The 221827-nt window shown below is 33.6% G+C and overlaps 18 protein-coding genes across 25 annotated transcripts; 9 read left to right on the top strand and 9 right to left on the bottom strand.

Annotated features, from left to right (window-relative positions):
- Window positions 1-11828: 11828 nt before the first annotated feature.
- LOC123695847 (cold shock protein 2-like) lies at window positions 11829-16203 on the top strand. Of its 2 annotated transcripts, none has more exons than XM_045641792.1 (3): window positions 11829-11859; window positions 12398-12608; window positions 15986-16203. In XM_045641792.1, the coding sequence occupies exons 1-3, from the start codon at window positions 11857-11859 to the stop codon at window positions 16183-16185; spliced, it is 414 nt and encodes a 137-aa protein (XP_045497748.1). In that variant the 5' UTR covers window positions 11829-11856; the 3' UTR covers window positions 16186-16203. The 2 variants fall into 2 exon arrangements, 1 of the variants encoding a protein (XP_045497748.1); XR_006751992.1 differs by having other exon boundaries at window positions 11851-11937.
- A 623-nt stretch (window positions 16204-16826) lies between these two features.
- LOC123695826 (ankyrin repeat domain-containing protein 27-like) lies at window positions 16827-20206 on the top strand. The gene has a single exon (XM_045641765.1). It carries the CDS (start codon window positions 17302-17304, stop codon window positions 20068-20070), a length of 2769 nt encoding a protein of 922 aa, XP_045497721.1. The 5' UTR covers window positions 16827-17301; the 3' UTR covers window positions 20071-20206.
- A 2342-nt stretch (window positions 20207-22548) lies between these two features.
- Window positions 22549-37080, bottom strand: LOC123695823 (serine/threonine-protein kinase/endoribonuclease IRE1). Its single transcript, XM_045641763.1, has 14 exons — window positions 36878-37080; window positions 36676-36793; window positions 33399-33650; window positions 32248-32445; window positions 30935-31175; window positions 29366-29930; window positions 27934-28115; window positions 27432-27581; window positions 27033-27172; window positions 26651-26841; window positions 26175-26308; window positions 25955-26102; window positions 24944-25129; window positions 22549-24275 (listed from the first exon to the last, which is right to left on the bottom strand). The coding sequence occupies exons 1-14, from the start codon at window positions 36947-36949 to the stop codon at window positions 23826-23828; spliced, it is 3027 nt and encodes a 1008-aa protein (XP_045497719.1). The 5' UTR covers window positions 36950-37080; the 3' UTR covers window positions 22549-23825.
- A 2291-nt stretch (window positions 37081-39371) lies between these two features.
- Window positions 39372-59055, top strand: LOC123695821 (testis-expressed protein 2). 3 transcript variants are annotated; one of them, XM_045641755.1, is made up of 21 exons: window positions 39372-39523; window positions 39864-40304; window positions 40621-40727; window positions 40948-41086; window positions 41413-41933; window positions 42540-42627; window positions 44741-44894; window positions 48426-48632; window positions 48746-48813; window positions 49084-49271; window positions 49898-50019; window positions 50416-50575; window positions 51004-51120; window positions 51458-51559; window positions 52231-52389; window positions 54721-54910; window positions 55362-55465; window positions 56964-57085; window positions 57398-57485; window positions 57702-57841; window positions 58185-59055. In XM_045641755.1, the coding sequence occupies exons 1-21, from the start codon at window positions 39505-39507 to the stop codon at window positions 58372-58374; spliced, it is 3426 nt and encodes a 1141-aa protein (XP_045497711.1). In that variant the 5' UTR covers window positions 39372-39504; the 3' UTR covers window positions 58375-59055. The 3 variants fall into 3 exon arrangements, with proteins under 3 accessions (XP_045497711.1, XP_045497712.1, XP_045497713.1); XM_045641756.1 differs by having other exon boundaries at window positions 48746-48768; XM_045641757.1 differs by lacking the exon at window positions 51458-51559.
- Window positions 59056-61873: 2818 nt separating this feature from the next.
- Window positions 61874-89093, bottom strand: LOC123695843 (meteorin-like protein). The gene is made up of 5 exons (XM_045641788.1): window positions 88821-89093; window positions 66065-66276; window positions 65666-65953; window positions 63691-63826; window positions 61874-63282 (listed from the first exon to the last, which is right to left on the bottom strand). Exons 1-5 carry the CDS (start codon window positions 88934-88936, stop codon window positions 63063-63065), a joined length of 972 nt encoding a protein of 323 aa, XP_045497744.1. The 5' UTR covers window positions 88937-89093; the 3' UTR covers window positions 61874-63062.
- Window positions 89094-93555: 4462 nt separating this feature from the next.
- Window positions 93556-94805, bottom strand: LOC123695844. Its single transcript, XM_045641789.1, has 2 exons — window positions 94552-94805; window positions 93556-94345 (listed from the first exon to the last, which is right to left on the bottom strand). The coding sequence occupies exons 1-2, from the start codon at window positions 94757-94759 to the stop codon at window positions 93813-93815; spliced, it is 741 nt and encodes a 246-aa protein (XP_045497745.1). The 5' UTR covers window positions 94760-94805; the 3' UTR covers window positions 93556-93812.
- A 247-nt stretch (window positions 94806-95052) lies between these two features.
- On the top strand, window positions 95053-95977 carry LOC123695845 (transmembrane protein 70 homolog, mitochondrial). The gene is made up of 2 exons (XM_045641790.1): window positions 95053-95580; window positions 95723-95977. The coding sequence occupies exons 1-2, from the start codon at window positions 95137-95139 to the stop codon at window positions 95909-95911; spliced, it is 633 nt and encodes a 210-aa protein (XP_045497746.1). The 5' UTR covers window positions 95053-95136; the 3' UTR covers window positions 95912-95977.
- A 2489-nt stretch (window positions 95978-98466) lies between these two features.
- Window positions 98467-117717, bottom strand: LOC123695839 (UNC93-like protein MFSD11). The gene is made up of 8 exons (XM_045641781.1): window positions 117425-117717; window positions 109801-109970; window positions 105034-105210; window positions 103267-103438; window positions 101954-102062; window positions 101076-101201; window positions 100398-100702; window positions 98467-98746 (listed from the first exon to the last, which is right to left on the bottom strand). Exons 1-8 carry the CDS (start codon window positions 117509-117511, stop codon window positions 98531-98533), a joined length of 1362 nt encoding a protein of 453 aa, XP_045497737.1. The 5' UTR covers window positions 117512-117717; the 3' UTR covers window positions 98467-98530.
- A 784-nt stretch (window positions 117718-118501) lies between these two features.
- Window positions 118502-127484, top strand: LOC123695827 (rho GTPase-activating protein 92B-like). The gene is made up of 6 exons (XM_045641766.1): window positions 118502-118880; window positions 119111-119361; window positions 119546-119721; window positions 120523-120766; window positions 124553-124702; window positions 124937-127484. The coding sequence occupies exons 1-6, from the start codon at window positions 118828-118830 to the stop codon at window positions 126730-126732; spliced, it is 2670 nt and encodes an 889-aa protein (XP_045497722.1). The 5' UTR covers window positions 118502-118827; the 3' UTR covers window positions 126733-127484.
- On the bottom strand, window positions 127479-130412 carry LOC123695838 (tyrosine--tRNA ligase, mitochondrial). Its single transcript, XM_045641780.1, has 8 exons — window positions 130111-130412; window positions 129893-130040; window positions 129376-129554; window positions 128921-129137; window positions 128772-128850; window positions 128409-128684; window positions 127948-128136; window positions 127479-127689 (listed from the first exon to the last, which is right to left on the bottom strand). Exons 1-8 carry the CDS (start codon window positions 130263-130265, stop codon window positions 127526-127528), a joined length of 1407 nt encoding a protein of 468 aa, XP_045497736.1. The 5' UTR covers window positions 130266-130412; the 3' UTR covers window positions 127479-127525.
- A 620-nt stretch (window positions 130413-131032) lies between these two features.
- Window positions 131033-134436, bottom strand: LOC123695840 (phosphoribosyl pyrophosphate synthase-associated protein 2). Of its 4 annotated transcripts, none has more exons than XM_045641784.1 (7): window positions 134231-134436; window positions 133983-134102; window positions 133786-133905; window positions 132800-133088; window positions 132467-132636; window positions 132157-132265; window positions 131033-131898 (listed from the first exon to the last, which is right to left on the bottom strand). In XM_045641784.1, the coding sequence occupies exons 2-7, from the start codon at window positions 134057-134059 to the stop codon at window positions 131593-131595; spliced, it is 1071 nt and encodes a 356-aa protein (XP_045497740.1). In that variant the 5' UTR covers window positions 134060-134102; window positions 134231-134436; the 3' UTR covers window positions 131033-131592. The 4 variants fall into 4 exon arrangements, with proteins under 4 accessions (XP_045497740.1, XP_045497739.1, XP_045497738.1 ...); XM_045641783.1 differs by having other exon boundaries at window positions 132157-132262; window positions 134205-134436; XM_045641782.1 differs by having other exon boundaries at window positions 134205-134436.
- A 746-nt stretch (window positions 134437-135182) lies between these two features.
- LOC123695825 (WD repeat-containing protein 3) lies at window positions 135183-145242 on the top strand. Its single transcript, XM_045641764.1, has 16 exons — window positions 135183-135429; window positions 135546-135755; window positions 136054-136251; window positions 136822-136995; window positions 137342-137538; window positions 137729-137949; window positions 138102-138222; window positions 139820-140021; window positions 140541-140630; window positions 140712-140849; window positions 141108-141377; window positions 141931-142095; window positions 142568-142633; window positions 144008-144165; window positions 144276-144498; window positions 145078-145242. The coding sequence occupies exons 1-16, from the start codon at window positions 135259-135261 to the stop codon at window positions 145240-145242; spliced, it is 2769 nt and encodes a 922-aa protein (XP_045497720.1). The 5' UTR covers window positions 135183-135258.
- A 6621-nt stretch (window positions 145243-151863) lies between these two features.
- LOC123695830 (zinc finger transcription factor Trps1) lies at window positions 151864-176468 on the bottom strand. The gene is made up of 9 exons (XM_045641769.1): window positions 176147-176468; window positions 175348-175500; window positions 166828-167589; window positions 165739-165850; window positions 163518-163651; window positions 156683-156823; window positions 155894-156164; window positions 155306-155520; window positions 151864-152168 (listed from the first exon to the last, which is right to left on the bottom strand). The coding sequence occupies exons 1-9, from the start codon at window positions 176297-176299 to the stop codon at window positions 152088-152090; spliced, it is 2022 nt and encodes a 673-aa protein (XP_045497725.1). The 5' UTR covers window positions 176300-176468; the 3' UTR covers window positions 151864-152087.
- On the top strand, window positions 157696-175328 carry LOC123695837 (phospholipase A2 inhibitor beta-like). Of its 2 annotated transcripts, none has more exons than XM_045641778.1 (8): window positions 157696-157920; window positions 167884-168055; window positions 168496-168678; window positions 169198-169421; window positions 170466-170664; window positions 172681-172859; window positions 173761-173930; window positions 174942-175328. In XM_045641778.1, exons 1-8 carry the CDS (start codon window positions 157888-157890, stop codon window positions 175216-175218), a joined length of 1437 nt encoding a protein of 478 aa, XP_045497734.1. In that variant the 5' UTR covers window positions 157696-157887; the 3' UTR covers window positions 175219-175328. The 2 variants fall into 2 exon arrangements, with proteins under 2 accessions (XP_045497734.1, XP_045497735.1); XM_045641779.1 differs by lacking the exon at window positions 157696-157920 and adding an exon at window positions 167549-167798.
- A 4997-nt stretch (window positions 176469-181465) lies between the features above and the next one.
- On the top strand, window positions 181466-189533 carry LOC123695829 (H(+)/Cl(-) exchange transporter 7). The gene is made up of 15 exons (XM_045641768.1): window positions 181466-181837; window positions 182092-182196; window positions 182276-182474; window positions 183073-183182; window positions 183636-183779; window positions 184203-184380; window positions 184573-184722; window positions 184925-185066; window positions 185222-185360; window positions 185693-185956; window positions 186214-186390; window positions 187053-187262; window positions 187601-187771; window positions 188518-188679; window positions 188970-189533. The coding sequence occupies exons 1-15, from the start codon at window positions 181718-181720 to the stop codon at window positions 189069-189071; spliced, it is 2373 nt and encodes a 790-aa protein (XP_045497724.1). The 5' UTR covers window positions 181466-181717; the 3' UTR covers window positions 189072-189533.
- An 841-nt stretch (window positions 189534-190374) lies between these two features.
- On the bottom strand, window positions 190375-199431 carry LOC123695684 (protein abnormal spindle). The gene is given in 8 exon segments (XM_045641589.1): window positions 190375-191114; window positions 191410-191529; window positions 191712-191893; window positions 192232-192418; window positions 192500-198109; window positions 198608-198805; window positions 199136-199354; window positions 199420-199431. Coding segments are annotated over 8 exon segments (6855 nt in total). The 3' UTR covers window positions 190375-190787.
- A 2757-nt stretch (window positions 199432-202188) lies between these two features.
- On the top strand, window positions 202189-208399 carry LOC123695828 (E3 ubiquitin-protein ligase ZNF598). The gene is made up of 10 exons (XM_045641767.1): window positions 202189-202322; window positions 202414-202601; window positions 202796-203047; window positions 203462-203547; window positions 204364-204602; window positions 204888-205008; window positions 205486-205631; window positions 205979-206095; window positions 206368-206558; window positions 207008-208399. Exons 2-10 carry the CDS (start codon window positions 202431-202433, stop codon window positions 208127-208129), a joined length of 2445 nt encoding a protein of 814 aa, XP_045497723.1. The 5' UTR covers window positions 202189-202322; window positions 202414-202430; the 3' UTR covers window positions 208130-208399.
- Window positions 208400-209224: 825 nt separating this feature from the next.
- On the bottom strand, window positions 209225-213712 carry LOC123695833 (signal recognition particle subunit SRP68). The gene is made up of 6 exons (XM_045641771.1): window positions 213552-213712; window positions 212923-213044; window positions 212431-212658; window positions 211542-211730; window positions 210751-210881; window positions 209225-210331 (listed from the first exon to the last, which is right to left on the bottom strand). Exons 1-6 carry the CDS (start codon window positions 213649-213651, stop codon window positions 209305-209307), a joined length of 1797 nt encoding a protein of 598 aa, XP_045497727.1. The 5' UTR covers window positions 213652-213712; the 3' UTR covers window positions 209225-209304.
- Between the last annotated feature and the right edge of the window lie 8115 nt (window positions 213713-221827).

Below are 221827 nucleotides of genomic sequence, written 5' to 3' on the forward strand. Positions count from 1 at the left end.
CGTACACTACAACTTTAAACAGTATTCATTAATTCTATTGTATCACGCGTCAATCTAAACGCCATCCCCCTTCTAGCACAACACTCGACAAGTCAAAATACATGTCGTATCTGCGCATGCAGTGAAGACAAAGCACTACAGTGAGGGCCCTCCAGCGCGTCCGCGAGCACCCTCCAACAGCCTTACTAATGACCACTTGCTACTTATAGCGAGATCGATGCAACAAATTGTCGCAGCATAAACACGGTTTACGCTACACAAGTCGCAACACGCGACCGGGCCGTGCACCGTCCGGGGTTTGATCAGACATTATTGTATAGTTTTTAGTATGAAGTGATGATAACAGTGAACATGGCTCGGCCGTGCACAAACGGAACACGGCGTTGAAATGTGTATGGATATTATTCTATTTGTTTCCCGGCTCAGGCACAGACCCTGTGGTCTGTGCCTGAGCCGGGAAACAGTATAGCGTGCGTAGCGTGAATCATGCTTTATGCTTTCCAATCAAAGATGAAATGAAGTGAACAAACATTATTATATACCTAGGTCAGGAAATTTTCAACTGCATATCGAATTGTCTTAAATTAGAAGTAATGTTTTTGTTTATATTATTCCGATGTAACTTACCTTTTTAAAAAAGAGACTCGTAAAACAAATCAAAGATTAGAATAATCTGAGTGTCTGTCTGGACTAGAAACTTAGTAAGTCAAAACCAGAATAATAATGTTTTCTGAAACTTAAAAGGCTTGGTTTAGAATAACAATTAACTAAATAGGTTCTCAATTGTAAAACTCTTTTTAACACATGCTCTTTGGATAAAATATGCCTTTATTTTCACTACAATTTACTATAGGTAATATTTCGAACTAGTGTGTTAAAATATCCGAAATAACAAAAACATAATATATTTTTATTTAATAAAACAAGTATCTACCTGTAAGTTTTAGGAACAAGACATCACAATACTGATGTACGAGATGATATGTCATTTCTTACAAAACATGATCCAGATTTTCAAGATTATATTATGATATATCTGGAGATTGGTTTTATATAAAAACATTTCAAACTTATTACATTTATAGTAGGTATTATTGATATCTATTGAAATTCCGTCTTACACCGCTACAAATAATATTCGTCAGAATAATTATTTTCTATTCTACCTACTAATTTCGAAGAACCTTTTATTATAATGAGGATTACAATAATTATTAATCTGTTGAAACTTAATAAGCGAAATCTTTAAACTTTCAAACATAAATATGTTAAACTCCATTGAGGTATTATTACTACGTAGTAGGTACATATTAACACAATGTTAAACTCTCATCAAAATATTCATATGCCTTTGAATACTCAAATGAAAGTGCGAGAGCAGTGCTCAACGCAGTCCGTTAGTAAATCAGCTATTTTGGGATTCTTTGCAAACACTGCTTTATCTGCCTATAAATTCATTTTTAATTCTAATCTCTTAACACTTTGGGGATATTTATACGATTACTCAAAATCATCTCGAAATATCACTTCATTACAATAACACTATACCTACTTACCTAGTACCAACGACGTTGCCTAGTACCTATGTAATATTTTAAAAGGCGAGGTTTTCTAAGAATTAATATGTATTAATTTCATTTACAACCATTTTATTAGAATTCTAATAAAATGAGACCAATGTTTTTCTTAGAAACATACGAAAATTAATTTTGCGTTCAGTAACGGACGAAGATGAAATATTCCAGAGATAATTAACTTTTAATACTATTTTTATCTAGCAGGGGTAATTATGGAACTTCAAAGTTCATAATCGCTGGGCTCATACAATTAAATAATGTTAAAAAGGGATAAATCCAGGCAACTATCTGATAATGATGTATACAAAGCACTAGAGAGCGACTTTCAAAAGGAAGCCGTCGCGTTATAAAACATAATTTTGCCGACTTAGAAGCCTCTGTCTGACTTACTGCGAGACGATTACTACTTATTATAATAAAAAGTTTTAATTTTTAATTTAAAACTTTTAATTTAAAATTTATTAATTTATTTAATTTATTAATTTAATATAAAATAAAACTAGGTATATCATAGAAAAAAAAACTGTTTTAAATAATTGAAACTTGTAAAAATGCTCAAGTAGAAAATAAAAGGCTTTTTATTTTATTATTTATTTATTTATTGATTTTTAATTGTTTAAATTAGCACATTCATTTGCTATAAATATCTTTAAAATATATTAATGGAAAACACCTATGTGTTTATTCACTTTTCAAAATGTTACATAGATACATAGGTACCTACGTCAACTTTTTACAAGACACATAAATATGTGTAACGTATAATACGTACCTATTGGTTAAATGAGAACTCTTTATACCCTGATAGATCTTGTAATAGAAATTCTTTTAAAAAATCAAGATATTGAAGCTGAAATAAAAATCCCTTTTATCATACAAAAAAGGTATAAAAGGCGCGGCTAGCACGAATTTTCTTTCCTGCGTTCCTACGGCCGTCCCTTTTTAATTATATAAAGGGATTTGTCAAACCACGAGCTTTTTACCAATTTAAAAATCCGAAATTAAATGACGAAGCGCTATATTTCATGTATATTAATCTTCATTCTGGTATTAATCTGAAAGGAAGGGACTCAAAAATATTAGTACCCAAGTCAAAGCAATTTCAAAGACCATCAATCTTATAGCTCTATGCACTATCCGTATTGTTATGCTTCTAAAACCTCATGTATAGCTAAGATTCCTCTCTGAGATGGGATTAAGGTTTAACGCTTACGTTGCCATGGCGAGCTCCGCAAACAAAGACACGGGAAAGAGGTCGCTGCAATCAGTTAAATGGGTGTCGCCCAACTCAACGACTTTACCATTTTTCCTTATTGTTTTTTCGCAAAGGCTTTACTTTAATCGAAGTGATGCATTTGCAAATGGCACCGAGAATGTCTTTGTTGAAGCGCATCGGGTGGTTGGATGCGGGATACCTTTCTCAGTAAGAGCATAAATTAAAGATCCTGGTATACTAAATAAATGCATCTCCATAAGGCAGTATAATAAACGCAATGGCTGTAGGTACTTATAATGATCAATTCTATAAAAAAACTTTAATGAAAAATTTCTTCACCTTGTCACGAATCCTCGTCATGAATCAAAATGACACAAAATACCTACCTACATATAAATAAGAATAAACCTAATCGAAATGAATAAAGTAATCAAATCTACATACCTATATTGATAATCTTTTAACATCTCAGTAGTACATAACCAGGGTGAATTATCATTTACATATTATAATGCTAACTTTAAAACATAATGTCCTGTACCTGTAAACTTATGACTCGTTACGTTTCTTTACTATTATAAATTCACACTATTTTAAAATTCATCTCAATAATCAATTTGTAGTGTAAAATAAAAGGAATCCATCACACGGGTAAGCCGGCAGTCGGAGTGACCGGACGCGTAGCGCGCCGGAACCGACTCGTTCCGGACCGTTATCCGTGCGCGCTTCCGGCCTGATATCGCCTGTATACTTTATGAGTACGGATTATTGTATCAGGACAGTCGGCGGTGAATAAATAACTTAAATTGATTATTTATGGGCAATATTTTTATATTTACTTGTAATCTAGTAACAGGAAAGTAATATTTTAAAGTTTAAAAAGTTAAATAAATCCAGTCATTTCAGAACAATGATGAACATTCTTTAAAAAAATGAAGTTTATTTTATATAATACTAGCTTATAATCGTTTAATATGTGCCACATTCTAGTAATGAGAACCTTAAGCGAATAATTATTTATGTAACATTTTAATTAACAGAATTTCGTTTAATTATTTCATTAGATGTCTCTCGAAGTTGAGTTAGAAATAAATAATCTTTCTGAAAATACTTACTGTATAATTACTTCCAAGAATGGTTAATTCTGTCATCTTCAAGTTATAATTAATAAATTATCGATTATTACACGTATTTCAATACAGAAGTTATTCAAAATTAGTTTTACCTTAATTCTCTAAAACATTATTGAACAATCCCTAACAAAACGTCAGAAAGCCTAATAACTCTTGTAAAATGCACACAACGGAATATAAATATGCCAGGTTCATTTATTAAGGTTTATTAAGGTTTTAACAGGACAGGATGGGATGAGGCGTGTTAAAATTCATAGAGTGTGACGTAGAATTAAGGCACAAAGCGGTACGTTGGCTGAGTGCAGGCTCACGTCGCACCTGTATTAAACGTAATGTTATGTTTTGATTAATTAATTGTAAGTACTTAGAAAGAAGTGAAATAAAACAAAAAATACAATTGAATCTTTGTGAAAAAACTAGACTATTTTATTGTCCGTTATTATATTATGCTTAGTAATTTCAGCATATTTTTAATATTCTGATGAAATAATATCATTCAAATAAATACTGCTCTAAGGTGCATATTAACAGACGATTACCTTAACAAAATCAAGTAAATTTTTACTCATTAAGTACATTATTTAAACAAACCAATACTTTTCCCTATAAGTCTTCTCTACAATAGGTATATAGATAGTGTTTCAGCCAATGAAAATAACCAGTTAAAATGCAGAATTTAAGTATAAATTTAAAGTTGGACACAAAATTTCAATAAAATCCCTTACTAATAAAATGCTCTTTCATTTGTCAATGTTGAATTTATCTTTGAGTACAAAGAGTTTTTTACCTCAGCAATTTCGTTAAATGCACTGCGGCAGCAATTTGCTGGGAAACTTAAATAACAGGGCAATACGTTGGCCGTTGGCGGGAAAATGAGGCCTCCGTGATTTACATTTATTTCAGCTGACTTTAAAAGTACACAATTCAGATAGTTTTATTAGTAGTTGACTAATAGATAGTTTTGACTTCCTACGCAAAATTTTACTATTCATCATGTTTCATAATAAAGCGTGAATTTTACCCTAGTCTTCGGTTGGATATTTGATCCCTTCCGTAAATAGGGTACTAAACTATAATAAAGATAGGCGAGCTTTATACTATTTTTTATTTTATATGAAAATACGAAGTCCAAAAGAGCTATTTTTTACTACCTATTCGATGGTTAGCGTGATGGTAAATGAATTATAAACATTCTAGAAGAGGCCGAAATTATGAATTAAGTTTTAAATTTCACAAGATTGAATTTGTATATTCCTTTCATAGATCATTTACTAATCAAGATTCATTCAAATGTATTCAGTAGTTAAGTCATAAAGAATGTTTTTTACATTAAAAACGTTTTCTAGTTAAGTCCTTAGGTATATGAATAGATCTTTACTTATGTTATAGTTGCCTTTGATATACTGTACAAAATATTTTTTATAAAATACTCGTCCTAATGACGGTACAATACGTTCGCAAAATAATTAAGTTCGTTACAAATTCTTTGCGCCTACAAAAAAATTATTGCAAAAAATTTCATTTCGCAGTTCATTATACGAAAGAGGAAATTATATTATTACGCTAGAATAATTCACTGTCCGTTCGTTACGTATGAGCAATAATTATCTTATGCAAATAACGTACTCAAATACAAATATGTATTTTCTGAACTCATCAGTTTATTGCTAGCACGTGGCTTAATCAACGAAATGACAAAAGCTATTAATGATCATTAAAGTGTTGGTGATTGGGCATTTCATAAACGACATATTTATTCACAATTTAAATATCGTATCTTATGGCTATTATTAGATAAATGATAATAGATATTATTGATCTTAGAGAATCAAGTACCTAACTACGTAGTAGGTATTTAATGTAATTTACAGCGAAATATATTAAGGAAATCTGCTTCATTATCATTCATCTTCGATAAAGAACTTTATTAAAAAAATTATTTAGGTTTGTAAGTACTTACATTATGTGAATAAAATTAAGACAGTACTAAAAAAATAATATTTCAATTAGTGAGTTTAAGAAGTTAGTAATTTGAAAATTTTTCACAATAGTAAATAATAATAAATATCTATTTCTGTATACTAGAAAAGACATATAACCTACCTCATAAATTATTTGAATATTTTTAGTGACAATTACGCAAACTACACGCCCCTAAATACTATTTAACATTTTATAGAGCATCACTCATTTAACAATTATATGAAAGTTCCTAAACTGCTCCGATTCACAATATGTTCGATTATGCAAATCTATTTCTCGCCATAAATCCCGCCAAGTGTAGACGTAAGTGCTTTGGGAATTTGCACCGCACTGATATGGCTTGTAAATAGCGCCTTATCAAGGGACCACTCCCAAATTTATACCCCATTACTCGAAAATAGAACTTCGTGATTTGAAACTTTTTTTGGTCTGAATTCCGAGAGCACAAAGTAGCACATCGTTGCACATAAACATAGCATGTGTTAAAAATGCTACCTACTAAATCTATAAACTTTTAAGTGTGTATTTATTGCAACAGTTATAGGGCTTACCATAGTTCTGTGGGCTTACCAATTATACGGTGAAAAAAAACTTATAATTCAATAAATATGTTTGCTTTTAAAACATTAAAGTTTATGTGCATAATATTTAACATAATTAAACTCACAATTTACCGTACCTACATGCATGAATTAAAAGACTTTACAAATAACAATTAGTCGTGTCGTTTCCGTCACGTCCGCGTCGCTGGAAACCTCGCAGCTCTGAATGTGAAGTGAAAAACTTTATAGCAACATGAATACGCTTTTAAGGCGTCTGTGAGTCGCTTCGCACTGAGAGAATTTCAAACTATTTACTGTATGGCTTAAACAATACTAAGTGTATACTCTTTGTGGCTTCTCTAACGTACTAAGCTGTGAAAAGGGTGTCTTTCAAGTGAGGACAAATACAGAGGGAAAAGATTGAAAAATAAGGAAAAACAAAACCTCTTTTTCTCTGTATATATATATTTCGTAACATAACTTTTTCACAATTACTACACAGTAAAAAAACTTTCTTCGTAAGTTTTAAAAAACAGGAATTTACAATAAAATATTAAAAAAATAGTGCTCTACATTTCATTAAACAAATAGTTATTAGATATATAAAAATTCAGTGATTCGAAATCGTAATCTGTCGTGATTGCGAATAAATCAAGTATTCCATTTCCCGCCAGATATCCAATCTTTGTAAACTGAAAAACATTTATTACTTACTACTTACATTAAAAATAATCCCGATAAAACGGGAAATGGAATAGATTTGGAATGTTAATGAAATTTACTTTCGTCCATAATGTAAGAGTAATTTATCAATAGAAAATACTTACAAAGCATCATTCGAACGATTTGTTCGCAGCCGGCCGCCGCGGGAACCTTCACCAGGGAGTCCTAATGGCCTCTATTCAAGCTTGAGTGTCACTCAGGAAAATGCTACATTGTTGTGAGGGTGTGATGACGCCTAAATCTTTACAATACTATACAATGTATACCCATCACTTGAGAGCGACAAGTCTCATTTTCATTTATGAACTAATTCAGCGTGTTTTATTGAAGCTAGTGTGAAAAGGGGGTGACAAAGTGATAATTAAAACAACGACGCGCGTCAATTTTCAATAGCTATAGTCAGTAATTGTGGAGAATTCAATAGTAAATGATGAATTTAACATTTTAAATTACATTTGAAGCTTATAAAGTTCTTTTTACTTGAACGAAATTAAATGAGGATTTCGTTTTGTCAAATTCATCACAACTTTCATGACAAATTTTAACATCCTTTATTAACTTGAATCCTTAAAAGACTTGCATTCAAAAGGTGCCCACGTAAACTTATAAAAATTTCTTTAGATCGACTTAAAAATATTCCTTTAAATCATTTGAAATATGCCTCCAAGCCAATTTATTCCATTCATAGGAAGCTTACGTACCTGTTTTAAAGTTAAAGTTTCTAAATGGTGCTTTCTCAGGTTCTCTATGGAATTACGTTAGTAAACAAAAAAGAGTGGGTACCACAGTAATGCCTTTGAAAATCCATTTCTACAGAGCGTACCTATACCTGCATATATTTTGAATTCCTTTCAAGAGAAAACGGGCGAAAACGAAAAGTAAGTACACTTACAATGAAAATGTTATTGATACGTAAGTCGTATAGTGCTGCCAAAGAGCGGAGAATTATATTTGAAACTAAGTAGCGGTCCGCGCCGGCTTTGCCCGTTGTACATATTTACGTTTTCTATCCTCGCACTTCAAGGAATATTATAAAAAAAATAATTAACGAAATCGGTTCAGCCATTCTTTGAGTTTTGCGCTTACCAACACATTTGGCGATTCATTTTATTATATATAGCAGAAGACGACAATAATGATGAATGTTTAGAAATCACATAGGTACTAATTAGTCTTTAGTTTATTTGCAAAAGACTACGCTCGCTAGTCGCTCGTTCTACTTTAAATCCCATGGGAATTTTTACTCTTACGAAACCTTCACTCTCGACGGTTGGTTAACATCTGCAAAGTAAATACTCTGGGGAAAAAATAGTGATATTTTTAAACTTTTGTTTTGTCTCTAGGTATATAAAACAGTTTTTATGTATACATACTACAATTTACAAATATGAAATCGAAACAGATTTATCATATTACGAAGAGCGATAAAATTTAATAACATTACAGTGATTATGTATATTTAAGACTAACGGTCCGCCCCGGCTTCGCCCGTGGTACATTTTTACGTTTTCTCTCCATAAGAACCATCCTCGTACTTCAAGAAATGTAATAAAAAAAGAATTAACGAAATCGGTTCACTTGTCCTTGAGTTATGCGTTTACCAACAAATTTTCCGATTCATTTTTATATATTTTAAGATAAGTTGCATTTTTAATAGAAATGAAAATATGAATCTATAAGCCTTTATGTATGGTGAGTGATACGAGTCTCCCATCCCTCGTACAAAACATGTTACAAACATAAAAAAATACCTGCATGTTTATGGTCTACAGGACATATTTTTTAAATACGAATGTAATGTTCAATTATTGCGAACTCGCATTTTAGTGTTCCATTTTTCAGCTCGCTACGTTCTGAAAGGAAATGAATAAAAAAGTTTAATAAAAAGCGACATCCGGAGCGCCGTTCCGGGGTCCGGAGCGTTGACTCAGAATTCAAATTAACCACTTCATATTCCAGTTCACTCACTAAAACATTTAATACGAGAACAGTTTAGCATACGAGTATCGCCTTTGAGTTGATGAATTATGAGGGAGATATTTTGAAAGTGCTGCTTCGCTTGCTCTTGAAATTTTATTATTCTATAAAAGTCCAAAATGTATGATGCCTATTTGTTGAGTATTAAGTAAATAGCATTGTTGAGCAGCAACAACAATGCTATTTACTTAATACTCAACAAATAGGCATCATACATTTTGGACTTTTATAGAATAATAAAATTAAGGAAGAATGAATGAATAATAGAATAATAAAATTAATAAATTAAGGAGTAAGGAAGGATTGAGAAACAATTGTCTTGTAAAGCAACCAATATGGAAGAAACACCGAAAACACGATAATAAAGGATCATGGCTTATCATAATATTGTATAGCGTCGTCTTTATCGTGATACATTGTATATTTCATTATGCTGACCTTATGCTGACAACGACATTCTATGTAAACATCACCTTTGTTATGAATTTTGTCAATTGGTAAATTAGAGGCTTTTTAGTACCTATTTCCAGGAATAAAACAAGTGGACACTGCTATACAGTGTTAGCTTTATTTTTGTTATAATAATTATGTGTAAAAAATATTTAAGGCAAAAAGTTTAATAAAATAGTCCATTTTGTAGTTCTCATGGGATGATCCTAAATTTTGAATTTCCTGGCGAAAATTATAAATTAACATAGTTAATCATAAGCACGTTTTTCAGAAAGTTAATAAGTTACCTAATAATTAAAATTTCAAAATATAGTTATCCTTTTAACTAGTTACTTAATTATTAATTAAAAAATTTCACCTAAAATCTATACCTATTATCGACCTAAAAATAATAACTAATATGACTAATACCTAGTAACTATATAAGAACTTTATGTATCTTTCATATTATTTTTTATAAAACCGTGCAAAGTTAAAATGTAAGTATTATCATTCCGTTGCTATTTGGCTTGAAAGTTTCATATTATATCTCGAAGTTTCGCCATTGCTACGTTTGTTGTGCATATTTTATAAAACAATATGCAACCGCGAGAACAATACCTACCTCAGTTTGTGCAAGCACTCACTGCTGTGACAATGCCCGAAGGCGCAATATAACTTACGACTAAGCATCGTTTACTACCCTGCTTTCTTCACACGAAACCATACATCTCTTTTGTAAATAACAGACAGTTTAATATGTGATAAACCTTTAGTACTGACATAATATTAATGATGCAATGTTTATTTCGGGATCCTCGGCTTAATAAGGGTATAAGAAATAGCCTTCTATCTTTAATCATAAACGTAGCTACAAGTAAAACAATAGAAGACTATTTCTTCCTTATACCTAACACCAAGCCGGCTTTGCTCTCTCCTATATGATAATAATTCATGAAAAACTACTTTCAAGCATGGGCGTAGCTAGCCATGGGCTCAAGGTGGGGCAACAATAAAAAATAATATGTAACTAGCAACTGTAGGTACCAAGTATGTACCCAAAGTTATATCCAGGTCTTCAAATGCCGGCGGCTGTACCGCCGCGCCGGCATTTCCGAAGGCACTCGCGAAGGCATTTGCGAAGGCACTCGCGAAGGCATTTGCGAAGGCATTTGCGAAGGCATTTGTGAAGGCATTCGCGATGGCATTCGCGAAGGCATTCGCGAAGGCATTTGCGAAGGCATTTGCGAAGGCATTCGCGAAGGCATTCGCGAAGGCACTCGCGAAGGCATTCGCGAAGGCATTTGCGATGGCTTTCGCGAAGGCATTTGCGAAGGCATTCGCGAAGGCATTTGCGAAGGCATTCGCGAAGGCATTTGCGAAGGCATTCGCGAAGGCACTCGCGAAGGCATTTGCAAAGGCATATGCGATGGCATTCGCGAAGGCATTTGCGATGGAATTTGCGAAGGCATTCGCGAAGGCATTCGCGAAGGCATTTGCGATGGCATTCGCGAAGGCATTTGCGATGGCGAATAAGTGTAAAAAAGTGTAAAAAGTATCAGTGAGTTGTTGAACGTGTAAAACAACAAGAGTGAAATTTGATAAGTTAGTGGGGTAACTAATTGGGGTACTATACTCATTTTTCTTACAGTTTATGTAACATATCAGCTATTTTCTTTTTTCGTGTGTAATTCGTTATTCGAATTATTCTTATTCAAAACACCTTATTGTTCACCTACCACACCACGAAATAGATCCAAAAATCTTCAGCCGTTTGGTCGCTGGGCGTATGACACTTGTTAGGTGTTAGTCAGTCAAAAGAGTTAGTAGGTACTTACTTCAATTTTTAGATTTGGTTATATATCTACCTACCTTCCAGGTTAAAGCTAGAGTGGGGCAAGTGCCCCACCCTGCCCCACCGTGGCTACGCCCATGCTTTCAAGTTTCAATATAGGGTACAGCAATAAAAAGCTCTATATTGTAGGTACAGATTATTATCTAACTTTAAATCGATTACATCAGATGCAAGTCATGACCGGAGCCCGGAGGACAAAAACCCAAATAATAAACTACGTAAATATAAGTACATCTTGTATAATATGTAAATATTAGTATTTAGTTATTCATACGTTTTCTGAAAACTAACTTAAGTCAATATTTACCAGATATACCTACGACATACCTACGACTATGTCACCAATTAGCAAGTACTTAGCTGCTTTATATAAAATGAGACAATTTACTTTGCATGTTGTCAAACATATTCACATTGAGACATGGTAAGTTACGCTTTGCTCTTGTTACTCTTTTTTTACATTAGAAATATGTATCTAATTCAATCAGGACAATTTATTTAGGTAGGTACCTCTCATTAATTTGTTTTATTAATTACTAGCTTTCCACCCGCGGCTTCGCCCGCGCAGTCAAAGAAAAACCCGCATAGTTCCCGTTCCCGAGGGATTTCCGGGATAAAACCTATCCTATCCCGGGGTAAAAAGTAGCCTATGTCCTTTCTCGGATATCAAAATACATATCTCTATACCAAATTTCATGCGAATTGGTTCAGTAGTTAAGGCGTGATTGAGTAACAGACAGACATATAGAGTTACATTCGCATTTATAATAATAGATAAGTATGGATTCATGTTTATTTAACAAAATTCTCGAAGATTAAGATAAGATAGTCTAATTTACATCAACGTAACAATTCTATGGTTTTATTTTTTAAACTTAAAAAAGATACAACCAACATAAAGAATATTGCTTGCTGACTCGGCTTCATTTGATATAAAACTTACCATAATATTTTTTTTCCAGAAACTGTGCAACGCCGTCCTTCCAACTCTGCTCATTGTATTATTACTATACAAAGGTAATAATGCGTTGGAAAATCAAAATGAATCGCCAGAAAAATCTTTGAAAAATAACAAGAATCCACTCGAAAATATATTATTTTATAATAGACAAAATACGACAGAACAGGGTTCGATTAGACGAGTGAAACGCCAGTTTTATCCGTACTATGCAGGTAAATATTGCTAAAATTACCACGCTTCGATAATAAATCAACAGTAAAGTCAAAAGAGGTAAAAATATTCAGCGTCAGCCGACTTAAATTGGGCACTCTACGCTTAGACTCTACGCATTAATATAACAGGGATTGTTTTGAATACTGTTTCATATATTTTTCTATTAAGGACGCTATAACGTATTTTTACAAAAACACGCTGTTTTTCGGTACCATTTTAACTTAAAGCAATTACACGTGAGAACATAGTAATATCTTAATTTAAAGATAATATATTCAGCTCTACGTTCATCTTATAAAAATTTTACGACGTCATACAAAATTGTCGCTGAAATACGCGTTTTCCATCACAATAAACGCATAAAATGCAAAAAAATGGGGTCTAAACCGGTACCATTTTAGGAAAATTAAGAGCCTAATCTATCTTCTTAACTATATCTTATTGAGGGATATATAGTCCTTTATATATGGTGTAATTTTTATGAATCTAAATCAAAATTTTATTTCAATAATGAGCTAAATTAAAAATACTTGTCGATTTCTTCATACATTTTGTTCTCGCGGTTCGTCAGACCGCGCTCAGAAGCGCTCTTGGAAGGACGGGTGTATCGCTCCTCGTGCCAAAAATAAAAACGAAATAAAAAAGATTATTGTGCGTGCACTGTCTTTTTCGTGATTTGAAATATTTGATACTTTTTATGAGTAAACTGTATAAGTTTCATATTCCAATTATTTGTAATTTAAAATTATGTTTTTAAAATTACCTTGCCTGAGATCCTCTTTTTTATGGGTTGTTGAATAGATTGGTGGGGTAAAACAATTCAAGATGGCGTCGATGAAAATTTGGCTTTTTTTCGTGATGGGTGTCATTTTCATAGTTTTTGGGGTAGCTATTACCGAATATGAGGTCAAAACTGAAATCCAAGATGGCGCCGACGAAAATTTTACATCTTTTCGTCATGGGTGTCATTTTCATGGTTTTTGGGGTAGCTATTAACGAATATGAGGTCAAAACTATAATCCAAGATGGCGCCGACAAAAATTTTACAACTTTTCGTCATGGGTGTCATTTTCATGGTTTTTGGGGTAGCTATTAACCAATATGAGGTCAAAACTGAAATTCAAGATGGCGCCGACGAAAATTTTACATCTTTTCGTCATGGGTGTCATTTTCATGGTTTTTGGGGTAGCTATTAACGAATATGAGGTCAAAACTATAATCCAAGATGGCGCCGACAAAAATTTTACATCTTTTCGTCATGGGTGTCATTTTCATGGTTTTTGGGGTAGTTATTAACCAATATGAGGTCAAAACTGAAATCCAAGATGGCGCCGACGAAAATTTTACATCTTTTCGTCATGGGTGTCATTTTCATGGTTTTTGGGGTAGCTATTATCGAATATGAGGTCAAAACTATAATCCAAGATGGCGCCGACGAAAAATTTGACATCTTTTCATCATGGGTGTCATTTTCATGGTTTTTGGGATAGCTATTAACGAATATGAGGTCAAAACTATAATCCAAGATGGCGCTGACGAAAATTTGACATTTTTCGTGATGGGTGTCATTTTCATGGTTTTTGGGGTAGCTATTAACGAATATGAGGTCAAAACTAAAATCCAAGATGGTCGTCGAATTTCAAGATCGCGTCATGGTAATACTGTCGCGTTATGGAGCAAGGCGGCGATTTTGGTATCTAAGAATCTCGCCAAAGAAGTTTCACTCCTGACACGTTTTCTCGGCACACACGTTCTTTTTTATTTTATTCTCTTCGTTTAAATGTTTTAGATAAACTTTATTTTAAATAAAGTTTAGCGAATATATTTAAAGAATATATTTAAAGTTACTAATATCTGTCAGAATATTAACATGATTGCCACAGAGTTGCGTTTTATATTAAATTTCTAAATATGCATTTCAATGTTCTTTAAAATTGTTTTTTTTAAGACTTTCTACAAAACTGTGGTTGTTAACGTTTTTGTTATTTTATTTAAGTTTACTTTAAAGGAGTAAGAAAAATATACCTAATTATCGACGGTTACATTGGGGATTTGGTAATAGCTGTCTCAAAAACCTTGAAAATGACACCCATGCCGAAAAGATGTAAAGTTTCGTCGACACCATCTTGGATTTTAGTTTTGATCTCATATTGGTTAATAGATACCCCAAAAACCATGAAAATGATACCCATGACGAAAATATGTAAAATTTTCGTCGGCGCCATCTTGGATTTTAGTTTTGACCTCATATTCGTTAATAGCTACCCCAATAACCATGAAAATGACACCCGTGACGAAATGATGTAAAATTTTCGTCGGCGCCATCTTCGATTTTAGTTTTGACCTCATATTGGTTAATAGCTACCCCAAAAACCATGAAAATGACACCCATGTCGAAAAGATGTAAAATTTTCGTCGGCGCCATCTTGGATTTTAGTTTTGACCTCATATTCGTTAATAGCTACCCCAATAACCATGAAAATGACACCCATGAAGAAAACATATAAAATTTTTGTCGGCGCCATCTTGGATTTTAGTTTTGACCTCATATTGGTTAATAGCTACCCCAAAAACCATGAAAATGACACCCGTGACGAAATGATGTCAAATTGTCGTCGGCGCCATTTTGGATTTTAGATTTGACCTCATATTGATTAATACTTATTTAATAGCTACTCCAACTCCTTGAAAATGACACCCATGACGAAAAGATTTCAAATTTTCGTCGGTGCCATCTTGGATTTTAGTTTTGACCTCATATTGGTTAATAGCTACCCCAAAAACCACCCACATTTGCAAATGTGTTTGCTACTTAGGAAAAGTTCATATTTAAAGATATAGGTAATGTGAATGTGTGGTAACGAATTTAATTTATTTCATTCCGACTGTTTCTCGGAATAACATACATTTACTAAGAATTGCTTACAATGCCGGGTTTAATATATTGCCGGTAACATATAATATTATGTATGATAATAATTCTTAAAAAAGTATTTTATACATTTCTTAAAAAGCTTCGATATTGTATACAATAATACAATTCATATTCAAATTGTTGTAAAATAGTCACACTTTTTTAAGTTGGTTGAATACACTAAAATACTTATAAGGATCGTACCTACTAATAATAGTAACAAAATGAATTTTTAAAGTTCCCAGTAATCTTCTGGAATCAATTTCAATAAAAATATAAAAAAAAAAATAATATCAAGTATGAAGATGGTCTATAAAATGGAATGCGCTATGTTTACGTGAGCGCGATGTTCCCGCGAACCACGTGGCGACGTTAGATACCTAAATTTGAGTAACGCAGATTTGTGACAGCGTCCTTAAATTGGGAAAATATTTAGAATTAAAAGTTATATTCTTTTTCCAGATATTTATCATCGTCCTCGGCCGTTACCAATCATTTTGGTAGGAGGTGGTTTTACTACCTTTGGAAGAGGTTTAGCTTTCGGCGGTACAGGAATCGGCAGGTTTGGTGGAAGAGGTTTTGGTGCAAGAGGATTCGGCGGAAGGGGTTTCGGTGGCTTTGGAGGCCGAGGCTTTGGTGGTGGACGGGGTGGTAGAGGATGAACTCATCGTTAAATAAACAAATTAAATATCTATTTAAATGATCTTTTCATTCATGTCAAAAAATATTCAAGTACACTTAGTCAACTCACACCAAAAGAGCGGCGAAGCGCAGCGAAGCGGAGCGCAGTTTCAGTGCCATATGAATTTTAACTTTATTTTCATTACTATAATACTTATTATCGCATGAGAAACTCGAACGATTCGCGCGGATGCTCGAGTTTCTCAGGCGATAATAAGTTTTATAGTAATGACAATAAAGTTAAAATTCATATGACACGGAAACTGCGCTCCGCTTCGCTGCGCTTTGCCGCTCTTTTGGTGTGAGTTGACCCTTATGCAAAGGACGTAGATACCGACAGTTATGGCACTTATTATTTTTACCGCAGCATAATAAAATAATAATTATTATTATTTTAGGTATTATACCAAATAGATAACGAAGTCTTCTTCTAATTATTCTTCTTGAATAGATAACGAACTGTGCGAATTACAAAGTCGCTATTCATCGTCGGAATTTAACCGTCACGAAGTAAGCAACGAATCAACGGACGGACTTAAGTTGTCATATAAGTACTGTCAATATTGTCAACAGTCAACAGTCAACAGTCAACTGTCAAGTGTCAATCATATGTTTAATTAAAGTTTGTGAAATGTGAAGGCAACCGTGTTCTCAAAAGTTAGTAGCTAACTAATTAAATTTATTTATTTTAACTGAGAAAAGAAAGTTAATACCACCATACTTTTTACCAATTTCTAAACATTTAAACTCAGTGAGATCTATTAACAGCAAATATACAAGAAACTTGCTTCTCCGTAGCCGCAAAGAAAAGTTAAGATAATAATATAACAAAAAACTTGTTCTATTAGCATATCGTTGTATAAAATATTTATTATAGTATGTACTTCTATGCAAACACGACACTATATTGATATTCAATGTTATGATTGCAACAGAATATAATTATGAGAAGAATTCGTAATTTAAAACTAGTTTATCATTAATGATACATATCATTTTTGGTAAGTTCAGTTATCGAATTAGTGAAACCGGAAAGATAGATTAAGCACCAATTATTTTACGGATTTCGTTTGGCTCCGCGGACTTATATTTCGGAAATGGAAGGTGGATACGATGAAATTATATCTGATAACCCCTTTTTCGTGGAATTCAAAAATGAATATATGGATTTATTTCAACATTGTATAACAGAATCTTGGATAGTTTGTGTGCCGCGAATCGGAAGTTTAAATACTCGTGTTTTTTCTATAGAAGACTTCTGTGCACATGTTTTAGTGCCTAGTGATGAACTTCCTGAGACTCACTATAACACCCTCACTGAAAAGCAGGTTACTGTTGCAAATAAAGTGATTTCACTCGAAGTTACCAAAGGACTACCTCTTCAAAGCCACATTTTATTTGAAGAAACATTCTACACAGAAGACTTTATAAAATACAAAGTTTGGTGTATTGAAACTCCTCTTGAGCCTACTTCTAATGTTGGGGACAACGATGTAACTAAAGAATGCCTTTGCTCTATCAATGACTGTATTGACTTACTGTGGACACAAGCTGCTGGTCGTCAAGTTTTGGATCAAATTGAATTAAATGTCCAATTATTTGTGAAAAAGAACCCATCTTTACCAGTGGCTATTGGCAATCTCAAAGATGCTGTAAGTGAGCTATACACACAATGCCTACAAGTGACCTTACAAAACCGACGCTTAAGAGATAAATCTAAAGCATCAAAGCATATTTTAGAGAATATTAAGCTAGCTGTTGAATGTTATATGCAACAACTTTTATTTGACTATATATTTAAACCAATATGCACTAGTTGCTCATATGAGGATTCTCATCTCAATAAAAAAATAAGAAATATGTGTGATATTCAACTTAGAGATCTTGATATTAAAAAAGAATTGTACCACGCTGTGCCAAGAGCGAAGCAAATACTTTCTAAAATTGATTCATACAACACGGTACTGGAGAAAGTATTGTGTTTAAAACAAGCATTGAATGCAATTAATAAAAGTGACAGTGGCAATAATGTTGTTCTGTTAACTGCTGATGATTTATTACCAGTTTTTGTATTTCTTTTAATTAAATCTGGATTACCAAACTGGTATAGCCAACTTACTTATATGAAGGAATTTAGGTTCAGCGGGATCGGAAAGGGTGATGGAGACGAAAGTATATTTCTTATTACGACATTAGAAGCTGTCATAGAACACATTCAATCAGGAGCCTTGGCAGGCCCACCAGACCCAGAATCATATTACTATGAAAGCAACCCTTCAGAAGATAGTATGAGCACATGTAATCAAAGGAGAAGCAGTTTAACTGAGTCAATCTCTACTTCTGATACCACAAGTAGAGAAGAGACCCTTGAATATGTTTTTGACTTGATTAAAGCTAATCATACAGAACAAGTGCAATCTTTACTAGAGAAAAACCAAAGGCACTTAAATAATATGCAAGATAATGAAAAGAGTGTTATAAAATTACCATTGAATGAAGATGAAATTGATGATGATGATGACAGTGATCTTGAAATATTCCAAAAATTATGTCATCCTTTGTGTAACTGCAATAAATGCTGCCAGAAACTTTCAAAGAATCTCCTTAAAACATCACCCACGGTCAACTCCCGTGACAGTCACGGTCTGACTCCTCTGCATGTTGCAAGTATACATGGAAAAGCTGCAACTGTTGAAATTCTTATTGAAATGGGAGCCGAAGTGAATGCAACAGATTTAAACGAATGCACGCCACTGCATTATTCGGCTGCAAGAGGGCATCAAAATGCTCTGTTATTGTTACTTCATTCGGGAGCTGATATCAACAAAGCAAATATTGATAAAAATACTCCTCTACACATGGCAGTCAACAATGGACATTTGAACTGTGTCAAAGCTCTTATCTATTTTGCAGAGCATGGACGAAAACAGATAAATATAAATTGCTGCAATCAGAGTGGAAATACACCATTGCATATGTCTGCAAAATGGGGATATGAAGGCATAGCTAAGTTACTCATAGAAAATGGTGCAGAGCCATCATTGCATAATCGCAATGGGAAAACTGCATTTGACTTAGCACACAATTTGAAAATATTGCAAGTGTTGAAATCCAGTACACCCAATTTATATGAATACATACACATAACCAGCACAGATATTAAAAAGTTAAGTTTAAAGAATGACAATCCTGTAACCCAAAAGTTACACAACTTGAAAATAAGAAATAGTGACCGTAACAATGCGTCAAAAACAGTAGAAAATCTGAAGAGAATTGAAAGAATCTTGCAAGCTATATCCTATGGTGATATTAAATTAGCATGTTTTTATATGAATATTAATTATGAAAATTATATCAATGCTAAAAGTGAAATGAAAGAATCTCTTTGCCACCCTCTATGTGAATGTTCTAACTGTAAGAAAGTAACACAATCCACTATATCAGACTTTGATGTGAACTTTTGTGATTCAAACGGTATAACTGCATTACACTATGCAGCGAGATATGGCCTCGACGAATTATGTAGAATTCTTATACTGAATAGAGCTGATGTTAACACATGCAACAAAAAAGGGCAAACGCCACTGCACCTGGCCGCCTTGCATAATAAAACTATAGCTTTACATTATCTTTTGGACAGTGGCGCTAATATAAATGCAATAGACTTATCCGGAAACACTCCATTACATGATGCCTGCGAAGTGGGAAATATTGGCGCTACTAAAACACTTCTAAGCTTCAGTCCTGACTTATCTATGGTAAACGCCTCTCAAAAAACACCTCTGGATGTCGCTAAAGAAAAAGTCCATTTAACAATCATAGATTTAATAGAAAAGCATTCAAATAAGACATCAATTTACAAATAAATTATTTTTTTTTACTCAATATGTAGCATTTAAACATGGGAAACTTGAAACAGTGAAGGTTTTATTTTAACTTGTGGCATTTTTCTGCATTCCTTAGTTTAGTACATAATAATATTGTAACACTGTCTAATTTTGCACTTTGGGGCCATCCATAAAGTACGTCACACGTAAAGAGGGGGGGAGGGGGTCGACAAAGTGTGACATGGTGTGACAAGGGGTGGGAGGGGTCCTAAGTTTCGTGACATCACATTTCAAAATCTAGAGGTACCTACTAATCGCGTAATTTGAAATATAAATTATATAAACTAAAAAATATGTCCAACTCTATCTTTAGGTCAATACGGTTTAAATTGTTTTGTTGACAATTTATATTTATTCGTTAGGTAGTTTATTCTTTTGTTATTGTTTCAAATATTTGATATTATGTAGATTTCATAACAAGTGATAACTGCGTTAAAAACAACCGACTTCAAACTTGCACTTGCAAAATTTACAAATACCTACAGACAAAAATGCTCATAAAATAAAAACTACTGGGCCTATCCCAATAAAATTTTTATGGGACCAATTCGACACCATCCCGCATCGAACAAAAAAAGAATCACGTAAATCGGTTCTGAAACCTCGGAGTAATCGGTGTACATACATAAAAAAAAAAAAAAAATATACCGGCCGAATTGATAACCTCCTCCTTTTTTTTGAAGTCGGTTAAAAAGTACTTAATTTAAATGGAAATAAAACTAATTTCGGAACTGCTGTTTTAATTTAATAATTTTTCAATGTTAAATTGCAAAACATGTGACGTCACACTAGGGAGGGGGGGATCTTAGAAATGTGACCACCTGTGACAAGCACGGGGGGGTGCTCAAAAACTCATGAAATTAGTGTGACGTACTTTATGGATGGCCCCTTTGTATTGTGTCAACCTAGGTAAAAATATATGCATATTGAATGAGTTGTTAAAATGATTTACTTTGTTTATAATGAAACATCATAATATAAGAAAATTGTTTAGAATTGGACAAGGAAAGTGTTTTAAGTGTATACTCGAATAATTATTGTTTGCACTTTGCACAATTTTTTTGTATATATAATGCCATACTTGACCCACACTTAAATATTGTATGAGACTGATTTTTACTTTATTAATACTTTGCCAGCTAAATTTCGATCACAATATATTAATTTTATTACAAATAAATGTATTTCTTACTACTAAATAAATCTTTTCATTTATACCTTATTTCATAAAGAATATCAAGGGCTTTACAGATATTGCACATTATGTATTAAAATTGCAATTTTAAGGCCAAGCAGTATACATATACTTATATACATAATATATTTAAGCATATATCGCAACTATAAATAAAAGGTTGATTTTTAATTTGATACAAATTATAAATTGCAAGAAGGCTTGCATTGTGCAGTTAGAATTCCATTGAGAAAGCTATGTCAATGTATATGCTATGTGATAGTGTTGTATTCATTTAGAGCTAGCGCGCACGAGCAACTTTGTCTCCGCAACTATTTTGTCTCTCCCACCGGGCTAGTATGAAAGTGCGCGCACGTAGCGACGCAACTCCTCATACAATTGATGGGAGAGACAAAATAGTTGCGGAGACAAAGTTGCTCGTGCGCGCTAGCTCTAAATGAATACAACACTATCACGAACTGTCATGTTTTCAACAAATTATTTCACTTTACATAACACAATTGCTCATCCACTATCATTTAACTATTTTGTAAAACTTAAAAACTATTTGTGTACTTAACTTTACAGACTATATTTACACATTAATAAAAAAATATACAAAAGGAACAATAAATAAAACTATTGCTTAAGTATAAAGAAAAAAAAGCATTTTACATCAATCATCTAAAAGTTCGATAAATAGTATTCAAAGAGAATTTAAATTCAGAAATATCATATTTTAACAAACAATCCGATATTTTATTTTTAATTCTGGATTTCACAATTGGCACATTCTAATACTTACTATCCACATAGGAAATATTATGCAGAACTTGAAACATCCACATTGTTAAACGAAATTTCTTTTTTAGGCCTTTTGTCTCGAAATACTTCAATCTTGTGTTCATTCAAAATTCACGCACGCACGACGAACGCATGACGAGCTGATAACGCAACGTTGCCGCGTCGCGTCGTGCACTTTTTTGATTATTTCTACGCAAGATACCAGCATTTGTCTTAAAGTGTACGGCGATGATTTCATACTTATTAAAGCAACAAGACTGTCTTTCGTTTTCTATTTTATAATCTCGATGTAAGTACTATTTATTTTATACCCTCTAACAGAAAGCTGCCTCATTGTTTTCTATTTCATTACCTAACAAAACTTTGTCGCAAGTAAAGCAAATATTTCACAATATTTTAATGTATTTTATTTCATAATGATTATTAATTCATTAAATAATTAATATATTAGCTATAACTGAATTTATTATAAGGCAAACACTTTTATATTATATACTTTTTCCAAAAGGAATGTGATTCTTGACTAGCTATAATTGCTTTCCCACTGGTATATTAATATCGACTTGTGTAGGAATGTTGTACTGTAGGAGCTTTTAAGCTTTTACATTCCTATTTATAAATATTCTGAATAGAGCTTGAGAGGAAATAAAAAATATATACTTAACCAAAAATAACTTGAACAATTAATTTCCACACGAATCGTCAGAGAACACCCACTTACGCTTTTACCACAAAGGTATTCACTTGTCATATTGCTTGTTAGAAAAGCATTTCTCTCATAATATAAAATAAATTTGCTTTGACGTGATCAATTTGTTATTATCATATAGTTTACATTAATTAACGTTCTAGCGTTTCTAATGATATCAATAAATTAATTTGACTATAATATTACTATTGTAATTATAAATCTTTTAACGCTAATAGTTTTACAATAATGTCTTAAGTTCTTATAATTTAGTTATATAATGTACACAAAGTACTTCTAAGAATACACAATGTGGTCCCTTTTAATTTTAAATCCATTACATGAATACTTTTTACACAAAACTCATCCAAAATCTCATTAAAAATACTATTTAAAAGTCCTGTAATATGCATTCAAATTCACAATTTACAAAGATATATGTTTAAAATCTATCCACAATTTGTTCTAAGTACATACTTCTAAAATGTGCGCTTACGTAATCAATGTCTTAAAACATAAGCAGATACTACAAATAACAGCCTCGTCTCTTTGTCAATAACTAAACTGAATTTTGAAATAAATATTTATAAAAAATTCGAAATAATCTATCATTCACTTAATTAAAAATAGTACTGTATATGTCTTGTTGGTAAAAAACAAGGAAAATATATTTTGTTTATAATTACAAAAAATCAATAATATTTATTCGTAGTTCTTAGATCGGAATTATTATATTGCTTTTACTATACTTTCATTACTTTAGCTTCTGAGTACAATGTCACTAATATGTAAATTCAATTTAGTTATTGACAAAATCTGAGCCTCTTATCCATCTCATTCCTATACAGTGAAATGTTTTTTTTTTCTAATACAATTGAATTTTGATACAACATTAAAGAGTTAAAACACACTGTAGGCAAAAGCCATTATTTTACTATACAGGAACGGGAATAATAACTACAATCTATGTTTTATTTCACGCGAGGCCAATTTTAGTGTCTTATTTTAAATTAAGTAACTTTTAACTATAAAAATAAATACTTACAATTACTTACAAATATTTGTGTTTCACTGCGGTGGCAAGCTCCATACGGGCATTTCTTGTTTCTTTTCCTTTTTCTTATAGTATGTGTATCGCTCTCTCGGTCTGACGTCGTTCTGTCTCGTTCTATCTTCACTTCGCCAGTCCACGCTTTTTTTGGGAGAATCCCTTTTGTACCTTTTCTCTGGGTCATTCTCATCGTAGTAGATTTTACTTTTGACAAAGAGTTCGTTAATTGCTAGATCTTCTTCGTTGACGTAGTTGTCGTCGTTAAGTTCTGTGACGTCATCCCGGTTGAAGATGAAGGCGTGGGGGAAGTATCCTTGCATGATGTCCTCGTTTCGGAATTGCTGCATTTGTAACCACACGTGGGGTAGGAGGAGGGGGAACCTCCTGAGCCAGTATGTGACGAAACCGTCTGGAACTTTCCCGAGACTGTCTCGCACTTCCGGCTCTAATTCTCTGTAGTGGTGTTTCTGTAATAATGAAAAATTGAAAATAAATAAGCGTTTTTTTTACTATTACCATATAATACATCATTTGTATCTTCAACATTTAATCCGTTCCAAGAACGATTTTATAGCTTTACACTAAAGCACACCCCGGACACTCCATTCAAAATTATCGTTTTGACAGTCACACTGTAGAGACTGCAAATGTGTGTGTTAACGCTTTATGGTTGGCACATTTGTGACTAGCGTAAAAAAAATTCGCGTTTTTCTGATGAAATACATCCGTAAACAGCACAATATCTAACCATTTTCTACGAAAAACGATAATCACAGATCCAAAATAATAAAATTACTTAAGTCAATTTGATTAATGTTGTCAATCTTCGTTGCGTATCGTCCTTGCAGAAAAATGCGGACCATTTTTAGGCTGATCGTGCGGGGTGAGGTAAGTGTTTAATTTTGGCGGGAGGCGGAAAGTGTCCGTTCTGTAGCGTTTAGCTACTATTATGTATTCTGTGACTAAAGAGAGAAAAAATGCAAGTTTATAATTGTAATTATTTCCAATACATTAAATTACTAAAATTTTTATTATAAAACTGTCTTATCGACTCCCGTGCAAATAAACTTTATGCCGCAGCGAGCAATCAAACGACTATTCGCTGGCCGACATTGGCCCAAGCTGGCCCACTAACCTTATTCCGTATCGCCCGCAGCAAGTGCGCGACCCGCTCGCCACGGTACGTGCGTCGCGCCCGCAGATCATTGGCCACTGTTGGACACACGTGCGCTCGCCAATCTCCTCTGATAACCCTTCTAGCTCCCTTCTCTAGGGGATGGTCGGCTCCCGCGTTGCAACTCTCCACGTGGTCACTTACATCCTGAGGAAATGAATATCATATTAAAAATGCTCTGAGCACACTAGAAAAAGTAAGCCTCTAAAATTCTAAATGGTTTTAAGTAAAAGATTTCGCGAGTAATAATTATTAAAACTGTATTATTATTATTAATGCTATTTAGTTCAGGATACATCGCCCATTTTTGCAAGTGACTACTATCAAGCTAATTTTCCGTTTGTAGCTTTATTTTGATGAGACACCGAATAATTTCGTGTACGAAACTCTCGATTGTGGTAGCTAACAGAGATAACAAGGATAAAATTTTTTGATTTGATGGTTCTCAAATATTTATTACGCAATTTGTAGGACAATATGTCTGTTGAATTATATAAACATTAATTAAGTGAAAACAAAAAAATCAGCTTGTTAGTAATAATTTATGATGACCTCGTTATCGATACACTTTGGAAAGGGGGACTCTTTGAACCAACCATAGATTTTGTAGAACAAATATTTTTTCGAATAATTTAGGTAATTATCTTGAGATTGAACACAAAAAAAAATTCAGTTAGTAATAAATATTTGAGAACCATCAAATCAAAAATTTTTATCCTTGTTATCTCTGTTAGCTACCACAATCGAGACTTTCGTACACGAAATTATTGGGCGTCTCATCAAAATAAAGCTACAAACGGAAAATTAGCTTGATAGTAGACACTTTCAAAAATGGGCGATGTATCCTGAACTAATTATGCTATAATTTTGGTAGGGGTTTATATTTTGTTGCGTACCTAGAATCTACATAAAATCAGAACTACAATACAAAAAAAAATACTGAACCTACTAGGTATCACTTTAATAACTCACCTGTAAGAAATTAAGTATACTCTGCTTGCCCCAAAATATGGGATACCTAAGTACAGTTTCGCAAGGCGGCCTCGCACTTGCTTTAGCAGAGATCATTGATCTGATCAAAATCTTTGTTAATAACACCTCTTCTTCTGGTAACACTTTGCTGAAAAATAAAACAAATTACAAAAGATAGTTCTATTCATATGATTAATAAACAAATAAGAAAATAACTCACTCTAAATAATCTAAATTGTACTCTCCGGTGATGATATTTGCCTGCCGCCTCAACACATCACCGAAAGGATGCTGGCCTCTAGAAAGTACGTAATAAAACACGCAACCCAATGAGAACATATCCACGGATGTTGTCTGAAACAATTATTGTTATGATTAGAATAAAATAATTTAATAATCTTTGAAACAAAGTAAATTTATTGTTTGTGAAAAATGCATATTGTAGCAGTACATATGCTTACAAAGTTAAAAATGACAGAGTTGTGTTGCATAAAACAAAAATTTAAATTAACATTTTTTTCGTAGAAGCAACGTTTAATGTTCACTGTATCATCAAACTCTGCCTAATGCACGCGTAGGCAGAGTTTTGCGTTGGATAATCTCTGAGCGTTATACTGAGTCTAGTTGGTTATTGATCAATACTCGAACCCAAATCCAAATACCATAAAGACTTCTAATTAGTTAACCAAAACTTACCGTTCTTTCCCCATTAATCATCTCTGGTGCTATCCAGCCATCAGTACCAGTGACTCCAGATCTTCTAGAGAAGCTTACTCGACCGATGTTAAGCTTTTTGGACAAACCGAAGTCGGATATCATGGCCCGGACCTCGCCCGTACCAGATGGCATCGATAGCAACACGTTGTGCGGTTTTATATCTCTGTGTACTGGAAATATATTATTGGGTATTAATTATTTTTTGCAGGTAAAGAAAAACCTTACTAGTCCAGGAGATATTTGAATTTACTTTTTATAGAATAGTTTGGACCAGAATATTTTTATAAATTATTTATTTATTTGCATAAAAATACACGAGACGCAATTAAATACTTGAAAAAAATGTGTAAGTTATACTAACCTATATCCATTGAATGTAAGTGAGACAATCCTAAAGCGGCCTGCCGCAAAACCTCAACAGCATCAATTTTACATTCAAAATTCAATTTATTTTCAACATAATCTTGTAACGTCGCTGAACAGAGTTCCAAAGCTATATACCTATGGAAACAAGTTTTTACTGTTTATTATCATACCATTTTACTACAAAATTCGACACATTCACACCTAACCTTTCTAATAATGGTTTGATTAGTTGTACTTAGAAAGAAGACAAATGATTTCAGTGAATTTTCATCAAAAAAATTAAAAAAAAGTACATTGAAGCCAAATATAGTATCACCTCTAAATATCTGCTATAATAATAACATTTTTAATCACTAACTACACTAACACACTCAAAAAAAGCGAAAAATCCCACCTAAACTGTTTATCCCGTTCGGTACAATAGTACCGTACTACATGCGCATGCGCATCCGACTCACGCAACAGCGCCACCTCGCGGTCCGCGAACGTGAAACATTCTGGTAGCAACCGTTTTACGGCCACTGCTCGTTTATCGAATGTACCTCTGCAAATTATACAAATATAATATGGACAAAAAATACATTTGTATTTTAATTAAATAGAATGATTAAGCTTTAAAATTAACAGCATACACTTGAAATTTTTAAATAATATAAACTCGAGCTGAAACTGCTACACAATAATAAATTTTGTTTTATCAAAATTATTCAGTGATCGACCTATGTAAAATGTAACCTATGTAAAATGTAACCAGGTTTACATCTGGAAAGAGTTACCTAATACCAAGTTACAAAGAAAAACTAAACAACAAATCATATTTCTATCTAACAAACTATACAGATAATATATAACCAACTAAAATAGGCACAGAACTAAAACCACGCTATAAAACTTACCTATACACAAAAGTGCCCTCACACCCCTTGCCCAATATCTGATCCGTATAAAAGCTAATCTTGCCTATTTGCACTTCCCCATCTCCCAACTCAACGAGTTGTCCCGTCACCTCGCCCTGGGATGATGTGGATGCTGTGGAGCTTCGAGATCCACCTTGCGAGAGTTGTTGGAATTCGCGAGCCTAGAAAACAATTTAAATTAAGAATAAACTTTGAGATAGATAAATACATATATTATGTATATACAACAAAAGCAGCATGGCAAAAGTTTGGAAGTTCAAAAAATATGCTACGAATGAAAAGAAGAAAATAATGTCAGTTAAAAAACGTTGTAAGTATATTAAACTTTTCGCACATAATGGTGAAGATCATCTAATTAGAAGTTTTGAATTTAAGTCTGCAGAACTACTTTGAAGTATGTATTACCTATTTGTTATTTCATACGCGCGATCGGGCTTGTGAACCACAACCAAAAAATATTTATAGCATTTTATAGCATGGCACTCGTTTCAGTTTAATTAATTAAATTTAAATATTTTTTTCTCATGCATCAGTAAAAATTAAATATTTTATAGTCTCCAAATTCTATTGACACAATACATTATACATTCACATCTCTTTAAACCTATCTGGACTATCCTGTATTTTCAATTCGATATGCATATACTCGTATATACATATACATAATTGGTTCAATCTCCTATCAATATATTTACAACTGTCTGCTAATCTGCTTGTATTATCACATTTATACCAACCAATTGTGCAATCAAAGGAATGTAAACACAAAACACGACGGAGATAATAATGTGTAAAATACCGTAGATAATTGGTGTACATGCAAAATTGTATTCTTTACATGGATACGATACATCTGTTATCAATCATATGAAGATAACTATTATTAATTTAAACCGGCAAAAATATAAAAAAAAAGTATTTTGGATATTTTATGACTTAGTAAAAATCTAAAATGAATATTTTTATTCAGAAATGCTAGATGTATCATGTATTATGCAGAATTTATTTATAGAAAACACCTAGGTAAATATTAAACTTACAGCAAATAACTCTATGATATTATTCATGGATTCCTGAGGTTAATTTGCGATAAAGGCGCAAAATCCGTACTGATGACGTCAGATTGCAGGCCTTTTAAATTATTGTTCATTTATTCTACTGCTCATATAATTTTATTTCAATAATTGACTTTACTTTGCAAATATTAAATAAAATCTTTAATAAGCATAACTATTCAACAAGAATATTTAACCAAGTGAAAATTCCTAGATCAATACAAGTTAAAAAAGACTAAGAAATGTAGTAACTCAGGCCCCGGAACCACAGACACAATAGAAAATCTATTGTGTCTGGGATCGATTGAGCCGCTTGGGGCTCAATGGGTTAAAGAGTAGATAAATGATCATCTTACCTGTAACCGCAAGTACCAGAACATAGTGACGACCAATCCCATCAGAACAATAAGCGCAACTTTGAGCGCTTTATTTTCCTGCTGATTGATCCAAATCTGCAACTGTTTGTACCAGAAATCCGGCCTCAAACTGAAGTCCGTAAACAAATCTTCTGTTTGCACCGACACCGATATCGAATTAGACTTCAAGTTCGTTTCATTTTCATCTTTATCAACGTCTGTCCTTACTTCCCCATTGATTAGTTTAACAGCATTTCGTATTGGTAACTTATTTAGATTTGAATTTGGCAGTTGTGGCATCCATGAAGTAGTTAGTTCTGGCACTTTATAATGCCCTAGTAAAAGGTATGGTGGAGTGACATGTAGGTTTATATCATTTAGTTGATAGTGGACATTTTTAAACGGTTCGTAGACCGGTTTTTCTGAAGTAGATTCGGTTTCAGTGACCGGTCCTTCGAGGAGTAATGGTTGAGTGTAGCCTGTGGATATTGTTACTGTGTTTTTGTCTACTAAGGAAGATAGCGCGTAGAGGCCATGGTTATGCTCCCCGATGTATAATGTAGGACTGAAAAAAGTCAAAACGTATTGGTAAATGGAGTATATAATAAGGAGAATAGTTATTATTTTTGTCGGTTTCAGTATCTAATAATCACTACATAATATATAAAACAAAGTCACATTCTCTGTCTCTATGTCCCTTTGTATGCTTAAATCTTTCAACTACGCAACGGATTTTGATGCGGTTTTTTTAATAGACAGAGTGATTCAAGAGGAAGGTTTTAGTATATAATTTATTAGGTTTAAGTCAAAGCGGGCGAAGCCGCGGGCGGTAAGCTAGTAATCTATAATCTATAAATTATAAATAAAATCGTTTAGAAACTCAAATGACGAGTTTTTAATTGAACAATCGATTGAAATCCATGAAAATATAATTATTTTTGAAGTAAACTTTTATTATTATATTGGAAAAATATAAACTGCTCTTTATTTAATATTTTATTTGTTCGTACAAAATTATAAATCATGTTTTTACAGCGATAGGGATCGTATATCATTCAGTTATGGTATGTTTGAAATAATTACAGCGTTATATCGCGTCGGTTCAATTACATGTCACACCAAGGTGAAAGATACTCACTGTGGGTATATAAAATATTTATAAATGCATATCGGAATCGATATTTTACACATCGTATACTACTGTATGGAGTATAATTCAATTACTACTACAACTTTGAAAGAACTAATTCAATGTAAATTGAGCTTTGTAGGTTTTAGATCTTTCACTACACACAAATTTAAAGTTAATTGTGCATGAAAATTCCAATGCAGAAATTGATGTATTTATAGCACGATGTTATTTTAGAAATAGCTTTTGAAATAGTAGATATATTTTTTTGTTGATACAATCTATTAGCTAAAAATTATTAACATTTTAGCGAAATGTTATCATTCTTCCTAGAAAATGTATGTAAGTAATTAAAAAGAAAATTTCGAAGCGATATCTAACAGTTAGGATTACCAATACATTGATAAAAACGTCGTATGTACAAGCAAAACTATACTTACTATAACTCAATATTAGAGTTCTTAATCCCTTGCCCGTTCCTCAACGTAGTAGCGTCTTCCATGATATGATCCATTGTATCATCTCCAATGGAATTAAAGGGTACAGATATAAGTCCATCTCTATCCAGTAAATAGGCAGCTATCACTGGTGTTTCGAAGTTATGTGACCACACTAGGTCACCGGTCTTACGGTTAAACGACATAATCCGTCCATTTGATGTTGATGTGAAGTGTATTATACCTAGAAAGTTATGACTTATTCACAAATCGATTTGTATTCATTTTTATCGTCTAATACGACCTGTCTAATGGGCTCTTATTGATCAAGTCATTTCCAACAACGTTGTTATATTTTTCATCGGGATCGTAGAATGCATAGATAATGCAAATTCCTCTAATGGTCGTAAAGTCTTTGTTATTTATCTTTTATACAATAATAACAGATTTTAATATTGATAAATGGTAATCATATTAGGCATCGACCGGAATCAATCATTTTATAATCCAACGTGCATTTACCTCAATATTTTAAGCAATCAGTCATATTGAGATATAACTGTCCTAATTAGCGTGGTTATTTGTATCAACTTATTTTGGGTATAATTTAAATAATTCTGCTGTAACGGTATCGTATTAAAATATTACGTATTGGAACGTTAGTCTAAAGCAACATTTGTATATTGCTATGTTAAATTCTATGGAATAATCTAAAAATAGTTTTATTTACCAAAAAGCAAAACAATTATTAATTAAAAACAAAACTAGGTATACACAACTGCATAACGTATGAAAATTAACTGCTTCACCGTATCGTTCCTGATAAGCGCGCATAAGCTATACGAGTGATAACTACATAAATTGAAATACTGTAATTATAAACTACATGTCTGTTCTGTATCACATTCGATAATATATTATGATGGTCCAAAATTTCCGTGCGAGTATACTTTTAATTAGCTAATAATCTATAAAATTATATATTACGTTCTTTTCCCGTTCATTATACTAGTATAACATGATTTGCATCCCTATTTCGGCTAATGTGTTGATTCTTAATGTAAATTATTGTAAAATTTTGTACGTACACATTGTGCAAATAAAGAATTATTTATTTATTTATAATTATATAACAAATAGAATAGGATAGCAGTATTTCGTATAATTTCCAAAACTTTTGCGTAATGATACATAAACAAAAGCCAAGTAACACAACTGGAAAATCCTATATTCAAACATAAACAAACATTTATCATAGTTCAAAACGAGTGACCCATTAATAATCATATCGGAGATAACATTTACACAAGACTTACCATAATCATTCAGCATCTCTTTTCCCATATCATGGGAGGTATAATCAAAAAATGTAACGTTCCATTTGTGGTTTTCATTCTTAGAATCGTGCATCAGAATATTGTATTCTGTGCGAGCGACGTACACGCTGCGTTTCTTGTCGAGATCGCAAGTGTCCTCTTCGTCCTCGTCTTTAAAGATTTTCGACTTATCGAACCCTGTTTGAAGATGCGTGATTAAAATAATCAATGTTTACAAACAAAACACACGTTTAGCACACATAAATGCTATATGTATTATGTTAACAAAGTTGCCAAATTATATGATAAAAAATGAAGCCGCAAAAGCGCCTCTTAAAGTTTAAATAAAAAAGCTTGAATGGGAACCCAATAATACGTAATATTTTATATAATACTCATAACAGAAGATAATTACCTAAATTATTCGAAAAAATATTTGTCCTACAAAATCTATGGTTGGTTCAAAGAGTCCCCCTTTCCAAAGTGTATCGATAGATTTTTTTGATTTTTTTGTTTTCACTTAGTTAATGTTTATATAATTCAACAGACTTATTGTCCTACAAATTGCGTAATAAATATTTGAGAACCATCAAATCAAAAAATTTTATCCATGTTATCTCTGTTAGCTACCACAATCGAGAGTTTCGTACACGAAATTATTCGGTGTCTCATCAAAATAAACTATAAACATAATATGATGCAATATACAAACTAATAAAAATAAATCAATAAAAAATATATAATCAATAGCATTTTAAAAGATAAAGCTACAAACGGAAAATCAGCTTGATAGTAAGTAGTCACTTGCAAAAATGGGCGATGTATCCTGAACTAGTAACCGTGCCAAGATAAAATTTTAACAATACATATGTATAAACTTTTGGCACCGTTTTTTGGCCTTTTGGGGAATTCCAATTCACCTTATTTTGATATAGTAATTTGTTTAATACATAAATTACTCACGATTTAACTCAGTAAATTATAAAAAAATTTATAAATTCTATAAAGGTCAGTAATCGTAGGTAAACCTTTATAGAATTTATATATGTTTTTATAATTTACGGAATTAAATCGTTATTGGCGTTTTAGAACACCCATAGACCCGCATATATAACTAAAAGAGAAACTGGCTATAATATATTAGTTTATACCTGAAATACGTTCCCTCGAACCAGTCAAGGGATCCAACATGAACCAAGTATCACTTTTCTTTCCTGTATACAAAATGCCATCTGTGGATCGGCATGGAGCATTCGCCACCAATTCTGGTATCGTAAATGGTAACTTCTTTAGCATTTGCTTATCCCCCCTTGGACCATACATATACAGGGAGCCATGACGAGGATCAGGTAGAAATTGGGGCATTAAATTAGCATGTTGATTCGGAACCTTCACCGCAGGCTCTAAAAATAAAAATATGTAATAAAAAAACGATCCACTTTCATACAATATACCTACTTTTTTTCGAACTTCTTTTCGCTTTTTTTTTTGTTTCCGCGATAATAAATTAATTAGAATTTTGATGGAAAAATACAATTATTTATACAGAAGTAATAACGTTGGTAACTATTAATAAATAGTTTTTAATTAAATATTGCGTTTCTTTCAGCCTTCACATTTAGGACAGTAAAAAATCGATTTAAAAACGATATTGTAACTATCTAGTTATTTTAATCAATTTCATACGAAATAAATAAATTACATACTTTGACTTTATTCTATGGAATAAGCCTTACTTTAATTAAGTATTTTGTTCTTTATTTCATAATAAATATGAAAGGACTTAAGAAAATAACTCCCTTTTTAGTTTTTACATGATTACATGATTTCATCAGATAATTTATAACATCCCTTCCTTCAAGACATTTCGTTCGCTTATTCGTTCACTAGTTATATTTTTACTCAGTTACTATCACTTTTGAAAACCAGTATAATGAAACAATATTTGTTATGCAAGGTCATGGTTGGTGGCTCCATTGTTTATAAAATAATTAAAATAGGTATCTAATATCTATCCATAAAATAAGCCATAAAACTTAATAAAATATATTGTTACAGTACACATCCTATAAATCCATATAATTATTTAACGTTTAAAAAGTATGTCCATGTGTTCGCCGTCACGCCCACGTATTATTTTAGAATATTTTCCTGCAACAGCAACAGTTATCGGAAATACATCTAAAACAATTCATTTTATAAAAATATTGAAACCGTCCGCGTCACAGTAATGAGCCGCACGCATAAATCGATTAACCATATTATCCATATTTTAATCACGCAACTATGTAATACGCTTTATCTGAATCTGTTTACATGTAATAAAAACCATGTTAAAAATAAATTTCTCTTTTTATCCAGATTGTTCGACGGTAATGCTGTTTCGATAGGCCGTAAACCCGTAACCAAATGCTTAATGCGCTTGATAACGAGACAAGCTGATAAACAAAATAGGTGTTAATAGATACTCTATCAATGTGATTAATATTTGGCCTGACTTTTTTTATACAAAACAAACGGCACATGCAATGCCATGTGCGGGCTGCAGCGTGTTCGATTCAAATGCAAATTCGTTTGTAGAAGGTTATTTATAAAATATCAAGTCGTAGAATCAATGTATAATGTCGTAAATATATTTTATTATAATTATACACGATGTTATATGGATGCTTGAAACATTATAGTACATATTTTATTGAAAGACTAAATATTCCCAAGCTATTTCAATTATATAACGATTTCAAGTATATACCTAGATGAGTGCTGTTGACGTGAATTGCATAGTTTCAAGAATAAAAAACTTATTTAAAAAGTTCTACATTTATGTAAATTCAGTCCTGCGCTATATATTAATTTTCGATATAGGAAATAAAGTTTAATCTTATGCAATTAATTTGAAATTCACAGCAAACACACAAAGACACTTAGGAGTGTCCATTTTCTACATGTTGCAAACTGAAATTGGATCACAATTTTACAATTTATTGTTATAAGTTATTATAAACTAACCTCTGCCCACGGTTTCGCTCGGCATGGTACATGTTTTTGTTTTATATGGCCATAAGAACCATCCTCGTACTTCAAGGAATATTATATAAAAGTATAAACAAAATCGGTTCTCAAGATTTGCGATTAGTAACAATTTTAGCAAACATTATTTATTATGTGCAACAAATTTATTTGTTTACTAGCTTCCGCCCGCGACTCCGTCCGCGCGGATGTCGGTCTTCGCGTGGATGGTTATTTCTCCATTTTGAGTACCTCTGTCAATAACATCTTATAAATATCTATTGGACCCAATTCCCAAATACGGCTAGGCCTATAATAATACGCAACGTGTGTTCGCGGTTCTACGGAACAACGTCTATGGATAAAACTGAAAAATTAAGATTAATTTTTTTCTACGTATTTTTCAAGGATAAAAAGTATCCTATTTTACGCCCAGGATAATAAGGTATAATTATACCAAGTTTCATCGAAATCGAACCGCTAGTTTTCACGTGATGCCTTCACATACAGACAGACAGACAGACAGACAGACAGACAGACAGACAAAATTTTTTTTAATCACATATTTGGGTTTGGTATCGATCCAGTAACACCCCCTGCTATTTATTTTTTCAATATTTTCAATGTACAGAATTGACCCTTCTACAGATTTATTATATGTATAGATTCTATACTAATATTATAAAGCTGAAGAGTTTGTTTATTTGAATGCACTAATCTCAGGAACTACTGGTCCGATTTGAAAAATTATTTTGGAGTTAGATCATCATCACGCCAACCAAGAGCAACAGGAGCGGAGCCATGCGGGTGAAACCGCAGAGCACAGCTAGTTAAATTGAAGTTTATCTGTATCTCTGTTTTATATCTAACATTTTATTAATTTTAAACAAACAATAAAGGACAGCTTTACTTTTATTTTAGTTCTTCTCATTCAATTTCGGTTTTGAGCAAATTCTTATAACTTTATTGAGCAATAGAAAAATATAAAAAATAAGAAAAGAACTAACATGTGTTATTATAGCAACCTTTTATCTTTTAAGACAAGATTATATTTTTTATCAATTAATTACTTTTAGAATGGAAGTGGGTCCTTATAAAAACTTAATAATAGATAACTGGGTTAATTTATTTATTGGATATTGATTAGAAAGAGATTATTTTATTTACTTGAATACATCTTCTTTGGATACTGAAATAATAATTGCGAAAATATATATCTATTTCTGTTATTAATGCACATTGAAATTTTTATAGTAGAATCATTTAATAATATTTAATTTATTGCTTGCCTTTAAGTACAATAACTAAGCATAATTATTTCCAAACATACCAATCATATTTCTAATACATTGCATCACTGGCTTCAACTTTTTGCAGTTTCATTAAATGCCCCTGACGAAATTTAACAAATGTAATTACCGTCTTTAAGTTTCCAAATTATATTTCCAGATAGAGGTTCGACAGCCACCATGCCGCCTCCCAATGTCGCAAAAAGCAAAGGCCGGTCATCAAGAGCCCTTGATATTTCTGTACTTTCCTGTGAAGTATTATATTTAGTTACATGTACGTTGCACTACACACACTGTTTATTTCATTCATTGTTATTATAACTGCCTCTCACCTTATTATTTTTCACAATAGGCTCATGTCCGTATGAACCAAATAAAAATAACACCACTAACAAAAACTTCATTTTAGCGTATAGCTATTCGTCCATTGCGCCAATTTAAATAATTTATTATTGAAATTTTATGGAAACAAACATAAGCATGCTCTAAAAAAATAAAGCAAGGAATAATCGCGAAATTCGTCTGTTGTGAACAAGTTGACAAGTTGTGAACCTAAGAGCAATTAACCTATAGAGTACTTGTATCGAGCGTATACAATTTACATATATTTGTTTCTCTCTATCTAAAGAAAACGTCGTATGAAAGAATGAGACAGCTATAGACAACAAGCTACGTTTCAACATAGTCATGGCACCATTTTTACTATAGGTACGTATTTAGATAGATAGAAGGTGATAGTGATGGGATGTGCTTCAATCGATAAAATCGTGAATGTATTTTGCATTTACGGTTTCGTGAAATAATAAATAATAAAAAAACAAAACTTATAATTAATTTCAGTTGAATACATTATTTGTTTAATCCTACGTATATAATAAATGCGAAATTATGTGAGAAGGGATGTTACTCTTTCACTGCGGAACCGATTACAATGAAATTTTGTACATACACACATAGGTTAGGTTTTATCCCGGAAATCCCACGTGAACGGGAACTGTGCAGGATTTTCTTTAAAAACGCGGGCGGAAAGTTAGTACATTATAAAAGAAATTTTAAAACTTGAAATGTAATTTAAAATAAAGAAGGAAATGATGATAAAGTTAAAGGAGTGAGGAGAAAGGCACAGTCAGCATGAAGGAATCATGCAGCATTTTAACAAGTTAATAAAAGGACAGTCTTAATGAAAACATTTTCCTAACATCCTACTAATAAATCGAAAGTTTGTGAGGATGGATGTTTGTTACTCTTTCACGCGAATACTACTAAACCGATTAAAATGAAATTTGGAAAAATTACTTTTGATCCCGTAAATCCAACAGGAATGGGAACTATGCGGGTTTTTCTTTGAAAACGCATGTATATTAAGTATGTATTTCAATAGTAGTTTCTCATCTATGAGAACTGTCATTTAATCAACCGTTTAATTTTCACATAGTTACACATTTAAAGTAGGTAACTTATGTGTAAAAAATTTCAAAATAAAAATTCACTCTCTTTAATCAAATGTATTTATTATCTACAGGAAAAAAAAAAACGTAAGCGTAAGATTGCACAATTCTTCTAGAGTATCCATCTTGATAACAAGTAGGCTCGAAATGCAGTGAACACAATATTGCAAATTGTGGCGGCGTCCAATCAACTCATGTCTCACGTTTTATACCCATTTTTTATTTAGCTCTGGAAATCTAAAACAAAATGAATTTATTAATAATCTGAAAGAGAAATTAATAAACAACAAACGAAAACTAAAACACATAGTGCAAATAAAACAACCACGTGGTATGTTTTATTTTCCTGCGGTAAAAAATTTACATCTATTATTTGCAACAACAACTACATATAAATCTGATTTATGAAACAAAATAAATAAATCAACGTTAATATGAAATAGATTTTTTGTCATAAATCGATAATATACGCTAGATGTGTTACAACACTACGGTGGTAAACAAAATGCCAAACGTGATATTATTGTGACGTTTTTTAAAAATTATTTCATTATTTTATATTCCACAACCCCATAAAGTGGGTAAATGTTACAGTTACAACATAAAATTACAAAAAAGCGCTTGATAAAACCTTCAAATAGATTTAAAACATAAATATTTATCAATTTGCTGAAAATCACTTACCGATGGAAAGATATTTTTACATTGTTTTTATCCAAAACTCCCATTCGACTAGTGATAGCCGGTTGCTAAACATACAATAGTTATTTTAGCACACTGACAAATAAAAAGAAACACTGTACACTTTATATTTTCTAAATATTTCGTTAAAAACACTTGACGCACTGAGCCCACCAGCTGGTTGGAAAACAAACTGACTGCCGGCGCGCTACGTTTGAAGACAGTGCAGATACTCTGTCGCTATCTCAATCTGGCTTATGCTGTTATTGACTAAGAGTAAGTAGATTAGAAAATATGTATTTTGTTCTGTCTTAATATAAGAACTCTATAGGTTAATTGCTCTTAGTTGTGAACATACGATAGAATGACAAATGACAATGACAATTGATATTGACAAATGACAAATGACAATGCATTGACATTTGATTGGTACCACAGAATTGGTACGTATTATTTATTATTTCTTACTAACTATTCATGCAAACGTCTCGAAATTAAGTAATAATATAGCGTGTGGGTGGTGGTTATTTTTTAATGTAAATGTTCGTTTTAAAGAATAATATCCACAGATTAATGTTAGCTGGCGTTCCTCTATGGTTCATTAACCAAGGACTAAATGTCATTACTGACATTTTCAAACCCACATTATTTGTCACGTCTGACGTCAGTGTCACTTATCAATGATTGTATTGGTGATTGTGAGTTCTGAGACGGTCGTTGATAAACCGCTGAAGTAGAAAATTACATTAATTTAGTTATTTAATTAAATATTGATAAAATAAATACGTTTTTAAAGTGGGCTATGTAGTGCTTGTTGTTAAGTTTTAATTATGGAGGTTTCAGGTTCGGGTAAGGGTTGAAATATGTTACGATATCAAAATTTACATTACATACTAATTATATTTCACAAACAACAATCGAGATCACATATTTGTTTTCGTTTGTACGAGAAAATGGATAAAAGCTTAGTAGCTATTATGTATTATAACATTCTCCATTGTTTCTTTGGCAACTAAAACGAAAACAAACTTGGATAGAGCTTGAGAAAAGTTTATTTCACCAAATTTCTTTGTGCGTAACTTCTTTGTTTATAGATACGCATTAATTTTATGTTTTCCACGCAACTAAAAAATAGGGATATAAAAAATGATACTAATAATATACATATGTATTAAATATATATTTTTAGGGAAATCCCCGAATCCTGGTATGTCATTTAGATATAATGCAAATAATGAAGCATTAGAAGAATTATTTCAATCTTGTGATGATGACGCTGCTGTGCCACCGAGTGAGCCGGCAGTCAAGAGTGAGACTGCTAGCCCGAAGAAAACGGAAAAAACATCATCCATCATAGACAAATATTTCAAATCTATGAGATCTGAAAAATCTTCTGAGAAAGTAGAAGATGTAAAGACAGATGTTAAACCAGCAGAAGAAAATAAGAGTCCAACACCTAAAGAGATAATATCATCTTCTCCAATGAAGGAGTATTTAAACCGACTTGGTAAAAGAAGTACATCAGAGAGTTCTGATATCAAGGAGCCAAATGAGACTTGGAAAATATTCCATGATTTCAAATTTAAAATCGCCCAAGCTGTCGAGGATATGAAAACTCGATCTGTTGAAGGTACTTTCATGTTTCTAATAAGAATTATAATGGAAATATAAATCATACACTATATCCTTAATTATTCAAACTTTACTATGCTTAACTAAATTTAAATAAATACATAGAATGATTCAAATATTTTAAGTATCTAATTTTATACTATCGTAAATTTAAAATTATCATAATGTGTCAAGTTTCTATTTCTGCAATAAAACATAATACATACATAAAAATTATCATGCTATTATTGTGATTTACATAAAACAAAATTAAAATTATCATTATCATGATAAATGTGAAAAAGTGATTATTAAAAAAAATATATTTTTGTTAGAAACAAAGGAAAAAACATTACCAAGGGAAAACTCAATGTCTGATTCGGAGGAAAATTCGGCAATAAAAGATATAGACCAGCAGAGTGTGGGCGATACTGATAATCAGGTAAATAACAGTAGATATTATGTATAATTATTTTTAATATTAATCAGGTGTTTAAATCATTATTTAAATAGTATCAGTACACAGATAAAAAGAGCCTTACTATTTTAAGACTTAGTCATGTAAATATTTTTGGAAATAGCGTTTTATAATTGTTATGTAATCAATTTGATATGGATAATTTAAACAGAGACATATCATATTGTTGATATTATGTTAACAGGTATCATCACTAGATAGTAGTATACAAAACTTATCAGAAATGACTCAACCAATAACTGCTAAGGCTATTGAAAAAGAAATTCGCGAGACAAACACGAAAAACAATTCGGATTCAAGCGACGACACACAGAAAAACTTAAGTATGTTTTCATCTTTGTTTTGTATTTATTTTTATCTTTTCGTATCTCAGTGACAAAATCTCTCATTTATATAATATGTTTTCCTAGAATAATTGTTATCCCTACATATATTATAATATATAAATAATACTAAATCTTTTGTGCGAAATTCAAAACTACCCTCATTATAATATAGACTCTGAAATTAGTTTCTTCTATTTTTGACAACACTTCCTAATTGACCAACACATAATTAAAATTCTTTCATTTTCCCTCCCACTATTAAGCATCTCCACACATCTCCTTACACATATTATTTTCAACTATTGATAGTCACTTTATTTTAGGGTTAAGTGAGACAGACATATCGAAAGACATTTTAAACGACAACAGTCTAGAAGTAGAGTCTGGTATAGAAGCTCTCGAAGACACGATAGATGCGTTTGGCGACGTCAACCCTCTCGATAATTTATACCAAAACAATGGGACAGAAATACGAGCCAACCCTCCGACACCTGTTACCACACCAGCCAATTTTGGCCTCCCGCCAAGCAAAAGCAACTTAATAAAGAGTGAATCGCAGAAAAAACCCAAGAGCACATTCATCAGCTACACAATGTATTTCCTGACAATATTCCTGATATTGAACTACTTTTTGTTCCCCAACGCGAATATTTGGAACGGTTTTTTGCTGGGCATATGGGTTTTCTATTTCGTCAGCAATGTGAAACAGTGGTTCTTGGATAATTACTTTAGCGAGTGGGAGCCGAAAGGCAGCAGCTTTTTCCAATTGAAACGTACGAGTGTGCAGCCACTGGCTTATACCATTCCGTCGATCAAAGAACACACGCCGTTGAAGAAATATGAGGTAAGAAATACTTATTATTATTATCTTTTGATTTTTAAATGCTACGTTTGTTTAGCAATGTGATCTACACGAATACTTTTCGGGCTAAGATATGCCAAAAATATTTCGTCAAGATTTAATAAATTTTAAATGTCTTTAACATTAAAAGTTATTAGTTTTTGAAGTATTTTAGGAACATTTAAAAAAATAGAAAACTATTCATCATCTTTCTGTCCAATCTTATACATAAATCAGTAAATCTTTATCTTGTAGAACTCAAGAGTGCTTATTAATCCTCAATGTTACATACAATTATACAATTTAATAAGATATGTGCTACATGAGTAAGAAAAACAAAGTTCGTATAATAACATTTATTGTAAAGACAATACTGTGCAAATGCTTCTTACAAACAGTTCATCTTATAAAACACGTACCTACTGGTAAAATTAACGACACAGATAATAAAATATAATTAGATAACATATACGTTTTACGTAAATATATGTTTAATGACGAATGTAAAATGAATCACATATAAAACATTTAAAGAAAATTCATCACTATACTATGAGCATATAATTAATATTTGTTTGAGTGCCTACAAAATAAGTTACTTGTCCACAGGGTTGGATAAATCACTACAGATTTCCAGATTACGACCCTTACACCTACCACATAAATAAAACAACGACTGCCTTTATGAAACTAGAGGGTAAGTTAATTTTAAATACTTAAACTTGTATTTTTTATGTATTTATTGTGTACGTTCTCGTAGTTTTTCTAGGCATTAAAGTTGTAAAAAAAAATAAGATTAAGGGGAAAGATCCCTTAGAACCTTTAGGTATAGATAGTTGGTATAATAATAATAAACGAACATACTGTCGTTACAACTAATACGGTCAAACCTAACAACAAACCACATAATGGATAATATTACCACTCTGAATAATTAATGACCCAATACATATTATAAAGGACTACCTACTACATTTCAAAATATGTTACACGCATGGATGATGACGGAAAATTATTGGGAATGTCACACATCTTCACGCTGGAAATTGCTGAACCTGTAGGCAGCCCTTCGCAATAGAATATATTCCGGAAAGTGTCAAAACCTTTTCTTCTTTTACTAACCAGCATTTTACTGGCCTCGTTTTCATATAAATAAATGGTTACTTTTAAACATTGGGTAATAGTGCGGATGATATTGGCTGCCATATTATAGTATCTGCTTGCTGCTCCATGACGATGAAAAAATGCTGATACAACTTCCCTATCCAAAACTGGTTCTTTTAAAAAGTAATCCCGTTTTCTTATTAGTTTTCGAAACCCTAAAATGATAGGATTATACGATAGCTTATAAGTTTCGTGTTGTTTACACATCAGACGTGAATACCCTCTTAGTACGCACCGACTTGCGGTTTGTCATGTTTTAAAGCTTATTACGTGTGACAAGGGTTCTTTATTTCTTAAAGTAAAACTATAAATAGAACAACGTAGAACAACCTCATAATATATACGGTTATTTGAATATGCGACTAATAATTTAATACTTATGCTAATTACGTTTAAGTGGGTGTAATACTGTCGGCCTAACTACGACAAATACTAGACTAATAGAACGGTGTAATAAAATATAGTGTTATGTTATTTATAATATTATACAATTCATGCCATATATAGGATTTACTAAGAATCATATTGATTGGCTGTTTCATTTTTTCGGATCATTAATAGGTTATTCGCCTTATGTAATTGTTTTTAATCTCATTTTCTCCGTTGAAATGTGCCATTGTTTCTCAGTTAAAATGTAGACCTTTTACTTACTTTAAGTAAGCTTTCACTCGAGAATTTGCTAGAGCAAATTTTGTCGTGTTTAAATTGGAACCGCTGATAATAATAATTTGATACCGAGAATCGAGATAGCGATCGATTATCGTTAGGTTGTGAGATAGAATTTCTGTTTCATTTAACGTTAATCTATGTTAGACCCATTTATTTGAAAATTTCACATAGTATTTAATATTTATGGCATAGGTATTTATTACATTTACATAAACGTTTCAATGTGGTCTTAAGTTAATCCTATAAGATATAGAACAATATGATAACTAAAACATGATATTTAAAGGGCTATAAATAGCACTCGACATTACTTTCCTTGCATTTGAATATGTAATACATATAATATTTTTCAATGCTTCATTCAAATTGCCAATATGTATTGCTCAAATACCCGCTTATCGTATACGGGTAAGCACGCCAAAATGGAAGTAATATTTATGCCGTATTCGTTCCAAATTACTAATTTACAATTTCACTAATGCACAAACATAAATTGATTGCCTCCTTGGTACAGTGGTGAACACGTGAACTGGGGGTCCTGGGTTCGATTCCCGGTGGAGACGAAGAACACAATGTCTGAGTCTGGCAGGACCCAGAAGGTTGATCAACTACTTGTTTCTAAAGAAAATCGATCGACGATCAGGGAAACAGATGTATGCATAATGCATAAGCCCCATAACCCACTAGGGGACACGAGTCTTCACATATAATATATGATATATTATGATATAAACATTAATTAACAGAATATGTATAACTTTTGTGTATGGGTTTTACTCCATATTATATTAGAATATGTCATAGAGTTTTTTTTTTTTAATATGGAAATAAAGTTTGGGTTACACGTCTTTGTCGTCCAACCTTGCGGACTTCGCTTAAGCATTTTAATTGGCATTAACGGTATATGAGTATTGATTGTGCAATCAAGAGTGGACTTTTAAATATTGCCTATATAAATGTGTTTATTTGTATTGTAGGTTGCAATTTAAGGATATCATACACACGAACAAAAATAGCGAAACGAGCGCTATGGGACGAAAAAATCGATAAAGTTAATTTCTATCAGCACAGATTGTATAATCTGACGGGATCAAGAGTTATATTACTGCCCAAAGGACTCGTGAAGCGACGGTAAGTTTGTAAAAGATCTTATGAAATCATGAATTGGATTGAGCGACTGATAGAAGAGATACATAATATTTGAATAATATTTCACATAAAGATAAACTATTTCTGATTTAATCTTATTAAAATGACAACTAATTGATAGGAAACTGAGTCTAGTGCAGTTATCAATTGATCTTTTTTATTTTTAAGAAACCCGTTTGAATAATCTCACGTCTATAATGATGTTCAATTTGAGAGACTCTATTTTAGCCTATTTTTTACAAATTTGATTAGAAAACCCTAAAAGACTTATAATCACGGAGAAATTCTTCTTTCTAAAAATATATTATTATAGTAGGTACACCGGAACATGCAATATTGTGTAAATAAGTAATAATAGGTAGGTGTGTCAATTAACGCCCTCTGTTAAATAACGCCCGAACTTCAAAAAACCCACTTATATTCAATAGACCCGCATCGTACCTCACGCACAAATGAATTGCACCAATAGGAACGCGCCTAGCGCGGTTGCGTAAGTCTGGAGTCGCCATCTTTGCCAGTAGCAGCTTTCGTTTCAAGAGCGTTAGACGTGCACTGGCTGTTATAAAAATTTCTTCTAACGAAACTATAAGTTTTCAGTTGTTTTTGAGTTATTTCTTGGATTATTTTATACTTTGGCAGTAATATACATAACCACACATCATATTCTGTAAATATTTTCAAAATGATTTACTTAATTACTTCAAAATTTAAAAAAAATGTCAATAACGCCCAGTCGCGTAATAACGCCCAGTAAACGGACCTTGGGGCGTTAAATTAGTTTTTTTTTTGTTTAAAGTATGGTAGAAGATTACTAATATTAACGTTGATTAGTTAAACTAAAATAAAAAAGTATAAAATCGTTACAACTTGAAGAATCAAGTCACTTTATGTGAGTTACGAATTTTATAGTTTTAATACTAAATTTTCTTTCTTGAGCTTCTTTTATTTTTAATAAAGAAATTTTATAACGTGCTTTTTATATTTTACTTAGCATAAATTCTATAAGAACGTATTTTAGGCATACACAATTTTCTTTCATAAACGGGCGCTATTTAACACAGTATTTCTATAAACGCCCAAGAAAAGGTTTTTAAAAAGATGTCTTTATGTCATTAAACATAAATAGTTTCACGTTTTAATTGGTATTTTTCGGTTTAAAAAGAAATATCAAACCTACTCGTCGTCTGTTTATGTGCTTTAAAGTAGTTTTAATAAATAAAAAATTAGATTTTTGTTAGGCGGGCGTTAATTACCTCTTCTACCTTATAACTGCATATTCCTGTCTAAAGTCCTTGACTTAAGTACAGACTAGAGTTTGGCCTCTTAACTACCATTCACGTCACATACTTAATGTTCATCTAAGTGAGAATTAAGTGTAACGACGTCGTAAATAATTATTCATTATCATATCTAGGTATTGATAAGCTCCTCAGCCCTAAATAACCTGTTTTAGGAATGTTTCCTTGTGATAAAATTTATGAGATGTTTCTTTACAACTGTTAATGTCATTACTTGATGGATTGTCTTGTTGATTTTAAACATCTTATAATTGACCTATAAAAAGTACATATTAAGGTACAAGTCCGAGACGGGCCGCAGACCGCAAACTGCAACCGCAAACTGCAAGCGACACCACTTGTTTCTATGAACATCTATGAAATTGATTCCAAGCGCGGCAACACTGCTGCCTGCAGACGCAACGCGCAGCGTGCGGCCGCGGCGCTTTTGATAAATTATGTTTTACAATTTAAGATCCAAATCAATCAATAGAATTGAGATGAATATAAGCTTAGCATTTTGTGCTCATTTTGACCTAAAGATATCGTAAATAGAAAAACTCAATCAAAGCCAATTTTATCGGAGTTGAAAGGGTCAATATTCAATAGTTCTATTATAATACCCGCCTACTTTGTGGAAAAACTGACCTCGACATCACTATTAATAGACTTTTTGAATGGATGTGATCTATTTATAGACTCCATGAGAAAGTTGCATACATAATTGTTTCAGCTTAAAGTTTTAATGAAAAATTGATGAGTCTTCGTCACTCATTATAATTCTCCTAGATTTTAGAATGTGATGAAACAAGGCCTTTTACTTATTCACACGTGGACAGTGGTACAAAGTGCGTTATCTACAACTAACTTAACCAATACTCTAATTTTGAATCTCATTACAAAGCAGTTAAAGAAACTAGTTTCATTTTTATTTGACGAAATCTTACATATTTTAAGGTACATAACATAACTTACTGCCCCAAAAGAAAAGTCGTAAAGCTTCTATCTAGAGCACTAAATTATATTAGAACAGTTTACAAAACCTATTCCTAGTTTACTGTGTAACCTGTTGATAAAAACGATAAAGTAACACGTAACAACGCTTTGTCGAACTCGGTCGGTGACCTTCACTAGTTCCTACAGTTCAGTAGTAAGGTAATGTTTCAAGAACAATGGGGTTAGTGAACTGTACTATTACTTGGTTTCTGTAACGATAAATTAAAAAAAATATTTATGAACTAAGCAGCTAATGATAAGTGTATGACTAATTTATGAGATTATTAATTGAGACCATAAAATTCCTAATTCATATTTAATTGTTTTGTTGATGCAAATTATAATGCAAAAACAAACACAAAACTAGATGATTATGATTTTATATCATTGAAAATAACCAATGATTTTAAGGCTAAAAAATTACGTTCACTATTTACACATAAATTTTATGAACCGTTTGTAAACATCGCATGATCAAATTCGTTGATTATATAGGTACCGTTTAAAGGATTTAATCATTACAAGGATACAAATACACGAATATTTTTATTTCGTTTAAAATGTAATGATTAATAACGAGAGATATTCGCTATACCTAGCTTTTTAAATTAAAAAATAGCATGTTTCGTAAATGTTGAGTTATTTATTTATTTATTTATTTTTTACATGCATAGATTCCTTACAGCTATTTGTATTACAATATTTTTATTTAACTTTAACAAAACAATACGCCAATAAAAAGGAATACCAATAATAAGACAATTAATGTGACAGTAGTTTTACATTAATTATAACAATGATAAAGTGGAAAAAATTAATTTATACATATTATATGTTTATAATTAATAAACTAATTAAGTGCCCTTAAAATCATCTTAAAATAATATTATCATCATGTATTATTAAATATTTCAACGCAGAAGGACATGTTAATTGTTATGACTTTATAATCATTTTGCTAAAGAACATAATTTGCTATTAGTTAATTATTATGCTTTTATGGTTTAAAAATAGCACACAGAAATTTCCTTCTACACTTATATGTAAATTAATTCGTGGGTGTTCTTTCCAATCCAATTAACCCTTATGACGTCATAGGTTGTTTTCGATCATGCAAAATTAGTAATTTGAATACGCCCACCCTTGTGTCTATCGCCTCTTTCGACCGATTTATTCCAAACTAAATAAGTCTCCAGACGAAGTGACCTATATATCCAACCTGTCATTATTGCTTTCACAGACAATGGAGCAAAAAGTACCCAATTTGCATAATATTAAGCGAAAAGGAAAAGATACAGGTATTGGAAAAGGAGAACTCGACGGAGAAAAAGATTGCCGAATCTTTGGAGAAGAAAAGCAAGGAATCACCGTTGGAAGTTGAGAGCACGGAAACGAATACTAGTCCAGAGAGGAAAAAGAAGTTTATATGGAGGAGACGTGAAAAGAGGTACATTAATAAAACTTAAATTATATCAGAAAAGAAAAAACTTTCTTGTTAAAATATGAGTAAAAAATCTTGTGTAATTTTAAACATTGTTTATTTTTTTCCATATATTCTAGCGTTTCACACGAGCCGGAACCAGGTAAAGAAGGCCTCAGACATAGATTAGTAAGAAAAATGCATAGAGGTAAATATTGCTTTTGCTAATTTTTATGTTCTCTGCTAATACTTGCATACATATGTTTTTTTTTAATTTGTAGTGATCGCTTTATATTAGATACCTAGCCCACTTGCTGCATCATATATCTTAGCAAATACACACATAGATCTTAGCAAATACACACAGTGAAATATCACATTCCTTAGACCTTTTTCCAAACACTTATCTACTCATAATTATGCACGATAACATTAAAAAAAACATACAGATAAGCCATGCCATGTTCCCTTACCACAGATAAGAAAACAGACAGCGTGTCCACATTCACGGAGCCCGAGGGCCAGCAGGCGAGTGACAAGAACACGCAATTGGAAGACATCAGCAACGAGGATCTGGCCACCAGGTCGGTCACCAGCACCAAGGATGATGAGGATGAAATTGATGATACCGAGCTCAACAAGATCAAGGAGTTCTTGGAGGAGACGGTGAGTTTTGATTTTGGAAGATTTCTGCGGCCGTGTCAAAGAATGTTTGAATTTTTTTAAGCTATGCTCCTTGCCTAGCATATGATTGAGAATATAAAAATAAAGTTAAAAAAAAAGCATCTGCTCGGATGAATATGATCAATCAATTAGCTAGTTAATTACTTAAGTCTCAAAGTAAGCAAATCCAGGATCCTTGTGTCCCATAACATGATTATTTTCTTATTCATATACATTTTATTATGGCTTCGAAAAAAATGGATTCGCAATTGTATATAACATTTATTTTACCACTTTTCCTTGTAAATTAAAAACTAGATGATATGTCATTGACAATATTTTCCTTATTTTACGTATGGTCTAAAAAATATTAACGCAATATTATGTGTATTTATATGCAACAACTTTTAATATTTGTTTAAATCATGTTTATTCGATGCGTAAATATCGGAGAAGGTGACATTGAAATATTTTTATTATTATTAAACAAATCAAATATTATATTGAATCCTGTTTGCATACATTATGCATCTATTCTATTTATCGATTAATTATCTGACAAGGGCACTATATTTGGAGATGAAAAACAGACAAATTAACAAAATAAATAACACAATTTTTTTTTTCAGGAAATGGACCCAGTAGCGGAAGGCACGACAGAAGGGGAGTGGAGCGTGCACGTCAAACAGTCGAAAGACAAGCATTCACACCTGTATCTGTTCGCTAGAACGGGCAGGGATAAACTCGAATGGTGAGGAGAATATGTATTGCAGACCAAGAATTTATGGTTTCAGATTGGAAAAAAGTGTATTAAGTTTAAAAAAAACAGTATAACTAAAAATCACCTGCAATTTTAAGTGTCTTTTTATTTTCTGAAGTTTTCCACAGATCTACAGCATAATTCAAATTACTGAAAAACACATTAAGTTTGACTTATAGATAGCTCTAAACTGTTCGCCGTAATCAGCTTTTACAATTTGTGCATTGAGCCTTATCCATATATACTTATCCATTTTTTTGACTTTGTTAACATCCAGCTTTAAAAAAACTTCACTTTAGTGTCATCGCATTGAATATTAAATAGAATTATATTATTATTACTCATTAAATATAATAATTACAAAAAAATATAATTCCCAATTCCCAGGTATCGCCGTTTACTAACAGCGATAAGCGAAGCGAACGCGTCCGCGGACACTTCGACAAATGAAGACAAATCAGCAAGTGATGCTGCGCAAGAGACTAAAGATGGTATCGAGTTAGCTGTCTACAAGCTCACTGAGAAGGAGACTGTGGCGTTTGGAAAGGTGATTATTATAATTATTACTCAATTTTATAGGCATTGACGTGTACTAGTAGCAATAAGCGAAGCGAACGCGTGAAAAGACTGTTCGATGAAAGAAGACAAGTCGGTAAGTGATATTGCATAAGAGACTAAAGATGGTATCGAGTTAGCTGTCTACAAGCTCATTGAGAAGGAGACTGTGGCGTTTGGAAAGGTGATTATGATAATTATTCTCAGCCAATAACATAGGTATATTGACGTGTACTGACAGCGATAAGCGAAGCGAACGCGTCCGTGAAGCGAAAGAAACTTTAGCGTAGTTTTAAGCTTTTAAGCTTATTTTTATTCCAACCAAAACCGGGGCAAGCTGCTACTTTATTATATTATGTCCAAACAATGTTTTAACATACAACTTCCAATAATAATACTTCTATAATTAATATCTTACAGACGAAACCTGCTGAATCCACATCGGAAGGAGTAAACATCACGACGGCTCACCCGTTACCGCCTTCCTTAGACTCGTATGAGAAAACCTTTTGGCCATACATAGTTAAGATTATGCAGGTAATATTATCGATTAATATCACTAATATTACAATTTTTAAATTATATTATCATTCTATTGTTTGGTTTCTTATTTTATTATGTTTGATTATTTATATTCAATTTCGCATATTATTTATAACAATTATTATATAATTTTAATCCCCATTTTATTAACTCAAGAGACTATCCAAATCCATCACTAAACTATGACCTATTCACTTAAATTAAAGCACAATTTTGTTTGATTAAAATAATTTCAAGCTCTCCAGTACTAACAACAGTTTCCATAAACCATCCATTTGTCTTTAGTCCATTTATAATTTGTTAAATTATATATTGGTTAATTCAACACCAGACGCACGAAGTTAGCACCAAACAGACATCGGATGTTGGCGTTATGTGTCAAATAGAGCCGTCGCCTCACGAGCGTAACAAAGGCAAAAAGAAGAAAAAAGATGTTAGAAATTTTCGTAATTTTTTTGTACTATATACTATGGTATCGTCTTTGTATGGGATGTGTGAGGTTAAGGGATATATATGTTGCTTTTTGTGTTTAGATATAAACCTAGAGATAGAGATTGAAATAGAAAATTATTTGAGGTTTTGTGTGTCTTTGAAAAATAATGTAGCATATTGTAACGAAATGATAGTTAGTCAGTTGATAAAAATAAACCCCGTATTTTAATGACTTCAGATGTATGTAATGTAAATTATTATATGTATTTAAGTAAATAACGATAGTGCTTTGAAAACAAGATTTAAAAGTAAATCATTATGAACTAAATGAATGTTTCGCGAGAACAACTAAGCTGAACTTACAATATATTAGAAATCAGGCGCAAAATTAAAATAAATCTTTGCAAATTATTATGATAAGCTTATCAGAAGATATTAAAGCAAAAGCATTTTAGACAAATCGTTTTGAACCTTATGTTTGTTGTTTTAAAGTTCATAGTGTTCCTAGTGACTAGTGTCCATGATGTCACTTTTTACGGCCGCTGCTCATTATGTGAGGATCAACCCTTAATAATCATATTGGTTCTGTCTAACACTGCCCATTGTGAAGAGGACCCATGACAATAATCCCAAAATATATTATATTTCCTATTCTATTCCAATAAAATACAGTCTCAACAAGCGTCCCCCGAGTGCGAGTGCCGAACGTTACCCGCGGAAGTGACGTGGGTGAACATAATGCTAGCGAGGATCATGTACGACATGATGCGGGACCCCATACTGATCGCGAGGCTGCAGAACAAGATACAGAGGAAACTTAATACGTTGAAGGTGGGTGGAGGATGAAAGGTTATATGAATAAAAAGATTGAAATTTCAGTCTAAATGAGAAAAATTTAGTTAGCGTGCCTCTTTTTGATAGATTTTAACGTATTTTAGCAAATTTCACAAATATACTTACATTATTATAGATAGCATTTTTGTCAATATCGATTTATTCATCAAAAATAAATGTAGTTAGACTCCAAATAGCTTCCTAAAAGATTTTCAAAAAATACCCGAACAGCGACGTCTTTCATTGGAACTAACTCCTTATTTCTCAACAGTAATGTTCAAAATATATTGTGTCGCCTATAAAAAAAATATGGCGTGATTATGTGGTTACAGTTTTAACATGGCCCGGTTTAAGTACGTCGTCAGTAATGTTTGGCCCATTGCCCTATGCACTTACTAATTACTACGCACGTATATGTTAAGTAGCACTGTACAAGCGGGTCGTGTTGCGCGGTTTTGTCTCGGCCCTCGCAGGCCTGTCTCACTCCGCGAGGTTTGTCCGTTATTTACCTACGCCGCAGGGCCCGGCCGTATCAGTCGGTTGTCACGCGCGTGCTCGTCGAGACGCTCGCGTGCGAATATTTTTTAACTATGTATATGGATGAAAAAAATGTTTAAACTAAAAGGTATTGTGTGGCGTTCGGGTGCTTGAATTCTTATTATATAATATACTAGCTGTGCCCCGCAGTTTCACCCGCATTGGTCCGCTCCTGTTGGTCTTAGGGTAATGATATAATATATCCTATAAAGTTATAAACTATCTAACACCGAATCAAATCGAAGTAGTTCCTGAGATAAGCGCGTTCAAACAAGCAAAGAAACAAACAAGCTCTTCAGCTTTATAATTAAAACTCCCATCCTCCCATCCTTCCCACTCCCATCCTCCCCACAGCCATTCTCTCCACTTCCATCCTCCCCACAGCCATCCTCCCCACTCCCATCCTCCCCACATCCATCCTCCCTACTTCCTTCTTCCCCCTTCCATCCTCCCCACTCCCATCCTCCCCACATCCAACCTCCCCACTTCCATCCTCCCCACTTCCATCCTCCCCACTTCCATCCTCCCCACTTCCATCCTCATCACTTCCATCCTCCCCACATCCATTCTCCCCACAGCCATCCCTCTCTCAGCCATCCTCCCCACTTCTATCCTTCCCACTTCCATCCTCCATCCTCCACACCTACATCCTCCCCACTTCTATCCTCCCCACTCCCATCCTCCCCATAGCCATCCTCCCACAGACATCCTCCCCACTTCCATCCTCCCCAAAGCCATCCTCCTTACAGCCATCCTCCCCACTTCCATCCTCCCCACAGCCATCCTCCACTCCTACATCCTCCCCACTTCTATCCTCCCCACTCCCATCCTCCCCATAGCCATCCTCACCACAGCCATCCTCCCCACAGCCATCCTCCCCACAGCCATCCTCCCCACTTCCATCCTCCCCACAGTCATCCTCCCCACAGCCATCCTCCCCACTTCCATCCTTCCCACTTCCATCCTCCCCACAGCGATTCTCCCCACTTCCATCCTCCCCACTCCCATCCTCACAGCCATCCTCCCCACAGCCATCCTCCCCACTCCCATCCTCCCCACATCCATCCTCCCTACTTCCATCCTCCCCACTCCCATCCTCCCCACATCCAACCTCCCCACTTCCATCCTCCCCACTTCCATCCTCCCCACTTCCATCCTCCCCACTTACATCCTCCCCACTTCCATCCTCCCCACTTACATCCTCCCCACTTACATCCTCCCCACTTACATCCTCCCCACATCCATTCTCCCCACAGCCATCCCTCTCACAGCCATCCTCCCCACTTCTATCCCCCTCACTCCCATCCTCCCCACTTCCATCCTCCCCACAGCCATCCTCCCCACAGCCATCATCCCACAACTTCCATCCTTGGACAGGTCCACTCCCATCCTCCTCAAAGCCATCCTCCCTGCTCCCATGCCCCCACAGCCATCCTCCACACCTACATCCTCCCCACTTCTATCCTCCCCACTCCCATCCTTCCCATAGCCATCCTCCCCACAGCCATCCTCCCCACTTCCATCCTCCCCACAGCCATCCTCCCCACTTCCATCCTCTCCACTCCCATCCTCCCCACAGCCATCCTCCCCAGGTACATAATTTTGTGCAAGCTTTTGTGCCACTAGCGCGTAGTAGTATTTATTTATATCTTCTTACCGTAATTCTTCTTTACCTGTACTATTAACTATTCTGTGGCCCTGGCAAAAAACCTGACCGTGTCAAAACCGTCTCGTTAGTATGAGCTAAATCTAGTTGCTTATTGTACCTCAAAGAAATGAATATTTCCCCAGCTGCCCTCGTTCATGAGCCCGCTGGTGATCACGGAGCTGTCGCTGGCGGGCGAGTGCCCGCTGGTGTGCGGCGTCGCTCCGCCGGCGGTGGACGCGCGCGGGCTGTGGCTGGACGCCGCGCTGCGGTACGACGGCGGCGCGCACATCGCCATACTCACGCAGATCAACCTCATGAAGCTCAAGGAGAAGAGTGAGTGACGCGCACTAGTGGGGGGGGGGGGGGGGTTGTGCGGGCTGTGTGCGGCGTGGTGCACACATAAAACAACGCAGCATAAAGAAATATTCATTCCCAAAGCTATTCAGCAAAAATGCAAAGTATAATGTAACTAGTGTGTTGGTCTTAGCGTGATGATATATAGCCTATAGCCTTCCTCGATGAATGGGCTATCTAACACCGAAAAATTTTTTCAAATCAGATTAGTTACTGAAATTAGCGCGTTCAAAGAAACATACAAACTCTTCAGCTTTATAATATTAGTATAAATCTAAAAAAATTAAATATGGGACACTTGAGTAATGATAACACTTTAATTTGCATATTTTTCATATATTTCGTACACAATCTACGTACTCTTCTGAAATTTGAGTACTTAACGGACATATAAATCATGCAGCAGGTCTTCAATACTTTTTTTTTTCAGATATAACACTAGAAGATCACTTACTAGAAGCGCAAGAGAATATTATAGAAAGTCCGATCGAGGTGCCGCTCCCAGGGTCCGCTCAATTCGAAAAACAACTAAGGGTAAACAATTTACAAAATATTTAGTTCATTGCTTTTCTATACTTGAGAATGTAATTATACCTCTTTTACTTATGTCACAACTAAAAAAATTTAGTTCGAAGATTGTCATACCCACTTTTTATATATTTTTTTTAATTGAAATTTCTATATTCACAATTACTCAAGAAACGACTCAAACTCAAACTCAAACTCAAACATTTATTTATTCAATTAGACTACTATTTAGTAGCACTTTCGAATCGTCATTACATAAGTATTTTTAACATTTACCACCGATTCGGAAAGCAGTATCTATGGAGAAGAATCGGCAAGAAACTCCATAGTTGCTCTTTTAAAATCATGTCAATATTACATAATATGTAACTTATATCTAACTTATACATAATATATCATAATATGCCAAAGAACTGTCCTGTGGTTTTTACGCGACAACCCTCCATGGGTCTTTATCGTCCATATATTCCTGAATACTGTAGTACGCTCTCTGAACTAGTACATTTTTTATATAAGTTTTAAATTTAGAACTACTAAACTCTTTAATATTGAGAGGAATTCTATTGTATAAGCGTATACCTTGACCCATAAATGAATTTTTAACTTTAGCTAATCGGAAAAATGGCATTTCAATTCTATTCCTGTTCCTTGTGCCATAATCGTGTCTATCTCCTACTCTTGTGTGTAAGTCGGCGTTTTTGTGAACATGCAAAATATTATTAAATATATACTGTGATGGTACAGTAAGGATACCAGTATTCTTAAAATGATCTCTTAGTGAGTCCCGAGCACGTAAATTATATATAGAGCGAATGGCTCTTTTCTGTAAGATAAATATAGTTTCTATATCTGCAGCCTTGCCCCACAGTAGAATTCCATAGGACATAATGCTATGAAAGTAGCTGAAATAAACCAATCTAGCCGTATCTTCATCGGTGAGATGCCTTATTTTTCGGACTGCATATGCAGCTGAACTGAGCTTACCTGCAGCGGTGTTGACATGGGCTCCCCACTGTAGTTTCTCATCCAATGTTAACCCTAGAAATACAGTAGACTCAGTAGGATGCAATACCTCCCCGTTCAAGGTAAAATCTCTGTTCAACTTTTTTACATTAGGAAGTAAAAATTCAACACAAGTGGTTTTTTTGGCATTTAATAATAAATTATTGGCAGTAAACCATTCAGATATGTGTAAAAGAGCACTGTTCACTTCGTCAACATTTGGGTCATGCCTATCCACATTAAAAATTAATGAGGTATCATCTGCAAACAGAACTATTTCACACCTATCCTGCAAATAATAGGGAAGATCATTGATATATACCAAGAACAAGAAGGGACCTAAAATGGACCCCTGTGGAACACCAATGTTAATTGACGCACCGCTAGAACGTTCTCCATTAACAACTACAGTCTGTATCCTATCATGCAGGTATGACGCTATGAGGTTCTGGGCTTCTCCTGTTTTCTCAACAACAATTTCCAAACCAAACACCTCTTACAGAAAAGAAAACCAGCAATCTACGATTCAGAAATCGAAGACTCAGCTGAATCGTCAAGTGACGACGAGACTCCGCCCGTGCAGCCCGTCGACAGCGCGGAGAATTTACAGCCTAGCGAATCTCCGTGAGCTACATTTCTACTAGACTTTTTGTACTATACTAGCATTCCCTTTTGCTCCCGTAATCTAGGAAATTCCCGTAGGAATGAGATAACTAACCTAACTTATTTCTGCACAGAAAACAAAGAAGTGCGCGTGGCAAAGGGACGGTAATTAGCGCCCGCCTAATATTCACTTTTAATGTAGGACATCTGACATAAATCAGAACTAGTGTGCATGAACCGCTGTTTAAGTGGAGAATGAATTTTGTGTAACTGATGTGATTTCTTCTAGTTAAATGACATTTTTTACCCTAATTCTTTTTTAAATTTGTGCAGGTCTGCAAACCCGAGTGAAGGTGGGTCATCAAAAAAGAAGTTCCTCCGTATCGTCGATAGAATAGCGACTAACAAATATTTCCAACAAGTAAGTATTAATAACTATTACTGCACTTTCTATTGATTGAAAACCTGATATTTTAGTTTTTGAAGTTAGGAAATATATACCTAACCATATTAGCTACTATTGCTTTTTTTCTTGCAATCTTAACATCTATGCCTGAAAAAAAGGACTCGTTTTACATGACTGATGGTCAAATTAATTTTCCAATGTGTTTAAATTACTTTTTTACTTATTTAACAGGTAACAGACTATAAATACGTGAAGCGTGCCATGGAAGGTCTCTCGAACACGGATATAAAGCTGCAACTAGAAGTGCACGGGCTAGAAGGTCGACTCGCTATTAACTTACCCCCGCCGCCTCATGATAGGATATGGATCGGGTAAGAAACGTGATTTTTTAAATAGTTTAGATTTGGTGGGTTTTTTGCTTAGATTTAAATTTAAAAAAAAAACCATATTTGCTTGGTGAAGGAGGATTTGAGACTGAAACTGGTAAAAATTCATGTAAATCACGTGAGATGAAATTGAAACTAAGTTCAAACCTCTACCTTTCTTTTAAAATTTTGTTCAAAAGTGTTGGAAATAAATAAAATTTTACTACACCTGTTGCAGACTCGATTTCGTATTGATGTAAGCGCTTTTTTGTAAATATTAATTTTCATCTCTTGATCAGTTTTCTACTTCGTAAAATATATTCAATAATAAAAAAAAATATTTTTCCAGGTTCCGTACGAATCCCCAAATAGTACTAAAAGCTCGTCCTGCATTCGGCGCGCGCACGCTTCGCTTCGCCAACATTTCCAATTGGATCGAACAGAAACTTCTCAAGGAGTTCGAGAAGGTTCTAGTTCTACCCAATATGGAGGACTTTATCATTGACGTCATGACCCCTACGCCTGTGGAATTTGAATAAAAATGGAGAATAAGAAGTAATGAATATTTATATGTGGAAGAATTAAAATTATAGAATGATGGGAAACGGAATAATATTGGTATAAAGAGAGAAAGAAAAAGCCTGGAAAGAGGTATATATATTATATATGTATGTATAGTCGAAGCTATTTATTTATTTATTTTTATACTTTATTGCTCTGAAATAATTTAACTAGGATTAATCTAATTATAAATTAAAACAAATGGCGGTCTTATCGCTAATTAGCGATTTCTTCCAGACAACCAGACGTACGGAAGGAAGCTATGTGGGTTTTAACCGTACTTTGCTACAAATTAAAAACTTTATTCGATTTTTTTTCAAAGCCGAATATGCAGATTTTGAAAAGCATTATTCAAAAATATACTATTAAACTTATTCCGTTGAATGTGGTAAATGGATTTTTTTTTAGTTCAATGTCATTATGAGAGCTTTTATGCGGACAAAGGGCGCTGTTATTAGTATACGAACCAAGTAAAACATTTTTGATACATGAGGCTTGATGTGATTATTTTAAAAATATGAATGATCCCAGAAAAATGTTTGATTTCGATAAGTCGATCATTATAAGAAAAAAAATCTTATTAACTAAGGGCCGATTTTTCAATCCTTGGTTAAAATGTATCCGTCCAATAAAGTATTACACGAACATTTTAAAATGTCACCTGTAAACTGTCAAATACGGACAATTAGAATATATTTTTGAAATGGTAGTTTAATACGTTATTCGATGAATAAGTTTTAACCAAGGATTGAAAAATCAGTTAATTAACATAAAAAGCAATGATCCTATTGAAACAAAATAAATAAGTGATGAATGTCTTAATTCAAAAACTTTTTAAATAATTAGAAAAACTGCTATTATAATTTTGATAAGAGGTGCTATAATTTTGTGAAGTGCTTTTTTTTTATTCTGAAGTGAATTTAACAAAATTCATGTAACTTTAAAAGCGTTAATTAATTTAAACGTGTATTACGTGATCTTTGGAATTTGTGCTGTTATTTTTAAAAACCTTTTTCTCGCTATTTTTAAAAGTACGAAAGTTACGTAGATTTTTAGATTGTCCCTTGCCAAGTTTGATAATATAATTTAAGATATATTATACAGTATTTCGTATTCTTAAAAAGAATATAAAAATATTTATGATTTCTAAATATCTGTATATAGATGTAGAAATGCAATATTTCATCTTTGAATATATTTTATTTATAATGACAATTTCATATCCTTATAGATTATATTTAATAACGATTTCTTAGAAAATAGATTATATTATATATTACATATAGATATATTTTATTTATCGGTGTACATACATTATTAATTGAAGTGTGTAGTGGATTTTAACATTTCTGTTATAGGCTATTTACGACAAAAAGTAGTAATTAAAATTTACTCATAAAAAATAATCTTCATATATAATTGCGAAACTAATTAAAAAAAAATCTTTTTAGTACCTTAGTAGGAATACATTTCACAAACCTATCGGAGCTTCCCACTAGAAGATAAAATTCTCGACAATAATTCCAAATTTATACTCCAAATGTAGATTAGAACGATCAAAAAAGATTGCACTACATGTTGTGCAATCTTTTTAAAAGCAAAAATATACAAATATAAAATGTCTAAAACATATGAAAAATAGAATAATAATAATAGAATGTTACCGTTTTAATATAATACAATCTTTCGAAATTATAGCTATAAAGTGAAAAGTCGTTTATCATAAACCTTTAGAAAACTTACTGTTCTTGTTAAATCTAGTTCATAATATGATTACGTCTCATCACAAATAAAAAATCACATTCGTATTATTACATATTAAGGATATATTAAAATTCTAAAATCTACTTTTGTATCGCACAATGTTTTATTATAAATAAGTTTGGGCCAAATTAACGTGTAAAATTTATGAACGTTTTGTCTTATACGGCTTGAATTTTTTGAATAAGTATTTGTGTGCGAAAATATTGTAATTTAAAATTGAAGGCTGAACGAAATTTGCTTGACTTTAATGTGCTTAAATTAGTTATACAACGAAATTATAATATTATTTTATGTTCGTTGAATATATTGTATGGATATTGACTGGCAAGTTTAAAAAATTGTAGCTTTTTCACTGTGTGATAAATATTTAGCATTTCACTTTAATATAGGTATTTAAGTTTTGTGTATTTGGTTACAGTATGTAAATTAAAGATTAGATTTATTCATATATTTTTCTAAATAATTAAATTCATGAACCAAAAATTGGTTTAGCTATTACTCATATTTTTTATCTCTCTTTGATACTATGGTATTATTGTAAAACTTTATTTAAAAACAAAAGTATTGTTTGTAACTGAGCACTTTGGAATTTTGTATTTTGATTACACAATGTAATTTCATCTCATTCTTATTAAAAAGAAAGAGATGAATTGAAACAAAATTTAATAAAAACCTGCCTACAAAATCTCAAACCATAGATTACACTGAATTCACTACTGCCTAAATAATTTATATGACTTTTAAGTTTTATAATTGTTTAAGAACTTTCTTATGGGTACGTTGTAAAGGTTGTTAAGAATAGGAAGCCTAAATCGATCCTATAGCCTATGTATAACTAATTTTATATTTTTCTGTACAAAGGAGCCAAAAATTCCGATCCACTGTGTTTTATTATTCTCTTTTGAATGTAATGTGTTATTTTTAGAAGAATAACGTTTGCGTTTGTTTATTTAAGCTGTGATCCGCAGTAAGATTTCATTGTTATTATTATAAATGAACACAGAGTCTTGAATGTATATAATATATGAAATTATAAGTGTTTATGTGATATTATGTATAGTTAAGAGTTAAACCGTGCCGAGTAGTTTTTCTATGTGGTATCAGTTGTGATTTTTTTCAATAAACAAAATGCTATATTGAATATTGTTTTATTTTTTACACCTTAATACTTTTGCACATTATTAGTTGGTTCAATAAAGAAACGAATCTTCAATGGCGGCCAAAGCTGACTTTGACAGATGGTAGGATCAGCAAAAAAGAAAATTTAAAATTTTTTTTAATACATACTTTGGTGTCGTGAAGATTTATTTTACGTGAATGTATTCATGATAAAGTGTGAACGTTTTATGTTTCACTATGGCTTCGCTCCTGTTGGTGTTAGCGGGATGATAATATAATATAGCCTAATAGTCTTCCTCGATAAATGGTCTATCTAACACCGAAAGAATTTTTCAAATCGGACCAGTAAGTAGTTCCTGATATTAGCGCGTTCAAACAAACATACTCTTCAGCTTTATAATTTTAGAATAGATATGGAAAGGACAAAAAATACAATAAAACGAGTAAGGTATAAATTTTATATTATTTTATTTAACAGCACATTTATATTTTCTCATGTACAAATTATTATCTACAATAGGCACTTGACAATATTTCAATACAACTATATCACAATTTATTTTTCAATAATACATTTAAATGTTTAAACATCTGTACAAAATATATTAATTGTATACATATATTAGTAAATAAAGTACCTATATGTTATTTTACAGACAAATAGTTTAATATCTTCATATATTTTATAGATTCTGTTACTGGAAGCACTAAATTGATAGGATTTAAACTTAGTTATATAAGCTATCTTATATATAGTAAATTGACATAACATGAGGTCGATAAATATCAAAAGGTTAAAATAAAAAGTGCTAAGTAATAAAAATTATGAAAAATATATAACTGGTTTACACATTTTTGCATAAAAAAGGATCTTAATACATAAAATCCTTGGAAGTTTGCGGAAATAAAGTTTAAAAGTTAATATATTTTTTATAAAGTTCTTATATTAAAAATATTAATTTGTTTCAAATAGCATATCATATACTATAAATGGCAATAATATAATATCCATTAAATTTTAATCTAAAATGTACATTATTTACAGCTTGAGATCAACCTTATAAGCTATATATAAATCTTACATTTGGCACTGTGGACCACATTCATTAATATTAATTCATATTTACAATATTGCATTTGTACAAGCTAATTTATGGCAAGCGAATCTTCACTTATTTTTAACACAGTAAAGAAAGTATCATCAATGTTTCTCTATTATCTAAGTTTATGTTGTTCAAAGAATTTAGATATTTCATAGCTTGGTTTATTTCATTGTATTGATCAAATCCGGGAGATCATATCACGCTGCATTCCCGTCAACTATGTTGTGTAGCACATGCCTGTATCTGTTGTGCGTATAGTACATGCTCTCATCACATCACAGCACCCCTTTATTCTAAGTCAGCACGTACTGTTGTAACAGCGCCCAGTGCGAGCAACCAATACACCACCCCCCTCTATTCTTTCACCGTGTACATCGCAGCATATCCCAACCCTCCTGCAAAGTAGTGCAGCTGACAAGGTGCGCTCCTTTCCACCGCCCGTCGTCCCACAGTTGCTATACTCTCACTAATGCAACAGCTTTCCCCATTCCCACACACCAGCTTATTGTAACAGCGCACAATGCTGCTTCCAGTCAATTCCTCTTTGATTTAACCTGGTACTAACACTATTACAGTAGAGTGTACAATCGCGCTCCCAGCACATCCTTCCCCCATTAATCTCGTACACTTGTCCTATTACAGCAGGGCGCACCCAATTTACCCCTACAGTCCCCAGACTATTACAACAGAGCACAATGCGCATTCCCCTCAGCAGTTCTCCTCTTCGCCAATCTATCCCATTGTTCAGCATGCGGAGCGCATACAAGACGTAACCGACCCAATGCCCGTCGCGCCATCACCACGAACTCGCCCGCGCCCGCGCCCGCACCGCACGACGCGGACACGTGCACGTGCGCGTGGAGTGAACGCTTGGAACGGAGCGTGTTGTCTGTTTCGTACCTGGAGAAGAATGAATTACATATTTATTTATTTATTTATTATATACATATTAGAATATTGATCTATAGAATTCAGTTTATAAGGGTGACTTTAACTTGTCTATAGGGAATCTGTAAACGAATGGTTGATCATGCTTTACTGTTTCTCTACTTTTGTGTGTGTAGGAAGATTAAATTTGAAATAAAATTGATTGTTGTTGGAGTGTTTATTTAGAATATTAAATTGTATCTGACATACGATGTTTATATATAATGCTTCATAAGAAACTTTCACATCTTTGAACGTGTTTGTACCTACATTGTTGTCTCAACAACTAAATAAAAACAATGTTATTTTTTACACGATACAATAAAATGTTAAATAAACTTGGTGACACTCAGGATATAACAGCTTTATTAATATACATACCTATAATATTCATCATCTACATCACTAGGCTCGCCATCCGCCCCGGTAGCGCGGACCAGTTTGGTCAACCGCAACGTCAGCTGAGTTGTGTCCAAGTCCTCCCGCTGCTCACTGCCCACTATTACCGCTCGGGATACTGGAGACAAAGAAAATTAATTGTTAAAATAATATACAAGTAATAAATACCTACTACACACGGATAAACATATTGTAATTTCTAAGTTTCTACGGAATTTTAAATAAAACTAAATTAACCTTAAGGACTACAATAGATGAGAAATTCAGTTATAATCTCAAAAGGGTTAGCTTAGAGACAAAAAGGGTCCAAATCTTTTTTATTTATCAGTTCGTAATAGTCACTACTTAAGTCACCAACGCACGCTGACGTCACCAAATTCCAGACGCACAAAAACTGAAACACGTCCACTATATTGGTACTTATCTCTATTGTTACAGATATATTTTTTGTTATACGTGAATAAGCAAATTGTGGAGCATTTTGCAACTTTTGTTTGAAGTTTGAACGTAGATAAGTGAATTGTAAATGGACATTCACTCGGAGCCGCCCGGAGCTGATAATTACAGTGGAAGCTTTTAGCTAACGAGATACCTCGTTATCTTTTAAAATCTCTATGCGTCGTAACTATTTAAATATATATTTTATACACAAAAACTATCAAGTCATATATTTCAACGTATGAACATTTATTACTAAGTCGTAAAGTAAAGACGACTAAAAAGAAACTACTGTTTAAAAAAGATTAAAGCTAATGAAATTCAATAAAATAACTTTTATGTCCGATCGTAACTCTAATCATCTCTCTAGCATTTCCTACTTATTTTTTAATAAATTGCAGTGAACATCAACTCAGCGTTTAATTAAAATTATTAATCGGTGTGACAACTAACCCAGTAATTAATGTTTGTTATAAGCTCGGTAACGAATTAAAATATTCAAGTCTTAATACAAGAGGACCAAATTGTTGTTCTCGCTCGATGTCACGCTGTTTGGAATATCGATGATTATTATGTAGCATGACACACAAAAATTTCGAAGGTTCGTGGTAGAGGCGGCTAATAACGTCGAGTCGGCCGCCCACCGCTCCGCGGGCAACTACAAAACACCATTATAATCTATCACAATGGCATAAAAAACCTCACAAGTCCGCTCCCCACTGCGTCGCGTGCCTTTCTACTCGTTTATCCAGTACTCGTCATCTTTACTCATTATGGAGGTAAATTGAATCTAAGCTACCCCTATCCTGCATATGTACGAGCTTCCGTACTCCGGATTCAGGACCGGTATAAGTTGCATTTTGATCCCGCGCCATTCTAAGAACATCGCGCGGTCACTTAGCGGTACAACAAAGCCTTGTGCAACTTTTTTTAATAAAAAGCACTTTTCTCGGTAATCACGAGTAGGATAATAAGCGCATTCTCAACAAATACGCGGTGGTTAAGTGAAAAGAAATTATAATTTTATTTAATAACGTAAAATTTTACGTAAGGAATCTCGAATATAGCGACAAATTGCCGTGCAGTCTCCGTCGCGCGCTCAAGAGGGTTTATTACGTCCAGGGCCCGCTACTGGTTTTATTAAATTATTATGCGAAGGGTACCGAGAACACAATATTTCAGAAAATAGAATGGGCGTACCCGAGAACACGGTCCCGTTAATATAGTTTGTCAAGATAAAGGCTTGTCCAGAATGTCATAATGCAATCGTGCAAATTAGAACCAATAAAATGTTATTAGATACCTACACATTATTAGCTATTAGACTTACACGAACGTCAAGTTATTAGGGCGTTTATTTATGATATTATCTCCTCCGAATTGGCTAACTTTATTATTACAACTAACTCAGTTTTCATCCGACTGTTTAAAATCATTTATTAAAGGGTAGGTAATGTGTTAATGAGTTAACAATTCTAAATAATATTTCTACACATATATAAAACTTCATAAATCTTACCGAGATCGCTAGTGCAGAAGGCTAGTTCGAGTTCCGACTCGGAGCACGGCCTGCATTCAGCCGTAGCGGGGTCATAGTGCCTCTCCAGCGAGCGAACCTCGTACTTGAACGTGGCCACTCGTCTCTTGGGCCCCTCTTCTGGCTCTGCTTCGACGTACAAAGCAGCGCGACCGTGCTTGCTTCGGAAACAGCGAAGCTCGCGAGGGTCGTCGTCGTCAGGTGCATACAGAGGTATCAACTTGCGGACACCCTCAACGAAGATACGCGCTGGAAACCGCTCTGCAACTTCTGAAAAGGAAAATTTTGATGCAAATTTGTTTCCCACCATAATAGATATTTCAAATATTATGATCAATCAAAAAGCAAACAACATTATGCAAAAAATCTCAAGTCTCTTACCTAAGTCATTAAGCTGCAGCGAGTGAAACAAGTCAGGTGGGTCTGGGCGTCTTATCACTCGGATGCACACTCTGAAGTCCCTCTCGTCGGCGGGTAGCGGCGGTCGGAAGAGCAGCCGCAGCGCACCGCGCGGGTACAGCCACGACACCGTGCCCTCACGGCACCTGAGGTACACCGGCGTCACTCCCCGCTCAGCGCTTGTGCTCAACCCACTGCAACAAAAAACGCATTAACGTTAAACACACACTCAAAACAAACATATCATGTCCGACATTCATTATTGTTGTATCCATTAATGTTTTTGTCTCCCGCTAAACGTAATAAAATAAATTAACATTTGAAATATGGCTTTCGTAAATTGTTTCAGCGCGACGACGTAATTAATCATTTATTATATTACGCGTCTGCTGGCATTCATTTATCACAATACATCCAATTTAAATTTCGTAGCAATCTTGTCTCAAATAATAATTAATAATACCTACAACGATTACGAGCTGTAAAACAACAACATGAGCGGACATTTGCGCTTCATAAAGTAGTGTTTTTGTATGAAATTACATTATTATCTAGATGGAAAGTGTGTGGTGAGGGCGAGATTGCGGCACGCGATCGAAGTGTCATTTCTGGTTTGTATCTCGAGAAATGCTCCCATAAACAAGCCCGAAGCCAATTGTGCCCGTATCTTACATCGGCGGCACGTGGGCTGAAATTCTGGAGTAGCGCCCACGCCCAGCCGACGACCCCGGCTTTTTATTATAAAACTAAGATATATGACTGAAGCGACGCTATAAAAGATGCCATGTAGGATTATTCTTATATGCGACAGCAATAAAAAGACGAAACGACAAGGGGTTTATGTAAAACGCATTGTACGTGTGGCCCGAGGTTGACGCTTCAACTTTATTATCGGGTTATGTTCCCTTGTCTGCTCCGAAATGTCGTGTTACGATTTATTTTGTATTGTAAGAGGTTTACTACGTCCAAGTCAGAGTGTTGGAGAAATCGCCTTCAAATCATTTTATGGCATAATGTTAAATATATGTATTTGATTGATAAATGTATTTAATATATTGATGGCTTCATTTTCCTAGTACTGACTTGATTTACATTTTTTACAAGTTTTTTTTTTTTAATATGGATTACTTTCGGATCAATTTTTACAAGCAATCCTTTAAGTTTTTATATGACCATATTTACAAAATGAGCTTTAGCGATCACATCCTTAATGCCTTCACGTCATCGCGGGGCTTCCTAAGCCACCCTAATGTGTTGGCACTTGGCGTACTAGGTATACGGGCCAATACAAAAACCGGTCGGTGAAGTACGTCTCTTCAGACTTCGCCGGGTTCTGTATTTATTTATCTTGCTCTTTAGTGTAATATAATAGCTCCTTAATTGACATTGCATTATAATATCGGCTCTTATATGCTCTTGAATATTTAGTACCATTGAATCAGTTTAACTTTTTGTTGATTTTTACGTGCATATGATAACATACTTTTTAACGCATATTTTTATTCCAAACGTATGTCTCAATTTTTTATAATAACAAGCGAATTTAAAAAATCTTCAAGACAATAAAATCAAATACTATCTACCTAGTACAAAGTAAAATAAACAATAATGGTATACGGAATTACAAAATAAAAGAAAACATAAACGCATTAATATAAGAAAAAAATCTCGTAGGGTTTAAATCTCAATAGTCAAGTGGAATTTTACCTACATGACAGGTCATGCACACGTGTTGCCGAGGGTAGACGGGGGTTAACAACCCTTATGAGACCACAATATTAGTAAGTATCTAAATTATTAATTTTAAAACAATAAGAACATTACATGTACAAGGTCCTTCTTCAAGGTACATATTCAAAATATAACTTATTCTAATTACTATAATATACAATATTGAAACCTAGATAAAATTTAGCTTTCATCTTAATTTTTATACAATGAAAAGTATTTAAAGACTCTATTCGAAATTGTTATTTTTAATAAAAGCACAGAACATTCATATAATTTTATTTAACTCCTAAAATGGGTTGTGCATCGCTGCCGTCCGCGTCGCGCCTAAACGTTATCGGCGCGCGCTAAAACAAACATACAAAAAACAATGCCACGCTGAAACCGCATATATGTTTTTCTAACTTAAAAAAATACAGGGAGTGATAACTGGCGTGGGTTGTTTCGTGTTCTGTGGACATATTTTTTGTTGACAATCGCGGATACAATCTTTTAATAGTCAAAATGCGTTTATAACAACACAGGTTTTTGTTTTGACCAACAATTTAAAACAAGAATATTCATTTTCTAGATTTTTAGATAGCGTTTTTCATCACTGGTTTGAATCTAGAAACCGGTATTGAGGACAAGTACCTATCTTTTTTGGTAAATTCTTGGTAATTCTTTTTTTAAGATGAAATTATAGAAATACTTTTCGCATAACATTTGCTTGATTTGTAAAAGGATTTATAATTATTACGCGAATGGATGAAGCTTATACGCGCTGATATGACTAAAAGCTACTAATGTAGACACGCTAATGGATCACGAAGTAGTCCTTTAAAATTTCCATCAATAAAACAAACTATAAAAATGCACTTAACGCATTTTATATGTGGAATATATGCGCTGCAGCTTATTTTCCTTTAAAAGTCGTAAATTTTAATGAAATTGTACAAGATAAGCTTATATATGAAATTTGTGAAATCGTCTAACACTGCATCAATTAATTCAGAATGTCGCGTAGTAACAGTACATCAATCCATTTCATACATTGGTATTAGTAATAAAAATCTTTGAGATTATATTGAAGTGTTATATCGTGTTGTTAAAGCGGTAATGGGCTTTTTACAGCTTATTAAGAGTACCTTTTAGTTGTAACAAAAATGCATTGTCGCTTTACGACCAACCCGTCTGTAATTAAAATCTAGAATCAATAAATCTAAAATTTTAGCGTGCCAGTGTTATAATCTCAGTTTTGAATTGATGTGTTGCCTAAAGCGATTTATTTTTTAATAATATAATAATAGCATCTATAGAAAACGTTATGGAGAAACCCGTCGCCGAATATAAATAGAGGTCAAGCGAAAGGTGTAACATAATAATACCCAAATATCCTTAATTGTATTTTAATATTTGCATAGAAACACAATATCTTCTGATTGTTGCCATAAATTGTTTTAATATTGAGAAAGATTTGTAGAAAGACATAATTATGTAGTTATATCGACTGTGGATGTACATATTGTTACGTAAGTAGAAATGGTGTAGAAATTAATAAATACTAAATAAAGACCACAGCATCGAAATATTTGCAAAATACGCTCATTTCTAGATAGAAATGAGCGCATTCAAATCATGAATATTTATTAAGTATCGAAAACATCATAATTCTCTTTCTTTCTAGAGAAACACCTATTAGCTATTTCAAATTGTATCGCAATCTACGACTAGAAAGTTCGTCAGACTCGTCTCATAAAGCCTTATCATATAACAACAGAATAGTAAAATAAATGTATATCTTTTCTACGAAGAGTTTTATTTATTCTCGCCCAAAACCTGGCGCAAGATAACAATGACGAGTGCATTCAACTTTCATCCGAATTAGGGTTGCCTGTAATAAAAGAAACATTATGTATGATAAGGCTTTTTACCATTTCGACTCGTATTATGATTTGAAGTTTACGTAAATTTTTATATTTGTTCGTGATAATAATATGATTAACTATGATAGTGTTTCACTATAAGAAAATTTTAAAGACCTCAATAATATTTATAGATCTTTTTTTTGTGATTAATGTTTGTTTTTGTGTACGGTTTCCAAATATAGAGCTACTTACTTTTTCAGAGACAGTTTTTTAAGCATAATACAAAAAAATACATAAAATACGTATAATATTGGTAACCCTAAGGTTGTCACGCGTGTTATAGAGAAGCTGCCCACGCGCCGCTAACTCAGTAGCCCACCTTACATGACATTTTTAACATTCAAATACATATCGAGCAGACTGAAAATCGGTACCAACTTTCTGTGAATAAAATTTTTACAGTCTTATAAATTATATAATTCACGGTAGCAAATTATACTAACGACGACAGTTTATTGGCTAACAAGAAGGAAATTAACGCAATCTCGGTGCTCAATTTATTTAGTCCACCTAAGACTGGACTGTGTAGGCTAGTTGCGTAGGCACTAAGCTCGTTTGATAATAAAATAAGATACGGCTAGGCTATTTCTAAACGGGACTGGATAAAATCTGTCTCAACGGATATGGTAATACGCGTATTGTGCCCGCTACAGTTTCGAGTCCCTTGTCTCCGAGCTCTGTGAGATTTATAAGCTTTCAACTTCACCCACACATTTGAAAGTCCCAATGACGCACACAGCCGCAGATGATAAACGACTTTTTTGTTTCTAGGTTGGACTCGGAGCCATATGAGTGGACCTAAAAGTAGTTCCGCGACTTGCCTTATACGTGGTCGATTTAATTATTTTCGATTTCATGCATCGTATTAACGATTATTTCTGTAAACAAACCAATAAAATAAAATATGAATGTAAATCCACCGCTTTTATTATTCAAATCATATTTCCAAATGTTATGCGTTATTAATGATTATTGCTATCCAACTGATGTTTAGCATTTGCTTCTTTTATGTCGTTATTTTTATAATTCGTGATTCATTTTGTCTTGTTTCTCTCGAAGTCGATTAAAGTACCTACACGTGAGCTCAATTTATCGTAAGTGTCAAAGCATGTATGCAGGATTTCCTTGAAACAATGGTTGGACGTAGATACATTTACAAAACATTTGGAGTTTGGACAATGGCTGCGCCGGCGCACGTGCGTACTATTGTATTCTCTACATAAACCTGTATCGGCCCTATAAGGACATCTATGGTATCTGATAATCTATATCTTCAAAATAGAATTACAAAAGCCATATTCGCGGTCGGAATGTAAGAACAAAAGAATGCGTTTAGCCGTTGAGGTATATTATAGAGCTCTACGTTATATTTTTTCTATATAATATACATTTGTCATTTTGAATAATACCAGAATTATCTACTTTAGTACCTACATTCAGTATTTACCTCGCAATTAAAATTAAAGCAAATAAACCATCAACAATATACAAAAAGGCATCCCATTAGCATTCGGACCATTGTTAGCCAGATACTGGGCTAAGCAATCAGTACTACCTACCTACATAACGTGTTTCCAGCTATTCGTCTTGATTGTATAATGGAGTGAACTCGTGCGGAGAGCGCGTGGGCGACCCTCTGTCATCGTCTCCAACACGACCTTATATCTACGCGGCTCAAATCGCGGCCACCATTGGTGACGCCTCTGCTGAGTATCACTAATAATAATATGATCTTCGTATCGACGCATAGTGCTATCGACTTATGTTTTACCATAACGAGTTCAGAGTTGTAGGACATAAAAGTTTTGGTTTGGACGTTAATGTTTGGACGGTAAGATTTGGTCTCTATAATGTAGAGATTCAACATGATTATTCTTTGTATTTCATAAGTAAAACTCAACATAATATACGTAAGAATATCCTATGGGTATACTTATTTATTATTATTTTATGTAACTCTACAATAAAATTTCCATACCTTATACCTACTTAATAACTATAGGAAAAAAAGCTCATTGGGCGGCCTTACACTTCCTACTTTTAATATGCATTCAATCACAATGATAAATATGTACCTGTGCAGACAGGTCTGATAGCACTTACAGTCTGGAACGTGACTAAGATCCTATTAGAGCAATTTAAGGTAATTGACTCAACTACCGCGGAATTATATGCAGAAAACTATGTTTGCACCTGGCTATGCGATGCGTGTAATAATCGTATAATGCGTTTGCTTCCGACTGTTATTATCATTGTGATCAATCAATTTTTATTACACCTTGCCGAGTATAAGAGGTAATTAACACATAATATAATTCAATGCACATATAAAGAAAAAGGTAATAGACATATTTTTTAAAGAAAACTGTTTTGTCTGCATTAACCACGCCCAACCACCGAAAGAGAGTATTAAAAGTTCACACATATTAAAATCCAACATAAAAAAGCTATCAAACTATGTCACGATCTTAACGACTACGTCATCCGTACAACAAAAGTATTAAAGAACCATCAGCTTATACAGAGCATCATAAAATATTTTTTCACACCAATATCAGAACATCAATGAGACTGCCCATGTGCGGCGACGTCACCGGCCGTGGCGCCATGTTAGCATATGGAGGCCATGGGACTGACAGATATTGTAAATAATGTTTGGAGCACACCTACCGCTGACCTGTGAGCAAAGTATGGGATTTCTGGTTTCGATAAAGTTGAAAAGACGCGCGAAAAAGACGTTATTAGTTAAAGTACCTAGTTTATAATAAAATACGCTCTTTTTAGTTGTAGAGACTGGTTTTTAAAACCAATTTTGTTATAATAGTCCAGGCGAAGCTCTATTTTACTTTGTGAAGAAACTTCAATATTTGAAGACTTTAAACTGTTAGTGATATTACAATCTTTTTAATTTGCGGTGTTTGTTTTAATAATGTTAAGTTGTTTATATTATAATAATATTTCGCTCATACAGCGGAACAAAAAATGTAAGAATGTTATAAAACAGTGCTAGTTACCGTAGCGCTACAATTACGCGCAATTTAAGAAGCATATTTAAGTAATTAAGACGCTGTGTAAACATCACACATTCCTTCATAATAACAGAGAACCGAGGCTACAAAACTTCAGTTTTTTTATTATATTTTCAAGCATGCTTTCAAAAACATTCCAAAACATAAGCATACTTTTCCCTGCGAAAAGAATCTTTCCCACTTGTGAGAAAATAAACAGAATAAATTTATCATAATAAACATTATAATAAATTCATATCGCGTGTTATCAGCTGTAGCTTACACGCAAACAGTTTTTGTTGTAAATGCAAATAGTTGCAAAATGAGACGAATAATAGGGGCAGCCTGGGAAATGTCGATGATAAGGTGATAGCAAGGATTTAATCCGATCATGTATTTATCACAAGCTTTCACGTGAACGCTAACGTGGGAATCGATGGTAAATCATTCGAATCATTTCAATACACGCCGGCGGCAATAAATTTTTTGATTAAATTTTTCGCACGCATATTTTCCGTGCAAATAATTTAACCAATTTCAGCTTGGTATTGGACTTTTTTGCATATTTTGGTAGTCAGTTTATAAATTAATATATTATGGATAAAACGTAACGTCATGACTCATGATACTAGGTATATGTATAGGTACTTTAACATTAATAATTTAAATATTTATATAACGTGTATGTATTATGAAGAACGTTGTAATTTATGGATCCTCTATTTTTTTAATAAAATATAAGGAAATATTAAAAATGTATAAGTCAATAAAAAGTATACATACAAACAGACAAGATAATTCAGATAAGTCCTTCTCACTATATTTAACAAATGTCATATTGTCAATTGCACGTCTTGGCATGTCTCTATCAAGATAACCAATATAATCTCATATGAGATATTGATTTTCGTGTGAATTAGACCATGCTTATACCGCTCTTTTACGATTATAAACATTCAAATTATTTTTTATTATAATCTAAGATTTAAAACTATATGTATATAGTGCATTGGGGGGGGAATTTCGTATGAGGGGTAATTTCAGAAAATTGTGAATTATTAGAGCATCGCTTTATCGTATCGCAAAGGAAGGGCATGAAGATTTTGCTTAATCTATCGATAGTTACGTATTAATTTAACATATTATACGTATTGACACCGTGGCCGGAATTACCCCAATGCACCTTATGTATATTTATTAAATACTAGTGGTCCGCCCCGGCTTCGCCCGTGGTACATATTTCGCAATAAAAGGTAGCCTATGTCCTTTCTCGGGTATGAAAATATCTCCATACCAAATTTCATGCAAATTGGTTCAGTAGTTTAGGCGTGATTGAGTAACAGACAGACAGACAGACAGAGTTACTTTCGCATTTATAATATTAGTATGGATTACTATTATATATTTTCTATACTACCAACTTCGAATAAAAAATGATAAAGACATGACAATAGACAATAGACACTCCTTCATTAAACATCACAAAAATAACAATAGAATTTATAGTTAGGTATTTATATGACATGATTTAATGCTACGCAAAATGGTCCCCACGGCATAATAAATCATGGAAAGAGTTTTTGTCATACAATACCTATACATAATAATATATTTTACCTATAACATTAGCATAATATATGAGATAAAAAAAAATATATTGAGAAGTTATCAATATCTTCTCATAGCCTATCTTTATTTCTATTCAAATTGATTAATGAACATAATAAGCAAAACATAGAATATAGATACATAATACATTGCACAACCTTATTTACCTACACTGCTTATACAGGTCAATTTATAATGTTTACAATACAATGGGCTTATAAAGCTGATATCGATAATATTCATTAATATTGAACAGTACTTACAACTCCTTATAATTTATAACAGACAATACTATAGAAACTAAATTATATTTGAAATAGTTCACCTTGTATGAAACAACTTTCATTCCGATAAGGAACATAAACAGCAAGGGTATTTGCTTATGCTGCAGAGCGATATTATCAAATACGAGTGTTAAATAACGCTTATATGCGCAAACTTATGAGGTCAGCTAGTTTATATTAAAAACAAAACTGTTTTGGTTTAAGCAATAACATTAAACAAATGAAAAAACAATTTGAACGTGTGCAATAATGGATTTATCACGTTCTTCATAATTTTAAATACAATTATGTATGATTCGATATATCCAGATCTTTAGTTTAGGAATAAATCTTAATAATTTGCGAAATGAATTAATATTCTGATTTGCAATATTGTCCGATAAATTAAATATAATTGGGGCTTGAATAGCGGTCCGACCGGTGCCTTTTCGATATCCAAATTAGCAACGTTGTTAACATTGTCTCGCGCTGTTTAGTATCATCCTATAATTTTATCAGTTCTTGTATTAATTAATTTGTTGGTTTAATATTTTTATGATTTGTTTAACTTATTTCGTATATTTTGCCTATGATTTCGTAATTATAACATAATAATGTGAAATAAACTTTATTTTATTCGAGTTTGAATTACTACGTAAGTAATGAGTTATTGTATATCCCCAAATCTTAGATTTATGTTATCGATAACGAGACGTGAAATGTAAATAAACAAAGTTTTACAGCCGAACCCGCATGTGTTTTCACAGACGCGCGTGAGAAAGAGCCGTGCGGTTTGCGCACTGAATACTAACTATTGGAGTATTTCACTTGTGTTTTCATTGGCCTACTATATTACGTTTTGTGTGATTCCCAGGCCAAGGTTCACAATGGTTTTGTCATGTAATTTTTAGTATAAATCTCAAATCTGCTGAACTATAATCTACCTTATACTGAAAGAGTAGTAGAGAGCTACTAGACGGGACAAGTATTTGACAAGGGTCGTATTACCATAGTATATTACTTTAAATAATACAAAAACTCATGAAAATGAGCTATAAAGACTATTAAAACAAAAATACAACCTTAATTAAATGTTCACAAACAAAAGACTTCAACGCATTGTTTGTATTTACGCACGTTTTGTCTACATTTGCAGAGATATATAATTATATTTAGTTTATAATTTATCCAGCTATTTGGGTTTAATTATGCACTATTTTGAGGTTTCTATCTAGCTATTGGACGACAATATATTTTTTTAATTTCATAGGTATGATTAAAAGTGCACAAAACAGATAAGTCCATCAAAAAAGTATTTCTAGAGAAATTCGCATTGCCCATTCAAAATAATCTCTGATCAAGAGATAAATTATAACGGCTGCCAGATCGGAACCGATACCGCGGGTCGGTTTTTCTTAATTAAATTTAATGTCCCAGTATCATTGCAGTGAAACGGTCATAATTCACCGGCTTTCTAATGTCCACAAAAACTGTCTCGTGGCTTTACCAACAATCGTGATAACGAAGCAAGCGGAGCACGAAACGATACTTTAATCATCCTTCAATTGGTTTTCTATCTTACATTCTATACCAGTTATTGGTACTTTTCAATGATTATATACCGATGCTGTTTAGATATAAACCATTTAAAACATAACACTACAATTAAAAGTACAATGTACAAATCAAACCAATTGCATTTGTAACGTATTATCAACGGCTTAGTAAAGCATTATTCGTTAAATACCCATTCATTCTATAACATGGGACTTAAGGTAGTCCAAAGATTTATAGGTTTAATGAACTAGAGCTAAATACAGTGACCGCTACACATTCACTGCATTAAAGTCTCTATACGGCCAAGTAAAAGCCACAATACTTGTAGCGAGCAACAATAGCAGGCCGCTGCGCCGCACCGCCGGCGGACACAGCCACTCTAGCTATACGTACCGATGTATACTTTCCGCATTGAGATTGCGTGCCGCATGCCGGAGGCTGCGGACAATTTATAGCTCAGTGGAACCACGAGTACATGCTTGTTATTATTTAACGGGCCTCTGAAACTTGGACACCGGACGCCCGAGGCTATCGCGAATGCAAACCCGATCGATCAAAAACCAACCGCTCGTCGCCTTTATTGGGCAAAATTGTCCTCGGAACGAAACGGATCGCAATAATTAAACAACTTTTGATATGTCGAAGTATTTGCATTCAAAATGGTCAACATTTGCATTCCGAATTGGATAAATTGGCTTCAGAGATTTAAATGTAACCAAATTCGTAATTTAAATACCGTTCGCTATATTCGGCTCTCGTTTTTTGCCAAGATCGATTTGAATAATATTATAGAGGTGTCCAGACCGAATCCGTTGCAATACCTTACATAGCACGTGCGGTTGTATCGAATATCGTTGGCGATGCAATGACGAATGACTCGGTTGCTTAACAACTCTTTGAGCCGGTTTTACGCTTCTCAGAGTTTGTCTAATAAAGACTCATATTTATCTCAGTTTTTCTAAAATATATCACTTTAAAAATCTTCATGTACCTCGTTATTGTAATCATTTGTAATCTAAATCTTGTCAACTTTTTACAATAAAGCAGCATCCACATACCAGATGCATTATCAAATGGGCAGAGAACGTACCGCATTGTCCAAACTACACCATTAGCTGCATTAGGCCGGTTTATGGTTTACGTACAAGCGCCTATAGTCATGAAACTCCTTTTAGAGCTTTGAGTGCAAGCGAGAAGGTTCGTTCTTAAGGAGCGACTCCAGTTGACCGGCCTTGCGGCACGCGCCAACCGTCAACCAGTACGATCTGATTAACTCACTTCATTTATACATTCTATACCCGCCGCCCACACTTTACACAAACTGAGCATAAATATCAACATCCAGTACCGTTATTCAGTGTTTAGAAAGGAATATTGCAATCGAAAGTAGAGCAAAACGTTTTAAATTGATATCCCGAGCCGCTCGATAATTTAGTCAACGCACGTTCTTACAATGACCATGGTTAGAGACCTAGAGCGCAATTGGTCTTTATAGCCTCTATTGTCTACAATATATGATCATTCGTTGTTTATTGCGGAGATAACACTGTCAATTGGACGAATTGAACTATCTATAACAGCTATACAATTCTACATAAAATAGTAGGTATTGTAAGTATACAAGGACACACACAACTACATAATTTTATTTAATGCTCAAATCAAGATACTAAAGCAGTTAGAATGCATTATACGAGAAAGTCGCCTCTTAGAATAAAAAGATGTAGCTAACACCGAAACAAAGCGGTGAAGACGGTCACCAAAAACAAATATTCGTAGAATTGAATGCAAAATCTTTCGATTTTTCTCGAACGTCAGATCAAGCTTGATATGGAAAAGAAGCCAATTAGAGTTTTGCGAATACCAAAGCTCTTAAATCGGATGATGACTGGACAGCGGTTTAGGCTTCGAAGAATGGCTGATAAATTCCAAGGACCTTTGTGAATAATATAATAATGTCTCATTAGTGTTTAAAATTTGTCCTTTTCGGTAATTATACTGTATTGTATGTATCAAAATCAAATCATTTAAATACATGGAATCATATGTTATGTATGTTTTTTCCACAGTCGATAGTTATCCTCCTACATAGATTCATAAAATCGGATGAAATTATATCTATATTTTGTTTGGGCTTTGGACATGCATAATATTACTATTTATTACCTTATGTTCTTGTGTGGTACGTATTTGCATATAAAACATGAAGTCAATTTTCCTCTGATTTATGTTAAACCGTTTGTCCATTCTAAAACACAATAGCATTATACTTATATATCGTACAAAAACAAGTTATGAATATATCAATGCCACAAGAAGCATTTTTATATTTAAATGGTGTTTAAAAATTTATGGTATTGCAGACGTCGTAAAATCCTGTCACAAATTGGCTGTAATCTTTGTTTTGAGTATAAAATCCGTTGAAATGGACCTCTAGGGATTATAGATGATTGTAGTTATAAAATGCATATTTAATAAGTGCGTAAATGCAGTCGCGGTGTCCTTGTTGATTCGCCCGATGAATAATGTGTAATATCATATTTCAAGTTGGTGAAGCGACGGTAATGACCACACTCAAACCAACCAGTTTCAGGATTTATGATTGCGTCTTAATAATATATGCGATAAAATGTTCTATCTTCTTCTGTTCATTGATATGTGATACGAATATTTTTATAACAAAGATCTAGGATTAGGTATGGAAATGAACATTAAAAAAAAAAGAAACAGAACCTTCAAGGCATATAAAACTTTAAGATTACCCCTTCCAATTATGATAATCATAATCGATTCTCCAAGGGCTGTAAAAGTCACAAAGGTCGAAATTCATTTATTATAATAACATCTATCAATAACTCAATAATCGTATTTAACGATTCGCTGAATCATTGTCTTTTGTTCGTGTCACGTACGAGGCTTGTTTGGAAACCACTAAAGTTTAACACAATGGCTGAACCCAAACAATCCTTTGTGTTGATCGGTGAAAAAATATTCAGCCCTCGCGCATGTCTGATCCTATTCAAATAATCCTATCTGTCTATATCGTATGTATCCAATATTTTATTTGCACAAATGCATTTGGATGCGAATATTATACTAAAATTTTAAGGATTAAAGTTAAGATGGTAGGTATCTTTTTTTCTAAAGTAGTTAGTAAAATCTAAGCGATAGTAACAATATATTAAAATGTAAGTAATTCAAAATACTAGTTAATGTTTAATGTAACACCTATACCTACTATCCTTTGTAAACATTTAGAAAAATCTTTTTAAAAACTAATAGAGTCTAGTTTCAAAATAAAGAGCAAAAAATGGCGGCTAGCATTGTACACATGACACCTTACCATAAAATGGACTTTTCTAGCTACTTGGAATGTGTATTGTGTATTTAACATCGGCTGCACGTGAAGCACATATCGACCCGGCAGTGGACATGCTGTTTGTTCATCTCGTTAGAGCTACCGTCCCGCCTACACCTCAGCACTAACCAATAGCAACAGATTATCCCACTTGTCATTAAGCACTGCAGGTGCATCTTTATCACGTATTGATTCTCTTCCAGTATCTCGATAATTCTCAACGGTGTACCTACATTAAACCGCCTCATCAATCATAAATGCGTATACATAGCCGGCGAATGTGACTTTTTAGTTTTTACCACGCATCACTCCGCGCTTGTATCCGTGACCAAACGTTCGTATGAGTAATGCAATTTTGATTAACTTCCAACACGAAGAGCAACAATTGTGGTCGATAATGGAGACATTACTTCGTGACGTGGCTTGCGTTTCAATGCGAAGTGAATAAGAAACGCGACGTCGCCGTCGATAAGACTACTCATATAATAATTATTATTGTTAATTGTAATTTTGAATGCCTTTGTTTACTTTTGGTTTTAAAAGAACGTGTGAAGCTAGTTACGTATAAGGTAATCGTTAAGATTGTAATGTAAACATTACAGTATAGATTTCCCATGATTACCTAACAATTATAAAAAAAATCGTCCTCGATAGTAACGTTGTTTTCGTAACACGCAAAACGCTCGTAACGCCTGCCTACTTTCACTCGAACAATGGTATTCAACTCACGAAGTAGTTGGTACCATTAGACCAAGTCACGAGGACAGTCAGACCGCTGTAATCACCCAAAATTATCAATATACACCAACATAATGTCTTGGCTTACAATGTCAGCAGATAATAACTGGTTTTTGAAATGTATTCAATAATGAAACATAATATTAACCATATTCACATTGTGTCCATTATTAATTAATATCACAATCAAGAATTATTAATATCGAATATGTTTGCTCTACTGAAATCTTGTACACAAGGAAACATGTAAAAGTTAAAAGTTTACTTACAATGGTAAATAGTATGTCATGTATCCATTGTAATGCACTTTATTTGAGGAAGCCAGCGAACCACCTTTTTAAATATACACAAGAAATAACTTTACATATTATATACTCGATATGTGCTTCGAGGTGCGAACTTTAGGGGTAAGTAAAGTTGAGGCGTGAACGCTAAATCGCAGCTCAAATACAGAGGTGTGAAAAGCCTGATCTCGGCTCTTTTATTGTGAAGCCGAGTGACCGGTTCAGTAAATCAAAATAACCGCTACTAATGCGTGATCTATGTAGCTGTGATAAACATATCCTCTTATTTTTAATTCATATGCCTTCATTCAGTTCACACAAGGTAAGTTTTAATCAGATCTTGGGATTAATGAAACTTGCAAGTAGTAAAACGTGGTATACAATTTACATATACCTATATAATGAACTTCTTATACAATACCGACAACTAGATCGTTAAGAATAGATTGGTTATTATAAATAAGAACACATTAATATGCCTTGCAGTTTCCCGCCCATAAAATCTCGGCTCCAATTAATGCTGATAAGTTCTAGTTTAGCAACTTAATAGCAACTGGCTAAAGATATAAAAGTATGTTCTCTATATTCAAGTAGGCAATTACAGTCAGTTACTTAATAAAAACCCCTCTTTATTCATATTAGCTTCTGTCGTTTTAAATTATAAAAGGTTATAGAACTCATATTTATAAATCCTATAGCCAGCTCTGTCTACTCTACATAATATTTATAAATCTATAGCATAGCATTATTCATAAAACAATTTTATATTTTGCTAATTAAAATCCTCTTGAAAATTGAATAATCCAATTTGTACAATACAAACCAATTAAAGCTGAATTGACTCTATATAAATATTTATGAAACTTGATCGGTGTAATAAAAACGTATAAGTTAAGTACCGACGATGAATATAATTGACCGTTGTGTAAAAGCCGTTGGAAGGAAATTAAGAGAAAAAGGAGATGATTTTTACGACGTTCCAGACATTTATTTTTAATCCGTCGATAGTGAATCCTTCTTCCCGTGCTGAGATATTAAATATCATTTAGCGTGTGTCGATATTTTGTTACACGGCGAACGCAACTGCGCGTACTGAAGCGTTATTAAGCATCTTAGCACGAAACCTAATTATTCACGTTGAGGAAGTAGGGATTGATTGACTTGAGCCCACAGGAAGAGATTAAACCAGATATACAACCAAGTGACAACCTGATGTGGCACCCGCTTGGTCTGAACCCGTATTTCCTTAAAATAATTGATTTAATAACCGATAATTAGTTAAAGAAACTTTGAAATAATTATTGTTGTACATTTGAAAGGACTACCACTTTATTTTCTTAATTGGCTCGTTTATTTTTTAGAGATAAACCATTAGCGACATCGCAATGAGTTGTTGCGCATTTCACGATTGTCACTTTTGTAGAGGTAGGGCACCTTATTAAGCGAAAGAAGCCAATTTAACCTTTATCAGGTAAAATCTTTGAGGTTTTAAGTAATGTCAGCCGACCATTGTTGTGTCGCCAAAGTACGTTGGTCATTCCATAATATAAACAAGACGAGGTATGGCAACATGAAACTCAATACTGTTTTATGGCATTCTTAAACCGATACATAATGGTCAGTTACCATTTATCGCCATGATAAGCGAGTTAATTGGGGAAGTATCGAAATTCGACTATAATTACATTTCTTACTAACATTAAGTCCGGTAGATACTAATTATTAAACGCTTCGCTTTTCTTCTTCGAGCTCTACCAATTTGGATAATTGATTTAACAAAGTATGCTTTGGCGATCTTTAAATTAAATAATGAGTTTAATAATTTAAGAATTAGAAGCCACATGGCGATCGTCTCATCAATACCAAAGGTATACCAATAAATAAAAAAGCCCGAGTGTTACGCTCAGGCATTTTAAAAGGGGACGACGCGACGGCGGCACGCTTAGTTTTTGTGATACTAATTTCAGTGTCTCCTTGCTTCGAATTCAACGCTAGTAGTATTATTATAAACAGAAGATAGAGAGCTCGAATCGGTGAAGAAATCATTGCATATTTTATTTTTTGTGGTCGAGATTGCAAGGGCCTATAAATGGCGCAGCGAGCCCTCAGGCGAGTGCCATTTGCAATCGGTTATGGAACGACCGCGAAGCTCTTTTTGCATTATAATCGGTCGCCCCCACTCGTTCCTTTTTTACAATATCTCGATAGCGATGATTGTGAAAGAGGTTTTATACGAAATTACTATATAAAAAAATGTATTTTCTTTATGATGGAAGGTAGCAACGCAAAACTGCATTAATAAGTTTATTAGGTTTTTTTTAGTTATTGTAGTACGATGAGCATTCGGTATTACCTTACATGCTAGATGTATGATGGATGACACGACAGGGCAATCAAGTCGGCGGTTTAGGGACGCTTCGGACAGCATCAAGTTACACCTCACCCGCCTTGCCTCATTAGCGATGCGTCGTATATTTGTAAATAATGGGCCTGACTATGATAGGTAAAATGAAGAATATGTTATCTATATTCGATGCACAACAATATGAAGATAAAAAACAATAGAAATTTTAGGCGCCAAACGCATTAATGCCCAGCATGATTCCGGAAATGGTACTCTGTATAAATAAACAATTGGTTTTGTCGAAAACTAATAATATAAGAAATACAAGTTGACAGCGCGTCGGACAGATTGAAGCGCATTAAAATGCAGCTCGTGCGACGTCGCCCGCGCCCGCGCATCCTCTATAATAACCGCTTAGATCCCTAATGCATTATTCAACAAATCCCGCTGATCTCGCATACCAAATTTTTCGGCGAAATTCCTATTTCACCTCTTCGCATGTTTAGATGAAAAAATTAACCGTTTGAAAGATTTTTAATGTTTGAAAATCATCAGTTATTAAAAAAGGGGTGCTAATATATTATTTTATCAGAGAATAATCAGGGAACAAAACCGTAAAGCAAATGCTTTGTATGTTGATCTATAAAAGTTTATAGAAGGCCATAGATATCGGTAAGCATTAATTACACGTCAGTCGCTCACCTCGCATTATAGGCCAGAGACCGTAATTAGCGCCGATACAGCGAGGCGTCTCCGAGAACGAATTGAAAAAATAAACACCCAATACACAAAGAAGGCCTTTATCTGACCTGCTGATACAATGCCAACCTACATTCGATGTTAATTGGCTATGTTTCTTTCATTCAAAGAATGCTGTTCAATGCTAACATTACAAACAAATTGAAACTCTTTCTTGGAGAACTTTCTAACATTTTAATGAACTATACTAGTAGGTACAACTTGGGCAATGTTGTAGTAAAATTGTTAAGCAATAACTACGAGTACTTTACAGCTCCTTTCCTAGGAAATCACTTGTAAGTAATTAAAGTAAGATTTAACCATAATTAACATTAGACAATATATTACAGCGCGCAATAACGATAAATTAAAACGAGCATAGTCCGTTCAAATGTTTTACTTTCAAAACGGACAGTTTCATTACAATATATTGCCTACGTTTTGTATGTACTTATTACGCACCAGCGTCTATTAATGCAAATAAAGCAAGACGAACTCTACGAACGTTGTTAATTAAGAACTAGGTCAAAATCATTACTATTAATCAACGGGAAAAAAATCATTCTTCATCTTTTGAATTGCTATGATATGGAGCTTTGTTTCACGTATACTGTTATGCATACAAAATGATAAAGTAAAGATGGAAGTTAGTGAAGAGACAGTTAAAATGACACATGGTCTTAGCATTGAATTACCCTTCAGTGTGACGTTTTATCTTTGTGATTGCGCTTCAAGCACATAATAAAAATAGGTCTACGTTAGATCAAAGTTTGAGTGGAAAGATGATAGCGCCTAATTAACGCATAGCTCAAGTACCTTGGGAAATTTACATTCAAGAGAAGCTAAAAGGGTTTGTTACAGACGCTATTGGTAGGTACTTATACTTTATTGTTGTACTTGTGTAGTTTTACATAACTATATGATATCACAGCAGATTCAATGAGCTTAATAGACAGGCTAAGGCAAGCATCTCGAACGGAACACGTGTCGTTGATTGCCCCCAATTGGCGAGCGAATAAAAACAATCGTCGCTTAAAAATAACCGTGATTTCATACAGCAACATGTGATGGATGTTTTCTCTTAGTGGAATCGGAGCGTGGTGTTCCCAGGCTCATCCCATGTGAAATGTCCTGACGCCGCGATCCCATGAACTGCCGAAACGTTACTTGATTACTAACGATCATAGTAAAAACACAGTATTACCATATGTAAAAACATATGTAAGGAGTAGAGGAAACTCTTCCGGAATTTCACATTGCTTAATTGAACTCGGGGTAGCCATATGCGTGCGATTACTGGCCATCTGATGTTTTATCACCCACTGTGATACGGCGACATCCGTATTTGCGGTTACACAAAATATAATATATAGGTCATTCAGGAAATAAAGCCGCAAAAAGTTCTCATGGCATATTTTTATCACTTTTTTATATTCAAAAGTTGAAAACAACCACATATCGTATGTTAGGCATTTATTACATCCGCCGCCTTGATAAAGATAATTACATGAACTATAAATACTATATATTGCATACATATTGCATACCTACTAAAAACAGTATAAGCTAAACTTTTGAAGAGCGGTAAGACAGCTCACAAATACATAAAAGTTGTAAGTTGGAGAATTATCCAACTATCGCAACTTTAATTCGTATAACGTGGCACAAACGGCTTTATTCAAACATTCAAAAAAACATTAGTCATGATGTCAACATTCGGTCGTCTTAGCGTGTTTATCGTCTATTATCTATTATGTGGGGCTGGCCATTGTTGAGTCTAATGCACTTCGTCGTGTCGGCGCCAAGCGACGTTGTTAAAGAGTTTTTAAACAAATTAGCCTACGTATTAGTAAGTTATATTGTACTTTTTCTTGCAGACATTGCGCACATCCGCTGAGACTTACGCATGCACAATGCAAGTGCGTGGAGCAATTTATTTAGACAATTAATGCATTTAACTTGACGTCGAGTCTTCCATAAGAAATAACTCTTCCTGCTTAAGCAACATAACATAATATAACATCCGCTTACATAATAATATTAACTGGAAAAGTGCGAATGCTCATGTACTTATATGCGTAAGAGGACCATCACTGCTTGATAAGGTGGGACCTGTTTGTATAAAATATGTTAAGAGTTGCCATTACTAAACAGATACGCGCATTAGTGCCATCCTTCTATGGAGTCATTACGGCGATGCATGACTTTGCACAGATTTACTTAAAGGATAAGAAAGATTAGCTAGATTATGAGGGATAATCCTGCTTCGCACTTCATGGATTATACTACTTAACAACCCTTCACATTCCTAGCTACTTATTAAAAATTCTTCTACAGTTATTGTTGGTAATTGCAAGCTGTTTGAATTTACAGTTTCCAACTTTGTTATCGTTATGGTTAGCCTAAAGCCCCCATCTTATTACAAACTTTTTTTTATAAATCCAGATAAATGTTTGATTATCCAGTACTTTGTAAAGAAGTTGTGCGGTAAAGAAAAGCATGAAGGGTCAATAGAATAGTGTACAATTACAGAGCACAAAGGAAATAATGCATAAGAGAACTTAGCTGACAATTTAGGCTACTTATCAATCAGTGAATGTCGTGCGAACGCGTTATAATAGGAGGATATTATAATAAACAGCTCGCTCCCCTCCGTATCCCTCCCTAATAAATATTAATGTATGAACTTGAAGCCCCACAATGCACTGATGCCGGTACATTGACACTCAATTTGCTTTTTTGCCTGCATTATTGATTGTCTCTCGTGAAATTCGTTCTTCCTTTGGGATAAAGGTTATGATTTTGATTGACGTGCGTTTATCTAAAGGACATTGTTCACCACAATTCAAATTGGATTTTTGTAGTTACAGTATAATAAGAGTAATTGAAACCGTATCGTATATTCTGTAGAAAAATGTACATTATTCGTTTATTATACTTTCGAGTTAGAGGCGTACTCAGATAATGTAACCCTTGTTTTATACGGGCCACGGGGTAACAATAAAGTATCTTTTCATTGTATTGTTAAACAATTGATACACCCCCAAAAGCCGGAAGGGTCACGTGTCCCGGGTGACGAGAACGCTTTTCCCACACTTTCCCACGCCACCCCTCAATGGGAAACCCAACTTGTTGATTTTGTTCCGCATTCGCCCTCATTTAACTCCGTTTCCGGAGCGTGCATTAGCTATAACAATTATTAACTTTTATTATGATTACCTGATGACATGTATAGTGTCCCTAATGACATAATAGAAATAAGAACAGAAATTAAAGTGTTTACAATCTTTTATAAATCATAGTTACAATGTTCGGTACTACCACAGACTAATAATAATATACTTACTACGTATACAAGTACTACTGATAATGATATTCGAGAGAATTAAATACATTCCAGCTCTTTTACCTCTTGTTTTTGAAGCCTTTTACGAAGCTTCTATTCGTGTTCCATTGTTCGTTTGTATTCGGCGAAATTTCTTTGGAACTTGTTTTGGATTATGATGACATTAAATAACTTTCTATATTCTGTTCTGTTATTTGTTGTTGTTTTTTACATTATTATAACTTGAATAATTATTATATCTGTCTAATCCATAATAGCTTTATAACTTTTTAAGGATTAGAAACGATTGTAAACTACTGGGTCCTCGAGAAGATTAAATTTTAATCTTAACTCTTTTAAACAGAATAAAAACAAGATAATTCTAGAATGTCAAAGCAGAACCATGATCATCAGATTACAGATAAACAAAAGCAGAAGAAACTACAATTTGCCAATTTGGAACACGCAAGCGACCCACAGACATCGTATTAGCAAATTGCACAGCGCGAATGTCTCGCAGCTCGCCTCGGGTCAGGATTGTGATGGAAATTCTTCAAACTAATTGGAATTCTGCATAAATGATCGGAATAAACGCTCATTTGGAATTGTTATGAAATGCCGGAGATCGTGTAATTTGAAAATTGAGAATGTATTAAACTATCTGGAAATAAATGTAGTCATGGAGCTGTAAGTTTTCCAAATAAAAAAATGGCTTATGGTACAAATTAAAAAAAATATATATTAATACATTATAAATTATAATAATACAAAAATGTCATATAAATGAAAGGACGAGAGAAAATATTATTACAAATCTCTACCTGACTCTACTGTTACTCTATACTCTACTCAAAGATTACACGTCAATTGTCTTAAATACAACCCTATTGTTATGCTTCAGGCTTATTTTATTATCTTTCTTAATCCTTAATCTTATCTTCTGTGCTCACTAAAATATGACAATGCTCTAAGATTTACTAAGAAATAAACAAAATTTGTTAAGATTACGTTATATTCATTAGCAACCCTATTCCCTTACCAATAAAGTATATATTTCGTCGACAGCTGCGGTAATCAAGTTTTATGATGAAAATAAAACTTTTTCGAAAATATTTTATAGCCTACAAAGTTTTTAAATATTATCTGTACAACCGGAAGGAAGTTAGCGCGGAAAGTTTTTTTTTTTTAATTATTAATATCTCAAAAAATTGCTCCTTAAATGCTCCATCAGAATCAGTAATTGCTCCACTTCTATAATTATTAGTTTATTTATAATTAATTTAAAAAAAAATCCAAATACTGAAAACTTGATTTCCCTATAGAATGAAAAATATACACTTTTCATAAAAAATTTTTTTGCAAAAAAATTGCTCCTTAAATGCTCCATCAGAATCAGTAATTGCTCCACTTCTATAATTATTAGTTTATTTATAATTAATTTTTAAAAAAATCCAAATACTGAAAACTTGATTTCCCTATACATAGAATGAAAAATATTCACTTTTCATAAAAAAATTTTTTGCAAAAAAATTGCTCCTTAAATGCTCCATCAGAATCAGTAATTGCTCCACTTCTATAATTATTAGTTTATTTATAATTAATTTTTAAAAAAATCCAAATACTGAAAACTTGATTTCCCTATAGAATGAAAAATATTCACTTTTCATAAAAAAATTTTTTGCAAAAAAATTGCTCCTTAAATGCTCCATCAGAATCAGTAATTGCTCCACTTCTATAATTATTAGTTTATTTATAATTAATTTTTAAAAAAATCCAAATACTGAAAACCTATCTACCTGTAATTATATTATAAAAATATAATAACTTAAACAAATTCATCGTTAATGCAATAAATTTAATTATTGAAAAAAAAATCTTACCTTCCAGTCCAATCACATTGGTCTCCAATAGGTCCCGCCTCCGCAATACTCGTAAGACCCAAAACAAAAGTCCAAAATATTGTCCACGGTTCCATTTTAAAAGATAATAAGATCATATTTTATTTAAAGAAAAATACACGTCAATAGAAACGTCACATCACTAAGTTCATTTTAAATTCATAATTAATATCAATTCTAATGTTTTGTTAAATAAAAATATACTCAAACAATATGTAACGCAAAGAAAAATTGAGCATACACCAGCTCTGCTCTACCTTTAAACGAATACTAAAATACCACGAAAGAGATAGAATTCTCTTGCTAGAGTAAACTGCTTTGTTATCGAAGAGTAAGCGAGAGGGATATAATAAAGTTGTTTGAAAAAAGTATAACGCGATATTTCTCGCTCTTTCTTATCAGTATTTTGGAATGCAGGGCAAAATAAACTTAATTCTCTATAAAATAACGTTGAATATCGTTGAGAAGTGTATTTTTTGTAATTTAAGCTTTTCGAAATGGCGGGAAAGATTTGTAAAGCCATCAAATCTTTCGTTTAGGCGCTGACGATTGCCTTGAGATAAAACCTTTTAAAAGCTTTGCATACATTTTCAATATCTTAAATCGTGTTTAAGTACTATTAATGAGTCTTTATTACATACGCTTACAGATTGTATTTCCATGAGTTGAGATCACAATTTATTTTTAAACATTTTTGTTCCTTTATTTTATAATTAATAACCTGTTAAAAATTATTAAAAAGTAATATAAACCGATTGAGACAAGGAGATGCGTTATCATATATGAAAATGATAAAGAATGAATGTATATTGCAAAATGATGTCCGTCGAGCTCGAGCACTTAGTCTTTAACTTTTAATTTTCCAATAACAATATAATTTATAGATTAATATTATTAACGAATAAAAAATTGGCCAAATAAAATGCCGACATTGGTCGAAAAATGATGCTGCAGTAGTACCTAATTAAGCATTATCCCAAAACTTTTTTGTCTATGACTCGACACATTGCTCTGGTTTTTATGGGTTCGCTAAATAGCTATGTGATTTTCGGGTAAAGCTTGCGCATCAAAATGTTAGTAATTTTCTATGAATGATGGTGTTTTTTGCAGCTTTTAGGTTAATGGCTTGTTTAGTGCTGTATCATTATGCTTTTATTTATTTTCTGCAATTATGTTTCATATTATTAGTTATAATACAATTAAATAAAATTATTATACTTAAAATATTATAATTTAAATTAAAAGAAAAATTTAAGTATCAATATTGAGCCTTAAAGTGGTTATAAGTAGGTATATAGTTTTGTATTTTTCACAAAATCATAACCAACGATTAATTCGAGGATTCTTTGAAATCATAATATGATTTCAAAGAATCCTCGAATTAATTAATATTATCGATTTGAAGAATAAATATTTCTCTTATCGAGGAAACACATGCAGTGTTAATAGTGGAATTCAGGTCTTTTGTGAGTGGAGTTATCATATGCGATGTTTGCTCTGAGATAAACTAAATCAATAGGCCGTATTTATTCACCGGATAGATAGCCGCTTTGTCGTCGTTGACTCGTGCTTATTTAGTCCCCGATTCGCTCTTATCTGAAACACAAAAGTTCGTTTTGACCCTGTCATTATTAACCATTATTGTACAATAGATAATTCGTACTTTATTTTGTAATCTAAGATAATTCGATAGAGCTTTTAACCCTGTATAGCTGATGTTTACGTTATCTGTTATTTTGTCGCAAGTCGAATTGACGCAGAATTCTTGAAGGGGTAGGTACTTTCCTCATAAAACATTTTACATAATATATTTTTTAATTCATGTTTTTATGCTTTCAGGGATTCCTTGTGAAAGAAGAGATGCATCTGATGGTACTCAATCAAACAAAACATCGACGGAACTTCTGAAAAAAGGCATTGAATTTTTACCCCGTGACCTACCAAGACTTAGTTTAATTCAAACAAGGTGGTATGTGCAACACATGACGTTGCTTCTGTAAGCGTTAAATAAATAAATATCGCGGTTAAATATCTATTGTTTATCACATTTTCTAGGTTAACCCTATTTTTACGATCATAAGTATTGTGTGAATGTTTACACCTCATCTTGGAGAAATAAAATTCCTCCTTTTATGTTATACAAAAACTTAGTTTATCTATCTTAGGATTATTTATAATTTCGCTTTTATTTTTGTATAAATGTTGTTTATTATGGCGCCCTGTATACATTATTAATTAATATGTCAGGAAGAGTTGGCTCTAACTCTACACTCCACAGTAACCGCACTATGTAGATACTAGATAGGTTATCCTTATTCAGGAATTTTTTTTAATCCAACTCATCCAAGAACTGTAGTAGTATACTATACCACGTCACGTTATTATTATAAGCTATTATAGAACTTAATATAAACAATTCAAACAATGGGTATTGGAAAACGGGTATAAAAACGAGCATAATGAACAATTCCTATTAAATATTCCTACGATGTTTGTGTGGGCGCTATTATTCTCGCTGAATTTCATATCCGCTTATAAGCCGTCATCTATAACTAGATGTTTTTGGCATAATAATACATGTGAGTAAAATAAATTAAGACAAAAGTGAGCTATGAATAGTTATTTTAGTTTAAGGATTATAAGATATAAGAAGACGTAAGTTGTGTAGATTTTTCGAAAATATCGTATAGCAATTTCAAAATCAGCTTCAATATCAGTAATTTCTGCAATTCACTACATAGTATTAGGTACAATATGCGGATGCTTATAGTAAGAGTAAAAGTAAATAAAGTATTCGATTCAAATAAATTCCATATTCACACTAATTCATAATATTTCAACGGACATTTCCTAAATACGGGAAGCTTTCGAATCGATTCTTGTTTTTATTAAAAGTGATCACATAAACCGGCAATTGCAGGTTTATGTGACGATATAACAATCAAAATCATTCCAATAAACGATAGATATTCTAAGTTCTAACCTTACTGTCCAATAAATTTGACTTTTAAATACTGTAATCTAAGCTGCTGCACGTTTTGAAACAAGTTAAATGACCAAGAGTGCGATAGACAAATAGCATTTTAAAGCTCTACCACAGATAATTTGTAATGGTGTAGTTACTTTCTACTCTACAGCAATAAGCGCACGTAATAGTGTTAATTTGTTAACGCCTAACCTCGACCTATTGATAGTTTTCGGTTGAATAAAAATAATAGTAGTTTTATACACAAATAAAACTTCCAATATCCATTGATATATTTACGATATGGCCTATGGGGTACATCACAGGGTACATACCTAGTTGTATTCTCTATCTGTATTTAAGATAGGTAAGTATCTTTACATAATTATCGACTGTTATTTAAAAAACGGCAGTTGTGACTTGTGTATCAAATTGTGTAATATTATGTGGTCGATGAATATGCTAAAATATGAGTATTTCTATAAATAGGTACATACATCGACAAAAAACTTAGATAACTAAGTATAACATGAAACCAAACTCATTTATACATTAATTAATTAACACATTTTCATAAACTATATACATACATATTAATTATTTCATTAAGGTCCACGCCAAAACGAAAGCTACACCAAATTCACGATGTGCTAATATTATTGAATTTTAATAGCTCTCTAGCTTCTGTCCTTGCGTCGCGTAACTCGTAAGTATGTCTCCAGTAAAATTACTTGGAATCAATTAATTTTAGGAAAAAAAATTAAAAAAATAATGTAACTATATTATTTGTGAAATGAATATCTTATGAGTATCAAAGTAAGCCATAAGAACTTTTGGCTCTAACTAAGGCCTAAGCACATAGGCCTACCCTCAAAACTCGAGCTAAGGCCGGCGCGGGCGCTGAATAGGAAAGAATGTCTTGCTGGGTTTCTTTAAATTTAATTATAATATATTATTTATTATTAAACATACATACATACAATTACAATTTATTACAATATACAGTTAATATTATATTCATGTAAACTAAATAAATATCGTTCCATGACAAGTGTACTGCTTGGATTTTATCCTTACGTTTAAAGTAGATCAAAAGAAGTCAGTTACATACAAGTGAAGTCAATAAAAGTATGTTTTTAAAAACAATATTCATCTAATTTTATGATAGCGAAAATGGAGACAATTAATAAAAATATTTTGATTGCTGTGAAGTGAAGATATTAAAGAGCATTTTAGAAAGATATCAATATTTTTCTGGAAGAAGAGAATCATATCTACAAAAATAAATAATAATACTTTAATAATTGGCCATTGCCATTATTTTTGGTGTGGATACTAAAATTATAATTATGATTTCAGGTACGGACAGATGTCCAGATCACATGATCATTAAACACACTAACTGTAATCAAACATACTGGTATTCACAAAGGACGTGTGAACATCCAGAACCTACACTTGTCGGCACCGTTTGTGGCTTTGCTAGATGTGATTGTCCAGAAGAAACAGTACTTGATGAAGAAACTGGATATTGCTACGACGTTGATAACTGTCCCACAAAACACCATTTATAAAGGTCGGGTAAGGATGACTGATTTATTATATTATGTAAAGAAAAAAGGAACTTACAAGTAGAAATATTTATATTAGTTACGAAATAAGTGAATGAATAAAATAAAACCTATTTTTTATCAAAAATATCGCTACCTATCTGTAATAAACTAATCTTAACCCTTAATCGGGCACCGCGAATTGGCTTGAAAGAGGGGTTGGAACAGTGTTGTATACTGATTGTAATATGTTTTTAGAAATATATTAATATTTTTTTTGTATTTTTTTGTTTTATTTTTTATTAAAATTTATGTGGGAGCTATTCTACCATTGCCTGATTAGAACACTAATTCACATAAACCAAATTTCCAAAGTAGAAGAAATCTCTCTTATTTTTATAAATAGTCTAGTATAATCCAGGTAATCTAAATAATAAAATACCTATTTACAAATTCTGCTCATTTATTTTCTACCAGCTCATCTGGAAATAACTTATAAAAATAATTAATGGGTGTAGCTCGGCTAGTAACAATAAGAGATTTGAGATTCTTTTCAAATATTTGTTCTGTGAAAGTGGAAACATTTGTTGTCCATTGATGTTCTTTATTTTGTAATCTATTGTAAATATGTAATAACTGTCTGTAATATTCTTCATCATTCTCCACATTTTCCTGTGGTATAGAAGATGCCTCTGTTTGAGGCATTTCATCAAAATTAGGCACATCATCAGTTGGATGTGATTGAGGTGGTGGAAGAGCTGGCGAAACTTCTTCAAATTCTGGTTGTTCACCTTCAATAGAGGACTCCAAGGTCTCTAAAAGCTCTTCATATGTGATACCTTGAATTCTATCTAAGGCAGAATCAACATCCAAGTTCAGACTGTTGTTATTGAAAGTGAAATTTTCAATTTCATCTTCATCTTCTGAAGACTCCAACGCTTGCAGTGCCTTTGCGATTTGGTCATCTAACAAATTCCTAGACATATTACAGTCTGAAAAGGATAAACAATACAATAAGACAATTTTTTTATAGAGCTCGTAACAAAATATAGATACGTAATCGGACCGTGGGCGCATATCACCCACATAGTTTACGAGGGCCAATGTCACTTGAACTTACGATTCTAAATTGATTTTGATACGTAAATGTATAATTACACTCAAAACCTATAACATATATAAAAATTGTACGACATACCTTTTGTTGACGACGCAGAATTAAATATTTTATTGCAACGTACGCCACACTCGCAAGAAAAACACCGTTGCCGAAAACAATCTTCAACTGTCAACTTGACATTGACTGCTGTCACCGGTTTATTTTTTAAATTCGTTCGGAAACATTCCATAATTGATAATGTATGACATAATGTGGGATTATTACAGTCATAGTTTGGTAAAAACATTGATTATGTATGTGGGAGCTATACTCCCACGGTTTTATTAAGGGTTAATTAGTTTATATAGGTACCTTGGATTCAATACTAAAACGAAGTTTTAGGTGATCATAGGTGATAGTTAAAATAATCTCACTCTACACCCCGGGAATGCAGAAGACGCGGGTTCGAATCCGGCGTCGTGATCAAATATTAAATAAAATAATCGGAGTTTATCGGAACATGATCGGAACGCACCCAATGTTAAAATTTAATTTGACATTAGTAGCTGACAGTTGACACTTGACAGTTTCTATACAAAATAAAATAAATTTATAACCTATAGATTACATTACTTAATCTCTAGAGTATTTTTAAAGTAAAAATAAGCAACGTACAGTACAGCTATGCTACGAATATTCCATAAGAGTATAGTGTTACAAAACAAATGTTCCCTCTCACATAATCTTCTAAAAGATTTAAATGTTTACAAATGTGTAACAGTGCACCAAAACTTTGTGAGAAGTTTTGCGAGTAAAACTATCGAAGATACAAAATTTGAACGCATTTATTATGGTAATCTTACCCCACAAATAAGGAGTGTAAAAGTTTTCTCAGTGTGCTCAAGTATAGCCGGTCTTTGCGCTCAACCGATTTTAGTTAAAGAAGCCGCTACCATCGGTAGTACTTCACTAATAGTAGCTTTATGTTCAGTAGTTGGATTCTTTACATTTGTCACTCCAATATTACTGCACCTTGTAACGAAAAAATATGTAACAGAAATGCATTATGATCCAAGCACATCTACATATAGAGCAACCACAATAAGTTTCTTTTTAATACCTAAAAAGGTAAGTTCATTCATAATCAACCAGTTATTAATATCTTTATTATCTCGAAAATCATAATATTAAACTTAAACAGTACCTATTTAAACTTATCCTTATTAGTAGTCAAACCAAAAATTAATAATATGTTGTGTTAATTTTTCAGTTGGACTTCACACCAAATGATGTTGTAGTTCCCGATATCCCTGGAATGTTCACAACAATGGTAGCCAAAGATAAACCCTTATTTATTGAAGCCAGACACTTCAATGATCCTCTCCACTATGCTAAGATAATGGGCTACGACAAACCATTAGACTTTAAAATGGGAAACCCAGAAGAGAGTAAAAAGTAGTGATATTAGACATTAGTAATTATTTATGTACTAGCTCTTAGAATATAATATATATTGTTAATTTTATTTAATTTGTTTTATTTAACATTATAAAGTTGTAATGCAGGAAGGTGACTTTTTTGATTCATGTAATTGGACATTAATGTATATTAATATGATATGATATGTTAGTTTCAATTTTATTGTCATAAGTAGTCATAAAACTTAATAATTATCAAGGTATTCTTATCTCTGTTTCATTATTAATAAGAAAAGATAAATAACATCAATCTTCGAGTGGATTGGGCAACCTAACAATAAATATAAAATATTTAATAAAAATTATTTATTTCATTAAATAACATTATGCTTAATCTAATAGGTTATTACAGTGTTATTGTAGTACTTAGTTTTTAAAATAATATTTTACATACATCTTTTAAAACCTGTAAATATATTCTATCATACATATATAAAACATTTTATTAATCAAAGCATAGATAATATTGACTAGACAAAACTATAATTTTCTTGTTTTCATACTATATTTTATATTTAATTTATGTACAATTTAAGTAAATATTTATGTTACATAAACATGCACATAATTATTTAACACTATACAAATAAAAATGCTAAAAAATATTTTAAGGAATATTAAATTGATATAATATGCAGCCAGATTCAATTAATTTTAACAAATATTTTTACATGAAATGAAAACAAGATTTTAGTCTTGTACAGTTGCATTGCTACCTATATAACAACAATTTAACACTATACAATTATTAAATAAGTACCATTGGAATGTTTTACTTCATTTTATAAAGCTGAAGATTATTCATTAATCTACTGAATTCGAAATGCTGCGTTATTTATTCTAATTAATACTTACGGGTATTTATTTCGAAAAATATATCAATATTACATCCGCAAATATCATGCAAATATACCCTGCTTTTACTGTTTACCAATCCAATCTTCTTAAAATTTAAACAAGAATAATTTTGTAAATATTTTTGGTCTTGAAAGGAAATTAGTACTTAAAATCGTAGTTATAACAACTCTTACTAGAATCCATAATATAGATTCATAGGTATTATTCTAGTTTACACAATTATATTTTAACTACAATTCGATTCAAACTTAATGGCGGTTCGGAAGTTAGCTGCGAATGCACGAGCACGCAGTATCCGTTTCGGTAATATCTAAAGTTGTTTTCTGCGCATCAGATGGTTCGATGTTCCGAGCCGCCATTAAGTTTGAATCGTACTGTTTCAATTATATTGATCTAAAATTTTGCAAGAAGGAATTGTTTTAATAAAAAGCAGCAAATTTTAAGAATAACAGAGACAACTTGATATGAATAACTCGCCCTAGGCCCACATTGATCAATAATATATCTCTTGTACAGTCTATAAAAAGTACATACTATTAAATTCAACTTTTGTAGGACACTTATACATATTATGTAAAACAAATTTTCCCCACCTGCTCAACTATAAACAGAAAATCTACATGTGTCATCGAACACTATTCTTTTGGAATGTTTATTTTTTACAATCCCATGGGACCATGACATGTTATCATTCACAAAATTATAAGCCATAAGCAAAAATTAATTCGTTCATGAAATATCGTATATTTACCTAATAAATTTACTTGTATATTCGATATTTCGTTCTGACTTACTTTACCAAACTTTCTAATACACATTTTCATGAAAGAGAGATAGTGCTATCGAAAGATGATTCCTACCTTCGTTCCCACTTCCACATGTCTTAGGCTGGTTGCAGAGCTTGACCGACCATCAGTGCGTACGTCAGTCGCGCTTGTCATATGTATGGAAATACGCGTGCGTATGGTTGGTCTAGCTATGAACGATTTTATGAATTTCCATACATATGACAAGCGCGACTGACGTACGCACTGATGGTCGGTCAAGCACTGCAACCGGCCTTAATGCAATAACATATCATGGTAACCTGATGATAAAGCTTAACCATACTTATTCTTTACGTATCACATTCTTATGGACAGATGCTGCCATGTAGCAAAACTTTATTAGTTATGTTATTTACAATAGAGCTATAAAAAGCAATTAAATAGCAAAAGAACATAAATTCATAATTGATATTAGCTGTACAAAATAATTTGTATTCGGAAAAATTGTATATAATCGAATAATGGTACTTTTGGCATACGACCAGCATTTGATTCCAACAAAAATACTAAAATCGAGTATTTTTTTAATAGTTTTTCATCTACTTTATTATAATTTATCATCGGAATTGACTATAAACTACCCTCAAATTTTTCATTTCGTGTTAATATCGCTCTGTAAATGCTACGATTGTTTATTTATTTTTTCTTAGATATAAAATATCCCGAATGATCAAATACGTCACTACAACTGAATTATTATTTTATTCCTATAAAAAGCAATTAGTGACTTTTTTGAAGTTTTCCCTATGGGCCAATACCTAAAATAAAAGCTCATCAATCATTATATTATACATACAATTTGACCCAGATTTTTCAAATCTTCACGCACGCATAACTTTGGATGATTTTTACCATCCTCCCGAAACTCGTGATTCGTTTTAATTTTTCCTTATAGCCCTAACTATCCTGCCCAATTCAGTCATAGTGCAATGCATTTTCTGCCAACGCATGTGTAGCTGGAGACAGCTTATCATCCAGGGTTTCCACCGTCAGCCTGTTCCTGGCTCTGTCAGCCCACTCCACTCTGCAGAACGCAGCCGTTCCTATGGACGCTAGAACTGCTAACACTCCAAGTTGAACGGAGAGGAGTGCCCTGGAGGAGTAGAAGAAACATGCTGCTGCTGCGAGGGACTAGAAAAAAGAATTGTTTTTGTAATAAAAAAAAGAGTGTGTGTACTTATGTACACGCGTTAGAAGTTATACTTCTTTGGCGTATGGAAATAAAATACTAGAATATACAACTTGAACATAGTTATTAATTTTCATACCACCTAGAACTAATAGTACGAGATCCGGCTGCAGGATTAGTGCGTTCATCGGTTTTTTGCTGAAAACCGAATTTTTATGTATATTTATAATTAGGAGAATATATATCGACTAGGTTGCCAGTCAAAATTTGGCCACAAGCATGTTTAATTAAAATTTTTCTAATCGATTTTTGGGAAAAAAAATTCGTTCACTTGTTTTTTGAATAAAATGTAGTCTACATCACGGCAAATGATATAAAGATTCAAAAAATCACGGTTGCCGCTTTTCACCTGGCCGCAACATCTTGGCAGCCTGGTGCAAACAGGTATGATTTCGATTCATTTTTACGTTCATAACGTACATTTATGAATCATATATCAAATTAAAGCTAATTTTTTTCTATTTATTATCATATATGGTTGCCTAATTAAATCCGGCCGCAAATAAGGGTTGCCGGCTGTTAAAAATTATAAATATTTACGCCTATTAGTACACCGACGCATTAGCGTGCGGCAGCGAAACAACGAGAAAAAGAGAGGATCGGCTGTTAATTATATTAAATCAATATTACTTTTTAAATTTGTCATTTTGAAAAGGACGACATATTTTCTTTCACTCAACCTTAAATATTCAACATCTTTAACAGCCGGCAACCCTTATTTGCGGCCGGATTTAATTAGGCAACCATATATGATAATAAATAGAAAAAAATTAGCTTTAATTTGATATATGATTCATAAATGTACGTTAAGAACGTAAAAATGAATCGAAATCATACCTGTTTGCACCAGGCTGCCAAGATGTTGCGGCCAGGTGAAAAACGGCAACCGTGATTTTTTTGAATCTTTATATCATTTGCCGTGATGTAGACTACATTTTATTCAAAAAACAAGTGAACGAATTTTTTTCCCAAAAATCGATTAGAAAAATTTTAATTAAACATGCTTGCGGCCAAATTTTGACTGGCAACCTAGTCGATATATATTCTCCTAATTATAAATATACATAAAAATTCGGTTTTCAGCAAAAAACCGATGAACGCACTAATCCTGCAGCCGGATCTTAGACTATAACTTCATGCTGTTAAATTTAGGTGTCGGTGTGCGCGCGCATCGTAAAAATTCACTCTCATTATTTTTCTAGATCGCACCAAAAGAAGTGTAACTTCAAAAGAAAGGATATTAATATAAAATTATAAAAGCTTTGCATTTGTCTATATCCTAAAGCAAGATCTTAATATTATAAGTTGTCTATACATGGGTAAAGTTCGATAGGAAGTGCGAGTTGGTTTGTCAAACTATTTGTTTCTAAACATAAGGTATGTAGCTTGATTGATATATAAGTAGCTTGATTTGGACATGTAATATATTGCAATATGAAATATCTAAAATCACAGTGAAATTGCATCTATCTGTTTTGACTTTATGAAATTTTGGATCCTAATTATTTTTTGCTCAATACTGATATGAGATATCACAACTAATTCCTTAACCAGGAATACCATAAACATCTTTAACTAAAGAAAGAAACATACCTGAGTGAACTTGAACAGAGCGAACGCGGACGTACTATTATCCGAGTACTTCCCTCCCAAGATGGAGTATATCTGCGTATTATAGCACGCATCCCCAAACCCGAGTAGAAAACTGCAGAACATAGCCAAGTATGGAGATGGGTTAATGTATGAAGTATCCATGGTGTCTCCGAAGGGAGCCACGTTGGGGAGGTTGATGAAGATCAGGAAGAAACTGGTCATGTGGATGAAGTAGCCCATGATGACGATGGGGTCCCGTCCCCAGCGGGTCGTTTTGTTGCCTAGGATACCGAATAGTGCTCCCCCTGGAAATACATTGTGGTTAGAAGTATTGATTTTTACACTTTTGCTGATTGCGATAATAGATAGCCGTATTTTCGCTATCTGGTTGAAAAGTTAACTTTTGATTTTTACACTGTGTACTTGTGGATTGGGATAATTCACGAATTATTATTGTTATCTGTTAGACTCTTGGAAAAGTTTTATTTATCAACAGCAATGGAGATCGTAATCTATTAGCTGTAGAGTACCTACTATTGAAAAGAATATAATGAATTTATTTAATAGAATGATTACACAAAAAAAGTTGACAATTGTTAAAAATATGTAATGACGATTTGAAAGTGCTACTAAAAGAAGTCTAATTGAATAAATGTTTGAGTTTGAAACAAATCTCACCAAGAACTTCGCCCATTCCAATGAAGACACCGGACAAACCGACCAATTGCTTGACATTTTCACCCATAGCTAACGTGAAACCAATACTGGGACTGTACACACCGCTGAAGAAAGATAACTCCACGCCTGGAAACAATATTGTGTTTATTAATAAAAAAAAATAACTAATTGTGCCGCGCGGTTTCACTCGTGGACGAAAGCTCATGTGTCATTCTGATGTGTACAGTGTATATAACCTATAGTTTTGAAAAGTTTAATCAAAATCCGGTCAGCAGTTTTATCGTGAAAGACTAACAAACATCACATACGTCCATCCAGGTTTCATAATTAAGCACATCTAAAAATTAAACGGATCAAGAAAAAAGAAAAAGAGAGAAGGAGAAAGAAACCCAATTTATGTCGATTACGAAGCAAGGTTATTGTCAGAAATGTTTACAAGGTTCATCCAGATCTTGTAAACAATAAAGATCTTTAATACTTAGTAAATTAACTCGTAGACATCAACAGATAAGGACATTAATTTAAACAAGGATAAATTCATATATTCGATGAAATTATTGGAAATAATTGGAAGTAAATATTGTAAAGGACTTATATATTATTTTTTTGAGTATTCCTTTTTACTGATTTATTTTTCCTATATCCCAAGGTTGCCTGGAAGAAATCGCTTTTAAGCGATAAGGCCGCCAAATTGTACATTTATTTTAAGTTACATACCGTTTCTGTCAATTTTTTTTTGTGTGCATTGTACAATAAAGTGTTTTCTATTCTATTCTATTCTATTCTTCACTATGTTAATAATTGTAAAAAACAGTGAAATGCTATTTCAAAATACTGTCAAACACACAAACATCTATTTAAGGTGTAAAAATACCAACCAGTATAAATAAAAGCGGCGCTCAGGAACATCATATCCCGTGTACAGAACAACTTGATGGCTCCCTTGAAAGCGTCCAAAGGACCTTCCGACTCGCTCACAATTTCGCACTGCAATCATAAAATACAATATTAATTGGACAATAAAGGGATTTTGCGTCTTCTCGTCGCCCTTGACCGGTTTTCACTTTTACGGAGACCTTACGAAACTAATAAGTGAATATCTCAATAAGTAATATAAGTGATATAATGAGTTGACGAATACGTTGTATTAATGAGAGAAATGTTATAAACGCTTATCACGAATCGTTGAGTAATTTTGGCAGGAACATCGATATCGAAAGACATTTTATATTTTGTAATAAATAAAATGATATCGTACCTATTTACGAACGCGTTCGTAACGGGATTTCGTCCTGGATTATTTTTTATATACCTACAGAAACCTGCTTCCACAGCGAATACCGAATGTCCAAAAATCTAGAAACCCCATACATAATTGGTATTTGAAACATAAACTTCCTATAATGGCAACTCTATATCAGGAAAAGTGAGAATTTCCTTCACCTAAAACAATAGTGCGGAAACAAACCAATATAAATAGCCCTAAGTATCAAGTTATATTAAACTAGACAATCGACATTATCCACAAGAATTTATAGGCAAAATCATATCCTGCCAAATGTCCTCAAACAGGAATATTAAAACGACACAACAACTATTTTGATCATAAAAGATCTTATTGGGTACAGCCCGTATATAGCGCAAACGAGGACAGAGCCCTGTATTTACAAATTTATGCACAAATTAACCTTAAGGATGTTTACAAACTGGTACCGGAAGTTTTACGTAGCCTTATTTCTAGGAATAGAGGAAAATTTTGCCTTTCCTTCAATCTCTAGTTCATTTAGAAGGTTGTGTAGCACAAAGATTGTAGCAATAGATTGACGATTAGTTTTAGTTTATAACTTGATAGGTACCTACATTAAACCTGTGATTAAACAAAGGATACACAAAGCCAGTATAGGTACTATTTCTAATCGATACTAAACAGGAATGGACTTAATAGGTTGAGTTGTTTTTGACAACTTATTTGCAAATAATTACTCAAATCAAGTTAAATATTGCTGTGTTCTCATCTATCGATAATTCCAGTATAAAATGTATATCTCAAATTTCTAAAAATCCACTCCGTTCAATGATCTTACTCATTATTAATGTTAAGTGAGTATAAAAATAACACCGCTTCATTCAGTTCATAGTTCATACAGTTTAAATATAGATCCCTCATGCACTTAATTTAGTACATATTCACCTTTCCATCATCCAACGCGGGCGCTCTTCGGATCGGCCTCAACAGCAACAAGAAGACGATCCCCACAGCACACACGGCTGTTAAGGCGCCGAACACCACATTCCGCGTCTCCACGTCTATGTGCGTCTTGCCTTGGAACTTTATAAATACGAATAGGTTGCCGAAGAATAGACTGTAACAATGGAGAACGGTATTAGATAGGTATAAAGGTGCAAGGTGGAAGGCAGAGCAAATATGTTAAAAAACTTTTAATGATCTATAACGAACTTTCAATACGAATCTACGGAGGATGTAAGTAGACGTTTTGCTAAAACTTTGCAGGAGTTTGTATGATTCAATATTTTACGAAATAAAACTTTGCGAGAGTTAGTTAACATTTAAAATAAAATTCAATAAAATATATAATCTTGCCCCAATTGAAAACAATTTGCACGAACAATATTAAGTTAATTATTGAAACAAGTGCGACCTCTATTCAATTCTCTATACGGTCTATAAAATTATACTAATACAATTTACATATCTAATAAAAGTTATGAACATCATAAAGACGATATTAATAGCATAAACGATCGAAGGGCGTGTGTTGTCGTCATTTCCTAGTCCTGTCAATGGTTACAAGGACCGGTTCGCAGACGACATTGAGAGTAAATGCTGCAAGATCGTAGCCCTTTAGTTCCTGTTTTGTACTTTATGTAGAACATGCCGCATTTTTCACTATGTAGATCGGTTTAGCTGAACTGATCCAGATTATATTTGTTCAGAGATGCGAGTTCAAAATCAACGCCTCTCTTTTATTAAGACACCATTAAGTATGTGGATTGTGGACATTGTATTCTAGAAAAATAATATTTCAGTAGAGCAGGTTCTATCTCCACATGCTTATTTACTTAAGTTATTAAGTACCTACAGTTCTTGTTATAACTGCAAATTATAACCAAATAAATCCTTAAGTGAATATAATTATGACGATAATTGATACAAACGAAATTATTGTATTCACACTTTCCATTACTTTTCGTACGCGGTCTATAAATGGAAAAGCGTAAATAAAGGTCAACTTTAAATCGATCGAACATGCATCATTCGTACAAAAGCCACGAATTGTAATGTAACTGTATTTTAAAACTGGTAAAAGATTTTTCTTTCTGACAGAAACAGGACATTCGGCACCAAATATTTGTCTATCTAATAGGGTTTCATATTGTAGATACCTAATAATAATCAGAAATTTATAAATATACCTGGTTTATTAATTAAATAGCATTAAAAAACAAAGTAGGAAATTCTAATTGAATTGATCGTAAAAAAGACGAGGCTAATTACTTCAATACAAAATAGCTTCATTAGAAGGATTATTATCGTGCTCGCTGCAAATATGCTACGAAATTAATAAATACAACAAGTTTACGCAAAACCCGTGCAACCTGTCCAAACTCACGCCCACAAACGTAATTCGTTTTGGTGGATAAAAGAAAACAACTCAAACAGTACCGTACCTAAAAATTTTTAACATAAGAGAAAAGCTCTGTCTTTATCCCTCAAAACGAGACTGTATAGGTATCTACTTACAAAACATCACCGTAATAAAGCATCTCTTCAAGAACCAGTCCCCTTACCACCATCTTAAAAAAGCATTATTTTCAGTGTGGAAAAAATTATAGCACTATGTAAATCGCCTAACGCCATCACTTGCTCAAACTGGAAGTAATACTGTCAAAAGACAACATGATAGCCCCTCAGGAATGCTTTTTCAATTTAACTCACCTGCATTGTAACATAGCCCAAAAGATTCCAGAATTCCTCGAGATCGTGTCTGCATCACTGTTCAAAGTCAGGTAATTGCCCTGGCCGGTCCATATAGCTGCTGCTCCAGCACCGATCAGCACACTGGCCACGTAGAGAAGCCATGTTTTTGGAAATAGGAACGTTATTATAAAGAATCTGCAAAGAAAAATTACGTATTAGATATGTGTAGATAGGAAATGTGTAAGGGACAACGAGAGGATTTGATTCCCGTTGAACATTAATAAAAAGTTCCGAATGAGTAAAACGCAGAATATAATAAACCGATTGAAACAAGGCACGATGTAAAATTCACCTAACCTTTTTCTCATTCCAAGAACTAAGACAATCTTTAAATCGCTATTAAGAATTTATTCCAATAAAGAAAATCATATATCCACACACCATTAAACTAACATTAATATTGAGTATCAACCTAAATGCATACTCGTATATCAACGCCAAAACGTTGCGTTGCTCAGTTTTAAAATAAAAGAAAGCTATACAAAATCTCTCAATCACAAGTGATAACTGCGTTAAAAACAACCGACTTCAAACTTGCACTTGCAAAATTTACAAATACCTACAGATAAAAATGCTCATAAAATAAAAACTACTGGGCCTATCCGAATAAAATTTTTATGGGACCAATTCGACACCATCCCGCATCGAACAAAAAAAGAATCACGTAAATCGGTTCAGAAACCTCGGAGTAATCGGTGTACATACATAAAAAAAAAAAAACATACCGGCCGAATTGATAACCTCCTCCTTTTTTTTGAAGTCGGTTAAAAATCAATGCTATGCATTATGGATGGCCCTTGCGAATTAAGCATATTCAGTATATAAACACTTCGATATTTGCATAATTATGCACTTTTATAGTATGTTAACATGTTAGCATGGTTTTTCACTACAAACCAGTTTCCAAACAAGCGCTTGCTTTTTATTTACAAGTATAGCTTAATTAAAATGATTGGGATTAGCTAATACGGCTTGCTTGTTAGATAATTAAAACTGCATCGTTACTGGTACAAAAACCTACTTTTCTTTACACTAGGTATAATGTAATTCAAATTACATTTGTACAACAATGAAAAGTAAATTTTTGTACGGAAAGATAGAATAGCGGGGTATTTTTTTCGCACATTTGGGTATTAGCTAGGAATATGACCATGATATTTTATTTTAATCGAATAACATCGTTTCAATAAAATCCCATAAATGGAGAAAGAAGATAATCTTCTTCCGCAGGCAAGAACAGGCTTTCCAGGCACCTTGCTACCAGGCCACCTTAGGAATTTAGGACCCAAGGAAGTTTATTGGATCTAATCACGGTTTATGGCGTTTCTTATGCAATAACTACCCAAGATAGAAGACAATAAAATATTTTGACCGAGGTCACCCAATGCACCCATATTTTGAAATACTTTCAACTAATAGGCATATCTGAAAACCTTGAAGCTAGTGAATGTAGCACGAAACTAGATCGGAATGGTTTCACTCATGTGTGTATATAGGTATATAATAGGTGTATATAAGTACTATTCTGCACGAACTCTTGATTATTTCCAAATTCTAGACTAAGGGTAACTTTTCAATTCGTATAGTACCTACTTCATCAGGAAAATTTGTTTAATTAATCGATATTTTTAAGGATTTGTGACATGAATTAGATTTAATCTTCACTAATGAGTATAAACTGAAACATTTATTTATACAATTAGACATCTTCAAGAAGCACTTTTGAATCGTCATAACATAATATTTTTTTTTTACATTTACCACCGATATTTATTATAGCTTACTCTATCCTTCTTATACAGGGGGAATGAAAAATTATAATAATTGGATTGGGTTATTCATTCATCCAATCCTAATTAGATTTAATTTGTGGTATCAATTAATGTGATAGTAGGTATGTTGGAACAAATTGTTATATTACCAAATTAACATCTCAATTAAAACGTGATAATGGAAATAAGTAAACATTCATTCGCATTGTGCTTTCAAAATTATGTATTTGGAATTTTGACCTGCGCTTACACGGTTACATAATATCCCGTTTTATTTTACTCATCATTGTTATTTTTAAAATAACAAATCTTCATCAAAAACAATACAAAATCATGAATTTTATTCTGTTAGGTTAGGTTACCAAACTGATGTTTAAATTCACACAATATTACGCAGGATCGGTAACCTTAAACAAAGGCCGTCATTCAAGTTAATACCCTTTGAAGTACTACTTATTTGTACTAACATACGCTTTCTATGATATAAAATTATATTATACAATAACAATAGATAAGGGCTGTTATGCTTCGAGTACTTTTTGTACTCTGAATAATATGATCTAAGGAAAAACTTTACTAATTAAATATTGTCTATAACTGTACGAAGTACAGATTAATTTAGGTATTAGTAATTTTCCTTTCTAATATATTTGGCAGTCTCTATCTATCGATCTTTTTAGACAAGCAGGTAGTGGGAAAAGCTCTCATAGCTTAAAACACAAGAGATCGTTGAAAACAAAACAAAACCGACGTGATATGAGTACAAGTTGATAAAATATACGAAAAAAATATGATTAAAATTCAAGAGCAGCCGTGAAAATAACGGATAGTCGATTGTTCCCATTTCGAACTATTTGACCGTAACATTTCTAATTTAACCAACGTAAAGTAGAATGTAATATGTCTATTTAACTAAGTAGTTAACCTCTAGTATAAATCAAAAGCAAATATATAAATAGTTGCCTATTTTAATATTCAAATAGTAAATACAATCAATCATGTAGACCTATCATAAAAACCAACATAATGCGGTAAGAATTAAGAAATCTTGTCCAACATCAAACAACAAGGAATTGTGCTTCAAATCATTACAGCATTAAATTTCTTTTACAGATAAGAAACGGCTCAAGTCTGACACAATCTGTAATTTATCACAAAAAAAAATACGCGACGAATTGAGCAGTCTCCTGCGTTTTTGGGAATGTTTAATAAGTGAAGCTAATAAAAGCGTGATAAAAATATCATACTTAAGTCACATTAATTAGATACATATATGCATAAAACTTATTCTACCACCCTGTTGGCCTTGAAATTATTGAATTTTGTGTACACTTGGCGCATAGAGATACCAAAGAAATCAATGGATTAATGCAGCGAAGCATAAACTCCACTAGCGAAACGTGTATACGTCGCATTCGTTTACAGATTAGAAATTCTCTAGCACATAGCGTACTAATGCAATAATAACACTACATTTTTTGTAGAAGTATGAATTAATCGGTAATTGTAATGTGGGAATTAGAACAATTAAAACGACTGGATGTTTAAGGATATTAACAAAATATTGTTATTAGATTTTATATGTTCAGGTACCTACTTTATATTATATGATATTATGTAATAATTTACATGGCAAGGATTTCCATTTACTCCGACTTCTGGTATTTGATATTTTGATTCCCACAATTAAATTATGTATCTACAAACTGATAAAAAGTCACTATCTTGTGAATATTAGCAAGTATTGACATTATAGCTAAACAAGCATCAACAGTGAAAGTCGGCTTTTCCACCGCAATGTAATATTTGAGTTTCACAACTCTACAATATTCGTATATACAGTACTCAACAACATAGTAACATAGTATCAACAATTATATCAGTTGAATATTAAATACAAATTGGATCAAAACTCATATTGAAATCTTTATCTTAATAAATAATTTCTCTTTTCGTACAAAATTTTATTTGACGGAAAGAGGAGAGTGGCTAAAAATGATATAACATGATTTCTTTTTTAGAATATAATATATTGAATAAAGATTACAAAGTTGGACATCGATAATTTCATTACCTACTCATTTAATGTGGCCAATACCTACGCGTAGTAAAAAAATGAAAATACTAAGATGTTAATTATCTTCCAGTTGGAATCAAGACACGTGGAGAAATGTTGACAAGAGCAATTACATTGAATTATAAACAAAACAACTGTAAATATTTCACGCATCATTTAATTTAATAATCAACATACACGGTTTCACAATTTCCGTTTATAATAGGTTCCGGACTGCGGTACCACTATGAGACTTCAGTATCGTATTAATAGAATTATTTGTATACGTTTTGTTATCATATTTATTGTGTAAGTATGTGATTCATATTTATTAAAACGTAGAAACATAGTATTAAAACTAGTCTATAGTGTATACTATCTGTGCTCCGCGGGTTTACCCGATTGGCTCCGCTCTTGTTGATCTTAGCGTGATGATATGTATATAGCCTATAGCCTTCCTCGATAAATGGACTATCTAACACCGAAATATTTTTTCTAATCGGTCCAGTAGTTCCTAATTAGGTAATGTTATTTTAGGTTATATAGACAAGATCCGGCAACGAACAAAGGTAAAACGTCTCAATCAAGATAGCATCGTCTGTGGTCCATAGTCTACAAATGTTTATTTGTACAAGTTGATGAAAAAATAACATAACAAAAAAAGCCCATTGACCATTCTCAAACTCAAAAATTCAATTACACAATTAGACTTTTTCAAATAGCACTTTTGAATCGTCATAACATTGTTTTATCATTTACCTCTGGTTGGAAAGCAGTTTCTACAGAGAAGAGCCGGCAATAAATTTCGTAGTTGCTCACTCAATAGTAGTAGGTAGTATCGTAGATGCTCTTATAAATTCAATGTTTAAATAGGCTATGCAATCAAAGGAAACTCACAGGTAAGTCAAAGCACCGATCAGCATAGCCCCCCTGGGCCCAGTGATGGTGATCACGGAGGGAGCCATCCAGTTGCAGATAGCCAGCGTCGCGTATATGATGGCGAGGGACGTGTACCCATCTCCTGTGAATGTGCTGTCATCCTGGGTGATACTGTCCAATATTGTTTTCTGTGTACAAAGAAAAGTGGCTTAGGAAACTGCTCCCTTTACTATGCTCATTTCGGATAGCCGTCATTTGTTAATAAGAAGATTTGAATGAAGAATGTGCACACTACCTAGAAACCTCGCCAAAAAAACAAACACAACTGCTTAATTTTTTTTTTCTTCTAATACTAAATGACGCTTTGCCTTCAAATCTCCATTTGTTTAAATAATAGGTACATAGGTATTATATTTATTCATTTTGCATTAGAATACGCATCTTCAAATACTTATTTTATGACCTTGAACTTTAGTCAAACTCGATTAACAAAAATGTCACAAAAATGTCAATGTCCTTACTAACGACATGATACATTTTTGTTAACGACCATAATAATATAATGTCTTAGGACTTCTTAGATATTATAGTCGTATATGTCGCATAAGTTTTGATGAAAATTTAAATATTATTCTAATAGGTGGACAATGAAAACTTGAACACCTTGTAGATATTCGGTACAAGGTGCTCTAGGATTCAACTTCGTTATCCAGATACTATGCCTTAAATGTGTTCACGTAAAATATTCATTTAGCAATCGTTGCATCAGATTAACACAAAAGGATTCTTAATATTGATGTTATTGCGGAGGTGACAATAAAATATCAGAAACGATGTTTCCGAAAAAGGTCAAAAGTTCCACTTTCCGACATTGTTCAAGGCGACATCGAATATATTATAAGGACACGAAAGCCACGGAGGACTTACCAAACTGATAAATTGAAAGATTTATTCAATAAGGAAAATTTTAGGACTTTCTCCGAATTTTTTGTTCATAATTTCCATTTGAATTTGCATTGAAATTTTAAGCAGTAGAGGATAGATCTTGGCTGAATAGAGCTTTGTCTCCTTTACTTAAAAGCTCAAAAAAAATGTACAAAACTTAATCGACACTTGGTCAATAATTTTACGGATCAAGACAGTCTACGACATAAAAGTAGGCACACTAAGTTACGACACCACTATAATTCAATGTATTTTGCGAAATTATATAATCATAATGTTGCATAATTTAATAAGAACAAATCCAAACGGTTGGTTAATACTATATTAAGGTATTAAGCTCATGATTTATTCATATTACCTAAGCACTTGTTCTTATTTCTTAACTGGACTAGATAAACTGATATGAGGCCTGTTTAATAACAATTTACAGGTGCAATGAGTTTTTATTACGTGAAAATATTTCGCATTTAAGTACAAATCAATGCTATAAACGTACTTGAAACTTTTAGATTATAATTGGTACACAGTTGTAAGAAACAATATTTGGCTAGCTGCTGACGATTCAAAGCTCCTTCTAAACAAGAATGAATATACATTTTTAAGTTTGTGTTTAAGTGTGAAAAGATAAAAATAAATCATAATTATTATCAACTGCTTGTTAGCTATAGGTACTACCGTACTAGAACAGAACATTAGAGAATAGAGACTCTAACAGAGGCGGCTCGTAACTTTAAAGAGCACATCTATGCATAATAAGTATTTTATTCAACCCTTCCACTTTAAATCATGAGTTTATATCCTCCATCCACTGATAAAATCTTCAATCATAGCGTCGTCAATTAATTATTATATGTACTAAATACTTATAGGTGTAAAGCTTACTTTTAACAGACGCGACATTATTATATGCGATATTCGTTGGCGTAATCGTTACCTTTAAAACTATGCATTATGATTAAGTTTTGAATTATATACAAATAGACAAAGTAGTTTTCTTTATTTTTAAAACAAAGGGAATGTTATCATTTTTAATTACTCTAATAAATCACAACTTCCTCTTTAGCAATATTACCGCAAAAGCAATTTTCTTTACAATACATCATTAAGCCCGTGATTAACACAACCGATAACAAGTTGCTAATCGATATCTGCGCAATCATCTAGTTAAGTATTTAACAAATTTTCATATTAGACAAATTAATAATAATATAAACTTAAGTACTTAGAAAATAAACCTAGACATAGCAAAATATAGCCCATTGCTCAAGTAACCCAATATTAATTCAAACAATTGAATGTGTGCCTACAATCTAAAACCACATTTTTAAACTCAATCGTGTTTATGAGAACTCTATAAGCGCGTCAATAGAAAAATACTGCAATAGATAACAGCGTCATCAAACACCATACCATACCGCATTGTTTTAAGTTTTAACTAGTTACCATTCCGTCGAGTCTCATACGCTCGCTACATATTTTTTATACCAACATTTTTGCCACGCCTCATATCATTTTCAATGTCACGATACAAATCACAGACGCAACATTCGAAACAATTTGGAAACAATTACAGTGGCCGATAAGAATGTCATCTTTACATGACATGTTACTGAATAACAAACCCTTGAAAATTCGTATCACACCAATAAATCGGCTTGACCTAAATCGAGAGTAGCGGATCCTTGAATTTATCGACTATACACAAGCGATGATAATATAAAGTGTTTTGGAGTAATTACTTCGAAATGTTATACAATATTTGTTTACCAAGGTAACTAATTGCTCTATAATATCGTGATAAGAGTAAAAGATTGAATGGATTTATGATTGTCGCGTCCAACAGTGTGTAACGATTAATTAACTACCTACATTAACAAAAAGAAGGGTAATCTTAGAGCATTAAACCTATAGATGTAACTTTCAAAAAGAAGGAGACGTTTTGTAGAGTTATTTCAATTAAATGCCGTATTTACTACCTTATATTAATGGCATGAAAAGTTAGAAGTTTGAAGCAATAGATTAACTTTTAATAGTTACGAGTTTGGAAAAAAGGGGATTTTTATTTACATATGGAGCATGTATTTATTTGATATAAAAGGTTCTCAATTCTCAGTTATCGAAGTCGCACTTACATCAAAGAGCGCATTATACCTATCAGTATTTGTACATGTTTTAAACGATTTAGATTGAAATCACCAATGTTTTATCATTTAAGAATTTACAATATAAAATAACAATCAGAATCTTATCTTTGTTTTAAAATTTAACGCTGGTTGCAGAGCTAGACCGACCGTCAGTGTGTACCGTCCGCGTCGGTCCTGACGATACGCATCAACAATTGTATGACTTTAGTGCTGATTTACACAGGGTCAGTAACTGACTACAAATTCGAGGCAAATCAGTGCTGACCCGAAAAAAACCCTGTGTAAACAGATTTGAAGTCAGTACAGAGGCTTGAAGTCTATGTAAACAGTTAAAGTCAGTCGCGGCGCCGAATTTCGGCGCCGCGACTGACTTGTCTACTGACCCTGTGTAAATCAGCACTTACACTAATGCGCATGACAATACGCGTGCTTATGGTCGGTCTAGCTATGAAAGGTTTTATGAATTTCCATACATATGACAAGCGCGACTGACGTACGCACTGACGGTCGGTCTAGCTCTGCAACCAGCCTAACAGGTAAAAGTTATCTAATTACCATTGCTGTCATCGCTATTGATGATTAGAAATATTTAGCAGCTTATTACACTAAAATTTGTATTCAAAATAGAGCGAAACAAGATTTCTCCAGTAGAATAATATAACTTTTATAACGCAAATGCCAAATACCAGGATGAGGTGAACGTAAGGTAAAATACCAAAGTATGAGTAGGCAAGAAAGGTATACCAACTTAGCATAGTATAAAAGCATACTGCGTAATTCTTGTAAAATGTCAGGCGTTTGCATCATACATTTTATAAAAGTGTTTGCAAATGATGGTGATTTATGAACACTGTCAAAGTAAATTCTACTTACCAAGTAATTTACATAACTCTTCGTAAAATGACACGCTTTCCTATTCCTTTGTATTATCATTTCAACCATCTAACTATCTCGTGTAACCATAAATTATACAGTTATTAAGCTGCATGACCATTTTTTATTACCTTTGTGAAATCGACAAATGATTAATTTTTTTTTTGTTTCTTACTACTTACCTACTTTGTTATGATACTACGTTCGTTTATGACAAATAGTTACTATTGAACATTATTTTCCTCCTAAGATAGATGAAGACATTAGAATGCCGGAACATTTTCTTTGCCAAGTTAAACATGATTATTTAAATAGATGCTTATAGATTATTGGCTAGAAACGACTTTTAAGTATTATTTGTTTTAAAATCCCAAGGAGTGATTATAATTTATAACATAACAATAATTGTACTTATGTATGTATAAGATTAACAGATCGACCGCTCCGGTCAAGTTTGAGATAAAAAAAATATGTATATTCTACGTCACTTTAGATATTATAATATAGAGAAAAGCAGAAAGCTATATATTTACTGACGAAATGATTTTCAAAATCGTTTTAGTTTTATCTAATTAAGATAAATCTTTCATTTTTCATAATATTTGTTTATAGAAATATGATAGATATCGACTACTTGACATTGATAATGATACCACCCAGCTGATTTGGTAAAAACTAACTGATATCAAAATCTTTCTCTGGAAAGATCGGAATTTCAACCTTAACCCAAATAAAGTATTACGATTCAAGTCCCAATCACTCCTATTTATCATATTTTAAACCTTGAAAGTAATCTCAAGAACGACTTGGTATAGCTCTCGATTTAAATATGAAATGCGCACAAATAACTAAACAACCAAAGCACTTTTTTAACACTAAATAGACAAAACAAGCGTTCATTTTTAGGCGTGAACATTGTCCATAAAATAAATTGATCACAAAATCTAATTAAATATTGCTAGAAAAAGAGGTGAACTTGCGTTTAATCCATAATTGGCTAAGTTAAATATTTGGTATGATTTTGTTTGTCTGCTTTTAGAATAATCTGACTATGCATGCTCGTAATCAAACATGATTTCAAATGCGGGAATCTGTATCGCCTTCTTTAATTTTATTATTTTTAAACCATTTATGGCAACACTAACTGTACGCCCATTTGTGTTTCGCGCGAAATAAAACAAAACATGCAAGAGCAAAGTTTGCAACGTAACGAATTATTACGCAAACGCGGACGATGATCTCAAATTATACTTACATAACAAAACAACGCAGACTCGTTTTGGTCATGTCGGTATAGGCATAGCTATAATATTCTTTGCAATGCTGTTGTGAGTTGTGACCCATATTCTGTTAAGATAAAATTGTTTATGCCCCGGCGTAGAAAGAGTTGATAATAATAATTATAATTTATCGAAATTATTCCGCTATTGTCGGACTAAAGTTTTAAAACAACAAGGTTAACAAACTATTGGAATTATCTATGTTTTCCTTTTTAAATTAACCTATAATAGACAAAGAACGTCTTACCGGTAAAAAAAAATCTAACCCTTGTGCATAGTAGGTATGTGCTATGAAAATTTTAACTTTCTAATCAACTTGTTAATTTCGATGTCTTAAGAAAGTCCTAAATCCGACTAACCTTTCATTGAATGAAAAGCGGTATGTATTTTATTTCCACGTAAATGAGGGTAGTTTCAACTTAAAAAAAATAAAATTCGCTAATCGTCAGACTATTTGCCGAGATTGCGGTAAATACAAATATTTTTGATAACTATGAATTATTGGTGTACTTATAAATAAATTTAAAATATTATATTACCTACTGCGGAAACCCTGTATTAACAACAGGATACGCAATGAAACGATAAACTCAGTGACATTTTCCTAAACGAGTTTAGATAATGAGCTAGTACTAGTAGCTGAGATGATGCTAAAATGCTTTGATTACATTTTCAGCTCGACTTCTACGTATTAGTACCTACTATCTGTTTTATAATATTTATGGGCTTATAAATAAATTAACAAAAATTGATATTAGACATGCTTTGGGAACAAGCCCATTTATAATAAAGGATCAATCTGAATAAGTATCATATAAATTGGAACGCATGTATGAAACTTGGAAATTCCTTTCAAAAACAATCCTGAATCCTCCTTGTAAGAATGTATGGATGTTTGTTACTCTTTCGACTTCCACAAAAACAACTGATGAAATTTGGAATAGAGACAGATATGGCACACAGTCTTCATTTTATAAGGGCGAATAAAACCGCGCGCGGGAGTCAGCTAGCGAAACTAAGGAACAAAAAACGTACCTAACTTTACATCACATCGTACTTTTAAACTAACTTTAAATATTTGTTGTAAGCGCCTCGGAATATATACACGTTATTATAAAAACAAAGTCTTCACGCTGTTTAAGTATGATAAATATTCATAAGTCGCAAAAATTTTAAGTAAACAATGCACCATTCCATTATGATGTGGATAAAAATAAATTTAAATGATAAGTACTTTTCTTTAGAAAACGTAACTATCTCTAAAGCTGTAAAGTATCCTCGAATTGTTTTAGTATGAAACGCACGTCACGCGCGGCTGTGGTACACACCTCCGAGTGGCCTTTGTGGAATGTCGACCTTTTGTTTTTCATTCAATATGGTAAACATTATGAAAGGAGGCTTGGCTCCTAGTTTATCTGTGCTTGACAAACTATTTATGATAATATAAGCTACATTATGAAGAGTGTAGAATACTTAATCACACTTTTATTATGTTGCTAATATAAAAGTTTGAATATATAATTTATTAAATATTTTTTCGATTATTTGATGGAATACAACATTGATTATATAATGCAGAAAATGATTTAAAAAATGTTGCTTCTAATAATATTCTGTAATTAAAACAGAATTCAAACAGTTAATAATGAATAAGTACTTAATTGAACAAAAAAATTAAAATTTTAGGGATAGCAACCATTTAATGTCACATACATTATATTTTTTTTAATATTAACGACTCCATTTCTCAGTAGGATATTAGTTATTTCTTCTCTACAGTAGGCTAAAAGTTATACTTTTCCAAAAATATAAAATACCGTAACAAGGCTTGATTTGTATTTTGGAATGTTTATAATGAAAAAGTTCACTTTAAGTAGCACTTTACAACACTAGTTACAAATAATTACAAAAAATATATTTCAATGGAAAAAAGCAACACAATTTTGTATTTGTCTGTATTTTTTTATCAGTGTCAATCCCGGACAGGTAGAACTTACCCGTTCCTTAGACTAGTTAGTCTAAGGAATCAGCGAATAAAATTAGAGCATCATAATATCATTTTTTCAATAACTTATAAAATATGATATTAATCCTTTCTTTACTTCATCAGTTGTATGTGCTTGTTGTTTAATTACAGCAAGATTAAAATGTAAATTTCATTTTTTCTTTAAAACTGTACCAGGATGATATGATGGAAACAAATTAAAGATCTATTGTTCACATTGTAGTTTGTATAATGAAGGCTGTGTGAAAGTAAGCATTTTGCAATAAACTGAACACATTACATACTGTGGGCAGAAATAAGAAACTTTAATATAGGTACTGTGTGCATTTCTTAATTGTTATTTAATTATTTATTATTTTAAAACATAAAAAAAATAAAAGAAACTGTCATCTTACCTCTATATTTCCCATGGTTTGGAATGCGGTAAACACAAACATGAAACCGAAACCAAGTAAAATAACATTCATAAATCTTCTCTCCATTTTTGTTGATTTTATTAATAATTTAACAAAAAATAAATATGGTGTAAAACCGAAAAAAAATCTTTACTAACGGAAGATATTAATTTAGAGAAAAAATTATATTTCTTTCGACACTAACTTATAAAAAAATGTAACACTGTTTATCGATACGCGTACGCTTTTATAATGTAATATTATCCAGTTCCATTCTCCAAATACTTAACCAAACTCCCTCCACATCGATGAAGAATATAGGAATCAATGTTACACAAGTATCGCTTTAACTCCCACGCAATAAAATGTATAATTGCGTGGCGTAACACGACTTCAATAAATACAATTGACAAGTGTTCAGAATTTTGTAAATAAATAAACTTACGTCATTGTTAATCAATCTGACAGTCGACAAAGAAAAAAGTTATAGGTAGGTACTTTCACAGGTACTTTTATGAATCTTATATCTTATCATTTCATTTATTTAACCCTTCATATTAAAAAGAATTATTCAAATATTTGCTAGAGATATTTATCATTAAAAACTTGAACAGTAAACAATTATACAATAGATATTTTTTTATGAGTTCATTCACACATTTTCTGTTAATAAATTACAAAAGCTGTCTATATACCAGCTTAGAAATTAAATAGTATAGTTTAAAATGCAATTAGAAATTTCATAAACGCATAAACGAAACATACTCCTACCAAAAAGTGCTCAACGCTGCTAGTGAATTTAAAAATTATAAATTGAAGTCAAGATTGAATTACATCCTACCTACGTAAAATTACGTACTTCAATTTATTATGTATTTTTATTTTTGCAGATTTTTATTACCGAGCACAGTGAGTGCATCCCAAGAGATCCCAAGATACATCCTATTCTCTGGCGACCTAACTCAAGTTTTATATAATCTGTAGCCCAATTCTTTTTTTTTATCTAGCAACACCAGCAACACCGATAGAGATTTTTTGTAAAGTACCTATTTGCTGACTGCTGAGCCTATTTGGTATTTTATCTGTGCTTTTTATTTTTCTGATTCATTCCTGAATTCAGTAGGTAGTGCTATTGGCTTGATCGCCTATATTGAAAAAAGAAATAGTGGTTTTTATGGCGTTGTGAATTATTCTAAATAAAATAAGTGAAATGTAGTGCCTTATTGGATTTATCAAGAATAGTGTACAGTGATGTACGTAGTGATGTTATAGAATGTGAAGATGATCTCATTGGCGTGCTGACATTAGTTACGTTCTTTTCGGCGATATCTTGATTTAACTGTAGTAATCTTAGTCCAATGACCTTCTGAATAATATAGAAAAATAATTCAAATTGGGAAAAAATGAAGAAACAATTTTACAGAGTGAAGCAACTAGCTGACCAAACATTTTCAAGGTATTATCAACGTGTAACAGATAAGATTCGGACAAATAATAAACTGAGTTGATTTTTTAGATAAACTAACAAAGAATACGATACAAAAGAAGATTTTAGTAACATTGAAATAAAAATTCATTGCGAACTATATTCTCTTAAATAAATGTAAACAAAAAGTGTGAATCTATTAAAATGTATACATAAATAATTTTGGCGAAGATTTTCTCTAACATTTTTATTAATTGCAGGTCTGGCAAGGGTGAAACTCTACCAGACGAATTACTAACAGCTGATAAAAAGGTGGAACATCTAAGAAATGCATTACAATTGGTTAGCAAAAGGCTTGCAACTGGTGCTGGTAACACACAGGGTCAAGACCCAGCTGCTAGAGAGAAGAGGTTGAAGAAATTACCAGAATATTTATTAGGCCTATCTATGTTAGAAGCTAGTAACTATGATGATGATGATAGCATCCTAAAATTTATTTTGCATGAATGTGGTAAGCTCATCATATTACAATAATTCCTTGTTAGTTAGTGTTTCCATAAATTGCAGTAAGAAATTTAAGTTAGAATGGCATATATTCTTATTCAGTCTATGTTATTAAATTGTACTAAAAAAAGGTATAGAAAAATTAATTTATTAATTGTGATTTTTCATCATATTTTTCCCATCTTCCACAGGTAAAACAGAAAAATTTCTAGCAAATGAAATAGCAGAGCATGAATTAAAAGTTGAGCAGCTTGTGTGTGCCCCGCTTACGGCTATAAGCGATACAGACCTACCCGCTATAATGAAAGCTAAGAAACAACTTAACAGATTGATGAGTGAAAAGGAATCAGCCTTAAGTCGATATAATGTGAGTATTTGTGATAAATTATTCTCAGAGTCATATTTATACATATTTTTATTAATCTATTGTGTTAAAAATAATGTTAGTAATTTAAAAAGATGAGATTAGTAAAGCCTATTTATTTAAATTTATTTTAAACTTACAGCATACTTCTGATAAATACTATAATTACAATTACATATATTGATAATGTGTAACAATAATTAATAATAATGAGTCACCAATTCAGCATAGTTGATAGAGAAAAATAAACAAAAATATTAATTAGGGAAGCACATTTTTAATTAATGCAAAGACATTAGCATATTTGTTAATCTTAATTGCTTTGTTATTATTTGGTGTAATAATATATATTTGATTTAACCTAGTTTGAAGGAAGGATATATTGAATAGGTGTGAGATTTGTTGTTATATAACATAATATATCTCTGTTATCTACATCCGAACCACTGATGTACTGATAGTGTGTTAGGAATTCACTTGTTTTTATTTATGGCGATTTTTGCCATATTATGTGCATTATTTGTATGCCATGGTTTCAATATTAGTCACTTTTAAATATTATAAGAAGTGAGTAGTTAAATGTAATTTATTTTTGATTTCATTAATATTATATAATGAGAAACTACATACCTAATAATATAGAGTTATACGCATTAAGTACTTTAAAAGGATATAAAACAAATATTATGTTCATAATCAACATATTTTTTATCACTAACTTGTTTTCCTTCCTTCTGGTTATTACAACCAAATTAAACCTCATAATTCATGAGGCCATTTCATTATGATTCCACCATTTTACAGCATTTGGAACGACAGAAAGAGGAGAATCCGTCAAAATTTATAGCAGCTAGAGAAGAGCTTGAAGAAGCGGGGAACAAAGTGGAATCAGCTCGGGATGCTCTCGCGGCGGACATGTTTGCCCTCGTCGCTAAAGAGGCACAACTAGCACATACATTATTGCAATATGTTAAGCTGCAAAGAGCCTACCATGAGTCGGCGTTGCATTCGCTGCAAGACACAGTCCCAGAGCTTGAGAGGTTTATAAGTAAGTGGATCTTTTATTTAATGGTTTATTTTATTTTGAAATTAATAGGTTCATAATATACTAGCTGCGCTTCGCGGTTTTACCCGCGTGGCTCCGTTCCTGTTTGTCTTAGCGTAATGATATTGCCTAGAGCCTAAAATAATGTTTGAAATCAGAACAGTAGTTCCTGACAACAAACAAACAAACTCTTCAGCTTTATAGTATTAGTATAGATTCTGTATATTAAGTAATTATCTTATTTTATTTAACTGTATATTTAAATGTCCTTCCATTGTGAAGTTCTATTTCTGTTAACATATTAACAGATTTAATGGACATAGAGCATGCGGCAATGTCACATTCTTTGAAACATATAATGTTGAAATTAGTTTATCTTCATTATAGTTAATACTTATTTGTATTAAATTAGTATTCAATCTGATTATACAATTAGCTTCTAACAGGAGTTATATCTTCTGTTATCATTGTAAATGGATAAGCTAGTGACCTACCCCTGACCCATTGCATCATGTACTAGTCACTCGGCCAGTTAAGTAGCTAACTCTCTTTCATTCAATGATTCGCCGTGTCGAAATGTCTAAATAAGAAACTCGACATTGATTTAACAACAGTTGAAACATTTATCCATTCAAATCGCTTTAACTGTGAATGTTTATTTATCTACGCCTAACTGATTTTGACGTGTTTTCTTATTCAAGTAACTCAATACCACAAAATATAAACATTAGAAGACAAAAAAAAAAATATAGATAAAAATGTAGCATCACCACAAACTCTTTTTAATTGATAATAATATGTATAATACATAAATATACCGCAGAAAATCATTACTTTCCCATATGTCCTCTATAAAAATCTTGAACTCTATATCAAGGAACAACAAATACATTTTGTTTTGAAAGTCAATAAAAAGTACAATTAAATATTAGATAAGATATCACTGCGTAATCAAGAGATTACAAAAGTTAACACCCTTGATGAAAGCGTAACAAATAACAATGAACGCGACCACTAAACGATTCGTTTAGCAAGTTAATCTAAGTTGATGAGCACGCAGGCAATCAACGACGCGACGCCTGCACAGTCTGCTCTTAGGTTGACCTAACGAACCTAGTTATGATTCGGATGTATTTCGATTTAAACTCTGAGAGAATACAGTCTGGTGCATTGATGCGTCAGCACTAAAGATAATGTATGTACTAAAAGATAAGCTTTTATCTCGAATCGCACTTAAATATTTCAAGTAAAAAAATACAAAATGATATTTAGTATTGCTTTTTTAATTGGAGTATAACTTTGTTTTTATCTTAGTATACTTAACGAGTACGATTATATCTGCTACAGTTCAAGATTTTTCATTAACAGATTAATATTGTTCAATTGTAATAATTTTTTAAGCTATTGCATAGCTTCTATCGCGGTCCTTGAGCGCGGGGACCGAATCCAGAAATTCCGTAACGAAAAAACCTCACGCTCCGCACTCCGACGGGCACGGAGGTGTGGCTTGAATGCATGCTATGCAATAGAGCTTTACCGCGGCAGTCCCCGAGTGCCACACGTCTCTTTCTTTTCTTTTTTGTTTGTTCTCGTCTGATAAAAAGTAACTTTAAAAATTGCAATTTTTAAAAATCGCTCGGTAGTGTTTGAGAACATCACTTTCACTTCGAATACTGATTTGTGAATATTTCGAACAAAATTCGACCGAAAATTCATTTCGAAAAACTGACCGATAGACTTAAAGTTCACTTAAAAACAATAAACGCATACAAAAAACAGAGAAATTTTTTGATTAACATATATTTCTCATTAATAGAATGGAATTATGTAGGTATGCTATATCAACATAAATATTTTCCTATTTGCATACGTTTTATTTTTGGATATGTTTATTAAATGTATAGTAGAAGAATAAATTATCTATGAAATCCCACTTATCGTTTCTTTTTTTAAATTGAATCGGAAAAGACATTTTTTGTTAATTTTATGATAATAATTGTAATAGGCTATTTGACAGTATAAAAAATAAATTACTTTTTTGTGTAATCCATATATATATAAGGTTTTTGAAGCGATTTAAATTAATAAATGATATAAATAATAAATTATTTATTTATAAATCGTCGAGAAAAAACATCATATTTTTTAAAGTTACCACGTGACCGAAAACATCCATGATTGGCTGCATCTGCTATGACGTCACAGCGGCGTAAATAACAAATGATCCCAACGTTTATTCACGTAGTTGCTGAATTTCGCTTTTGGTTTTGTTTCTTGTATAACTTATTTCTTGTGATTCAAGGTGTCTGTAATCAGTTTTGTTCTTTATGTGTTAATTTTGTTTGTCATGGAACCTAATTTTGAAAAAGCAGGCAGTCGAAATCTACCTAAAGTGGACGCTATAATGTTTGGCATGTTCTTTAAAAACAACCCAGATTTTTACGCTCCTCAATAATTGAATAATGTGAAAACAGCTACGTAAGTTAATATTTCAATCGTCATTCATTACCTTTTTAGTTAAATGTACCTACAAACATGAATCACAATAGCACAATAATTATGAAGTATACATTTTTTAGGTTCCTTTGTTTTTCATTTCAGCCATCCAGTTTATAGGATTGACGTGTTTGTATTGATTATTTTCAATATCAATACAAACACGTCATCATCAATTTATATAATATATATTATCATTATCTTACCTCAAGCAGGTGCCTAAGTAATGAGACGATTATGTATTGCAAATAAAATAAACTGCCTACTAGGTATTCAACACCATACTTACATCGAAGTGGTCTTCACAAAAAAATATAACTGTTTTAATTGATATATCTAATATCACTTGGATTTCTGCGAGCTAACTGCAACCACTTTCTACGCATTTTTATATCTTTTGGAGCACATATAAATACCTAGTTTGTCAGGGGTTTTAATAGTTATATTTCTGCATCCAGGAACTACACACCAATAAGAACTCATTTTCTGGTTTTTAAACAGATTAACTTAATTATACTATAATTAAAACAAATACGAACAATAAGTACTAGGAGCAAGTTGATGTTTACGCCGCTGTGACGTCACCATGGTCGCGAGCCGCCATATTCTTCAAAATTGTGTTTTGGCGGCATATTTGAATATCATGTTTTTATTTTCCATTTTCTCAATGAATAACTACAAAAAATTAAGAAACATGTGTTTTGTGTGTTCTATAAACGTATCTTAATAATTTGAGACAGTTATCAAAACCTTGGCAAATAGCCTATTATTGGTACCAAAAGTTGCGTTTAGCTTATATTTTTATAATTGCGTTGGCGTACTTCAGTGCGTGTGAATGGGATGTGACGAATTGCATGCAACAATTTTCATAACAGTGATATTAATCAATCAATGTAGAGTTATTAAATACAAAACAGAAAAATGTTTCATCACTCAATGATATATTTTGAAGGTCCTCAAGTATTGAAGCCTGATAATTTTAAATCTGTGATCCTCACAGGTTTAAAAAATATCATCCAAATGACCGCTTTACTCCAGTCCAGTCCAATGACCTAGCTAGAATCCAGTCCTGATTTTGATATACAATTTAAATAAATACAAATCACTGCATAGTATGAAACAAAGTCGCTTTACGCTGTCTGTCTGCATGTAACAAATTTTGAATTTTTGATGGGCTTTTTAAAAATTGATTTTTGAAGGGTTTAGGTATGTAATTTGTTTTCTTTAACACAGGCGAAGATAACAATAAATGATACAACAAATAAAAGTTATACATAACAATATTCTTTTCAGATGACAGTTCAGTGAAACCAGTGTTTGGCTATCCGTTGGAAGAGCACTTGCGGGTGACGTCACGAACGATAGCATTCCCCATAGAAATATGTGTGTGCACGTTACACGAGCTCGCTTTGAATGAGGAAGGATTGTTTCGAATTGCTGGAGGTAAGATTTTTAAAAATATTGTTATGGTAATACATAACATCTATTAATATGATTATGCACTGAAAATAGTAAATATTGAACGAAAAGTGAAATTTAGCAAAATTCATTTGACCTCGAAAATATGTCAAGAGCAAGGTTATAACAAAGCAATTTTTTTGCAATTACGCTCTGTACCAATGTTATTATCAAACAAGTACTAGTTATAAAAACCATTAACTGTTATTTATTGTTTAGGTACATCGAAAGTTAGAAGATTGAAGTTATCGCTGGATGCGGGGCTCTTTAACGTACCGTTACCGCAGGACTACAAAGACATGCACGTAGTTGCGTCAGTTCTTAAGTGTTATCTACGGGAATTACCCGAACCCTTGCTGACCTATCGACTTTACGAAAACTTCATTCTCGCCTCGCGACAACCCACAGAACAAGCGAGGCTCAATTCTCTCTGGGAAGCTATACACTTACTACCCGATGCTAATTTCCAAAACCTTAGGTATCTTATAAAATTTTTGTCTGCCTTGACACAAAATCAAAGCACAAACAAAATGACGCCATCGAATTTGGCGATTGTTATCGCACCGAACCTTCTATGGGCCGCAGATGAGAGCACTTTCGACATGAACATAACTACAGCGGTAAATTGTGTCGTCGAGTTACTCATCAAGCACGCCGACTGGTTTTTCAAGGATGAGCTCAACTTCTTCATATCTTTCACTAAAGAGGACTTGCTTCCTGGTGAAGGCGACTATGGGTTTATTCCCAACTTCGTACAAGGATATAACCAAACTGTCGTACTTAATCAGGAACAGTCTAACGGAGACTACAATAGCATGAGCAAGTCGCTCTACGACTACAACAATCAAGTATCACAAAAATCTACCGTCGACGGCCCCGGCCGCCACTCTCGAAGCAACAGCCACGATACTAGTTTAATATTGTTAGAAAACGATATGAAAAAAGCACAATCGAACAGCTCGCTGTCCGATCAATCTAGTCCACCCCACGGGAGCCCGAAACCGATATTAAGGCGAAAAAATAAACCTCTGGCGCCGGTTCCCCCTAACTTTACTCCCGATAAGAACAAAAAAGTCGAAGCACAAACTCAAGTCAACGAGCCCGCGAAGGAGCAAACTAACGTCACAAAAGATAACGAAAAGCCGGCGAAACCGCCGCGGCCGGTGATCTCCGACACGGGGAAAGTGATCACAGGAGTGCAAACAATCAACAGATCGACATACAGACAGAACAAAGCTCTCAAAGAGGAAGCCAACCGGAGCAGCAGCCGGGAGAACCTGACCGACACCCGGCGGCAGAGCCTCGAGTTCGACAAGGATAAATTCGATTTTAAAACTATCGATAAGAACGACAAAGAATCGACGCTCGTCGTCAAAAACGTGACGGCGCAGACCGGGGTTGTCGGCAGAATGAAAATAATAGGGGATACGATCAGCGGGCCGGCGTCGCTCGGCGCCGAGAGGCCTGCGGATAAACCGGGCAGGATACAGATCCCGAAGCCGAGCGGGCAGCCGCCGCCCCGGCCCGTGGCCGCGCCGCGCACCATCGTGCCCGCCGCCAGCACCGCCAGCACCGCCACGGAGCCCGACGGCGAGGTGCAGCTGCGCCACAAGCCCGCCGTGCCCGAGCGGCCCGCCACGCTGCGCCCGCAGAGCTTCCGCGGCCAGCGCGCCTCGCTCACCGACGCCGCCGAGGCGCCCACCGTGCTCGAGCGCACGCACATGTACACGGTGGACAAGCAGCACCCGACCGTGATACAGGTGGGCGCTGCGGGAGCGGCGGGGGAGTTGGCCGCGGCGGAGATCGAGGCGCGCGCAACGGTGCAGCGCACGCACAGCTCGGGCGGCAAGGACGCGGAGCTGGAGGAGGGCGGGCGGCTGGGCGCGAGCCGGCAGCTGTCGCAGTCGGAGGGCAGCATCACGGAGGGCGGCGCGCGGGGCCGGCCGCCGCGCCCGCTCGTGCCCGCGCCGCCGCCGCCGCACGCCGCGCCGCACTGCGAGAGCACCGACCTCTAGTCCTCCCCTCCCCCTCCCCCCCCCCCTCCCCTAGTGTTATACCCACGTCTAGTTAAGCGAAGGTGCAATCGTCCAAATCGAGATGTAGTTGATCCCGTGCTGATACACGTAAAATAATCGCCGGACGGGCCTTAAAGTTTATAAGTTACGCGACCGTCGCTCGGTACGATGGCAATATTTATATCGTATGAGACTGATGCCCTCTACTATTTTTACACGGATGGCTTTCATAAAGACTAAAGTACAGTTATATATTACTTTGCGAATAATTTATTTTTGTATTGCGAATCATTATTTTATTAGATGGATAGATGTGATAAAATCGTCGATTACAATTTGTATTGCTTTTATTAAACTAAGAATTAGGATTGTATCGGGACGTATCGGAGATTTCTCTATTGCTATTGTCAGTCAGCGCTGTAATAATATTCTACGAACATATCACACGTCAATTTAGCTTACGTATTGGACGATATGATGATGCAGTTAATCTTTGTGATATTAGAGATTGGTCCGAGGTCTCGCGGCGGAAGGCGAGCGCACAAACTATGTTGTATTATTAGCAGCCATATTTTTATATTTTGACTCGACAGTGCATTAGTTATATTGGCCACGCTGCAGTGAATATTATTGTAGGCTAATATATGTTATGTAGTATTTACGAAGTTCTTTATGTGATATGCATTTTATTAATATATACTGCAAGTATACAAGCTTCTGTTGTAAGGAATAATAAAATCACAAAATTTTAAGCTAATTTTTATTTACAATCGTATTCCTATATACAAAATAACTATGTAGTCCATTTAACAATGTAATAATTCTTTTTGCCGACTCGCAGCAATGAGATGAGATTGGGTAGTATGTGCGCGGACTCTGTAATCACTTCGTTTATATTCTTTATTTTTTGATGGTTAATATAAAAACCGCCAGCTTGAATGATTCTTAAAGCATCACCTGGAAAATAATAGAAGTTTTATATCAATCATATAAAATCATTATTTTTTAGTGACTCTATAAAACAAATCTCTATTTGAAACTAAAATTGATGTAAGAAAAGATATAGAATTGCATTTAATCGATATTGGTTAGTAACTATCTAGATCTTAAAATTTATTTAATTTGTAGAATTAAAACTACATAATCCATTGACATTTGAAAATAGCACTAAGGGGAAATGAAGTCTAAAAAATTAGTACAAAGGACCGCACTTACTTTCAGTGGGAAAACATTTAGCTTGCAAGCCAAGTTCAAGCACAGTGATTCCTGGTCTTAACATCAGCCTAGACACGGGCGCTCCATCAAACACTTGCTCTAGTTCCGTAGAACTAAGTGCGACTAAAGAGTTGACGTCCTTATTGTAGATTGCTTCTGTAGCCTTGCGTGCTCTGACTAGTCCTTCCTCTGCAAATGGTTTAGTTAACACAATATAACATTATAATATAAAGTGCACAAGTATCATCAACTAATAATACAAACAGGTCTTACAAAAAAGAAATACTCAACTTGTCAAATGGTTCAGTATATTTTTTTTAGATTCAATAAAATACACAAGTTATAAATGAGATATAAATTTTCAATAAAACTAGCAAATAAATAAAAATGTAAAATATGAAAACACTTGTTAATTAACCAACAACAGACTTGGTAAAAAAAACTTTTTAACTAAGACTTACCGCCATGAACTAAAATAGTTAACTGCTCAGCTAAACACTGTTGGGGATATCTCTGCTCTGGGTGCTCTTTATGCTTAAACATTATATCTTTAATTTCTCCTAAACTATAGAATGTGAACAGTTTCAATAGCTTTTCCACTTCAGAGTCCTTGGTCCTGATGAAAAATTGATATAAACTGTATGGACTGGTTTTGTTAGGATCCAACCATATTGCATTTCCTGCTGATTTTCCAAATTTATCCCCCTCATCTGTTGTTACTAATGGTAATGTTAAACCTGAATATGATAGAAAAATCAAATAATAATAATTAGTTTTTTTAATGTAGTTATTGAAGATATGATTAAGAAAAGGGGAGAACTTACCATAGACATTCTGTTTTGTCATACGGCTGATGAGTTCATGACCAGCACTAATATTTCCCATTTGATCACTACCACCAATCTAGAAATAAGCAAAATTAACTCAAAATTAAATGCTTCTATTTTCTATAATTATAGAACTTCATACATACCTGAAATTTGCAATCATATTCCTTCAATAAATACAGCCAGTCGTAAGCTTGAAATATTTGATAAGAAAATTCAGTAAAGCTCATGCCAACTTCTGAATTTATCCTATTTTGAACACTTTGTTTTAAGAGCATTGTTCCCATTCGAAAATTCCTTCCTATATCACTAACAAACTGAATTGAGTCAATATTCCTGTACCAAGTTTCATTGTTTACAACTCTAAAACAAAATACAAATTATCAAAATACAAATGTAAAAAAAAAACGACGTGTGGCACTTGGGGAATGCCGCGGTAAAGCTATTGCATGCTATGCCTTCAAGCCACACCTCCGCCCGTCGGAGTGGGGAGGGTGAGGTTTTTTCGTTACGGAATTTCTCGATTTGGTCCCCGCGCTCAAGGCCCGCGATAGAAGCTATGCAATAGCTTAATAATAATACTTTGAAACAATAAACACACCTTAAAGGTTTAAGTTTGTTTGAATCTCCTGACCAAATATACTTTTTGTGATTTTCAAAAACAACTTCCAGATTCTTTTTCAGACATTCAATATTTTCTTGAATAATATTGCTTTGTAATGCTACACGGTCAGTACTCTTACCACTTGGGTCTCCTATGTGTCCTGTTGCTCCCCCTAACTGTAAATTAAGTTCTTTTACAATAAGAAATTTATATTATTATAAAATACAGTGGTGGTCATTTACTTAATAATTACAATTATTCACCTCATCTAACATTATGCTATGTTATTGTTTAATTTCATGTTTATAGTTTGTGCGAATGACCACCACTTTATTTTATAATAATATAAATTAAGTTCTTTTACAATAAGAAATTTATATTATTATAAAATAAAGTGGTGGTCATTCGCACAAACTATAAACAGGAAAGTAAACAATAACATAGCATAATGTTAGATGAGGTGAATAATTTTAATTATTAAGTAATTGATTCTTAATATGAAAAATTTTTTTACCAAGGCAATTGCATTATGTCCTCCCCGCTGCCAGTGTAATAAGTTAATAATGACTAGTAGATTCCCCACATGAAGACTGTTCGCAGTGGGATCGAATCCTGCATATACACACTGTGGAGACTTATTGAGTAGGTTCAATATTTCTGATCTAAAACAGGGCACAACATTAAACAATTATCCATGAGACTATATCGAAACCGGCAAAAAGTAAAACTTACACAGACGTATTCGGAAATATATCTTGATACATGCCACGATCACTTAATTTTAAAATGTTTCTGGTTTTACTACTAAAATATCGGTTGGAAATATTCCTGACAAATGCACTATTAAAATTGTAAGCGCTTTTAAATATCCACATTTTTGCAATCATGTTTAATGCTGTTAAATGCAAGCAAGACCATCTAAATGTTTAATCGATTTTAATTCAAAATAAGGTGCATATCATTCAATATTAATATGTTTTCATTTTCATAGTCAATTCATAACAATTTTTATAACCTCCAAAATTATTAATTTACAGCTGTTGTCCTCTATGAGCTGTTAGGTAACTGTTGTTTTCCTACCTTTGTCAATGTCACATGTCATAAATATCAATTTTTTTTTTATAATTTATTCATAACCATGAGCCATGGATACAAGTCCTTCAGTCGCAATGTTTAAAGTATCATAAATATCCATAAATGTCAATAGATATGTTGCCATTTTAAACTTTATTACCAAGATGGTAATAGGGTGTTAGTGGTTTATTAAATACCTAATAATAATGACCATGTAAAGATGTGATGGCTACATCGATAGTATGTGGATAGTATATATATATATATATATATTTTTTTATAGTGGAGAATGCATTTAAGCATACCCAGGGCACTCGGGGAAAGAGCCCTGGGTTATGTCGGACTCACCCTGCTGAGTGCAGGGACCTACCGACTAAACTCCACTGTGTTCCGCCGTGCCGCTTTATAGACGGGGCCGCGGGTATTCGGTAGAACCGCGTCCGCGGAGTGGATAGTATATATGCATCAATGAACCCGAATATCAATGTAAATTTTAATACCTTTGTTTTTTTTTGTAGGATATTCTGATTTTTGCAGAATTCAATATCAGGAAATGGAAAAATAAAATAAACAAGTTATATATGCCACAAAATATTTATTGATATAGAATACAATTTTCACAAAACAACATATATTATGTGGCTTCTACTACACTAGTATAATATTTAATATTTTAATAATGGATTTATTCAATAATAGAAGCTTTGGACAGTTTTTAATTATAACAAGATTTAGATTTTCATAATTATAACTACATATTTAATCACAGTGCAGTCATCGAAAATTTTGTCAGAGCATAATTACGTGATACATAATATAAGGCTAGGATAAAAACAAAATTAGAAATGCTTAATTTAGATCAACTAAAAACTAAATACATACAAACTTATAAAATAAAACTGTACTAACAATGATACACTCCAGGCAGTACCCTAACTACAGTCTAATTTGTTCCAATTTACCTGCAGCCCCAACGGATTATAAATTTAACATAAAACAAGCAAAGAATACTCAACAAGATTTTTTGTAATACTCTCAGAGATGACAATACTATAAAAATACTATCTTAAAACTAGTTGATTTTATGGTACAGATATATTTCCACGCATTATAAGAATTACAGTACAAATATTATACTTTTTAATCTTCAAGCGTGACATTTTTGAAAAGATATGACATAGATTCTTTGTTATGTATGCGCCTGATAGCTTCACTGAGCAATACAGAAATGTCGATGGTTTTGATCTTGTTGCATTGCATCTTCTGAAGTTCATGAGGAACAGTGTTGGTAACTACGACTTCGTCAATGGGCGAATCTTCGATAAGACGTGGTGCGTCAGACGACAATAGACCGTGAGTGGCTAACACGTAAATTTTGTAAGCACCACATTCTTTTAGCACCTCCGCGGCCGCTACGAATGACTGCACATCGTCGATCATATCGTCCTGGTGAATAATTAATTATTTCAATAGCATTTAGAACCATATTTTTTTATTGTATTCTTTTAATTAAAGTATTATTCTGATAAGAAATTCGTAAAAAAGTGAGGTTTTTAAATATAAAATAAAAACAAACTTTACAAGTAAAAGAAAAATATTAAAAATTGTGTTTTTATTAATGATTTTTTATCTTTTGACATGGAATTCCTTGTTTCATACACCATATTGCATTTAACAAATTAATTAATGAGTAAATAAACTTACCACCATAATTGCTATTCTACCGCCAACATCCCCTACAACATTGATTGGAGGCTTCTCTTTGGCTGGATGTGCTGGAACCCCTACTGGGACATCCATTGTGCGCGATCTGCTGATATATAACAATACCTATTAATACATAATATTTAATGTCCATTTCATTGAAAAAAATTGTGTCAGTACTTTTCAACACACTGAATAAAATAATTGTGGCTCTGCTACTGTCTGAATATTAGTTTCTTAAGATTGGATAAATTCTTTCGCAATTTCACATAACGAATGTCACACATTTTCATATGAATTATAATGATACCTTGGTAAACAAGGTGGTGAATATCTGCCATCAACTTCATCACTTTCGGCTTCTTTTTGTTCACCATGTATCACCGCAATGGCCAATCTCAGACGTTCCGAGTATGAAGTTGCCTTCTTCGCAGAACCTGGGTTGCGAGCCACAATTACAGAGTTACGGTAATCTGGAATCTAAATGACTGAATTAGTGTTAAATACATTGAGTCAAACACTTCAAGGCCTTGGTACTAGTGTTAATTTATTTATGTTAGTTGTTTTATGTGTTAGTAACTTTAGCAATGTCCATTGTCAAGCATGAAACTACATTAGTAATATGACAATCATAAATCCTTACACTATCTTGAATGTATTGTAATAAGAACGGAGATGCTCGTAAGTTATCCACTGGGCAATCATAGAAACCCTGTATTTCCTTCTGATGCAGATCCATAGTGATGATATGTGTAAGACCAGCTTTACACATCATTTTAGCAAGGAGTTTGGTGACAATGCAACCTCGTTTCCTCATTTTGCACTGTTTGCTGTACGGCAGATATGGAATCACCCCCACAATGGACCGTGCCGATGACGTCTTACATGCATAAGCCATAATTAATAGTTCCATAATGTTGTTGTTAACATCCCTGAAAGTGATTTTGATGTTCTTAATTTTAAAAATATATAAAATGATGATCAAATAATGTATAAAAACTCTCTTTTTATTATTATAATATTATGCTTGTGTTCAACTATAATATTGGTATTTACTATTTAACAAATAAGCTCTTAAAATTTTGTAGTCAAAATTAAAGCAGTGAGTGTATTGTTTTATTCTTGCAGGCAAAACAATTTTCTACAAAGTAATTCATATTATTACATAAAAATTAAATATTATTTATAATTAGAGGTGAATATGATGTAGTGATATTCCCAGATGATCTTTTATTTAACTAAATGCCTGTTTGTAAGTATACAAACAGCATGTAATACATGCATCATGAAATAAAGTGGACTTCTGATTAAACACTATAGACTATCTTTATTTCATGACAGTTCATTACTTAATTTTTTAATGTTTCATTACCAATGTGATTATGTTCATTGAATTATCTGGCACCGACACTTTGCCACACATTCAATAAGTATTAAGTACTGCTATAAACCATACCAATAATCCCCCCTGGAGTCACCCTCATCTTATGTGTGACTGTTATCAAATAGTTTGATAATGATACTGATTGATTTTAAATGAAACAGGTTGACCCAAAGTAGGTAATTGGCTCTCTAAAAATATGTGGCTTATTTCATTTAGAAATTTTAAAAGTCACTATTTCAACATACTTAGTTCCAGTTTGTACAATGTAAATGTTCTTTCCGCGGATTGAATCTGCAATCTCAACCATAGTCTCCCGGTTCGTTTTGTGATAAACCGAACATCCTCCCTTTCGTACTCCGAGCCGACTGAAAAGTTTGACGTAAAATTATTCAGAAGGTCAAATTAATTAACAAGTGAACGACGGAATATATGTAAGAATTACTTTGCAATCAGGTCCGCGAGCTCAGGATGTGAATTTCCACTTAGAATTATGATGTCTGACGTTGAATTATTCTCCATATTGCTCTTTCTTGAGAAGTTCGTCTGTCCTACCAACCTGGAACTTTACTAAAAGATATAATACTACTAAAAACTGATTGGGGTACTGTGGGGGACAACTTCTTAATTTTTTTGACACGTCGAAAGAACAAGAAAAGCAATAAACCTGGTTTTGTTGAGTAACATAATAACCTGGTGACTCCTGGTTAATTGTTTATTTTCAGTTGGATAACCTAAACTGATACAAATAATTATTTTCGAAATTGACTTTAAGCGCACGCCGCACAGTACAAAAATTGTAGCGTGTCCTCATTTACTGAAATAAAACGTAAATTCACAAATTCACAACCGCAACATCGCACCGAAACCGCAGGCAAAAATAGTATTCAGAAATAGATTATAGAGGTCGGTGAATTGAATAGACAAATCTAAATATCAATATTACAAGCATAAAAATATTTTAGGATCCGAAAGCATAGTAGTACTAGTGTTCTGTGGCATAATATAATATTAGTAAAATAAAAACACGATATTCAATAAAATAGATAGAAATAGAACACAAATACTTCTTTTGAAAATAGATATTATACCTAGCTGTAGCTATGTATAGTGCTGTATGTACTCGATAGTCGATGGGTACATACAGTACGCGTCACGTAAAAAGAACGCTGGATGAAAGTGATGGGGTGTGTTTGCACATGGATCGAGTTTTGCACGAAAGCTATGCGCCGATTATTTTATTTTTGAACTAGGCTCGCGAATCGTGGCTTCGCAATTACCTATTTATTATTCTTATAACCACCTCATAACACCAAATAGACCGATAAATCGCCAATGCGCAGCCATCCGTCAGCGTTCTTTTTACTTGACGCGACTTGTACTCAATTTTCTATCCTGGAATGTTGTTTATCATGTCCAATTGAACATTTCAGGACAGGATAGAATAATAATGATGATTCTTAACCGTCTTTGATTTCTGATAATATTCTAGATACATAAGAGGGAGATTATTTCTCATAAACATAAATTGTATTCACATTGTATTCTTGCGCGCGATCATTTAAATTAAAATTTAATCTATGATCATGTCTATGTTACCAAACTTGACGTTGACAAAGTTGTACATATCTACTGTCAATTTTGACAATGTCAAAAGTCAAAACAATGTGGGCATTGTGATTGTGTTTAATTTTTGGTTATTCTTCATAAAATATTAAAAAATGGGGTTAACGAAGCAATATTTACGTTATGCTCCTAGTGGAACGTTTAATGTGGTCGCTAGTTCTGATTGCAACAGCATACATGTAACTCTTAATGGAATATCTGGAAGATACATAGCAGTTGGTGCATGTGAGCATGTTATTATTTGGGATATGCGATTAGGGGAAAAGGTAATTATTAGTTTGTATTTTGAAAAACATTAATTCATTGACGCTTTTCTGATCTATTTTGCTTCTTTGTGATTTTATTTACCCTTCAAAAGGACTGTTAAATATTTTTTTAACAGGCTCAAGTTATAACTGGTGAGAAAGAAATAGTTACTCAAATTGCTGCAAGTCCAACGGGTAATCATATGGCTGTGGGCTACAATGATGGTAATATAAATGTGTACGATCTGACAAATAATGAGTTGGTTTGTGTGTTTGCGGGACACAAATCAGCCGTTACATGCCTTCAATATGATGAACAAGGACATAGAATCGTTTCTGGTTCAAAAGTAAGTGTAACTTAATATGCTCACATCATTAGCAATGCTATAATATCTATGAATTATTTTTTAATATTCTTGAGCTTTAATTATTTAAATTATTTGTTTATTGCTCTGTTTAAACATTTCAAAAACACTCAGTAGTTTGGCAAACCAATAAATTTTAATGCTGTTTTAATAACTCTAATGATTGAATATTTTATTTTAAATATGTCAAGTCTCTTGCATACTATTTTTGCAAGTTTCCAATCAATGACAGTTAAAAATATAAAAGTATATACGAACAATTATATAATTGTAATTACAGGATACAGAAGTTATATTATGGGATGTGGTTGCAGAAACAGGTATAGCTAGATTCAGTGGGCACAAGGGTGTTATAACGAGCACCCTTTTCATTAATGGTAAGAATTGTATTGTTAGCTCTTCAAAAGATACCTTCGTGAAGTTCTGGGACATTGAAACTAAGCATTGCTTCAAGACACTTGGTGGACATCAGATGGAGGTATGATCATTACTTTAATTTCTTCTTCTTTCTCAATTGATTAAATATCTTTGTTAGAGATCTGAGAACTACACTTTATTAAAAAAAATATGCAAGTACAGTACCCAAAAGTGATAATGCGCATAGAAATCTTCGTCAAAGTTCGGTAACTGTCATATGCTCGGAGCGTCCGAAGACGATATGTATATAGAGTGGTGAAATGCATTTTCTTCTTGCATAATTTAGTTTGTTTAGCCAAATGAAATACATTTTGGAAATACGACAATTACGAAGATTTGCATGAGCATTATTAGTTTTGGTGTACTGTACATCCCTACTAATATTATAAATGCGAAAGTAACTTTGTCTGTCTGTCTGTTACTCAATCACGCCTAAACTACTGAACCAATTTGCATGAAATTTGGTATGGAGATATTTTGATACCCGCGAAAGGACATAGGCTACCTTTTATTGCGAAAAACGTACCACGGGCGAAGCCGGGGCGGCCTGATACTATTATATAAACTTTCCTGTGTTTAAAATACAATCAATTTGTTAATTCATATTTCATAAATTTCAATGCATTTTAAGGTATGGTCAGCAGTTCTAATAAAAGAAGAAAGGTATCTCGTAACTGGTACAATGGATCAAGAGTTAAGAGTGTGGAAACTTGTGTGGACTGATAAAGTGAAGGAAGAGGATAAGATCACTCAGCAACTTGAGATTGTGAAGCTGGAAGATGGCGACTCTGCTGAAGATAGCTCTGTAAGAGTAAAGCATGTCTATAATAGCTTAAGATAGTAATTTATTTCCGGCACAGGGCACATGCACAAAGAAACTTTAAAAAATAACATTTATTTAAATTATCCATATTAATTCTGTTTGCAAACTTGCAACATTTAATAGTGCAAAAAAATAATTTTAATGTAAGATTAGGGAAAATTAATTTATTTTGGTTGGTCAGGCCATTTTAATAGAATTATTAAACACTAACAGTATTATCCAGCTTACAATACTCCTTAAAAAAAGGGAAAAGTGTCCAACCTTATGTGTCAAATATTAAAACTTAGTATCTTTCAGTATTAAATTCTATGATATTAAATTATTCTAGGTGTTACAATGTCATCAAGTGGGTACACTAGTGCGAGGGGGTAAAGGTCGTGTAGTCGGTCTCGCGACAGACCTCGGGCAAACGGTACTCGCATGTTTTGGAACGGATTCCCTGTTGGAATTGTTCGCATTTTGTACGGATGACGAAGCTAAGGCGCGAATGACGAAGCGGATAAAGAAGCAACGAAAGAAACTTGCGTAAGTGGGTTTTCATACTTGCTACATTTAAGATTTATTTTTACCATGTCACAGGTATAGTTTTAAAAGAAAAATCTTTTAATTCAAACCTTGCAAGTGTTTTTTTAATGTTATACTGGCTTTTTTCCTCTATCTACCCACTAATCAATGCCTGTGCCTACTAATCATTAAAAAACATCCTTTTGCACAGGAAACAGGCAGAAAGCCAAGCAGAGTCAGAAGACATAATAGAAGTGTCTGAAATATTAACATTGTCAGATGAAGTAAAAAGATTACCATCTATGAAACTATCTGGTAAATTGAAGTCAACGACACTCTTATTAGGAATGAGCGGCGAATTGAGAGTAGGAGCTACTCTAGCTTCTAATTGTGTTGAGTTGCATAGTTTGGATATAAATGGTTCAAATGAGGGTAGGTGTAACTTTTATTACAGTGTTATTTTTATCGACTTTTTATTGTGAAACTTCCATGCTTACAATTATACTGTGTATCTTTGAAATTAATAGAACTATTTTCTATCTACACACAAATTCAGTTAATTAAATTATGATTTTTATTTTCAGTAAAATGTCTAAAACAAATCACATTACCTGGTCATCAAAAGGAGCCTAGATGTGTAGCAATGAGCTCAGATAACTTAGCTATATTATCAGCTTCTGCTGACTCCATCAAATTGTGGAATAGGTAAACATGATATTATAATAGATTTTTAATATTTTTAATTGTCGTATTTGTGTTAAAGCAAATAAAACTCAGTTTCTTCTTTATCTATTTATTTGTTAAATTTTTTTGCTCTATCATAGTCACACTTAAGCAGTTTGGGTATTAGATATAATACAATAATTTACACTAGTAGGTCACATAAATATCGTCGATCAAAATGTACATATTAGATAGGGAGGCGAAGAGGGGAATTTTCTGTAATACTCGAGCGTGGCAGTTTAAGATATGAGAGATACCTTAGACCTAATAGAACAACCTTGTTAACTATTTAGCTCTATATGTAGTGACGCGCGCCTAGGATAGACGATCAGATTAGTAAAAAAAATCGATAGTCTGAAATACTCGAGCGCGTCAGATGAAGATATTGGGGGTTGATTTTAGTGTTTTAAGACTAAATTTAACTAATCTGACCATAAGTCCTTGACGCCGCCGAGTTATAGGGTCGCGAATTTGTAAAAAAAAAACGTTAATCCGGCATTCTCGAGCGCGATTTTTTTTATTTTTATTTTGAAGAATATAATCTAAAACTTACTAAAAATACAAAATCTGCCGGTTTCCGCATGACCAGAAGTCTGGAGGAGCCGTTTCGACTTCCGAAAAACGCGTTGCAGCATATAAGTCGCGAACTTTACTTTTTCCAAAAAAAAAAGTTTAATTAAACAAAAAAGGTAATTTTATTTTACAAAAAAAGGTCTCTTTTCATTTTTGTCCAAAGTTAAAACTTTTTTTACTTGAAGCATCATAAAAACTCAAACTCCCGGTTTTTTTAATTATATCTCGAAAACTGAGGGTGGTAAGATAAATTGATATGAAATAACGATGATTAAAAAAAAGAAACCCACAAACCTTTTTCGGTCAGATTAAGAGAACCCACCAACATTTTTTTCAGATTAAGAACATATGCTTTCAGGATAACGAGATAAACCTCCCCTATGAAAATCTGACGCGCTCGAGTATTTCAAAAGGACTTTTTTTTTCTGCATTTTCAAAAATTCATCGTAGCTTATCGTCATGCCGTAATCGTCAGTTTTTTTAAGGGGAGCTTCCTTGGGGCCTACTTAGCACCCCTTCCAAAAATCTGACGCGCTCGAGTAAATTTTTTTTTTATGCATTTTTGACGAATTTATATGCCTAGCCCCACCACGCAAACCGGCAGATTAGTATACCGTTGTTATCAGAGGCACTTGGGGCATACGTAGTATGAATATCTGACGCGCTCGAGAATGCCCAAGTAACTGTTTTTTTTTACATTTTTGAAAATCCGTACACGCCAAACCCACCGCTAAAATGGTTTTTACCATAGAAGCTTTTCTTTTCGAAATTATTTTCTCTTTCGATTTTGATAAGTCTCGACGACGCCGTTGAATTACGCCATTTAGCTACCTCGCCTCCCTATCTATATGTTGTTGCTTAGAAGAAATTGGTTGTAAGCAATAAAACTGCCTTTTGCGTCCTATGTCCTGTTTCTATGGTTACATTTTGTATTTTTTTGCAATAAATATTATAACTAAATAAATAGCAAATTCTTTTATGTATTACTTTTCCTTTATACTTCCAGAAACAGCCAATCATGCCTCCGCACAGTCCCCGTGCCGTCCGGGCGGCCGGTTTGCGCATGCTTCGCTCCCGGCGACCGTCATGCGCTCGTGGGGTGTGTGGACGGAGCACTACTGCTGGTTGATGTGGCCGCTGGTACGGTGTTGGAGCAGGTGCCGGCGCATGAAGGAGGGTGCAATGCGGTCGGATTGACACCGGATATGGTGAGTATACCAGAAACTAGCCGCCGTTACAAGGTTACGTCGTTGAATTTTTATGAAGTCACACCCCGGACACTCCATACAAAATGATTGTTTTGACAGTCACACTGTATAGACTGCAAATGTGTGTGTTAACGCTTTATGGTTGGCACATTTGTGACTAGCGTAAAAAAAAATTCGCGTTTTTCTGATGAAATACAATATTTAACCATTTTCTACGAAAAACGATAATCACAAATCCAAAATAATAAAATTACTTTATGTCAATTTGATTAATGTTGTCAATCTTCGTTGCGTTTCGTCTAAGACGTCGTTGGTATCGTCCTTGCGGGGAAATGGGTACCATAACATGTCTGATCGTGCGGGGTGAGGTAAGTGTTTAATTTTGGCGGGAGGCGGAGAGTGTCCGTTCTGTAGCGTTTAGCTACTATTATGTATTCTGTGATGAAGTGTCAAACATTACCTATTAAAATGAATCGTAAGTATCAACAATAAGAATTAAGTGAAATATTATTGTTACAGCGTGGTTGTTATTCCGGAGGAGCTGACAAAACTGTTAAATTATGGCAATTTGAACTCATTGATGATCCAACGGGTGAATCCAAAGCTAAGGTAAACTTTTATAAAGAAATAGCAAATACAAATTAATATTCGTAATAAATATCGATGATAAACATATTTCTAATATTACAGGTGTTGTCTCTGCTCCATACAAGAACACTAGAATTAGAAGAAAACGTAACAGCAGTCAGAATAAGCCCCAATAATAAATTTATTGCTGTTGCTCTACTGGACTCAACTGTTAAGATATTCTTTCTAGATACTTTCAAAGTAAGTACGAAGAACGTGTAATAAATATTCTACTAAAAATAAATTTTTCAAACTAGAGACGTTTGTCTTTTTCACTATTGTGTCAAAGAAGATTGAAAATAAAGTCTTATCTTATTCTATTTAATAATTTTTTTTTCTTGGATTATTGCAGAATGTAATGATCCATTAGTACTACAAAATCTAAATATGTACCTAGTTAACAATTTGAAATTTCTTCCTACCCCCAAAACAATAATTAACGCATTTTTTTTATTTCAGTTCTACCTATCCCTCTACGGGCACAAACTACCCGTACTCTCCCTGGACATAAGCTACGACTCCAACATAATAGCCACAGGCTCCGCAGACAGGAACGTCAAGATCTGGGGCATGGACTTCGGGGACTGCCACAAGTCGATATTCGCTCACAACGACTCGGTCACAGCGTTGCAGTTTGTACCGAGTACGCATTACTTCTTTACGGGCTCGAGAGATGGCAAAGTGAAACAGTGGGATGGGGACTCGTATGATAATATTATAACGCTGAATGTGAGTGTGTTGTGTTGTTAAAATTTTTAGGACGTACAGTTTTGTTATTCTTGTTAAATATGTAGGTAGTTAAATATATAGATCTATATCGGTAACTTATTTCATGTAGTTAAATATAAGAAGCATAACTTGTTTGTCTTTACCTTGACACGTGTGAGAACATATTTTACATGTAGGTTTATATCTGACTGCAGATCAAAGAACTCATGAATGGATAATGATTTTTAGTTCATTGAATGTGTCCCTTGCATCACAATAATAACTGAAAATTTGTAGCAGCTACTACTATAAAAAAAAAGTACATATTTAACACTAGCTGTGCCGCGCGATTTCACCCGCGTGGCTCCGCTCCTGTTGGTCTTAGCGTGATAATATATAGCCTATATTACTCGTGGATAATGTAGCTTTCGATGGTGAAAGAATTTTTAAAATCGGTCCAGTAGTTTATGAGCCTATTCATTACAATCAATCAAACAAACAAAGTTTTCTTCTTTATAATATTAGTGTACATAAGAAATTTGAAATAAACATATTTTACAATATTTTTGTAAAGGGCCACGCAGGCGAGTGTTACGGTGTGTCCGTTGGTGCGGGCGGTTTGCACGCAGTGTCGTGCGGTGCGGACCGTGCGTTACGGCTGTACACACGGACAGACGAACCGCTTGTGTTGGGGGATACTGATGAAGCGGAGGAGGGACTCGCTACTGGGGAACAGCATGTGAGTATATAATACAAATATAGTGAAAAACATAGAAACCTTCCTTGTGTAAAGATTCTGTTTTAAAAAATATACACATTACATACGCTATTAAATGTGAGACTTCCGTTATTTTGGAAACGATGTTTATTTGCAGTATTGACCAAAATAAATATAAATTGTTTTTCGCAGACTTAGTGAATGAAAAAATAGATCACTATGCGCTGCGGTTACAGTAAAAGAGGCACAGAATGAAAGCCGTGTTTTTTCTCTAATGAAAATACTAACAACGCGTTATGGCACTTGAGAAATGCCACAATGCGTTGCGATAATTAATTAATTTTTTTAACTTTCTTCATTAAAGATTTTTTCATAAAAAAAATATTCATGAGAATCGCACTATTCAGTACAGAGCTTGTAAGGATGTTGTTAGAATTTATTTTTATTTTCATATCCATCAATATTTTAATTATTTTGTAATATTTTTATACAGGCCCCTATCCCAGGTCTTCCAGGCATTAACATACCCACAAAGAAAACTATAGGCGCTGAGAAAGCAGTAAGTATACTAATAAATTGTTAAAAATAAAACAATAATGTAAAAAAAAAATATTAATTCTTGTCATGAACGCTAACAAAAGAATTTAAGAATGATTACTTAAATAGACGTCAGTCACCATAATTACAGTTGTTTATCGCAATTCCTAGATTAAGTTCTATCGGTAATAAATTATTATTGCATTTATGTTTAGTCATCTCAGACGCATTATAGTGATTTATTGTCACATTGTTCTACTTATAGCTTTTCCTCAATTTATAAATTTCTGTCACTTATTCCGTATTTCGTGAAATCTTTTGTTTCTAAATTTAATTGCAAAGCAAGCACATAATAAAATTTTCTGCAAACTGAAGGGGACAGCCTGAGTCATGACATCATTATTAGGTATGTCGTGGCCATATCGTAGATTTGCTCACTTTATGAAATGATTGATCATTTCATGAAATGGTCGCATTTCATGATGTGGCCAACTTAGTTGGATCAGATCGTTTAAATCGTCAATGTTTCACGATTTTGTCATCCTCATTTGGGCAGATCGTATAAAATCTAGGGAGTTCATAAAATATTTAAAAAAATCTGAATATTTTAAAAACTTGTTTATTATCATTTAATGCAGTCGGCTGAAACAAAAAGAATTAATTAAATTTTTGTGTTAAAATAATACAAAATCTAGTTACATAATTTAACTAGACTACAAAAGATTTTAGAGGCATTTTTTTAAATATAAGATAGAAAAAAAACTTACGACATATTCGAGTACTATGGAGTACTCGAATACGACAAAGAGGTTCGAGTACTCCATAGTACTCGAACCTGGTAAGTTGTTTTGCTTTACGACATGATCGTAAAGTAGTCACAGTCACAGACTCGAATTTTGACTATTTCATGAAAAAACCGCGCGTTTAGATGCCCATATCGAAAAACGATTTCTTATCATTGATATTCTCAAACCACATCATGATGTGGCCAATAGGCATTCAACCATTTCATGAAATGTTCAATGATCGATCATTTCATGAAGTGAGCAAATATGGCCATAACAGGTACATATGCAAAAAAATTGTTGCGCGCTTTTCAAATTCCTATACAAAAGTACCGTACCTACTACTGAAACGAGCGTATACACGCAATAAAATACGCTAGTCAGAGACCGCTCTTACTGGCACGAAATAATTTTGATAAATATTTTAATTCAGGACATAATTCGACGATCTTTTAACCCATTGAGTCCCGAGCGGCCCGATCGGTCCACTACACAATAGATTTTCTATTGTGTCTGTGGTTCCGGGGCCTGAGTTATTACAAAGTTACTGTGAGGTATTTTTAGTACGTCAATGCTATTCGTCTATAAATACGTAAAACAATATTATCCAGGCTGATTCAATCCTGGAATGCCTGTCTATTGGCGCGGAGTTCCAGCGCGAAGTGAACGCGACTCGAGCGCCGGTACAGCCGCCCGTGCTCATGGCGGCGTACAACTGCAACACCGCTGAGGACTTCCTGCTCGAGACAGTTAGGAGAATACGGTCTAGGTAAGGATAACTTGTCGGATTTAATGATAACTCAATTGTTTCATTAATATGTGTATTAGGTCATTTTTGATGATTTTTGGGAGTTTTAAAGTGTTATTTTGTTGTTCCAGTGACATAGAAGAAGCGCTGCTCCTGCTGCCGTTCAACTCGGCGTGCGAGATAGTGAAGATGCTGCCGACGCTGCTGGAGCGCGGCGACCACAGCGAGCTGGCGTGCCGCCTGGCCGCGCGCCTGCTGCGCCTGCACCACGCGCCGCTCGCCGCCACCGCCGCGCTCACCAAGCCCCTCATACAGATACAGGCCAAGGCGCACGTGCGCCTGAGCGAGCTGCGGGTGAGTGCGCTCCGAGCTGTGCCGTGCTGTGGAGCGGGCCCACAGCGAGCTGGCGTGCTGCCTGGCCGCGCGCGAACATAATTAACTAGAAATCCGCCCCATTTTCGTAATTGCTACATTAGGAATCACGTCCATATTCAGCGGTGAATTTTAATTAGAATTTTTGAAATCGGTCCAATAAGTTTTGAGATCAACACATTCAAAGAAAAAAAACTTCACCATTGTTATTTGTATAGATTTATACTTTTAAAATTAATAAAATTCTGTAATATTTTTACAACTTTTTTTTCGATATTTCCTTACTCCAAATTCTTAATTTAGAAACTTCACCTACAATTTTTTTTTTGTATGTATAAATGCAATCTGTTCGAGAACATTCAGCACTTGGTTAAGAATGGATTGAGACTTGTAGGGCAGGCGATCCAGTGATGCCAGCCGTATTTTTTTTTTGTATTTATTTTATTTATCTTTTTATAAATCTATGGGAGCTTTTCTTTTAGTCTTTGGAATTTTGTGTCGTTTTTCATTAAATCCATGGCCAAAGAATTGAAAAAATTTAATATAGCCTTATTTCACCAGGACATGGTTGGATACAACCTCCACGCGCTACAATGGCTCCGTCGCGAGGCCGAAGCGCGCGAGGAGGAGCAGCTGTTCGCGAGCGCGGGCGAGACGCGCAAGCTGCGCGAGCGGAACACGCGCCGCCGGCACGCGCTCAAGAGACCTATTGTTACTGTTACTTGAATAAATGCTTATTTGCTATTGAGTTTTTTCATTTCTCTTTTCTTTTGCTGCATAAAATGATAAAAGCCTACGCTTAAACACTACCTACCATTATTGTTGTAGCTTGAAAGTTGATTATCACTGATATAATAATATGGCTTAATTTTTTTATTTTTGGAACTTCTTTAGGCGTGTTGAGAGTAAAATAAAAAAGGACGTGTAATGGCAATAACGTCACGTCATGGAGTAAAGCAACGATTTTGGTATCTTTAAAACTTGTCAAAGAAGAAGTGAAGTTTTTTAATTTATAGGTATATAGTATAATAGCCAAAAAATTTCTAGTTTAAGTAATAGTTAATTACGAGGCTACAAACTACTTAAATCTATCGATAGTTTATCGTATCGCATTTTTGACATGTCGCTCTTCGTTACTTAGCAAGTTGGTTTGTCTTTCTTTTTATAAAATAGTTATTCATAGCACAGTGTAGTTATTGCTGTATTATTAATATTTCTGTGTCTCGGTAGTTTCCGAATAAAAATAATAGCCTATGTTTGTCTAATCAGACTTAAACCGGCTTTTTTTTTTGTAAGGTGTTTCTCAATGTTAGCCAGAAGGGCTTCTACATTTTAACGCGGACGCGGGGGTGAACTGAAGGTAGCGACATGCACAAGGGCGTCCCCCCTTGACCAGTGGCGTGCCTAGGGTGTAAGGACTGGGCAAGCCCAAATTTTTCGAAGTGTTTGCTGGGTACCCTTTTCTTGAATTAGGTATACACTGTGTTACTAAGTAGGTACCTATGTTCGTTATAAAACTTATAAAAAATGTGAACATACCGAATCAAATCTTCTAAATCTTCACGCGCGCCCGCAAACAGTTGAGTCAAACGTTTACCATTACAATCATATTAAAAATCTATATCTATAAATTATATAAAACTGTATGACATTATATTATAAAATTGTACAGATCATTTATATTCTAATTCAAAACGCCGATCTTTCTGAAGGAAATATTATATAACATCAGAATAGAAGTAGGTACCTACTTAGGTGATTGTTTTAATTAAATTAACAGCTCTTTCTCAATGACAGTCATTGTTAATTCAGAAAGGCGTTCTTGGCCTTGTGTATTTCTTAAATACGTACCTACGTATTTAACGCTGAGAAAGCACGCTCCGTGGAAGAACAACTAGCAAGAATCGTAAATACCAAAATATGTGCAAGTTTCATCAGAAAGCTTCTTCTAACCAATTCTCATTCATGAAATCGATTAATTCGTAAACATTACAATTAAAATTTGGTTTATGTTACTTACTGCACAAATCGGGAGTTGGTTTTGATGAAGAAATTAATCGTTGTTTTACAGTAAAGTTTAATGATTTTACCTTCCTCGCTGAGCACAAAGCAAACCATCACAATTTACAATACAATCTGTGTCGCGACACTTATTTTATCACAAAATTCGAAAAACTTAACCTAAATTACACCGGTATAATCACGCGCTAAACCATACTAACAATAATATTCACGACGTTCGTTCGCGCGACGCGCAATCGTAACTATCTTCACACTGTTAAAGCCCGGCTTTGTTGGCCATATAAATTGCTATAGAATTCTATAGATAGGTATGTAGCTACTTCAACGAAATTTCATACGTTAGAAGAGATAAGCGCAAAGCCCGGTAAAAGCCCACGAGTGCAAGCGAGAGAACTATATGTCACTCAAGAAGGACACCGCACTGTTTATACAAAGTACGACTTTATTTAGATAGCAAGAAGGATGAAATTAAAAAGTTTGACTCGAATTCGACATTGTTTGTTGGTGAGTTTTCATTGAATTTCGGAGCAAATTTTGAATTGCTCGTTGCGCGCGAATATTCAAAAGTGAATTTGGGTATTTTCCTGTCTCGTAGCGAATTCCTTAGGCAAGCCGGGCTTTTCGGCTTGTATGAACGTACCGCCACTGCCCTTGACGGGGACCACGAACCTCGGCTTGGGCTGTCGCTTGAGTGGAGGAGGCCAGAAGGGCCCTAATCGGACGGGCGACTTAAACCGGCGTAATCTGTCTTTGTCTAGCTAAATCAGATTAGCCTATTTTTAAAGAAAAGTTACAACGTTCAAAAATCTATTCATAGAATGTTTCTTAATTACAACTATAGTGTAGAATGCAAAAGGAATGCGTTCAAATTTCACACGAACAAGAACTGACGACGCAATCAGCGAAAATATTTGTTATATTTCAGTAAAATACGAAATAGCTTCAGAATAACATACAATTACCTGATCACTGATGTAGACGAATTTAAAAGTATATATTTTAACCGACTTTTAAAAAAAGGAGGAGGTACTTTCTTTTTTTATGTATGTGTCGTGGCCATATCGTTCATTGGCTCATTTCATGGAATGATTGATTTTTAAAATATTTTATGGAGTCCCTATATTTTATACGATCTAGCCAAATGTGGATAACAAAATCGTCAAAGATTTAAGTTTTAACGATCTGGTCAAACCTTATACATAGTTACGAGTTATACTCTTTGGGTCAAAATATGTTGGCCACATCACTAAATGGTCGCATTTCATGAAATGGTCAATCATTTCATAATACACTTACACTAATACTTAGTTAGGAAAGCTCTGATCTCATACGAAAAATTATTTCAATACATTTAGAAACTGGTAACAATATGAACTATGCTTAAATATAAAATTGAGAGAAGGGTAATGGGTAAAAAATAAAAGAAAATTCATATAGCTGCTATAATTTATTTGTAAAAAAATATTCTACTCACTACATAGCCAATATATCAGTTAAAATTTTAATAATTTAAGTATCCATCCCTGCGTAAGTCACATTATTTATCATCTATACAACAATAATTAATGTTTCACAATGAGTATTCCGGTGAAATGTTCTCACGGTATACTATACCGATAATTTATGCTGAAACTTACGATTAAACGTGATTTCAAACAACTTTATGGTCCATAAGCTTATTCAAAAAGTAGAGTATTTATACTATAATAATACCTCTTAATACGTAATTTGAGACAAGGTAATGTTAGTTTAACAGTATAGTTGAAATCTATCACGGAAGATCTTATTATTAGATTTACATTGACTTGGAATTGAACAGTACTGCGGAGTTGGACTCGCAACTTGCAGGTTCTCACTTAAGAATAAAGAAGTAGAGAAAGCCCTAGTACTGACACCTGTCCCACAAGACGCGAGGCCAATCCCGCAGTACAAGAATTATTTTAATTGACAATTATTTTTATTAAAAATATTATGCAGAGTACTCTCTAACGAGACGTACGAACAATGCCCATTTCTACTTATCACAAATTTATTGCTTTTCGGGAAATACACACATTCTACAAATTATATCACATTTCGGTTACAATACTTTCAAGATTTACATCAAATGGAAAAATAATAATAATTTAAACAGAAGACGAAATTGAGTTCAGCTTTCAGTCTTTTGTGTTTGCAACGTGGTTTATTGGATATCAAAATCAAGAGATTCATATTGGGCAGTGACGCTCTAAAATTAACTTTTTTTAAAAAATTCGAGTATAGAAAATTTGAGATAGCAAATAAACATGATATTATGCTTATAAATTGCTGATTTTTAGATGACATTGCATGTTTTTATCGCCATGTTCATCTATTTAATATATAAAAAAAAAAAAATACAAAAATTACATAAACTAGACAACGTCACCAATAATCGAAAGACTGTTACGTCACTGTATTAAAATTCAATATTTCAGCATAAATTATAATAACACGAAGCATAACTGGTACCCTGTACCGTCCTGTTCCTAACAATGGACAAACGTAATCACAAACACATGCTTGTTAGCTCGTAAGCGCACACGACACAACCGGTATGTTAGTAACTTAATAATATCATCAACACGTAAAACCAATATCCGTAAATTAACCTAAAAAAGTAATAAATAACCAATTGGAAGATCGACAGAAGCTGCGCGTAAATAATAATAATCACTCGACGAATCAAATTACAACGCAATAATTGGGACGTTTTAAAAGAACTAACCGCTATTACTAACACAAATGTACAGAATAAAATAATGAATAAAAAAATAATACTGTATCACTACTGCGAGCAGCAATGTGGAGTGAAATTAAAACTGCTGTCATAATTAATATTACCACTGTTTTCAATTTACATTTAAAATAATCCTACTACCTAATTCAAGCTTAACATAAATTCTTTTAAATATACATATATGTATAAAAAAACACGGAATACTTATAATTTCAATGCTGATCATGTTAAAATATATAGAGAGCTTTATAGCTGTTAGAGAGCGTTTTGATACATTTTTATTGTCAAAGAATCATTCAATTCACGTTTACGAAAGAGCGATACTTAGTACTACGAGAACTAACAATAATCCCAACGTCGAAGGATAAATAATCTCAAAATTTTAAAGCTTTTAAATACGATAAGTCGCACGTGAAATGTACGAAAGTATGAAACATAGCTGCAACAAAAAATTACGTATATCATAGAAGGGTCGAGAAGCATGGTCTAGCTAAAATTATCACAATGTCTCATAGACTGATCTATTTACTGGCCCGTGGGGTTGATCGTTAAATAAATAAATTATAACTAAATTAAGTAGAGTTAAGTAAAGGACGGTGTTAAAAAAAATAATAAAAATAAATAGATACGAACAAAACAGCCCACTTCCGATAACACGTAAGTTAAATGCTTCAAGATTACAAAACTGACCACTTTGAGGTTATTCTCGTAAACATAATGCCTTGCGGTTTGGTTTTTATTTTATTAATATTCAACTTTCAATTCAATTCAACTGGTTTCTTACACGTAGATAAGCATTTAAAACATTGCCATAAAATGAAAAAAAAAATGTATATGTATCACTACTAAATTGGTATATTATAATTATTATTTAATTATTTATTGCTTCAGAAATTCTATACTTTGTAAATACGTTAAGGCGACATTCCGCATTTTAATTAAGGGGAGATTCAATATTATTGCTTCAACACCTCACTTCCCTAAACACTACCCGACAGATGTGAGAAATACTAACATTTCCAATACTGACCGAAATCTGGGCGATAATAAATTAGATACGCATGTAAAAAAAACCTATTTCTACGTAAGAAATAATACATTTACAATATCTTAATACAAACTTAAAACTAAATGAATACTTGCTTCCTGCAATAGGTAACCGTAAATAATAATTTCATCGAATAAAAGAGAGCATTCAGGCAAGGCTTACAATCGCGGGGTTCGTTCATAACCCGTTGACAATATCACGAATATAATTCAAATAATCTCATTAAAATTTCAATGCAAAAATGCCTTTTGAACCTGGCAAATCTCCATAACTCATTGTATCACAATTAGGGGAAATTCGGGAATCCGTTCGTTACAATTACTTTTGTAATTAAATACAAGATGGCGCTTCAAGTCTCAACCTTAACTCCTTAACTTTAAGTAATCATTTCTTTTAAAGTATGAGATAAAATGAAAGCTCAAACGCCATTCAGTTTTCAATCACATGAAAATTTTCTTCAATAATTTCGCCTACATATCCTAGGCACTAGTGACGACACTCGTCTTTCAACGCCTTTACCTACGTCTTTAATAAAAAATAATGCCCTGCTTATAAGTAATACTTTTTTATACAATTTAAAAAAAATCTCCAAGTTTTAAGACTTTTCAAGCTGCCCGGAAAGTTCAATAAGTAGGTACTTAAATTTGAAAAGTATTGTATATAAACTTGTTATTGTTAAAAATATAACATATTATTATATTTATGTACAAAAATATTTAATTCACTTTTACCACAGTATTAATTATTGCTTTGATTTGATAATTGAAGCTTCAAATTTAAGTACTTACCTTGACACTAATATATTATGTGAAATTAATATTTTTATTATATTGTCTTGAGACACTGGCCTTAAATCACTACTGGTATAAAACGAATGGGAACATTTACATTTCATAAAAATATATACTCTTCCATATAAAAAACTCGTTCAAATAAAAAAGATTCAACATCAGATCTCCTAAAATAATTATGTGTCTAGGTTATTTTTGGATTATTTTCAAACAGCGTCATTATAGTAGAGCCATTTTAATAGGCAACATTTGACAGTTCAACAAAATTCAACAACGTAACCTAGTAACACGACATAGAATAACATGATATTTCGTTTTGTTAGAACTGCACATTTGCTTAACTTTTTTCAATTACGATTACATATTTATAATAATAATGACCGATACAAGTTATTTTAAGATTTCATTTTACTGATAAACCATCCTAAACATAATAAACAATTTCTGAATTGAAGAACTGACGTCGCTACAATTTTGTGTCAATAAACCTTTTTTCTTTTTAAATACTAGAGACGTTACTCTAAAAATCGAAATCTGACATCTAGAATCGAATGCATTGATTACTTGTGAATAAAAATCATCATAAATTAATAAATTCGATTGACAAATGTTTCAAATCCGTATCGATTAATACACTTTAATCGATGTTTTTAAGCAGGTTACCTCTCTTCGAAGATAAAATTGATAGACGTCAAATGTTGCCTATTAAATTGGCTCGACTATAGTTGTTACTATTGAAAACCAAAAGTAAAACGGTGTAATTTTTCGATAACGAAACTTTTATGAAGAATAATAAATGTCATCTGTCAAAACGCGGCTGTTTAAAAATATTCCAAATATAAACTAAAATTGTTTGTCTATGGTATGAGTAACTGGCCGTTTGTACACGGGTGCATGTGTGAGTGTTGTTCGAAAATGGAATACGTTAAGTAAACGTGGATATCGTGTTAAGTCAATGCGTCTCTTCCGCGGCCACGTGACTCGCCACGAGGTTCAGCGGCGCCTCGTCGTAGTCCGGCATGCCGCGGCCCATCTGTGGAGGAAAGATGAGTTTCAGTTAAAAAAATCAAGACAGAAATGCTACTAAAGATTTGGTCGTGTTATGTCTCCATAATTGTTGTGTTCAAAATGTCTTCGTTAGCTACATTATTCCTGAGTGAAATCCTACAGATTAATATAAACGCGAAAGTTTGTAAGAATTTATGTATCGTACTCTTTCCGGCAAAATAAATGTATCGGTATGGATGACACAGAACAGTAAAAACTAATAGAAGTGCTATAATGTCATAATTAGTATGAAAACCAGTGTCGCCAAACCCACACATTTAAATCGATAGTTATACAGTACACTACAAGTAAACTATGCCTTTGATTGGACAGCTTAATTTGAGTAAAAACTGACTTAGGTTATAAATTCAGCATTTCAATATGTACCCTAACGCACCCTGTTACGGTTTATTTTAATATAACATCTCTAGGCATATTAGCTGTTTTGTTTCTCTTTGCTCAGAAATTCCAAATTCGAAAACATTCAGCTACTCCACAACAGAGGGCGTTAGTTTTCGATACATATAACTTTGAACCTCAACACATAAAGATAAGGTTGAAATTTGTATCACTCTACATTAATGACATTAACTTGATGCTATGCTCTAAGGGATGTCAGTCTTGTTATCGATAATTCACAAATAAATATTTTTTTGTGCATTTTTTTTGCTTTCTATTATATGAGTATAGTATAATGTGTCACATTTTGGAGTATGTTTATTACTACTAAGTACGTCTTTTCATATTATTATATTTTAATAAAAAACGGAATAGAATAGTATAAATCTATATTTACAAAATACAAACAGAAATTATGCATTATTTTAAATCTTGGAACTGCCGTAGGTTTGATGTATCGGTGGCCTTTGTTAGACTGCTTAGTGCTGTACGGCATCCAGTTAACTCGTCACGTTGCATTTATCCATTTCTCTTTTAAATTAGCCTCTTTGGAAAATCTATAAATAAATAGGACTAATGAAAGCTAAGGAAAAATAAAATAAAATTTAATATTTTATAGTGATTGTCTTTTCTAAAGTATCGATACTGTCGATATGCGCCACATGCATCACTAATCCGACATTCGTTTGTTTATTGCAATAATATTCCAGAAAGTCTTGTGTGCTGTTCAATCTATATTAGTACTAATTTCTTATGGATTAAGGTTCATTTTGACTTAATATTTTTATAAATTTTTGACAAATTACGACAAGCTAAGTTATAACATAAAATATATTTAAAATAAATTAAAATAAGACTTACCGATGGTATGAAATGCCTCCATTGCTGATATTATTGTGTCTGCTATCATTTTTGGTCTCTAATACAAAACAACACGTCCTTATTAATGAATAAATATGGAAAAAAGGTTTGACAGCTGACAACCGACTCGAATATTTTTCTGCGCACAACTGAGAGCAAGTTAGGCGATCTTACCTTACTAGTGACACGTGGGCCACGCCCACATCACACTTCTATTAGTTTTTACTGTTCTGTGATGGATGACGAAGACGAGGGATCCAATTATTTATTTATTTAATACTAGAAACGATATTAACCCCTTATTGCATGAATTATTAAGGAGATGAAATAAAAATTATTTTTTTGCAAAAAAGTGTTTATTAGACCTTACATTATGAGATCAAATTGAGAAAAAAAATTATTTACTTATATTATAGAAAATATATAACGGCGCCATATATGGACTCGTATGCAGTGTTTGTTGTATTTTTTCTGTCATATATGGCTTCGTATGCAATTAGAAAAAAGTAACTAATTAATAAAATAAAAACATATTCCGGATTAATTTCACACACACGGTTGCTAAGCCCCAAACTAAACTTAAGCTTGTATCCTGAATGCTTAGTCAACTGATATGCTACATATACTTTACATAAATCCTATCCTACTTATATTATAAATTCGAAAGTTTGTGAGGGTGGATGTATGTGTATGTGTTTGTTTGTTACTGTTTCACGCAAATACTACTGAACCGACTTCTATGAAATTTAGCACACATAATATAGAGGGTAACTTGGACTAACACATAGGATAGGTTTTATCCCGAAAATCCCACGGGAACGGGAACTATGCGGGGTTTTCTTTGAAAACGCGGGCGAGGCCGCGGGCGAAATGTTAGTACTTTATATGGATACCTAAATAACACCCAGAATCACAGCCAACTTATACTTCGTGAAATTGCTTAAAACAATTACGTTTGTCATTATAACATAAAAACACGTTATATTTTTCACATAACGTGAAGGAACGAAATTGGAACAATATAGGCATAGCTGACGGGCGTTCTTCTTCCAAATTCGGTAATGACTAATCCCATCAGACCGTACAGAATCAAAGTGAAAATCTAGATGTCCTGCAGGAGTTTTTCGTAGCTTTTTTGCGGTAATTGGCGAGTCAGAAATACTGAGGAGACTCCAGAGATGCCGATGTTTCTAAGTTTTTGAGAGACGACCACGTCTTTTGGTAATAAGAGCTTTCCCTGACTTTCGCATTTGCTCTGAAACGGCTAATTAAAAATCATACAGTGGCATATAGCATGAGTCTGTATTTATTGATGATGATATAATATTTACATGCTTAGCATAGTGAGATAAAAGTGTCTAGGATTGATACTGGAACAATCAGTGAAAGTATCCTTGAATGCTGTGCTTGAATGCATACCCAGCCACATATGACATAATATATTTTGGACGGAATGCATACGAAGCCAAATATGACAGATTTGGAAAAGTACAAAAAAACATGATTAAAGCAAAAAAACAACCTAACCAAATGTTTTACCTTATTTTAGAAAGACTAAAGAATGAAGAAATATTTTTTTTTCATGGCTTTACTCACCTTTTTGATATTGAAATCTTAATTTGAAAATCACGGTTTTTTCCGCGCACCCAAACCGTCGCACGCGCTAGACTAAATCTATAATATATCTGATGGATAATATTTACACTGTATAAATTAATTACATTCCAATTCTCGATGAAATGCTGTTTAAGATGTAAGGTAGTTTTTTTAGATATTGTTTATAGTTAGCCTATAAAAAATTCATAAACTTCGTCGTCCATATATGGCTCTGTATGCGGTAAGGGGTTAATTTTATTTAGTGACCTGCGTCCGGTGCGCGGTGTGCGCGTGCAGCGCGGCCAGCAGGTGCGGCTGCAACTGGCGGCGCAGCGCGCTCAGCACCGCCTCCTCCGCGCCCTCGCCCCCCGCACTAACCGCCGCGCCCCCCGCACTCCCGCTCACTGCACCCCCCGCGCCCGCGCCCGCTACCTCGCCCCCCTCGACACTGTCCACCGCACCTCCGCTGCCACCTCGCCGTCCTGCAATACGTCACACAAGATTTTGTTGAATTATTCATATTATGCATACTATGATTACGTCTCTAAATTCAAAGACCGTTTAAACTGATGAATACTTTGTAGTTAAATTATATAAGGCGATAGTGTGACTTGAATTAAAAATAATCTAAGAACTGACCATTCATTGATAACTTAAAAAATGACACATGGCTATTTATTCAAATGTGGGTAGTTGTGAACAATGATTGATTTAACAATGTTTGAGCACCAACCAACCGCACAATCGCTGTAAAATCTCAATGATGCGTACACAATCAGCGTCACTACAAACAGTACACACTAACACAAATCTATCTTCCGCAACCTTCCACTACACAAACACACAAACACTCACTGGATCGCGCCGACTTGACTTCGTGCCGGGGCCGGCGGCGGCGCGTGTGTATGGTGTCGCGGCGCATGGCCGTGGGGCGCGGCACGCCGTGCAGCTTGTAGTACAGCCCGCACGCGTTGCACACCATCTCGCCGCGCGCGTCCCGCCGCCAGATGGTGGTCGTGTGCGTGCCGCAGTTGGTGCAGGACAGTTCGACGCGACCACCCCCCGCCCCCGCGTTCGCGCCCGCCCCGCCGGACCGCGCCGCGTTCGATGCCGCGTCTGACGCTTCCTGTAGTGAAAAGTTGTTGCAATGATATCTGCTTTCATCTCATTGATAAGGGAAAGTGACATACTAATGTCAAATTTTACTACTTAAATTCAAGTTAAAAATTTTCACTTCCATCAACAGTTCGTATGAATGCCTACTTTTTAACCGACTTCAAAAAAGGAGAAGGTTATCAATTCCTCCGGTATATTTGTATCATACTCTTGAAATGTGAAAATTTTGTGAATTTCATAATTCAAAAATTTTTTTTGAATATTTATTCTAAGTAAGTATATGTATTTTAATCAAATTTTTGAATAACTTTTACTGATGAATCCCAACACACAACTAGCTCTACAGTAAAAAGCATTCTTCATATTTACTTATCAAGACTACGATAATCTAAAAAATGTATTTCTAAATTATATGTGAAAAAGTAACAATCATCTATCGTATAATAATATTCTTATCAAAAAATTATATTGTAAAACCCCTTTCCAACTACCGGAGGATTCATTTTAAACTAGGCATAAAAAACTCACATTATCATTCGCAATCGGCCACGTGACATGTTGCTCTTGCAGCGGCTGCGCGCGCGCGGGACAGCTCTGTTTCCTGCGCGCCGTGCCGCCCGCCCCGCCCGCACCGGACCCGCCGCGACCTGGGCTCGGCCAGTCGCCGTTCTGAAATCGGTGATTTTTTTTACTTGGGATTGCAATTGTTGACTCATTTTAATATTTTTTAGTCGCTCATATCTAAGGAATTCAATGTAACTCATCATAGAAATTATGATTAGTAACATTTATTTTGAAAACTTATTGAAAAATTCCTACTTTTCCTATAGAATGGACCGCATCTATTGCATGGTTAAGATTTCCAATGTTATTTTGAAAATTTCACTATTCATACAGTGTTAACTACATGCGACGTTAATAAACGTTCTCGTTAATAATTACGCCTATCAAAGGGCATAAGTATGGAAACAGTGCATTAAATATAACATTTTATGATAACACTGTAATAAGATTCTTGTAAATACAGATAATCATAAACTAATATTATTGCACGCTTGTTAAAACAATTGTCATATTTAACATTGTGTTAGTAAATAACGATACAACTGTATGCATTTTTATTTGCAAATGCAATAAAAGCGTTATAAATACAATATTAACTGCATATATATTGAATTTCCTCGTACTTAACAGTCATAACAACATTACATACGGAAGAACTTTTTATTTACTCGCCGCGTCCTGAATTCAAATTTTATAAAATAGTTTATTACTACATGTATCATTTATTGGAACATCCCATGGTAATTCTTTAAGAGAATGGTACATAAAAATTTTAATAACAATGCGAGAAAGATACACGTGTCCTTGCTAAGCGAGACAATCGATCTGTCGACAATAAAACTCAAAACAAATAGTTTATCGAGGTGTTTCATCTCGAGGAAAATGCTTTTTCACCTCGACGAAACGTCACGTAGGTACTAAAGAATATTATAAATGCATCCTCGTGTGTGTGATGTTTATCCATTGTTTATTATGTTTCGCGTGTTAGATTGTGGTGGTCGTGTTTTATAACAAATTATATTTAAATAGAACAAATTTTAATTTAATCATGTCGATTATTTAACAAACTCAAATACATGAATTATTTATTTAATAAAACAAAAATATATTTATGTGGAAATCTATAGAGACAGATTTCAAATATAGTTGTGTAATTTACTTTTCAAGAGATGCTTTTTCATAAAACTATGAAACAAAATAATGTAAGTATAAATTTTATTTTGTTTTAATTAAAGTTTATTTTATCATATCATAGACTTGAACGTCCTTGTAATTTCAAAGTAAATACTATTGGAAAACCCAAACAACTTTAACAATAGGCTTTGCAGTTGTTTGTACTCTATGCATATATTTACATACTGAAATATGGTTGTATTATTTTATAGCACTATTTATTCATCACAGTATAGAAAAATATCTTAGAACGTATTTCTACTTAAAAGTTCATTTAAAATTTCTGCGTGTTATCAAATACTGCGTTTTAATAAATAGTTGTAAGAAAAACATATATACCGGCCGAATTGATAACCTCCTCTTTTTAAAGTGAAACTTTTATTACATCGCCTCAAACTTTTTGGTCTGTGTAGCGCATGTCGCGTGTATCGCGGCAACCGAGTAGGTATTACCTACTCGGCACGCGACATGCGCTACACAAAGCAGTGTTCCGAACCGTTCGAACAATTTCATTTTACCGGGGTTTCATAAAACCACACCCTTGGATATGTCGCCATGACCTCACCTTCACCGAGTAGGCCGAGTAGGTAGACCATACCTATTACCGAGTAGACCAAGTAGACTGCACCTTCGAGTAGACCAAACCTATTACCGAGTAGACGAAGTAGACCGCTCCTTCGAGTAAACCAAACCTATTACCGAGTAGACCAATTAGACCGCACCTTCGAGTAGACCATACCTATTACCGAGTAGACCAAGTAGACCGCACCTTCGAGTAGACCAAACCTATTACCGAGTAGACCAAGTAGACCGCACCTTCACCGATTAGTCCAAGTACTATTACCGAGTAGACCAAGTAGACCGCATATTCGAGTAGACCAAACCTATTACTAAGTAGACCAATAAGACCGCTCCGTCGAGTAGACCATACCTACTACCGAGTAGACCAATTAGACCGCTCCTTCGAGTAGACCATACCTATTACCAAGTAGACCAAGTAGACCGCTCCTTCGAGTAGACCATACCTATTACCGAGTAGACCAAGTAGACCATACCTATTACCGAGTCGACCAAGTAGACCACACCTTCGAGTAGACTAATCCTATTGCCGAGTAGACCAAGTAGACCAATCCTGTTATCGAATAGACCAAGTAGACCACATCAATTTCAGAGTAGACCAAGTAGACCGCACCTTCACCGAGTAGACCAAGTATACCACACCAAATTCCGAGTAGACCAAGTATACCACACCAAATTCCGAGTAGAACAAGTAGACCGCACCTTCACAGAGAAGACCAAGTAGATCGCACCTTCACCGAGTAGACCAAGTAGACCGTACCTTCACCGAGTAGACCAAGTAGACCACACCAATTTCCGAGTAGACTACATCAATTTCCGAGTAGACCAAGTAGACCGCACATTCGAGTAGACCAAACCTATTACCGAGTAGACCAAGTAGACCGTACATTCGAGAAGACCAAACCTATTACCGAGTAGACCAATTAGACCGCTCCTTCGAGTAGACCATACCTAGATTACCAAGTAGACCAAGTAGACCGCACCTTCGAGTAGACCAAACCTATTACCGAGTAGACCAAGTAGACCGCACCGATTAGTCCAAGTAGACCAATCCTATTATCGAATAGACCAAGTAGACCACATCAATTTCCGAGTAGACCAAGTAGACCGCACCTTCGAGTAGACCAAACCTATTACCGAGTAGACCAAGTAGACCGCACCGATTAGTCCAAGTAGACCAATCCTATTATCGAATAGACCAAGTAGACCACATCAATTTCCGAGTAGACCAAGTAGACCGCACCTTCACCGAGTAGACCAAGTATACCACACCAAATTCCGAGTAGACCAAGTATACCACACCAAATTCCGAGTAGAACAAGTAGACCGCACTTTCATAGAGAAGACCAAGTAGACTGCACCTTCACCGAGTAGACCAAGTAGACCGTACCTTCACCGAGTAGACCAAGTAGACCACACCAATTTCCGAGTAGACTACAGCAATTTCCGAGTAGAACAAGTAGACCGCACTTTCACAGAGAAGACCAAGTAGACCGCACCTTCACCGAGTAGACCAAGTAGACCATACCTTCACCGAGTAGACCAAGTAGACCACACCAATTTCCGAGTAGACTACATCAATTTCCGAGTAGACCAAGTAGACCACACATTCGAGTAGACCAAACCTATTACCGAGTAGACCAAGTAGACCGTACATTCGAGGAGACCATACCTATTACCGAGTAGACCAAGTAGACCGTACATTCGAGGTGACCAAACCTATTACCGAGTAGACCAATTAGACCGCTCCTTCGAGTAGACCATACCTATTACCGAGTAGACCAAGTAGACCGCACCTAGATTACCAAGTAGACCAAGTAGACCGCACCTTCGAGTAGACCAAACCTATTACCGAGTAGAACAAGTAGATCGCACATTCGAGTAGACCATACCTATTACCGAGCAGACCAATTAGACCGCTCCTTCGAGTAGACCAATTAGGCCGCTCCTTCGAGTAGACCAATTAGACCGCTCCTTCGAGTAGACCAAAATGCATCGATCGAACCGTACGATAATAATTATCGTACAAATACGATAATTTTGTGCCTAAGTTTCACTTTTACCGTGGTTTCATAAAACCACACAACATTTTTTTTTGAAGTCGGTTAATTAAGGTAATGTAATAGAAATCTTTATTAATTAAAGCGCTCATAAAAATTGTCTGATTTAACACGTTAACTAGATACCACCTTGGAACGAAAATTGTTTTATATAATATGTAATGTTGATTCTCTAATTACATTTAAAATAATATTACATAAATATATAATACAATTTAAATAATTTAATATTAAATTCTGTGTATAAAAAGAAGGACTGCGGTGGTCTTAGATTATAATATTGTACTTCGAATTTCGGAGAATAAATACTGAGTCGAAGGCCTCCCATGATAAAGATTAAGATAAAATTTGATTATGAAAAATATCATTACATATTTGATTTAGCGGTTTTGTTGTATTGGTTCGCTTTTTCTGGTTTTGTCGTGTAGAGAGTCCGTATAAGATACACGTTTAAGTTTAATTTCTTTCTTTCTAAATTATGTCAACTTGCTGGTCTAGTCGAAACTGCCCTGATAAAGCAAGTAAAAAAAATAGTTGACAGCGCGTATTTCGCTGCGAAACCACGACTTAAAAACGGTTTTACCCATTGCTGATAACAACCCTGATAGCCTACTAGCTCCTTGCACAGGTTGATCCGAGATAAAAATAGCCTATGTTACCCGATAAAAATATGTAGATTGTAGACTTCGAATGGTAAAATAATTTTTGAAAATCGATTGTAATTTTTGAGTTTATTCTTTACTTACAAAAAATACTAATTTTCAAACTATTATCTGCATTGACGTATCATCAACTAATATAGTCCGTTTTCTTATGGGCATGCTTGTATGGAAAGGTATACATTTTTGAGTAAAGCAATGCCATTTGGTACGAATGTGGTTCTCGTCCACCTAAGCCCAAATCGCCCGGTAGCCAGTCTTTACTCCCCGGGAGACGGGAGGGAGGGGGGGTTATAGAACAGAGCGCCCGCCGCTCCGAAAAAAAATTCTGTCGGAGCCATTTGGACCTTTGAGTCGAGTTTGGTATCGTTTTCAGGTAACTAGATAATGCCTGATTCATTCCCCATACCAGTTTTTTAGGGTTCTCTAGCAAAATATGTCACAATCCTTAAAATAATGAACTTTTGGTAGTGGCAAAATCCAAACAAACCAGTATATTTTATATTTTTGTATCAAACCTGGTTTATAAAAAAATACTGTCTGAAAGGCCATTTAATGCAGATTATAAAAACATTAACATTTAATATATATTTTACCATTTTCAATGTAAAATAAATTATAGAAAGTATAGTAACGCTCGTTAGCGCAGCATAGGGGACGGCTAAAAGACCCGAAAAATAAGCGATACTAACAAACAAAAACCAGCCAAGTGCGAGTCTGACTTTTTCATCGAGTGTTTCGTACTTATTTGTCCCATACCATGTTAACATGTTTGTTGTTAGCTTATTTTTCGGGTCTTTTAGCCGTCCCCAATGCTGCGCTAACGAGCGTTACTATACTTTCTATAATTTATTTTACATTGAAAATGGTAAAATATATATTAAATGTTAATGTTTTTATAATCTGCATTAAATGGCCTTTCAGACAGTATTTTTTTATAAACCAGGTTTGATACAAAAATATAAAAATATACTGGTTTGTTTGGATTTTGCCACTACCAAAAGTTCATTATTTTAAGGATTGTGACATATTTTGCTAGGGAACCCTAAAAAACTGGTATGGGGAATGAATCAGGCATTATCTAGTTACCTGAAAACGATACCAAACTCGACTCAAAGGTCCAAATGGCTCCGACAGAATTTTTTTTCGGAGCGGCGAGCGCTCTGTTCTATAACCCCCCCTCCCTCCCGTCTCCCGGGGAGTAAAGACTGGCTACCGGGCGATTTGGGCTTAGGTGGACGAGAACAACATTCGTACCAAATGGCATTGCTTTACTCAAAAATGTATACCTTTTCCCATAAGAAAACGGACTAATAGAACTACGCTCAAAAATTTTATGAAGCAAAACTCCGCCTATGCGTCTGTTAAGCAGAGTTTTCTATAGTCGAGCCAATTTAATAGGCAACATTCGACGTCTATCAATTTTATCTTCGAAGAGAGGTAACCTGCTTAAAAACATCGATTAAAGTGAATTAATCGATATGGATTTTTTAATTTATGATGATTTTTTATTCACAAGTAATCAATGCATTCGATTCTAGATGTCAGATTTCGATTTTCAGAGTAACGTCTCTGGTATTTAAAAAGAAAAAAAGTTTATTGACACAAAATTGTAGCGACGTCAGTTCTTCAATTCAGAAATTGTTTATTATGTTTAGTATGGTTTATCAGTAAAATGAAATCTTAAAATTACTTGTATCGGTCATTATTCCTATAAATATGTAATCATAATTGAAAAAAGTTAAGCAAATGTGCAGTTCTAACAAAACGAAATATCATGTTATTCTATGTCGTCGTTACTAGGTTACGTTGTTGAATTTTGTTGAACTGTCAAATGTTGCCTATTAAAATGGCACTTCTATAATGTGCGATATACGACTTTGAACATTCCTAAATTCCGGAAGTAGGGTGTATGTTTGAAAAAAATATATTTGTACAAAAAACACAGCCGCTGGAACATATTTTGACGAACTTTTAACAGGTGCTTGCGAGTCTAGTTGTTTATATGTTATTGTTGTTTTATCTATTCCTGTTTGTTTTGTTGTTTTTTTAGTGCATCGTTGTATCAGTGTAGATTTGACGCAAATTTTTCATATACCATCTGTCACTTAACAGATGAAGAATAGCCTACACAGAACATATTCGCGACGAAATTGGCTATTACTACCATACTGGCGAAACAGCGCCATTGCCCGTGTGCTTGCTGTTTATTAGCCGCCGGAATTTATGCGATATTTATCTACCACGACTTGCACACTGTACCTGTCACTCACCTGACAGATAATCTGTACCTGTCACTCACCTGAAAGACTATTTCTCCATACATACCGGTGAAACAGCCCCGTTGGGCAGTAGCGCGGCGGGCAGAGGCGACGTGTTGGCGCGCAGCGGCGACACCGTCATGCCCGTGTGCTTGCTGTTTATTAGCCGCCGGAGCAACTGTGTCGTTTCTCCACCACGACCTGATAATAAGTAATAACGTATAGTGGAATTAAATGTCAATTGGTTCTTTTTAACCGACTTCAAAAAAAGGAGGAGGTTATCAATTCGGCCGGTTTTTTTTAATGTATGTACACCGATTACTCCGAGGTTTCTGAACCGATTTACGTGATTCTTTTTTTGTTCGATGCGGGATGGTGTCGAATTTATCTCATAAAAATTTTATTCGGATAGGCCCAGTAGTTTTTATTTTATGAACATTTTTGTCTGTATTTGTAAATGTTGCAAGTGCAAGTTTGAAGTCGGTTGTTTTTAACGCAGTTATCACTTGTTTATTATTTTTTGTTAGCAATCTTGAAATATAAAGGGCATGTAGGGCTTTTTTTATAAAAATTAAAACCCTCGAATATATTGAAGCCATGGGTCATTCGATTCGCTATAGTTTGTTCTTTTGTAAAAACGAAGCTACTCAACAATTAGTGATTCTTATGTATGTATCTAGACACGCGGCAGCGTGTCAAGCCGAGTTCAAGCGAAGAGAACTGGCGAGCAGCAGCCGTGTGTATATTTACACGAACCATTTCGAGCCACTTTTCACCCCCTTATAACTCGAAAACTATTTAAGTTATATAAACCAAATTTGGTACATATCAAGAGGACCTCAAGATAAACAAGAACCTTAAATTTCATAAATACAGATTAAACAGTTGCGTAGATATTAATATCCAAAAATCGCAATTTTTAAGACTGACTGACTTATAGACATATACAAAACCTAACCCACTTCCAGATGACCTAGAAAGTTCAAATTTTGTAATCAACTAGGTAATAGTGAGTGTACAAAGGAAAAAATCAGAAAATACTGAATTTATTTGTATTTAATTTTTTTTTCAATGACATAAATTTTGTTTGTATGGAAAAATGGAAAAGTTTAAAAAAAAAGAAAATAGTATATTTACCTTACTAGTCTTAAAAAATAGATCAAAACTAATCAGTGGCCGAAAAAAATTTTGAAATCCATCAATAAATGACTGAGATATAGATTATTGAAGTTTACATATTTTAGGACGAAACATCTGTAGATTCGAAGCGCCTCTGACATCACACTCACTCGCGCTAGTATCGCTAGGGCGGATTACTTCGATTGCATGATTTCTTTATTCAAAACTGTTATTAAACGTAAAATAAAAGAAAATTGTAATAAAAATCCCACCAAAAACATAAATGTAAAATTTGGAGCCGAGTTCAATCGTTGACTTAATTTGCCAAAAAAAGAAATGAGATCTAAATGTGTGCCAAGTTCTGCAGACAGTCCAGAAATTTATTTACAAAGATGTATTAAGTTCTTAGGTTGACTGAAAACTCAATTGTTTTATTTTCCCTTAGAGAACAATGTTTATTCCAAAATATAACTTTTTAAATTTGAATAATATAATTATTTTCACAAAGCAAACAACTAATGACCTATTGAACCCCATAATTTGATGAGGCTAGTTTTACATACTGTTTATATTTTGTGAGGTTCTAAAAACTAGCCTCATTAAATTATGGGGTTCAATAGGTCATTAGTTGTTTGCTTTGTGAAAATAATTATATTATTCAAATTTAAAAAGTTATATTTTGGAATAAACATTGTTCTCTAAGGGAAAATAAAACAATTGAGTTTTCAGTCAACCTAAGAACTTAATACATCTTTGTAAATAAATTTCTGGACTGTCTGCAGAACTTGGCACACATTTAGATCTCATTTCTTTTTTTGGCAAATTAAGTCAACGATTGAACTCGGCTCCAAATTTTACATTTATGTTTTTGGTGGGATTATGATGACATCAAATTTAAGGGCAATTGGTCTAAACTCGGGTGGATTTGGTCCAACGCCTAGTCTAGCCACATTTACGTAAAGGGCATAGAATCAAGTGGAACATGATAAAAATGAAGTTTCCATTACTTTTTAGAGCCCTTATTACACAATCATCTTGTACATATATGCTAATTGCTATGCAAATTTATTGGACAACAATGTATAATTAACCTAATAAATTTCTCTTCTGATTAACTTTTTTTTAATTATAATTTGTTCCAAATATCACTTCGTAAATAGAAATCTCACCGTTCTGTTTATGTAACGCGTGCCATAACGATTCCTTTTCGGTTTCACTTTCGTGCGGCGGTTTCGGTGACGATTGCGCTGACGGCACCGACTGGGTTTCCTCGGGATCGTCCTGAAATTTTATAATATGGCCAATGTAGTTACATTAATTAATAAATTATTCAATTTGACATTATAGGCTTAGAAAATATTTTGTGTATAAAAAGATATGTTCCGTTTTTATGCACTTTATACACTATATTAGTAATATCGGACATCATCTTTAACTCGTAACAACAAGGTCATATTGTAAATTCTAAAATAATTACAGTATGAAAATGTTTTGAAAATATGCGATTATTTTTTTATTTTATTAAAAACGATAATAAATGTATTTAATCTATATTAATATTATAAAGTTGAAGAGTTTGCTTGTATGTTTGAACGCGCTAATCTCGGGAACTACTGGTCCGAATTGAAAAATTTTTTCGGTGTTAGATAGCCTATTTATCGAGGAAGGTTATAGGCTATATCACGCTACGGTCTACGACCGACAGGAGTGGAGCCACGGGGGTGAAACCGCGCGGAGCAGCTAGTAAAAAATATATTTACTATCGTGCTTTATTTTACAATCGCGTAAAAAATTAAAGAAGAAAAAATGAGAATAAGAAAATAGAAGAAATTAGTCGTTATCATATTAGATTTAGATGGCTATATACCTAAATAATTTAATAACCATACCTTATAAATAAAAACTATTAGAGGCAGTTTCATCCGTATAATAAACATTAATCAATATGTTTATACCTTAATGGATAAAGTAATTATAGACCATTCTAATAATACCGGTGATAATCACGTGGAAGGTACACAGACGGACATAGAATTATTTGCATAGGTCATTACCACACGCCTACAAATTATATTCAACATAATTGATACAATACACTATCTGTCGGCCTCGAGAGTATGGAAATACTTCAGTTAGTCAATATATTTTGGTTAAACGATACATAATAAAATAAATTGTTAGTGACCGTATCATGGAGAGGAAAGGTAGACAGTGAACTATTTTGTGGGAAAAACTGATTAGTGTTCATGTTCAATTACCTGCGACACCTCCGATATATCCATCTGTAGCCTGTCTGGGTCGGATCCGCTGCTGCTTTGACTGCACTCCTCATACACCGAATTCTCCTTCGCCGGTTTCGTTCTCACGCACGCCCTCGCGTACACGTGCTGCTTGTATTCATCCGCGAAACTTGACATTTTGTTGCTCGTAATTGTTCTATGTACATATGCGTTCGCCTCCCGTTCCTGCTCGTTCGGATCCAGGTACTCGTTCTTGGCTGAGCTGTAGAGCGACAAGTCCATTTCCTTGTTGTGCTCATCGTTGCTGCCCAGACTGGTGACGCTCTGCGGCGCGTTGTGCGTGTACGGCTCGTCGACGTACTCCTGCTTGTAGTCCGCGGCGCAGGGCACGTGCGTCTTGTCAATCACGCTCGTATAGTTAGGCGGATAGTTATGAGATTCCTCGTTTTCCCGCTGAGCGACCGCGACAGCCTTGCTTATTATATCGATGACTGTATTGCAGTGCATTACTTCTCTCGCCCTGTCCGAAGGCGGTAAACTTACTGTTTTGAACATTATGTTCGGACTCTCCTCGGGTTTGACGACATATTTTGTTGGATCGTAATTTTTAATTTGAAGAAGTGTAACCGCCGCCTGCCGACTCTCCAAGTTTTTCATCTCCTCCGTCGAATCCGGTGACCCGATTTCGGCGTATTTGTTCTTTGTTGCGTGATCGTAATCATTATCGTTCAATGGTTTAATTATTTCTTCCAGTTTGTCGGCCGTTATGCTGAGGACTTCCTAAAAATAAAGAACAATGTTTGTACATCGCTTGTATTTGTTACACGATATCACAAATAAACGTTAACCAATGAGGCGCCACTGTTTCATATCTCTTATGATATCACTTGCCTCCTATGTGATAAGATAATAATAGATCTTTGTATGGTGTACGAGCAGTGTCCTTTCTAATTTTGAAGAAAATGTACTTTCTACGTGATGTACCCGAAGTGAGTAATGTAAAGACAATCGCCCTAGGCTTAATGGTGCGTGTATCCACGAATTACATAAGATAATGGTGTTTCTTTGTTGTAGGTGTTAGTGATATTAAGTGTCCTAGTTTATGGATCTCACGCGCAAGGCGAAAAGAAGAGCCCCTGTGATATATTTGTTCAAGATGTAAACAATCTAACATTGAATTGTTCGCGGCGAAACATTGATAAAATTCCACTTTGGCCTGAGGAAATTAAAGGTCTAGGAGAAAAAGGTACCTCTTGTGTCTACGAATTATATTATGTTCTTATCTAATTATGTAATTAAAATTATATTAAACTAATTGTCTTTTAAACAATGTTGTGCAATTTAAAATTGATAAAGATTATAGAGGCTTAATATAAATGGGTGAATAGTGGAATAAATTGAAGACTGAATCATATCGCGAAATGTGATAAGAAGCATAACAATGACAGCAGCCCACATATCCACAGCAAACTTATAATGGATTGAGAACGTACTTTATTTACAATTTTTATCACTTCGCGTTCGGTGTTTAGTATTTACGTTAACTGCATTCTAAACTACCGCTTATTATATTTATATATTGTTCAAAAATCAAAATAGGATAATTATACCCTTAGAATTATACCGGAGTTATGATATTACTTGTACGCATCGTCCATATTGTTTAATGATTTGTTTTTTTTTCAGATAGCCATGTACTCATAACGTTCTTTAACAACAGTATAACAAATGTCACACAATTGTCCCCCGTGCCAGGCAACAAAATTGCAATTAGCTTCAAATCTAATAAAATCGTTGAAATAGAAGATGACGCTTTCAGAAAAATTGATCGGATGGTATACTTGGACCTGAGCAAAAATTCTATTTCGGGTAATATTTTAATCACAATAAGTATATGTTTATTATTTTAAAATAATATATTCACTAAATAACTTATAAAGGAAGTTGGAGGAAGAAGGAAGTTGAGTTAGAAGGAGTTGTTTTAGAGGAAAACATTATAAAAATTGTAAACATTAAAGCTGCCATTTTAGATATTAACTCGGATTATGAACTGAGTTATGAACAACTATTCATCTATACAAATATTATAAAGAGGAAAGGTTTGATTTTTTGTTTGTTTGTTTGTTTGTATGAATTGAATAGGCTCCGAAACTACTTGGCAGATTTGAAAAATTCTTTCACCATTCGAAAGCTACATTATCCACGAGTAACATAGGCTAGGTTTTATCCCTGAAATCCCACGGGAACGGGAACTATGCGGGTTTTTCTTTGAAAACGCGGGCGAAGCCGCGGGCGGAAAGCTAGTCATATCATAAAATATTAAAGTAAGCCAAGGCGAACCAGAACTATCATAACAATCTATTAAATAAAAACAATATCATTTTGCAGGAGAAGTGTTACGGAGCGAAATATTCCAAGGACCATATAATAATGGGGTGTACAGTGACATTGCCCTAGAGACTTTGAATCTGGGCTTCAACGAGATTCATTCCTTGGACAGATATCTGTTCCAATATACACCGAATTTGACGAGGCTCTACCTTAACAACAACCCAATAGAAATCCTAGATCATGTGACTATAATTGCTTTGTCAAGCGCGACCAAACTCGAGGTAGGTGGTTTTTTCTTTGTACGAAAGCAGGACAATTGTGCAAACGTGTCACCTGATAGGAAGCAGTCAATGTCTCCGAAACATACGCAAAAAGTCGTCCAAAAATTATTAACAACGAGAAGTAGTGCATTTTGGGAAAGCCGATTTGCACGACAACAAGTTTCGAGAGTTTAATAAAGCTCAAAATCTACAGAACACGGTTTGGTATAAACTTGTATGCTATCAATTAGTTATGAGAAAAAAATTATGTTTGCGTATATCCTCACTCACGATCTACTGATAATAGTCAAATTATCATTTCCACATACGTTAATTCCCAATTATTAAATTCTCAATTATAATGGGTCATTTTTAAATCCCATCATGATTTTTAAAGTATCTACTATCATGACATACATTTTGCAGATGATGGATGATGATAAATCGTCTGTTCTAATGTGTATCTAAACTGAATGCGCGATAAACACTAGCGTAGTGTTGTCGTGATGGCGTCGTATCAATCAGTGATAACCAGGAAAGCATACATATCCATATTTGTAAACAAAATACTTGATTATAGTTTAGACCTGTGGTTTAGACTCACACCTTGATATTCTATGAATTTCACCTGTCATGTCCATATGTATATTGCGTATTGTATAATGTATAGGCGTAGTTTGTAGATTTAAATTTTATACTTTGTACCCAACGAAACGTAGTACAACAGATTGGTGTGTAAGTGACTATATAGCTGATGTGTTATTATAATTTATACGAACCGAATATTATAATTTATATGTATATGGTACCAAAGGAACTATTTATTTTTGGGTACTACGCGATCGAAGCTGTACGTAGACGTGTATGATTAGTAATTAGATTTTCTTGGTACTTAAATGATAAAACCCATCCGAATACAGTTTCTTGTAAATAACAAATATCGTATCATATATTTCCTTTTAAAACATTTAATAAAGTACATAACGACACCGGAACAATCAACCTTTCACATGAATAAACAAGGTAAAGATTGAGCGAAACGATTAACATACATATTCCTTTTAGGTTCTCGACTTATCGAAGACGGACATCGACAACATACCGCTAGATGCGTTTAAGGGTCTCGTGAAGCTGCGGCAAATAGATCTGTCTGGGAACTTCTTCTTGAATGTCCCTGAGAGCCTGAGCATCGTCGGCAAAACTTTGCAGTACTTGACTTTCAACAACAATCCGATTATTGAGCTTAACGATGACAGTTTTGTAGGTACGTAATCTTACAACACAATACAGTACTATTACAAACTATAAAGGTATTGCTCATGCACAATACGTGGCCTAAGCTAACCTCACTATTAGAGGTTAGTCCATTGAAACATTTGGGGTTGCGTTTTTTAGAGAATGAAATTTAAAATTTTTTGATGTCTAGGGGGGTCAGTGTGAAGCTATCTCCAAGTTTGTGGGGTCACCACCCTTGTCCCATGGCCGCCATCTTGAAAATAGCGGTTGAAATGGTTTTTACGGCATATCTCTTAAACTATTTATCTGATTTAAAAAAAAAAATTAGCATTATTTGTTGGAAATTAAATTTAAAAAAAGGTTAGGCCAAAAAAATGTAACATTTTAATGGACTATAGTTCTTTTAGTTCCGTATGGTTGACTTACGCCTTTGCGTAAATGGTATAATATGTATGAATAAAAATTAAATATGACCTGCTTTTTGAGATATTATAGAGCAAAGGTGCGTATATTTATACACTTGTAACTAATTAATAGACTAAGTACGTCAAACGAATATGTTTTTATTTTATTGTGCAGAAAAAAATGTTAATACTTAACGTCTATGTTTTATCAAATATATTTTATTATATCAAATAAATAAGTTATCTAAGTAGACTATTAACGTCTTCTGAATCAATGATAGCGATACCAGCAAAATGTTACCACACATTTGAAGTGTCGTGGGAAATTACCTACGAGTTCAAATTATTACAACAAACTAAAATAACAAATATATATCAAAGATTTCCTCAAACAGCTGATAAACAACTTATAATTTTTATTGATTACAATGTTATTATTCACTGTAAGAGCGGAACCTCTAAAATTACTTAAATCCGCTTTAAAAAATTCCACGCTTCTCAAATATTATATTAATTCCATAAATAGCATAATATAGAAATTCGTTCCGCATGTATTAATATCTGAATCAACGAAATACAATTCTAATACGAACTTATATTACGTAAACACATTCTAATTACGAGAAGACGATCACCGAACTTTCTATTGGTGTAGTAAAACGCCAGTCAGCAACGTTACGTTATATCTACCTACCTGTCGAGAAACGAAAGCGGATCATGTATTATCAGATTTTCACTTAAATGCAAAACTTGGCTGATTAATCCTCGTCTCCGGAGTCCGGGTGATATTTCCCAAGATGCGGCAAAATACTTCGCTGACGAGTCATCCGCATTCGTCGGTGAGAAACGTAGAGATAAAATCGCTACGCTATGTCGGAAAACGAACCTTGAAATATTTAATAAGGTGAAGTGACTGATAAATCCACCTTGAAACGAAAGTAATAGGCGTTTTAAATGCCGATTTGCCTCCAAAATAGTTCCTCATTGACAATGTAGATAGTTTTAATATAATGACTCATTTCGAATATATCATTATCACGACTCGCATCGTTGTAGATTTGATGGTACATCTTGCTCGTGACGTAAATGATCTCGAAGCGTATCAGAGGATACTAACTATTCAGGATATACGTATTCCTTTAAAGATTTACTAAACACGATTTATATGTGGACGTGAGTATCAATTATTAGATGGACATTAATATTTCCGCGCATTGGCCAAAATATGCGTCATATCTTAGATCACGACTTTTTGCACCATTAGATTGAGATCGTAGTATATATGCTAATATCTATATGCTAATATCTGAGCTATTGGGCCCCTTCAGTTAACCGAGTACACTTATAGCATATTAACTGCCTTTGTTTTGAATGGATACATTAGATATGTAAAATAATAATTTACAAGAGCGTATTTTTCGTTAAGATTTGATGGTAATGTGAGATATACGTGGGGTTACGTTACAGCTTGGTCTACGTTTTCTATACGGTATCACTCAATAGAAGGCTCTACCTTCACTGGTTTTAGAACACGGTATTCTATTTCCTATGTTTTTTCTGGGTATCTGCTGGTCCGATCAAAATTATGAATGATAAAAAACGAAAAATAGTTTTAGTATAAAATTCTATGCATTTTACAGGATTAACAAATCTACTAGAATTAGAAGTTGGCGAAAACGAAAATCTTGAAGAAGTGAAACGCAGTACATTCTCGCCGCTCACTAAACTCCGAGTACTTCATCTCTGTCACAATAAAAATTTAAGATACATCAGTCACAATGCCTTCCGAGGACTTAAAGATAAATGGACGTTGAAAGAGGTAATAACAACAAACTTTGACATTTAAAGTTGTGTATTTTAAGCGATTATATACTGTAGAGAAGACAAACATATCAATGTTATAGTCTCGTCCTTTAAATCGCCATGATAATGTGGATGCCAAACTAATCTACCGCGACGTAATATCAAAACGTTCATAGTATGAAATCACGTTTGCCGACCTTCCTCGTTGTACTTTCTAGATATTATTTTTATGTTATGCGTGTTTTATAACTTCTATAATAATTGTGTAATTTTGTCTCGAAATGATTAAGTATAAAGATTCATATAGGCAATATCTTTAACGAACAAGGCTTTAGAATTCCTATAAAATCTGACATTGATTTTCACGTACGCAAACAAATCATAATCAGTAAATAAAGTATACAATGCGGTTTGGCCCAGTTTATATTTCTTACTTTACTTCAAATAAACTAGGTTAGCTGATCAATCAGTTTATATTTGTTTTGATAATACTCGATAGCTTGCAAAATTCATCCCGGAATTAGGACGTGCTTTTATCAAGCGATAGTATTCGAAGTTCCTAGTTAGATATTATCAAATACTTTTTGCGATATCTTTTTAACAAGTTTAATCTTTTATTAACCTCATTAGTATAAAATTTTTGTGCTAGTATTGAAATTTCTTCAATTGATTAATATAATGTACGCAAATAGTCTACCGAATAAATTTAAACGATTTCCGAGTAGTATTTTAGTTTAGGCTAGAATATTCCATTCCACCATAGTGAATACAATTGTAATAACTATTGGCTATCCATTCACAACTTTCAAGCTTTAAACAACATTCAACATTGTAACGACGGAATAGTTTTACTGTTATTGTTTCACATTCTAAGGACATGTAAATGCGACGTTTGAGCGTGCACTTTTCCTCAACAGGTATATCTCGATGACAATAACTTGAGCGAGCTCTCGACGGACCTTATGCCGTGGAACAAGTTAGAGGTGTTGGGCATGACGGGCAACAACTGGCTATGCAACTGTGATTTAGCTAATATTGTCACCAAACAGGACGCAGGATCAAAATTCAGAGCGGGAGAAATACCTTAGTGAGTATAACTTTCTGGTAGGAAGAGATAAAACGACGAAAATATGCCCCAAGTTGGCCTATTTTTAAAAAAGAATTACTATTTAGACTTAGGAAGATTTGAGCGTAATTCAAAATAAATCCGAAAATGAAATTATCTACAGAAAACAATATCATAACATTTTAAAACGTTTACTGCATTTAGCAGGATAAAAATTCGTTCTAATTGAACGATTCAATTAGAACCAATTTTTACAATTATTGTAATAATGTAAATTTTTACGAAAGCACTATTCTAACACTAACACTCCAAAGGTACATTAAATTCTGGAAATAGATCAGGCACATATATAGCAATATCCAATGCTTATACAGGCTGTCCCAAGAAGTAATGATATAACTGAAGCTGGGATGTAGAGGACCTAGAGGGCTATCTGAATCACCCCCAGGCCATCTTTTATGTGATTCAGTATATCACCATGTGACACCCTGTATAATATAAGCATCATCCAAGTTATCTACCCTCAGTTATCTTGCAAAAACTAAAAATAAATAGATATCAAGCAATATCTATGTGTAAATAAATGTCAATAAAAATAATGACTATATCAAAACAGACTAGCTGATGTAAGTGATGATTCAAGATGTTATTTAAATTGATCTGTGGATGTTAAAAATTCTTATGAATCTATATTTCTATGACAGTGTTGGTAGTATGAATGTGGTTTGAAATTTTTGGATCCTTGCTCATCTATGAATTCTTCTTGCATCTTAAGATTAGTAGAAAATAAACAAAATACTTATGTAATATTTATATAGTTTTCCTCATGAAGAAATAATTGGCTTTTTGTGATAAAAATATCCTGACAGAGATACATTAATATTTTTTCCAATGTATGAATATAAAAACAGATTTTCAGTGTTTAAGTTTAAAAAAATTCATATCATTATTTTAGGTTCCTAATAAACTCATGTTTACATTTTTTTAATAACTATAACTTGATAATATATCAATATGTGTATATTGTTACAGTTGTGCAGCACCTATGAGATTGAATGGAGCATTCATAACAAACATCACAGTGTCTTTCTGTCCCACATTTGACACTACTTTTGCAGCAAAGAGAGGATTCTCCTTCTCAGACTTGAGGCCAAAACATATTCTATGGAGCATTTTAGGTGTAGGAACAGTTGTTGGTATTGGCATGATTTGCGGAATACTTTTTAATGCCGCTAAAACTTGTTACAAGAAAAAATTTTGTCAACCAATTCGCTATATAAATATAAATTCGGAATCAAGTTTTGCCTAAGCAAAATACTACATTGTATTATAAACCGTTTAGATATAAAATTGCATTATATAAATATATAAATTTATGACTTATAATTATTTTAGAAATAAATATATTTTTGTTAAACATTTTATTTCTATTACTCACCTCCTTGGGGCCTGATATGGAATTCGCATACTGAAGAAATTGTTCCAATAATCTTTCAGACTTGTGTGATAGTTCTCTAAATGTATGAAACTCATCTAGTTTGTTAGCACAACTTCCACATACTACCTGTGGCAGCATGTCTTCTGGAGAAACCTAAAAAATACACATTCATCATTTATTTTGACTTAACAATAACTATATTAAGAGATGATGTGGCCAATGACCTTTCACAGACATAATCATAGATGTGATTCATCAAGTAGCTATCAGATTAAATAAAAATATAAGTTTATTCCTTGACTAGAGTATAACTTTAATATTCTGAGATCACATAAAAGGCAACTGCAGTTCCCCTATAAAATGCATGTCTATATTTAGTATTTATTGGTTCTCAAAATAGATACAGTAGCTGTTCAAAATAAGAGTGAAGTGAAGACAAGGAGAGCAAGGATGTGATTGCAAGTGTATGCATGTAGAGATGAGGGAGGCGAGGGCGCGAGGGGCGCAAGAGACCGCGGCTAGATAGGAGATCTCGTACGCTCCTTTGTTATCACCGCGCGGTCGCTGATATAGCGCCACCCGCCTTGCCTATCACTTCCAAGAACGACATTAGTCATACACTCGAGCACTCAACGCGTGGGCCGTAACATGATATCACAATGCGAAAATACCCAACACCCGCGAGAAAGTTAATGGCGCTTATCAGTATCCACAATCTTGTACGCTAATGCTTAACTTTCACATGAGAAAAACTCAGCTATTCGCTTTAAAATTACAAAATCAATGCACAATTATTTACCACTATTGACAAATATGTCATTATCATCTCGGAAAGCTGTGATTTATCCTTATCACGGTCGAATATTGGAAGTTTAACATCACTGCAATTATCGCCACAGAATGATAAACAAAGGCGACACACTGAATGGAACTTCGGCGGCAAGTTACACATATTTAGAAATCAAAACAGAGAAAAGATATCACAACGAAAGAAAACATTTAGAAATGAATCGCTTAACTAATTGAAAAATTATAAATATTTCTTGAAAAGATAACTCAGCATGCGATGATGTAGGATAAACCACATCGCGATTGTCAACCAAACGAACGAGCAAGCTACACACACATACACAAATACACCATTGTTTACGGTACGTTGAATATTGCGCGTGTAGGTATTAGTGGCGCTAGTAGTCTTCGACTTGACATTCTGATAAAAATGATAACGTTGTCAAAATGATTTCTGCTATCATTTTTATCAAGCGTAGGATATGAAAACAAATATTTTTGATAAATTAAGTAAATTATTATAAATATTTTTAAGATTACTGGAACTAATCTTTCATTGAATAATTAATCAGATTTCGAATGTACACACTATACCTACATTCTTGTTTTTGTTTTATAAATATCGCTAAAAATGTTAAGAACTAATTAAATTAGTGAAACAACTGGGTATATCTCGGGTTTATCTGAAATTTATCATTTGAAAACATTAAGATAGACCACCAGTGCAAACTTAGCACCCCATCTATGGAATTTTGGGTCGAAAATGACCTTGATCGTTAGGTCCCCGTTAGGTCCTTTAAGGTCCCACAATTTTTTCGTTAGGTCCCCTTTAGTTTTTTTTTAAATAATTTTTTAAATTTTAGGTATAAAAAAGTGCACTTTAGCACCCCATCCATAGAATTTTGGGTCAAAAATGACCTTAATCGATAGGTCTCCGTTAGGTCCTATAAGGTCCCACAATTTTTTCGTTAGGTCCCCTTTAGTTTTTTTTTAATAATTTTTTTTTAATTTTAGGTATAAAAAAAATACACTTTAGCACCCCATCCATAGCAAAATTGGCGAATTTTATCAAAATCGTATTCTTTGCCGTTAGGTCCGTAGAGGCCCATCATTGAAATTGTTAAATTATTTATGTTATTAAAAAATAAAATCTATATATATATAAAAGAAAGTCTTGTTAGTTACTCCACTTATAACTCAAGAACGGCTGAACCGATTTAGCTGAAAATTGGCAGGGAGGTAGTTTAGAGCCAGGAGAAGGATATAGGATACTAAATACGTACCACGGGCGAAGCCGGGGCGGACCACTAGTTATAAAATAATTGAAACCTGCGCATGCGCCTTAGAGCATTAAGGCATGCGCACATCATGCATAAACAGTGCGAAATTTAAATTGGTATCGTTTCATTTATTAAATTAAATCAATAAATAAATCTATACTAGTCACGTCTGGTTGGATAGTTTTTAACTGGATTACTGGTATCATTCATGCAAAATAATAATAATAATATTAAACAAATCATACCTACTTATAATAATGTGCAATGCAATCAAGATGAAAAGCATCAAAATATCAAGTCACACTTAACAATGCATTGAGATATTTCTTGTAAACACTCTTGTTTTTCCTTGAAAACTACATCTCTTTCAAATTGTTTCATTTTAAATTTATTAATCATAGTTTAAAGTTTTCGTCATGTTTTCAACTCAGTTTTCAAAAATAATTTTTTTTTTTAGAAATCACTAAAATCTAAAATAAGCTAAAATCGCAGAAAAAAAAATCACTGACAAGCTTTGACACATCAACAACTCAGGTTTTAATGACAGTTAACTGGCAAGTGTTGCCATTAAATTTTCGAAATAAAAAGCCAGTTTCATCTTTCGAACCAGACGTGGTTAGTATAGATTTATTTATTGATTTAATTTAATAAATGAAACGATACCAATTTAAATTTCGCACTGTTTATGTATGATGTGCGCATGCCTTAATGCTCTAAGGCGCATGCGCAGGTTTCAATTATTTTATAACTAGTGGTCCGCCCCGGCTTCGCCCGTGGTACGTATTTAGTATCCTATATCCTTCTCCTGGCTCTAAACTACCTCCCTGCTAATTTTCAGCTAAATTGGTTCAGCCGTTCTTGAGTTATAAGTGGAGTAACTAACACGACTTTCTTTTATATATATAGATTTTATTTTTTAGTAACATAAATAATTTAACAATTTCAATGATGGGCCTCTACGGACCTAACGGTAAAGAATACGATTTTGATAAAATTCGCCAATTTTGCTATGGATGGGGTGCTAAAGTGTAACTTTTTTATACCTAAAATAAAAAAAAAATTATTAAAAAAAAAACTAAAGGGGACCTAACGAAAAAATTGTGGGACCTTATAGGACCTAACGGAGACCTATCGATTAAGGTCATTTTTGACCCAAAATTCTATGGATGGGGTGCTAAAGTGCACTTTTTTTATACCTAAAATTTAAAAAATTATTAAAAAAAAAAATAAAGGGGACCTAACGAAAAAATTGTGGGACCTTAAAGGACCTAACGGGGACCTAACGATCAAGGTCATTTTCGACCCAAAATTCCATAGATGGGGTGCTAAGTTTGCACTGGTAGATAGACCGTAGATGTTAATGTTCAGTTTAGGAATTAATTAGAGTAAAATATCCGCCGAGATTAAAAATATATATACCTATTCCATATTATGCTTTTACTGCATGCAACCATTTATAATTTACATATTGTTTAAGAGATTATTTAATCTACACTAATATTATAAAGAGGAAAACTTAGTTTGTTTGATTGTAATGAATAGGCTCATAAACTACTGGACCGATTTTAAAAATTCTTTCACCATTCGAAAGCTAACTACATTATCCACGACTAATATAGGCTATATATTATCTAAGGCCAACAGGAGCGGAGCCACGCGGCTGAAACCGCGCGGCACAGCTAGTTAATTAGTTATAAATAAAATAGTGGTTCATTGCACCAGTGCAAACTTAGCACCCCATCTATGGAATTTTGGGTCGAAAATGACCTTGATCGTTAGGTCCCCGTTAGGTCCTTTAAGGTCCCACAATTTTTTCGTTAGGTCCCCTTTAGTTTTTTTTTAAATAATTTTTTAAATTTTAGGTATAAAAAAATGCAACTTTAGCACCCCATCCATAGAATTTTGGGTCAAAAATGACCTTAATCGATAGGTCTCCGTTAGGTCCTTTAAGGTCCCACAATTTTTTCGTTAGGTCCCCTTTAGTTTTTTTTTAAATAATTTTTTAAATTTTAGGTATAAAAAAGTGCACTTTAGCACCCCATCCATAGAATTTTGGGTCAAAAATGACCTTAATCGATAGGTCTCCGTTAGGTCCTATAAGGTCCCACAATTTTTTCGTTAGGTCCCCTTTAGTTTTTTTTTTTAATAATTTTTTTTTTAATTTTAGGTATTAAAAAGTTACACTTTAGCACCCCATCCATAGCAAAATTGGCAAATTTTATCAAAATCGTATTCTTTACCGTTAGGTCCGTATAGGCTCATCATTGAAATTGTTGAATTATTTATTTTATTAAAATTATAAAATTATAAAAACCTGCGCATGCGTCTTAGAGCATTAAGGCATGCGCACATCATACATAAACAATGCGAAATTTAAATTGGTATCGTTTCATTTGTGTTTCATTTATTTAATTTAAATCAATAAATAAATCTATACTAGTCACGTCCGAAAGATGAAACTGGCTTTTTATTTCGAAAATTTATTTGGCAACACTTGACAGTTAACTGTCATTAAAACCTGAGTTGTTGATGTGTCAAAGCTTGTCAAAGTGATTTTTTTTTCTGCGATTTTAGCTTAGGATTTTAGTGATTTCAAAAAAAAAATATTTTTGAAAACTGAGTTGAAAACATGACGAAAACTTTAAAGTATGATTAATAAATTTAAAATGAAACAATTTGAAAGAGATGTAGTTTTCAAGGAAAAACAAGAGTGTTTACGAGAAATAGGTATCTCAATGCATTGTTAAGTGTGACTTGATATTTTGATGCTTTTCATCTTGATTGCATTGCACATTATTATAAGTAGGTATGATTTGTTTTGTATTATTATTATTATTTTGCATGGATGATACTAGTAACCCAGTTAAAAACTATTCAAGCAACAATATAAAATTGAACGATCTGTCCGTTCAAAATGTTTAAAGACTCAAAATCAGTATCTCGACGAGATTTATTCTATGACCGAACCATGTTATTCATGTTGAAGAGCAGTACAAAAAAAACAAGATGGAATAACTGCAGAAATGGAAGAGTTAATGATGTGAGAGATAATGATAGTGATTCTTATTCTTTATTCGCGGCTTAAAGCCAGTTTCATCTTTCGAACCAGACGTGACTAGTATAGATTTATTTATTGATTTAATTTAATAAATGAAACGATACCAATTTAAATTTCGCACTGTTTATGTATGGTGTGCGCATGCTTTAATGCTCTAAGGCGCATGCGCCGGTTTCAATTATTTTATAACTAGTGGTCCGCCCCGGCTTCGCCCGTGGTACGTATTTAGTATCCTATATTCTTCTCCTGGCTCTAAACTACCTCCCTGCCAATTTTCAGCTAAATCGGTTCAGCCGTTCTTGATAATTTAATAACATAAATAATTTAACAATTTCAATGATGGGCCTCTACGGACCTAACGGTAAAGAATACGATTTTAATAAAATTCGCCAATTTTGCTATGGATGGGGTGCTAAAGTGTAACTTTTTTATACCTAAAATTAAAAAAAAATTATTAAAAAAAAAACTAAAGGGGACCTAACGAAAAAATTGTGGGACCTTATAGGACCTAACGGAGACCTATCGATTAAGGTCATTTTTGACCCAAAATTCTATGGATGGGGTGCTAAAGTTGCATTTTTTTATACCTAAAATTTAAAAAAATATTTAAAAAAAAACTAAAGGGGACCTAACGAAAAAATTGTGGGACCTTAAAGGACCTAACGGGGACCTAACGATCAAGGTCATTTTCGACCCAAAATTCCATAGATGGGGTGCTAAGTTTGCACTGGTGTTCATTGCACAACATTAAACAACAAAATATTGCAAAATATTAAAAAGTTTAGATGTACAGTGTAATTTTATAATTGCACAAACAAGTTTTAACACTTAAATATATATATTTTTACGCTTTAATTAATAAAATTATTTTTTACTTTGTAACAATAATAAATTATTAAATAACGTTCCTGACTACGGAATTTAAAAATTATTTCAATTAGTAGTTGACTTTGACAGATCTCGTGTCGTACTGACTGAACAGGATGACACATGTGACATGATTATTATTGACAACAATGTTGAAAGTATACAAAGAAATAAAAATATTTATTGAAATAATTTTAAACTCGTGTACTTGCTTAAATTCAATTAAATTCTAATACCAAATTTCCTAAAATGTATCAGTAACAGCGGTTAGGATAAGTGTTTTGTAAATACTAAATAAGTACTTACAATCGATATACATGTAAGGTGTTAGGATAAAATTCGTCTATATTCCAACTTTAGTAATAATTGTCTCAAAATGGAAAAATCTACGAATGACATCGTTAGTGAAAATACTTCTGATACGGCAAACTTAATAAGCAATGAAGAGGCAAGCACTTCAAACTATGCTCAATTAAATAAATCTTCTGACTTACAGGTATCTACAATTTTACAAACTATGTGGACTTGAATATTATTTATATAACATTTTCTATCTTATGATGAGGATTGTTTCACGTATTTCTATAAATAAGTACTCATCCTACTCATTGAAGTCATTAAAATATTACAAAAGAGAATTAATGATAAATCTATTTAATGGTCATTTCATTTTATTCCATTCTATGATAATAATATAGTATACAGAAAAATTGTCTATCTTGCTGTTTCCTAAAGATTTATTTTCTGTAGGATTCTGGTGAAGAGGACATCCATGGAAGTCATGGGATCAGGCGCAGGCAGCCTGTACAAAAAATTACACCAGGCTCCATGAATATTTTGTCAGCTAAATATGAGGTCAGTGTATTTTTGAAAAATTATCTACAATTTTTTCATCAAAATTTCAAAAATTTTCACTTATCAATAACTTTTACAGAGTTTGGATTATGACACATGTGAAAACCACTTACTTCTAGATGAAGAAAGGAAAAGAGGTTATCCGTATATAGTCAAGAAGGACATAGCAAGATGGTTCATATTTCTTCTTATTGGTGTCATAACAGCGCTTATTGCTTTTACAATTGACATTTGTATTGAGGAATTCTCCAATATCAAATATGTACAGCTGAAGAAATGTATCCTTTTAAAAGTTTATATAAAACTTACATATACTATTTTAACTATCTCAAGTAATATTATTTATTTGGATTTCATTATTTATTTAAAAAATTAGACATTATTTTATTACAAATTAGCTTCATCTTTAATAAGTTACATTATCATTTTCTTATCCTGGTATTGCCTTGTAAAAGGTGGGACTACAGCTATGTATAAACATTTTGAGAAATATTTAATATTGCAAATATCTTTATTGATTTAATTGATATAGTAGTTGTTGATTTAGAAGGTTTAAATTACCTATTACCTAATAATATAATATAGAAGGTTTTTGACGTCTTTAAAATCGTTTTAGTCGGGTGACATGTTCAGAAACTTGTGTCACACCAAAACCTCACGAGCGCGATCGCAGGTATAACGAGAGAGAGACGGATCGATCTCCCGTCTCATCTCGAGCGTCTCATCTCATCATAAGACGTTATCACGTAAACATCTCGATCGTAAACCTACTTTACAAACAACCAATTTTTTCATAAACAATTTTTATTTATTTTGTGCAATCATTAGTGTAATTTGACTCTAAATTATAATTTATTTCCCTAACAAAGTATACAGCTGTTGATAAATATGTGCTGTTAGATAAGCTATATATTCCATATTTGTTATGGGTGTTGACGAATATATCAATTGTGTTCATTGGTAGTGTACTTGTTGCTTATGTAGAGGTAAGTGATTTCAATTCATTAATTATATTATTTTGATTTTGAAATTGTAATCCATACTAATATTATAAATGCGAAAGTAACTCTGTCTGTCTGTCTGTCTGTTACTCAATCACGCCTAAACTACTGAACCAATTTGCATGAAATTTGGTAACTATAGAGATATTTTGATACCCGAGAAAGGACATAGGATAGTTTTATCCCGGAAATCCTACGGGAACGGGTTTTCTTTGAAAACGCGGGCGAAGCCGCGGGCGGGAAGCTAGTATTTTATAACTTTAAATATTAGTACTGCTGCTGAAAAGATTTTGATAATTTTCAGTCTCTAGGATATTAAATTCAGAGCAATTACAAAAAAAAGTCTAAGGCATATCAATATTTTATAAATAAAACAATGATATACCTTAATATAGACATATTTTTGTGCTTGTTTATTAACATAAATGTAATTTTCAGCCTGTAGCTGCAGGCAGTGGCATTCCTCAAGTGAAGTGTTACCTTAATGGAGTTAAAGTACCAAGAGTTGTAAGAATTAAGACTCTAATTGTGAAAGCAGTAGGAGTTATTACTGCTGTCGTTGGTGGATTAGCTGGTGGAAAGGTTTGTATAAAATAAACTTGTACATTGAGTTTGATATTTAGTTTCAAATCGTTTTTTTAACATTCGAATGCATTATAAATATAACATTTTAACAAATAGAAAAAAGAAGAGAAATCTGCGGGTTCGAATCCCGCCTCGTTATCAATTTTTTTATATTCTTAAAAAAATTGAAATACTTATACACTATTTGCATACAAATTATGTTTTGTGTTGGCATTTAAAACACTTTAAGGCATTGCAGCGTAGTTCGGATTTAAAAATATTTATCATCTAATCTATCAGTGGTTAAGGTTACCTCTTAACATGACAGAAGTCATGTGCATCAGTTCATTTTTGTCCAACTTCCTAAAAAAAGGGGAGATTCTAATTTATTTGTTTTCTAGAAGCATTTCTTTGCAAAATATTAACCAACTTATATTACAGGAAGGTCCAATGATACACAGTGGGGCTGTGGTAGCGGCGGGTATTTCTCAAGGCAAAAGCACGACATTTAACAAGGACTTTAAAATATTCCAATATTTCCGTGAAGATCACGAAAAGAGAGATTTCGTGTCTGGAGGAGCGGCGGCTGGTGTTTCTGCGGCTTTTGGAGCTCCTATCGGTAATTTTTTATTTATTTCATTAAATATACTAGTTTTCAAAAGGACTCAGAGCCACCAAATAAGTTTCTTTGAATTAAAAAAAAATAACATTATCACACGAAAAATAAATATCTGGAGAAAAAATTGACAGTTCTAAATCTCATTAAAATTTGTATAAAAAACGTTAAAATAATAAATGTTTATCTTTCAAGGTGGTGTCCTGTTTTCTCTGGAAGAAGGTACAAGTTTCTGGAATCAGGCATTAACATGGCGTACATTTTTCGGTACAGTTGTCTCGACGTTCACGCTCAATTTTGCTCTATCGGCCTATCATGGACATCCAGGAGATCTGAGTTATCCTGGTATGATTAATTAATAAATGAATGTATTACCTTTTGTCACGCGGTTTCTCTCGAGAAAATGCTAAAAATCACCAAATCTTTAATGTGTGATATATACAATATTAAATATTTGATGGGTCAATTCTTATTATTTATGAGTAGAAAATATTATACTAATCAATTACCCATGAATAGACTATTGATACAGTTTATTTTTTTTTAGGTTTATTGAATCTCGGGAAAATGGAGCCATTCCCCTACCAAATCTATGAACTACCAGTGTTTATTGTCTTTGGTATAATAGGCGGGTTGTTGGGAGCTCTATGGAATTTTATTAACTACAAGTTAGCCGTTTTTAGGATAAGGTAAATAATGTTTAAGTTATATAGTAAAAATATTTTAACAACGTTTTTATTTATATATTCAAATTTAATTATGCTACCAAATTTGCTCTATCTCACCTGTAGAATGATCGCAAGGATTGTAAGGAGAAAAAAATTAGAGTTTTAATTTTTTTTAGGTATATAGGTACACCTTGGTTACGTGTTGTGGAGGCATGTTTAGTGGCTTGTGTAAGCGCCACTTGTGGTTTCCTTATGATGTTCCTTCTAAATGATTGTCGCCCGCTCGGAGAAGACCCTACTAAAGTACCGCTACAGGTATGTATCTTATTCAGCTGAAGCATATATTATAAAATGTAGTGTTTTTGTGATTTTTTTTCTCGGTACAAATTCTTCATTCTTCATAATTTTGAAAACATTATTAAAAATTAGTTAACCTTTAACTCAAAAATTGATTTATTCAATTTAAATTATTTTGTAGCGTGTCATGCCGGTGTTTCTTTTTACGTGTATAATTATTTTGCGCGTCGAGGAGTTAAAAAAATAATTACATTTATCACCTAGAAATGACATATCTAGTGGTGAAAGAAGATTTTTTGTAGCTTTTTTTTAATAAAAAAAATTACAATTTTTTTATTATTTTTCCTTAGCTATACTGCGCGGACGGCGAGTACAACGCGCTTGCGGCAATCTGGTTCCAAACGCCCGAAGCGTCAGTCCGCTCATTCCTTCACGACCCGCTCGGTTCATACAAACCATTATCACTACTTGTGTTCGTTATCAGCTACTTTCTACTCTCCACGTGGACGTTTGGTCTCGCTGTGTCCAGTGGATTGTTTATACCGAATTTGCTCACGGGCGCCGCATGGGGAAGGCTTTTGGCCATTTGGATACAGTACGCAATACCGTCTACGGTAAGATTTTTTTTGTTGTCTGTAGGTATGCATTGTATGAATTTTGGGATGATGTAGTAAGATAGTTAAAAAAGTATTTAAGAATAAGGAATTTTAAAGTAAAAATATTATGTGTCCTATTTATTTATCGATCGAAGAGTAGAATGTAGTGATATCATGAAGCTTAAATATAAGATTGATAATAACTATCGATTCAATTATATATTAATTAAAAATCTAAGTTGTAAATGAATAATTATAGACACATTATATTACAGAGTATAAACCCAGCGAAATACGCTTTAATTGGGGCTGCAGCACAACTAGGTGGTGTGGTGCGAATGACGATATCTTTGACGGTCATCATTATTGAGACAACTGGACAGATATCTAATGCTCTGCCCATTATAATCACGCTAGTGGTTGCCAAGTGGACTGGGGACTTCTTTAATGAGGTTTGTATTGCCATCATTGCCAATTTACAATGCAGCTTTTTTATTTATTTATGTAATGTAATCACCATCAAGAGCGAGCAAGCAGTTTAAGAAATTAAATAAGTCGTTACGTTTTCAACAATGATCAATAATAACAGTACCTACGTAAAATATCCGCATCCAATTGACGGGTATCCCAGAAAACTTACATATTTTTACAATAACCAGAGTATATTAAACGACATCCATATGAAGTGTAACTTGTTAAGGTGTGTTTAGAGTAAAATTTTAAGGTAGCTACTGACACATATTCACGGCACACACGTCTTTTTCATTTATTTTACGCCAATGACATTTTTACAATATCCAGGGTATATACGACATCCACATTCAACTAGCCGGGGTACCGCTCTTAGCATGGGAACCTCCGCCTCTTGCTCACAACGTGTACGCGTCCGAAGTGATGTCACACCCGGTGTTGTTATTGAAGTAAAACTTCTTTAGGCGCGTTGAGAGTATACTTTTAAGTCTCGTCATTGTAATACCGTCACGTACCACACGACTAAGGCGACGGTTTTGGTATCTTTGAATCTTGCCAAAGAAGTTTCACTTCTGATACATATTCACTCCACACACGCTCTTTTTCATTTATTTTACGCCAATGACATTTTTACAATATCCAGGGTATATACGACATCCACATTCAACTAGCCGGGGTTCCGCTCTTAGCATGGGAACCTCCGCCTCTTGCTCACAACGTGTACGCGTCCGAAGTGATGTCACACCCGGTGTTCACGCTACGGGCGGTGGAAAATGTCGGCCATATTGTCGAGATATTGAAATTGGTGTCGTACAACGGCTTTCCCGTTGTCGATCCGCCGCTGGCTGATGATGTAAGTAAATGGCTAAGTATATAGAAGAATTAGATGTTTTACAGGAATAAGATGTCTTTAAGTAGCCTATATCACTCTAGCATAACATTTCCAGGCACAAAAATCATAATATAATTGCTCATTTGCAACGTGAAAGAAGGAAAAAGAAATAAAAAAACCCGCTTTACAATATGAGTATTGAGTAAGGATAAAATTGTTTTACTAAATATTTTTTAATCATTTTTTGTTACAACTTTTGGTGTTATCAAATTCATATTGAAAATAGATACCTAGAGACTACAGAGATACAATTATGTACAACATTATCTAACGACTTCATTTTTAAATATAAATTTTAGGCTGAAGTGACGACTTACAAGCGGTTACGAGGTCTAATACTCCGCTCGCAATTAATCGTGCTCATACAGAACAAGATTTACAACGAAAATGCGAACACAACATGGTCTAACTTCAATGTGGACATGAATATGTTTAGGAAAGAATATCCACGATACCCTTCTATTGAGGAAGTAAGTATAGAGATTAGAGACTGCTATCTGGTTTTTAAAGACGATACATATTTGTATTTCTCAATAATCAAGGTGTACTATTTAGCCTACAAAAATAATCAAGAGGATGTATTTTTGTAGGCTAAATAGTACACCTTGATTATTGAGAAGATAAGTAACATGAGTATCAGTTTTATCAAAATAGATTCAGCTGGTGGGATAGTTTTAATATCATCTTTTCTAATGATCAGTAAGTATATTAAACCTCAAATTACATAATTTAACGGTTTGATTGTATACTATTTTTGAAGTTAAACTTCTTATGGCGCGTTGAGAATAAAATTTCAGGGTCGTATCATGGCAATACCGTCACGATAGGAAGTAAGGCGACGATTTTGGTATCTTTGAATCTTGCCAAAGAAGTTTCTATCTGACATGTGTGCTCGCACACACACTCTTTTTTATTACACGCTTTATATTAGCTTCACCTGTATGTTAGTATGTTTGTAACCGACTTCTTTGGGCGCGATTTTGACCCACTTTAAACGACCAGATTTCGTTCAAACTTTGTAGATTTATTGAGGACCGATGACAATTCACTAATTTGATAAAATTTTCTATTTTTTAGTTCGGTTTACTATAAAAAGCGTGTTTTTTAGTTTTTTTTAACTATTATTATTTTTATTTAAATATACTACGATCATCTTTATTATAGTCTAATTATCTATATTTATAGACCATGTTATTTACTAAATAAATAATTTCAGCTGGATATAGCAGATTGGGAAAAGACATGCACAATAGACTTACGTCCATTTATGAATCCGTCTCCATATACCTTGCCCCATCGAGCATCTCTACCGAGGCTCTTTAGGCTTTTCAGAGCTCTGGGATTACGACATTTGCCTATTGTTAATGATGTCAATGAGGTAATATTATATTAATACTAAATATCTGAGTGTATCAGTTTTGTGAATTCATCAGATTTAAATTTTTAAAGGATATAAAAAATCACTTGAAAGGATTCGGACCCGCGTCTTTGAAACAAAAATATCAAATTCATCAAAGATTATATATGTATAAATGTATATATGGGCAAAATAATATTACTTTTATTACTGTTTTATGTTGAATTTGTTTCTGCTCAGGTATTGCTTTATATGTAATTAAATTGATAAATGAACAGATGTGTTTCAACATATTATATCTTTTTTTTTAGGTTGTAGGAATGGTGACTCGGAAAGATATAGCAAGATACAGAGTATGGAGGCATCGAGGACACATGGGAATGGAAGAACTATTACTTTCTAGTGAAATTTAAATGTTCTACTTTAAACCTATTGACATTGTGAATTTATAAAATATGTACCTAGTTGAATGAAAATCTAAATTAAGTTATAATTATTAGTCTAAGCAACTTACTGAGGATCATAATTATTTAAGTATAGAAATGCCAATAGTTACAGTGATATTTTGTAATTGTTTAACTATTAAGTAAAGTATATTCTGTATCTAAAGTATTTTGACATAGAGCTGTGAAATTATTGATATTAATCAATATGGGTATAGTTCTTAGGGGCTTGTTACTCATACTAATGTAGGAACACTTCTGTAATCTGATTTCATTTAATTTGTTATTTGAATAATTTACCAAAGACACCTATCAGATTATATTGTTGCATTGCTTTCAATCACTGATAAATATATTAATTTAAGGAAATCTATATTATATTTACATGGAAGAATTATTTATGTAAATAAAAATATAAAGTATGTAAGTAAATCGTGTTTTATTCTTTTGCTCATATGAATATACTACAGTTACACCATGAAGTAATAACAGTAGAAATTATATTCATGAACAATATGGTAGCTTATTCTCCTTAACGTCCTTTAATTATTAACAAATAGTTCCCAGCCGATGCCAGCCCACAAATTGATGAACAATATAACAGGTAGAATAACCAATATCAACAGTATATAATTCACATATTCATCCATTATATATATATAATAAAAGGTATATACGACATCGATTTATTTGATGCTGCTCTACAAATCGTCGATTGTTCTTTTACTTGTACACTGCAAAGCAAAATGCAATATTTACAAATTTCGACGAGATATTATATCACCACGGTATCACAAATCACAATGAAATCCAATGTCAAAATTTAAATTTCTGTCGCTTGTCAATGTCACGCCATAGATCAGTTAAAATTTTACTGTTCTGTGGTCGGCGCCTAATAATGTTGCCAGTATATTTTAATTCAATTGATAAACGTAGGATAAACGAGTTGGGAAAACGGGTGGAAAACGGTTATAATAAGACACTAATAAGATTTTTTAGTGTATTGCCTAGGCACATTTTTTAACAGTCAGATACATGATCAGGGTCACTAATTAATATTTTCACCAAAATTACATATCCGAATAGACCGTTACTTTTGGTAGATTTTGAGAATACCTACACTTTAAAGATAAGCAAGTGTCTTTGCTTTACCGTTTCGACACGAATTTTGCAAACTCATTATTATACAGCACATTTAACAGTTTTAAGTATGAAAAGGATTATCAATCAAGTTTTTATTCATTGGAGATTTATCATAATAAAAACGGCACTGTCCTTTGCGCCTTTCATAAACTACAAAATCTATCAGTCATAAAAAACACACAATTGAATATATTATATTATTTTATTAAATTAAACATTAAACATACAATCACTTTACTTTCAAAGCGAGAGTTAACATTAAAAATAACATGATTATGTCAAGGTTCAATTATTGCAATAATAAGAGGATGTGTTGTCTTAAAGATGTTGAAAATATAACAGATAGAAAAATACAAATAAAAAAGTAGGTAAGGGACGAAAAAAGCAAGTAATAATTTTTATTCTCAGGGTTGTTTCAAAATTCATATATTAAGGGAATAATTACTTCTGCTGTTCACAGACCTGCTATTTTATTAATTACCTAAATTATTCCCAGCTTTCCCCATCCAACAGATCTCAACACATAACATAAAAAACATAAAATTACAACTCATAAGCGTGGAAGAGACAGCTAATCGCCTGTTGGGCATCCTCAAAGTATCGAGGCTTGTCAGCTCGCGAGATCCCGTAGTCTGGGTCCAGGGCTGGCAGCAACAAATCCGGGTTACTGCTACTACTGGAATTGCTGCAAACACTAACATTTGCTATATCTCGTGATTGGTTCATGTGGGAAACAAAACGGCTCGACTGCGGCGTGCTCAATCTATGCCGAGCTGAGTTTGTCACCATTCTCTTCATCCTATCAACATTGCCCTTAATGGCTACCATGATTTTGTGATTTTCTGGCTCATGGAGGTAATCCTTTAAATCCTGTAAGGGAAGAAGATAACAATGATTTGGGTTTAGTTTCAGGTCTAGCCGTTTTTAAAATGAAAATAAGTAATTTTAGGTAACTTTATGTTTCATTATTACATTTTAATTTAAACGAATAGCTGAGAGAAAGAGAAGGATAATATTTTGTTTAAAAAACAACTTAAAGTATCGTGCGATTTGGTTTTTATCTATCGCTTTTTGTTTTATTTATCTATATAATCATTTTTAGGAATAAAAATAATGTCATACTAGTTATTTTCAGTATCAGTATAATTTATAAACATAATCATACCTTTTTAATGTCATCATATTTTGCGAAAAGCCATAAATATGTGGCTAGAATGCAGAATAAGTGCGTCTCACTGTTGCTAAATCGCCACATGAATTTCAGCACAGGCGGGATGCGGTCTCTCTGTAAAAACACATGAATGATTGATAAAATGTATTTTAGATTCGAAAAAATCGTGTTTAAATTGACGTTTTACGACTTCAAAAAACCTTATGATAATAATTTACAGGAAAAATAAATATTTTTTTTTTCTGAAGATAATTTTTTTATTTCGTTTTTTTTTTTGTTTTTTATTATCCACTTACCCCATATATCTTCGGTCCAGTTATCTTATACCTAGTCAGGTTGACCAGCACGGAAGCTGCCGACTTGAGCACTTCAATGCTAGAAATGGATCTATTCGTGACGGACATGTACACGTAGACTCGTCGCACTATTGACGCTGCGTTAGAGTTGTACATCATTGGGAACACCTCCGTTAATAGCTCTGCAACATTCGTTATCATTTTATCAGCAATTTTTATATTATGTGAAAGTATCCATTCACGAAATTTTAAGCTTCCTTACTTTTGGGTAACATACAATAATTAATAATTATAAATGCGAAAGTAACTCTGTCTGTCCGTCTGTTTCATCTTCAACTCTTAAACCAGTGTTTGTACAGTTACCGATTAAGATTAAATTTGGTACAGAGATACATTGTGACCTGAGAAAATATAATATGTTTTATCCCTGACACCCACAACTCCTACGGGAACGGGAACTATGCGGGTATTTTCTTTAACTACGCGGGCGGATAGCTAGTTGAATAAAATGTAATCTTACCAAGAGATCGGAATGCTCTTATAACAGTCTCGATATCGGACATGTTTCTAAGAACATCCATGGCTTCTTCATTTCTTTCTCCGAGCGACCTCTGAGTAGAATGAATTTTGTCATCGCGCCATCTCCTTCGCCATTCAAGAATTCTTGCATCATTTGCAACGCGAACTTTGTGTCCGCGAAATAGAGCCTAAAATCATATAAAAAGAAAATTGTAAAATTTTTCTTTTTGATGATCAGGTGCTAAACTCAAAATTAGAAGAACACTTACTTGAATTTTTGCTGCAGCCCAGTCTTGTCTTTTCTGTTCTCGAAGTTTTAATAAATTCTCTCTCTTGATCTTCACCTCCTTCCTCACCAAGTACCCCCTAATTTGTGCTTGTAATTTAATGATTGTCTTTCTTTTGTGTATATATTCGAAATGTAGATCTCGCGTAAGAAGTTTTCCTCTCCACAATCTTTGTATAAATACTAACTTTTCATAGAATCGTTTGTAAGCCCTTTGTACAAGATATCTACGTACATTATTTTGTATACACAAAGCAGCCCTTTCTTTTTTATTTTGATGGATTAGATCTCTAGTTCTTTTAAGTCTATACGCGCACTGAATAGCTATGGCAGCCGATTTAAGACGTTGATATTTTCTTCTCTCTATGAAACATCGGACATGTGCTTGCAACTTCGTTATATTAGTTTTAACTTCAAGGAATTGAGTTCTTAAGCGCTTCGTTAATAAATAGGATCTGTAATATCTCTGTATTTTTACTGCCGAATTCCTTATTTTTAAGTAGTGATTGCGTACAACTAACATACGGAAGACTGATTGCAAAATAACAACTTTTCTTCTTAATTCTAAGAACCATCTGCGTTCTTTTATAGTGATGTACCAATTTGTGATAGTTTTAATCGCTTGAACTCTTACAAGAGCATTCTTTCGAGCTAGTCTTCTTTCTCTTACATGACGCTGTATAAATATAGTTGCTGTTCGTAATTGTAAATATTGCTTACGAAGTTCTTTCGTTTCTATTATAGACCTATACCAATTTTGTATCAATATAACAGCTGATCTTATCTGTATATATTTCAATCTTTCTTTTCTACCTTCAACATAGGCCCTATAAGCCATTTGAATTTGTATACAGGCTTTGCGTTGATTTTGATGTTTGTTTCTTTCCTGAACCATAAGTTTGTGAGCTTTATATCTATTTTGAATAACGGTAACTGCCGATTTAATTCTCAAGAAAGTAGTTCTTTCTTTCCTCATTAAAATTAAGTCCCTATACCGGCGTGAGATAACATTTGCGGCGTTTCTTAATGCTAAATAGTGTTTACGTTGTTGTGAACCCTGTTTATACGCTCTGTAAAACCTTTGAATTGTGATACATGCAGTTTTTGTAGCAACAAAATCTTTTGATGCACGTCTCATTAAGCATTGAGCCCTGAATTTTCTTTGCACAAAAACAATAGCAGCCTTTTTTCTTAAATACTGTTCACGAACCATTCTCATCTCACGTAAAGCTTTATACCTTGTTTGGATAACGATTGTGGATTTCCTCAATAATAAATACTGTTGTCTGGCTTCTTTCATAGCTAGCAAGCTTCTGAATTGTCTTTGAATACATACAGCTGCAGACTTTAGTTCTACAAAGTAATTTCTAATTAATTTCATCTCTCTGTAACACCTATAATGTGTTTGTATAGTAACAATTGCGTGTCGTATTTGTAAATAAGTTGTTGTTTGCTTTCTCATTTCTAAATATGCTCTGCAATATCTCTGAATTGTAACTGTAGCAGTCTTCATTTGTAGGTATTGTAATCTAATATTCTTTGACACAACATAATTTCTATAATATTTCTGTAAACATATTGTTGCGGTTCTAATTCGCAAATATTCTTCTCGTTGCCTCTTGGTGAGAATATAACTACGATATACTTTTTGAATCGTAACGCAGGCTTTTTTCGTAATTTCATATTGTTCCTTTATTTGATTACCTTTTGTATGATTTCTATACCATTTTTGGATTTTTATGGCGGCTTCTTTTTGGTGCAGATATTTTTCGCGCATACTTTTTCCAATCTGATAAGCTCTAAAGAATCTTTGAATAACTATACACGAACGTTTCATTGTCTCAAAACGTGTCCTAAGCATTATCATTTCTTTTTGGGCTCTATAACGTGCCTGGATTGTCAGAGCTGCGTGTTTTAATGCTTCGTATATTCCTCTTAATTCTTTCATTAAAACCTGCGCTCTAAATCTTCGCTGTATTATAATAGCTGCGTCCCTCATTTTTATAAAATCGTTTCGCATTTGCTTCATTAATAATAAACTTCTATAATGGGTTTGAATTGTTATAGTGGCTTTTTTCAATTCCAAATATTGCTTTCTCTGTATTTTTGTTTTTATAAACGACCGGTAATAGTTTTGAATAATAAGAGCAGCTTTTCTTTGTCTCACATAATCATCTCTTATTTTTTTCATTTTCAAATAGGATCTTAAATGCGTTTGTATAACGACTGTACTATCTCTTAATTTGAGATACTGCAACCTGGTTTGTTTCATTGTAAGGTATGCTTTAATTCTTCTTTGTATCGCTATTATAAAATTTCGTTTTTTAATATATTCGTTTCTACATTTATTACGTCTATAACTAGCTTGGAGTTTTATCGTTACTTCTTTCAGTTCCGCAAATTTCCTCCGCTCCTCCCTCATCTTTATCAATGCTAAGTAACGTTCTTCAATCGTTTTAACGGCATTTTTAGTGGACAAAAACAGTCTGCGTTGTTTTATCATTCTGTAATAGTTCTGTACAAGCACAACCTTTTCCTTTATTTCAGCAAAGTGGGTCATATCTTTTTTCATCAACAACTTACGTTTGTATGTTCTTTGAATATACAAAGTGCAATTTCTTAGCGTTTGATATCGCTTTTTCGCCAAAAACCTACGGACTAGAGCCTGAATATAAACTACTTTTTTCAAAGTTTCTAGATAATTTTTTCTACAGGACCAACGTCTGACATTCGATTGAATGAGAACTGCGCACCTGTGTCTTCGTTCTTCTCTCTTTAATCGTAATATCTCTTTAGCTTCTCGAATTAATTTCAAATCCGTATACCATTTTTCTATCTTAAGTACACTCTGTTTATACTTGCGCAGACGGCTGCGGCACAGCCACATTCGGCAGAATTTTTGTAAAGTAATTACAGCACAAGTTATCTCATACAATCTCTTCTCATACATACGTTTGTACTGTATCCGTCGCCACCAGTATTGAATAATTTCAGCAGCAATATTCCTCTTTCTGAGTATTTCTTGCTCAACTCTTCTTTTTTCAGCAATAACTTCGTATTTCTTTTTCCACCAAGTTTGAATAACGTTGGCCGCTCTTTCAAATAAAGGTGCACGAAATACGTGAATTAGTTGCCACAAAAGAGATAATGTTTTTTCCCTGTGACCGTCGGCAATGTCAGTACACGTTATTTCCCCTTCTATCTTAAAATTTGCTCCTCTTAGTGCTTTGAGAGCCACTTCAACGTTATGTATTTTTTGCAAGCGCGAAACAGCTGGAGCGCGTAATTGGCACAGTAAATTGTCTCTCATTAAAATAATTTCAGAGACTTTCGTCAGCCTAACTCCATCCCTCAAATCAATCGCTATGTCGTTCACACCATATTTATACTCATCTAAGTATGTTTGTTTATGAACGACCACATAACCCAGTGGTCGTAAATGTTTAGTGATATCGCCGATACCGGCTATTAGTTCCCGCGTGAATCGGATTATAATTTGCCGACTCTCTTTACATATTGCATTTCTGCAAAATAAACAAGGATCATGAGATATTAACTTCTTTTGTTTGGCTTGGTCTAAAAAGAATACCAGCATGAAAAATTTCTTCAAACTAAACTTCTTGATTGCCTCAATATATGCCGGCAGCAGCATGTTTGGTGCAGTCGATTTCGAATGTTTATTTTTTAAAAAGGGATTCTTGAACATCCTTTGAATGATAAACAACGTCAATCCCTCAATGTCGCTGTTCGATTTCAAAGGCAAAGTTACGCCATATATTGCCTCTAGACCTATACGCAACCACAGTGGATTGTACGAGAGTATAATTTCCATAATCGTCTTCTGTAATCCAATATCCAAATGTAAATTTCTATCGTCTCTTATTGCAATGAGTTTCTTGTCTATCTGAGCATTCAATTTAAGAAGAACTTGAGATATCTCTGGGGTCTTAAGTAAAGTTCTTGCGGATTTACGTAAACTTTCCAGTCGATGACTATTGTGATAAACATTACAAACTTTCTCTCTAGTTGGAGCTGTTGGAACTTCTTTGTTTCTATTTTCAATCCATGCCTTACCTACATCAATTTTCTGTTCAACATTACTATCGAGATCGGGAGGTGTCAATATATAATTGAGCCAACGTTTGAAGTCCCTTTCAAATTTATGAATTAGAGCTTCATCATAGAAATAAGTAGTTGATAAGAAAGGGTCAACAGTTAGTGATTGCGAATAAACATTTGGAATATAATTAAGAGTGACATTCGTAGCGTTACTTTTATTCGCATCAAAGGTGGAATTTATTTTCGTAGAGGAAACCCGCGTTGACGGTAAAATTTTCGATTTAACAACAGCTTTTTTTGACCAAGAGGTTTGCCTATTCACTGTTTTTTCATGCTTATTATAAGTACGATTAACAGAGAATGTATCCATATGATGATTTGTTCCATCAAATGTATTCATGTCTGAAAATTGAACACTTTCTTCAGGAATGGATTGTAATGGTGGAGTTAAAGATCTTGGAGGCGATCTTATATCCATTCTCAAATCGTTTTGCCAGGAATTATGTTCAGCACGAGTCACAAAATTTCGTTCGTTGTAGTCCCGTATCTCTTGTTCTCTAAATAAAGCTTGTCTACACATTCGTTGATTTTGTTCTTTCAGAGGAAAACACTGCCTTGATTCGATCTGGTTCATGTGATATTCAAATGGTGTGTTAGGCGAATCTTTTGTATAAGTATCGGAACTTAGTTTCATATGATAGTCGTCTATTAAATCATGAGTGTCATTGTTTATTTTTGGGAACATCTTGCGTTCCGTTGAAAATCGTGGCGGAAAAAACGATAAGTCACTTATACGGGAAAAGTCGGTGTTTATGGAAAAATTTGGGCTGTTTAACTCTTTTGGTGAAGATGTGTTTGGAATTTTTTTATTTACAATCTTAGGGGTTTCGATATCCGTATTAGCGAATTTGGAGTGGCTATCTACTGTTAGCCATCTATTATTAGTCATATGAGTTGATGTAATACAAAGGATAGAGTGAGTTTCATTCTCTTTATTGCTATCTTTTATGTTTAAGCTGTCATCATAGTCACTTTCGGAAGGTATACTCAATACAATTTTAGGTCCATTGTTTAGTTTTTCATTTTTAGTAGCAGCACTTTTCAGAGGAGTAAATGTGATATTGTCAAAAATATCAGATGCAGACGTTTCAAAGTTTTGTTTGTTTGATGGTTTCAAAACATTGTATTTGGGTGTATCCAACTTGTCATTAATCATAGGTTTGTCATATGTTTTTTGCAAGAAAGATTCAGCAGTGCGATTTTGAACATTTGAAAAGATTTCTGATGTGTTAAAATCAATATCAACACTATTTGGCGAGTCAAAAGGACATTTAGGCGAAACAGGTCTGTATTTTGAAAAAGTTTCACTATTGGTAGTTAAAACTTGATATTTTGTAGACTGCACTACATTTATTGTTTTCTTAATTTGGGTAGTATTACAGATTACTTCTACTTTCTTTTTTGTAATGTTTACTGGCGATTTTTTCAATGATTTCTTTTTTATCTTCCCTGGGGAGGTCTTGAAACCTTTAGTCTTGAAAATAAAGGATTTAAATGAGTATTAATTACTTTTCGTCACCCACTTTATTGCTCTTGAGCAAATAAAAAAAAAAAGTAAATTATGGGTATTTTTAAAAAATGTTTTGAGATTGTCCTTATTATGTAAATTAAAAAAAGAACAATATATGAAATCTATAGAATTAGAAGTATCTTCAAAATAAACTATTTGCTTGAAATTCATTAAAAACTGAATGCACAGCAATAATATCACAAAACCCTGAATACAAACAACAACAAAAAGTGCACATAGAAATTAAGAAGAGGGATATTCAACAGCATTGCTGCGGCAACTACTTTGTTTTTGTACTACAAGTCAGTCAGCATTACACCACAATTATCTATTGTACTGTTTTTCTTATAATTACAGAATAAACAACTCACATGAGTTGCGACAAAAAAATTGTTTTATACATTTGTTTTCTTTTAGTACTAAAGAAATTTTTTAAGCTTACAAAAATGTATCAATAGTTACCATCAAAGATTTCAATACAACAATGACGTCATATCTGCCTCTGTTCTCATTAGTGAACCTGATGGTCTCCCGCAGAGCGATGGGTTGAGTAGGGGACCACACCATGGTCAAACAGTAGCACGTCTCTGGTTCGAGAACTAGCCATTCTCCAGGCAATTGGATAATCAAACCCGGAGGTAAAGCCTTGTTTAATGTTATCTGTGCATAAAAAATCTATAGATTAATACTTGATGTTTCTAGAATATTCAATTTAGAAAAGGTGAACCAACTGAAAGCACCTATCAGTTTTCATTATGTAGAAAAATCTGTTATGAAATTCAAACACAATCTTTTTTTATCTAGATCCTTACAGTCAATAATAACTATAGTCACCACCAAAAATCTGGTTGGATTCAAAATTACTGTTGAAGGATTATATTATCTACAGTTAATAGTTATTTTGGCTGGTGTTTTTTACCTGGACTGAAGTTTATTTTATGGATGACCTACAAATAATGAAGAAAAACCAATCCATACGAAATAAAGTACCTGTTGAATTTGTTTGGACGGATTAAAAACTTCCAAATATTTTTCGCATGATGAACCGATGAGAACATTGTCGAAAACGACTTGCGGCGGTCTGGAGAAGGGTGCTAGTATCAGACGCGGACATTCTTCTTTAGGCGACACTGGGGGTGCTATTTTAGTTCTTCTGGCTCTTTTTACGTGTTCCGGAGTATTTTCGATCTAAAAATATTGTACCGAATACTTAAATAATTAAAAGTAAAACATAGAACTGATATTTGAACTACCGATTAAAACTGAGATATTACCTGGAAATACATAATGTTATTTTCGCAGTCCACGTTATCGCATTTTAATAAATATTTCATATATTTTCACTTATAACACACAAACGAAGCGTTTCAGTTTTACAATAATGCACTTGGCCACTTGATCATACGCTCAAAAGTTCAAATATTCAAACCAGGATTCAAACTGTTTACTGCAACCGTCATTTCAATTCATTGATATAAAAATACCATAGAGATGTAGACAGAGATGAGAGAACATTCATATGGAATTCTCTGTGGAATTCTCAATGGAACTCACGGATTTATTATTCTCTGCTGTTTGATTATCTGTCTACTGTACTGTCTACGCCTAAGAGCAATTAACCTATAGAGTTCTTATATTAAGACAGAACAAAATACATATTTTCTAATCTACTTACTCTTAGTCAATAACAGCATAAGCCAGATTGAGATAGCGATAGAGTATCTGCACTGTCTTCAAACGTAGCGCGCCGGCAGTCAGTTTGTTTTCCAACCAGCTGGTGGGCTCAGTGCGTCAAGTGTTTTTAACGAAATATTTAGAAAATATAAAGTGTACAGTGTTTCTTTTTATTTGTCAGTGTGCTAAAATAACTATTGTATGTTTAGCAACCGGCTATCACTAGTCGAATGGGAGTTTTGGATAAAAACAATGTAAAAATATCTTTCCATCGGTAAGTGATTTTCAGCAAATTGATAAATATTTATGTTTTAAACCTATTTGAAGGTTTTATCAAGCGCTTTTTTGTAATTTTATGTTGTAACTGTAACATTTACCCACTTTATGGGGTTGTGGAATATAAAATAATGACATAATTTTTAAAAAAGTCACAATAATATCACGTTTGGCATTTTGTTTACCACCGTAGTGTTGTAACACATCTAGCGTATATTATCGATTTATGACAAAAAATCTATTTCATATTAACGTTGATTTATTTATTTTGTTTCATAAATCAGATTTATATGTAGTTGTTGTTGCAAATAATAGATGTAAATTTTTTACCGCAGGAAAATAAAACATACCACGTGGTTGTTTTATTTGCACTATGTGTTTTAGTTTTCGTTTGTTGTTTATTAATTTCTCTTTCAGATTATTAATAAATTCATTTTGTTTTAGATTTCCAGAGCTAAATAAAAAATGGGTATAAAACGTGAGACATGAGTTGATTGGACGCCGCCACAATTTGCAATATTGTGTTCACTGCATTTCGAGCCTACGTGTTATCAAGATGGATACTCTAGAAGAATTGTGCAATCTTACGCTTACGTTTTTTTTTTGTTCCTGTAGATAATAAATACATTTGATTAAAGAGAGTGAATTTTAATTTTGAAATTTTTTACACATAAGTTACCTACTTTAAATGTGTAACTATGTGAAAATTAAACGGTTGATTAAATGACAGTTCTCATAGATGAGAAACTACTATTGAAATACATACTTAATATACATGCGTTTTCAAAGAAAAACCCGCATAGTTCCCATTCCTGTTGGATTTACGGGATCAAAAGTAATTTTTCCAAATTTCATTGTAATCGGTTTAGTAGTATTCGCGTGAAAGAGTAACAAACATCCATCCTCACAAACTTTCGATTTATTAGTAGGATCATGGACCCAATAAATATCTAGATTAGATTAGATTAGATTAGATTAGATTAGATCTAGATTATATTCGTCCATGGTAGGATGTTAGGAAAATGTTTTCATTAAGACTGTCCTTTTATTAACTTGTTAAAATGCTGCATGATTCCTTCATGCTGACAGTGCCTTTCTCCTCACTCCTTTAACTTTATCATCATTTCCTTCTTTATTTTAAATTACATTTCAAGTTTTAAAATTTCTTTTATAATGTACTAACTTTCCGCCCGCGTTTTTAAAGAAAATCCTGCACAGTTCCCGTTCACGTGGGATTTCCGGGATAAAACCTAACCTATGTGTGTATGTACAAAATTTCATTGTAATCGGTTCCGCAGTGAAAGAGTAACATCCCTTCTCACATAATTTCGCATTTATTATATACGTAGGATTAAACAAATAATGTATTCAACTGAAATTAATTATAAGTTTTGTTTTTTTATTATTTATTATTTCACGAAACCGTAAATGCAAAATACATTCACGATTTTATCGATTGAAGCACATCCCATCACTATCACCTTCTATCTATCTAAATACGTACCTATAGTAAAAATGGTGCCATGACTATGTTGAAACGTAGCTTGTTGTCTATAGCTGTCTCATTCTTTCATACGACGTTTTCTTTAGATAGAGAGAAACAAATATATGTAAATTGTATACGCTCGATACAAGTACTCTATAGGTTAATTGCTCTTAGGTCTACGCGTAGAGAATACACAAGAAATAATTGTTGATAATACATACCTTACACTTTACAGCATTAATTTAATGCTCTAAGGATAATACAAGGATAATACAGTCTTGTTAATAATAAAATAATAATAGCTAAATAAATTATTATCGTCACCCAGGGGTTATTAATTAATAAAATAATGTGCTTTACAGTTACAGTTGTGTCTGCTACTACTACTTTACCAAAAGAAAAAAAGTTCAGACGTTTTATATTTATTATCACAAAATGCATAATTTGCATATTGAAATTTTTCTATAATAAACACAGAACAGTAAAAACAAAATAATAAACAAACCACAAATATAATACATCTATAATACATTTAAAATCTGAGCAATAGTTATCTTATCTACATTATGTCATGATTATATGTGATTGTTGGACAGACGACAGCAGACTACACACGGCAATGTCAAATCTGTCACTTCACTTCATTATCGAAGTCTGAAATTTTCGCGATTAAAAATCAACTTTTATCGCTGTAAAGCTCGAATTGCCGTTCCAGCAATTGCCCTTCTATTTTCTTCTGTGGTAGGTATCCAATGAAATATTGGATGAAGTCTCAAACTTAAGAGTAATCTATAAATACCCAAATGTAACGCACATACTGTTCGATTCACAGAAACACTTGTGGAAATTATGGCCGATTCGCAAGGGAACGATAATACTACATGCGTTGTATGCTTTAAGAACGTGGTGTACTACTCCATTGGAGAATGTGACCACCCAGTTTGCTTCGAGTGTTCAACACGCATGAGAGTGCTGTGTTTGCAAAATGAATGTCCTATATGTCGTCAAGACCTTGCGAAGGTAATTTGGATAATATTTTGTAACATTTACTTTTCATCAATTAAAAGTCAGTAATCAGTAGTTTAATTCAATGCAGAAAAATGTAATCCTTCAGTTTGATTTTAAATCAGTTGTCATTAATTCGAAATACTTGATATAAGATGCATTTCAAATTTTACTTATTGCAAAATAATATCTTTTTATTTTACACTAAGGTGGTGTTTACGGATACCGTTAAGCCGTATAAAGAGCTTCGAAACAAGGTGTTTACTGATAGACTCTTTGAGAGGCAATTTAAAATAGGGTTTTGTAGTGAAGAAATCAAGAAATCGTATGAAGCCTTACTGCAAAACCATTGCAAGATCTGTGATAACATACCCCCTTTCCGTACATTTGCTATGCTTAATGACCATATGAAGAGGGTGCATGAGAGGTACTTTTGTGACCTTTGTGTGAAGCACTTGAGGGTGAGTTTTTCCATTCTTATTATTATTTTTTGCATATATTGATATCTTACTAAATTAGTAAGATATCAATATAAATGGATATGACTAGCAAAATGAATTAATAGCAGTTTTACTGCTGATTGTATAATTGCAAAATTTCATTTGGGTTTTTTATTAATATAATAGGATTAAGTAAATAATTTTAAATTTAAAATATTTTCTCTTATCTAGAATTATAGTACCTATCTAGAGATCTACAGTTTTTTTTAAATCAATTGACTCAATGAAATGAAATGACCAAAGATCACCAACTTTATTATTATTTTTTGGTTTCAGAAACAATCTCTTTGGATGCTTAATTTAATATTTTCTATTTCATTGAACCACAACAGTCTTGCTACAATGTTGTGAAATTAATATTTAGTATTGTTTTAGATTTTCACAAGCGAAAGAAGGTGCTACACTCGTCAGGAACTGGCCCATCATCGACGAAAAGGTGATCTTGATGATACATCTCACAGGTATGATGCTATCTACTTTAGGTTTTTATAATCTAAACCCTGACACAAAATAGAGAACTGGATATTTATTTTTAATACTTTGATAATATACCTGTATGTAGGATTGTAGCAGGAAAACATTGCTACATTATGCAATGCGATTCAACAATGCATTTTTTGTACAAAAATAATACTATGACAACATTACACTTTCCATGCACCATAACAACAGTTTGATAAATTGTCTTCTGGCAATTACTAAATAAAGATCTATGAGTTAAACATTTTGTATCAGTATTTTTTTTAGTTAATTAACTTCACCATCAAATTGTAATTGGTTATGCAACACAATTATTGCATCATATTTATATCAGCAAGTAATTAATTCTATTTACATAAAAAAATGCACATAAACTAATCCTTATTTAATTTCACTATTAATTAATATATCTCATGAGTGTGAAATGTTATTAAGGTCAATAAAATATTGTATACTAATGTATTTCTATTTCATTCTCTGTTAAGTAATGGGTTGGTTATTAAAATAAAAATCCACACAGAAATATTTTCTTAGTGTGAAGATAATATCTCCATATTTCATCTTATGATATAAAAACATGCAATTAATAACTATAAAACTTATTAAGAATTTTTAATCTTAATGAATGAACAATATGATTGTAATGAATTATGTTAGTGGAATGATAATTATCAGGGCTGTTTCTTTTTTTTTTTAATGTTAATAAAGGGCAAAATCTCTAGAAATATGTCTTTTTTTCCAGTTTTGCTTGGTCCCAACTTTCATTGCCTGCATAAAAATATATTTTCTCTTTGCAGAGGTCATCCTCTTTGTGAATTTTGTGAAGAACGTTTTATGGACGCGGACGAACTGTACCGACATTTGCGTAAAGAGCACTTGTACTGCCATCTGTGTGATGTCGACGGACGCAACTTGTATTACGCGTCGCATTCTGCGCTCGCGCACCATTTCCGAACGGAGCATTATCTCTGCGAGGAGGGCGAGTGTGCGGGTCAACACTTGACAGCTGTGTTTAGAAGTGAAATTGATCTCAAAGGTAAATAATTATTGCGGGTGAAAGCAAAATAGATCTTTGGTTTTTGTTTTAATATTTTTATACGAGCCGATTGTTGACTTATACATGAAACAACTTTTAAACTATAATATTATAAAGAGGGTTTAAATTAGGCTCCAAAACTACCTAGACCGATTTCATCGATTTTTTTCACTGATAGATGGCATGTGGAAATAAGAATGAACAGCTTAGTATGGCATAAATAACGAGTTCAAATAATGAGTTTAATATTATTAAGAAAACATTAATATATTTGTATGATAACAGCTCACAAGGCGACAGTGCACGGGCGCGGTATGAACCGCGGCGCGGCTCGACAAGCTCGCACTCTGGAACTGCAGTTCAATATCACTCCTCACCCTACTGCCGTGGTACAACGGGTTACCAGGTAACAAAATACTGAGGTAAAATGTCAAATACTAAACATTAATTATTATTCCCTTTGAGTAAAATTTACATTTATTTTACACTTGTCGCGCAGAACTCGAAAAAACTGAAAAATTATCATATTTAAATAAAGTCATGTAATCCATAAGCGAAGCTATTATAAAATGTACGAATTGCGTCAAATAACAAACCAACAAAAATTCTTTACTGTGCACCACAGAGACAAGTACAAATAAGAATAGACAATCTGTCAATAAAGGGGCCCAACAGGCGGTCTTATCGCTAAAACAGCGATTTCTTCCAGACAACCTGGTGGACAAGGAGATGCAGTGTATAATTAATAAAAAGAGGGCCAGGTAACACACAAATAAGAAATTCTATATCAACAGTGTAAAAAGTTCTTATAACCGAATTATGTTTTGACATTTCGATCATTGGCCACGCGCAATAAAAAAAAACAAATCTGTCAAAATGCCAGGGAGCGCGCGGAGCAGCGCTCGCCGTCGCCGCCGCCGCCGGTCGCGGCGCGCATCGACCCGGCGAGCGACGAGCAGTTCCCGCGCCTGTCGGCCAACGCGCCCGCGCCCGCGCCGCTGCTCGCCGCGCCGTCTAGAGCTTATAAAGGTGAACTTTAATTTTGTCTATGTTATATTGTGTAAATCACTTCAAAGTATATAACTGTAAATCATTGTTTCAATCACTACATAGTATAAAACAATTACTTTCCGCCGTTTGTGTGTCTGTATGCTTGGATCATTAAATTACGCAAAATATTAATAGATATGAATGGTTTTAGGATATAATTCGTTAAGTTTTAGACCAAGCGTGCGAAGTTACGGGTGGAAAGGTAGTACATAGTTGTCATAAATGTTTATAATTTTTTGCCCTCCATAGGTCCATTTCTTCCAACAAGTTCTTCGTCCTTATATTATTTGTAGTTTTTTTATTTTATTTTTTAATTAAACAATCAGGCACAGGAGGGTTAGCACGTAATGACCGCAACTTCCCGGCGCTAGACGGTGCGGGACCGTCGCGGGCGCCCGCCCCGAGGCCCAACGCACCCGTTGCCGCTACTGTGCTTAGGAATTGTAAGTTTATTTTTAACAAAAATACCACAAAATAAATGACTCAAAATAAAATTGTTAAACTGAAAAATATAATATTAAATTGCGTTTTACATTAGTAAATAGTAACATATACAATGAAACTGAACACAATATAAATTCTGTTAAAAAAATTTGGAACAAATATAATGTATTGTTCAAACTTTCTTTTAAAATATTAATTTATGACTTTATCAAATTTATTAAAACGCGCTGCCTGTTTTGTTTATGTTTTAATGATTCAATTCTCTGTGCAGCTAAACAGCCAAGCGTGTCAATCCAAGTGCACAGCCAGCCGGCCAGCGCTAGCAACTTCCGGTTGACACAAACGAGCGGGAACCGCATCACCATACCGAAGAAGCCGCTCAACGACGAGGACTTCCCCTCGTTGCTCGGGCCAAGAGACGACCACCCCAGCCTTGGTGCGGCCACTCTACAGCCCGCCAAGGTAACCCTCTATAGACCTTCGTTTTGATTTTTAATTGTAGTTTTATAGCATTCAAATTATTTATAAATGAGATGTATACAGGGTGTAATTGTTAAGTGTGCACAAGCGATTATTCCGCAACTATTGCAGATATCAAAAAACTTTAAACTGATATCGAAAGTACTTAACCTAATGAGTAAAATGGCCATAATAAATTTTTAAAAATAAAACGAGAAACAATCAACAATAATCGCCTGTGTACACTTAACGATTACACCATGTATACATAAAATCGATAGAGTAAGTAGTTCATGTTACATGTTTGAAGTGAAAAAATGCAAATACAATGAATCAACTGAACTTAACTTTAATTAAATTACAATTGGTACAGGTACACAACTGTACCGATTGTACTATATTCGTAATCTTATTTTTATTATAATTAATGTTAACCATCTTTTTTATTACAGGTAACACTGATTAACAGCGATGAAATGCAATCACTAAAGAAGCAACCAAGCCATCAGCAAAAGAAAGCCCCGCTAAGTACTGAGGCGTTTCCCGCGCTTTCGTCGTCTTCTGCACCGACCGCGCCACCGCAGTGGATAACTGTTTCCAAGTCGAAGGACAAGGGAAAGCAGACCCGCAGCCAACCGGAGCCGAACCCACCGCCCAGGGAACCGACATTTAACCCTGTCGCAGACTTCCCCACTTTGCCAATAAACACAAAATCAAAGAAGAAATCCCAAGCGGTCCCGATTCAACTGACGAGACCCCAACCCGCTCCGCCCGCGCCGCAAACCAACACGCAGTCACACAACGAGGACACTAAAAACAAAAACAAAAAGAAAAAGAACGCTAACGCCAACGCCAACGCTCAGAAAGAGAAAGAAAATGACACAGTGGTCAATGGAGTGAATGAGCGTAACGAGTACCTCGTGGCAAGTATCAACAACAACAATAGCAGCGGGGAATCTGACAGAAAGATCAAGACAATCACTGACAAAAACAATTCTAATACAACTACGAGAACTGGAAATGGAGACTTTGCGTTGAAGTCGAAAGAATATCCGCCACTCAATCCGAAAGCTGATAATTTCGTTCCTCCTCCGCCCGTGCAGATCAGGCCCGCGATGAACGGGAGCGTGCCTCCGGGATTCAAGAAGCGTCCGCCGTGTGACGGGATGACGTTCACCAACTCGGCGGGACAAACGTTCCCCGCGCCCGTGCACCAGTACATGCCGCCGGCGAACTTCGAAAGCAGGAATCGGGCGCTAGTCAAGAAATTCGCCGCCGCTTTAGGTACGAGCGACGCGGTGGAGGACTTTAAAGTCGCATCTCGAGCGTTCAGGGACAGCATTATCGGCGCCGAGGAGTTCTACCAACATTGTAAAACCGCTCTGGGGAGCAAATTCGAGGAGCTATTCCCGGAACTGGTCGCTCTGTTGCCGGATATAGCGAAGCAGCAGGAGCTGGTGGTGGGCAAGAACATCAGCGCGTTGGACGTGTGCAGCACGTGCGGGCAGGTCATCTCCATCGCGGACACCATTTCCCACGACACGGCCCACTGGCCCCCGCTCGCCCCGCGTTAGATGCGCATTGTGATACTATTTAAATTTGTTTGTGTTCACACTCGGGTACTAAATTATAAAATAACAAGGTGCTTATCGCTTCATCTTTCCGTACTCATATTGCGATCCGATTTAAGCCAGTTTACTTTTTTTTATTTTTTTTACTTTACGTACTTGTCGCCTATAGCTTAAGTAGAAGAGATTGTATATACTACTAAATTAATGATCACAGTTATGAGATGAATGTGATTAGCGTGTTACATGGTGTAAAATATATTGTTTAAAAGTTAACTATTTTTGTATTATCCAACTGAACAAGTTTTAATTTTATGTTATATATTTTTGTTATAGAACTTATTATTTCGTTATGACCATAGATATCTAAATAACAAGACACTAGAAGTCGTAAGCGCGCGTGACATTGTCGCCACTCAGGTGACTTTCACACCACCAGTGCGTTCGTCACTGTTCAGTTGCTCTGGAGACGTATGTGTGTAAACATGGTGTGTTTCAGCATTTCCCAAGTTGCGGAAATTCTTCCACAAGTTGTAATTATACTAATAAAGGAATAATATTTCATCGGTAAATACTTTTTTTTAGAAATAATGCCGTTTTTCCGTATAATTATAGAATATTTACAAGTATTACGCGTGTCACCATAGTAATCGAAATAACAATGAATGACACAGTCGACCGTATTATCACGTTTAACACAAATTTCAACCTTATTTCTATGAGTTTATGTTCAAAGTTATATACATATATTGAAAATTAACAACCTCTGTTGTAGAAAAGCCGAATTTTTTCGTATTGGAGCAAAAAGAAACAAAACGTCTCATATACTTATGGATGTTATTCTAAAATAAACCGTAAATTCGTGCGTTAGGATACATATTAAAAAGCTTTATTTAATATTTAAGTTAGTTTTCACTAAAATCAAGCTGTCCAATAAAAGGCATAGTTTACTTGTGTGTACTGTTTAGCTATCGGTTTAAATGTGTAGATTTTGGCGACAGCGGTTTCATACGAATTTTGACATTATAGCACTTCTATGTGTCTTGTTATTTAGATTTCTATGGTTATGACCCTTGGTATATATTGTAAAAAAACAACACATTTCATGGACAAATATATTAAAACAAGCAACAAATACAAATGCTTTTGTAATATTTTTCCTTTCACCAGTTGTGACAATGTTATTGGCCTCCCTTGCCCCAGCCCAAGAAACCTTTAACGAGTCCAGTGATACCGGCTCCTTGCTTCTTGTTTGCGACGCCAGTTTTGTCGTCCAAGTTGGGGAATTCAATGAAATTGCACGCAAGATCAAAGAACAAAGGTTTACACGGTACAGCTTCCATAGGTGGGGGAAGTTTATAAATGTTGGGATTCTTCGTCAGAACTTGGGTATCTTCGCGATATTCATCCAAACGGTCGACTAGCGGCTTCTTGTCTTTGTATGGCTTGCCACTGGAGGTGTATTTAATTTCCTCATCATCATCTTCGTCTTCGAGGACAGAATCAGCGTGCACTTCGAATTTACAAGTCTCTATGTCTTTTTGAAGCGATTGCAATTTGTCCAATAAATGCTTATCTTGATGTTTATTCGCGATCGACTCTGCAGTGTAAGCACTGCACCGCTCGAGCATCGCCAAAGCTTCTCTAAAACGTCTCAAAGTGGTCAACACTTGAGCTATATAATAGCAGCGGAAAGCCTTGTAGGCTTTCACTTCGGTTTCCACATCTTTTTGATACGCACTGTCTTCCTCGAAACCAGGCAGTTGCTGTAATTCCGTATAGTTTTGCAAGATGATCTCGTACAATCTGGTCAAATCTTGCGGGCGCACTTTCTTCCCATCGATCGGCGTGTTCTTCTTGCGCGCATCCTCAGCTTGTTGGATCATCAGATTGTTTCTATGGATCGTGCGCATGAGTCTAATATACATCAAGTACGAGAGCAGATAGTTGATTCCGGACATTTGTGTCTCGGACGCGGACTTTAGCTTGGGATCGTTTTTGATTTCATCCTTGATGGCCGATATGGCGTCCTTGCAGTCCATCAGTATATTCTCGAGGATATCGATCTTGGCTTGGCTGGTGGTCGCGTTTTCTACGGACTTGTCCAGATCTTGCAGCGCGATGAGGAAGAGTCGCACCTTTTCCGGCCGTACTGTCACTCGACGACCTCGCCATTCCACTTCATGCATCACGCCAGAACGCGATTCCCTGGTGAAATATTAAACGTGTTAAGTTATTATAAATAACTACGAATTACTCATCTCTACCAGTGAAAATTATTCAAATAATGTTGCTAAATTGCACTACTAGTCATATAAAATATGACAAGAATAAGATTGACTATGTTAGGTTGAATTATTTACCATTTGAATTTTATTTCAAGATGTCGCCCCCCTAGCCAAGTGGCTTTCTGTTAGCGTAGCGTTCAATAGAATAGACTACGAATGTATGAGATTGACGTAAGCTGTAGACAAACGTATCTACAGCTTACGTCAATCTCATACATTCGTAGTCTATTCTATTGAACGCTACGCTAACAGAATGCCACTTGGCTAGAGGGGCTGATCTACTCTTTCACATATAAACCTTAAACCTGGGAAGATTATACTACATAATATTATACATACTTAGCTTGAGCCATCAAAGAGTCCAAGTTTTCGATGAGCCCTTGACCGCGCATAGCAACCAGATCACCGGCCGCCGATTCGTCGCCGATATTGTACGCGCAATAACGAAGGCTCGGATTCAGCTCTTCAACCTGTGCAAGTAAATTTTATGTAACGAAATGCAGTATAAAGTACCTGCTGTATAAGAGAAAGATTAAAAAATTGATTTAAAAAAAATAATTTGATGAAATGAAAATAATAATCAGGACAAATCAAATGCTTCATCATTTTGAGTGAAATTATTACTAAAGGCGCAGATATGACGGAAAGCAATATTTTTAAAGTGTAATATCATTCATTCTTTTTAACTTTCAAGTTTCAACTGGCAGCTTTATGTTGTTAATCTGTAAAGCGATTTTTCAACTTCGTTTTACAGATTATTTATTGACTTTAAGCGGTCCACAATCTGGCCTGATGTTAAGCTAAGATGTGGTCTTAGATACTTCCCTAGTAGGCACCAAATTATAGCCTTAACAAGTGATAACTGCGTTAAAAACAACCGACTTCAAACTTGCACTTGCAACATTTACAAATACAGACAAAAATGCTCATAAAATAAAAACTACTGGGCCTATTCGAATAAAATTTTTATGGGACCAATTCGACACCATCGCGCATCGAACAAAAAAAGAATCACGTAAATCGGTTCAGAAACCTCGGAGTAATCGGTGTACATACATAAAAAAAAAACATACCGTTACAAATTGATAACCTCCTCGTTTTTTTTGAAGTCGGTTAAAAACGGCACCAACCTTCTGCTTGTACACCGCGCGCTCGTCCTCCGGCAGCGCGGCGCACAGCTTCTCGAGCACGATCTGCGCGCGCTTGAGGCTCTCCGCGGCGGGGCGCCACTGCTGCAGCTCCACCAGCAGCGCGCCGCTCAGCCACGCCGCGTACGCGCCCGCCTCCAGCTGCGTGCGCGCGTCGCATACGCCGCTTTGCTAAATAAAATTATCTTTGTCTCCTTAAATGGGATTTTATAGGTTCTTGTGTGGAATTCCTACATCGAAAAAGGGAGGATCCTCGACCAGTCTACTCGACTGGCTGGTCGTTAAGGCCCCAATGAATGATGTCGGAAAGTTGCATATATGCTCTGTAGCGAAAACAATTCGCTTGCGCGATTCAGAGCTAGGTGTCGCTACACTTGTACAACACATTCGCCAATTATATTGAGAAGCAAATACCAACCAACGGCCTCCATGTCAAATGTAAGCTACATCATATTTATGTAAATTGAATCAAGAATGATGCTTCGTCTTCAGTCTTCAATTCGTGAACATTCATAAAAACATAGGTTGCAGCATAATAAAGAGAGCCAAGTATTTTATAAATTAAATACATATAGTTATATTTTTTTTTAAGTATAAAAAATTATTTCAGTTCAGGTAAATTTAAAATATCAATGTGACAAGTGACAATACTGTGCCTCTATTGTGCATGAGTTGGCCTACTTCTCTCTTTTTATTATGGCTGCGTTCCTCCTGAAAAGTATAATAAAAATTTGTTTTGAATGATAAAAAACGTTAGAATGTGACATAAACTATTCTGAAATTTCATAACTATTTGATGATAATATCCAAATACTGACATACACTGTCACAACTCACAAAATTATAAGGTTTTAAAAATATTTAATAATACCTCACATAACTGCAACAACATATGTGCATGGGAACATGCTTTCTTTAGTCTAGAGACAAGATGAAACTTCTTTCTTGGCTCAGTATTGGCTTCTTGGCGTAATTGCATTGCATGAGCCCAGGCACGTTCCGCTTGAAGCAATGGTACACATAGCAATCGATTTTCAGATGTCGCAGATGTTAAATGAGTTGTAGTAACATCTTTCCGGCGGTAATGTCGTCGATCACCCTGAACAAAAACAGGTTTGCAAGATTCACATTTTATTCTAATTATATATTTTATTATTAGAAAAAAAAGAATAATTTATATATTTATGTGCATTTAAAAATATATATTTTTCATCAAGTAATTTGATTACTTGAATCACAGCCTCTGAAAAGAATATATAAAATTACCACATAAACCAGGGCAAGGAACAGCTGTTTGAAACTAATTTATTTTATTCATAGTCTCATACTATTATGGCACAAATTGAACAGAAAAACATAGTACCTGTGGAATTTTAAGCACTTTCCGTAAACGCCTGATTCGCCGGGAACAATATCCTCTATATCTCTGATAATCCCCATGACGGAGACCGTGCTGCTGCTGTGCATCTTTGATAATGCGAAATACTGGATTTATTTAAGGATGTTATACATAAAATGTTGCTCATAACCAATTTCTTTACTATTTAATAATTTTATCAACTTGAAACATCTCATTGAAGAAAATAAAAATAAAATGATGTCCTTTATAGTCACAAAGTCGAGACTTATGCAACTTAAGTGCAATAATACCACAGCGGAAGCACCAGCTTTTAAATAAAAAGCATTAAAATTGGTTTACCCCATTGAGAGGCCTGAGGATACCAACAAAAACAAAAAGAACTGAGATGAGTTGAGAACATTCATCCCTTTCTTCTTTAAAATCGGAAAAAGTAGTGTTTGACGTCAATTTGGCACTATGATGAAGCATACCTACTGCAAGAGGAATCTATTGTTGTAACAAGTAACAACCCTAAAAATTAAGAGTGATAATAAGATACAATAGTCAATTCAAATCAATTTAAAGGATAGGATAATATAGTACAGTTCCTCATAAAAACTACAATTAATTCACTTATCAGTTTAAAAGGATACTTTCTAAAGATAACGAGCTGGTTATCTTGTTATCAATTTTTTCTCCTTCTTCGGTTGTAATTGATTGTCCATCACCACTTTCTTCTTCCAAAACTACCATCTTGATTGATAAAATTAATAACTTTTAAATGAGCAAAATAGGTAATCTTAAAAATCTGCCAAAAATCAACACGTCACTTACAGCCATCACTCAAAAAATTTGACGTTTTCCTTACTAGTTGCCTGTATAGGTACCTACCTACCTAAATATTGGGAACAAGAAGTTGGGAATCACATTGGGAATACCAAGGAATCACACAGGTGACAGGGGAATCACGACGGAATCACAGAGTAAATAATTATAGCTAGATAATAGTATTGGGAATAGTAGTGTCCTACGTGTGTCTTAATCATATAACTGTCGCAGATATGGTCAAATCTGCTATTTGATTGAACGTCTAGACTCTAGCGCGTTCATTAATTGGCGACCTATTGGCGACCTTTAATAATTGAATGACATAATATGTACACCTCGTAAATCGGTTTTAAATGTAACCAATAATTATTGGTCTATCGCGCTGATTTTTTTTCAAGACAGATAAATGAACACCTATCAACTTTTTCTAATGAAAAATCCCCTAGGCGTATAGTTTTTGAGAAAAAAAATTGTTGAGTTTTTTTGTATGGAGAAAAATCTTTTTTCTTTATTTTTTCTTCATTCTTTTTTTTTCTCGCGTTGCTTTAAATTGCGGCGGCTTAGGTTCATATATTAAGTAAGTCCGGATGATATAGTATCCAGAAAAAAATTAAATAGCTGCATCGATTTGCAGCCCCGCGTAGGAATGGTCGATAAAAATTTCAATTTTCCTATGCTCTTTTCTTTTGTATATGCGTCTTGTGGCTCAATACTTGCTTATTCGTACTCCCTAGTTAGTGAAGTCCCATGTCCCCAAGTGGGGTAAGGGGCAGATGCATTACACATCTGTTTCACTGATCGATTTTCTTTTAGGGACAAGTAGGTGATCAGCCTTCTGTGACCTGCCAGACCGAGACATTTTTTTTTTCTTCGTCTCCACCAGGAATCGAACCCAGGACCCCTCGGTTTTACGCTCACGCGTCAACCACTGTACCAAGGAGGCGGTCATTTCTTCTTTGTCTCATTTCGTCTTCGTACTCCCTACATCACATTAATTAAAATTGAGAACATTTCAGCCCACTACATACGGTGAGTAATTTTTTTATATCTTAAAAAATTTTCAAAAACAGTCAATTATAAAATAAGTCACAGTACAACGTAACCCTAACCCGTGCCTAGAAAGCAATAAGGTAACGACAACAACCAATCACAGCAGAGAGTCTGGAATGCGGTGTTAGTCCCAGTTATTGTAGAGCCCTAAGAGCAATAAACCTATAGAGTTATTATATTGAGACAGAACAAAATACATATTTTCTAATCTACTTACTCTTAGTCAATAACAGCATAAGCCAGATTGAGATAGCGATAGAGTATCTGCACTGTCTTCAAACGTAGCGCGCCGGCAGTCAGTTTGTTTTCCAACCAGCTGGTGGGCTCAGTGTGTCAAGTGTTTTTAACGAAATATTTAGAAAATATAAAGTGTACAGTGTTTCTTTTTATTTGTCAGTGTGCTAAAATAACTATTGTATGTTTATCAACCGGCTATCACTAGTCGAATGGGAGTTTTGGATAAAAACAATGTGCAAATATCTTTCCATCGGTAAGTGATTTTCAGCAAATTGATAAATATTTATGTTTTAAACCTATTTGAAGGTTTTATCAAGCGCTTTTTTGTAATTTTATGTTGTAACTGTAACATTTACCCACTTTATGGGGTTGTGGAATATAGAATAATGAAATAATTTTTAAAAAATGTCACAATAATATCACGTTTGGCATTTTCTAAGAGCAATTAACCTATAGAGTTCTTATATTAAGACAGAACAAAATACATATTTTCTAATCTACTTACTCTTAGTCAATAACAGCATAAGCCAGATTGAGATAGCGATAGAGTATCTGCACTGTCTTCAAACGTAGCGCGCCGGCAGTCAGTTTGTTTTCCAACCAGCTGGTGGGCTCAGTGCGTCAAGTGTTTTTAACGAAATATTTAGAAAATATAAAGTGTACAGTGTTTCTTTTTATTTGTCAGTGTGCTAAAATAACTATTGTATGTTTAGCAACCGGCTATCACTAGTCGAATGGGAGTTTTGGATAAAAACAATGTAAAAATATCTTTCCATCGGTAAGTGATTTTCAGCAAATTGATAAATATTTATGTTTTAAACCTATTTGAAGGTTTTATCAAGCGCTTTTTTGTAATTTTATGTTGTAACTGTAACATTTACCCACTTTATGGGGTTGTGGAATATAAAATAATGAAATAATTTTTAAAAAACGTCACAATAATATCACGTTTGGCATTTTGTTTACCACCGTAGTGTTGTAACACATCTAGCGTATATTATCGATTTATGACAAAAAATCTATTTCATATTAACGTTGATTTATTTATTTTGTTTCTTATATCAGATTTATATTATGTAGTTGTTGTTGCAAATAATAGATGTAAATTTTTTACCGCAGGAAAATAAAACATACCACGTGGTTGTTTTATTTGCCTTATGTGTTTTAGTTTTCGTTTGTTGTTTATTAATTTCTCTTTCAGATTATTAATGAATTCATTTTGTTTTAGATTTCCAGAGCTAAATAAAAAATGGGTATAAAACATGAGACATGAGTTGATTGGACGCCGCCACAATTTGCTATATTGTGTTCACTGCATTTCGAGCCTGCGTGTTATCAAGATGGATACTCTAGAAGAATTGTGCAATCTTACGCTTACGTTTTTTTTGTTCCTGTAGTTAGATAATAAATACATTTGATTAAAGAGAGTGAATTTTTATTTTGAAATTTTTTACACATAAGTTACCTACTTTAAATGTGTAACTATGTGAAAATTAAACGGTTGATTAAATGACAGTTCTCATAGATGAGAAACTACTATTGAAATACATACTTAATATACATGCGTTTTCAAAGAAAAACCCGCATAGTTCCCATTCCTGTTGGATTTACGGGATCAAAAGTAATTTTTCCAAATTTCATTGTAATCGGTTTAGTAGTATTCGCGTGAAAGAGTAACAAACATCCATCCTCACAAACTTTCGATTTATTAGTAGGATGTTAGGAAAATGTTTTCATTAAGACTGTCCTTTTATTAACTTGTTAAAATGCTGCATGATTCCTTCATGCTGACTGTGCCTTTCTCCTCACTCCTTTAACTTTATCATCATTTCCTTCTTTATTTTAAATAACATTTCAAGTTTTAAAATTTCTTTTATAATATACTAGCTTTCCGCCCGCGTTTTTAAAGAAAATCCTGCACAGTTCCCGTTCACGTGGGATTTCCGGGATAAAACCTAACCTATGTGTGTATGTACAAAATTTCATTGTAATCGGTTCCGCAGTGAAAGAGTAACATCCCTTCTCACATAATTTCGCATTTATTATATACGTAGGATTAAACAAATAATGTATTCAACTGAAATTAATTATAAGTTTTGTTTTTTTATTATTTATTATTTCACGAAACCGTAAATGCAAAATACATTCACGATTTTATCGATTGAAGCACATCCCATCACTATCACCTTCTATCTATCTAAATACGTACCTATAGTAAAAATGGTGCCATGACTATGTTGAAACGTAGCTTGTTGTCTAAAGCTGTCTCATTCTTTCATACGACGTTTTCTTTAGATAGAGAGAAACAAATATATGTAAATTGTATACGCTCGATACAAGTACTCTATAGGTTAATTGCTCTTAGGGCATTTTGTTTACCACCGTAGTGTTGTAACACATCTAGCGTATATTATCGATTTATGACAAAAAATCTATTTCATATTAACGTTGATTTATTTATTTTGTTTCTTTTATCAGATTTATATTATGTAGTTGTTGTTGCAAATAATAGATGTAAATTTTTTACCGCAGGAAAATAAAACGGCCACGTGGTTGTTTTATTTGCCTTATGTGTTTTAGTTTTCGTTTGTTGTTTATTAATTTCTCTTTCAGATTATTAATGAATTCATTTTGTTTTAGATTTCCAGAGCTAAATAAAAAATGGGTATAAAACATGAGACATGAGTTGATTGGACGCCGCCACAATTTGCTATATTGTGTTCACTGCATTTCGAGCCTGCGTGTTATCAAGATGGATACTCTAGAAGAATTGTGCAATCTTACGCTTACGTTTTTTTTGTTCCTGTAGTTAGATAATAAATACATTTGATTAAAGAGAGTGAATATTTTTTATTTTGAAATTTTTTACACATAAGTTACTTTAAATGTGTAACTATGTGAAAATTAAACGGTTGATTAAATGACAGTTCTCATAGATGAGAAACTACTATTGAAATACATACTTAATATACATGCGTTTTCAAAGAAAAACCCGCATAGTTCCCATTCCTGTTGGATTTACGGGATCAAAAGTAATTTTTCCAAATTTCATTGTAATCGGTTTAGTAGTATTCGCGTGAAAGAGTAACAAACATTCATCCTCACAAACTTTCGCTTTATTAGTAGGATGTTAGGAAAATGTTTTCATTAAGACTGTCCTTTTATTAACTTGTTAAAATGCTGCATGATTCCTTCATGCTGACTGTGCCTTTCTCCTCACTCCTTTAACTTTATCATCATTTCCTTCTTTATTTTAAATAACATTTCAAGTTTTAAAATTTCTTTTATAATATACTAGCTTTCCGCCCGCGTTTTTAAAGAAAATCCTGCACAGTTCCCGTTCACGTGGGATTTCCGGGATAAAACCTAACCTATGTGTGTATGTACAAAATTTCATTGTAATCGGTTCCGCAGTGAAAGAATAACATCCATTCTCGCATAATTTCGCATTTATTATATACAAATAATTTAGTCAACTGAAATTAATTATAAGTTTTGTTTTTTTTATTTATTATTTCACGAATCCGTAAATGCAAAATACATTCACGATTTTATCGATTGAAGCACATCCCATCACTATCACCTTCTATCTATCTAAATACGTACCTATAGTAAAAATGGTGCCATGACTATGTTGAAACGTAGCTTGTTGTCTATAGCTGTCTCATTCTTTCATACGACGTTTTCTTTAGATAGAGAGAAACAAATATATGTAAATTGTATACGCTCGATACAAGTACTCTATAGGTTTATTGCTCTTAGGTAGAGCCAATTTAATAGGCAACATTTGACGTCTATCAATTTTATCTTCGAAGAGAGGTAACCTGCTTAAAAACATCGATTAAAGTGAATTAATCGATACGGATTTGAAACATTTGTCAATCCAATTTACTGATTTATGATGATTTTTATTCACAAGTAATCAATGCATTCGATTCTAGATGTCAGATTTAGATTTTTAGAGTAACATCTCTGGTATTTAAAAAGAAAAAAGGTTTAATGACACAAAATTGTAGCGACGTCAGTTCTTCAAGTCAGAAATTGTTCATTATGTTTAGAATGGTTTATTAGTAAAATGAAATCTTAAAATTACTTCTATCGGTCATTATTATTATTAATATGTAATCGTAATTGAAAAAAGTTAAGCAAATGTGCAGATCTAACAAAACGAAATATCATGTTATTCTATGTCGTCGTTACTAGGTTACGTTTTTGAATTTAGTTGAACTGTCAAATGTTGCCTATTAAAATGGCTCTACTATAAGTCCAAGCGCTAACGAGATTGTTTATGTGTTGATTATAAATAAATGCTATTAGGGATGGCAAACTTTAATAAATTTCTTGGTATTTAAGGCATACATAGTAAGATTTTTAAAAGATTATTTAGTGTCGACTACTAGAAAAGAAAGAAGAAAGAAACTACCACCCATTGAAACAACTGAAGTAGTTGGTAGCCCTTAAAAGGGCTTTTTCCGTAGCCATGAAAACAGCTATTTTATGCTCATGGATCCAAAATATTTTCGGATTCTATCAGCAAAGATTCTTCGTCTTCAGGAATGTCTTGCTTCTTTTTAATAAACAAAAATTTTTATACACTTGATATAATTAACTATCAGGGTATTATTCCAAATGCTCTAAGATTTTCGCAAAAGCTGCTTTGCCGTTAGCTTTTAACTTTTCAGTAAAGCAATAAAAAAGTTCCTCTTCATTTTTGTCACTCATAGTAGAGTCGGATCGGTTTTTTTTTGTTTATTGCTCTAATCTTGGAATGGAACTCTAGATATCTTTTCAGTGGATGTACTTGCTTAAGTAGTGGACGTTGATGGAACTGATTCAACTATAGAAGAAGAAAAGTTGGTAGGAGTTTCATCATCTACATTTGCACAAGCTCGAAACAAAACATTCAAGTCCACCGAATCACAAGTCGGCCACTGGATGTCAGATTCCAACCACCTTTTATTGTTTTCCCGAGTCAGAAACGTCTTCAGAGATCGGCTTGACTCAGACCATTTCTTCGTTATATGCTGTATAACTCTACGAGAAAACTCTTTGAGTGTACTGCGATCTTCTTCAGACAGTTCATATGGGATTTTTGAGATGATAACTTCAAACAAATGGTTGTAATTCTTCAAATCACCAAATTTCCTCATAATCAGGAACATATCCAAATTAGTACTCAAGCCAGCCATTGTATTGTATAGTATACGTAAATGTCGGAAATATAATGGAGCTTAGTTTAATGTGCGGCTTATTTATATCAATAATTAAGAGTACTTAGGTAGTAAGGGCATGCAGGATTGAATGCAACCGAGTATACCTACAAACAAACTCGTTAAAGCTAACGAGGTTGTTTATGTACTTGGACCTCGTTAACGGTTGGGCGCTAACGAGGTTGTTTATATTATACTCGGATCTAACTGGGACTAACGCCGCATTCCAGACTGTGCTGTCAGCTGTGATTGGTTGTTGTCGTTACCTAATTGCTTTCTAGGAACGGTTTACGTTGTACCTGAGACTTATTTCATAATTGACTGTTTCTTGCAAATATTTAAGATATAAATAAATTACTTACCGTATTTAATGTTCTAGATATTAATTAATGTGATGTAAGGAGTACGAATATATAAACCGAGTCCGAGTATATGTATAAACAACCTTGTTAGAGCTAACGAGGTTGTTTATGCACTCCGACCTCGTTAAGGCGCTAACGAGGTTGTTTATATAGGTACTCGGAAATAACTGTAACACCGCATTCCAGATTGTTTGTTGTCGTTACCTAATTGCTTTCTAGGCACGGGTTACGTTGTACCTGTGACTTATTTTATAATTCACTGTTTTTTTGCAAATATTTATTTCTTGCAAATATTTAAGATATAAAAAAATACTTACCGTATTTAGTGGGCTGAAATGTTCTCAATATTAATTAATGTCATGTAGGGAGTACAAATGAGCAAGTATTGAGCAATAAAACGCAGGAAATACAAGAGAAAAGAGCATAAGAATTTTTTATCGATCATTCCTGCGCAGGGCTGCAAACCGATGCAGCTATTTTATTTTAACTTGGACCTTATATATGAATCTAAGCCACCGCAATTTAAAGCAACGCGAGAGAAAAGAGTGAAGATTTTTCTCCATAAAAAAAAACTCAACAATTTTTTTTCTCAAAAACTATACTGTTGCTAGGTGTTCAATTATCTGTCTTGAAAAAAAAAATCAGCGCGATAGACCGACATTTCTGTGCCGACATTGAATCCTGTGTCGAAACTTGCTCGCAGGCGACTTTTTCTGGACGTTTGGAAACAGGTAAACGTAAAGTCTGTCGTCATTCAATGAACCCGCTAGTCTTTCAACAATATGTTGAGCGTTATATTATATTAGCTATGGCCTCTGTTTAAAATATCTTGTTAAATATCAACGTTCGACAGTCATTATATTGAATGTCATCATTAAAATAAACGCGATAGTCATTCAATCAAATAGCAGATTCAACCTTAGATTCAACCGTGACATACCTAACTATTATAGTAGAGCCATTTTAATAGGCAACATTTGACAGTTCAACAAAATTCAACAACGTAACCTAGTAACGACGACATAGAATAACATGATATTTCGTTTTGTTAGAACTGCACATTTGCTTAACTTTTTTCAATAACGATTACATATTTTTAATAATAATGACCGATACAAGTAATTTTAAGATTTCATTTTACTGATAAACCATCCTAAACATAATAAACAATTTCTGAATTGAAGAACTGACGTCGCTACAATTTTGTGTCAATAAACCTTTTTTCTTTTTAAATACTAGAGA

This window comes from Colias croceus, chromosome 11 (assembly GCF_905220415.1).
Source record: "Colias croceus chromosome 11, ilColCroc2.1".
NCBI lineage: Eukaryota > Metazoa > Arthropoda > Insecta > Lepidoptera > Pieridae > Colias > Colias croceus.

Coding starts and splice junctions, on each gene's coding strand:
- LOC123695840 (XM_045641782.1), bottom strand. CDS start 134,224: ATGTTACTCAACAAAACCAG. Junction 133,906..133,982: donor CTCGCGGACCTGATTGCAAA/GTAATTCTTACA, acceptor CAAACTTTTCAG/TCGGCTCGGAGTACGAAAGG. Junction 132,266..132,466: donor TCACCACCTTGTTTACCAAG/GTATCATTATAA, acceptor GTTATATATCAG/CAGATCGCGCACAATGGATG.
- LOC123695830 (XM_045641769.1), bottom strand. CDS start 176,299: ATGTGTAACTTGCCGCCGAAGTTCCATTCAGTGTGTCGCCTTTGTTTA. Junction 163,652..165,738: donor CGCGTTACATAAACAGAACG/GTGAGATTTCTA, acceptor ACTTATTATCAG/GTCGTGGTGGAGAAACGACA. Junction 152,169..155,305: donor ACACCGCGCACCGGACGCAG/GTCACTAAATAA, acceptor TTTCCTCCACAG/ATGGGCCGCGGCATGCCGGA.
- LOC123695847 (XM_045641792.1), top strand. Junction 12,609..15,985: donor GTTTTATCCGTACTATGCAG/GTAAATATTGCT, acceptor TTCTTTTTCCAG/ATATTTATCATCGTCCTCGG.
- LOC123695829 (XM_045641768.1), top strand. CDS start 181,718: ATGGAAAAATCTACGAATGACATCGTTAGTGAAAATACTTCTGATACG. Junction 183,780..184,202: donor GTGGATTAGCTGGTGGAAAG/GTTTGTATAAAA, acceptor CTTATATTACAG/GAAGGTCCAATGATACACAG. Junction 188,680..188,969: donor TTGTTAATGATGTCAATGAG/GTAATATTATAT, acceptor CTTTTTTTTTAG/GTTGTAGGAATGGTGACTCG.
- LOC123695823 (XM_045641763.1), bottom strand. CDS start 36,949: ATGAAGTTTTTGTTAGTGGTGTTATTTTTATTTGGTTCATACGGACAT. Junction 27,582..27,933: donor GAGGGCACTTTTGTGTATAG/GTAAGTTTTATA, acceptor TATAATTTGCAG/AGGTACATTCGATAAACGAG. Junction 27,173..27,431: donor GAACGGGATAAACAGTTTAG/GTGGGATTTTTC, acceptor TTGTTTCCATAG/GTATATAGCTTTGGAACTCT.
- LOC123695838 (XM_045641780.1), bottom strand. CDS start 130,265: ATGATTGCAAAAATGTGGATATTTAAAAGCGCTTACAATTTTAATAGT. Junction 129,138..129,375: donor AACAAACTTAAACCTTTAAG/GTGTGTTTATTG, acceptor ATTTTGTTTTAG/AGTTGTAAACAATGAAACTT. Junction 128,851..128,920: donor AATATGATTGCAAATTTCAG/GTATGTATGAAG, acceptor GCTTATTTCTAG/ATTGGTGGTAGTGATCAAAT.
- LOC123695843 (XM_045641788.1), bottom strand. CDS start 88,936: ATGATCTTATTATCTTTTAAAATGGAACCGTGGACAATATTTTGGACT. Junction 65,954..66,064: donor GCTGCAGCTTAATGACTTAG/GTAAGAGACTTG, acceptor TTTCCTTTTCAG/AAGTTGCAGAGCGGTTTCCA. Junction 63,283..63,690: donor GTAGATGATGAATATTATAG/GTATGTATATTA, acceptor ATTCTTCTCCAG/GTACGAAACAGACAACACGC.
- LOC123695828 (XM_045641767.1), top strand. CDS start 202,431: ATGGCCGATTCGCAAGGGAACGATAATACTACATGCGTTGTATGCTTT. Junction 203,048..203,461: donor TTTGTGTGAAGCACTTGAGG/GTGAGTTTTTCC, acceptor GTATTGTTTTAG/ATTTTCACAAGCGAAAGAAG. Junction 205,009..205,485: donor GTGGTACAACGGGTTACCAG/GTAACAAAATAC, acceptor TCAAAATGCCAG/GGAGCGCGCGGAGCAGCGCT.
- LOC123695833 (XM_045641771.1), bottom strand. CDS start 213,651: ATGGTAGTTTTGGAAGAAGAAAGTGGTGATGGACAATCAATTACAACC. Junction 213,045..213,551: donor CAGCTCGTTATCTTTAGAAA/GTATCCTTTTAA, acceptor AAATAAATCCAG/TATTTCGCATTATCAAAGAT. Junction 212,659..212,922: donor AAGTGCTTAAAATTCCACAG/GTACTATGTTTT, acceptor GTTTTTGTTCAG/GGTGATCGACGACATTACCG.
- LOC123695837 (XM_045641778.1), top strand. CDS start 157,888: ATGCTTTTTCATAAAACTATGAAACAAAATAAT. Junction 168,679..169,197: donor GAGCAAAAATTCTATTTCGG/GTAATATTTTAA, acceptor ATCATTTTGCAG/GAGAAGTGTTACGGAGCGAA. Junction 170,665..172,680: donor TAACGATGACAGTTTTGTAG/GTACGTAATCTT, acceptor TGCATTTTACAG/GATTAACAAATCTACTAGAA.
- LOC123695826 (XM_045641765.1), top strand. CDS start 17,302: ATGGAAGGTGGATACGATGAAATTATATCTGATAACCCCTTTTTCGTG.
- LOC123695827 (XM_045641766.1), top strand. CDS start 118,828: ATGAAGAAACAATTTTACAGAGTGAAGCAACTAGCTGACCAAACATTT. Junction 118,881..119,110: donor GCTGACCAAACATTTTCAAG/GTATTATCAACG, acceptor TATTAATTGCAG/GTCTGGCAAGGGTGAAACTC. Junction 119,722..120,522: donor CAGCCTTAAGTCGATATAAT/GTGAGTATTTGT, acceptor ACCATTTTACAG/CATTTGGAACGACAGAAAGA.
- LOC123695821 (XM_045641755.1), top strand. Junction 40,305..40,620: donor GAAAACTCGATCTGTTGAAG/GTACTTTCATGT, acceptor TATTTTTGTTAG/AAACAAAGGAAAAAACATTA. Junction 50,576..51,003: donor AGACTGTGGCGTTTGGAAAG/GTGATTATTATA, acceptor AATATCTTACAG/ACGAAACCTGCTGAATCCAC.
- LOC123695839 (XM_045641781.1), bottom strand. CDS start 117,511: ATGGAGAGAAGATTTATGAATGTTATTTTACTTGGTTTCGGTTTCATG. Junction 109,971..117,424: donor AAACCATGGGAAATATAGAG/GTAAGATGACAG, acceptor CTTTGTACACAG/AAAACAATATTGGACAGTAT. Junction 98,747..100,397: donor CTCTGTTCAAGTTCACTCAG/GTATGTTTCTTT, acceptor TCTTTTTTCTAG/TCCCTCGCAGCAGCAGCATG.
- LOC123695825 (XM_045641764.1), top strand. CDS start 135,259: ATGGGGTTAACGAAGCAATATTTACGTTATGCTCCTAGTGGAACGTTT. Junction 140,850..141,107: donor TCTTTCTAGATACTTTCAAA/GTAAGTACGAAG, acceptor TTTTTATTTCAG/TTCTACCTATCCCTCTACGG. Junction 142,096..142,567: donor TCGCTACTGGGGAACAGCAT/GTGAGTATATAA, acceptor ATTTTTATACAG/GCCCCTATCCCAGGTCTTCC.
- LOC123695845 (XM_045641790.1), top strand. CDS start 95,137: ATGCTACGAATATTCCATAAGAGTATAGTGTTACAAAACAAATGTTCC. Junction 95,581..95,722: donor TCTTTTTAATACCTAAAAAG/GTAAGTTCATTC, acceptor TTAATTTTTCAG/TTGGACTTCACACCAAATGA.
- LOC123695844 (XM_045641789.1), bottom strand. CDS start 94,759: ATGTTTTTACCAAACTATGACTGTAATAATCCCACATTATGTCATACA. Junction 94,346..94,551: donor TTCTGCGTCGTCAACAAAAG/GTATGTCGTACA, acceptor TATCCTTTTCAG/ACTGTAATATGTCTAGGAAT.